This window comes from Thrips palmi, unplaced genomic scaffold, assembly GCF_012932325.1.
Source record: "Thrips palmi isolate BJ-2018 unplaced genomic scaffold, TpBJ-2018v1 HiC_scaffold_1, whole genome shotgun sequence".
Lineage (NCBI taxonomy): Eukaryota > Metazoa > Arthropoda > Insecta > Thysanoptera > Thripidae > Thrips > Thrips palmi.
The window spans coordinates 3807180-4016680 of record NW_023144620.1 but is presented as its reverse complement, the minus strand read 5'-3'; the positions used below and the strand labels follow the sequence as shown (position 1 = coordinate 4016680).

Here is a 209501-nt window from a genome sequence, read left to right as displayed (position 1 = left end):
CGCGCACGTCGCACGATGCTCGAGGACCTGAACTAAGCCGTTGTCCAGGAGGACGCACAGGTTAGGTTCGGAGCGGTGGCCTGCGAGGCCGTGAGCTAGGAGGGCGTGTTCGGCGGCCTGCAGCCGCCGCTCCAGGACCTGAACAAAGCCGTTGTCCAGGAGGGGCGTCGTCATAGCCCTCGCTACAAGGGGAGCCACGGCGTTGCTGCAGAGCGATGCACGGCGCTCTACGCGGCCGCGCTGAGCTCCCTAAGGTCCCCGAGTCGGCCAAGGACCGTGGTCCAGAGGCCACGGCGTCGTCGGCGTCGTGGCAGTGGCGTTCCGGCCGCCGTGGCCGCGGCCGCAGACAGGCGGTGGGTGGCCGTCGTGGATTCAGGGGGAAGTCCCTTGACCAACAGACGTGACACGCGCTCCGTGCCCATCATTCGCTAATGTAAAGCATGCAGTACGACGGTCTAGAATAGACTTCTTTTGGCGAGGCCACGGTCGACGTGCTGTGGCCCCGCTGCCCGAAGGCCCCTTCGCCTGCACGTTCAGGCCATGCTAGAGTAGACTCCTCTGTCGGTCGAGGTCACGGCCGGAGCCACCGACTGCTCGCGCGGGTTGCGGCGCGCCGACGTGGCCGTGCAGACCGCCCCAGAGGAGGGCAGACGATTGCGTGCTGTGCCACGCCCAATCCCCAGCACCAGGTGCCCTGCGCCGTGGTCACCCTGCCGACTCCGGTCGTACGATGGATCATGTCGGGCAAAGTGGATTCCTCTTCGGTGGGTCGAAGTGATGATACAAAAGATGTTTTGAATGCCCGATACGATAGACCGTATCAGGCAAAGGGAAAACTTGACCATATCGCCTTAGGAGCGATGTAAGAAACACAAGTCCCAGTTATGCTCCGCAGTGAAGGCGACGCCCCGCCGGACCCGTCCTGCGCTCCTTCAGACGGACCCCGCAAGGCCTTGTCGGGAGGCCTTGTCCAGAGGCCTGACTGCCCAGCACTCGTCATGCCAGTTCCATTGTACTTTGTAGACATCATCATGACATTCGTGTTCCACCTGGGCTAAAATTAACATTCTCGTCAGTATCATCTTCTTTCACGTTAGCGTTAGCGTTAACGTTTTTTCTTGCAGTGTGTGCAGGATGGGCTCCCTTCGGAGTTGTGGTTCGTCCGTATGGTCTCGTAATCGCGGCTGGGTACGGGTACGGGTACTCCTCTCCCCGCGCATCCGCGTTCAAGCCCCTGGGCTGCAAGACAGCCTTCTGATGCACCGGAGGGCTGCTTGTGCCTCGGGGGCTCGCGGTGCGTCACTGGGAGCTGGAGTGCAGGTGAGTTCCGCACTGGCAAAACGATTGTTTGAGTTCGCACGCATTCGACCCGCCCCTGCAGCCGCCAAGGTAAACCGCATCCGATGTGCCCACTATGCTTTTTGCGCTATGCACCTTCCGTGGTGCTGAACACAGGACGTTGAACCTTACGTCGGCTCTGCATGTGGCCTGCACCCTCAATGCACCGGGTGCATAGGGTGCACTTGCTGCTGCGGGCCCGAGAGGGAAGCCTGGGGATGGGGTACACCGCTACTCTCTAAGGACGGTCTCTGAGCCGCGGACTGTAGAATGAACATACTCTGCAGTCCGCGGCTCGAATCCCGTGCAATAAGAAATTGGCTTTATCACCCTGCCTGCCTGCCTGCAGCCTAGGCCGCATCAAATCGATTTTTTTTTTTTTGCAAATGGACCTTTTTTGAAAGATCGTGTTCAGAAACGACCCTCCAGCAAATTTGAGCGCGTTCCGACAACGGGAACGCGAGGCGCACAGTCGGCACAGGGCCTAAAGATTTGCGGTCCGCGGGTTGCCTACCTCTTGCTGCTTCTTCTCGGCGCCGCGGCTCTCTGCTGGTGCACTCAAGGAACGCAACACAGCGTTGGGGCTGTCCTTTGGGGTCAGTACTACACATTCAATACGTTTTGAGCACCGTCGAATGCGACTCCGCGAGTACACCGCGAAATCGGTTTTCTCTACTTTCTACGCATTTGAAGCGTTCGCGGCGGGCGAAATCGCTGGTGGAGCAGCACAACCATATCGGCCAAGGACACACAAAGTTTGAGCAGGATGCGCCACCTGCATCACCGTCAAAATGAGGGGATAAGTGTTGCGCTCGGTCTGGAGGTAGGCCACCCGCGGCACAATCATATTTTTGCCCAGTGGAACTCGTTTTCCTGTTATCGGAATGCGCTCAAATTCGGTGAAGCGTCGTTTCTAAGCATGGTCTTTTAGAAATAGGCGGTCAAAAGTCGATTTGCGAATATCGGTGACTTTTGTTACGGCTAACCAGTGGCCTAGCTTCCCGCGGTGGCAAGTCGGGTAAGACCCTTCAATTGAATATTTCTATTGAATATTTCTATTGAATATTTCTATTGAATATTTCTATTGAATATTTCTATTGAATATTTCTATTGAATATTTCTATTGAATATTTCTATTGAATATTTCTATTGAATATTTCTATTGAATATTTCTATTGAATATTTCTATTGAATATTTCTATTGAATATTTCTATTGAATATTTCTATTGAATATTTCTATTGAATATTTCTATTGAATATTTCTATTGAATATTTCTATTGGGTAGGTCAACTGAGAGGTAGGTCAACTGAAACGATTAAAAATAGGGTTTTCGAATATTTCTATAATACAGATTTATTCAATATTTCTATCAATATTTCTGGATTAGAAATATGGGTAGGTCAACTGAGAGGTAGGTCAACTGATATACACCCCCGGCAGCCAGCCCCTATTATATTGTTTAGGATAAGCGCTTCGTTTCTGGACTCGAGAGTAAAAGCACGCTGACACCTTCATGTGTATAGTAGTTTTAAGTATGTTTCAAGTGTGAAGGTATCATCTGCTAAAAAGCGGTCCGGATTTGGCGCGCTGCTGGCGCACATTTCGGTAAAAGGTTCGTCGTCCTCGCCGCCACAGCCACAGCGAGGGGCGGCGCGGGGCGCGCGTGGTGGTGGCCCCCTCTTTCTGGTGGTGTCCGGGGCCCGGCCGGGGCAGGGGTCGCAGCTCTGCAATGAGCTGGTGTGGGCTTTAGATCGCGGGCACACTGGTCGAGGGTTTCACCCGCCGGAAGCCGGGGTGGGGGCGGGGGGTGCGGGCGGGCTCGGACTTCCGGTCGGCGCTGCCGCCGCTGCCGCCGCCCCACCCCCTGCAGGCCGTGATGCTGGTGGTGCCGTGATGCCATGGAAATAAAAGTGCGCGCTGGGCACTTTATTATTCGGAACAGCCTCCGCCACGTATGACCGCGCGGGGGGGAGGGGGAGGGGGCTGCGATTCCTGCCGCGCGGCGAGGTGTGATGAAATCCCGCGCTCAACGTCATTTGCGCAACCCGCGCGCTCCAGCACAAGCACCACCACAAGCTCCAGCACAAGCTCCAGCTCAAGCTCCATCATAAGCTCCAGCACAAGCTCCAGCACAAGCTCCAGCACAAGCAACAGCACAAGCTTCAGCACAAGCTCCAGCAGCAGGTTTCTTGCAGTCAAGCTGGGGAACGGCCTTCATCCACGCCAGCAGTGCCAACTCGTCGCGGACTCGTCTTCCTCTTCTCCTTCTTCTCCCGCGTGTCGGGGCCAAACTGCACTTGGAGTAGTTGCCGAGTGAGTCGCGTGTCCAGGACAGACCTGGCGGCTGGAGGGCCGACCGGGGCTGGCTATGGCTGGCAGGGGAGGGAGCGTGGCGGCGGGGCCGTGGCGGGGCCGAGGCCATATGTCACGTGAGCTGCATTCCGGCTGTCCGAGGCCTGTCCGGATGGCCGGGCCATGGGGCCGGGCCGGATGCAGGCAGAGGCCGTGTGCGCAATCGGGAGGGAGGCCGCCGCGGCGCGCCGGGAAGGATACCATAGAGTGCACGCCGCCACTACGCCCGGCACCGCGCCCCGCGCGCCCTGCGCCACGTCTCCCCCAGCTGCAATGATTTGTTGTCCCGCTCCGATTTTTGTTGGCATTGCGTCGCCCCTGTGGGCCCTGTGGGGTGGCGGCGGTGCAGGGCTGCAGTGGGCGGAGCAGGCGGAGCAGGCGGAGCCGGAATACGGCCCGGCGATAAAATGCGTTCAAATAAAAGATTATCTGATCAAATGCGCGCCATTTCATCCGGCCAAACTTTTGCCCGGCGCATGTACAATTTATGAGGAGGATCCGCCCCGCGGCGCCAGCCAGCACGGCCAGCCAGCGCTGCAGTCCAAAGTGTTGAGAGTCAGGGGCATTAGAAAGATACGCGGTTATCTGGCTTCAGTTTTACGAGTGCCCGAACCGGGGTCCAGAAAACAGTGAGGTCCGACCCCCTCCCCTCCCCCTTCCTCGACCCTTTCTCCGGCACTGTGCCGCGGCACCCCGCCGTGCCTGTCGTGTGTCGGGGACATCGTCGGGGACATTGCAGGACCCGATCGTCCGACAGGGCCCAATTCCAGGAGCGAGTCCGCACCAAGGTCCGCACGCAGCCCCGGCAGTCCTCTCGCTTTCTCGCCAGCACGACAGTGGGCCCAGCCCCGGCCGGCCCCCTCGGGGTCCGGCAGTCCCTCTGTCCGAGGGGCCCGAGAGGGGCCCGCCCACCGCAACCAATTTTCCAGCACAATGTCGTTGTCCAGCGGTCCTGGGAGGCCTCCGCACGGCCTCGCCCGCCTCCCCCGGCCTTGGCGCCAGACGTGCGGCCACGCAAAGGCCTCGCCCCTCCACGCCCTCGGCCTCGATCGCCTCCTGAGGCGACTTGATTTGAATCCTCTGGAGGCACGCGCGCCCCCGCAGCCCCCGAGCCGTCCCCATTCTATTTCCCGCTGGGCGCGGGGCCCGGCGGGGAGGCCCCGCTGCCTCCGACTCACCGTGTTGAGGTCACAGCTGCGGTCCGGGTACAGCACAGGTGTGGGCGTGCCCGTGTAGCCCGCCAGCAGCCCGGAGAAGTACTGCTTGTAGGCCTTCTGCGGGTCGTACGTGTTGGGCGCTGCAAGAGCAGAAACCTTTCAACCACGGCTGTGTACCCACCGCCGCCATACGGTGGCTGCGCAAATTCAACGTGCGCGACACTTTTTACACTCTTTAGAGCGTCGCCCCTTTGCAACTCTGTAGTTTACGAGCGGCTCCATCGTATCAGTGCACCGTCGTGCTGCAAGATGGCCTCCTTCTCCACCCCGGCGAGAGAACCGCGCATCTGCTCCGTAAAACTCGCCCCGATAGCGCACTCTGTCGGCCGCCACTTGCTAATACGACGCTCTCGTCCGCCTAACGGCTCCGACGCACTGCTCGGCCTGCCCGGCCCGTTATGCGATAACTTTCCTCCTGTCCCTCCCATATTCCGAGTGGAATGGTCTAGTTATTGGCGAACATGTCTGTTTGGACGACGTCCAAAATTATGGCGCGGCCCTTAAAGCACCAAGTGAAAGCTGTTGGCTGCAACGCCCCCAGGCCCGGCGGGGCGCGGTGCAGTGCACTGCATGGCCGCTCTTGCAGGACGCCATGGAGCGGCGCGTGTGGTGGGCTCCTCGCCGGCCCACAGTGGGGCAGAAGGCCGGTGGAGGCGGCCAAAATGCTAGTCGCGTTTTCAGCCCCAGAGTCGCTAAACAGGACTCGAACCGAACGTGTGACCCCACCAATGGATTCCTCGTTCGGAGAGCAATCCATTGGTGGGGTCACACGTTCGGTTCGAGTCCTGTTTAGCGACTCTGGGGCTATAAACGCGTCTTGAGTTTTGGTCGCCTCCATCGGCCTTCTGCCCCACTGTGCGCGGTCATCAACGAGAATGGGACAGCCGTAACAATCGGTCTACAACACCCCGTCCACCGCCAATCAACGCGTTGCGGAGCGCGTCGCTCGCCGCTTCCAGTGGCGAGAACGATTGTTTCGGGGCGGACAAGGCCGTGCCGCCGTGCCGGACGCAAACGAATGACTTTACATCCGCGACTCAATTCGACGCCCACTCATCAAATCTAATGGCCGAACCGCCATAATCCCGAATATTGGGAGGCAAAAAAGGGCGGAGAGGGGGCGGTGTGACAGAGCGAAAGGGACGAAGGGAGGGGCTCCGCGGCGCAGCGAGCGAGCGAGCAGAAAAAGTGCATACATGATGCTGGCGGCGCGCCACGGGGCGTGTGAGCGGGGGGCGGGGCGTTGACGCCAGGGCGCGCAGGGCGGGCAGGGCGAAGCGCGAGGGCCCCACGTCGGCGCCGAGCCAGCGCCAGGCAGCTAGGGCGCCAGACCGCCGCGGCACCGCGAGCAGACGCTAGTCGCCGTGCCGGCAAGTGACAGCTCGTTAGGATTTTAAAAGTTGGCGCCGCCACTGTCGCTGGCAGTGGCGCGGACGGGGCGTCCGGGGCGCGGCGTTCGGCACGCCGAGGTGGCAGTGTAGCCGGTGGGGAAGTTCGCGGCGTGGCGGCCTCTGTCCGGCTCGCCGGTCAGCCGAACGGACGCCCTCACTGCGTAGGGCTACGCAGGGCTACGCAGGGCTGGGCCGCCCTTTCACCCTTAGCATGCCCATTGGCGCGGAGCCCAGCCCAGCCACGGGGACGCTGCCCGACCGCACACATGTTAGCGAAGAAGTCGCCAAACGGAGCGAGCCAAAGGACAAACGTCAAAAGAGAATTTTCATGAAATTTTTCGGGGTGCGTCTCGACGGCGGCGGCCCCGGGAACGGGTACCGTACGTACTGTACTGTACTGCACGGCGTGCCGCTGACGCCATTGTTGGCGGCATTGTTGTTGCAGCGACGGCGGCGGAAGCAGCGGGAAAAGTAGAAAAGGAATAAATGGGGAAATGTGTAAAGGAAACGCCGCTGGGGACGAGGGAGGCGCCGCCGTGCCCGCGGCCTGGCGGTGACACCGGGACGCGCGATGACGCGCTAAGAATGGGAGAAAGAGAGAGAGGTGGAAGAAGGGTTCCACAAAGAATCAACATTTACCCAGGGCCCACGCGGGCGGCGGTGGTCGCCAGCCCGATGAAAAACATGTCACGACGCGCGGCCCTCTGCAAACCATTAGCACACTATGGCTCTGGATCCAGGCCGCCTCGCCATGTCATTATCGGCGTGCATCGGAGCAGTGCGGTGGCAGTGTGGTGGCAGTGCGGTACTATGTGTGTCACCGCCTTTTTTTCCGACTGGCAAAAACAACCCCCCGTCCCCCCCAGGACGTTAAACACCTCTTTATGAAAATAATCTGCAAGGGCGGAAGGCTCGCAGCATTAATCTCGCGGCCAGCGGTCCAAAATATACAAATCCTGGCCTCTGCGGACGCGGTGGATGCGGCGCACTCTGGCGCCAAAATTCCGGCCAGCGGACCGCCTTCTCTCTCGCGCTCGCGGGCCGGCCCGTAGGGGCCCGTGGGGGTGCGAGAGAGAGCGCTGTGCCCGCCATCGACAAACCGGGAATTACTGCGAGCCAAACCCACGACAATTATAACCCCATGCTCATATTACAGCGTATTCGCGAAACGGCCGAAATATGCCTCGCATTACGCGGCGCTCCAATTTGGCGGTCCGCCCGAACGGAGAGGGGGGGGAGGGGGAGGGGCGGCATGTGTTCTCATTCGGCTTCCCGCGGTGCCAGGACGCTGTGTTTTTGGAGCGAGGAGCGCGTCTGTAAGTCATCCAGCCCGCAATGGACGTCTAGTGTATGTACAGGGCGGGGCGGGGCGGGGCGGGGCGGGGCGCCGCCGGGGACTGTATGGCTGCCGTTGCGGCGGCCCTGGAAATGACAATGCACGGCCAAGGGGTGGCGGGGCGCCAGGGGCGCGGGGGTAGAAAAAAGAAGGGACACTGCAACACGGCCAGCGACACGACACCGCGCCAACGCAGTGCTGGTCTGCCGGAGCACGACAAGACACTGACAGCAGCAGCGCGGCAGCGCCGCGGCCCCTAAATCTACCCGATCTGCGACGTAACGGTGACGGAGGTGATGCAGCCGCCAGCGAAAGGGCATCACGAAGAAGGAGGAACGATGGCAACAAAGTTAGCGGGGGCAGACCTTCGCGACCCGATACCGACCCACTGGCTCGGCTGGCTCGGCTGGCTGCGAGGCGGTTTACGAGGTTAGACCGGGGGAGGGGGAGGCCCCATTCTGCCTGGGTTGACGCGCAAGCTCTCCTTGCCATTTGACTTACAAATCCATTATCTCTCTCCTCCCCATCCACCCCGGCCGCCCCGGCCCCAGCCTGCCCTTGCACAACCATCCGCTGCATCCATCCCATCGCGGGGCACGCCGGGGCACGCCGGGGCACGCCAAGGCAGCCCAGCCACGCCACTGCCGTGCCGCCCTGACGAATGCGAGCCCCTCTCCGCCGTGCTTATTTCATTTTTCACCGAGTGCAAAATGTATAACGCCTTGTGGCCCCTAACCTCCGCCTGCTCCGCGTGGCCCGGCCTGGCCTCTCCAGCCATCCCGGAGCTGTCATCATTTTTATTCTTCTCGCGCGGCGGGAGTAGGCGGCAAAATTCAGACCGGGGGGGTCGTCGGAACAGGCCACCAACAGAAAAGTACCAAGAGCTTCCTGAGACAGGAAACGCGAGTCCAGCAGGAAAATTAAATATATAACTGAAGCTGAAGTGACAGGTATCACCTCTAAGATTGGATGCAGTGGCTGCCGACAGTCGTCCCAGATCTGGCATTTGGGACCGCGACGTCCCAGCAGCTCGCGATGTCCCACTAGACGGTTGCCGAGGACGCCGTCGACCGTCACGCGCCGCCGCCGCGCCTCCCCCTGGCCGTCGACGCCCCGCTTGCTGCTCTGCCATCCGTCCCGGCGAGGCGGCCCGCCGTCATTGCCGGCAGGCTATTGCGGTGTGGTGCGCTCGGCGGCACGGCGACGCAAGGCGACGCAAGGCGCGCGGCATTCCGGGCCTAACTCGTATTATCTGCATACTGTCGCGTCGTTTCATATCGCGGCGCCGCGAGTCCCGCAAACCGAAATTAAATCACCCCCTTTACCTACGGTGGGGCGAAAAAAAAAACGTGACGCCGGCTTATACACTGCGAAAAAAAATTATCAAGGGACACAACATCTGCGCCAGAAGTTGCTGCTGCTGCTGTTGTTGATGCCGGCGTCCTCGCCCGCATTTCAACACGGTGTCATGCATATGTTCACATATCAGCGCACACACCCTGCGCCCCGCTCGCGCGGATCGGAGTAGGGAAAAAAAGCAAACAAGAAGAGGGCGAAACAAAAAAGTGAGAGCTGAAAAACGAGTTGGCAAGTTGTCAACTACCCCTTGCCGTCCGCTTCTCCTCGGCCGTCCCCTCCCCCTCCCCCGCCATCCAGAGAGGCCCCACATTGCAGTCGGCCAGCCACCCCGCCAGCCCAGGCAGCCCCTCGCGCGTGCAGCCGGACCAGCACCACCCCAGTGTAAGTTTTCAGCAAAATTGGGGGCCGGGCGGCCGGGCCGGCGGCGCGCCGAGGCGACAAAAGGCTTTAAACGAATTTAAAAACTCGCGACTGGCGGCGCGGTCGCGAATTACACTGCGATTGTCGACGTTAGTCCCAGCGGGCTCAACTCGTTCCCATCGCATTCACGGCGGGGGAAAAAAAGTTTTCAAAAATCTGCGCAGGGGGTGAGTCGCATAGGCAGGAAAATACACACAAACTGGGAAACTTTTTTTCGGGGGTGGCGTTCTTGTAAAACGAACGCGAGTCACTATTACGGTCCATCGGGCTTGGCGACGGCCCCTGTTTGCCGAGTCCTCCGGCCGGGCTTGGGGTTAGGCTTGGGGCTGCGCCTGGGGCTGGGGCCCGGAGGCTGCATCCCCTACCCAGGCCGTATCATCCCTCACTTTCGGGGCGATTCGACAACGCAGCGGCGCGGCACTGCGCTTCCGAGGACTGCATCATTGCTCCCCGCAGACCGGCCGGCCGGCCGCTTGTTTTGATAGCATCGCCCCGACGAAGGCCAAGTCGCACGCCGTTTCGACAAATCACCCCGGGCCGCCACTGCATGCTGTACGCGCCACTCGGTTCAAAGACGAGCAAGGAGCCATTTTTCACAAATATAAAAAAAGACGACGGCAGGAGTCGACGTGGGAACAAGGACAACTTGCCAGCGCCACCAAAGCGAGCTCGCGGCGCAGTCACAGAGGCCGCAGCGACATATATCTTGTTTATCCGTATCGTGCCCGGTCGGTTTATGCCCCTAATTTTATTCGCATGCTTGCCTCTTCTTTTTGCCGTCTGTATTTCCCTGCGCTGCTGAATTAAGTAGGTGCAGCGGTCTCTCAGCCTCCATCCGGGCTGCCTCCAAGACCCCCACGACGGTTTGTCATCTTCGGAGGCAGCCGACGGGACCAAGTCTAGCCAAATCGCGTGTCACGGGAAGAAAAAAAGTCGGCGGGGGTGGGGGTCGAACCGCGGACCTTCGGGTTCACTGCTCGCCACGGAAGCCACTCGGCCACGCTGCACCGCCTTACCTGGCGCGCGGAAGGGCGGCCCCGGCGGGAAGCGCTCGGCGGACTGCAGGAAGGGCGCCACCTCGGGGGCGGCCAGGTGGAAGCTGCGGGCGTGGCGGGCCGCGTCGTGGGCGCGCGACACGCAGTAGAAGGGCGCGTCATCCTGCAACACACGGCCGAGGGTTCAACTCCACCCGCCGGCCGAAAAACGAAAACCTCTTGGAGAGCAATGTTCTTGGCTCGCTGGCGGCAGGGCGCTGAGCAGTCCTTGGTGCGTTTTGATGCCTCTCCAGCCGGGGGCCGGACTGAATGTGTGATTAGGAAGTGATTCATTACCCCATCCTCAGGCCGGCCTTTCATATGTTGATGGGGTGGACGGCCGTGCTGTCCTGCACTGCCCCGGGCGAGGCCGGCGAGGCCGCCGAGGCCCTGTGCCGCGTGGCCATCCGCAATTTGCCAACACCCCGCACGCCAAAATTATTTGGGACCGAAGCCAAGGGCGCTTGTCAGCGCGTCCGCCTCGTTGTTGTGCCCGAGGACGCCGAACACACGGAGGTCCAGCACGGCGCACAAAAGCTGTCGTGGCCTCCGTTTCAGTGTTGTCACTTGGTTTCGCTGTCGCGCATCACGACGTCCTAGTGCTCGTTCCAGATAGGCGTCCTGAAGGATTTCAATTTTCCCACCGCCCCCTTGAACCTTGCGTCGCCAGTGGGGCGGTTTCAACGCAGTGCCTGGCTTGGCTGTGCGGTCGGCCGGGCAGGCGGCAGGTGGGGTTATCCGCGATTGAGTGCGGGCAGGGCTTGCAGGGCGAGCAGAGCGTGCTCCAGACGTGAGCACACAGTTTGACGGGTGTGGCGGCGCGCGGCGTGATCGGGGTTGGCGGCACCGTGGCACGGCAACCCTTCCAGTGGAGGTGCGCCTCGACTTCGCCGAGGCACAAGACCGCGCCGTCAGTGCGATCGCCAAATTAAGTCTCTTAATCAGGCTGCACCGAGCACCGCCACGCCGCGCCACGCCGCGCCACGCGACACAGGCCGCGGATATTAAAGGCAGTTAGGCCCGTGCGGCCGCAGCCCCCACAGCGAGCGCAACGCGTGTAATCCCCGCTTAGCCGCGTCGCCGTAAGCTGCCCCGCTTCGCCCCGCGTCGCCCCGCTTGCCCCCGCTTATTAAGTGGCCCATCGCAGCCAAGCCTAGCCTGGCCCCAGGCCATAATTGAAACGTAGCGGCTGGCGGTCGGCGCGGCCGGCGCGGCCTGCGCACACAGCAATATGGGTCAACTGTCGGATCTCGGGTTCAAATACCACCACCGGCGTGTTTGGCCAGGGCAGCCCCGGCGGCCGGCCCGGGCGGGCGGCTACCTGGCCGCGTCTAATGGGCGCCGCGCCGTGTCACAACAAGACCCCCGCCAAGCTGAGCGAGCGGAGCCGGAGCGGAGGCTTCACCCTTCCGGGCCAATATCGCCAACCTCATGGCTTGGCATGGCATGGCCCGGCCGCTGCCGTGGTGGGACGCTTTCATTACGCGCCGGCTTTATAGGGTTGGCGGCCCTGCGAGCCGAGCCGCGCCGCGCCGCGCTGGCTGAATGGCAAATTAAACACGGCCCTCCGCGGCGCCGCGGCCTGGACCGGCCTGGACCAGCCAGCCGCGCGACGGCACCGCGAATTCCACTCGGACGATGATTCCACGGCCAACGAGTCCGCGGGCCGCGCCGGGGCCATTCGTGTGAGCACAGTAGTGCGGCCAAACCGAGCGGAGGGCCGCCATTTACAAAATTTCGATCCGTTGAGGGGGAAAGGTGGCGTTCTGGTGCCGAAGCTGCATGATCGCCCGCTGCGGCCCGGCGTGCGAGCGACAGACTCCCGGGGCTCGTACCCGCCGCAGTGGCCACGGCGTCGTGCACCTGGCCGTGACGTGCACGCGCCCCGACATGATCCCTCTCCCTCTCTCTCTCTCTCTCTCTCTCTCTCTCTCTCTCTCTCTCTCTCTCTCTCTCTCTCTCTGTTCCCACGCGGCGCGGCCCAGGGAGCGAGAGAGAGGGGGTGAGACAATGAGCGTCCTGCTGCGGGTCCGCCTTATCAATGCTGGTGTCAGGTACAAGCCCGTTATTATTTTTGTGTAAACACAATACAGTGGAGTGGGCGCACTGCTGCCTGCCCTGACCAGCGTGTCCGCGCCACGCCTGGGAAGGGGGAGGGGGAGGAGGGGGATGGGGCTTAGCAGGGACACGTTTTTTCAATTACGCATTCACTGACCGGGACGGGCCGTGCGGGCCGTGCGGGACGCTCGTGGCACTTTGTGTGTATTCGCAAACACCGCCTTCTCTTTATTTCCCGGTGGCTCACGTAACAGACGGCTGGGTGGGGGGGGGGGTGAAAGGAGGTGGGGAGACAGCCGATTCGGACACGACACGGAATCGCCGCCGGGGGGGGGGGCAGGTGGCGGTGGGGGAGCCCGCTCGGCCCGCTCTCTATCTGTTCCAGGACATCTCTCAAATTCTGAAAAGAATTCCGGCGCGCATTCAAGGCGTGCCGGCCGGCCGGGCCCCTGCCTACTACCCTGCAGCAAGCATGCTTTTCATTTGCGCCCCCTTTTAAGCCCCCGCCACTTTCCACCCTCAGTCAGTCCGACTCGCCCGCGCGCGTCCCTTAAATATTATTTTGCCGCCTTTTGATAGCGCGGCTGTTTATTATTTTATTTTTTTTAAATATCAGCGTCATTGCGCAAACGGGCAGCTCCATGCCGCGATGATGAACCGGATGAGAATCGCCTGCTGGCGTCTCGCTCTAGGACACTGGGATTCACCCATCATTTTAAGCGGTGAGAACAACAGGCTAATAAACTGTGGGATTTTTTTTCTTCGTATTTTGTTGCTGTTTTTCGGGACGTTTCGAGATGTTTCCGCGGCTACTCGATACGTTTGTCTGAGGAACAAGAGGAGAGGGCACTGGAAGGGGGCTGGCCTGGAGGTTCCCACTGGCCGGCTCGGCTCGGCGTGCCCAGCCGCGCAGGGCGGCGCAGGGCGCGCAGCCCTTAGCCTTATATATTGGCCGGGACGAGTAGCGCCGAGAAAGAAAGGCAAGGCGCACACATTCTTCTGTTGGCTGCCTCGCCCGCCCCGCCCGGCCCGCCTGGGGCCGATCAAAAAGATCGAGACGCGGACCAAGCGGCAGCAGACGCGGCGAAGCGGCTGCCGTGATGAAAGGGAAGGACTCCATGAAGGCGCGCAGGCTGGCAGGCAGCGCTCTAGAAATACAACTCGCAGCTGGAGCCTGTGGGCCGCTTTCGAACAGTTCTCTCTCTTTCTCGCCACTCGGGTGGTGGAGGGGCGCGAGAGGGACAGAGCGACGAGGCTGGAACGGGCCTACTGGAGCCGGGCACATTCTTCTGTCCTGGCCGCCCCCCTCCGAACATACCCTCCCCGGCATTAGCGACATGGTCTCCGCAAACTTCCCCTCCAGATCGTCAAACAGGAAAATAAATATAAACCGGCGCCGCGTCCCGCAGTCGCGTCTTCGGCTGCGCCATTTTATTGGAGTCGTCATGACAACGTCGCGGTGCCGCGGTCAGCACTTCGGCGGCGCCGTTAAAGCAGAGGACTTTCCCTCTCGACGATAAAATGGGAAACAAGTTTAAATGCCGCCGCTAGAGCGCCATCGTCTGCCCGCGGGTTCGATCCCCGCTACCCGCTCCTCCGAGTTTTGTTCAACCCCTTTTTTTGACAGTACAGGCGAGGCGATGCGCCCTCGGTGCACTCTGCCCCTCCACGCCTCCACCGCAAGGCCATCAATACCTCCCCCTCCCCTCCCACGGCGACCCCTCTCCCTTTATTTTTTGGGGAGTAGATTGGCGCACTTAATTTTTGCCGGTCGGCAGGAAAGTTGGTGCCGATTTGTCTGTCTGGCGCGTGGCAGCGCTGCCTCCGCCCGGCCGGCCCGGCCGCCCTTCTGGCTCGGCGCCTTGCCGTCGGACTCCGAGTGGAGTGGAAGGGGGGAGGGATTCGCAATTAATGGGCGCTATCAACACGGCTCGCTTGTGTTTCTGTGGTCGGAATATTGTCGCCCCCATTGGTGTGGCGGTGTCCGTCACCTCGAGTCGCGGTGCCGGCCAGCGAGCCACCGAAGGGGCCTCATGGGCGACGCGAAGTGAAGACGACCATTTCGGACAATCCACTTCCCGTGCAGTGCAGTACGTGCAGCCTAATTTCACCCCCACCTCCACGCCACTCCACTGCGATGCATTGGCCGAGCAATTTCCATTGCAACCGGAGGCGCCGGCGCCCGGCCTCGGCTCGGCGCCGCCCGCCACACCGCCCCGTTGGCCCGCTCGGCTCGCGCGCGGTGTGATTTGCGTCCGCGACGGAGGCGAGCTGACACGCAACACGGACGCTACACTACACTGCGGGCGGCGGCAATCTGTGCATGGCGGCCCGGCGGCATGGCGGCACGGCTAACGCGATTACCGCGCTGACTCGATTAGTCGATTTGCGTTGCCGCGTCGCCGCGTCGCCATAGCGTCGCCGGCCGTGATGAACACCGCCATTAAGTGATTGCGCGTGTGACTCACAGAGCCGGTGTTTTCGTTTTCTCGGAATGCTCTTCTCTTTCCGCTAATCGGCAGGGCCGGGGGCCGGTCTGCGCGCCACGCGATGTGCAGCGCCGCCAACTTTCAGCGCAGCCAGACGCGACGCAAAGCCAAGCGGGGGGCGCGCCTATTAGGCTTATTACTTTTCAGTTTCAGTTGCGGAAGGGGTGTGTGTGTGTGTGTATGTGTGTGTGTGTGTGTGTGTGTGTGTTTGTGTGTTTGTGTGTGTGCGTGTGTGTGTGTGTGTGTGTGTGTGTGTTTGTGTGTGTATGAGAGGGAGTGAGTGTGTGTGTAGGCGCGCGCGCTCGTGACAAAGTGACAGGGCGCGGGAGAGGCCAGACAAATTCAATTACCAACTACCCTGTAGTGTGTGAGAGAGAGAGAGAGAGAGAGAGAGAGAGAGAGAGAGAGAGAGAGAGAGAGAGAGAGAGAGAGAGAGAGCGCAAGAAAAGAAGAGAGAGAGTGCCGCATCAGACGCCATAGCGAACGCCGCGGCCCAATATTATTTTCCTTTCGGTCCTCCGCGTCACACGCACACACTCGCTCACACACACGCACGCACCGACACCGCGATGATAAATCACGCGGCCTCGCGTTCGTGCCGAAATTTTGGCGCGCGATTTAAAAGAGGCACGCTCGCGTTCCTCGGCATCAGGATGCCGAAGGGCCGAAATGGAGCAGGAAGAGGAAAACAAACGTGCTCTCCTTGGCGGCGGTGCGGCGCCGCAGCGTCGTCTCCCCTTGGTCTTCCCTTTTGGCCTTCCCTCGCGACGCCGCCGGAAACGTGACGGCACGCACGCGCGACGCACGCGGCCCCATTGGAAATCCAGGTCGTGCGAGAGAGACAGCAAGGCCCGGTCCGGTCGAGGCAGTGAGACGGAGGCAGTGAGACGGAGGCAGTAACGGTTCCGGTTCGGCCGCGCCTAGTTGAAGCGCGCGCAGGAGCCCCTGCGAACGGCGGGGTAGGCCGCACGTCGGACACCGGTGTCGCGCGGACGGCGGCGGCGTGGACTCGCCGGGGGCTTTCCACGCTTTCCGCGACTTGGCTTGGCTCGGTGGCGGCGAACTGGGGCACGGCGAGGCGAGGCGCGGCCTCGGTGACGAACACACAACACGCGAGCCAAGACGGATCGCGACGTCGCCGTGCCCGTCACCATGCCCGTCACCGCAGACGTCGCCGGGCCGGGCCGTCATCGTCGCACAGCCAGCGTCCACGTTAATGACTTCCTGGTCCTGCTCCATGATGTATCTCGGTCCCGGGGGACGCCAAGGCGGTCTTGATACGCCTTACGGCCTCAGCGAGACGTCTGAGGCATCCATTCATCTCCACTGTCACCAGCGCGACGCCACACCGCCTTGCCTTCCAGAAGCGATCCATCCATGTACGGATATTATATACAGCGCCGGAAAAACGCCGCCCGTCCAGAAACCACGTAACGCCGCGTCAGGCCGCGCCGGGCCGCGGCAGGTTGTCTCGTCGGCCGTGTCGGACGGAAGTACAAAAGCAGGTAGCGCGGCGCCGCACTCCTCGGAGTGCTGCGAGAGCATAAGTCGGGGGACTCGGGGGCGGCGGGACGCAGGGCGGGAAGCCGGGCCTTGTCGTGTCGTGCGGGCTGCGCCACGCTGCGCCACGCTGCGCCGGAGGTACGGAGTAGCCACTCGTCTGGGGCGGTGTGCCCGCCGTAATTACTTAGCACACAAAGAGTCGGCCACCGCTTTTCATCGCAGAGAGAGAGAGAGAGGCTGTGCACTCGGTGGGGCACATGGCTGGAGAAAGAGAGAGGGGGAGCAGGAGGCATAGCTTTTCATGATGTTTCTCGTCCAGCTGAGAAAGAACACTAAGAATAAAAGCAGCGGGAATGCTGCTCGCTCGGCGAGCCCCTATCTGCGAGAGCAAACCTGCCCCCTCCCCCTCCCCGCCGCGTGGCTGGAGGGGCTGGATTAGTCGTGCACGGTTGCGGACCGTAGGCCCTAGAGAAAGGGCGCAGCATGGCGGCAACGCCCGGAGCGCGGGGCCGAGGCGGCCGAGGCGGCCGAGGCGGCCCGGCCCGGAAGTCCGGAAGTGCCCGACGTGGAGGTGATGTAGTTGGCGCGAGTCCGGTGTGCTCGCTGTGGCGAGCGGCGGAACGGTGGGGTAGCCAGCCAGCCAGCCCGGAGGCAACCCCCGTCCTCCACCGAAGCCAACTTGGCCCGCTGGCTGCGCCGCGGCGCCGTCCCTCAGTGCAGATCACTGCCTCGCCTATCGTAGCCTATCATGGACTATCGGGGTCCCGGAGCCGCCCGTACGCACCGCCACACCACGCCGCAGTCCCCGACTAACTTGGCGACGCCCGGGCCAGATCTGGACTCTGGACCGGCCGAAGATGGCGGTAGATAGAAGCCAGTGTCCCACGCAGCGCCGCACCAACTTTGCCCCCCTCCGAAGTTGCCCCTGGATCCGCGCCTGGGCTGGCTGCCTGGCTGGCTGCCTGGCTGGCCTGGCGTCAGGCCAAAGTTTGACAATATTTCTAATGGACGTCCCTGCCGGTCCTGACGTGTTCAAACGGACGCGCTTAGGCCGACAGTTTGGGGCGACGAGCCCTTGTCAGTGTGCTACCGGCGAGGCTACCGGCCCACCCTCCGGGCTGGCCGGAAATAAAAGATCTGCAGCACTGTACCGATCCTACCGGCCGCGGGGCGCGGGGCGGGGGCGGGGCGCGGGGCGCGGGGCGCGGGGCGCGGGGCGCGGGGGGCGGGCGCGGGCGCGGGCGGGGCGCGGGGCGCGGGGCGCGGGGCGCGGGGCGCGGGGCGCGGGGCGCGGGGCGCGGGGCGCGGCGGGCGCGGGGCGCTCGCCAAGTGTCCGAAACTACTGTCAACAACATTTCACCAACTCGCCGACAGACAGCGGACAGCGGGACACGGGGTCCTCTTTTCGCGCAACCATCCGGCTTCATCAATTTTTCAGCCGCGCCTGATATAGTGATAAACCTTGTTTTGGCCCGACACAGGGGCGGGAGGGAGGGGCGTCCCTAGGCGAGACAGCGCGGCGCCAGCCCAGCGCCAGCCCATGACGGATGTCAGCGACGTCACCGAGTCCCCCGTCTCGCTGCAACGAACCTCTGTGAGGCTGTCTCGCTGACAGGCGGCATTGCGGCGTTGCGGCGTTGCGCGCCGCCTGGGCCCGCGGCCTGCACGTCTCCCCTTTGTGGTGGGAGGTAATGCTCCTCGCGGCCCCGATGGCCTCGCCTCAAGGTCCGCGGTCCGCCTCCACCGCCACCGCCGCCACCGCCGCCTTGTTCAATAGCTGCCTACACATCTAGAAGTTTGTGGCCGCGCCGCGGGTCCACGGCGGACATGGAGAGGTCGTCGACGGGGCCTCTGCGCCGCGCCTCGCGGCGTTAACTCAATCAGCTGTCCAATGGCCGCGCCCCGTCACCTCCAGGTCGCCGTCAGGTCACCGCCAGCAGCTCGGCCGGCCGGCCGGCGCCGCCAGACGGTCTGGACGCGGCCCCGCACGACGCCGCGGAGCACAGCGAGCACTCTATCGAGTTCCCTCCGCCGAAGACGACAGACGCCAAAGGCACGCCAAAGGAAAGCCAAAGGCCGGGAGCACCGCGTCGCCATAACGGTCCAGTAGACCACGCGGCTATTTTTTGCATCGTCAAACAGTCTCGGGGGCCGCCGCCGCCGCGCACACGCACACACACGCACACACTCACCTGCCGCCAAACGCGCGCGACAAGAGACTCCAAATTGCGCGACTCGGGTCGCCTCGCCGCGCCGTTCCGCCGTTCCGTTTCGCCGTTCCGGTTCGGGAAGCAAATCAAAGGCTGCGGGGCCATCACGCCGAGCACGGCGGCAAGGCGGCGCGGCAGCACGCGGAGCGCGGGGAGTCTTTCGCCGGCTTCCCGCGGCGGGATGGCAATGCCAGGCACGGCCAGGCATGGCGATGGCGGGGTCGTTCGGACCCACACATGGCAGGATTTCCATCCCATTCACCCGCCAGCCCTCCCAGTGCCTCGTGCCCAGCGCGCCGCGCACGTGTGGCTTGAGGGGCCCCGCCCCGCCCCGCGGCCAGGCCGTCATCACGATCTTTGGACGGCGAGGGGAGGCAGGGCGGAAAGGGTACGCAGCCCGTTAAGTCCCTTTCGGCCTTTCGGCCCCGAATCGGCCGAGTCCCGGGGACCGCCAGGGCGTCCATTCGGGGCCCTTGCCTGGCTTGGTCCTCGCTCATTGAATGTTTGTGCGCCTTTACGTTGTTAGCGGTCGGGGCGGGTCGGGGCGACGCACGCTCGGCACATGATGCCCGCCGTGGCCGTGGCCTGGCCGTGGCCCCAGAGGCCCCGGAGCAGGCCCTGGGGTCTATAATCACGCCGCCCTTGTTTACGTGGACGCCGAGGGGCCGATCCATCCGCCCCGCCAGCACCACCCCGCCGCCACCCCGCCGCGCGGCGCCACCTCATGACGCACTGGTTATAGGCGTCGCGACGTGACACTGACGGACCGACGACTTTCTAATCAGCGGCCCGGCCCGGCGGGCTCGACGACGAGGGTCTGGGCGGGGAGGCCCTACACTGCCAGCAACACGGCGCGCCGCGCCACGCCCGAGTCCTTTGGAGATGACGCCGGCCGCCCTCACAATGGTGGAGGTGCCGTAGGGATGGGGTGGCGCGGGGCGGGGCGGGGCGGGCCTCGCCAGAGACCAACTTTCGGGCAAAGTCCCGTCCCGTCCCGTCCCGTCCCTGCCTGTGATTTCACGACGGAGAGTCGAAACAAAGCCATTCCGTGTCTTTCTTCACTCCGCAGTGCTCCGCCGCTCCGCCAGCCCGCTGAGGCCGTGGGCACCCAGGAGGCGCCCAGAGGCACACCCCTCGTGCACAGCGCGGCCGGAAAGGATTCAAATAGTTTGCCGCGACGTCGACGACGGCCAAGTCAGGCATTGGTGCGTCCGCAACAAAGGCAACGGCGGTGGAGGCGGCGGTGCGGAGGCCGAGCGAGAGGCCGAGGCCCGGTGTGGCGGGGCGGGGGCGGCGGAGCAGACAGGCAGCTTGCATGCCCGCCTCGGCGGTGATACGTCCCCAATGAAGTTAGAATGAATCCGCTTGCGAGTTGTTCCTCTCCGCTAGTTGTTGTCTGCGGTGCGTTGCCTCGCCTCGGTGCCTCGAGGCAGGTGCGCGACGACGAGCTGGAGGCGGGGCGGGGCGGGGCGGGGCGGGGCGGGGCGGGGCGGGGCGGGGCGGGGCGGGGCGGGGCGGGGCGGGGCGGGGCGGGGCGCGACTTACCGGGGGGATCTCTTTCCTCCGCGGCGACTTGGCCCTCAGCGCCGCGTTGGCCGGGGTGGCCGCCTCGCCCAGCCGCTTCCGCTGTAGGAGCCAACGCGATGAGGCCTGGACTTCACCATCAACAGAAAACACCCGGCCGCCGCCCATAGTCGAACCCACGCACCTTGTCCAGCTCGACGTGGTAGTGGGCGGGGCCGGGGCGGCGCAGGGCGTCGCGTGGCAACGGACACGTCTCCTTGATGGTGCTGGACAAGAAGCCCCCCGAACGCATGCGGGGCATCCTGGACCGCCGCCCCACCAGCTCCGCCATGCCGACCTTGTTGAACTGAGCGGGGCCTGCGGACGGGTACGTGTCAAAGAACCCGTGGGCATCAAGCAACTCTCTCGCATCGCCGCGGCAAAAGTGCAAGATTTAACTCCACAGTTTCTTCGTCGTTTTTAAAATTCAACATTTTTTTTGACAAACATGTGCTGAAAACTTACTGACATTGTTCGATGCGGTCCTGGTGGGGAACCTCGGCGCCGTCTGCAGGAAGGCTGCCCGGCGACGGGAACCGGGCGCCCCCGCCAGCCGCCGCACGCACGGGCACGTCGCTGGAAACAAAAGGGGCCAGGTCTTGGGTTCAAACACTGGCGCGGCGCGCACTTTTGCCTTGCCCCTCTTTTCTCTTTTAATTTCGTTCTTCCGCGGAGCAATATCTGCTGGCGTGCGGGTAATGACACCCCGTCTGGCGCGACTCGGATTTCGGATTGTTCGGCGCCCCGCCCCGCCCCGCCCCGCTAGCCTCACACCGGGACAAAAGACGGGCGTATCACGCAGCGTGTGTGCGGCGTGCCTGGGCGTGCCTGGGCGCGCCTAACCGAGACTTAATCACGCCCGTGATTACGCCGGCTGACAACAAGAGGACGCGGGATTTCGAGTGACGCACGCGCTCCGCCGCGTCTTTTGTCTTTTGTCTCTTGTCCGCGAGTGGAGTGGGAGGAAATCCGCCATCACACACCTCGCCTCGCTCTGCCTCGCGCCTCGCACCTGCCACTTCCCTGGACCCTGGACCGGTAAACGCGGCATTCAGGCACGGCCAGCGGCGTGTCCACACTCACCACACCGTTTTGTATTCCTCCCTCTCTTTGTTTTATTTTTAACGCCGTCCCACCTGTCCGGCCATAGAGCCGCTCCAATCTGGCCGCGGGAATGGATCCGCCATTCGTCCGCCGTCGTCGTGGTGCCGGTGTGGGAGTGGCGGTGCACGCGGCCGAGATAGGCCGTTCAAAAACGCTGGCCGAGTAAAACGAACAAGAAAAAATTTAACTAATTTAAAGAGGCGGTTTGCGGACCGCGGCGGCCGTGTGATGAAAGTCAAACACGGTTTGTAATCTTGTCCTGGTTCAATTCCCCGCCCCGCCCCGCCCCGCCCCGCCCCGCCGCCACGTGCTCGCCGCCTTGCTGTGTGTGGGGCGCTGCGGCGCCGCGGTGCTGCACTGTGGTGCGAGGGCGGCGGGGGCGGCACTGTGGTGGTTTTGCTACTTATGTCCTGCTGCGAAACTTCGTCTGTCTGCGGCAGATTACTGCGTGGAGCAAGAACGGCACAACAACCCCATCCGCGTGCGTCCGCGTCCTCCCGGCCCTCCCCGCCACGCCCCGCCACCGCAAGGGGCAGCACGCGTCCACGCGTCCACCCTCGGCCAGTCCATTAATTTATCACTGTATTTGCCAAGATGTTTTTAGCAGATGATACCTTCACACTTGAAACATACTTAAAACTACTATACACATGAAGGTGTCAGCGTGCTTTTACTCTCGAGTCCAGAAACGAAGCGCGTGTCCTTAACAATATAATAGGGGCTGGCGGCCAGGGCGGGCTGGTGCGTGTGGCTGGCAATGAGGCGCAGCCTGCGCGGAATTCGACAATCACTCCCCGGTACAGCGCCAGCGGCACCGGGCGTAAACAATGGCACCCCCTCCTCGCGCGCGACGGCCTGCGCGCAACATTGACAATCCCTCCCCGCCTGCCAAGGCACGGAATATCGCGCAACAATGCCTCCCGATTCAGCCCGGTCCGGGGCACTCGGGCCAGCTTGGCGGGCGGTGCAGGCCACAGCTCGGCATGGCTAGTACCAACACCGGCCACCTCGCTCGGGTCTATATATTTTGTTTCATACACAATTTTAATTACTATCTTTGGAATGAGCCCGCATACTACTGCGTATAAGAAAACCAAACGAGTATTAACCAAGAAATTTGAAAGGGAAAAGAAAAAAATTTGAACTCTACACCCCCTCCCCAGTCTTAATGGGGAGGCCTCCTGCTTTACTTCGGTGTTCGGGATGGGAACCGGTGCTATCAGGTACCTGGGGTTAATCCCGTCAGCGACTCTAAGCGTTCGCCGGGGGACCCAGTAGGACCCCAAAGCTCAGGCAGCTGGGTGAGAGCACCCAGTACGAAGCTCTTTGAGGGGCGGGACGTAGAGTGAGACGACAGAGAGACAGAGAGAGACTCAGACAGAGAAGAGGTTTGGTGGGAGCTTCTTGTTTTCGTAGGGTTGGTTGTGTACCCCATGGTACCCCCACTGTCCGGCGCTCCCGTACCGAACATACAGCGTTTTAGGCCAGCTTCAAAGGACTTATCATCGCCTCCCCGACGAATCGAGGAGGCACCACCCGCAACCACACACCGGGTGGTCTGGATTGATGGATCAAATACGCCATCGCTCCAGTGCCGAGGCCAACCCGCCGAAGCGGATTGCTTTTTAGACACCCACAGCGGAGTGGCCAGGTGAATGTGACTCTGACCACTACGCTATCACGCTTGTACGTCTGGTGGCGTGTTGGACGACGGGTTTGAGTTGCAGTGGGAGGAAGGCAGTCGAAAAATGTAATGAAATGATGGGATTCGATCCCCGGAACCCCGCCATCGGGATCACACGACTTTACGCTCTCGGCCACCACGGCCTATGATGAGGGGATTGGCGTGAGGTGGGTTCTTGACGCAACAGGACTCGACCGACCCGGTCAAAATTTCGCAAGAAGTTGGGGGAGTCGAACCGCCGACCCTAGCACTGAGAACCGACGCCTCTACTCCCTGGACCACCACGTCCCATGCTTGAAGTGGACTCACGTTCACGGGTTTAACCGCACTGGGTGAGGCAATAAAATTAAATGGAAATATTTGTTAGGAGTCGAACCTCCGGCACGTGGGCCTGTTGCACACGGCTCGGCTCTGATGACCTCGAACCACCACCCTTAGAATAGCAAGTCGAAAAAACTTTTGTGACGCTGGTATTCGAACGCCGGTCTGCGGTAACTCGATCCCACGTCTCTAACCTCTCGGCTATCACAGCAGTTGAGAAACGCGACGGATCATCTGCTTTCATTAACGTTCGTTGAATGAGTTTTTTTCCTCTTTTTCGGAAATTAGAATAGGGGCCATGACAGCTTGTGGGTGGTATAAGGAAATTACAAAATCGTCTTAGCACTTTGTGTTGGTAAATGGTTTTCAGATAAATTTTGTTAGATTCTTAGAAATAATGACGAGCAAGACAACTTAGATTTTCTGGTTGGCCGCGTGCCAGTCTTGTCGGTGACGACGGCGGCATGCCACAAAACAGTGTACCGTCCCCATCAACAGCTTTGTCTGAGCAGACCTGCGACAAAGACGACTTAGGACAGACTCCGGGTGCTCCGGGCGCGGGGCCGGGCAGGCAGGCCGGGCCACTGTAAGTGTCGCACTTTGTGATGCAAATCCCGAAGAGGATCGTAGGGGCGCTCAAGAAGGGCCGATCGCGCGCAATCGTGGGCGTCGCCACACCTGTTTCGGCGACGAGCCGCGCCCCGCCGGGGTGCATTCTACAGTGTAGCCTGACAAACAACGACAAACAGCGCCGTGCCGAGGCGCTTTGTCGATCCACGACCATCCGCGACGTGGTCCGTTTCGAACCGCCATGCCCGCGAACCTCTGAACACGCGTCAGGTCGTCACCGCTGTGTTTCCCTGTCCTGTCCCCACTGTACCTGACGGGTTGACCGACTTGAGCATGGCGGCGGCCTTCTTGATCCCTCCACTTAAATCATCGCGCCGACTCGAGTTGCCCGAGGAGCACTTTGCATTGTCATGGCACCAGTAATAATGGCGGCGGCGCCCCGCCACGCTGGCGGTCGAAATTTCGAACGGGTGCGAACCGCGATGCTCGGACACCACAGCCAAACGAGAGGCAAATTCGACCGTGGCAGTGAAAAGCGAGTACTTGTCGAAGAGATTTCGCGAAGCCGGAGAACAACAGTGGCTAGGCCGCGAGCGCTCCTATTCTGCCGTCGTCGCGGACGTCGTGGCTCCCGGACGGCCCCCGCCTCGGCTCGGCCGGCTCGGCCCCGCCGTCCAGTCACGACGGCGTCACGGCGTGTCATTAGGCTTCGGGGACGCACCGACCGCTCCGCGCTCCGCGGCGTGGCCGTGCAGGCCGTGGCCGAGCCGCGCCGGGCGCCAGACCAATACAGTAATCAGGCGGACGCCCACTCGGCGGCGACGGGGACGCGCCTGGACGCGCACGCCGAGGAGCGGCCCAGGACCAGGCCTGGACCAGGCCGGCGGGGCCCCGCAGTGGCCGCCGCGACAGCGCGACACGCGTGATAACGGGCTTTGCGCGACGAGCACGCGCGGCACGCGGGCACGCAGGCACGCCGACGAGGGACTTGGAGGAGCCCGCCCGCTTTATCGCCCCATACGGAGTTTACTGCCGAATTCCCAAGTGTCGTGAGTGAGGCGGAATTTTAAATCAGCCGCCGCCGCCACCGCCCCGCCGACGCGAACCTCCCCCCGACTGCAGCGTCGCGACGCCCCGTGGATTGGCGGCCTCGTCAAGGAAGGCGGCGCGGCGGTAACGCGGCGCCAGGTGCACGGCGTTCCCACGAGGACAAAGGCTGCGGCCGTGTGTGTGTGTGTGTGTGTGTGTGTGTGTGTGTGTGTGTGTGTGTGTGTGTGTGTGTGTGTGTGTGTGTGTGTGTGTGTGTGTGTGTGTGTGTGTGTGTGTGTGTGCGCGTGCGTCCTCGCGGGGGCGTTGACGCCCAGCCCAGCGGCCAGCGTTGCCTGTTCCCTGGCGTGGTGGTGAACCTCCAGGCCGCGAGGACCACCCTCCCGGCACGGCGCCGCCACCACCGCCAAGACGGCCGAGACAGCCAAGATGACGACGCCTGCGAAGGTATTGGGAACGGCGCGGATGGCGAGCTCCATGCGCCATCTGCCTTCATTTGCAAGTTTACCGCCGCCTCCTTCTCTGTGCGAGTCGTCGCGGGGAGGTTTCTTGTTTCCATTTATTACGCTGGGGTTGCAAAAATCTTTGTTCTTTGTTAAAACCGGGTATTTTTCTCTGCCTCCCCCTCGGAAACGGCCCGTTTAAATCGTCGGGCCGCGTTGCCGCGTTCGCGCACTGAACGTGATGAAAGCCTCTTTGCTGCTCCCCTTCCCATAAGCGTCTTGAGATGCAGCGTCCGAATTCCTTTCCGTCAGGCGGCCCGCGCCGAGGCCGAGACGACCGAGACGAGGCCCGCGCCGAAGCCCGCTCGCTCAGCCCGCACGGCCTCGGCCACCGCCTTCCAGGCGGCAAGGCGGCAAGGCACACGCCAAATATTAAGAAATGCCTGGCCTCTGCCGCGGCAAGCCGAGCTGGCAGGCAAGGCGCGGTGCCGTGCCCCGCGAAGCGGCAGCTCGACAAGGCGTCTCCTCTCGTCTCGACACGATGAAAATGTGTTGCGTTCTCTGGTTATATCATCATTCCTCCTTCTTTCGCATCTCTGCCCGCCTTCCGCTAGGTCTGTATCAGCAGGGTACAATGACCTCTTCCGTGTATGAGGAAGCCGCTCTTATGTCCCTGGGCGTAGAGGCCTCTGACCCTAGCCCTGGGAATCGCTGTCATTTGTCGTGTCCGTGTGGGCTGGGCCGGAAGGAATGGTGGAATGACTGACAGACAACTCTCAGTTAGACTGATTGCTTTATTGGCAGTCAACGCTGCTTATATAGACTACAACAACAGGGGTACCAACTTATGTACACTACATCATTTGCAACATTTTATTCGCTTTTCAATTTATTTTTCTGTGGGTATTGAATAATTGCTCCACCCCTCCAGGGGCTCTGCTACGTCCTGGCGGCGGCCTTCTTCGTAACGGCGTGCAGGGCGAGCATCGGCACCGACGTCGCCGATGACGTCAGCAACCCCAAGAACCCGGAGCTGCGGTCCGTGTGCGTCGGGGACAAGGACATCCGGAACTCGGCCGCGAAGCTCAAGGTGATGCACGAGATGCATTCATTCGGAGGGACGGCGAGGCGGCGCCGACCCGAGCGGTTTTAACCGCCGCCATTCGCGCTGCTTCGCTGCTTCCAGGCGGAGCTCAAGGGCTGCGTCGTGGTGGAGGGCTTCCTGCGGGTCGTGCTCATCGAGAACGCCAAGCAGGAGGACTTCCAGCGCCTGTCCTTCCCGCAGCTGCGCGAGGTGACGGGCTACCTGCTGTTCTTCCGCGTCAACGGGCTGCTCTCACTGGGGCAGCTCTTCCCCAACCTCACGCTCATTCGCGGCAACGAGTTGTTCATCGACAAGTACGCCCTCGTCGTGTCCGAGCTGCCGCAGCTGTTGGAGGTACGCGACGCGTCAAAGTGTTTTCTACTGGTGTCGTCTCCGCCGAAGTGAGAGCTCGTTTTCTCCCTCTCTACCACAGCTGGGGCTGACGGCGCTGCAGCTCGTCATGCGTGGCTCCGTGAGGGTCCAAAGCAACCCCGAGCTCTGCCTGGCCGAGAGTGTGGACTGGTCCGTGCTGGCGCCGGCCAGCAGCGACAGCGACAACGTCTTCACCAAGAACAACGAGCACTGCCGGCCCTGCGACTGTCCGTCGGGGCTGTGCTGGGGCTACGGCCAGTGCCGCGTCCGCGCCGCCAAGAAGGCCCCCAGCGGCAGGGACTGCCACCCCAACTGCGCCGTGGGCTGCCACGGCACCACGGACAGGGACTGCACCGCGTGCCTGGGGCCCGAGCTCGCGGGCCGCTGCATCAGCCGGTGTCCCGGACAGACGTGAGTGACAGTATCCTGTCGGGCAAAGCCAACCCAAGCGGCCAGTATTCGAACCCGCGACCTGCCGCAGGGTGCTCTTTCGTGGCCGCCGCTGCGTGCACGCGGACTGGTGCGTGGAGGAGCACCCCAGCGCCGGCGGCCACAACTACGCGGGCGGCATCGTCATCAAGAGCAGCTCCACCATGGCCTCCAGGGTGTGCGTCAACGAGTGCCCCTCCGGCTACTTCGAGGTCGACGAGCTGGTCGCCGCCACGAAGCGCGTCCGGAGGAAGTGCGAGCCGTGCAAGTAAGTGCAAAGCAAGACCGGGCGGGTGAGGCGCCGGCGAGTTAGGCACCCCGCCGCGCGGCCGTGTGTCGAACTCGACGGGTTGCCTACCCGGCAGGCGATTTGCGATTGCGATTAATGCCTGGACCACAAATGATCGTCTGGCTTTCGGGCCCGCCCTGACACGCCCTTGAACTCGCCTTGCTTGCACTTCCAGAGGCCCCTGCAAGAAGGTGTGCGACCCGGCGTCGGTGCGCTCCATCTCCAACGCGCGGAACCTCAAGGGCTGCACCATCATCAACGGTTCGCTGGAGATCGAGATCCACTCGGGCCACACCGAGGAGGTGGAGAGGGAGTTGACGGTGGCGCTCGGGCAGGTCCAGGTCATCATGGGGTCGCTGGTGGTCAGCAGGTACGGTGTGCGGGGCCGCAAACGCGACGCGACACGGCGGTGATGGTGACTCGAATGGCCCTCGTTCGGCCCTCGTTGCAGGTCGCGGCCGCTGACGTCCCTGCACTTCTTCCGGTCGCTGCACCTCATCAACAACACGGACCCCGGCAGGAGCGTGGCCATCTTCGTCAACGACAACGCCAACCTGCAGTACCTGTTCGACTGGGGTGACAGCAGCAAGACCACCTCACTGGCCATCGGCCCGGGCACCAAGGAGGCCAGCTTCTTCTACAACCCGCGTCTCTGCCCCGAGGAGGTGAGTAGGTCCTGGTTCGGAAACCCCGACTCGCTGTGTTTGTTCCCGCACTCTCGGCCGCGACTAGTGTTGCCTTGACCTCGCCTCCCCTTTTGCCTCTGAGGACGGTCCAGATCGACAAGTTCGCCAAGGTGGTCGAGGTGGCCGACATGTTCAACTCGTACAACGGCTTCACCAACGCGTGCGGCAAGCGCCCCCACATGTCCTCCACCGTGTCCAGGCTGGAGACCGAGTCCGTCGTGCTGACGTGGCCGGCCTGGCAGCCCGCCAACGAGGTCATGGAGTACGCCATCTTCGTGGCGCGGGCCGCCGCCAGGAACGTGACGGAGTACAGCGGCACGGCCCAGTGCGACGAGGGCGACCCGGGCAACGTGGCGGGCGACGCCAGCCTGGACGGCTGGGCTGTGCACGACGTGCGCTTCGACAAAGGTTTGCTTCCGGGCCCTTCCGGTTGGTTACTGGTGGAACCCGAAAAAGCGCCGATGTTGTGACGTGTTTCTGTCCCAGGGAATAGCGAGGGCGAGGTGAGCCAGTTGGTGCCCAGGCTGCAGCCCGCCACGCTGTACGCGTTCTACATCAAGACCTACACGAAGGAGTCGAAGGTCAACTCCCCCATCAAGTACTTCCGTACGAGGCCCGACCGCCCCACGCCGCCCGCTGCAGCGCGGGCAGTGGCCGTCCGGCCCTCGTCCTCGTCGTCGTCCTCGACGGCGTCCTCGACGGCGTCCTCGACGGCTGCCCCCACGACGCCGGCCCACGGCACGGGGACGCTGCTCGTGGCGTGGGAGCCTCCGCCGAGAGCCAACGGCCGCCTCAGCCACTACATTGTGGTGGGTGAGCTGCGCGACGACGACGACCGACGACAGCTCGGTGACAAGGACTTCTGCGAGCTGCCCTCCGCCGCCGGGGGAGCCGTCCACGGTTAGTCGTGGGTTCATGAGGCGGGTGGATAAACCAGCACACTTTATTTCATTGTTTTATTGTTTTATAGAGTCACTGACGCCGGACGCGGCGTACCGCTGGCTGCAGGGTGACGCGACCGACGCGGACTCCTCGGAAGGGTGCTGCTGCCTGGGCTGCTGCCGCGTGCCGCTCGACGAGGACCAGTGCGAGCGCCTTCTGCGGGGCAGGGACGTGCAGGACGCGTGCGGCCGGCCCGTCGTCTCGCTGGACCGCTGCGCGCACGTGCTGTACTCCGTCATGGCCGACAACCTCCGGGTGGAGGACTCGGAGCAGAACGTAAGTGTAGGTGGTCTTGCGCCGCGACCCGGACAGCACCCTAACACAGCGGTTCTCAACCTTTCTCGGCTCGCGACCCCAAATTTAAAGCCAAAAATTTCCGCGACCCCCAGGAAAAATTTCGCGACCCCACGGGACCCCTCCTTTAACATGCCACGGCGTCTGATCCGAGGCGGGCATTTTGCTCCCTCAACGGGCAACTGGTCTTTGGACCTTCCTTTAGCATGCCTTTGTTACGGAGTGCAATTATCAGTCTTAGTTTGGGAGCAGTATTGTCTCAAAGTTGGCCAAAACGCTCAGAAATGTCTTTGAAAAATCGTGTTTTGGGCCGATTTTAAGCAGCCACTGCGTCTGATCCGAGGCGGGCATTTTGCTCCCTCAACGGGCAGTTGGTCTTTGGACCTTCCTTTAGCATGCCTTTGTTACGGAGTGCAATTATCAGTCTTAGTTTGAGAGCAGTATTGTCTCAAAGTTGGCCGAAACGCTCAGAAATGTCTATGAAAAATCGTGTTTTGGGCCGATTTTAAGCAGCCACTGCGTCTGATCCGAGGCGGGCATTTTGCTCCCTCAACGGGCAATTGGTCTTTGGACCTTCCTTTAGCATGCCTTTGTTACGGAGTGCGATTATCAGTCTTAGTTTGGGAGCAGTATTGTCTCAAAGTTGACCAAAATAGTCACAACGATTTTTCAAAGACACTTGCGACCGTTTTGATCGACTTTGAGACAATACTGCTCCCAAACTAAGACTGACAATCGCACTCCGTAACAAAGGCATGCTAAAGGAAGGTCCAAAGACCAATTGCCCGTTGAGGGAGCAAAATGCCCGCCTCGGATCAGACGCAGTGGCTGCTTAAAATCGGCCCAAAACACGATTTTTCATAGACATTTCTGAGCGTTTCGGCCAACTTTGAGACAATACTGCTCCCAAACTAAGACTGATAATTGCACTCCGTAACAAAGGCATGCTAAAGGAAGGTCCAAAGACCGATTGCCCGTTGAGGGAGCAAAATGCCCGCCTCGGATCAGACGCAGTGGCTGCTTAAAATCGGCCCAAAACACGATTTTTCAAAGACATTTCTGAGCGTTTTGGCCAACTTTGAGACAATACTGCTCCCAAACTAAGACTGATAATTGCACTCCGTAACAAAGGCATGCTAAAGGAAGGTCCAAAGACCAGTTGCCCGTTGAGGGAGCAAAATGCCCGCCTCGGATCAGACGCAGTGGCTGCTTAAAATCGGCCTAAAACACGACCCCAGCATCGCCGCGACCCCTTAAAAAATTTCGCGACCCCGCTTGGGGTCGCGACCCTAAGGTTGAGAACCACTGCCCTAACAGCCTTGCTGTGCTTGCTATGCGCAGTTCCCCAAGACGGCCAAGTCGCGGACCCCCGCCCTGGACCTGAGCGAGCAGTGGGACGTAGAGGGTGTGTCGAAGAGGCGCTTCGTGCGCATCGAGAGCGCCTCCGCGTCCAGCACCCTGGTGGAGTCGCTGGTGCCCTTCGGGCTGTACTCGGTGCGCGTCCACGCGTGCGGTCATGAGGTGGGCGCCGCCTTTCACTCTTCCAGACCAATCCCTCCAATCCCTCGCTGCAGACTCTAACGCGTCTGCATTCGGTCCGCTGCCGCAGGACTCCGACGACCCCGGTAACGGCGCCTCGCCGCTGGCCACGCTGTGTGGCGCCCCCGCCCTGGCCGCGGCGCGCACCCTGCCCGCGCCCGACGTGGACCTGGTGGTGGCGCCCAACGGCACCCTGGAGAGCACCCTGGAGGGCGACGTGCTGCACGTGTCCTGGGCCGAGCCGCCGCGCCCCAACGGCTTGGTGCTGGCGTACCACGTCCGCTACCGCGACAGGCACCGCTACGAGGCCGACGAGAAGGTGCAGTATTCATCTTTCTTCGTTTCGGAAGTTTGCCCATAAGTGTTTGCGTTCTTTTATGCGTCGCTCCTTCGCCAGTGCATCACCCGGCAAAGCTACCTGCAAAAGAAAGGCACCGTCCAGATCCTCCTCAAGTCCATGTTCCCCGACCACAGCGCGCACCGCAGCCCGCCGGGCCCGGACGCAGAGCGTTACGCGGTGCAGGTGCGCGCCGTCTCGCTGGCGGGGCTTGGGGGCTGGGTCGACGTCAAGGTGCGCACGGCCGCGGAGGGCGGCGGAAGTGCCGGCGAAAGCGCGACCGCGGCGCCAGCCGAGGACACCGTCAGTCCCAAGACCACGGCCGCCGTCGTGGTCGTAACGCTGCTGCTGGTGCTGCTGGCCGGCGCGCTCTTGCTGCGCCACCGCGCCGCGGGGGGCTCCCTCATGGCCCTCGTCGGCCTCTCCAGCCGCGCGGACTCGGGGCGGCAGCGGCTCGTCAACCCGGACCTCACGGACTGCTGGGACCTCCCGGACCTTCCCGACCTCCCCGACGCCGAGCCTGACCCTTGGCCTGACCGCCCCGCTGCGACGCGCGTTCGCTACCAGAGGGAGGCTGATGGCGCTGACGCGGACCGCGTCACCATCGCCTCCACCAGGACCGCCAGGGCGGCGGCGCGCGGCCGTGGGGGCGACGACAACGGGGACTGGCACTGGGTGACCTGGCCTAGCGACCCCGACGTGCACCACCCGTCGCTACCGCCGTCACCCCAGCGCAAGGACGTCGTGGACACGCGCCTGCCCTGTGCGGACTCGGCCGAGCCGGCGCGGTGGCACCAGGGCTGGCACCCGACCAACCCCTTCCACCCCAGCAACAGCTCCTGGGAGGACGACGGCACGCAGGGCGAACAGGGCGAACTGCACCCGTCTCCACTGGCTTCGAGGAACCCCTTCCTTCACAGCGATGCGCGAGGGAGCTTCGAGGACGAGGCGGTGCTGACGTTTGTAGGCGACTCCGTAGGCGAACTCTCCACACCCGAAAGAGGAAGACGAGGCGCCCCCACGCGCCAGCAAGAGGCCGGGCCCCAGCACGCCGATAACATGTTCGTGGAAACCGAGATTCCGGCCCAAGATGATCATCTTGATGATGAGGTGCGAGAAGGGTCAACAATCGAAGAAATGCACAAGTCATGTTCGACAGATTCCTTTATTTCAGTTAACTTAAATGGCTCTGACCAGGCTGCCAGCCAAAGTTTTCTGTTGAAAAGTTTTCATAATAAAGACCAACAATAACAACTTATTTATCAATTATATTAGAGTAGTTTGAAGACTTCCACATCACAGCAAGAACAACAAAAAAATGAGCCAAACTATTTAGATCACCCCGGCGCTTAGATAAAAATAGAGCAAAAATAAATAAAAATACAAACAAACTTGAACAGGTTGTAAGATAATTTACAAAAAATACAGTACATCACACCTGGTCTTAAATGTTGTTACAGTATCAATAAACTGTAAGTAAACAGGTATGTAGATATTAGTAAATACAAAAAAGGATTTATCTCAAAACTACATAGATTTTTTTAAAAATTACACATCAGACACGGAAATTCATTTTTGGAAGCTTCAGGAAATATGTTGCTTACTATCTTTTTAACACCAATTGCTCTTTATAACTTTTGAGATCGAACCACTCTTTGTCAATTACAAAGTGTTTCCAGAGGAAGCAGCTTCTTTTCATGCCTTTCGCAATAGTGCTTCCCAATCAGGAGTTAAAACCACACGTGCTCTAACTTGACCTAAATTAATCATCTTCCCACCCTTTTCTTGGTCATCCAACTTGACTGATATGAGGTCCTGAACATAAAAATAAAGTCAGGAATTAATACATGTCAATTTTTATGCGCAATACATGTGAGTTTAAAGAAAAGTAACGCACCTGTTTGAATCCAACTTGCGTGCCCATAGACAATGGCAGGGAGACTGAACCCAACTTCAAAAAAGCTCGTCCTGATCTCATGAGCTGAATTTTGCCAATAGAGCCCTCAGGTATTGAGGAGAGTGTACACTAAAACAGAAGGGATCACATGATTGGTTTACAAACTAAAATAAGAAATTAAGGGAAAGATGGTTTCAAGCACAATTTATCTACCTGTGGGTTTGGGCTGGTGTCTCCTTGCGCTCCAGATGGTGCTCCATTGATGTTCTTGCTTCCATCTGGTTCGACTGACGGTCTTAATCCAGGCAAACAGTCAGGTAGCTATAAGATTAAAATACAATCCTTAGCAATGAGTTCAAAGGTTCCAAAAGCAAAGGTGTGATAGTTTTTAACTGAAAATAGAGACTTTGACTTACCTGAACTAAAATATACTCTGACTCTCGGCTGTTTAATAACTCTCCAACACGACGCTCAAATACTATGTGACCTTCATCAGCAGACATTGGTTTAAAATCCTCTCCATCATCTTCACCAGGTTCCCTTTTGACTGTTACAAAGCAAAAAAGACAAAGTCAGCTCATTTCAAAACTTGTGAGGAGACAAATGAATTTGCTTCCTTCATTTCACAATAATACGACGGCAGTGATAAATGCATGCAACAAGCTTCAACATGCTTAGTCTAACTACTGTGCATGAGATGAAAAAAAATAAATTAAAAAGTGAGATTTGTTAAAGGGGGGCACAAAATGCCCTGCAATATTTAAAATAGTTGAGAAAAAGGTCTTACCCATCATTATTTAGTAACTGTGGGTCAGTTATAGTGTATGAGAGAGAGGGACAAAACCCAATTCTTCAGCACCACTTCTGACAACCATTTTACAAAATTAAAATACAATGAATCAATCATTGAGTAGTTAAACACATGAAATGAATTAAGAAAGAGGCCAAAATGCATGTAGCATGGTTCAGGTCATGCAAACTGTACCTCATTGAAAAATTATGAGTTATGCTTGTTAAAGGGAGGGACACTCACTCTTGACATCAGATGCATTATCTGGCAATGAAGTCCCTGGCAAATCTGGATCATTTTTCTCTTTTTTAATTGCTGGTACACCTGAAACTCATGCCTCTTTCAGCAACACTTGCTAAGAAAAAGATTTATCTGTAACTATGTACATGCTTTACAGGTTCTAGAGGAGAGATAATAAACTAGCAAGGCTTCCATGCGATTAAAGCTATTGCTTAAACCAAAGAAACTTGAAAGTGTGTTTGAAAGTAGGTGAGCTTGGCTAAAAGGCTGAGAAAAAGCAAACAAAATTTGTGAATGCTATAGAGGTTGCGGGAAGAAGAAAAAACAAAATACAATAAATAAGACAGTGGTGCAAGGCTTGAAATTCAGTTAAAATTAGCCAAGCATTAAAGTTTGACCACTAGAAGTTCACAACCAGCTTATAGAAAAATGTACCAGCTTACTATTTTTTAGTCCTCCTTTCTTTTTCATAGGAATCATGGGAAGTTGGAGAGGTTTCATTCCATCTCCCCCAGCATCTGGATCATCAACAAAATCATCCTGTAGAAGCTGCCTCAGACGTTCATTTTCTTCTTTATTATCAGTTGCATAGTTTTGCTGGAAAGAAAAAACATTTAGTATCTCACGCCATTTAATATAAGTAAATTATGGGACAGAATGGAAATAAAATAACCTTTAGATCTAATTTTGGTTTAGGAATATAACTAGAGCCCCCTTCATCTTGCTTGCTTCGTCCTCCAGGTCGTTGTTTAGAAGCAGCTATACCCTCTGAAAAGACTCCACTTGAAAGCTGAAACACAAATTATCATCAAGATAAAATTCCTCTCCAGTAGTTCTCACACTACTGGTTTCAAAGTAAAGCTAACCTGGATGACATTTGGGGCAGTTCTTCCCCGACCACGTTCACTTCTACCTCGCTCCCCTCTGCCCTTTCCACGTTCTTTTTGTTTTGGTACCTCTTCTTTGACATTAACTTCCCTGGAGAAAAAAAAATAACAATAGTAAATAACACTCAAACAAAGGAGAATTATCAGTCAGGCAAATTTGTAAGCAAGAATCCTTACTCCTTTACTTTTCGCTGCACATTAATATTGGGCGCATAGACTTTACGTGTTTTATTGGCACCAAGGCTGAAGGCCCCTCCTCTTGACACATTCCCAGAGCCAAGAGTTAAATCTCGAGGCTGGCGGAAAGAGGGCAATCTAACTAATGAGTTTGAAGATCTAGAAGAACTCTCAGCTTTTGAAGAGCCAGCTGTCGCCTTTGATGTCTTCTCATCTTTTTCGTTGGACATGTCGATCTGAAAAAATAAATTTAAATAATAATATAATTACTGTCATGTTATATATGGTAAATAGATAGATGCTAAAAAAGGTTAAGTGCAGCTTCAATAAGTATCAAAGAAATGTAATAGACAACTCTTCGAAAGAGAGGCATCCTTTCATAAACTATGGTCACTGATCCCACACTTCACCACTACACATAACCTTGAAACACCGTGGAGAAGAGAAGGAATGATGACAATCGTGAAACTTACATAAGATACCTTAATCGCGGGAAAGTTTCGTATTCTAAGGATTTCACGCTACTTACAAGTTTACTAGGAAACAGCTATCACCTAAGAAGATTTAAGGAGCAAGCAGTAAGGGAAAGTAAACATTCGGTGAGCGGCGTACAGCGACCCGAAAAGGAAAACATTGACACTTGAGGCAGATACACGATCCGGAAAAAGAAAGTTATCTCTGCGACACGTCTAAGCAACGGCACCGCGTCCAAGCCGCACCCCCGTCCACCCCGTCCCTGTCGCAAACAAATCTACTTACAGGATCCGAAACTTGGAATAAAACAGTTTCATGCAGCTTTCCTTCCGTTCTTCTTTGAATGAACCATTCAAGTTTCCTCGGGGCCCGCGCCTCGGTCGGCCGAATGGGCTGTTTCCGGTTAGCGTGCCCACTGTACAGCCAGGACACAAAAGATCTTAGCTGTATTTTTGGAAAGTGCCCAAATTAACAATGTCTGCTCTCATCCTAGTGTCTAGTGAATGAGTTGTGACCTAATATACGATTTTTGCCTTCAAGTGGGCTCCCGCTGTTAAGTGAAAGCCAGGGAACGTAAGTTATTTCACAATCTTTCAGCAGTCACTGTTAGAGAGTATCTGGCTCAACCTGTCTGTTTTGCGAACTAAGGGCACGTCCCTCTTAGCCTAGCCCCCACCGTACATGACAACATTTTAGTGTCATATTTGTTTTGGCAAACGAATTGTGCCTATTCCTGCACAATTGAACTCCTGACTACATCTATAATATACCTGCATATGACTTTCAGTTTGTGACGCTTAGTTTCCTGTCTGATTTGTGCTCTTACGTTCGGCAAAACAACTGGGATACACTCCTTCATCAATGTCAGATAAGGAGCATGATTAAGCAGTCTGGAGTTTGTTTCAGAGTTACCTAGAATCGAGAATGGTTGTTAAGAGTTTCAATTTTGATTTTTGACTTGTCATGCACACTATTGAGGTAATTGTCAGAGAAAAGCTTTGGTCATTCATTTTCTGTATAACCCTTGGGAACTTGACTTTCTGGTCATGGAAGTCTATTCCAAAAGTATTTCTTAGCATTAGTGCATTGCTCAGTTTTCATTTTATTACAGTTAGTTAACAAAAATTGCCGATTTTCTGACAGTTTTTTTTTACATTCTTTTGTCTGAACTCATTGTAGCTTGTTTCAAACTCAACCACGAACCATGAGCCTTAGGCAGCTTTCTTTGCCTGGAAAAACCAATGGGCTATAGTCAAAATTTTACTCTAGTCATTGTGGTTTTGTTCGTTTGGGATGCAGGAAAGTGTGTGAAATACAGACACTTATTCATTGGATTCAAACCAAGCTTCTTTTTTTCCTGAGGCCAAAGGTCACTTTTGCAAGACTTCTTTGGAGGACATGAATAATTCTCCTGATTTCCTTGAATTTGTTTAGGATTCCCACAGCAAAACCATATAAGTTCCTATTGTGCAATACATGGTCTAATTTTTAACTCTTCATTCATTATATATACCTTAGGGTAAAGACATGAATTCCTCCATTCAAGATTTCTTTGCTTTTCCCCACTCTTTTCCCTGTCAACTTACAAGTTTCACCAAAAAATTCCTTTGTATAAAATTAATACAATACATTTTTGTCATTTTATTTATGATTTTCAGGACATCCAGCTGCTATAGCAGCGGCTGCCTCAGCCATGGCTCTACGTGATTTAGTAGAAGCTGAGTGTGGGGGATCTAATTCGCTGGTTCGCTTAACATCACATTTCACAAGTGATCACGCCCTAAAAGATGAAGGACTTCGACACAGACCTTTTCCTCATCATGGAGAACCATTTGGTGACTCTGATCAAGTAAGGATTCTTTGCTTTATTTATTTGTTAACTTACTCAATGGCACCAAACTGTCTGTGTTAATTGATACCAATTCTTTTGGTTTTTAGCTTGTGCAGCAGTTTTTGGAAGAAACCCTGGGAGCATCTCCCCAGACATTTCGTATGGACTCACTGCTCCAAGAGATGCGAGAGATGGAACAAAGTGGCCTTGCACCTCGACCTTCACCTGGAGTAGCTCAACTTGCAGTGGATCCCAGCTGCAATCCTCATGAGTGGGCTCAGCAGTTCCTTGACGCTGGCAAACATTTTGAAGTATGATTCATTTATTTTATTTGTAGATTATAAATTTAAAAACTGTACAGTAGGTAATGAAATATTTATTTTTGCCTTAAGGATGCGCCAGGCAGCTCCGGAAATATTTGGTCTGTTGATGGAAGTAGCACCAGCAGTCTGCTCCCAATTGGCGCAGAACGTGATGGTGGCACTGGTGGATTATCTGAACTCGGCTTCGGCCCAAAGTGGGCTCAGGATTATCTCGAATCTAACGATTTGTAAGTGATGATATCTTCTGCAGCTGTATGTTTATTGTTAAATTACAATGGGGGCTATCATTAATCCTTTGCCACAATAACAGGAAAGAAGGTGCTACTGCAGAGGATCTATCTCTTGTGGATGCTGAAAAGTGGATTGCTGAGCTGACCCAGAAAAATGTTGGAACTGATGATGCTGAAGATGTAACTGCAAGGCAAAAGGCAACAGAGCTTGTAAATGCTGTTGACGATGCCAAGTTTGCTAACTCAAAAGTATGCTTTCCTATGCTGTACCCGATGTATTACACACATTGAATCTCTTCTCATAATATCTTTTACTTGTCTGAAAATAGTTCATGAAGTTCATGCGCCAAGTTGGCGATGGTGAAGCTACTCTCAGCTCTGGGAAAGAAGAAAATGCCTCTAGTGCACCAGGTGCTGGTGCTATAGCAGGGGCTTGGGCCCGCGAATTTGCTGATAACTGGGCTGGAGAAGATTTTGCATCTGGTTCTGGGAAGTCATCATCTTGGGAGGAAGAATTTGGCAAGAAATTTGGTGGTAAGCTTCTTGGACTTCTGTTTTGTACCTGTGCAGTATCTTGTGAAAGAAATATCATCTACCTTATCTTTTTAGCGGTCGGCCGGGAAAGTTCAGCTAAACTAGAAAGTGGCTCTGAAGGTGCAATGGATGATGTGACAAATCGATTTTGGGATAAACTTCAAGAACAGTGGAGTAAAATGGAACAAGACCATGACTGGCTAAGTGAATTTAGCGACTATTCGGATCCATTCAAGGTATGAAAACAGACAATTGTACTTAAATTAATGTTATAAAACCATGTAGGGCATCAATATTTCTGCTTTAAATTTCTCCCTTTCCTGTTCTTCAGTTAGTTCAGTAGTTCTTGCTATCTATGACTTACTACATCTCCCATAATGTTATTACATTATGTGTCAAAATTGCACTACTAACATTGCAATGGACAAAAAAAAAAGTTGTTGGTCCTTGCCTAAGTTTTAAAAGCAGAAATTCTCCTTCCAATTTTTGTTTAGGCTTGGAATAAAGTTTAATTGATCTGGACACAGTCTAACTAAAACTTTTGTCCCTCTTCCCTTGCATTACTTCCTTCGGCCTTTTATTTGTTATTATCTTTTAACATCCATTTGCTTCCTGTTCCTCTAATGGGTACATTAACACATTCCTTCTTAATCTGCTTCTCACATCTCAATATTAACCTTTATTTTTTGTTTTTGGCTATCTTCTTTTTGCTTTATGATTTACTTTTGACTCCCTTCCTAACCCTATTGCCTTGTGTCTTTGTGTTTGAATTTTGGTCTTGCATGGTCTTTTTTGTACTTCTGGATTGCCTTGTTTTGGTATTTATTGTCTTGGCCTCTATATACTGCCAGGCATACAACGCAAAGGTAAATGGTCCTAATGTACTGTTATGCTGTGACAGGACCTCTTTGAGAGGGTTGATGGTTGTAGTAGTGCAATTTTGCTCTCGCGTGAAAGTCTGAAACATCTAACATTTACAAGCTGGTCTTGCATTTTGATGAACTGTACTGATATGAATTTTGCCTGCATGTGTTTTTAATATTTTTTTTGTCCTGTGTTTCCTTTTTTTTTTCTCCCGTACGGGTTTTCATTTTTCTAATGTGTTGCAATTTTGTAGCCAAGGGCATATAGGGACTGTTTCATCACTTCGCACTAAGCTCATCTCTGTCATGTCCTATTTCCCTTCCTCCATTCCCCCAACCCCACTTTCTGTTTGGTTTATAGGAGTACAAGTTTGAAACTACAAACCCGATGCAAGATATTGAAGACCCATTTGAAGAAGGAAAGCGACGTCTAGAACAGGGCGATATTCCTTCTGCTGTGCTCTGTTTTGAATCAGCATGCCAGGCAACTCCAGAAAATTCTCTTGCTTGGCAATATTTAGGCACCTCTCAGGCTGAAAATGAGCAGGTAAAAGAATATATGGGTGCATCCCTCTTTCTAGTTGTTTGTTTCTATCTTGTTTTCAACTTGCTAACGATGATTGAACTCTGTACAGGATCCACTTGCAATAGCTGCATTAAGAAAATGTCTTGCTCTGGATCCCAAAAACATGACAGCACTTATGGGTCTTGCTGTTAGCTTCACAAACGAAAACTACCAAAACCAGGCTTGCCATGCACTCAAGGCAAGTTCATCTTTAATTGATGTTTTACAGATGTTTGTCATAGTTTTACCTCTAAATCGTTGTTGGTCTTACAGGAGTGGCTGAAAGTAAACCCAAAATATAGTGACTTAATAACTGACGATTCAAGTAATTTTTCCCGTACACTTGGAGCAATTTCTTCTTTGATGCCAGAGTAAGTTTTGCAACTTTCCAGACCATTACTTGAATGTTAATGTAAACTTTCAAAACTGTACTGTATGTCCTAATTCAATCATTTTGGTCATTTCCAGTGGCATTCACCAGAATGTTCGTGACTTGTACATCAAAGCAGCGAGAAGAAATCCATCTGGTACAATTGATCCAGATGTCCAGTGTGGGTTGGGTGTACTTTTCAACCTGTCCTCAGAATACAATAAAGCTGTTGACTGTTTCAAAGCTGCACTGGAAGTTCGCCAAGATGTAAGACATTTGTTTTGAGGATCTCATCTTTATTCATTTGTTGAATAACTTTGAAAGATACTCATTATTTCTTTTTCCCCTCTTTATTTTCAGGATTTTCGAATGTGGAACCGTCTTGGTGCTACATTAGCTAATGGTAATCGCTCAGAAGAAGCAGTGGATGCTTATCACAATGCACTGCATCTTTTCCCTGGGTTTATAAGAGCACGATACAACCTTGGCATCACTTGTGTCAACCTTGGAGCTCACAGGTATTGAAATAGGTTATTTTTTGTTAATTTCTTTTTATTTAAGCCATCACCTTATTTCTTTGTTTGCTTGTCTTTCAACCATAAAGGGAAGCTGCAGAGCACCTGCTCACAGCTCTTAACCAACAATCCGCTGGCCGAGATGCTAAGGGAGAGCGGGTTTCTCCCATGAATGCAGTCATGTCTGATTCAATTTGGTCAACTCTTCGTCTTGTTCTTGGTCTTCTCGATCGGCAAGACCTCTTCCCCATATTAGAAGCAAGGTTTGCTAACTCTCTCTGCTTAACTTTAGACCTCAATGTAACTGTATTGTAAAATTTAATTGACTTACCAAATTTATTTTTCAGGGATGTGAAAAGGTTAAATGAAGAATTTGACATGGATTGAAATTAATTTATTTTGATTCTGTGCCTTTAGACAAGAATTTGTATATAACTCTGACCACTTCACCATAGCAATACTCATGGGAATCGATTGAATTAATCACAACCAAGACTCGTTGTGTCTAATTTTTCTGACATGGTGAACAGTATTGGTATACAATTTGCATCACAGTCGGTTGTTGTGTAAACTTACAGTGTGCATATTTGACCCATTACTCTCAAAACTTGTCACCAAATATGAATGTTGTTGGTTTATTATCCTTGAATATGTTTTAAGCAGGGCATGAAGTTCAATGATGAACGAACATAAATACAAATCAGAGGGTGACTAACTAGTAGGCATACAACTCCTTATTTATTTTGCCTTATCATTGCATGCCTTCATATTGGTAACAGGGTTGTCTTTGTTTTTGTTTGGCCTTCCTTGACTACTGGGTGCTTCACTAATGGGTTCTAAAGAAACCAGAATTCAATTTAGCATTGCCCGTGTTTCTGGGATGGATATCATTTTAAAACTATGTTGCCACCCAGCAAACTGCCAATAGTGTCAATTGTTTTAATTTCATATTCGCTTCATTGTTTATATGTAGCTTCACATTTACAAAGAACATTGATGTGAATTTGACAGTCTGTACTTGGTCATCCTCTGTAAACTTGATCATATGGTGTAAGTGTTGTCCTTTTCCCCTTGTTTTGTATGGTACTTGTTACTCATATAGTTAAGTTTTCTATGAAGGATAAGTACCTTGAATCACTTTTCTGATGCTCTCAGCCAAGATGAATCTGAAGGCTGCATCAGTGTAGTGTGGCTCCATGATGTTCAATTGAATGGTGTGTTTTCCCCCCAACATTTATTTCTGAGAGTATTTGTTGCAACGTACCATTGTACGTAAACAAATGATTAAAATTTCAAGGTCATTGGTAACCATCCTGAATGGAATTTTTAAAACTCTGGTGAATTAGTTAAGCTATGGTTAGGGTTTCCCAAACTTGTTGGTCTTTCTTTGTGTATTCTGGCTGCATATTGGGCCTTTTCCTTACTTTAGCAATAGCTTTTTTAAAAATGAAATTGAAAATATTTTTGATACAATTTGTTAAATTTTGTGAATAAAAGTGCAAGAAAAGTGCCTGTACATATATGTATGTGTGTATATATACGTACGTTCATATATTAAGACTTCCCTTCTTTTCATAGGTAGGTAATTATCTTATTATCAACTACTTTTACAATAAGGCTGCTCTTATCACCTGAGTCAGAATTGTTCTGTTCTTCAAAATTGAAGTGGTATTGGCATTTTTGTTCTTTACAAGTGGCTGGTTACCATTGCTCTTTATGGTGATATCTTCTCTTCTATGTAGGTCAGCCTATACACTTTGTTTTACCTTGTCTTTCTTTACTTTGTCATAGCAATATTTGTAGTTTTTGGTAGATGTTTAAAGAAGCTGAGCCCTGAAAATATAACACGAATGCTTGTTCTTTAAGTTATGAAACAAATGTGTTTTACACTGTTCTTCTGGAACTCACCTAGGATGAGTTCTGTACAGCATGTGTATGTGGCAAATTTGTTTTTTTTTTTGTTGTTTTTTTTAAATACATAAACATACATATATATACATGTATATGTATTCATATATTTACTTTCGTATAGATGGATAGATAGTTATAGGTATATCTATGTTAGAATCTTGTAATGAGTTATTTTACATTAAAGCTATTCACCATTATTTTTACCAAAACGTGAATAGCAGGGAGAATTGGCACATCTTTTAGGGAGGTGTATGTATTTGCCAAATACAATTCAATTGAAGTTTATGAGGAAAAGAATTATTGATAATTTAATACATCTTTGCATTTTGCACAAGTGGTTTGAACTCCACGAACAAAACTTCACAATACCAAGACTTCTTATGAGAGTTATGCCTGGAGCTAACATCAACTTGTCATACCATGACTTTGCTCATTTAGTCATGTAAACTGGGAATGTTGGGTCTCATAAATGGTATTTTGGGTATTCAAATGAGAAGATGAATACTCATCTGCCTTACGTTACTTATGTAACCTCCCAATTGTTAATATTCTTTAATTTCATGGAGTTACTGTCATTGGAACTCACTATATATCAGGGTCAAGGTCCATTTTTTTTTCTTCTCAATGTATGATTTTTTATGTTTTCTTTTATACTTGTTTCTATATGTAATGAACATGGCATGCCTTTTCTCATGATCCAATTTGTTTTTTTGTATCGCAGTCTCATCAAACATATGCTCAGCAGTACCAATGAATAATTAAAAAAAGAAAAAAGCCTTTGTGCTTAAACATGTACCTAAATTTTTTTTGTGAAAGTATAAAATGTATTTAGATTGCAAGCACTTTGCATTTCAACAGACGGAATGAGGACTGTTTATGTCCTCTCTGTTATGTTGTCTTCAAATGAGGAGTATGGTTTTAAAAAAATATCCTGGATGTCAGTCAGTTTACAAAAACTGAAGTCCTACATTTGGTTTTGTTTTTCACATTGAAGTGTCGATGTGTCTTGAAATCCCGTTTTAAGTCTTTTGTATCTGTGGCTTTTTTTAACTGACATGTAATTTGGTAAAAGATTTCTCTCTATCTCGTTTTGAATGTTCTTCTTAGTTCTAAGGAGTGATGCTTAGTGAGATAGTATTTTCCAATAATTGACAGGTGTTTTAATTGGTCAGGTTTCAAACATGTGAACACTCTTGTAAATGATGAGGGGTATTTTCTGTAGCCTTGGTTGGTGGTGGTTGGCTATTTTCCATGGCTGCCTTACGTATTGGAGTTAGAGGTGTTGCCTTAATTCCATATTAATGTTTGTGAAAAAGGTGTCATGTACGCGTTTTTGCCAGTTCATACTTGTTTTATATTAATATTGTTACTGGTTTGACGATACTGGAATGTGAGTGGAGGTAAAGAGCAGATCTAATGATGAGTTTGAACACTGGGTTTCAAACCATTTCATCCAAAATGAATGAGATGACCTTAAAGTCTTGTGTTACCAACTTATGGAGATTTTCACCCGAGTTTTGTGGATCTTCTTGTGTTTGATGTAACTTTTTTAGATTAAATTTCATATTGATCAACAAAGAAAGTATTAGATCTGCACATTATCTGATTAAAAAACCTCAATTGTTTCATATTTGTCCCTATGATTCAATATTTTCTCCTTTTGTAAGTGTGCTACTTGCTTTAAAACCTGTCATAGGTGGATCACACATGTTCTTTTTTCCATTGTTTGTTTTTGTTTCTTTGTTGTTATTTCCATTATTTGGAGAACAAAATTTTGTTGTTCATTGAAATTTATGTGTAATGGTCCCTTAGCATATCTTTAGAGCTTTCAATTTTGTTTCAAGATACCACTGCAAGCTGACTAATCTATATTGTTGTAACAAGTAGCCATTGATCCACTATTAGATGCTTGTTATGAAGAATCTTATGAAACTAAATATTGTCCTCTTGTCTTCTAAGACCTTTTCTATGCCTTTGTTCTAGCAAACTTTTTTTCCTTTTTTTTTAAGTGAGCTAGGTACAGGGCAGAATTTGCATCGCTGTAAATTTAGAAGATGATAATTTTCTGGTACCTCTCTTGTGTTGGTTTGTGAATTAATCCAATTTATGAAGTCCTGCATCTTGGAAGTTATTAATGTAATGTATTGTATTGATAATTCAGGTGAAAATATTGAGATCAGACTATTTTGTCATTAGTAGATGTTTTTATGGTCTTTGATCCAAGCAGTGTCCACATTGGGAAAAGGGGTTTTCATTCAAAAGATGTGTCTTTCACTTAAGGCCATAAAATGCAATGAATGCTCTTTGGAGTCCTGATGTAAAAATTTATTATTTTGTTAATTCCTTTTAACTCCGTAAACCATTCAAAAATTTGTTTTTTCTGTGTACCTAAAAAAGTGGTAGAATGGTTTACTTAAGTTTCGGTCCTAAGAATCCTTTGTGTTAAGATGTACTTTTTGCATTCTTTCTTGTAAAAGCTGTTATCATTTTCTTTGCCATGAGTTAGTTCAACTCTGATGCTTCTTTGCTTTTTTTTAAGTTCATGTATATGTCTTTGTTTTCTCTACCTTGTAAAAGTAAATCAGTGTATACAGTTACTCAGATAAAGGAGGAAGAAATAAATAAAAACAAAACTGTTAAAAATGCTCTTCATTTAATTCATTGATTGATTACAATCTTACCTCACCCCTCTCTCTCACTGTGCACTTTCGAAAGTGATCATTAATATTGGAAGTGCGTGACTAAGGACACAAGCGAACTTGAATTAGTGTTCCAATCGAGGACACGTTCAGTTTCTACAGGCGAGGCTGTTTATGACTCTCCTGAGGCGAAGGCGAAGGCATTTGTAATTCTGGTTCATACCAGGATTCGAAACCTGCCCGCCATTTCCAGCCACCGCCTTGTAGCCAGGTGCGCCCTCAAAGGCACGCCACAACCGTGGCCGTATGACCTAGGGCTCCCATAGCCACCCGATCCTGAAGAACACCCCGATTGTTTCCGTTTGGAGCCGACTTCACCTTTGAGGCTCTTTCCGGTTAAAGTGTTTAGTCGCTAAAATGGTGAGTGGTCCCGTTCCTTGAGAATTTTATCTGTGGACATCTCCTTCAGTTCAAATCCCCCAGTAGTTGCCATTACGTTGTTCAAAAATGGTATGCTTTACGAAAATACTCGATACTTGAAATTCATGAGGCTTTCTCGTCTGTATTCATCTTGACGTGTCAGCTTCATACCGCCTCTCGTCGTGTTGTACTACGTTCTCAGTCCTTTAAGCTGAGGCCTTCGCTGTTATTCTTACCTAAATTTTTCTAAACTGTTAAAATTTTATATTTAGACACTTTTAAACTGACTTCATTTAAGTATCGGCTGGTTGAGTACTTTGCGCTGCTGCACTGTGTTGACTGAGGTTATGCCGCCTTTCACACATGGCCGGTACGTGCATTGAATATTTAGTATTGCGACGCGGCTGAATTTTCTTGACGATTATTCTGGCTCCTCCGTTTTCGGTTGTCTGATAGGTATCATGCACGGTGTCCTACTTGCCGTTTGTTTACGCTGCTCCTATTCCGATCGTTAGACCGATAGGTTATGTTTTGGTTCAGTGTGTACTGGTGCTTGGCCCTATTGGTGTGTCCTGGTCTTTGTCAGTGTGATCATTTCCTCACCTTTTCGATTGTTTGTACAGGCGCGGGGACCCAAGAAGCACTTGAAGCGCCTTCACGCGCCGAAGTCATGGATGTTAGACAAGCTTGGTGGTGTGTTTGCACCCCGACCAAGCACAGGTCCCCACAAGTTGAGGGAGTCTCTCCCCCTTGTCGTCTTCTTGAGGAACCGTCTCAAGTACGCCCTCACAGCTAATGATGTCAAGAAGATCGTCATGCAGCGTCTGATCAAGGTTGACAACAAAGTCAGGACCGACCCCAACTTCCCTTCTGGATTTATGGGTAAGTTGTCAAGTATGTAAAGTATTCTCATTCTGTTTTTGGTGCACTCCTCGAGCATTGAAATGAAATTATGTCATGCTTGGCAAACATCTGAAGGGGGTCTTGGGTTCTGTACTGCACTGCACGGCTGACGTGATTACTAAAATTCGCAGGCCGTTTAATATGGCTTTTGTTTCTTCTTCTGAGGATCCATCAAACTTATGTCATATGTCACATGTCATACTGTTCTTGGTTGGTTACAAGGGCTGTATCAAGCCAACTGTGATACAAACCATTTTATCTTTCAAAACCATTCCGCTTCATACCACTCACATTCTAATAGTGTGTACTAGTATGTAGTCAATCAAGTAAGGTGGAACTTGAGTGAAATTCATTAATATCAGAATTTGTCTAAAGTCCTATCTTGATACGAGTGTAGTTCCTCTTTTGTCTTGGGTCTTTCTAGTGCCTAAGTGATCTTAATATTATTGGCATCCTGTTTCAGATGTCATCACCATTGAGAAGACAAACGAGAACTTCCGGCTGATCTATGATGTGAAGGGCCGTTTCACCGTCCACCGCATTACAGCTGATGAGGCTAAGGTAATGATCTCAATATTAAGTTGGATTTAGTTGCATTGGCTCAATTTGATTGGCAATGTTTTCTAATTGTCCTTTTGTTTTCAGTACAAGCTTTGCAAAGTGAAGCGTGTCCAGGTTGGACCCCGTGGAATCCCCTTCCTTGTGACCCACGACGGCCGCACCATTAGGTACCCTGACCCTCTCATCAAGGTCAACGACACAATCCAGCTGGACATTGCCACTTGCAAGATCCAGGATATCATCAGCTTTGATTCTGGTGTGTATTTACCTGTAGCTAACTGTTCTTACTTTTAAAGTATGTCTTCCTGTGATGATTGAGTTAAGGCACATTTATTTGATAATTTATGAAAAAAACCTTACTCATCTGAGGAGATTGGTCATTTAAGCATTGTTGCTCATGTGCCTTTATTTTTCGTTACAGGTAACTTGTGCATGATCACTGGAGGCCGTAACTTGGGGCGTGTCGGCACTGTTGTCAACCGTGAGAGACATCCTGGTTCATTCGACATTGTTCACATCAAGGATACCCAGGGTCACGTTTTTGCCACACGGTAAGTTATTTCTTTGCCAACTAGCTTTCTTTGCAGCTTGACCTAAATCAAGTCACATCTATGATGAATTTAATTGAACCTAGTAGCTTTGCCTATGCTACTGTTGTGCTGTTCTACATCATCTACCCATCTGGGGTGTTTGTAGGGTTTGTCAATATTTGGTCAGTACTTTCCAGTTCTTTTACACGGCCCTTTTCATTAGTGGATGTGTGCTTATCACTCATTTGGATCTAAAGAGGCCCACACTACAACTCCTCTGACAGTCGCTTGGTGTATTTATGACATTTGAGCATTTCAAGGAAGAGAACAATGTCATTTGAGCATCCTAAGGAAGAGATCAATTATTACATCATGTTCTATATACCATAGCTTATGCCCAATGTTTTCACAAGAGGCCTTATCGAAGCCTGAATAAGCCCTTGTTGCTTATTTAGGTCAATACCTGGCCTAGAACATTTTTCTCCTTACGGTCGCTTGTTGAGCCAGAATTTTTGTGGACCTTGAGCATTACCCAAGGATGAATACAATATCAGTTTCATTTTCAACCACATTAGCATGTGTCTTCTCCAGACCATATTTTGCGATGGATGACTGCTTATCACATGTCAATGGTTGCCTATACCTCACCTCCTGACAGTCATTTATGACCTTTGAGCATTTCAAGGACAAGAGCAATTATCGCATGTTCTGTGTCTGCTTCCCAGTCTGTTTTCTATTGTAGGCCTTATCGAAGCCTGAACAAGCACTTGTTGCTTATTTGGGTCAATAAATGGCCGAGAATATTTTTCTCCTTACGGTCGCTTGTTGAGCCAATATTAAGTGGACCTTGAGCATTACCCAAGGATGAGAACACTCATTATCTGTCAAATAAGTTCATTGAAAGGGCTGCCTATTTTGAAGTTGACCGTTTGTAATGAGTGCTTCTTTCTTGTTGCAGTTTGAACAACGTTTTCATCATTGGTAAGGGCACCAAGACCTACGTATCCCTGCCCAAGGGTAAGGGAGTTAAGCTTACCATCTCCGAGGAGAGAGACAAGCGGCTGGCCACCAAGGCCTGAAGTTAATCTGCTTAATAAAAATTGGAAAACCATCTGTTGCCTTTCTCCATTTATCCTTTTCAATTGACACTTCGAGCTATTTTATTTTCATTATAAAACTGTACACAATTTACTTAGCCTATGGAGTTTCTACTCTCCTAGTGACGGTCAGTGAGCGACAGTTCGTGACGCCCACACACTGACTGGTCTGCAGGGCAAGAAAATGTCTAGAGACAGTCGATTCTTCACATGGCGGCCCGGCTCGGGGCCCGGACGTGGTTCTGCCTTGCAGGCCGGAGGCATGGGATGCGCTCAGCGCGGGCTCGTCCGTCCCATGGCTGGGTGCTTCACGGGGTACATGGAGAGCACGGCGTCAGCGTCGCTGGCGCTAGTAGGCGGGGTACGCTGCCTCGTAGTGCTGCAGGGGCAGCGGCACGGGGACGTGCAGGGCGGCGCCGTGCGCGGAGTGGGCGTGGACGGGGGGCGGGTGCACCGCCTTGCCCGACTTGGTGACCACGGCGTTGAAGCCGTTGTGGCCGTCGGCCGTGTAGGACACGGTGCGGATGCTGCCGTCGGGCTCCACCAGGGAGTACTCGCCCTTGACCACGTCGCCGTCGCGTTCCTCCCACTGGCTCTTGTGGTCGCCGGTGTGCGGGTCGTTGACGCCGTAGTTGAAGGCGTACTTGGGGTGCGCCTGGAGACAGAAAACGGGTTGAGGTGGGGAGGCGTGGGTCTGCCTTTCGGGGTTCAGTTGACAAATACTCACGTAGTAGTCCGGTCCGTGGTAGGCGGCCGGCCCCGCGGCGTAGACAGGGGCGGCGTGGTACGCGGAGCCGTGGTACGGCGCTGCGAGGGGCGACAGCGGGGCGGCTGCGTAGTTGAGGGCGGCGGGGCTGATACCACCGAAGCCGCCGTAGCCGCTGCTCAGGTAGCCTGCCCGCGCGACGCCCAGGGCCGCGGACACCGCCAGCAGCACCGCCTGGAGGACACGGGGATGCAGCGCGTCTCCGATGAGAGTCAGATTCGGCGCGCTGGCCGCGGTCAGCGCTGACGCGACGCGCCTCGCCAAGTGGCCGTGTAATCTTGGAATCGAGACGCGGCGCGGCACGCGGTCGAGAAAAAGCCCAAGGGACGGCCGACGGGGCGGGGTTGCAGCAACCAGAGCGTTGCCGCGTTGCCTCAGCAGTCCTGCGGCACGGCCTCCACGCCGCGGGCCGCGATCCTCAATGTCAACCTGGTTATCTGTGCGGCGCGGCACGGCGAGGACAGAGACAGAGGGCGGTGCGAAGAGGGCTCGCGTGGATGGCGTCATAAGAGAAAGCAGCAAGAAGACGAACGCGGCGGGGCGAACTCATTTGCACCGCGCTGCCACCGGGTTTGGCCAATGAGCAATGAACAGTGGCGTGGCGTCGACCGCACCGCACACCGCGACGGGACGGACGCAAGACGCCGTAAAGGCGCGCAGGGAAGGCCCAGGCCGGGCGGGGTGACTCTAGGTGCCCCGCGCCTCGCGGGCGGTGACCACAAGGCGCGTTGGCGCTCGGGTAGTTACGGCCGGTGCTCATCGCAGCCACAGCCATGCGGATGCCGAGGACTTCCCTGCCGCAGGACCGGGATGGCCACTGCTGGCGCAGCGTGGCGCCATCGATGATGCGAAACGCACCCACACTCTCGGGTGCATGGAACTAGTACACTCACTGACACTGTAAACGCACGGGGCGAGCAGGCTTCTCACAAGTTGGTCCTCGACGGCAAGGGTGCACGTAATCCACTGGCGGCCCTCGCGGCACACGACGACACTCGGAAGGACCTACCTGTCTGGAGCTGGACATGTTGGCTGGGGGTGGCGAATGGGGAACTAGATCACACACGTGCTCGCTCGCTGCTGGTTCAGAGTGGACTCAGCCACGCCGCGGCCGACCCTTGCCTTTTATAAGACGCGCCCTGCCCTGGACCTGGACGGGACGCCGCTGTGGACGCCGGGCTGGACGCGCCGCGACGCGGCGACGCACCGCGAGGAGGAGGAGGGATGGGGACGACGCGACGCCACACGGCCCGCGCGGAGGAGGGGGAGGGGGGCGTCGCGACGCCGCCGTCGGGATTGGCTGGGGTTGGCCGCTGGCCGGGCTATGGCGGAGAGCGTTGCCCCTCGCCACCGCGGGTCTTTGACAGTGGAGGAGGAACAAGACAAAACAATCTAGGGTTACCCACTGTATGCGTGGAGCCTGGTCATTAGTCGCCATGGATAACGTTAGGATTTCGTAAAAAAATGACAACTTGAAAAAAGTTCTCACTGCGGCCCGCAAATGCCCCTGCCGCGCCGCCTTACATTTTCTTCGAGGAACGACAACGACGCGGACTCCTTTCAATCTAATCAGGCGGGACGCATGTCCAAACGGAGCGCGGCCTTTCCCGGCTGGGGAGGGGGCAGGGGCAGTCCTTGCAGTAACGCAGCCACGTGTGGGCGTTGTGCATCGCTCGCGGGGAACACGGGGCGGGGAAGGCGCGAGCACGCCGCCACGCCGAGGCTTGCACGACGCGCGTGCCGCGTGTCAGCACGGCGGCCTCGCCCTGGTCCTATCCCCAAGTCATCGTCGTTGTGAAAATGGCGGCAGGACAGCCCGGCGGGGTGTCCTTAGCTTATCCTTAGCAAGCGCTGACCGAGCGACTGCAATTATTGCGAGCAGACGTGTGCACTAAGCCCATCTGGGCCGACCCCTGCCCGAGCAATCCGAGGGCGCGCGGGGCGGTGGGGGGAATGACTCAGAAACAACTGAAAGTCCAGGACGCACGCTCCGCTCGGCTCCGTGTGTTCTATCGCCGCGACGCAATAGCTGCGTATATTACCAAAGAATGCACTTGTGCGCGTCTTCCCACGCCCTGCCGCGGCCCGACCGGCCCAACCGGCGACCAGGGCCCCGGCCAGGGCCCCACCCCCACCTCGTCATTGTCGTCAAACAGCAGCCAGCACCGCCAGCACGGCTCGCCGCCGATCGCAGCGCGTAGCGGCGCAGCGGCCAGTGGCGCGCGGGGGGCTTCTTGGCGGCCGGGAGACGCGGCGCGACCGCGAGCTGAAGTAGCCTCTAAAGTAGCCGAGGTGGGTGCGGCCAGGGGGGCGTGGCGGGAAAAAACAAAACGCGGACGGCGCGGGGCGGGGCGCAGTGCAATCACATGCTCTATGTTCCGACTGCGCGGTGTAGTGGGTGTGCAGCGCCTTGGGCCCCGCCCCGCCCCGCGCTGTGCAGCCACACGGAAAAGGTTGAATCCTACGCATCACGCGGCGCCGTGTCGCAGTGGGCATTGGACAGGGCTGCCATGGACACGGGAAGCACGGCCCGGCCTAGCGGACGCCGACGACGCCCTGCGGACAGCGGACCCGCCTCGACCTAAAGACGCCAAAGACCCTGGCGGCGCTGGACCGCCGCGCCGCCTCGCGCCGCCCCCGCCGGCAAAAAGTAATGCGCGGCGCCGTCCGAAAAAATGACGGCGGCGTCCTTGGCTCGCCGCGCCGCTTACCGACGGCATTTCCGCGCCGCCGCGCCGTCCTGCAGTCCCTGCGGCGGGACAAAGGGCCTAAACGCAGCCTGATTGGCTGGCCGCGCGTGTGGACGATGACGGCTCGGCAGCTGGAGCGCAGCGCGCAGCCTCCAATAAAGACCCCCAACGACTCCCGCGGCGCACCGCGGCGCCGCTCCCCTACATTTTAATCGCACCGCCGTCGCCGTGCTCCACCGTGCACCGTGGGATTCCTGATGGTGGCGACCGACATGCCTGCCGTGCCCCGCGGCCACTCCCTCGTCGCGTACCCGCTTCGCCTCACCCCGCCCCGCCCCGCCCCGCCCCGCCCCGCCCCGCTCGGCCGTGCGATCCGCGCGAAATAAAAGCGGAGCAAGACGCCATCCCGACAATGCCACCATGATGCCGCGCTCCACAATGGAGGGCGCCTCCCTGCTGCAGGTGAGCCGCGGCGCCAACACCCATGCCAACACGGCCGACACCGCGCAGAACGCGGAGTGACTAATGCTGGTCGCGGTGCGTGGCGACAGCGACACGTGTGACGGCGCGTGACAAGCCGCCCGCCGCACGCGGGGGGAGGGCGTCACGCCGGGCCTCTTGGCACGTCCCCGTCGGCTACTGAATGCACGCAGATGACAGCATTTCGCGCAAGCTGCGCAAGGCGCCGTGCGGGCAGTGCGGTCGGTTGCCTACCCGCGCCTGCCCGTTCAAGGCCGGTCTGCCGCCACCGGCACGGCGGCCCCAAGGCCAAGGACACGCCGAGCCCTACATTGTCTAACGCGGCTGGCCATGCCGCCAGCTTGACGCCCTGCACGCCCTGCAGTGCGTAGCGATGTTGCGCCACGCAGAGGTCCAAGGTCCGCGCGTCCGCGCCGAGGCCTTCCCCGCCGCCATACGCCGGCCGCCCTCGCAGCTTATTTGCCGCGCGGCCCATAATGCGGCTTTTAATTCGTGAGTGGCCATTTAGGGCGCGCGGGCGCGGCGTGTGGCGGGCACAGTTTGGCGCCCGGCCGGGCAGGGCACACCGGGCACACATTGTCCGCTGCATCGAGCTCGTCGGCGCCGGCGCCACCCCGATTGACAGGAGTGAGTCGGACTGCACCGACCGACAGCCGTCAAGGATGCTGACGGCCACGCCGCGTGTCGCAACGTCGCAACGCAGCCGCCCCCTGAAAAGTGTCACTCATCTAAGACTGTCTTTTCTAGTTTCATTAATTTAATATCTGACTGGAGCATGGCCGCTATGGCGCCCCCTCCTGGCGCCACTCCGGAGCAGCCCATGAATCTTCTCGTGATGATCGCGGCGATATGGGCAAGGTTTGGCACCGTCGCCTCAAGGGCAGTCAGTCCGTTTTCAAGAAAAAAGGGTAGAATGAACGAAGTCGTGTGACAGGCCGTTGAAAGTGATGTAGCTCTTGGGCAGCTCCCGCGTGTAAGTCTCCATCCAAATTTGCCGTCCGAAGGTGAGAACAAGACATTCAGAAAGGGATCTGACGATACCCTCTAGGGTTCTGACAGATTATCTCTTTTTCTGACGGCCTCCGCCGCTTCTGACCGCGTGTCGTCAGGAACGGATCAGGGACAGATCTGGACTGCCCCGTCATGGAGACATGCAGAGGGGAGGCCTGACCTACGAGGAGCACTAGTCAATCGGACCAGGGACCAGGCCAGGCCGTCGGTCTGGCACGCTCCTCGCCCCGCTGTTTGTTTGTCTCCTCAGCAACTTTTCTAAAAGTGAAAATAACGGAGGGAAAGAAAGATAAATGAGCAAGTTCAAGATGTATTTTATTTACTGACTATCAATCATCAGTATTACAGTAAGAGTACAAGATTATCCTTAAAAGTTGATTACAAGCACAGGAATAAATGCAGAATACAAGCAAGGGTTGAATTGATTCTTTGACAGATAAGCAAAAGATTTTGCAACCTATAGGATACCAATTAATATATTTTCCCCATCAACAAGATTTTTTTCAGTTATCAGATTTTTTAGAAGAAGGGTTAAATTTTCGGTGATCAGTTGTCCATCCATATAAAAGAGGCGCAGGTCATTACAACTTGTATACCATGGCATCGTAAATATGTTACATTGCTCCCCAACCATTTTAGTCACTTGTTCCACTGCCCATTCCTTTGAAACGTAAATGGCTTTACGATCTAGACCTCGTGCATCATCAGATTTCCAATGCACAAGAAAATATGCACGATTTGACATAGGGATGTTTTGATGTCCTACAGCTTGTTGCTTCATCCTCATTAACTTCAGCTGGCTGGCAAGCGCCAGCTTAGGTCCAGGCCGAGTCAAGTGCTTCTCAATAGCAGCTTCAACCTGAAACAATAGTTCAGGGCATTAAAACACAATAGGAAGATTTAAAAATTAAAGTTGTCAAGGACAAGAAAAAACTGGGACAGAGAAAATAAACATACCACATTGTTGATCGATTCTTTAATGGCTTCATGATGACGCCTCAAAGTCTCACGCTGGGCACGCTTGGCCATCAATTCTTTTCTCAATGGGTCAAGGCAGCCATGACGATGATGACTTTGGCAGAAATGCTTTCCGCAGTTGCAACATTCTAGTTTCATTGGACCATATTCAGGACATCCTTCAGACGAGCATGCATATGACTGAATGTGCAGAAGGGCGGAATGCTCTATAGTTTGGCTCTGTAATAAATTAGTAGTTGACAAAATAAGCACAACAAATTAAATCAAATGAGTTGACTCAGAAGAATTGAATCTCACCTCAACAAGAAAGATGTGTGCACCAGAAGAGCAGTTATGACTGAAAGGTGGAAAATGTTGTCCACAGTACTGTTCCATACAGTACTGGCATACTGACCGATTTGAAAGAACTCTCTGATTACACAGTGGAACAAAGCACTTGACTGGAATCTCTTGGAAATCCATTCTGTAACAGAACAGTTGCTTAGGTAAAGACGCTAAACTTTACAAAAGAACAAATGCAAACTGTAAGCACCCTACAGTTTGAAAGAGCTTCTTGCTGATCGTTCAGTTTTCCCAGGGCAAGATCCTTCCACTTTTGATCTTGTTCTTTTAAGGTCAGGGTAGAGTCACCGTTGTCTGCCTCAGGGTCAGGCAACTCTGTCATTGGCACAGCAATGTCATCATCAGGCAGTTTGTCCTCTCGCCAAGACTTCTCGACAATGTCGAGCAGATGGCCCGCTGCTACTTGACTGTCAGAACCTCTCAGCACCAAGCCGTCCACGACAACTTGACTGTCCATAACCTACCAGATCGAAACAAAAAGCAGACATGACAAAAGTATTCAAAAACATCAATAAACTCTATAAAATTCGCAGGAAGCACAAGAGCGAAACAACACTGGCAACACAATCACAACAAAATAAAATACCAGTACGCCACATACAGACGAACAACTCAGGGTTTCAAATAAGAAATACCTCGGGGAATGCCTGTCATACAGACAAAACTGTGACAGGAAACTAAAATACTCCAAGCAACGGGAAATAACCGGCTGCAGTGTTCAAGATACACGACATCAACAACTCATGAAACTTTTCAACTAGAATATTCTCATGACTCCTTGAACTCAGAAAAGATCCTTCTTTAGCCATCCTGGTCCAACAAAAAACAAGACTTTCAAATGCTTTCATTCCTAAAACTGAACAGGTAGACACACCAAAAATTAAATTAAAAACAAAATATTTTTAAATAAAATGCATTAAGGTTCATACTGCCTGTAAGTAAACATTATCATTTCGAATTTTGTTTTTGTGAGTTGGCTATGTTTCCGAAGAGTCCATCTAGTTTGACCGGCCACCGTTGGATGGCGCTGTACCACGTTCTTTCGATTCGGTTCGGAGCCAAAAAGATATCTCCATATTGCTTTGGTGGTGTTTAGTGTTTATATTTCAAGAAAAAATGGTTTGCATTACTTGGACTTCATCGTAGCTAACACTTCAACATGTAAGACGAGGTGTGTGAAATTCTTCCATGCGAGAGGAACGCTATGGTGCTCTCACCTTTCAGTCAAAACGAAAAAAACACCACATCTTAGGCTATGGTGACGACTATTTGAAAGGTGTTAGTTGTGCTCTCAATTTACTTGCAAATAACACAATTTTTAAGTACCTACATGAATTCAGTGCTACTCTTCTCTCTTCACTGACGATGAAGTGTCAAACATAAGAGTACTCTGCCACTACGAGATTCAAATAATCATGTAGTATAACCTAACATTTTTTACTTGCTCTCAATTTGCGTTTTGAGTGTTTTTGACAAGAAAGACGCTTTCAATTGCGACGGTCGTACCAGAAAAATGAGTCCAGATGTTTTTTTTTCTTAATGAGTCCAGCCTTTGTGCTTCAGCTTGCGTGTGAAACAGTAAAGACCCTCACTGAATTCTTAAGTTAAGAAGCAGTATCTAGGTACACATAGTTGGGTATGGGACTTGTACTGTCTTAACTATGTCCGTCGTGCTAGAGGCAGATGTGATATAGTTTGTGACAGCATGTGCTTGATAGTGTACTTGTTTGGTAAATTGAAGATGCCTGCCTTTTCAGTATTGCATCAGGATTTTGTGGGAGGATGAGTTGACTCATTGTCAAGGTAAGGACTGCTTCACGGTGCTGGTGCACTGTATTATCTGTTTTATCAAAACAGACTACAAAACTTCTAGATTGTAATATCTATTGTTCAAATCTTCGATCTGTGTGAGCGATCTTTTAATTGGTACTTTTTGTCGCAGTTCCCCTGCAAGATGGCAAATAATTGGAACCAACAGTGGCTCTCAGGAGGAGGCACACAATCGTCGGGTCCTCTCAATCATGGTGCAGTGGGATCCTCCTCCAACACTGCAGATTATAACATGTATGCTGGCGCCAATGCTGCACCAGGGCCTGATGGTAGTCAGGTAAAGTCCTGTTCCGTCTCTCCCTCCTCTCCCCCTCCTCCCATTTTGTGTCCTGAGACCTCATGATGACGTCGACTGTTTACAGGAGAACTGGCAGCAGTGGCAACAATGGCAAACACAGTATGCTCAATGGCAGGCACAGTATGGAGAAAAGGTGAATTGATCTGAATGGCCTTTGTCTTGGGTAATGGCTGTTTGTGTTGTGTTAAACCTTTTATAAACATTGTGTATTTGGTCCTGTTTCAGTACCAGGCTGCTTTGGCTGCCGGGCTTGCTGTGCCTTCAGGTGGCTATCCGGCAGCAGCTCCATACGGGTCTGTGAATGCTAATGCTGCTGCAGCTGCTCAGCCGGTTGTACCACCCACACCTATGTTAGTTTCATTTCATTCATATCTTACTGTTGTATTATGCCTTTCATCAATGAAATTAACTCAGTCATTTTTGAATACTTTCTGATTGAGTCACACTTAACGCTAAGAAACTCATGTGGATGATAACTCTCATCTGGCCATCCACTTAAAGATAATTTTTCTATTCAGCCATCTAAAACTACAGTGTTTTCATTGCTTTATTCCCTCTTTTCTTATTGCCCAGGAATTCACAACAATACAATTCTGGTCAGATGCAAGGTCCATCTGGTAGCTCTCGCACTGAGGCAAGTTTCTGTCACACAAAGATGTATTAAAAACCACATTGTAATTTACTTATTATAATGTACTTCTTTGTTTTTTTTTTTTTTAGGAGTCCTTAGGGAAAAGAGCCCATTCATCTGACAGACAGTCTCAAGGTCCTGACTTTGCCAAGAAATCAAAAAATAATGCTGGCCAGGAGCAAATGAAGGGTCCAGATGTGAAAGAGGGCCTTTCAGAAAATGAAAAGACCTTTGATGAACAATTTAAGCGTTGGGAGGAGCAGTTCCAGGCTTGGAAAAAGCAAAACCAAAATCACCCCAACAAAGTAAGATTTGTCTGGATAGCTGCCAGTAAATTATAATGTCTCAAAAGTTTGAAGTATTAACTTGTCCGTATGATTTTAGGAACAGTACAAACAGTATGAACAAAAGTGGTTTACTTGGAGAGAACAACTTATTCAGCGTCGAGAAGTAATGAGAAAGAAACGTGAACGCCAGGGTTCACAGGTAGGGTTTGATTTAACACCTGCCAAGGTTTCTAAAATTGCTGTTATTTTTATTTTCTCTTTTTAAAAAAATATTTCTTGTGGTCTAGACTGGTGCTGATGGGCGGCCTGGCAGAAGTAAAAGCCCTGGAAAAACTCAAGGACAGTCAGCCAAGCCTCCCACCCAGCCACCTCCTCCATCACAACCACTGCCGCCACTACCTCAGGTACCATTAACATATACATGTCATAAATAAGAGGGGCAGTCTCTCAACTGGATTGTCATGGTTTTAATGTGCCTTTTCTTTTCTGTTTGTCAGGGTCCACCCCCACCCCCACCAGAAGCACCGCCTAAGGTGAGACCAGAATTCCATCCATTGTCTATCTGCCCATAAAGTACAGCCAATTTTTACTTTAAAAAATTTTCGTTTGCAGCTTCCTCCTGGCCCTCCGCCGCCGCCGCCAGAAGATCTCATGGACAAGCCCCTCCAGTTCAAGACGCCCGACACGGGGTATTTCCCACAGCAGGCCGCCAAGAAGCCTCAGGGCGCCGGCATTCCCGGACTGGACCTTGTGGGCAAGCAGGACGGAGGCAACGCGGCGCTGTTCGGCGCCGGGCCTCCCCTCCCCGTCAACGCGCCGCCCGGCTTCGCGTCGGCCGCGCCGTCCGCTGCGTCCGCCTACTCGCTGTTCAACTCGGCCGGCGTGGCGGGCGCTCTTCCAGGGTTCCCGTCGGCCTACCCCACGGACCCAGCCGCCGCGTGGAACCAAGGCTACGGCTACGGCGCGTACCCCGACTTGAACCAGATGCCTGCCACCGGCCAGCCTGCTGACCAGCACAACCTCAACCACGGCTTCAACCATGGCGGCTTCGACCACGCCCAGGGCGCCGACCCCTTCTCCCACGGCCACGGCGCCAACCACGGCGCCAACCACGGCGCCAACCACGGCCCATCCGCCGCTGCGGGCGGCCCGTCTTCTCAGCACGGCTTCGAGCCGCCGTTCGGAGGCCGCGACGCCGGCAGACACGGCGGCCCCGAACCCTGGAAGTTCGACGAGCCCAGAAACGACTCGAAATGGGGCCCGAAAGAGCCCAAGTGGGGCCCTCAGGACTCGCAACGAGGCCCTCAGGATTCCAGGTGGGGCGCGCCACAGGACTCCAAGTGGGGTCCGTCTCAGGACTCGAAGCGGGGCCCTCAGGACTCGAAGCGAGGCCCGCAGGACTCGAATGATGCTTACGACCCGCTCAAGTTGCTCGCCGAGGCCAAGCGGAGAATGTCAGCAGACCGCGGCGGTCCGGGTGGCGGCCCTGGTGGCGGTCCTGGTCGCGGTCCTGGTGGCGGTCCGGGCGACGGCCCACGAGGTGGGCCCGATTTTGGAAACGACTTCCGGGGACCCGGCGGCGACAGGGATGGACCAAGGAGAGGTCCTTTCGACAGGGATTCGAGTCCGGGTGGCCCTGGCATGCGCGGGCCGCGCGACGGGTTTGACAAGCCACCCCTTGGCCCTGGCCCTTCTGGACTTTCTGGCCCACCGGGTCCTCCTGGCCCTCCAGGCCCACCGGGCTTCCGAGGCGACGACAAGGGCCCGAGAGGACTCACCAAGAGGGACGACTCGCCGGGCTTCCGAGGAGGCTTTCCCGGCAACGACGACAAGAGAGGCCCCCTCGACGACATGCGCCTTGGGGACGGCCCGAGGAAGGGCCCGCCGCCACTCATGGGAGAAAACTTCAGGTTCAGAGAAGACTTCAGAGGACCGCTGGATGACCTCAGAGGATCGCCAAGTGACTTCAGAGGACCGCCGAATGACTTCAGAGGACCGTCAAACGACTTCAGGGGACCGCCAAACGACTTCAGGGGACCTTTCGACAAGGGACCGGGTCCTTTCGGTGGACGGCCTGATGACAGGGGTCCAGATGGGCCTTTCAGAGGTCGCCCTGGTGACAAGGGTCCAGAAGGTCCTTTCAGGAGCCGTTCTGGTGACAGGGGTCCAGATCCATTCCTAGGCCCAGAAGGTCCGTTCAAAGGCCCTCCTGTTGACAGGGGTCTTGACGGCCCATTCAGAGGCCGTTCTGGAGACAGGGGTCCAGAAGGCCCATTTAAAGGACTGCCTGGTGACAAGGGTCCAGATGGCCCATTCAGAGGCCGTTCTGGCGACAGGACTTCGGCTGACGCATTCAGAGGCCCAGGTGGCCCAGGTGATTCAAAAGTTCCCGATGGCCTGGGAGGCCCCTCAATGGATAAGTCGAAGAGACCCATGGATGACCTGCTGGCTGGTCCGAGCGGCTTCAAGGGTCCAGACGGAGCTAAAGGCGGGCCCGACAGATTTGGTGGACCTAAAGACTTGCTGCGAGGACCTCTTGATAACTTTGCTTCTCCCAGGAATTCTCCCGGACTGCGTGATCCGTTTGGCGGCCCGCCCAAGGACGGCAAAGACCCGACTCCTGGGCCCCTGAAAGGATTGAAGGACGAGTTGCAAGGACCACGCGACCCGTTCAGAAGTCCTCGCGATGAAATGAGCAGCCCTCGAGACGACATGCTGGGTCCAGGCGGCCCTGGTGGCCCTGGTGGCCCTGGCGGCCCTGGCGGTCCGGGGATGAGAGGACCGGGGCCCCGAGACAAGGACGGGCCCGGTCTCAGAACGCCAGACGATTTCCGCGGGCCTCCTGGCAGTTTCAGAGGTGATTTCCGAGGACCAGATGGTTTACGTGAACCCTTAGATGGCTTACGAGGCCCTCCAGATGACTTCCGCGGCCACCCTGATGACTTCCGGGGCCATCCAGACGACTTCCGGCGTCACCCAGATGACTTCCGTGGCCATCCAGGTGACTTCCGTGGCCATCCAGATGACTTCAGAGGCCACCCAGATGACTTCCGTGGCCATCCTGATGACTTCAGAGGCCACCCAGATGACTTCAGAGGCCCGCCCGATTTCGGTGGTCCTCCTCGGGACTTCCGAGGACCTCCGGATGACTTCAGAGGTCGACCACCTGGACTTCGCGATCATCCTGATGACCTTCGCGGTCTACCACCCAACTTCCGCGGCCGACCGGATGACTTCCGAGGACCATTAGATGACTTCCGCGGCCCGCTGGATGACTTCCCGGGCCCACCAGACGGCTTTAGAGGTCCTCGCGACAACTTCAGGGGGCCGCCCGACGACCTCATGGGGCCTCGCGATGGATTCCTTGGTCCCCGCAGGCCTCACGATGACTTCAGAGGCCCGCGTGATGGATTCCCCCCTGATGACTTCAGGGGTCACCCTGATGACTTCCTGGGTCCAGATATGAGAGGGCCACCTGGAATGAGAGGTCCTCCTGACAGGGACCGCAGAGGGCCCATCCCAGACCTCAGAGATATGATGGGACCGTTTGGCAAGCTTGAACCGTAAGTCTATTTTAAGTTCCAATGGTTCGAGATTTTTTTTAAAAAATTAGGAATATACGGAAAACTGCTTGTCTTAAACCTCATTATTTTTATGGCTTTTCTTTTTCATAACAATTTTTTTCTATAATTATTACGCTTTTATGCCAGTTAGGTATATTTCAAGCTTGTCCTAAAATAATATTTTCTTTCTGTTCCAGTGGACCACGTGATCTACGAGATATGAGAGGACCTCTGTTTGACGAACGTGATCCAGACTTTAGAGGCCCTCTGGGACGACCACCTGATTTCAGAGGACCTCGCCCCTTTGATGATTTTGAGCAAGAATTCAGAGGACCACCTGATGAATTTAGAGGTCCGCCAGATAAATTTAGAGGTCCTCCAGGTGAATTTAGACAAGATGACTTTAGAAGGCCACCTGGTGATTTTTTAGCCATACCACCCGAATCTTTAAGAGGTCCTCGAGATAGCTCGGGTGGTAAATCGGATGACTTTAGAGGACCTTTTGATAACTCAAGGAAACCACAGGGGAGCCTCATGGGTCCCAATGATGACATGAGGCCTGAAGACAACCGGGGACCTGGAGGTAGGTTCCGCCCTGATAATCGTAATATGGATTTTACTTCAGATGAATTTGATGCATCCGAAGATGTGTTTAAGCCTGGCGGCCCTAGAAAAGACTTTAATTTTGCTCCTAAAGACAACTTCAGAGGTTTTAAAGGTGGACCTGCAGATAAATTTAGGCCAGGTCCTCCCAATTTAACAGGGCGACCAGGAGATGACATAGGACCTCCAGAAAATTTCAGAGGAGGACCTCCAAAAAATTTTAGGTGTGGGCCCAGAGGTAACTTTAGAGGTGAGCCTCAAAACAATTTTAGAGATGGGCCCATGAATAATTTTAATAATGGACCCCAAGATAACTTTGAAGATGAATACCTAGATTATGAAGAAGATCCTCAAAATCAAGAAAATTATGGTGCGGAAGCTTGGGATGAACTGAGTGATGATCATCAGGATGAGTTTGAGGAGCCTGAACGTTTCCGCAATCAGGATGATGACTTTGAAACTGATAACCCTCCAATTGATTCTGAGGACTGTGAAGCACCTGACCAAAGTGGCGACACAGAGGAGAAAACTGCAATCATGAATACTCCACGTATCACTTTCCACAAGGGTGGTGTGGGCACCCAGCCAAAGAATGAGCCAAATTGCTCTCAAGAAAATGATGAATCAAAATCAGGCAGTGCACCAGACCGAGATAAGAAGGGTGAATCTTCAGAAATTACAAGCAAGGAAAACCCCAGTACTTCAACGGAATTGGACAAGTCTGCCGATAAATCTGAAGCTAAGAAGAGTGATCAAGATCCGAAGACATCCACTCAATCTGAACCTGTTAAAGAGGAGGCACAAGAAGGTAAGGAGAACTTCGCTTCGAATACAGAACTCAACAGCAATGATAACTCAGACAAATCACAAGACACTGGAAACAAAAGTGGTACAACTCCTACTCAATCTTCTGATGGTGCTGTAAAGCCAGAAGAAACAGACGATGTCTCACTCGATAGTTTCAAAGAACTTGATGAATCAAGTATCGTTAGCAACTCTTCCAAAGACACACCCAACAGCAATCCATCTGTCGAAAGTAGTCGCCCCAGTCTGCTTGGAGATGGCCCGCAAGCTACACACACAAACTCAAATGCTTCATCCCCTCTACACATTTCACAAGCATCTGAAAGCCCAAGTTTGTTGGGTCCTGGACCAAAACCATCTCCAAAATCTAGAGAAGGTTCGGTTGGTTTGCTGGGAGATTCTCCAAGAAAGGGCCAAAGTCTACTCGGATCTGGTCCAAGAGAAGGATCTAGTATACTTGGATCAGGTCCTAGAGATGTAGCCCATTTTGGGCCATCACCAAGTTCGAGAGAGAGACCTAATTTTGGACCTGGAAAAAATTCTAGGGATGCGTTTAAGTTTGGAACTGGATCAAATCCCAGAGATGGGCACAACTTTGGTGGATCAAAAGAGCCAAATAGTTTGCTGGGTGCTGGTCCAAGGGACAGCCCAAATTTTGCATGTAATCCACGAGAAGGAAATAGTTTGCTGGGGCTCAGTCCCCATGATGGATCCGGCATGTTGGCAGCTGGTTCAAGAGAGAACCAAGGTTTTCGAGGGAACAAACCTCCAGGTCTTCTTGGTTCGAAACCGATGTCTGGACCAAGAGATAGTGGAAGGTTACATGGTAATAGCCCCAGAGAGGGCTTGTTGGGGCATGAACCAAAAGAGAACCCAAGCTTATTGGGACAGGGTCCAATGGAAAGCCCAAGTCTCCTTGGTCGAGGCCCTAAAGAGAGCCCTAACTTCTTGGGACATAGACCTAAAAACAGTGCAACTCTCTTTGGAAAAGGGCCCCAAGAGAAAAGTTCCGGCCATTTTGGATCAGGTCCAAAAGAAGGCTCAAGCTTGCTTGGTGCTGGTCCTCGAGAAACTCCAAGCCTCCTTGGTGCAGGTCCAAGGGACAACCCCAACCTTTTGCGATCTGGTCCCAAAGACAGTCCCAGCTTGCTAGGTCCTGGTCCTAGAGATAATAGAGACAGCCCAAGCTTACTGGGTGCAGGTCCACGAGACACACCGAGTTTGCTGGGACATGGCCCTAGAGAGACACGACAAGGACCTCCACCCAGGGAAGCACTGCTGAAAACTCCATCTGGTGGGCCTGATACAAGAGGCGGTCAATCTAATATGAATGCAGCCAATGGCCCTATTCCTAATAAACGCCCTTCTCCAGGACGGGGCCCTTTCCCAGCTTCAAGAGACGAAGGTGGTGACAATCGATCTGGAGGTCCAATGAACCATAACAATAGAGGAAATCAACCGAGAGGTAAGAGTGGGACTGGTCAATTTAAGTCTAATCCAGTGTCTTTCTTTTAAGTTAAATAATGTTGTTTTATCTTTTGTCTTCTAGGTCAGTTTGGGCCAAACGCACCAAGAGAAAATTCAAGATTACCATTTGGCAAGGAGCCACCCCCAATGTCCCAAGATATAAACAATGAGAGAGATCCATCCAAGGACGAGCAAAAATCAAATACAGGCTTTTCAAAACCAGATGGTAAAAACGCTTTCCCTTCCTATTATTTCTGATAGCGAATTTTTGAAATCTATACGTGCTTTAAACTTTCCCTTTTCTTTTTTTCTTTCTAGGTCTCAAGGAAGAACCTATGGGTCTGTTGGGGTCAAAACCTGGTTGTTCAGGTGGCACTCTGGACGCTAACGTTCGGGGGCCAGCTGGGTGGCATGACCAACAGGATCCTGTGCCACAGCAAGGACTTCTCGGACAGGGAGATGGCAAAGGACCAGCGTTTGGCAATCGTGATGACAACAGAAGAGGCGATTTCCTCGGGCCAAGAGAATTAAGAGATGAAGGACGTGGACCACCCAACTTTAGGGGACCACCAGGTGAGCGGGACGGCGCGGGGGGGCCACCTGGTCCGAGGGATGACTTCCGGGGTCCGCCTGGTCAGAGAGATGACTTCCGTGGCCCGCCCGGTCCGAGGGATGACTTCCATGGCCCCCCTGGACAGAGAGATGACTTCCGTGGCCCGCCCGGTCCGAGGGATGACTTCCGAGGTCCACCTGGTCAGAGAGATGACTTCCGTGGTCCACCTGGTCCAAGAGATGATTTCCGGCCGCCCCTTGGTCAGAGAGATGACTTCCGAGGTCCGCCTGGTCCGAGGGATGACTTCCGTGGTCCACCTGGTCAGAGAGATGACTTCCGTGGCCCGCCTGGTCCGAGGGATGACTTCCGGGGTCCCCCTGGTCAGAGAGATGACTTCCGAGGTCCGCCTGGTCCGAAGGATGACTTCCGGGGCCCACCTGGTCAGAGAGAAGACTTCCGTGGCCCACCTGGTCAGAGAGAAGACTTCCGTGGTCCACCTGGCCAGAGAGATGACTTCCGTGGCCCGCCTGGTCAGAGAGATGACTTCCGGGGTCCGCCTGGTCAGAGAGATGACTTCCGGGGCCCACCTGGACCGAGAGATGACTTCCGGGGCCCACCTGGTCAGAGAGAAGACTTCCGAGGTCCACCTGGTTCGAGGGATAACTACCGGGGCCCGCCAGGTCCGAGAGATGATTTTAAAGGACCCCCTGGTCCGAGAGATGATTTTAAAGGACCTCCTGGTTCGAGAGATGATTTCAAAGGACCGCCCGATTCGAGAGACGATTTTAAAGGACCGCCTGGTTTGCGAGATGACCTCCGTGGCCCACCCGGTCCGAGAGATAACTCTAAAGGGCCGCCTGGTGCGAGAGATGAGTTCCGGGGCCCACCAGGTCCTAGAGATGACTTCCGGGGCCCACCGGGCTCAAAAGATGACTCCAAGGGTCCACCTGGTTCAAGTGAAGACAAGAAGGCCGCTCCTCCTCGAGAAGAACCTAAACCATACAAGGACCGCTTCGGCAGGGACATGCCTCGACCACCGCGACGGGAATCGCCACCGGTCGACAAGGAGAAGGCCAAGGTGGACGACAAGCCCTACAAGTCCGGCCCTGAAGACAGCCGCAACCCCCGGCCCTTCGCCCCCATCGAACGCGACTGGGGCCACCGAGGCTCTGACGGTGCACTGCCGGTGCGAAGCAGGCCCTGGGACGGCCCGGGTCTGGGTCGCCCCCTGGGCCCTCCCGATGAATTCATCATGCCGGCCACCGTCGTGGACTACGGCCACCGTCCTGCGGGGGGCTCCGTGGCGCCCAGCGCAGCAGCCACTGCTAGCATCGCTAGCATCAGCGCCCCTCCGATCGCCGCGCCGCCGCCACCGCCGTCCCTGGAGCCGTTCGCCACGTTCGACTACGGCCACGGCGGCCACGCCTCCACGTCGCGGCCCAGCCCGCCGAGGAGCCCCACCTGGAGGGACCGGGATCGCTGGGAGCGCGACCGTTTCCGGGAGCGCGACCGCAGCTGGGAGCGAGACCGGGAAGATCGCTTTTTCCGGGACCGCGGCGACCGGCGCCGCTTCGAAGATGACAGGTTTGGCGGCGACCGGTACGGTGACCGCTTCGGCGACCGGCCAAGGAATGGCGTTGGCCCCAGTGGAGGCCCTGGAGGCCCTGGGGGGTCTGCAGGCCCTAGCGGCCCCGGCGCGCCTCGCTGGAGGGACCGCGAGCGGGAGAGAGATCGCCGACGACAACCCTCGCCGTTGATGGAGGCACCGCCACCACCCTCGGTGCCGAGCAAGGAGAGTCCTGGGCCGACTGTGCCCCCGCCCGTGCTCATCGAGGACCTGCTGTGTCCGCCAGGACGCCTCAGCAGGCCCGCCAACCTGGTGGTGATCCTGCGCGGCCCGCCCGGCTCCGGCAAGTCGTACCTCGCCAAGCTCATCAAGGACAAGGAGGTGGAGCAGGGAGGCTCCACGCCCCGCATGCTCAGTCTGGACGACTACTTCGTGTCGGAGGTGGAGAAGGAGGAGCGTGACCCAGAGACGGGCAGGAAGGTCAAGAACAAGGTGAGTGCTGTGGCCAAATCGACAGTCACTGTTTATGGTTTTACATGTTTTTAATAAGAAAAATTTAAATGTCAATTTTAGGTGATGGAGTATGAATATGAAGCTGCCATGGAAAAGAGTTATCAAGACTCATTAGTAAAGGCTTTCAAGAAAACAGTAAATGATGGCTACTTTAGTTTCCTTATAGTCGATGCCATCAACAATAAATTGGCTCATTTTGAAGAAATGATAAACTTTGCTAAAGCCAAAAGCTTCCAGGTAAGAACATGTGTGCGTTCATGTTTATTTTATAAGTATTTATTTCTAAGTCGACTACACTAACAATTTTGTTTTTAAAATCAGGTTTATATTTGTGAATTGGATCGAGATCTCCAAGCATGTCTTAAACACAATATTCACAGCCGTAGTGAAAAAGATATTCAGGATATTATTGATAGCTGGGAAGAAACTCCTAGCCTTCTATTGCGTACAGACCCAACTTCCATGCTTCAGTCAGCTGCCATTGAAGATGTAGAAATGAAAGATGCGGATGATGAAGAAGAAGCCAAGGATGAAGACAAGGAAGAAGCTAATGAAGATGACACGGGAGAAGACAAAAAGGATGACGAAGATGAGGCTGAAGTAGAGGTATTTAAAAAAATTGTTGGTGCTATTATTTCCTTGTTCACTGAGCTCTATATACTTATTTAAAATAATTATTTCCAGAAAAATGTATTTATGAGCAAATGGGAGCAAATGGAGTCACAAGGAGAAACCATGGGTGAGTAAAGTTGAGGCGCCAGAGTCTGCTGCAACATTTCCATTGCGTTCTTAGAGCACCAGTTCTTTCCCAGACTTGTGTGTTATTACTGGTGAATCTGGGCGTTTCTTATTCAATGCTGAAGAATTGGTATAAGTTAATTCAATTGCGTCAAAGGAAAAATACACAAAACAAACTTTAAAAACGAACAAATGCGATACAAGCAGAAGCATCTGCACGCACATGTTTTATTTCAACATTTTCTTTTACAATTTTGACTCTTTAAAACACATGTTTTATTTCACACTTTACATCTTTCATTGATACAAAAAACAATTCCTGCAACTCCTGTACTCACTCAAGTCCTATCCTATACACTATTCTCATCCAGTCCCACCCGTTGTGGCATTACCACTTTTCAGACCGCCTGGATGGTTTGGCGAAACGTAGAAAGGATGGCACTCCTCAAACAATGGAAGATTGGCTGAACCTTCCAGATGACTACGGTGAAAGAGAGGCCACCCCAGGCAAAAAGCAGGTTAGTTAACCCTTATCAAAAGCATTTTATTTTATTGTTGATGGAAGTGACAAGATTAAAATTTCTCTTTGTTTCTTTTATTTCTAGCCTTTTTGTGTTAGGCTTTCTGGTGTTTTCCATGCACTCATGACAAATTTCTTGTGTGCAGGTACGCTGGGCAGATTTGGAGGAACGTCGGAAACAAGAAAAAATGAGAGCTATAGGTTTTGTAGTGGGGCAGACTGATTGGTCTCGCATGACAGATCCAACCTTTGGAGAAGGGGCACTGACCCACACAAAGTATATTTAATCAAGTGCTTGATCCTCTGGAGGCCGCAGTTGAGCTTTTTTTATGTTGTTTAGTTTTATCTTTTTGATTCCGCATTACATTCTTAAATTTAATTTAGACGAACTATTATGAGCTATTGTTCTCTTTGATCACATTGTTTTGTTTTTTTCTTTGTCTTGTTGGAAATAATAATTTTCAATCTGTATGCTGCAACATTTTGACTTTACACTGTCAGTTTGTTTTGCTCACTTTATCACTGTGAGAATGTTTGATCAAATTAAGTTGTTTTGCGACCTGCAGAGGGTCATTTGTGATTGCCAATTAATTTAAATAATTAAGTGTCTTTTGTGATGTAATTTTTGTTGTCTCTTTTACAATTTTTGCACATAATGTGATCTCCTTATAAGTGATGTGAGTGATGTTAGAATTCTTTCGTAATTTCTCTCTCTTTCTGGTGACCACGTTATGTGAGTAGCTCAAGCTCCAATGAAGCTTTAATTATGTGACAGTAATATTTCTACTGAGCTGCTGATCTTGTGGTATTTGTAAAACTTGTCAGTGTCATAAGTAACTTTTACAGTAATTTCACCTCAGCAGACGATAGTCATTTCTGTAAAATTGTGTGTTCTTATTTCATCTCACATGTTCTTCAGATTTGTTGTATCATTGGACCTTTGCATAGGAAATGTTTTTTAAGAAGTAATTTCTTTAAACTTTCATTAAGAATAAATGGATATTAAAACTGTGACATTATTGTTTTATTTTACTCTCATTCAGCTCTTGTCCATAAACAAAAGATCCTTGGGAATTCTAGGAGAAAAAAAAAAAACTCGCCATACAGGAATACTCCATAGCTATTCAGATTGTGTACAAACAGGTTTAATTCAAGCAGCAATTTTTTTAAAACAATTTTACCAGACACAGACAGCTGCGCTTCAAATAAAAAACAAACAGTGAAAACAATTTTAAAAAAGCCAAGGATGACAAAGTTTACTTTTTAAAAAGTATTTGCCATTTGTACAGTCTGAATGTCCACTAATGCGAAATTTCACAAACGTACTCTGCACTAACATCGTAACGTTCGGCAAAAATTGGGTGCGCGGTGGCATCGAACAAGGAACCAGAACAAGGCCCACGTCTGCAAGGCTCGGCGTGTGCTCCAGCTCCACGGCCCGGACTGCGTACTTCCCCACGGTCCAGGCAGCTCGACCCATCATTGTGTCCATACATTCGTATTTAAAAAAGTTGAAATAAATGATAAAAATTTTATGGTCTGTTCGTCCATTCTTCGAGTTTTACAGGTACATCGGTATCGGCCAGAGACAATGTGAGCGAGCAGCACCCCCCTCCCCCCCCCCTCTCTCTGACTTACCCCGCGGGGCGGGGAGATACCCTCTCCCTGGCCGGTCCAACCGTCGTGTTCTCGCCACTTTCCAATTCCCCCTCGTTTCCCCTTAATTCGTTTCATCGTCCATGCCTGCCCTTTGTGTGCCTTTGTAACCACCCCTTCCCCCTCCCCCTCCACCCTGGTGCCTCGCCCTCGCTGCCCTTGCGGCACTGTTCCTGCGGAGAAGGGAAGGGCCGTAGGGCCGAAGGGAAGGAAAAGGAGGATTGGGTAGGGAAAGGTCCTTCCATTCCGCCCCTCTCCTTTTCGTCGCCTTTCCGTGACTCATCCCCTTCGCCGAGTGTCCCTCCCTGTCTCGCACGCGGCGCAACGCGGCCCCGCCTCTCTCTCGCTCTCTCCCTCGGCTCGTTACACGGCGCTGGCTGCGCTAGCACTGCGCGGGCCGCGCGGTGCCTCGTCTCGTCCGGGAGCACAGCAGCACAGCCCGACGGCACCGACGGCACCGACGGCCAGGCGAGTAAGGTCCCGCCCGTTTCCACCCCCTGCCCTCGGCCCCGGCTACCCGGCCCACCCGGCCCCACCCACCGGGCCTCCGTGCCGCACCCACCCTCGCGCCGACCCCAACCCCGGCCACCCCGACCACCCCGGCCCCGGGGCCCTCTACCGCTAGGGCCCGCGTGCCCTCGCCCCCACCACGGGGGGGCCCAGGCAGCCCAGGCCGAAGGGGCCCCCTGGCCGGCTCGGATCGGCTCGACTCGGCTCGGCCCGGCTCGGTGCGGCGCGGCACAGCGGAGCAGACGTGCAGTCTAGTCTTCTCTCGCCTCGCCGTGGCCGTGGTTCGCCTCGCCTCCGCCACTCCGCAAGTTGACTCCGCGCTGCGTGCACTGCGTGTTGCCGCGGTGCTGCGGCCTGCCCTGGGCTGCCTTGGCCTGCCCGCGCTTAGGCCCAGCCGGCGACTCCACCGTGACGCGACGCGACGCGCGTGCCGCGTGCGTGCCGCGTGCGTGCCGTGCCATGGGCAGTGCGTGAGGCCGTACAGTGTCGTGCCGAGATTCGTCTCGCGGCCCAGCGCATCGGCCAGTGGTGCTTAACCCGACTTCATGATGGAATACCGTAGTCGCCACCGCCGTGCCGCCGTGCAGAGCTGAGCTGATGTGTGAGTCCCCCAACACCTCCGCGGGGCGGGGCGTGGTGGGGCGGGGCGGGGCTGCGAAGAGACAGTCTTCCGACGGCAACAAGTCCGCCAATGGGGCAGGGCGTGGCGGGCGTCGCGCGGCGTGGCCGGGGCCGGGGCCTGGGCCGGCACCACGACGACGGGGTGGTGGCGGGTGGTGGCTCCGAGAAGAGCTTCATGGCGGAGGCAATAATGCCTTCCGGGTGCGTCCGGGTAGGCATGGCGGCGAGGGTGGCTCGGACAGCAATGGGCTGCACTGCGTCACGGCGGTGGCAGTCAGCTGCCCCGAAGTCGCCTGCTCACTCGGCCTGCTGTGTCACCCCAGCCGCCGTGACCACCTGTGCAGTCGGCCCGCGCCGCCCCGTGCAGGCGCCGTCCCGGCCGTGCCGCTCAAAGAACAGGCCGGTCCTGCGTCTCGCCGCGCGGCCGCCTCCTCGCACAATTGGTGCCCAACTCGCCGGGTGGTCCACGGCCGCGTCCGAGGCCGACTGTTCGCGCGGGGAGTCGGGCACCCCCCGAACCGCGGACACGCCTGAGTCTCCACGCATCGCGCATTGCGGCGCATTGCGGCACATCGCATCCACAACCCCTTTCCCCGCAGACCTGCTACCGAGACTGAATTATGGCGAGAAGGCGTGGTGAATCATGACAAAACAGAACCCGCACGTAGACAGTCGCATTCTCACCTCACATAACAAGTGAACACAGCTTGGCTATCTTTTCCTCCCCCTTTCCCGATTCCCTGCCGCAGCTGGCGGCGGCGCAGGGCGCGGGCGGCAGGGGGGCCCTTGGGAGTGGCGCCCTCAGTGCCAGTGCCTCTATTTACCTCGCGCCCCCGCCGCGTGCCGCGTCTGCCTCGCCGCGGTGCTGCACTGTGCGTCGGCGGCCCTGGCGGCGCGCTGGGGCCCCGCTGGTCCCGGTCCCATTATTTCCATGTCGGCGAGGCACGGTGGGCGTCAGGGCGCCTGGGGAGGCTCTCTCGTGCTCTCTCTCTCTCTCTCTCTCTCTCTCTCTCTCTCTCTCTCTCTCTCTCTCTCTCCTCTCTCTCTCTCTCTCGCTCTCGCTCTCCTCCTCCTCTCCTCTTTTCCTTCTCCCTCTCTCTCTCTCTCTCTCTCTCTCTCTCTCTCTCCGCCTCTGCGAACACCTTTCCTAACGCGAAGGCCGCAACAGCGCGGCGCAGCAGGGCGGCCGTACTTCGCACACCGCCACCTCTTTTTCATGGACCCTGCGCCTCGTCGGCCACGTCGGCCACGTCGGGAACAATGGGGGCGACGCCCCCTTCTGCCGGCCAGCGAGCCGCCCCGGCCCCTTCGCCCTGGGCACCGCGCGCGCGCGCCGGCAGGGCTGGCGGCGCTGGCAGCCAGCGATCAGGGAATGATATAGCGTCAGGGTCCGGCGGCCCGGCCACGGATGCCCATCACGTTCCAAGTCAGGGTCGGGCCGCGCCAGGCCTGGCCGCCAACTTGCTAGACTCCACCACACCAGCGGCCTGGCCGGGCCCTCCAACGCCGGGGCCGGGGATTACCACCAGCCCCGCCCTCGCGCCCTCCTTGACCGGCCGGACAGCCCGGACTATCCCCCCGCAATCCCCGGGACGGGCCTGCCTCAGCCTTGGCCTCAGCGGCCTGGCGTGGCGGCCCCGGCGCAGCCCTCCACCACCCTTCACACCTCGTACCGCGTCCAGCAGCGTCACAGCCACTGAGGCGTCCCTGGGGCGTCCGGGGTGGGACGGCAGCAGCCCCTCGCCGTGCCCGCCTTGCCCTGCAGCCCAGCCAGAGCCCTATCTTAAGCGCGGGGCAAGTCTGGCTGTCGCCGGGGCCACGGCCGGCCGACCAAGTTTATCAGCAATCGAATGTCTCCACTCTGTGCGTGCTCAAAGCGGCGCCGGGCTCCGGGACCCCTCCCCCTCCCCGGACTCTCTCGTGTTTCCCCTTGAACACATGGCCCTTACACACCGAAATGCGGTGCGCAGCGGCGTAGCCGGCGGAGCCCTCTTTCCGCCCTCGTGTTTGTGGAAGGGAGGCGTTGTCAAAACACCCACCCGACCGTCCTTCTCTCTCTCGGCGCCACTGCCTGTCCGGCTTCAAAGTTTGTCATCCCCAGAGTAATGATTTCGTAACTAAGCGCACGTTTATTCGCCCGCAAATGTGTGTGCGCGTGCACGCGTGCGTACTAGAGAGAAACAGAAAGGGTGTGTGTGAGTAGGTTCGCCGCAGGGGACAGGCGCTACAGGCGCGCCGGACGGTGGCCGTTTGTAAACAGAGCAGCAAGCACCGGTGAGCCGCCGCTCTTGGCAAGTGCGTTGGTGCAGGTTGGCGCGCTGGGCTGGGCTGGGCTCGGCGAGGCACGGCCCGGGGCTCGGCCGGTGCGAATGCTGCTCCCAGTGCTGCCACCCGCCAGTCGAGACCCATCACGGACCCCAGCCTTCCCTCACCTCAGTGCTGCAGTATCATTCCCCACAGCCTCACGATCTATCTCTCTCTCTCTCTCTCTCTCTCTCTCTCTCTCGCGTAGCCCTACGCCACAGAGAGAGAAAGAGAGAGGGAGGGCGGCGAGCCACTGTTGGGAATGAGGCTGCTGCGCGCCGCGTGTTTGTTTGTGCGCGGGAGTGCGGGTTGATATTGGGTTGATATTCCGGCCACGACTGGTGGCGCAGTGCCGCAGTGCCGCGGGGGCCTGCTTGGCCGTGCCGGGGACGCCTACAGCCCGGCGGGTAGGCAGGCCCGCACCACACGGCGGCGCGCCGACTCGCCGGCTGCCTACCTGCAAGGCGCTCCGGGCGGGCCGCCAGTTACATCCGTCGCGCGATGGCTGTACCCCTAGGCACATTCATCGTGGGGTACATTCATCGCCACGTGCGCACCGTGTGGCTAGGTTCGGTTCGGTTCGCGCGCCGCGTCGCCTGGCCGCGTCGCCTGGCCGCTTCGCCTTGCTCACGCTCTCGGGGCCCTGTCCACGAAACACGTAACGCCGCCGGCCGCCGCTGCGGCAGCTTGCTGTGCCGGAACCCAAAGTTTGTGCCCGCTGTGCTCCTGAATCTGGCGACTCCCCCCCCCTCCCCCGCGGCCCCACGCCCCTCCGCGGGGCCATAAACCACAGTGGTGGGAATTCCGCGCAGCCCTGTGAAGTCGGCGCCGCCGCAGTGTTCCGCGCTTGCCGCGCCCGCCGCGCTCCGAATGTGAAGTACAGCCACACTGTAGGGCTGTAGCTGCTACAGCCGCAGCCCCGCAGCGGCGCCCTCTGTGCAGTGGCGCGCCGGCGCGTCGTTTGTCGGGACCATAAACCAAACGACTAGCCCACTTTGGCGCGTGGCGGCACGGCGGCATCAAGCCTACACGCCCCGCCGCCAAATTCCCCGCTGCTCGGCCATTTATTCGTTGTTGCACGGCGATGCACGTGGAGAGGAATCCGGTCTGGTTCGGCCTGTCATTGTCTATAACCAGTTGGCAGCCGCGGCGGACGGGCGGGACGGGCGTCGCGTCTGCCTGCTTCGCCTCGTCTGGCGCCGCGCTCCGAAGCGCTTCGCAGACGGCGTCGTGGCCCACGCGGCCCAAGACCCCAGGTCGCGGCTGGCCGCGGCGCTGTGCTAGGCACTGTATTTCTGTCGTGGCAGTGACCGTCGCCATCCTCCGCCCCCTCCGCCGCCGGCCGCGCTCGTCTGCGCCGACAAGAGTCGAACGCTGTGGCCGAACCGACTTCTCCCCCGGAACAAAATAACCCGACAAAAGCAAAAGCGCCTTTCGACGTTTCTTGCTCTGCGCCTTGACCCAGTTCGCGCAAACCACTGCAGAGCCCCTCGTCCACGCCCCCCTCCCCCTTTGTCGCACACACTCACACACCCACGCAGCACACTTTCTCTCTCTGTTCGCGGCCGCACAGATGCCGAGTGGTGGCCGTGTGTCTTCCCTTCCGTATCAGCAGACCGACTCCGAGAGTCGTTTTCGTCGCGCTGTCTCTCTCGCACCCACACGCCCGAGTGCGAGAGAGACGGAGCGACGAAATCGACGCTCGGAATCAGTGTGCAGTGGATCCGAGGGGGTATGCGCTCTCTGAACCTGTGTACCGACTATTACGCTATTACGCTCTATTACGCCACACATTAATCGGAATTTAGCTACGGCCTAAAACACACCAAAATTGATAAAATTTTGACATTTTCGGCTATTACGCGACTATTACGCGTATTATTACGCGTGCTATTACAGATAGAGTGAACCGACTATTACGCGAGTGCATACCCCCTCGAGTGGATCCTTTCCGCCCTCCAGCCAGAAGCATTCCGTGGACCAGGTGGCCCTTGCGTGGCCCGAAACTAGGAACCCTCGCCTGGCCTGGCCTCGGAAGTCTCGCAAGCCTTCAACCTGCCGGCTTCCGGCCAACTCCCAGCCTCTTGGCTGCCGGCTGCTGCTGGCCCGGCCTGGCTCGCTCGGGGGGTGGGAGGGGAGGGGCGGGGTGCGTCAACTCGTGAATACCCGATTATTTCCGACCGGAACAACGCCCTCTTTTCGCCTTTCTCTTCTTCTTGCCCTTCTCCTCCTCCTCATGGTGGTGGTGTACGAGTTCCATGCGATTCCGTATCGACCCGACAGTGGAGTGAGGACGGCACCCCGGCGGCCACTGCTTCTTATGCGCGACCCGCGAGAGCGAGGGCAGCGCGAGGGTCGCCGGGTCTGGCTGGCCTGGGCCTCGGCCGGGGCGATCGCATTGGTACTCTCATGGGTGCGGGGCCGGGGCCCTCCCTGCAAGGCCCTGCGGGCGGCAGGTCCGTTCGAGTCCGCCGCCCCGCAGGCCGCCCCGCAGGCCGCCCCGCAGGCCGCCCCGCAGGCCCCGCCGATGTGAAATCCGTTTACGGCCTTTCGGTCCCCCAGTGCTCCCAGTCCCCGGTGCGCACGGCGCTGCGGCTTTGCAAACCCACACCGCTGGCCGGCGGCCCGGCGGCCCGGCGGTCGTCCGAGCGGCGATGCCCCCTTTATGGGCGGGGCCGGATGGCCGAGAATGCTGACGGTGGCGGCGCAGCAGAGCAGCGGCGCAGGTGGCCGCGATACACCTGTTCCACGAGGGAGGGCTGGTCCCACCGTCCCACGCCGCTGGCGGGGCATTACGGGCATTGGGCGGGCATTTCGTTTTGCATCCGCATTGTAGCGAAACTCAATAAGCGGCAAGTTGGCGCTATCTCCCCGTCGGCCGCGACGCGTCGGTGAGGCGACGTCTGGCGACGCCCCCGTCGTGACCCAGCCCCCGCCGCCCCCGCCGCCCCCGCCGCCCCCGCCACCCCGCCCGCACCTGTCGCTAGGCCAGCCACGCCAGCCACGCCAGCCTCCAGGGCGCCGCCGCCACCCCCTACCCCGCCCCCCAGGCCCCCCAGGCCTCGCAGTGCAGGCTGTTATCACCCGGACGGCAGAACACGCCGTACTGGCGGCGCCGGCGGCGGAGAGCATGCAGTGGCGGTATACAACATCTCGTAAAGCCCACACGACTTTTCCCCTCCCCTCCCTCCCCGCGCACTCATCTACTACACATTGTCGAAAGCCGGCGAACGACGGTGGCGCCGCAGTCCGGCCATTTTGTGTAAACGGTGCCATTCGGAGTGCTTCCATGCCCCCCCCACCCCCCCGGGCCAGGCAGACAGGACGCACAGACGGGCGTGTGACCCCCTCTCCCGACTCAATTCTTTGCCTTGTTCCCCCTTTTCGCCACTCATTTTTCTTCTTATCCTTTACTCCATTTTCTTCGTGTTGTGTGTTTGGCGTATATCGAGAGGAGAAGAAGATGCACCACTGTAGGTGGCCGTGCTGCTCTCCGGGGAGCGGCAGAAGGACGTCCGGGAGGAGGGGTGGGGGTGGGGGCAGCCCCCAGAGCGGACGGGGTGCGAGAATGGAGCTCTGGAAAGTCTTCTCGGCTCCGCCACTGACGAACAAGGAGAAGAAGCACTCAGAAGAAGCCTTACTTCCGGCCAAGTGGAATAACGTTGACGTGCGGGCTGAGGGCCTTGCAGTGCAGGGCCTGGCAGGGCCCTAAAGCCCTGGCCCGCCTGGTGGCCTCGCCGTCGGCCTCGGACTTCGCAGCCATTCGCACTGAAAGGGGAAATATCCGACGAGCTGAAAAACGGAGACAAAGCACACTGCATGCATCGGGGACAAGGGCGGCGGGGCGCGTCCCTCTTTTTTTTATCAGAGTCGTCGGAGAGGCTGACGTTGTTACTCTTGTAAAGATAACACTTTTGAAGGCCGCCCCGCGCGCTTGTCGTTGTCCTGCATGCTTTCTCTCCCCTTTCTCTTGTTCACTGTCAGGACTGCCGGGGTGTGGGTGACCCTTTGCCCTGCGTACTCACCATTTTTTTTCTCCAGTTTTTTTTATGGCTGTTGTTGCTTCTTGCTCTCGTGTGCCTGTACAATGGTGCGGGTGGGGATCGAACCAGAGGCCTACGCAGCGCGTGTGTGCTGTGCATACTAGGGTGGCGGTGTCTGGCAAACCCTGCCCCGCCCCGACAGTGGCGTGCGCAGAAATTTAGAAAAGGGGGGGGGGTCAGGCCACGCTTTTTGCCTACTAACAGGGGGAAAGTGACGCAATTTGCCTACCTTCCAGGCGGCTGTCTTGACCCCCCTCCCCCTTTGCGCACGCCACTGCGCACCGCCCCGCGCTACGCACAGCAGCACCTCTCTGTTGTGAGGACGCGGTGGTGAGGTGGCGGTCGGACGAGAGGTGCAGCGGTCCTCGCGGCCCTAGCCGTCCTAGAGGTACACAAACAATGGCATTCCTCCCGGCTCCTCTCCTCCGCGTTCCGCGGCTCCACTCCGGCCGGCAGCAGCGCTCGGCGTGCCGGGGCGCCTCTCCGCCCGGCCAGAGAGTTACGAGGAATGGTTTATTTAACAGACGCGTTATTAGGGGCCGCCCTGAAATAGCTTTGGGCGACGAACTGTCCGCGACACGTTGTTTTCGCCGCGTCCTCTGTTCTAGCAGTGATGCGGCGGCATGGGCGGCCTGGGCGGCCTGGGCCTGCGGACCGGACCGATTCCGAGAGTCGCTTTCGCCGCCCCGTCTCGCTCGCCCTCGCGGCCCGTCCCGTACAGGTGCGAGAGAGGCAGAGCGAGACTCTCGGAATCGGTCTGCTGGGACCTGGGCCTGGGCTGGGCGTGGCGCGCTGCCAGCACGCTGCCGGGGCGGGCCGGCCGCCTCAGGGACGCCGCGACGCCGCGCCGCCACGCCGCGCCGCCACGCCGCGAGCCACCACCATATTTCGCACATCAGAAAAGAACGACCCGACCGACACTGCGCCCTTTGTTGTTGCTTTTTCGGTGGCCCTCTCTTTTCCTGCTCGACCCCGTTTCTTTCACGGCGATGATGAGGAATTGAGCGAGCCGGCCGTGTTCGCGTGGGGGAGAGAGAGAGAGAGAGAGAGAGAGAGAGAGAGAGAGAGAGAGAGAGAGAGAGAGAGAGAGAGAGAGAGAGAGAGAGAAAGAGAGAGAGAGAGAGAGAGAGAGAGAGAGAGGGGGGAGGGGCGACACGGGCACGACATTTCCACCGTTATGCCATTGAAAAGGAGTTAGGTTCGGCGTGCTCTCGTGCTTTAGACGCACGGCCGGCGGACAGGCGGACGAGGACGCACGAGCGGAGGGAGGACACGCCCTCCGTATTCATGGCTTGGTTGGGGGCGAGGGAGGCCGGCAAGGCCGTCGCCGCGCCTCCCTCCCGATAATCGGCAGCACCCCGCCGCTGCCTGCCTTGGCGCGGCGTGGCCTCCGCGGCCCTGGCCCTCAATGGGGTTGCTCTCTAGCCCCGCCACCCCGCCCACGCCCTGCTGCCCCGGGCGGCCCCTTTCGCAAGGGAAACATTGGTGCGGTGCCGCAGCCTGCCGCGGCCTGCCGCACACCGGGAAGAAGTGAAACATGAGGGAGGTGCCGGGCCGGGCCAAGCCGGGCCGCCAGCCGACGTGGCGGCCTGGCGGGAATCGAGTTCCAGCACGCTATGCACGCCGCGCCCAGCGCCCCATCCAGCGCGAGAAATGGATTACGGTGTAGGAGGCGGATCCAGGACGCCGACGCTGGCCTGGACGGGCCTGCACCTGCTGGAGCACGGGGTGTGCGGGCAGTTATTGCGTGGGAGAGACAGCGCCACTACACTGCTCTAGGGGTCGTTTAAGCCTCCATTCGGGGCTTACTTGGATCGGAATTGGACTCTTCCTCCTCCTCCTGGATGACAGCCCGGGAGACGACAACAATGTTTCCGCGGCGGTCGTCGGAATGACGTCACCGTGGCTCCGCGGCTCCCCGTTATGGCGCGTTCGTTACGTCGCTGTCTTTACTGCCTTCTCTTTACTGCGGGCCTTCCATCAAGTCGATAAAATCCCGTCAGGTGCGGCGTGGCTGGCGAGCGGCCTGCATCCCAGGGGCAGCGCGGCAGTGCAACGCGCAGCAACGCGCAGCAACGCGCAGCAACGCGCCACCGCGACGCCTTTCGACACTTCGCATTAATTTTAATGGTGCCTTGCCTTGTTGCCGCGGCGTGCGGCGCTGCCAACTCAGCGCGGCCAGGTTTCTCTTTCTGCGACGGGCGTTTGGCGAAATCTCGAGTTGGCAACACTGCTTGGCGACGCCGCGGCGCGCGATGCGGCGGGCGGGCCGTCGGCTCGGACCGGGCAAGCCGTCTCGACCGTCTCGCGCGCTAACGACAAGTCGATGAAGCTGAATCTGTCGAGGCAGCCACTAATTCTCAGCCCGGCTTTCGGCTCGTCCCTGGCACACACACACTCTCCTGTGTGTACACACACACACACGTGCACGCACGCACACTGCCGAGCGAGGACTGTCGATATTTCCCCGCTCTGGCTTCGGCCCAAGTGATCAATCAAGCACGCGTTTCGGCTTCGGTCCTTCGGCCGGCCGGAGTAATAAGGAGGGATCCCCGCGGCGACACGCCGGGAGGGAGGCCCACTCGTCATCTTTAGCAAAATGTTTTTGTCTTTGAATGGTTGTTTGTTTTTGCACTTTAACTCGCACTGGTTTATTTTCTCGGCAAACCCTCTCGGCCCTAGGCTCGCTCCTGATACATCGCCCCCCATACATCTTTGTTAGCTTGTTTATAACTTCTTCGGCAGCGGGATAAACCTGCCCGAGGCCCTGTAGGTCACCCTGCGTACGCAGGGGTAAATCCCGAGCTGACCCTCCCCGCGCCCACTCCCTGTAGCGGCCTACCCCCCCCCCCCCCCCCCGGGTTCCGGGGGACACCTTCAGCGCTCAATCTTCTTCCGGCGGCCACCTGGTTCCCCCTCTCCTCCTCCTCTCTCTCTCTCCACCCCCACCCCGGCCATTTCCCTCTCATTCCATGCCGAGGCGGGTAAGGGCGAGCGATTTTATCTTGGTAACCTTCGTATAAGTTGGTTGCGGCGCTGCAGGGCGCAGGGCTTGGCGCAGTGCTCTGCCACAGCCCTAGCCGAGCCGGGCCGCCTCGCGGGGCTGGAGGGGCTGGAGGGGCTGGAGGGGCTAGCTGGCTGGGGAGAGGAAAGTCTGGCTGGCACGCGGCCGGATAAGAGTCCGGGAACCGGCCGTCGTCGCCGTGAGGAGTTCGTCGAGCACGCCGAGCATGATTCGCGCCACCCCACTGCAGGCTGATCCCGAGCGGGGGGCCGGGGCACTCTCTCGCACTCACGGCGCGTCCCGTATAGGTGCGAGAGAGTCAGACTCACAGGGACTCAGCTTGTGCGCGGATGGGGTTCGTCCGCCACCCTGCGTGCAGCACCGTTCGATGCCACGACTCTGATTGCATCAAAGGACACTTCGACGGACAGCCTGGGCGTGGCGGCGCCTGTCCTGCCAGCCTCGGCGCCGACCTGGAGGCGCCGAGCAGCCGCCATGCCGCGGCCAAATGGCGGCAGTGGCTCACCCACCCCGGCGCGGCATCTGGCGAAATGTCACACTTCGTCATCTACATAATGATGGCCGCGCTGTCCTCGTCGCCGCCCCCCTCCCCCGATCGTGCACCGCCATGGCGCCACCAGGACGACGTGCTGCATGACGCGCTGCAGGCCGGCAAAGGGCCGCGGGGCCGTGCTTCGCCGTGCTTGTTGTGTCTGTAGGGCCCTCCGCGAGGCCCTCCGCGCCCCATTCTCTGCCCCACTATGCCCTTGCAGCCCTGGCGGCCCTGGCGGCCCCTCCCCCAGCCCCAGCCCGCCATACACGAGCACTCTCCAAGGGGGGCAGGGCTTGGCCCGGCAGGCCCGGCAGGCGCGATGCTCGCAGCCCTTTGGCGAGCCCCTCCTCCAGTCCGGGTTCGGCCCTTCGGGTCATCCCCCCTTCATTTTGACCGCCGCACACCGACCCCCCTCACAGGCTGCCGAGGCTGCCGGGGCACACACTACTAATTACCCTGCAGTCCGCCAGCCCCGCCGGCCCCGCCAGCCGGTCAACACTTGAATGGGGTTGCAGGCCTCTGGCGGCCTCTGGCCTCTGCTCTGGCCCGTGCTGCTCCGGACGGCCTGCCTCGGCCTGCCTTCCCGCCTGCAGGCTGAGCACTGCTCTCGTCGCTCTGTCTCTCTCGCACTCATGGGGCGTCCCGTAACGGTGCGAGAGAGACAGCCTGCTGGCCGTGCCTGTCCACGCCGGGGGTGGCCTCAAAGCACGCGTGTCACCAGCTGGCTGCTTCCGAACAGCGCCTTCCTCTCCGTCTCTCTCGCTCTCTGGGGCGTTCCGCAGCATTGCCAGAGAGAGAGAGACACTGAAATTCCAAACGCTATGAGTATTGCACGTGTGGTGCAATGCGTCGACATATCGCACCATACGTGCAATGCCTCAGCCATATTGCACCTTAAGTGCAATGCATCCCGAAAATGTCCTATGCTAATGCATGGGAAAAGGGAGGCATTGCACTTCATGTGCAATGCTTTTGCATCGCACCAATTGACGCTATACTCATAGCGTTTGGATTCTCAGTGGAGAGAGAGAGAGAGAGAGAGAGAGAGAGAGAGAGAGAGAGAGAGAGAGAGAGAGGACCGGCCCTTCTTTGTGTGGCAGGACGCACGCTGTGAAGGGCCTCTCCTCTCGCTTTGTCGTCCCAGAATGCATTACCTAAGTGGCGTATCTGATGATCAAAGGGCCTGAAAGGGCCTGAAAGGGGCCCCGAGGAGGAGCGGTGGCGCGTCGCGCGGGGAGGGCTCGCGACGCTACGCCACGCTACGCCACGCTGCGGCCACGCCAAGCTCGTGCCACACCAGGCAGGCGAGGTCAGGACGATCCGACACGCTCTCGACCCCCAGCCCACCTCACCCGCCCTGTCAACTTGCCGTCCAACTCCCCCCCCCCCTCTTCCCGCTTTCCCCGCTCCTCACTTCCGCGAGCCCCCCAGGAGCACGGAGAGCAATCTAATGGGTCATGTGAGGCGGCTCAGAATAATCTCGAGATTAACTGGGGATTAATAAGGCCGCTCGGAAGATTGTGGTTAGCGGCTGCAAGTGGCGTGGCGTGACTATCGTCGTGCATCGCCACGCCGCCGCCGCGCCCCGCCGCTTGCAGTGGTGTGCCGACGGCGGCCGACGGCCAGTGAGCGATTATCTCGATGAAGCGCGTGCTTTCGGTTTCGGCCCTGTCGAACGTGTCTTCATCCCGCGCCCCTCGCACTCCTGGGCGCCAGCCACACTCTCGCGTGCAAGTGCTCTGCCCCCCTCCCCCTCGCACTCGCCATTAGGCTCGGTATAAATCTGAAGCTAATTAATCATACGTGGCTTTGGGTTGTGGCTGGCCTGCGGGATGGCGCGGCGCGGCACGGAGTGAGTGTGAGCGCGCTGTGCACTCGACGACGAGTGGCCGCGCTGCGTCGGCCTGGTCAACGTTCCCACACACAATCACCGGGGGTTAGCTGGCGGGGGCCGCCGGGGTCTGGTCGTTGCGGAGAAGAGAGCCAGACAAACTGGACGCTGCTCCGCGCCGCACCGCGCACAGAGCAGTTATCTAAATCAAAATCTGCGGCGCCAACTGGGTCACACGCGCGCACGCACACTGTTTCGTTTCCTTCCAGTCCGCACTGGAGAGAAAGCGAAACACGAAGCTCGGGCGCTTCTGGCTGGAGTGTCGTCTGGTCTTGAGCCAAGGCGGCGGGGCGGCGGGGCCGCCCAGAAAGGGGACACGACGTTCTTCTCACACACAACGCGCTGCAGCTTCCCCCTCCCCTCCCCGTTCCACGCCATTCCTCTCAAGGACTTGGCAAGGGCCGGACGGGAACACAGCACATCCTGGTGTCGGGCATTGTGGCCGTGCCACGCCCTGCCGCGCCCTGCGCGACCTTGCGGGGCCTTGCGGCGTGACCTTGGCCGGCCTTGCAACGTTCGCTTGGATCTGGAAAGGGCTTTGGGCCTTGCAGTGCAGCGGCAACTCGCGTGACTCGTTTGGCGCCTCTCTGGGCTTGCAAGGTCTGGTGCACTCGCAACAGCGCGGAGCAGCAGACTGATTCCGAGAGTCGCGGGGACTTGCGGCAGGACGTCGTCGCCTCCTGGCCGCTTGGGCTGCTCGAGCGGATGGATGACACGTCGGGAAGCAGCTGTGCAGGTTGCGGGGCAGCACGGGCACCGCGGGGCTGCCGGACCGGCCGGGCCGGGCGGGGCGAGGCGACCGGGTATCGATTGCACTCGCACCAGCCTTGCCTTGCCGGGCTTGCCGGGCTTGCCTGGCTTTGCCGCTGGCGAGGCTCGTCGAGAATCCGCGTAGCCGGCGCGTTGATGTACCTGGGCACTGCGCGGACCGCGCACCGCCGCCCCGCCCCTGGGGACCTGACCTAATTGGTCAGCCGCAGCACAGCAAGTGAGCCCTCGACTCGCGGGGCACTCCGTGTGGGACCCACACTGTGGGTGTGCGAGAGAGACAGAGCGACCCAGCACTGAGCGTGGCATCGCCAGTGCTGCCGCTGCCCCTTGACCTCCACACTCCACGCCACGCCGCGCACCTAGGTGCCCCGGCCGTGGCCCCAGCGGTGCGGCCAGGCCGGCGTCGCCCGGCGTTCTAGGACTGTGCAGGGCAGTGCTCCGAGGCACGCACGTCGCCCTCAGCGTCGCCCTCAGCGTCGCCCCCTCAGCGACCGGCCGGCGTCAACATTTGGCAGGGTACTCGCCTAAGTGCGTGCGCACCTGGTGCTTGCCTCGCAGTCTTCCAGCCTTCCAGCGGCTTATGGGCGCCTTTTTTCCTTTTTAACTAGGGGTACGCGCCGTTTAGTCTGGGCGCGTAGTGTGGCTGAGCGATGCGAATTGACATGGTTTGTGCACTTTGGACTTTGCTTGAGAAGACGAAATGTGCATCTTAAGGACTCATATTGAGTGAACTTTAGACCAGGGGTACAAATGGAAGTGATTTTCGTTATCAGAACACCAAAAACTGCTGGGATCAATGCCAAACTCGATTTAAAAATTTTGGTCCAAAATTGGTTAAAATTCGTTAAATGTGAGTCTGGGAAAAGTTTGAAGGTCATTTTTGAGTTCAGCACACCAAAAACTGCAGGAAACAATATAAAACTCGACTTGAAAATTTTGGTCCAAAATGACCTAATTTGGGATGAAAATATAAATCTGGAGTCGAAATGAGAGTGATTTTCGTTATCAGCACACCAAAAACTGCTGGGATCAATGTCAAACTCGATTTAAAAAATTTTGGCCCAAAAATTTGGGTCAAAATTCGGGTAGTGTGAGTCTGGGAAAATTTTGGAAGTCATTTTTGAGTTCAGCACACCAAAACTGCAGGAAACAATAAAGACTCGACTTGAAAATTTTGGTCCAAAATGACCTCGTTTCGGATAAAAATATAAGTCTGATGTCAAAATGGAATGATTTTTGCTATCAGCACTAAAAAAACTGCAAGAATCATGTGCAATTCAATTTAAAAAATTTGCCCCAAAAATCGGTTAAATTTTGGGTCTGGGGACTATTTAGAAGTCAATATTGAAGTCAGCGCACTGAAAACTGCAGGGAAACGCATGACTCTAAAATTTAGAAAGTTTGCCCCAATTGCGTAGCTCTAGGTGAAAGTGTAGGTTTGGCATTGAAATAAATGTAGCTTTTGTGACTAGTACCTGAAATTACAAACAACATCTAGACTCAATTTCTGTACATTCCTACACTGTCTTCATGAAGCACCCCTGTCATCACCAATTCCCTGATGCCACACCAATGTGAACCCCCAGTCGAGTAACATTAAATTGCCAGCATTGAATCGCTTAATTGGTTACTCGTATGATTGGTCCTATTCGATATCTCTTTTTTTTTAACTAATGAATTCTCATTTTATCAGTAATATCTATGAAACATTTTGTCATTCTTTCATTGTGAACCAGTGAATAAAACAATATTGATTGGCATACGTTATCACAGTTAATATTAAGAGAGTCAGTTTGGGTAGGCTGATCTGAACCAGTTAACGGGGACCAATTATTGTCAAATCCAGTGATTCGTCATATAGAGTCCAATGCCAAGGCTACCCAGGCTTAATGAACCGACACAATTTATCTTACTCAGGTATGCAATACTGAGTAGTACCAGTTATATTAACTTCAGTGAAGTGAAAGGAATCGTCTCTTTAAAATCCATTCACTAATTCACTCACCGCTCAAACCTGAGTCGTCTCTTTAACCCAATATCAATTCAAACTCTATTGGGTTTAAATATACAAACCATACATTGATTCTATTAATAAACACATGTTAGTACTTTTGCACTCTTGTCAGCTTGCAGCATTGCAATAGAATGTTTTTCTCGAGTCCAAACTAAGTATGCCTGCTAATTTCAACACAAGTTATTTATGCATTTCCCTGATTTCCTCTACTATGAAAATTTAAAAAGAGGATGACATATAAAAAATGAAACAAGTAATGCCCACAATAAAAAAGGTCAAAATAAAAACATTTTTTTTACACTGCTCTGTCAAAGTGCACTGACCTGAAGAAGATTCCCCTCAAAAGGGGGGAGGGGGAGAGGGGAACAAAACACGTAAATCATTTTCACTGCCATTCTCCATATTTCGCTGTGTTGATACTCAAAAAGGGTTTTATCATTCTAGAATGTGGAAAAACTATGGCCGATCTCATTTCCAAACCCTTCTGCTCGTTATTTTGGTTTATTTGCTTATTTGCTTCTGTCCCGTTTTTGAGAGATTTGGGGCCGCGGCCGCATATGAAAATTCGTGAGTGCTGAGTGCTCCCAAACCTAACCATGCTAATAACCTGATTCAAAAGTATGTTTTGAATATTTCAAACGATACTAAACAACGATTTGAAACAAACTCGTGTTGGGGGGTACTAATGCGACGTTAAATACGAAATCTTGAAACTATAGCTACTGTAGTTGCTGAGAATCTTTGGTGAGTACAAAGTCACGACGACAGACAGACAGACGCACGACCAGTCACTTTTCAGCGCGCCCAAACACGGCAAGGGCTTCGCTATCGCTCAGCCAATAATTTATTTTCCCGCGCGGCCTGCCGCGGGCCTTGCCCCCCGGTGACACCGCGGCTCTCATTTTGATGTTTGAGATTTAGGGCGCAGAGCGTCTGCCGGCGTCTGCCTATGCCCGCGCTGGCGTTGTTGTTCCACGCCGCGACGAAGCAGGTCCCCGAGGAGAGCAAGCACCCCACCGCCTTGTTGTCCAAGGGAAAAGCGCGCGGTGCAGCGAGAGCAGGGGCAGGGCGGCCGCGCCACCCGCAGTGACGGCGAAGACACATGTCCCGCTTCGCAGCGCCGCCCGCCCCGGCCGGCCCCGGCCAACGCGGCGTTGGTGATGCAGTGCCTCATGAATGTGCATTGCGCCAGCATTGCGCCAGGGACGCCCAAGCAGCGCCCGGCAGCGCCCCGTCGACGTGAAGAATGGCCAGGGCGAGAAGGGGAAAGAAGGCGCCTTCCTCCTCGGAATCTCGCAATCCGTGTTCGATTGGTCGATTCCTCCGGCGAGTCGGCGCGGCGTGTGGCGCGGCCCGGCCGCCTAGCCTTGGCGCACGCTCCACGACTTTGCCTCGCTGGTTCCGTGCCGCCCTCCCGTCGATGGCGCCAAACTGCACCGAGTGCCTCTGCCGCGTCGAGTGCGTGGACAGGGCGAATATTGGGGTCGGAAAAACAAAACACCCGTCGCCCTTTCCGCCCTTCGCTCTTTGTCCTGTTGTTGTTGTTGAGCGGGATTGGCTGGTTTACATTTCCCGACTGCTCGGCGTGGCGGCGCGGCGGCCTCTCTCTTTCTGTAGTGGTATGAGTGAGGCCCGGAGAGGGATTTACGATTTACGAAACTGCCCGCCGTAAAGCTGTGGAGGACCCTTTTCGTCCGCCTTAAACGGGCCGGCTTCCCCAGGCTGCCAGGCCCCCAGCGCCCCCCGGCCGCCCGAACAGGAAAACAGACACGCACACAGACACGCACGCGACGCACGGCAGCCGCGAGCAAACACATGGCGCTCGTAAGCTAATCGGCGGCAGGCGCCTGCGGACGGGAGGGTAGGCAGGCCCGCCGAGCGGCGCCGCGGCGGCGTTGCCTATATAAGGCATGGCAGGCTGACGCGGTCTGACGCGGGCTGACGACTTGAAGCCCGGCCGTTTTCCCGCGTTTTATTTCTGTGCAGTGTGGTGGCGGTGCGGGCGGCCCGATTGGCCTCCATTTTGCGTCTGGTTGGACGCGATGTTCGGTGGGGCGGGGCCGAGGCGCGGTGGCTCCTTTCGCTAGCGGCTCGCGGCGTTCGCGCTTCGCGCCCCAACGACGCCGTCCTCGATCAGTTTGGCGCGTTCCGCTCCGCGTTCCGAGCCACTGCACCTCCCCCTGATGGATCCCCGGTCCGCTGATTGCTCCCCGAGCCGTCCACCGACTCGGTGACAGACCCCCTCGCCCCGCTCCAGGCCCCGCCAGGCCCCGCCAGGCGGAGCGGCAGTAAATGCCAACTTGGCGGGGGGGGGGGGGGGGGGGAAACCAACTCGAGGTGTTTGTATCACTGAAACTTGAAACGGCAGCACGCGGAAAAAAACCGCACAGGACAAACCAGTTTCTAAAGCCAATTGCCGAAGTTTGGCGTCCGCTGCATGATGCTCGTCACGCGCACCGTTCGCGAAATATGGACGCCCGAAACGGAATTGTTTCTTTTTTGCCGAGTCAGCACTCGCTGCTCCGGGTCGGCAGAAAGAAGCAGACAACTCGACAGTCTGCGCACTCCGCATTCAGCGGCGTCCCGCACCGCCCGCGGCAGCCAATAAATTGTCAAAGAGGAAAAAAAATGGACAAAAAGAACAATAAATTGTTGTTGAATACGGTATTTCGTCGCGTGTCGGGGCCGCCTCGCCGATAATCGAATAAAGATGTCCCCTTTTTCATCGCCGCCTCGCCCCGCGCCTCGGCCCAGCTGCGCCGCTGCGCCCCCCGACTCTCTGCTTGGCATAATTACTTGCCAAAAAAAAGCAGCAACGGCAGCAGTGCGGTGGATTGGATTGCCGGTGGCCTTCGTCAAAGTTTTTCTGCAACCGCGCACGCCCCTCTGGCAAAAGTGCCTGGCCGCCTGCCTGGCTGGCCGCCTGCCTGCCGGCTCTGTGTTTCCGCTTCCGTTCCTGCATCATTCTGTTGGCCGTTGGCACGACACCACCGCGTCCAACTTTTGCCCCGACTGTCGGTCTGGTCGCCCTTAACCTCGCCGGCCAGTCCGCGACTGTCGCACTGCGGCATGTCCGTCCAAGGACCAAGGACCGAGGATGCGGCTCGGCCACGCTAGAGGGGCCGAACGCGTTCGGGTCCAAGTGAAAAAACGATCCGAACTCACAGTGCGTTCCTTCGGGGACGAAGGTTAAGTGATCGACACCTGTACCTAGAAGGCAGGGCATAAGAGAGGAAGGTCTTCCCGGCTCCCACCTCTATCGCTGGATCACATCCCGCATCCCCCCCCCTCAAAAAAAGAAAGAAAACACAATTTCATGTGGAATGGAGTCACTCGAAGAAATTGGATTTTAACAATTTAAGAAAAGGTTACCTTCCCGCGCGTCCCTCACCCCGTTTCCGAGATGGCCGCGGCTCCACCTCCAGCTGCCTGGCCAGCTAGAAGGCGGACTTGTTCCAGCTAGGAGGCGGACTGGTTCCTTTAAGTTCCCCCACCCATCCCGGCTCCTGCAGGGCTTGGAGGCGGCGGTGCGCCAGGCAGAGCGGCATGGCGGGCGGGTGTTCCAGACCACACCAACTCGACGCGGAATTCAGCGCATTTTCTCCCTGTTTGCCGGAGTGCGGGAAAAATGCGCTTGCTTTGGAGACCTTCCCGCGGCGCCGCCAAAGTTGGGCTCAACTGGAATTGCTTGCCGAGTCGGCGTCCTTTTACCTGCGCCACGCACTTTCCTTCCCGCTTTGGAAAAACTTGTTGCCCCTCCGTGCGGCGCTGTGCGGCGCCGTGCGGTGTACGGCGATGTGTCCCTGTTGCACTGGCCGGGCCTGCGCCGAGCACGGCGCCCAGCCTGCGTCGCCCTCTGTTCGCGCGCCGCAACATGTCGGCCTGTCAGCTCGGCCTGTCAGCTCGGCCCGTCCCGTTGGCCGACACGCGCACTGCGCGCACCGCGGGCCGCGCAAAGACACGGCTCAGCCATATTCACTGGCGCGCGGACTGCACTGCAGCGAGGGGTGGGGGTGGCGCGGGGTGGCGCGGGGTGGCGCCTCCGGACAGCCCAGGTCAGCGCGTGACGGATGCCAGCCATGAATCATGCCCTTGGCCCTGGCGGCCCTGGCGTCGCCCTGGCGTGCCTCCCCCTCTCAGTGGGCCAGAAGACCGGCGGAGGCGGCCAAAACTCCAGACGCGTTTTGAGCTCTAGAGTCGCTCAACAGGACTCGAACCGAGCGTGTGACCCCACCAATGGATTCCTCGTTCGGAAGGCAATCTATTGGTGGGGTCGCACGCTGATCGGCAAATCGGCCGGCACTGTCCGCGTCGCGGCGAGGGCTGCGAGCCGCGCGGCGCCTCGTTAACAATGGATGACTTCTTCATGACGACCAACACTGAAGCCAACATTCGCCGACCCCATCGCCGAGATGGCCAAGATTGCTGTATAATTTATAGACGGGCCGGCATGCACGGCCAAATTTGGCGAATTTGGGCTGGGCGGCTGGCCCACGGTTGGATCGGGGGGTTTTGCCCGCACGGCAAACCCCTCCGGGAGGCACTCGCCCGGTCCGTGCCCGTAAATCGCAAGCTTTCCCCCCATCGGCTTGAGTGATTATTAAATAAAGAAATTTGGCGAAGTCTCCTGTTCCAAGTCAAGCACGAGTTGCAACCCTCCGCCCTTTGGGGGGGGGCGGGGCTCCCAAACCCCCCCCCCGTGGGGGCCCTTGGGGTCCCCAAAACATCCCCCCCAGGCCCTCGCCGTCGTGCCGGGGGCGAAGCTGCCCATCGGCCAGCGATTTCGGGCGAAGTTGGGGTCCCGTCGGGGGTTGGCCCCCTGGCGGCCCCCCCGGGGCCCTGGGGCCCTCGGGCCGCGCCGATACGCCGAAACCCAATCGAGACTTGCTGCGCTTTCGGGAAAGTTGTTCCCCGTTCGCGGTGCAGTGGCGGCAGTGGCGGGGCTCGGGCCGACGGCTCCAGCGGCTGGCTTGCTTTGCATGCGTTTGCTCGGGCAGCGGCATTTGCAAGTCGAGTGGAGGGGGAGGGACAGGCGGGGCCAGCCGCGCTAGCAGTGGATCAAATCGCGGAAGCCGCGACTTCGCCAGCAGCACCGCCACCGTCGCGGTGTCGATTGCCGACGGCGACCTCGGCATCGTCGGCGTCGTCCGGGGCACGAAGTTGATTGGAAAAGTTTGGTTGCCTTCTGGGCGGGTAGCGGGTATTCATCGCCTGCCCGCCGGCCCGGCCCTGCCGCTGTGGATAAGTACGGGGCTGTGTCTACACTGCCACCGCCGTGCGGGCGGAGCAGGCGGAGCTTCGAGGGACCGGGTGCAGTGCGTCATTCGGTTCGTGATCGCCTGCTAGAGACCCTGTGCGTACAGTGAAGGGCGCGCCATCCCGGCACGTAATAACCCGCAACACAACCCCCGATATGAACCCCGCGGGGCACACGGCCCGGTCTGTGCTCCCTGCTCTCCGTTCGATTGAGTGCCCCATGATGTATGGCCCGATGCATGTAAGCACTGCTCCCCTCCCGCGACCGAGGCGGGGCGGGGCGGGGCGGGGCGACGCCAAATCCATACGGCAGAGTCCCGCCATCGCGCCCGCTTTCCCTTTTATCCTGGGGGCTTTAAGGTTTTACAGGCCGGGAGGCAGCCGGGGGCTTACCGAACCGTAAGCCGGCCTCTGGAAGACCAAGACCGCCTGCAAGTCGACTGGCAGGCTGGTGCCGCCGGGCCGCCGCGCCGCCAGCACGGCGTGTGGCGACCGTCAGGCGCCGCGGCCTCCAGCACAGCCTCCAGCACAGCCTCCAGCACAGCCTGCAGGGCGTCGTGACCCCGGCTATAATGTTACGTGATTTGTGCCGAGGACGCTGGAGGCGCTGGAGGCTGCGAAGCACGCCGCCGTTCCAGTGGGGCTGCCATTAGCGTCCGGGCCGTGCAACCACTGGAATGGAGTCGTTGCGCCCCCGTCTGTCTGTCTGTCTGTCTGTCTGTCTGTCTGTCTGTCTGTCTTCTGAGTCGCAGGGCTCCAACACCCTTTACAACTGTTCTCGTGAACGGGGCGCTGTCTGAGGCGGGGGACCTGAGCCGCTCCAGGGGCTTCGACCTGCCCGTGCAAGGGGTGCAGTGGAAGGGCCGCCGGAGACGGAGGGACGGGTGTGTGACGCCCCAGCAGGCCTAGCGCCTTTTTAGCGTCGCGCCGAGCGTTCCAGTCCGATTTGTCCATGAATATCCTTGCTTCAAAGACGACAGTCAGCATTTCCGTGTTATTCTCCTCAAAGCGTTTGTGTCCTGCGCCTCTGTGCAGACACGCATCAACAGGGCATTGTTTTGGCGTCCAGCCCCACACCGCGTCCCCCACACCGAGGCCCTGGCCGGCCATGGCTGCTTGGGTTGACAGTGGGGGACGCACTTCCGTGGCAGCCGGCCGCGGGCTGACGGACTGACAGAGCTTGCCGTCGGCTTGGCGCCGGCTTGCCGTCCACCAAATCTAACAACAACGCTCTCTCTCTGTTGCAGGCGCGGGACGGGGCGCGGCGGGGCGGGGGCGGGCCGGGGGCGTTCGGGGCTGCTGAAGCTAAACCGGCAAGCTGGCGCACCAGTTCTGGTTCTCGTACGCCCCGCCAGGCGCTAGCGGCGGCCGCGCCCAGACTGAAGAGGAGAAGAAGGAGAAGAAGGCCGCGGCCGAGGAGGCGGCGCGCGCCGAGCTCCACCAGCAGCAGGCGCTGCAGGTGCGAGCCCTGCACCGCGCCGAGCGGGCCGCGGAGCGCGAGGCCCGGGAGGTGGAGCGGGAGGTGCTCATTCAGCAGCAGCAGCGGGAGCAGCGCGACCGGGAATGCCGCTCCAAGTCGCTGCAGTCCATGTGAGTACCAGTGGTACTACCACAAACCAGCTTCCGCAGTGGGCTAGAAGACCGCTGGAGGCGGACAAGACTCTTAGACGCGTTTTGAGCTCCAGACTCGCTAAATGGGACTCGAACCGAACGTGTGACCCCACCACCAATGGATTGCTCTCCGAACGAGGAATCCATTGGTGGGGTCACACGTTCGGTCCGAGGCCTGTTTAGCGACTCTGGAGCTCAAAACGCGTCTAGAGTTTTGTCCGCCCCCACCGGTCTTCTGGCCCACTTTGCCCCGGTCATAAGGCCACTGCTGCCTTTCTCTTTAATGTCACGGCCTTCCCTAACGACCCAGGCATCGCCCCTCGCCTCGCTGCAGTGGCCCATTCCGTATTCCGTTTTGAGATGCAGCAGGGGCCGATGACGGCGCGGTTCCGGCCGCAGGGCGCGGCCAGGGCACGGCACGCCAAGGGCTCGCCATGTAAAGTGGCTGGGTATTGCACGGCGTGACATCCCCTCTGAATAAACGCGGCGATGCTCCCGCCGTGGCGTGGCGTGCCTCGGCGTGGCGTGGCGTCCCGCCCCGCCCTCTATTGATCGCCGCGCCGGTGGCTTCATGAATTTAAAACGCGGCGCGGCACGGCGAGGCGTGGCGAGGATTCACGGCCTCGTGCCCTTTGCCGGCCAAGCTGCATCGCCTCTCTCTCTCTCTCTCTCTCTCTCTCTCTCTCTCTCTCTCTCTCTCTCTCTCTCTCTCTCTCTCTCTCCGCCTCATCCAGGCCGTGTCCGAGTCACGCGACGCGGCGCGGCTTCCGGCCGTCCGACGGCGCCGCCAGCGAGAACAAAACGAGTAGCTTGATTAGCTTGGGCGGGGCCTTCGCGGCCAAGGCGGGGAACAAGGAACGAGGAACTAGGGCCGCGAGGAGTAGCGCTATCGATTGTCGCGGCCGCGCGGTGCGGCGCGGGGCCGCGGACGCACCGATCAACGCCGCGGTGCGGTGCTCTGGAGGCTCTGGAGGCGGTCGGGTCGGGGAGATTGTTTATTGGTGCTCCCCCCTCCCCTCCGCCTCGCCGTCGTAAGTGTCTCAGCGAGTATTGCGTCCCCTCCGAGCCTCTCAGTGCCGCCAAATTGGCAACCAATTTCCCGCCCATCCCGGCGCCGTGAAAATAAAGAAGCATTTGTCGCCCTGTCGTCGTTTACGACAGTATTTTTTTTGTGGCTCGTTTGTGATGCGGGGCAAGATTGCTGAGCCGGATGGCATCGGCGAGGGAGAAGCCGCAGCAGGGATTTAGACAACACACACGCACACGCACACACACACAGACAGACACACAGACACACTCACACTGACACCCGCTCGGCACACAAAATCGAGCCACAGTAATACCGCCGCCGGGAAGTGAGTTTGAAACCCGAACCTTTCTCCGCTTGTGTTTACCCCCTCCCCCTCCGCCGGCCATGGCCCGGCCCAGCCGTCGGGGCATTGTGTTCGGGGCCAACTCCAACAGGCTTCTTTCTGACTTGAAAAGTACAAGTTTGGGGAAGCCCTGTTCAGCAGCCGGGCCGAGCCGGGCCGTCCGCGTTGGAGGCTGGAGGGCCGTCGCCACCCCCGCCTAGGCGGCTAGGCGGCTGCTGTGCTGTGCTGGTTGGCCCGCCGCGTTCCACCAGGCTCTCCTTTCTGACACAAAAACCGTGCGCGTTTGATTAAATTGTGCGTGCTGGCGCCGCGCGTAAGTGTCGTCGCCGCGGCCGCCAGTTGCGCCGCTCTTCCCCGGCCGCCCCCGTGGGGGTGGGGGTGGGGCGTTGAGGGTGAGCACGGCGGCGCCGCGCCCGCCACCCCGCGCGTCCCCGCCCCCGCCCGGCCTCGTGCAAATTTTATCCAGCCAGCCACGCCTGGAGTTAAGCACACACCGGCCTCTTCCTCATGTACGCACTGTCCGGGACGGGACGGGCCGGGACGGGGCAGCACACTTTCTTTGCCAGCAGCATTGGCTCCAGCCACCCCGCCCGCCCCGCCCCGCCCCGCCCCTCCCCGCGCCGCTTTTGTCTCGCTGAGCTAAGCTTTGCTCTGCTCCGCAGGGCGTGTCATCTCCCTCCACCCCGCCCTCGCCCTGCGGCTTACTCCTTTCTCACTCACACTCCGCCAAACTTGGCCGCCGGTTGCCTTGCGGTGTAGGGCCTGTAGGGCCTGCAGGGCCTGCAGCAGCAGGGGCGTCGACGCGTCCGAATTTCAGGGGGGGCAAGCGGCCCTTTGCCGTTCGGGTTGCCTACCTTCAGGCGCTTTTGTTATTCGCGTAAAACAAGGTATGTATGGGTAAAAGAACGAAAAAGGGATAAACAGGTGACTAAATATCTTGCATTTAATTTACAAGGTTTGCTTGGCTTGACTTCGTTCGTACCGTTGGAAACAAGTCTGTGCCTGCTGCTATGTACTCGGTGGGTGTCGCGGCCGCCGAGCGATTCGAAAAGGTTCAGCAAAGAGCGAAGTAAATACTTTTTGGCCCGAAATATTGCCTCCTTTGGCCCGAAATGTTGCCCCCCCCTGCCCCCCCCTGGACAAAACTTGGGGGGGGGCATTGCCCCGCTGCCCCCCCCGGTGTCGACGCCCCTGTGCAGCAGACGACGTTCACGTAGGCGCGCGACCGCCGCCGCGTGGCGGCCTGGTCGGCCTGGTTAGGCCCGGCCCTGGTGGTGCTGGTCCAGGGCGTGGCGGTTGGCGCGCTGCCCTTGGGGTCGGGTCGCCGACGCTCTGGGTCTCCCGGGGCCACCCACCGCCAACTTGTAGAAACTCCTCCCGCTCCCCGCACCTCTCCCCCGGCGGCCCTCCACTCGTCGCTCTGTCTGCGTCGCACTCACGGGGCGTCCCTGGCGGAGTGAGAGAGACCCAGCGGCGACAAACGACACTCCGGAATGGTTCAGTCGCGCGATGCGTGCGGCGCGGCGTGCGGTCCGGCCGCGTCCGTCGGCCAGCTGCAAGGCAGCGCTGCTCTGATTGGTCCGTGGTCGTCGCGGCCCGCCTCGCCTCTCCCTCCCACCGGCTTGGCCTCCCGTCCTTATCTCTCTCTCGGAGGCGTCCCCGGCGTGTCATCCGCCTGCATGATGAGGGGAGGTGTTGCTATGACGACCCGAACACAGTCCGCCCGGACCTACTACTTGTTGTTTGCCAAGTTCGCCAGTGTCCCCCCAGGGCCTCCGGGCTTGCATGGGGTTGCCGTGGTGGCGGTGGGGACCGCGGTGGGGACAGGGCGGGGGAGTGCTGCGCCGCGTTCCGCGAACTGCCGCTTATATGGACTCATCCGTCAGGCGGCAGCGCTCTCCCTCTTTCTCTCTCGCTCTCCATAGCCTGATGGATGGAATAACACACCCCGGCGCGCGCACTTACATACACACACACACACACACACACACACACACACACACAACCGCACGCACACACACACACACAAACGCACGCACACACGCGCACTAGCATTACACACTAACTTGAACTTACATCCCCAAACACCCCATGCCGTCACGCGCGCGCGCGCGCACACACACTCACACACACACACACACACACACACACTCCGGGCACCCCGTCCAGCCTGCTCCCCTTAATGGACGACCGATTTCCTTGCATTCCTTCTCCCCCCCCCCCCCTTTCCAGTGCCCCGCCACGCGCTTGTTCCTCGAGCTGGCGCCGACATGCCTCCCTCCACACCACTCTGTCATCCTCGAGGAAGTCGTCGCTTGGAGATTGCGTTTGGCGCGCTCGTCGCGCTGACACGATGATATGGTCGCGTCGCGTTGGAATTCGATAGTCCACCGCACCGCGGCACCGCACCGCGTCTCGCTCGCCGCGCGGAGCAACATTGCAGCGGCGGAGCGGCGGCAGTGTGCCGTAGTTGTTGGGTACGGGGATGAGTGGTCCGGGGCGGCCTAGGGCGGCCCAGGGCGGCCTCCACTCGCATCCCCGGCCAAGTGCTTCCTTCCTCCGCCTTCCTCCCCAATCGAAAATCTCTCCCGTTTGGCGTGCTGGTCGTGCTGCCGTCTGATTCCGAACACTGCTTCGTCACTCTGTCTCTCTCGCACCCCTACGGACCGCCCCATGAGTGCGAGAGAGACAGAGCCGGAATCAGACGGCTGGCGTGCCTGCCCACCGCGCCACTCCGCGCTGTCCTTTATTCGGGCGGTGCGGCCATCAGCGGTAATCTTTCCGGGCTGAATGGATCTCGGCCGCCACGCCGCGCCACTGCATTCAGGGCATTCAGGCCGCAGGCCGCGGCGTGCCGACGGCGTGCCGTCCTCGGCCCTCGGCGTGCTCGTTGCCGTGGCAGTGGCGTGGCAGTGGCGTGGCAGTGGCGTGGCAGGGGCGTGGCGGGGCTCCCTCACCCCCCTGGCGGCCTGGCGGTCTGGCCAGCCCTGCCGGCGGACGCAGCGCGTCGAGCTACTTAGGGCCTCTCGGCTGGGGGCTCTACGCCCCAGACGCTCAGCTTTCACGTCGCGTGATGAGCTGCCGGTTCACTCGGGCGGGGAATCGAGGGAAATGGATAGACTGCCTGGGCGGCCTGGGGCCTCGTGTCGAGGCTCCGTGATGCCTTTCGGACGGACTGTGACGCTTGTGAGGCTTAGGTTGGGTTGGGCGCGGGAAAACCGCCATCATTATCGGTGTCTTTAAAATGTCAGCCTCTCTGGCCACCCGACCTGCTTTATCGGAGTCTGGGCGCAGCACCGCGGGCTGTGTGCCGAGCGGGGCTGAGCGGGGGTGGCAGTGCCGTGGCACACACCGACGGGCAGACGGAGACAGACAGCGCCGCCGCGGCGCTCGCTCGCAAACAATATTTAGGATTCTGCGGGAGTTGATTTGGCGGCGCGGCGTTTCGGCGGGGCGCGAGTCGCATGGTGAGTCGCACGCCGAGGCGGAAAGGCCCCCCTTTTCCGCCACGCCCCCACCGCCCCCTTCCGCGGGACGCCGCTGTCACGCTCATCATGCGTGTGCGTCGGGGGCCGGGGGAAAGAAAAGCCGCCACCGCCGGGGAAAATTATATTTTAGCGCGACACGGTAATATTGTAAGTCGATTAATTTCCGGAGAGAAGGGGAGCACGCGGCGTTTGACGACGGCGCTGGCTTTGAACGCGGCCGGGGGGGGGGGGGGGGCACGGGGAAATGGCCGGGGGCTTTGGAGCAGCAGGTATAGAAAGCCGTCGTCGTGGTGGTCGTCGCGGCCGTCGCAGCCGTCGCTCCTCCAGCCGTCGGCATCGCCAGGGACGCTCGCTCATTAGAAACTACGACCAACGCGGAAACTTGCCCCCTGGTGCCGCGCCGCCCGGCTGGATAATTCCCCGGGCAGGATTAAAAATAATAAAAGAGGAAAACGAGGAGAAATAACGGCTTAAAAGAAAACGCGTGAAAAAAAAAGGAAAACGGGCGTGGAAAAGTTAGCACCCAGCGCCGCCATGCGCCGCCATGCGCCGCCGGGGTGCTTGCCGCCACTCCGCGGCGCAGTCATCCGGGACGTGCCCAAGGCCGTGCCCAAGGCCGAGACGAATCGCGGAGCTAAGCCGCCGGCCGTCTGCATGACAAGCGGCACGGCCAGCACGGCCAGCACGGGCGGGTAACGGGCGCGCGCCGGCCCGATTAATTACGACCAACTCGGCGGGACAAGGCGACGGCGACGGGAAATAATTATTTCTGCGCGTGGCCAAAAGTTTTTTGGACGCGGACCTCACCCTCCCTCCTCGTCCCCCGGCGAGATGCGTTCTGTTTCCGTTAACTCGCTGACGCCGCCGGTTTCTCGTCGCGGTCCTCGCAGTGGCGGTGCCCTACGGTGCCCGGGCCGAGGGCTCGCTCCTGGAGGCCCTTCGACTTTATCCCTTCGTCATAAAACCGGCTGCCGGAGCACAGCCATCGAACGCCCCGGCGGCCCCGGCCGCAACTCAACTTAATCCTCCGCCATTTTTCTTCACCTGCCGCGGCACTGTAGCGAGGCTGGGGTGGGCCTCCTCGCGGGGGCGGGCTCGGGGCTCCGTGTTTCTCGGGGCAGATGGTATGAATGAAAGTTTGATCCAGTTCCTGCACCACGACACGCGCTCTCCCTCCGACAAGGGAAGTCCAGAGCGGCGGGGAGGCCCAGCTGCAGCGTGAGGGCGTGGGCGACGAGCGCGAGCGCGCACCAGTCACCCCACGGCCGCCCACGAGTCCGGCAGCAGCTGCACCATGCCGGGCGATCACGTCGAGCCCCGCCCCGCCCCCTTGCTGCTGTGTCGGCCGACGCAGTGACGTGACTTCGGAGGCGTGCGCGGCACGGACACTGGACACGTGCAGGCCAGCCTTGGCTACATCCGCCGTGCCGCGCCGTACCGCGCCGTGCCGCGCCGTGCCACACATGTCGCCAACGGGGCGCGCCACGCGGCGTGTGGAAAGGCACAACTCCGGAGGCCCCCTTCCCTTCCCCGCCCACAGCGCTGCTCCCCCTCCCCTCCTCCTCTAGCGCCGCGTTTATGTTTCGAAACTGTCCGCCTCGAGCGCGTTCCCCGGCCCGCCGCGCCGCCGCGCCGCTGCCGGCAATACATCCGTGTCGTTGTTGTAAAGTTCGCATCGCGACCCCGCCTGCCGCGAGCCTCGTGTGCGCACGTGCAAGCGGAGGCAGCGCGGCGCCTGCAGGGGTCCGGCGACGTCCTGGGGGAAGAGGGAGGGGGGGGGCTTTCATCGCGCTTCACAGTGCTTCGCAGTGCTTCAGGGCGATGCGGGGGAAGGGTGGAGAGCGGGCGGCCGGCCTGGGGCTCTGCCCCGCCCCGCCCCGCCCCCCCGCCCCGCCCGCGGTGCCACGCCGGCTGCGGGTGGTAGGGGGTTGCGCAGCGGAGGACCGCAGGAGCAGATCGACCCGGCCGGACCGGCTGCGGAAAGCGTGTTGCAAGCGTGTTGCAAGCGAGATGCAAGCGAGATGCAAGCGTGTTGCAAGCGAGGGGTAACCAACTAGAGTCAATCAGGGTACGTCTAGTTGGTCATCAGTGCAATAATCAACATAATCCGACATGATCACAAAAGTACATTTGGAGATTCAAATACTTTTTGACCATTTTTGCGTGGTTACTGCTCCCAAACTAGCTGCGTCAAAGCCTTCCCGAGGCGGGCCATGCAAGAGTAAAGTCTTAAGAATACCAGGGCGTTGAGGGAGGTCTTTGACCGCAGCTAGATTGGATGGAGTGGCAGCCCAAAGTCACAAAAAACGGCTACTTTCGGAGATTCAATAACTTTTTGGTCATCTTTGCGTGGTTACTGCTCCCAAACTAGCTGCGGTCAAAGCCTTCCCGAGGCGGGCCATGCAAGAGTAAAGTCTTAAGAATACCAGGGCGTTGAGGGAGGTCTTTGACCGCAGCTAGATTGGATGCAGTGGCAGCCCAAAGTCACCAAAAACGGCTACTTTCGGAGATTCAATAACTTTTTGACCATCTTTGCGTGGTTACTGCTCCCAAACTAGCTGCGGTCAAAGCCTTCCCGAGGCGGGCCATGCAAGAGTAAAGTCTTAAGAATACCAGGGCGTTGAGGGAGGTCTTTGACCGCAGCTAGATTGGTCCCAGTGACCGCCCAAAGTCAGCAATATTTGATTTTCGACAATTTGACAGCTTTCCGAGGCCGGCCCTCAAATAATTCCAATCATTCCTAACAATTAACATAATCTCTTCGACTGTGCCTCGAGGCCTTGGCGCGCTTGGCGGCGTCCTCTCGTCCTGGCGGTCGAGTCTATCGTCGCGAACAGTGGCCTCGTCGTCGCGGCCCGGCCGTGGCTCATCCACGCCTCATCCACGCCGTCATCATCCTCCATTAATAACGCGCACCGCGTCACCAACAAGTCCCCCGCCGCGGTGGGGCGCCGGGCCGCCCGGCCGACGGACAGGCGGACAAGCAGACAGACACACAAAGGCAGAAAGGTAGTCAGACAGGCGTGCAACAGACGGACAAGACATGCGGTGTTGGCGTGAAGAAGCCGTCCGCTGCAGACTGATTCCGAGAGTCGTCTTCGTCGCTCTGTCTCTCTCGCGTTCGTGGGGCGTCCCGTAGGTGCGAGAGAGAAAGAGACAGAGCGACGAAGAGGACTCTCGGAGTGGCGGTACGACAAGCAGGACGACAGCCCAGCCGCGCGGGCCTCCTCGTAAGACAATAGAGCCGCCCTGCCGTCAGTGCCATCCCGGTGGGAAATTAACAAGACGGGAAATTAACAAGTGGGAAATTAAGAGGCAAAATCAAGACGGCCAAACCGAGAAGACGGGAGAGAAGTAAGAAATTTTGAGGAGACACGGGGGGAAATTAATGAAACTGGAGATTAAGAAGTGGGAAATTTTCCCCTCCAGTGACTCCTCTCCTCATAATTAACGAGGCGCATTGATTAAAAGCCCCGCTGCGCTGCGGTCGCTATCTCCCGGCCGCAGCAGCAGCGCCAGCGGCGCCGGCGGCGACACACCGCCAAAATAATGTATTGCGCTTCGAGCCGTTGCGCGGCCGGGGCATGGCCGGGCAGGCAGCGTGTCGCTGACGCTCTGCCGCGCGAAAACAAGGACGCTGTGTTTTTATGAATCAAAACGGCATTGGCGCCTTTGGCACGCTGGAGCCGATCGGAGAGCGCCTGCAGACTCCAGGGTAGGCCGACCCGCCGCGCACCGGCGTCGCCGCGCTGCCTAGGGCCGTCACGTCAGGCTGACAGGCTGACAGCGAGGAGGTTGTTGCATTCACTCAAAAGTACTCTGTGCACTTATTCGCATTCCTACGACGCACACGGCATTAACGGCATTGACAGGACATTTTTTGTACAGTGTGGTCCTGGCCAGCCCCGCCCGACGGCCCGACGGCGCAGTCCTGAAGGCCGAGAAGGGCGGCCTGCGAGGGACTGCGAGGGCCCACCCGAAGGCCCAAGCCCGAGGGGGGTTGGGGCGCAACAAGCATCCTGTGACTAGCATCCGGACTCGCAGTACCGAAGTCTGCCGGGGCGGGGAGAGGGGGGGGGCGTTCGCTGATGGAAGGAGGGCGGGACAGGCGAGGCAAGGCTCCCTCTCCGCGGGGGACCCAGCCACTCAACCTTCCCGCTCTTTTTGCCTGGCCGGGCGGGGCGTGGCGGGGCGGGGCGCGGCGCGGCGAGCGATGAGAGTGGTGGTGCAGTCTGGCCCCACCTCACCGTGTCACCTGTCCGGGTGATTGCAAGCCGAACTGGAGCGCACCTGTCGTACGGCCGCCATCAGGTGGCCGACAACGGTGCCGACCGCGTCGACCGCCGCACTTCTCATTTTGGGGTGGGGGAGCTTTCCTCCCTATTTTTTGGCACGCTCCCCCAGCTCGGGCTCGACTCTCAGCACCCTTCGATATTTCTTTGGCCATGGAAGGACGGGTTGCCACTCCCCTCTCAAGGCTTGTATTCCAGCGGCTAGCCAGTGGGAGGCCAAAGGTCGCATGGCAATATACTGCGGCCCTGGGCCGTGGCGGGGCGGCACTGCGACATCCCCAAAGAGCAACGCGCCGCCCTCCTCGGGCAGACTCGTCCAACTGCCCCGCCCCGCCCTGCCCCGCCCCGCCCTGCCCCGCCCCGCCTTGCCCCGCGTTCTATTGGATTGTTCCGAGTTCCGCCTCCATGAGGAAAAGACGGTTCCGGTGCCGAGAGGAGGCAGAGCCCCGCCAAGCCCCGCCAAGCCCTGCAGCAGCCCGCCCTTCGTCCTGCTCGATAAACTAGAGCGCGTGTTCGACGGCCGCGTCGCCGCGTCGCCGCGTCAGCGAGGCCCGCGTCGAAGCCGCGGCGTCATGTCATCCGCGGACGACCGGCAGCTGGGTTTCTGATGAGCGGCCGGCCGTTGCAGTGCCCTGGCAGTGCCCGTTCGCCACCGTCGTCGGACTCGCTCCTCGCATGGGGTTATTGTCGCTTGATCGCAGTTCGACACGCGACCGGGTCTTTCGTCGCTCGTTCTCATGTGTTTTATTTCTGTTGCAGGTAAGTGCCGCGCCGCGCCACGCCGCACGCCGGACTGCCATCTGGAGCCGCGGTGTCTGTGCGCGCCGCGCCGCGCCGCGTGGTTCGGCGCACGGCCGCTGTGGGCGAGGAGGCGCTGCCGACCGGGTTGCGGCCCCCGGCTGCCCCCGGCGCTGCGCGGGGTAGCGACGCTCCCCCGGCGGCGTATACACGCGGCGCTGCGCGTCGCTACCCCGCGCGCTGCGCTGTCCCTCGTCACCCCGTCAAACAAAATATTTAAATGCAAACTGCCATGTGGCCACACGGCGGGCGGCACCCCTAGCGGCACCCTTGCGTCGGCCGCTCAGTGGTTCGCGTTGCTGCATGCATGACCACATCACTCTCGCCGCCACCGTCGCCGGCATGGTGGCTCCCTCGACGACGGCCTGCTTGCCGCTCCGAGGCAGGAAGTGCAGAAACTCGGTAGTTTGGCGGACGGCTCGTCTTAACCTATCTTCTGCTCCTTTCGCTGGAGCTCGTTCTGCGGTCGGTGGACCCATTTTCGTCCCCGCAGTCGGGGCCGCGAGTCGGAAAACAGGGTAACAGTCCGCCTCGCCCTCGCCCCGGCCTTCGGGGACGCCCCGGGGGATGGAGGACGACGCCAGCCTGGAACTATTTTTCGCTCTTTTGCACAAGCGATTTTCAGCCGGGGGCCCCCAGCCCCAGCTCCCCGCATTGCCCGCAGGGGGTGCGCCGCGTGCCGCGTGCCCCGTGCCGCGCTGCGGGCCGAGCGGGACAGTTTAGATTTGGTGCTTGTTGGCCCTCCCCTCCCCCTCCCCCTCCCCCCGCGCCTCGCCGCCGTCCTCACGCTGCGGCGTTTGGCGGGGAGGCGGGGAGGGGCGGTCAAGGCCGTGACGCTCGCGAGCTATCAGCCGGTGGCCGCCGAGCTCAGATAGCCCCCTCCCCTCCCCTCGACCGCTAGCCCGCCTGATACCCCCATCACGCAGACCGCGTGGCTTGCCTGGCTTGCCCGGGCTCGCCCCTGCCGCAGTCACCCCTTCCACCCCCACGCCCCGGCAGAGGCAGCAAAGACACACCGCCACCCTTCTTCGGCGAGGGACATTCCCGCTCTGCTCTGTTCGAGGCGGTCCAAGCTGTTGTTGTTTTTGTTGCCGATGGAGTTGTTGTTGTTGATGTTGTTACTGTGTCGACGAGTTGGGAGTTGCTGCTTTCCGGATGCCCGTTGAGGCATTATTCTCTCCGCCTTGTGCATCTCGAGGCTATCTCTCTGACTCTCCCTCGCGAGGCATAAGTGGGGCCGCTGCGAGGCTGCTTTTGTTGGCGCGGCCGTGGCTTGCTGGTGGCCGAGAGAGAGAGAGAGAGAGAGAGAGAGAGAGAGAGAGAGAGAGAGAGAGAGAGAGAGAGAGAGAGAGAGAGTGAGGGGGGAGGGGTTCGGGGAGGCGAGGCGAGGGCCGCCCCGAGTGGCAGGCCCCACTCCGCCCCGTTTTGTTCCCGAGAGCGCTTAGCGCGGCACTGCTGCGGACCGAGGAATTTCATTCATTCATTCGCGAGAAACTTTCAAGCTGCAGCGACCGTGGCCAGCCGGAGAGCGGTGTGCATCTTTTGGCTCCCCGCGTCTCTGTGCGCCGCAACCTGCAGTCTCACTCACCGCAGCATGCAAGAAAGTTTCGTTTCCAACTTTGATGGCATCGCCACGACAGAGCGTCGGCCACATCGAACTCAACTCGCCCGCCGACTTTCGTCAAAGTTGCTCGTGGAAAAACGAAACACGAGACAGGTCGCCTTTTTCATTCTCTTGTCCCACCAGGGCTGCGTCTCGAGGGTCGCCAAGTCGGACGCGGCATCGCACCGTGCCACGTTACACTGCACAGTGGATTTGCCAGAAGACCGGTGGAAGCAGCCAAAATTCTAGACGCGTTTTGAGCTGCAGAGTCGCTGAACGGGGCTTGAACCGAACGTGTCACCCCACCAATGGATTGCTCTCCGAACGAGGAATCCGTTGGTCGGGTCACACGATAGGTTCCAGTCTTGTTTAGCGACTCTGGAGCTCAAAACGCGTCGAGAGTTTTGGTCGGCCGCGCCGGTTTTCTGGCCCACTGTGCGGTGCGCTTGCTGCGCGGCTCGCTGTGCATCTGGTGCAGTGTGGGCGGCAGACCTGCTAACTCGTGACGTGTGCCGACGTGGCTGGCGAGGCTGGCATTCGATCGGCCGAAGGACAGCCGCCGCAGAGCTCTCTCTCTCTGATACGCCCTGGCCAGGCTGCCGGGGCTGCCGGGGCTGCCGGGACGGGGTCAGGCAGCCTGACCTACAGCTCGAGGGTCTCGAGGGGCGCCAGGATGAAATTGCCGGTCGCTCGGCTGCCGCCCTGCCGGACGGTGCAAGGGCTGGCCGGGCTAGGCCCTTTGTCCACCTGCCCCGGGCCACTCCACTCCAAGGAAGGGCGGCGGGGCGGCGCGGTGTTGGCTGCTTCACTCGGGCAGCCCTTTGAGCTCCACCGGCCCGCAGTGTTTGCCCCACCGAAGAAGCCCTTTCATGTGACAACGACTTAACTACAGCCTCGGCGAGCGCCGGGGAGTCGTCCAAGTGTCGTGCCGGGCGAAGCTGCATGCGGCAGGCGTTCACTCCACGCACGACAACGCCGTGATATTCATATTAGTATTCTTGAGTATTGTGCAATATTCGATTCAATTATTCAAAAGAACCCACGCAGAGACCGCCAAAAGTCAGCCCAAACCCGATTTCTTTACATTTGTCACCGCTTTCAACAACTTTGCGGCACAACTGCCCCCAAACAAAGGCGGAAAATCGCACTCCGTAGCAAAGGCATGCTAAGGGAAGTCCAACGAATACTGCCCCGACGGGCCTCGAACGCTCTGGTCGCGTTGCCTCGCAGTGCCTCGCAGTGCCTCGCAGTGGCGTAGTGCGGCTCCCTGCCCAATTCGGCTCGGAGTGGCAGCCGGCCAGCCGACACTTCCGTACTTTGCGGGCGGGTGGGCCGCTCGGTGGGCCGGGCCAGAGCCCGAGGCCGGGTGGGCCGGGTGGGCCGGGTGGGCCCCTGGGAGTGGGGGGCGCGTAGGTGCAGTGGAGGGCGGCCCGGGCTGGTGCCCGGCCTGCCCGGTGGGGGGCGGGACGGGGCGGGACGGGGTGGGGCGGCCCGGGCCGGCGGGGTACGGCACGGCTCGCGGCTCGGCGGCGCGGCCCTAGACTGGGGGACTCAGTGGGAGTCGCGGCGTGGAGGGGCCCAGACGGCCCGGTACGGCACGGCCAAGCAGCCAAGCACCGAAGCACGGCGCACGGCCCAGCCGCACGGGACGCGCACGGAACGCCTCGCAGCGCGAACACCTGCCGCGTTAGTGCGTGTTTGTGCGAAACATACAGTGTGGTAGGCAGTGAGTAGGGCTGTGCTGTGTTACACTTCGTGCGCGCTCTCCGCCGTCCTCTTCCCCGCGTGCCCGACCAACACGCGCCAGGATCCTCCGCTGTCCTTGGCACGCGCGTGCTTTGGCGGCCTTCGCGGCCGTCAGAGCGGCGTCCCCGGACGCCCCCGGACGTGCCCGTCGGCCCACGCCATAGGACGTCGCCCTGCCGCTTGACAACGTGACAACGTCCATGTTTCTTTCAGTGCCCCTCCCGGCCCCTCCCCCTCCGCCAAGCGGATTTCCACCGCGCTCACAGCGGCGTGCTGTGACACTGTGACAGGCCTACGGCCCCGACGGCCACCCGCTCCGTGCATCCCGGCCTGCCCGGCCTGCCTGATGGGCCCCGCGTGGCGTGGCGTGCCAGATAGAGGGTTTGTTTGCCCCCCCCCTTCCTCCGCGCCAAATGAGGTTGATATAGCGCCGCATCCCGAAACGCGCGCCGAAACGGATCCACGGCCGCGTAGCCCCGTGCCCTCCGAGCGGCCGGAGCGCTGCAGAGGCTTTCAAATTATCGGCCCGGCGACGGCAGTGCGCGGCAGCCACGCCTGCATTAGCCATGCACCGGGAATCGATGGCGCCCCCGGAATAAATATCGCCGGAACATTGCTTCGACGCCGCGGGCGCAGCACAGTGGGCCTGAAGGCCGGTGGAGGCGGACAAAATTCTGGACGCGTTTTGAGCTCCAGAGTCGCCAAATGGGGCTCAAACTGAACGTGTGACCCCACCAATGGATTGCTCTCCGAACGAGGAATCCAATGGTGGGGTCACACGTCCTGTTTAGTGACTCTGGAGCTCAAAATGTGTCCAGAGTTTTGGCCGCCTCCAGCGGTCTTCTCGCCCACTGTGCGCAGGCAGGGCAGCCCGGCTGCGCGGCGGGCTGGCCCCCTTTTTGTTGCTTTTGCTCAGCGCGCACGCACCGCGCCGGAAAACGAGCTTCGTTTTTCCATCGGCGCGATGAGGGCTTCGTTTCGGCCTGTCACACGCAGGCAGGCCGGCCGTCGGTCCGGCCGAGCGGCAGTTACGAAATGCGGACGTCAGCCGATCGGACCAGACTTGCCACGAAAGTAGGCAAGACCGGAACGGTTGCCAACCTCAGCCTGCTCTAAAGGCAATAAACTCTATGCGACGTGGGTCCTTGGGCCCACACTGGTCCAGCCGGGCGTTGGCTCCGCCGCTCGCGGACCGTGGGACTGCCATCTCCGGCGTGGCAGCTGTCCTGCGCCGACAATGCCGGCAATGCGAGCGCAGAGTGACACACTGCGACAGCGCACCGATGCACGTGACGTGACGCTGACGCGTTCACCTCCAGCCGTCGCTCGCTTTCCGGCTACTCAATCACCGAGGCCAGAGGACACCCCTCCTCCCCCACTCACCGGCAGGCGGGGATTCTGCTGGAAACCTTTGTGTTCCATTTCTGGGAACGAATCAAAGGGATTGTTTTCGCCGCCGCGCCCACCCCACGCGCCGCACAATCCCAAGTCCCGAGGGCCGTTACTCCTGAAAAAGTAATGCGAACGGGACCTGCAGGGCTCGTGTGGGCAGCGCGGCCCGGCTTTGTAGCCCTTGGGCAGCGCGCGGTGATGCATGGGCCTGGCTTGCAGCCCTGGCCAGCCCTCGGAGCCCTTTGGCCATATTGTAACCGCCTCCCCCCCCCCTCGGCCCTTTAACGTGCGACCCTTCATGGCCGCGCACTGCACACACCCATCCACGCGGCGGCCCTTGTTAGGGCTCGCCTCTGCAGCCCTGCAGCCCCAGAACCCGGAGCCAACCCGGGCGGCCCTACCAACCGCGGTCCTGGCCGCCCTGTGTGCACAGCGCAGAGCGGCGCAGAGCGTGGAGCAGGTCGGGCCTTGCCTTGCGTCGGTCGCCGCGTCGCCGGGACGAACTGTGACGTTCCCTCACGAATTATGGATGGCGCCATTCCGGGCGGTATATTGCGACCCCCCCCCCTTTCCCCCCAATGTCCCTCCCCGCACGGCAAACCCCTGGGGCGGCCAAGCTTGCCGAGCTGCGGCGCGCACTGCTGCATCGCTTTGCATGTGGAGGATGAGGACCTGCTGCAGGGGGACACCGAACTGCCGCTGCAGTGCGAGAGAGACGGAAGCGCTTTTCGGAACGGGCCGCCGCTGCAGTCTGCAGTGCTGTGCCAGCTGAGGCCGCAAGAATGGGCCCTGCAGTGCTGGCGTGCACCTGCGCCGCTTGCGCCGGCCTGCGCCCTACCCGCCAGGCCCTGCTGCGACGCGCGAATAGCCGAGAGACTCACTTCCCGCTCTGCCTCCCTCGCTCTTGTGGAGTGTGCCGCAGTGCGCCGCCTCGGCCCGCGCCTCTGGAGCCCCTGCCAGGAGCCGGGCAGGCCGCTCGCCGCCCGCCTTGTGCGCCGGCACAGCCTACCTTCCAGGCGGCCGGCCACTGTTGGAGCCTCCATGTCCTCGAACAGGGCTCGGATCGAGCACACGGTGGTACCAATAGACTTCTCATTCGCCGATGGATTGCCCATCCATCGGTGCCCGCTTGTGTTCGTTCCGCCGCTGAAGACACGAGAGCCGCCTCCAGTGCGTCCACCTCGTCCAGGTGCACCAGCCCGCCCCGGCCCGCCACTCCCCGGCAATCACAGTCACGGTCGTCCTCGCCGGCCTGCCGTCGGCCTGCCGGCCTTGGCTGCTCTTTTCGATCAATAATGCGGATGGGGCACCACGCCGCGGTCGATGCCGTCCAGGCCGCGGCGGGCTGCGCGCGGACCAGGACGACGTCAGGACGACGTCGTCGCCGAGTCCCGGACACGGCCGGGGCGACGCCACTGCAAGTCCAGTCAGCCGACCGGCACGGCCGCCGTCGCCGTGGTGGTGGACACGGTGGACACGGTCACTATATCACGTCCAGGAGCCTTGAATTATTTCCAAGGCGCACTCGTAGTGGTGCTGGAGGAGGGGCGGTGGGATGGGCCGGCGTGTGATGTGACTGGCAAGGGGGCGCCCTGCCTGCACGGCCTGCACGGCCCTGCCGCGCCCCGGCGCGGCTGTGTCGGCCGCAGGCTTGCCGGGGGGGTTTCAATTTATTGATGTCCCGTGTTTTCGACTACCTGCTCGGCACGTGAGCCCGGCCTCTGCCACAGTTGTGTTCCTGGGGTCCCCGTTCCGTTCCGCCCCGCCCCGCGGCGCAGACGACGACCTAAGAATTACGTTAGTGAAGGCCAGCGCCGTGCCCCGCCCCACCCACCCCCCCCGCCCCCCGCCCCGCCCCGCCCCGCCCCGCCCCACCCCGCCCGCCCCGCCCACCCCCCGCCCCCCCCCCCGCCCCGCCCCGCCCGTCGCGGCCATGCGGCTTATCCGGGCCGCCGCGATAAATCAAGGTAGCTCCGCCGGGGAAGGGGATCGGGATTAATCGGCCCGAAAGCGAAAAACGGAATCGAAAAGGGCTTAATGACGCGCCGCCGTTGGCAGTGCAGTGCGTTCCACTCGTTCTGTGCTGCGCCAATTCCAATCATCGTGAAAAAGGAGGAAAAACACGAATCTGCGCCCGCGGTCGCCGCGCCACTGCTGTGATGGGCAGTCGGTGTTGTCGCGAGTCTGTTCTTTATTGGACCGCGGCGCTCCGCTCCACTCCAGCGAGTCGAGGCGAGAGCATTAATTCCCTTCTGATTGGCGGGGCAGACAGACTCGCCGGACTCGGCCCAGCTTCCTTCGCTGTTCGCGGTACTTAGAGAGTCGGTCCGACATCAATCATCGGCCAACAGGCCTGGCGGCCGAGCTGGCGGCTCCCCCTCCCCCTCCCCTCCTTGCGGCCCTTGCGGCCCTCTGCCCCGCGGCCGTGCCAGCGAATACCCTTCCGCGTTGTGCCGCGCACACTGGCGGACACCAGCCGGGCAGAAAAATAATGAGAATGGAGAAGGGAACGCACGAAAATAGGGGGAGCGCAGCGGCTCTGTCCGGAGCGCGGCGACGTTGAGAGTAAACTCCCTCGTCCTGCGGTCCTTCGCGGGCCGGGCCGGGCCGCGTCGTCGCGTCCACATGCCAGTGCCCGCTTCCTTCACTCGCCCTCCACCCTCCCGCGACCTCCATTTTCGTGTGTCCCGGAAATTGGTCGCAGTAAGCGTGTCGCGGGACGGCACGGCTGGCTGGCTGGCTGGCTGGCTGCATAGTCGAGTCGATGCTGATGTTTTGCCTGCCCCCACTCTTTGGCGCGCTACCTCGGAAGCGCCCTCCCCCCCTCACCGCTTCACCCCTTTTTTTTAGGGGAGAATAAGAAAAATAAAGGCAAAATGCCCGGCGGATGTTGTCGCGCTAAAGTTTCCGCGATACTGTCGAGGAACGCGCGACGAGGAGGGGGTGGCGTGACGGGACGGGAACGCCCCGCCCCGCCCCGCCCCGCCCCGCCCCGCCCGCTTTCCCCGGGGGCCCCGGCCCCGTCCCGCCCCGCCAAACCCCACCCGGTTTAACAAGTCCCCTCTTAGTTGTTAAGCAGAGCTCTTCCCCTTTTGACAGCTTGGGGGTCAGCGAGATGCCGCCAGTTAATTGTTCTCCGCTACCCGCAGTCTCCTCTTTACCTTCTCCCCCCCCCTCTTGCTGGTGGCCCACCAAATTTTAAATAGCTAAGGAGAGAAAAAGAGGGACGGTTTAGCTGGCAAAATCCATCATCCCTTTTCTCCGCACTCATAGTGTTTCCTAGCCACTCCCTCGTTTACTCGTCCCCTAGCTCTGGGCTTTCTTCTGACTACTCATCGGCTTAGCTGCCGCGCTCTATCTCATCCATTCAAATTTTTCAATATGCCCCCAACGTTGCAAATTTTTTTTACGGCTCACCACCCGGGCGACATTGGGGCAAGGGCCATCGCGGGCACACACATTGCTTCCGTGGCTCAGTGCCTCCGAGCACGGTTCTCAGCCAGTAGTCCCGGGTTCTATTCCCGTCTCAGTATTTTTCGGAGAGTAAAAAAATTATTAGCGTTTGTAACTGAGGGATTAGCTAGCACAACAAATGTGGTTGGCTGTCGCGACCAGGCATGATTGCTGATGCTGCTAGCAATATTTTTAGTTACCACGACTGCTGATTCTTGGCTGGCCCCATATCAGCCAGCATAGCTGTCACAACGGGTTTTCCGTGCGCCCCGCGCGAGGTGCTGTCTTATCATTTCTCGTTCTGAAGCGGCTCCGTGTTCACCCCGTTCCTTCGGCCTTCAGGTCGCCAAACTCGCATCGCGTTCCGTGTTCGTCTTTTCCCAAGTCGCCGCGCGTTTTTGTTGTTTTTAATCAGAGTCTCTGTCCGCTGTGCCGCGCCTTGCCCCGCCGTGCTGCATGGCGACGATGCCGCGGGTTATTGCGCTTCTCTCTCCGTCTCCCTGTGTCTCCCTCTTTCACCCTCTCCCTCTCCCCCCCCCTTTTGCGGTGGAAATGGCCTAGGTCGCGATTAAAGCGTGCGAGAATAAAGAAGAGAGGGATGAGAGAGAACAAGAGGGCCACGTCAGCGGGGCAAACGCATCCATCACCCTCCCTATCTCCCTCTCTCTCCCTCCCTCTCGTTCTCTCTCTCTCTCTCTCTCTCTCTCTCTCTCTCTCTCTCTCTCTCTCTCTCTCTCTCTCTCTCTCTCTCTCTCTCTCTCTCGCTCTCTCGCTCGGGCCGCGCTCTATCTCTATCCATTCATTTTTGCAATATCGCCCGGCCACGCGTCGTGTTCATTATTTTTACGGACAAATCACCACCGCAGTGGCGCCATTTCGATGTCCGCGGACGTCGAACTGCGTGTCCCCCCTCCCCCTCGCTGGACTGACATAAATTCGCCCTCGTCCGCCCGCCATGGCTGCAGCGCGCGGTGGAGAAGAGACGGAAAATGAAAGAATAAAAGCGCAGTCAGTCACGCGGCCGGCGTTTTGAGACGACGTGGCGGAACGGGCCGCCAGTGGAGGGAAGGAAAGCGAGTTGAAACGAGAAAGCAGAGAGAGAGAGAGAGAGAGAGAGAGAGAGAGAGAGAGAGAGAGAGAGAGAGAGAGAGAGAGAGAGAGAGAGAGAGGAGAGAGAGAGGCATGTGTCAGCGGCAGGGTCGGCGCCGCAACACACGCCGGGATGCCTACGGCCTACAGGCCTCGGCCTACGGGCCCTGGCCCTACGTAGGCTTCTCCAGCTTACGTCCCCGACCGTGCTGGCGATGGGATCGGGGTCGGCCCGGTTGCCGTGGTTCCCGCTGCCGGTCCACTGCCAGCCTGTCGCCGCCACGACAGTGCACGACAGCCATTCCGGGTGTGTTATGGAAGAGAGCGCCACACGGGCGCAGCGGCGCAGCACAGCTGGTGACGGCCGGGGAGGGTGAGGCGAGGGCTCTCGCGCTCCCCGCCGGCTGCCTGCCTGCCTGCCTGCCTGGGTTACGCTAGGCCGGTCGGGAAAGGGTATAAAGTGAGCAGCACGGGTGTTTGAACCCGGGGCGGCGAGGGAGGAGCTCGGTGAAGCGGCCTTTCTAGGGCACGCCCCGCCTCGCCCCGCCCCGAGCCTCGCCCTGCCCCGGACTCGGTCCGCGTTAGCGCTATCGCGGCAGCCGATGACCGAGAGTTACGGTGCTGTCGGCGGAGGCCGTGGTGGAGGCAGGGCGTGGCGGAGAGCTGCAGGCCGGCGCCAAGTTAGCGAGGCAGGCGAAGCAGGGCCCGATTCAGAACCCCGCTCCCATACGGCGCGGCCTGCGCGACGCAGCCGGGCGGAGAGCCGGAGCGCCTCGACTTGGCCAACTTATAAGGGGAGTTGGGGAGCATCATCTATTCGCAGATTAAACCAGCGGCCCGAGCAGCGGGAAGCGGGTGAGCGCCGCGTGACGCAGGGCGGGCACGACGGCAGTGGCGTGGAGGCGACGCCTCTGCACGCACACGCACACACACACACGTCGTCGGGCCGGGGAGCGCCGCGTCGAGCACCGCCACGAGCGACAGCCTGGAAATGGACTCGCCTGTTTCTGCGCCGCTTGTCACACCAGTGTTCCGGCGAACCCCTCCCCTCCCCTCCCCTCCCCCGCGATCGCCCCGTACCTCCCAGTGCGTGTCCCGGAAGTGTAACACAGCAAGCATTGGCAGCGCTTTGCCGCTTTGCCGCGCTGCCCCGCCAGGCCGCCACCTTTGCCCCATTTGAGCCCCATTCGGCGCCGTTCGGCCGCCGTTGGGGCCCCGAGGGGGCGGGGCGGCGGGCGGACTGCGTAATTTTGTCGCGAGCGGGCGCCTGACTTGTGCCGCTCCGAACACAGCACGACGCACGCCGCCCACCGATTGCAGAGCAGCGGAGCAGCGGAGCCCTCTGGGCGGGGCGGTGTTGCCGAGCGGGCCGAGCGGGCCGGAGCCATGGCGGCCGCGGGCCTGAAGGCGAGCCTCACGGCGCGCCGGGGCTGCGGCTTGTGATCCTCGGTGCATGCACCGCGGGCACCGCGACGAGGAGGGCGGCAGCGATGCGGCCCTGAGACGCGGCCAGGCCGAAGGCCAGGCCCCCGCGGCCCCTGCCCCCGCGGCCCCCGCGGCCCCCGCCCCCGCGGCCCCCGGACGACCCGCCGTCGCCGCCATGTCGCAAGTGGCCGCGCACTGCAACCACTTCAGCAACGACAACAACAACAACACCAACAGCCATGAGAGCGCCGAGGAGGCGGTGCTGGCCGCCGCCGCCACCATCTACCGGTAAGAGCAAGACTCGGAGCAAGATCGGGCGCTTTTGGAAGGGACTGTACACCGTGCGCCGCGTGGCGTGGCGCGTGGCGTGGGGCCCGGGGGGATTATTTCGCTGCGAGACCCACATCAGCGGGGACTACAGCGCTCCACGCGGGACGCGCGCGAGCCGCGCCGCTCCCGTGGGAAAGGGAAGGGGGAGTCAACGTCATTTCGCAGTGTGTGTGAGTGTGAGCCTGTGTGCGTGAGATAGAGCGCAGAAGGAGCTTCAGCGGGATTCACTACACAATAGCCTTCACAAGCAAAACACGCTCATTCCGCGTGATATCGTGCGCGCGCGTACGCCGCCACCTTTTGTAGTGTCGGCTCAGCAGGGCACGGCAGGGCACGGCGCGGCACTCTGGCATGTGGCATGCCGAGCGGCAGCGGTTTAATTCCGCGCGACGCCCCGCCCCGCCCCGCCCCGCCCCGCCCCGCCCCGCCCCGCCCCGCACGGCCTCGGGGGTGACGAGGGGCGGCAAGGCGAGGCAAGGAGGCGAGAAGCCCGCGGCGCGTAATTCAGGCGGGTCGGCGGGACGGCCTTAATGAAAGAACCTCGCGACGTGACGCCGTTTATCTCCTTTGCGCGCCTTTCCGTTTGCCCCTTTCGGCCCTTCCGGCCCCCGGCGCGCCTTCTCCCCTTGTTAGCGCAGCGAGGCATGCGTGTCGCACTATTCGCACTACTCGCAGCACCGCCGCTGCTTATTCGCAGGAAGTAGTTGGCTGCGGCGGGTGTTGCCGCGCTGAGACGTTGGTACAGCGCACCCGCCTTATCGCCCCCCCCCTTCCCCCTTCTTTGCTGAGCGCGCTGCTGGCCATGGGGTGCATGCCCCGAGTGTGTGGGGGTAGCGCGGCGGGAGGGCTGGGGAGGGGGCGGGGGTCACGGGGTCAGGGAGGCACCGTGCCAGGGACCTGCGGCCCAGCGGGGCGGCTAGGCGGGGGGGAGGGGGGCGGGGACAGGTGAGCGAGTGCCTTGGAAAGGCCGCTTGTTTGTGTAAGCTGCATGTCGCTGCGAGGTAAGGGTTCAATGTTGGGGTAAGTTAAAGTCGGCGGTGGGGGTGGGGGACAGGTACAGAGAGTTCCCCTTTGTTGCCAAACTTATTCATTCTTTCGCATTCTTCCCTCATTCAAAAACGGCACATTTTTATTTTTTCAGGTATACTAAGATTCAGGATGGAAGAAGCCGCGGCGTAGCGCGGTGGTAGGTGACGGCCGACTACCTGACTCCGGCCTGGTGTGGGGGTGGGTCCCGGAGGGGACCGACCGGCGAGTCCTTTTGTCTCCACGCATTTATAATGAGCGTTGTAAAATCTCTTGAAATTACTTCAAAATTCTAGAATTGCTATAAAGTCAATGCAGATTCGAAACCACAGGAAAAATCTGAGCAATTTAAAAAAAATAGGAGATTTGAGTCGTTATTACTTGCCAGTGTGATTAACAGGTTCAATAGGTAAAAATTGTCGTAGAAACACGCCGTTTTCACAAAAGTTCATAAAATTTTATGGTCATTTCTAAACATTCATTAATTACAGAAACAATTTGATATTTAAAGTTTCGACTTTTGCTGCATTTAAAAGCCCATTAAAATTCGACGGCCTCCTGTTCGGAATACGACGGTCGCTCTCCACCCGCACAATGGGGAGGGGTCCGGGGTCCGTGTCAATGGGGGCCCGGGCGGGCCAGGTCAGAAATGTTGTTGCGGTAGCGGAGGAAGCGTAGCCAGCAGAAAATTGGGCCCGCGGCTTCTTCCATCCTGAATCTTAGTATAGTATGTTTATCTATTCTTCTCAGAAAATATTTCGCTCAAATAAATACATGAATAAACGGAAGGCTTAATTTCCCATGAAAGCTCGTGCCATGAAGCAGAGCACAATGGTGGTGGCCTTCGCCATTGTCCGTGAGGGGGCTCAGCCTGCGGCCCCAGTGTGCCCCAGTGCACCTGGAACGCCGGGAACAAGGACCGCCGGACCGACTAACTGGATCTGCCTGATGCCTGATCGGTGAAGCCCCGCAGCCCGCACAGCTCCACCATGGCTCCACGTACCGCCCCGGGGTGCGGAACGGAGCGGTCGCAGCTGTGCCGGACACAGATGCTTGATGTGGCCCGCCCTGGCCGCCCCCTCCCCGAGGCCCCGGTCCTGCTCCTGACCTAATTGCCATTGTCGACGTTCTGGCCGCGCGGCACCGCGCAGCACTTCGCAGCACAGCGCAGCGCGGAGGGAGGGCCCGCCCCCGCCGCCCGCACCGCGCCACCGCGCCACCGCCACGCCGCAGCCCGCAGTGTAGCGGCCGGCCCGCCCGCTAAAAGGTGTCCCGAGCGATCACTTGGCGCCCTGAAGCCCGATAATTCCTCTGGCCGTGGGGCTGGCCCGGGGCTGGCCGCAAAGCCCGCAAAGCAACCTCCTGTTGCCCCCCTCCCACCCCCGGTCCCACGCACCCCACCCCCCTGGCCGCCCCTGGCCGCCCCTGGAGTGTGACGTCACGAGACTCCGCTGCGTCTGGAGCAACAAAATCGATGCCTTCACCCAGTTCGCCCCTACCGCCCGGACCCTGGCCCCTCCACCCCCAACCACTCTACCCTCGGCAACCCCCGCAGGCCGCACGCCACACACATATACATTCATCCATGCACACAAACACACTGTGGATGGTACGTTTTTGCTACTTACACTCACACACACACACTCGCACACACACTCGCGCGCACACGCCTCGGCTCCTCGGCTTCATCAATAACGCCACGAAACTGGCTAAGCAGTGCGGCCTAGTCCTAGAGATCAGCCTGCCAGCCCCACCAGGCCGCCCCGCCGCGACGGGCTTGGTGGCTGTCAGGTGGATCTAGATAAGAAGGGAGGCAGCGACGCTGCTTCCCCCAAACAAGAATATTTGGCGCGGCTGCCTTGGTTCGGTGCCATAAATCGGCCCCCGCCCGACCCGCATTATTTATCGTCCCGAATCCCAGTCGCCGCCGAGATGGCCCTGACCTACAAGCGGGCCGACGCGGGATGACGGACAGACGGGGGGTCGGAGGGCCGGAGGGTCGGGGGACGGATCCACCAAAGCCGAGTTGGACTCGCTGCAATAACAGTTTGATTGAGGCGGCGGCTGTGTACAGTGGTACAGTCGGGTACAGTAGTACAGTGTACACACGACGGCCGCCGCGGGCAACGCGCAACGCCCCAGGGCGGCGTGGTGAGCCAGGAGGCCTGCAAGCCTGGAAATGCCGGAGGGCTTCGGGAACACTGCCTCTAATCTGGGGGGACTGGAAGGGGTCTAGGGCCGTGTAAGTCCGCTGGATGGCCTACGCTGGAAAACCTCTGGAGCACCGCCGTCTCCGCTGGATCGGCCCCACCCCCATGGAAATGATTATAATTTTTTTTATATAATACATATAAACGTCGTATAACTTGCGTGTTTTTTACAGACTTTTTATAAAAGGTTTATTTGTTTTGTACAAAACCATTATAAATCTGCTTATATTTGGATATAAAATCTTCTTAAATGGGGGGAAAATATGAAGAACGTATATTGTGAGTTATATTTGAAGTATAAGATCAATTTTAAATGGGTTATAATTGAGTGTATAAAATATAAACGCAGTTATAAACGAGTAAGATTAGGTAATTATAACTTTGTTTTACAAACCTTTTGGTTCAAAGTATATAAACAAGTTATTTTTTAACTACATTTAAAATATCGTAGATTTATGTGACTGAAAACAATGTCACCATAAATAGTGGATTTATAACTGACGTTTTAACTGCGTATAAGGTGTGTTGTACTTTGGCGACACCTATACCTAATGTACCATACCATCCATGTATATGGAATATAATCGTTTTATAGGCACAAAGATAAACGAGATTATTACTCTTCCGTGTGTAAATTAAATGTAGAAAAGTGACACTTTATAATTTGTTTATAAAATTTATGAACAACGCCGACAGATGGCGTTAGTGTCGCTCCTCAGCTATTTTCTCCGAAATTTGGCCCTCCTTCCACTAGGAAGTGACTAGAATGTTCAAAATAGGTGTCATATTGAAGAACATGATGGGACTAATGTTTTAAGTGCAGCGCGGCATCAACAGGCCGATGCACACCTATGCTATTGAGCGTTGTCATTATTCTCTCGCATGTGGCTAGCAGTTGGAGTTTACTTAGGTATCGGGGACTCCACGACTAGAGTCTGGGGTCTCCCCTATGGGGAGTTGAGCGGGAGGAATTTTTGATACCCACTCCATGGTTGTGCTGAGGCATGGCCGGGAGAGAGGGTGAATGTAGGCCTTGAGAACATGGCCACTGCCTCCTAACATGAGCAAACTACTTACTGCCTTGGTAGAGAATTTAGTAATTATAAACCGAATATATTGCTTTTAACCCAACATTATAATGTGCCACTATATTTCTTTTATAAATGAAATATAATATTTGGCCAATTCTTTGTAAAAACTTTATATCTGAATTATATATTTTTATAAAATGTTTCTATGTCTTTGTTTCTGATATATAATATTGATATAATTAGATATATTGTTTTTATACGTGTCATGTATCAAACTTATAAATGCAGAATGTTTCACATTATAACAATTTTATATTGTTATTACATGACGTATATAAATCAAATTATAATTATTTCCATGGGGGCAAAGCTCGGCATGCGCAAGTTTGGCTCCAGTTTTGGCGGCATGGCTCTTGCCTGCTCTTGGCGCGCACGCCTGCAGCCTGCTGCCTGCGGCCCTGGCGCCCCGGCTCCCTTCAGGGCGTAGACCGCACCGTGGGGAGTAGGGTGGTGAGACCGGCAGGGATGCAACCCTGAAGGGCCCGGAAGGGTTCCCAGCAGGCCCGGCGGGGCAGAGCGAGCCGACAGCGTCGGCCGTTAACGCGCCGCGGTAACCACGTGGAGGCCGCCGCGCCGCGGGCGTTGCTCAGGGCCAGGCGGCCAGGCACCGGCCGGGCTGGTCACGTGGTCGAGGGGACACCGCGGGGGCACGGCGGGGGTGGGGGCGAGGACACCCCTGCGAGGTGCGCGTCAGCCCTGCGCAGAGCTGCACCCCCTCCCCGGGGCCGCTCCAGCCCTGCCGTTCCAGCTACCTAGCCCCGCCGCCCCCCGCGCCCCCCGCCCCCTCCTGGCTGGGCGGGCATCGCAGCCGCACTGCAGAGGCACCCCTCGCTGCGCTACGGTGCGCCACGCTGCGCCAGGCAAGGCAGGCTAGCCGGGCACGCCGGTGTACGCGGTGTGTACACCGCGCCGCGCCGCCGCAGCGTCCCCGCGGCCACCTAGACACACGTCGGGGCGCGGGGAGGCAGGGGGCGCCAGGTGTGGGCAGGGGACCGCCTGGGAAATCAAACGTCCATTTCTGTGGGGAATCCGTTTGGTTGGTGTGGAAGCCTGGCGGGGGTGGTGGGTGGGGCAGGCCGACGACGGCACTGTAAGGGCCAACTGCGCTGCTCTGCGCCGTGCGCGTCCAAGCGCGCAAGTCCGTCGAAATGAAAGTGCGAATGGCGACGCGTGTACCACTGATTCCGAACAGCCGTGTCCTCGCCCTGTCTGTCGACGCGTGCGGCGTTCCGTGGGAGTGCGAGAGAGACAGACCGCGGTTGGGCGGCGCGGCGAGAGGCGTCGCGGCGCGCGTCGGTTTCCGCCCGGATAAGTGGGTCCCTCGAGGTGTCCTTGACAGGGCAATGACTAGACTAGGTCGCGGCGAAGCGAAGCGAAGGGCCGCAAAAAGGAGCGACGCCATGGCGCTGTCCTGGGACAGCTGAGGACGAAGACGACGAAGGGCAGGAAGTGGAGAAAAAGGCTGATGAAGCTAGATTGTCACTCACCCGGGGCCTCCAGTGGCCCGGCCGGGGCACGGCACGGCACTCCAGCGCCTGGGGGCGAGTTGAGCATGACGGCGCCCCCCCCCCCAAAAGAGAAGGTTTTCAATTTTCTTGGAAAAAAAAGAATTTTTGCGCATGAGAAAAAGTTCGGGACAAAAACATGTTTTCTTTTCAAAATACTAAAAGTGAGTTTGTTTCATCCTGTTCTTGATCCAAGAAGTCATCCTTTTGGGTGCGGCGCGGCGCTGTCCTCTGCGAGGGGAGGGTGGCAGGGGGCGGCCGTCGGGGCCGCTACAAGCAGCACGCGCGTTTTGGAAGTTACGCGACTCCAGCTCTGTAAAGAGTCCCTCACGGTGGAAACTTGGGCGAAGCGAAACTTGTGTATTTTGCGCTGTTGCCCTCGTCCGCCGTCCCGGCCGCCTCGGTGCAGGCAGGGCCTGGCGGGGCCTGACAGTGTATCGTCGGGGTGTCCACACTCCAGTGGTTTTCTGCTTCGCCCTGGCCGGTGAAACGCCCTGCCGTGGGGCGAAGGCAGCTAAGGCAAGGCCGCCGGGCAATAAATCATTCATAATACGGCCGCCGTGGTACAGCCAGGACAAAAAATAAGAAAAAAAACCCTCTGAAGAAACGAGAATGTGTTTACGGAGGTTTTCAGCGGCGTGCGTCCTCGCCACTCTTCTGGCGTGTTTGTTGGCGCCGTCCTGGCCTTCTCCGATGGCCGGCCTAGCCGAGTGGCTCATGGCTACTCGGTGCGTGGTCGCGTGGTCGCGTGCGTGACGTCAGTGGCGGCTAATTTTAAGTCTCTCGGAGACGGCCGTGGCGCCGTGGCGGGCGGCCGGGCGGATGGCGAGGGCGGATGGGCCTGGGCCCCGCCAGCGCGCCAGCGACGTGGGTAGGGTCAGTGGCGCGGGGCCGTGTAAGCCGCCCAAGAAAACAACAACAAAAACAACGTCCTTGTTTATTTTCGACCGTCATTAATTCCGTAATTAAGACAAGCCTTTCATCGCGACCCTCGTCCAAAGTGAGTGTGTACAGCGCCACCGCGGGCACCGCGCGCCACCGTGGCCGCGCGGCGGCGGCTGTGCCTCCGGCTCCGGGCGCCGCGCCGCCGCCGCGCTCCCTGCTTACATATTCAGCGGCCAAAAAGACGGAAAGCTTTTATTATTTTCGGCCGTATTTTCATTTTGCCCCACTTTGCCGCGGCTTGGCTTCTTTGTGGCCGTGATGGCTTCATCGAGGGCTCTGAGTTCGCTCTAGCGCGGCGAGGGCCTCGGCGAGGGCTCCAAGGACCGGCCACTTCGGCGACATCGCGCTGCATCTGGCATCATGGCCATCTCTCGCCCTCTCTCTCTCTCCCTCTCCCCCCCCCCCTTCTCTCTCTCTCCCTCTGTCCCTTTCTTCCTCTGTCCCTCTGTCCCTCCCTCTCTCTGTCTCTGTCTCTCTCCCACTCAGCCAAAGGAAAGACTAATGAGTGCGAGAGAGACGGAGCGACGTCAGCGGTTTCGGAAACTCCTGCTGCTGCCGTGGCCGTGGCCCTCCCCTTGCGTCTGTTTGCTGCCATTCGAGGGCCAGGGCGGCCGGGGCACCGCGCTGCCTTCTAATCAAGGACCGACTTGGTGGCGGTGAGCGAGTCTCCGGCAACCGGACGCCGCCGTGCCGCCGTGCCGCCGGTCTGCGCGAACACGAGCACCTTGCCCGCGGCCCGGACGCACAGTGGGCCAGGAGACCGGCGAAGGCGGCCAAAACTCAAGACGCCTATTCCGGACTGTTTACGTCGGGCATGTTCTCATTTTAGTTTGCTGTGTGGAAAACGATACTGCCCTCTGCGTACACGTTGTGCGGACGATAGTTCTTGTCGGGATGGGCCAGCTAACTATCCCAGTGCTCGCAAAACTAATTGTCTCTCGGGGGCTTGTAGTGCACTCGTGCGTCTGCCTCGCCCCACCACGCCACCACGCCCTCGACCAAGGCCTCCCTCCACATGCGGCGTCCAACCTCTCTCGACACAAGCTGGCTAGCCGGCGACGAGCTCACCTCGCCCCGCCGCGCCGCGTCGGAAATACCCCACGCGCCCGAGAGACACTCACCGCAGAGATATCCCGCGGCGGGGCGTGGAGCGGGGGGTATCTGCGCTCGCGCCCCCTCCCCAGAGAGGAGGCTTATTTCATCAGGCACGCGCCACGCGCCGCGCGAGGGGCTCTGTGTGCTGTAGGGGGCTCCTCGCCAAGCACGCCCCGCCCGGCCCCGGCCGCCGAGCCACCTGGGACTGTGTTGTGCCGTGTTTACTCATTTCCACGGCCCCGAGCAAATAAGCACTGAAGGAACACGCACGAGAAGTAGTAAGAAGCTCTCTCTGTATCGACTGCCTCCACGGAGCCCCGCCTCGCTGTCCACGTCATGACCTCCTCCATGTCCTCGTGCACGACCTCGTGCAGGAATAGCCCCAGCGTCTCGCCGCGGCAGATTCAACGGGGCAAATTTATTGAAGGGCGCATGGCTTCGGCGTATGACGCCGTGCCTTCCGCCGTACCGTCAACGAGTTACGACCCCCCGCGGAGCGCGCCCCCCCCCCCTGCCGCTGCTCCCGGCGATTCCAGCAAGCGTAAAGCCGGGGGATGACCATTCCGCCGGCAATCAGGGCACTTGTGCGTCTCACCTGCCTGCGGTGCCGCGGTGCCGGGGTTTCATATCCCGGCGCCGCCACTCCGAGGAAACGTCGCTCTGCGGGGGGAGGGGGGGGGAGACGCCGTCGGCGCACCCCGCCAGAATCCTTTTCCTTCAAGTTCGACTTGCCGTGAGTCGTGAGTCATTGTCGCAGGGCGGGGCCGGGCGGCGCTCCACTTGGCTGGTGTCCCCGTCGCGTCGTCGGCGACCTGCCCCACCGTCGAGGCCAATTCCAAGTTCCGACTCAGCACTCCAGCAGTGCCGAGGCCGCCCTGCCGGCGTGGTGAACCAGTTCCCAAGTTGTTTTGCCGTCTCGCCGCCACGCGAGACTCCGCGGCGCCGCTCATGGTCGCCTCCAGGACGGCCGTCGCCTACCTCGCGGCGTCGCGGCGCCCTACCTGGGCGGGGTGCGCCCGGCGCGGCCCAACGGGGACGCACGCCGGCCCGGCGCCTCCTTGGATTGGCTGGCGGCAGGGGCGGGCCGGGCCGGGCGGGGACGGAAAGTTCCGGCGGCAAGGTCATCCCATTGGCGGTGGGGGACTGCGGGTCCTTCTGCGGGGTGTTGGTGTTGGCGGCACTGTTTAGCGCAGCGTGGCGCGGCGTGGCGCGGCGCCGCGGGCCGATGCGGCAGTGCAGCTCGCCGCCCTCGGCGCCCTCGGCCCGGCCGGCAGTCTTGTCAGCCCTTCCGCCGTGTCCACTTGGTCTCGACGACTCGACATGCCGTCCGCCGGGACTGGAGCTGGAACGGCCGAGCCCAGCGCCCCGTGGAGCCATCGCCGTGGTCGCGGCTTCGAATCCCCGTGCTGCCGAGGGTTCTGCTGAGACTTGCCGGCAGGCCGTCCTCGCGTTGACGTGGTGATGCCAGCGTCGCGCTGCTAGCTGGTGAGCACTGGAGCGGTGGCAATCATGGTTCCGTCGGTTCGCGGCGACAACGGCGTGCCAACAGTGTGGCGCGCGGTACACAGTGCAGGCACCGGCCGCGGTGGAAACTTTGGCTGTTACACTGAGTGCGGCGATTTGGCTACTCAACGTGGTGCTCCATCAGCCGCAGCCGCCGCACGCGTCGCAGCCGCATCGACTACACGGCTGCGTGGCGTAGCGTGGCGGTGCGGCACGCCACTCGGTGATCCACTCGGCGTGCTGCTGTTTCGATTAGTTTGCCGCCCCGTGGAAGAGCGCGTCTCGTCACGTCGCCGCCGTGACGGTTTAATATTCCTGCCGCACCCCGCGGCCGCGACGCGCGAGTATTAGAAGCTGAGGCCGCCAGATCGTTCCGATTCAAACTCGCGGAGGGAGAGGGAGAGAGCGCCAAGCCCGGCCAAGCCCGGCCAAGCCGCGCCACTCATATCGTTATTTCTCTCCCCTTTGTGTTTTATTTCGTTGGCGCCGACACTGCGCCACAGCGTGCCAAAAGGCCTGCTGCTGCTGCGGCAGTTGCGGCGCGCGCTTTTAATGCCGATTCTCTCTTTCTCTCTTTTGTGCATTTCTTTTTGACGACGGCGAGTACGCGCTTGTAAAATGCCCTCGAGCTGCTTCCCCACCGCCTCCCCGCTGCCCCTGCAGGACGTGGACAGTAACGAGTAGGCCTGCTGCTGGCCTGCCTTCCCCCCCTTATCCGCGGGCCTCCCTGCAATGCGGGCGCTCTGCCAAGGCGCGGGTACGGGGCTCGGTGCAGTGCTACAGATTGGGTAGGGGAGGGGGTACACTCTGCATCCCTGAAGTGGCAGCATTGTCTGCTCGACCCCCGCCCACCCCAGGCAGCGCAGGCTTTCGTGTAGACACCTTGCGCTCCGCCCCGCCGCCCCGCCGCCCCCGGCCGCCCCCGCCGCCCCCGCCGCCCCGGCGCCCCGGCGCCCGGCCGCCCCCGGGCCGCCCCCGCCGCCCCCCCGGCCGCCCCCCACCTCATCAGAAGACATTATCGTTGTGTCCTGAATACATTTTTCTGTAATCCTCCGACGACTCTGTCTTTCCGCTGCGGGAGGATTCTTTCGGCGCAAGTCTTCCTGGTCATTTTTTCTCGTCTTCCATATTCATGAGACGCGACCGTCTTCTACAGCACCTGGCGAACCGCGAGCCGCGCGACGACCGTCTAATTTGTGGGAAAAGGGTGTTTCCGTAGGAAGTACGTTGTTAACGACTCCCTTCGGAGGGGGCTCGCGGCGGAGGGGCACATAATGCAGAATATATTTACAGGCGCACCCAACAAAAAATAGCAAACAACAACACAATGGTGGGGGGGGGGGAATAAAAATAATTGGAAGATGGCGCAAGGGCGGCAGGGTACTGGGGGCCGAAGGGCTAAAGCGCCGCAAGGCAGAAACTGCCAGAAAGAGCAAAGGGCCGTCCGAGGGCGGAGGGGGCGTGGGGCGTGGGCGGGGGGCCAAGGCAGGCCAAGGGCTCGCCGACTGATGTTCGTGTTATTCCGCCGCGGGCCCTGTGGCGCTCGGCGCTCACTCGGCTCGGCTCGTCTCGACTCGGCTCGGCTCGGCGTGTCCGTTTGTTTGTGCTGGTTCCTTGTTGACTTTGGTCCGGCCGACGGGCCCAAGCCGCCAAGCCGCCCCGGCCTCTGGCCGCCCCTGGCCGCCGTGTGATACATGACGGCTTGATGCCGCGCCCGGCCCGGCCAGGTCGGCCCGAAGACGAACGGCCGCCAGGAGGTTCCGCGGAGCGAAGAAAAGTGCCGCCGGCACGCTCGGGAAGGTTTCTCTCTCCCTTTCTCCCTAAGGCCGCCTGTCCTCTTCTGTCGCGAGGTGGACGAATCTGACGCATTAGCCGGGGACGCATCGAAGCCAAGGGCTGATTAGACAAGTTGGCGCGGCCAGTCCGGTATTTCGTTTTGAAAAGTTTTCGAAATGTTCTCTGGAGCAAAGTTGGATGTCGACCCTCTTCTTCGGCGAGTCTGATGGAAGTGTTGTGTATGTCCACGCCCCGCCTCTCGCCGTCGCCACTCTGCTGGACCAATTCCACCTGCCGCAGTGAGAGTAGCCTTCCGATATCGGGACGGGGCGGGGCTGCGGGGCTGGGGCTGCCGGGATGGGGCCGGGGCTCTCAGCGTCCCTCGCAACCAATTACCAACCGATGTGTGATCTGCTGGTGGGAGGAGCCCCCTCGGCTCCACTCGGAGCGTTATCTCTCAGGCTTCGGAACCAATTATTCTTCTCCGCCTTCGCAGAAACTGCCCAAAAAGTTGCCGTAATGCGCACGGCTTTGGCCTGACGGCGCGTTCGACGGGGCGAGCACTTAGTCCTTGCGAAACCCGTGAAACCCTGGGCGCGCTGGCAGCTCTTTATCGCACAGCCAGATTGAATGGCAGGTGGGGCCCTTGCGCTGACAGACGACGCCGGCCTCGACGCCATCGCCGTCCAAAGGAGCTGTGTCCCAGGGGCGGTAGGGCAGCGCCAGCACGGCCATGCCTCCACAGAGACTCTCGCCTTGGCTCGCAGCCGTGCCTACGCCGTGCCTGCCCCGTGCCGCGGCGTCCGCGCGGGGGCTGTGGCTGTGCTGGTGCTGCCGCCACTGCCTCCGCTGCCGCCGGGGCGGGGCGTGCCTGTGGCCAGGCGGTGCCAGGCGGCCAGTCAGTCGGGCACCGCACCACGAGGCAGAGGCCGCGGCAGGCAGAGCCTCGGGCAGAGCGAGAGGCCAGGCCGCCAGGCCCTCGCAGGTGAGGCCCGCTGGCCCGCCCCGCGCTCGCCACCGGCCCTGCGCGTCGTGGTTGTCACCGAGCTTGACCATGGCGCGCGCGGCGCGTCCCCGCCGGGACATGGTCCAACTGGAGTCCCTGATCGGGGCCTCGCCGTCGTGCGGCAAGCGTCGCAACAGCGAGGGTCCCGGTGCGCGGACGCACAGCCTCCGGCGCAGCAGCAGCAGCAGTAGCACGGACGTCCGCGGCGCGTCGCGACGACACTCCTCCGCCGAGGACGCCACCGCCAAGGCCCTGCTCGCGCCGGCAGCCAAGCGCCGCGGGCTGTCCCTGTGCGTCCCGGGCGTCTCGCGGGCAGGCAGCGGGCACTTCGTCATCCACGAGCAGGCCGAGACGGACGGCGACGAGGTGGGCGATGGCGACCAGCCGCGCCGCCACTCCAGCGGCTGGGGCGACGTGCTCCGACCGCCAGAGCAGGACCTGCACCGCCGCCACAGCGAGGGCGAGCTGCTGCCCGCCAAGGACGCGCAGAGGTCCCCGCGCCCGGCCAGGAGGAGCAGCCGCCCGCGGCTCAGCCGCTCCAGCGACCTGGACCTCGACGACGAAGACCTGAGCGTGGCCACCGAGGGCACCAGCAGTGGCATCACGCCCAGCAGCCCCATTCGCATCACCATGTAAGCCAAGGCCTTGGCCGAGGCCACCGTCGTCGCCGTCCTGTCCCGGTGCACCGTATCGAGTAACCCGTGGGCCCGTGGGCGGCGGGGGGCTCGGCACGGCTCACGGCCCAGCCTTTGAGGAGCGGGATCGCCGGGGCGGCTGGAACGAAAGCCCTATTACGGGTGGACGATTATGGCATCGTCAAAGGGTTACGCTGTCATACTCGGCCTGTGGTCGCCTCTCGAAAATAGCCCCAGTCTTTGCACCCTCCCTCTCCTCCCTCTTGGCCGTGTTGTGGATGGCTGACCACGTGTGTGCCGCGGGGTGTCGCCTGGTGTCGCCCGACGGGCCGCCGCCACACCGCAAGCCGTTGTTGTTTTGTTTCGGTTGCCCCCTCATTTGTAGCGCCCGTTATTTTCGTTGGCGTTTGGCAGCCCGCGGCGGAGCAGGCTGGCCGGGCCGCGAAACCGCCTGGCAGGCCGTCAGGCAGGCCCTCAGGCAGGCCCGTCAGGCAGGCCCTCAGGCAGGCCCTCAGGCAGGCCGTCAGGCAGGCCCTCAGGCAGGCCGTCAGGCAGGCCCTCAGGCAGGCCGTCAGGCAGGCCCTCAGGCAGGCCGTCAGGCAGGCCGTCAGGCAGGCCGTCAGGCAGGCCGTCAGGCAGGCCGTCAGGCAGGCCTCAGGCAGGCCTCAGGGGCTCAGGCAGGCCCTCAGGCAGGCCCTCAGGCAGGCCCTCAGGCAGGCCCTCAGGCAGGCCCTCAGGCAGGCCCTCAGGCAGGCCCTCAGGCAGGCCCTCAGGCAGGCCCTCAGGCAGGCCCTCAGGCAGGCCCTCAGGCAGGCCCTCAGGCAGCTCAGGCAGGCCTCAGGCAGGCCTCAGCAGGCCCTCAGGCAGGCCTCAGAGCAGGCCCTCAGGCAGGCCCTCAGGCAGGCCGCTCAGGCAGGCCGACAGTGCAGGCCCTCAGGCAGGCCTCAGGCAGGCCCTCAGGCAGGCCCTCAGGCAGGCTCAGAGCTCGGCAGGCCCTGGCAGGCCTAGCAGCTCAGGCAGGCCCTCAGCGCAGCGCCCTCAGGCAGGCCCTCAGGCAGGCCTCAGGCAGGCCCAGGCAGGCCCTCAGGCAGGCCCTCGGAGCCTCAGGCAGCCCCAGGCAGGCGTCAGGCCGACGAGCCGACGGCGCCGCCACTAGGCGCCGTCGCGCCGATCGGCACAGTGCGCTCACAGCGCCCGTCGGCAGGCCGAAGAGCGTCTGCCTCGGCACGCCAGGACGTCCCCAGTGCGACAGTCAGGCGGCCTCAGTGCGCCGCCGCTGCGCGTCTCGGCCTCACACCTTGCGCGGCGAAGGCGGCGCCCCGGAGGCCAGAGGCCCCGAGATCCCGAGGCGAGTGGCTGCCATTCAAGGCCACGAGCACGCGCAGCAGGTTCTGCTTGGTTCAGCAGACAGCTGGCCCGCTAGCGCCGCGACTCCTTTCTTATGCAGTTGGCCGACGCGAGCGCTCGGAGCCGCCCTCCCCGTCGGTGGTCATTCGGCCAGGCGCCCAGGCGCCCGTTACATGGCATCAGCAGCCCGACCCTTATTACTCACAGACTCGTCGCACGATCGGACGGCTTCCGTTCAGCCTTTCCGGCCAGGCGGCCTCGCCCGTACAGGCCTTACTGCCCAGCTCGCAGGCAGGGCGGTCCGTTCGCGTTGGCGGCGTGGCAGGCCTACGCCCTCGGCCAGCGCCGCGTCCTCGTCATGGCGGCCCTGCGCCGCGCCCGTTATTGCATTTTTGTTCCCCGCCGCTGACGGCGCGCGGCCCGCAGCGCCACCGCCCCGCCCGCCCCGCCCCGCCCCGCCCCGCAGCCCCGCCCGCGCCCCGCCCACGCCCCGCCACGCCCCGGAACGACGGCCGTCGAAAGGATTTCCTCGTCGTTTCCTCTGGCGACGCGGCAGGCGGCAGCAAGGGCGGCAGCCGGCGGGAAGCACTTCCCTCCCCGAAGCGAGTTTGGCGCCGCGATCCGGACTTATTGGGCCGCCACTCGGTACCGCTCGCTGCAGGTATTAATCCTTTGGAGTTACCGCCCCGGAGTGCGAGAAGGCGAGGGGAGGGGGCTTGGCGCCCGGTCTTCCCGCCCGGGAGGCCCCGTCATCAGTGTGGGTTGGCCGCTGCAATCGGCCGGCCCGCTGGCTGCCGAATGGCCGCCGAAGGGTTGCCGAAGGGCCAGCCGACCAGAGCCAATAGCCATACGGTGCGCCGCATTGGAGGTACCTGTAGATTCCTAGTGCGTGGTACCCTCATGCGTTCCGTTTTATGTACAAAGCGTAGTGAGTCCAGTGCAAACCGTCCCCGCGGCACGCCGTGTGCTTGGCGGAGGCGAAGCACCGTCGGCCTACATGCGTACTCGGACCGGCTGGGCCGGGCTGGGCCGGGCTGAGCTGCGCTGGGCCTCCTAATGACGTGCTCACCCCGGTGGGGCTCTCCCGCTTGCTCCCGCTTGCTGCACACTCTCGCCCTGCTTGTTGGCGTGCTGATGGCAGCGTGAGGGCGCCCGAGTGCCTGGGTCAGTGCACAGTGGAGGGGTGGGAGCGCTGCGCTGGAGGGCGAGAGAGAGAAAGAGAGAAAGACAGTGAGAAGTGACGGCGTGGAGCGCGGCGTGGAGAGCGCCTGCGGGGTAGGCAACACTTGGACACGGGTGCGCGCGTCCCCGGATGTTGCCTACGCTGCAGGCGCTCGGCTCCGCCGCGCTCGCCGCCGCGCTGCCGTTCCACGTTGGCGTGGTTCAGCGGCGCGGTCGTTCCGGCGTTCTATTTTCGTTCCAGACCCTCCAGCCTCGCCCCCTGCTGCCGGCCTGCCGGCCTGCCGGGGCACGTGTCCACTTTCGCGCGACCGTGGCAGTATTTGAACCCCGGACGTTGCTATTTTAGACTAAAGCGCCCGTCCTTTCGGCCGGCAGTTTCGGCTAAAGTTAGCGTGGCTGGAACTTCCTTCCCAGGCGAGGGCGCCGAGGGCGGCAAGCACGTCCCGGCGCCTGCTTGCGGCCTGTTGGCTTGCAGGGCCGCTTGGCCGTAGTGATACAAACGAAGGGCGAGCGCCACATAAAGCAAGCAAACAGCACACCATGCGCGGGGCGGGGCGGCGCGGGGCGGCGCGCCCCAGACAGCATTATGTGTCGGTCAGGCGGGCTGGGAATTACACGCTGAAAGCGATCCGTAAGCGAACGCAAAGTGCTGCACAAACAGAAGCGGGGGGCGGCACGGCAGCGAGGGGCGGCCGGCGGAGCGTGGAGCGGCTACCCTTCTCGCCAGATACAATCTGCGGTGTTGTTGTGCGTGCGTCTGTGTGGGTGTGTTTGCGCGCCGTGTGCTCTGCTGTGTTTTGACTTCCTGCTGGCCGCACCTGCTTTGCAGTGCTTGGCAGTGCTTTGCAGCAGACGTATGTGGTTCGGTTCGTCCGGTCGATGGTGGCGGCGTGCGCGTGGCGCGCGCTCGGTCCGCCTCGCGTGACCGACGACCCGGGTGCGGGCGGGCAGGGCGGGCAGGGCGGGCACCGCCGTGTCGCGTTCGTTCCGCTGACGAGTCTGTTGTTGTTGCAGCTACCGGGCGCCCATTGCCAGCCTGGACTGCATGGAGGAGTTCGCCGGCACCAACGAGCACCTCACGGCCCTGGCTGGCGGCGGCCCGGGGGGAGGCGGCCTGGGTGGAGGCGGCGGGCTCAGCGGCGCGCTCGGCGGCGCGCTCGGCACCTCCACCAAGGAGCAGATGCTGCTGGCGCGCGAGCCGCTGCTGTCCGGCTCGGCCCTCGTCGCTAGGCAGACCAACGTCACGCCCGGCCTGCGCTACCGCAACCTGGGCAAGAGCGGCCTGCGCGTCTCCAACGTCGGGCTGGGTAAGGCAGCACGACTTTTCAAATTGCCGCCAAAGCGCGTCGACGACTACGAGCACCTCCCTTGCAGGCACGTGGGTGACGTTCGGGCCCGGGGTGACGGAGACCGAGGCCGAGAACGTGGTGGTGCTGGCCTACGAGTCCGGCGTCAACCTGTTCGACGTGAGCGAGGCGCACTGTGGGCCGCGCGCCGAGGTGGAGCTTGGCCGCATCCTGCAGCGTCGCCAGTGGAAGCGCTCGTCCTACGTCGTCTGCACCAAGATCTACTGGAACACCAAGTGAGTCCGTCGCACAGTGGGCCGGAAAACCCTCGGGAAGACCGGCGCAGGCGGCCAAAACTCTAGGACGTTTTGAGCTCCAGAGTCGCTAAAGAGGACTGGAAGCGAACGTGAGACCCCACCAATGGATTCCTCGTTCGGAGAGCAATCCAATGGTGGGGTCACACGTTCGGTTCGAGTCCCATTTCGTGAGTCTGGAGCTCGAAACGCGTCCGGATTTTTGACGGTGCTGGTGTGGGGGGAGTGCCGCGTGCCGTGCGGACTGACCGACTCACGTTGTCGCGCAGGTCCGACGAGCGGGGGCTGTCCCGGAAGCACATCATCGAGTCCGTGAAGGCGTCGCTCGCGCGGCTGCAGCTCGCCTACATCGACGTCGTCATCATCCACAAGGCCGACCCCATGTGCCCCATGGAGGGTAAGTCTGAGCGTGTCTCTCGCACCGGTAAGGAATTTCGAATCGCAGTAATTTTAATGACATTGTCGCTGTGGACAGAAATCGTGCGGGCCATGCACCACGTGGTGTGCCAGGGCTGGGCCATGTACTGGGGCACGGCGCGCTGGACGCCCGGCGAGGTCATGGAGGCCTACTCCAACTGCAGGCAGTTCAACTGCACCACCCCGGTGTGCGAGCAGGCCGAGTACCACCTGTTCTGCAGAGACAAGGCGGAGCTCTACATGCCGGAGCTGTACAATAAAATCGGTACGTATCGCCGCACGCTCCAGTCTGTTTCCTGCTTTTCGTCGTGGACCTCCCTAATTTATTTATTTTTGCAGGCGTTGGGCTGATGGCCTGGTCGCCGTTGACCATGGGACTCATTTCGGGTAAATTCGACGAAGCAGGGTTTCCTCTTATAAGTAGATCCTCTTTCAAGGTGAGTCTCAATCCCTTTCAAAATAATTAAGTTATAATAATTAAGTTTGGGAACGCCGTGGCCTTGAATTTAACTCCGTTTGTGTCTCTCCCCCAGAGTAAACGCTCATCCTACAGTTGGACTGAAGACGAAACAGGCGCTACAACTAAAGAAGTAAGTGCGCAGTCAAAGTAAAACAATGCCGGCGAAAAAAGAAATGGTTGCACTTTAGTGCGCTTTGAACCCGCGACCTTGCACTTTGCCCCGCAGACGTACACGTGGATCAAGGAGCGCCTGGAGCCGGAGGAGCTGCGGCGCCAGCAGGACCGGCAGCGCGAGATCTCGCTGGTGGCGGAGCGGCTGGGCTGCACCGTGCCGCAGCTCGCCGTGGCCTGGTGCCTCAAGAACGAGAGCGTGCAGTGCCTGCTGCTGGGGGCCACCTCGCCCGCGCAGCTCTACGAGAGCATCCAGAGCCTCCAGGTACGTTGGGCCGCGTTTCGCCGAGCCGGCCCTGTGGGCTTACAGTGCGTCGGCGACAAAGACTAACGTGTCGGCGCTGTGCAGCTGGTGCCCAAGCTCAACGCCACCACCATGACGGACCTGGAGCGCATCCTGGACAACAAGCCCACCAGGCCCCCCATCGTGTCCACCCTGGCGCTTAGATGACAAACAGTCTGCCCCCCCGGGGGCGTCGGCGGCGTCTCTGGGGGGGCCTCCCCCAAAGACGAGGACAGCCGCGCCCTCGCGGAGGAGCAGACTTCCCAAACGGCCTCGAAAGGAGAAAACAAGGTCAGTTGCTCTTCTTGTTTGTTTCTCTCTCTTTCTCTCTGTTTTTAAAACCCTTCACCGCGGAGCCGCGCCTTCCCCTTCATTAACTTTTTGAATCTCTCCTTTGAAATCGCTTCAATAATCGGAGCGGAACAAGTATATACCAGTGTGGCGGCGGCGGTTTTCCCGTTTCCAGATGGTCTTAGTTTTTGTTGTGTTGGTCGTCGCCAGTTTAGCCCTGCAGCTAGATCCACTTCAGATTAGACGCCCTGAGTGTCCGTCCGCGCGCCCCCGTGTCCGCGTGTCCACGCGCGCGACAGCGAGACAGTCTTTCGACCGCCGAGGCGCCGGCGACAGTCTCCCCATTCACTCATTCACTCTGGTCCGAAGCGGGCGGAGGCCGAAAGACCGAAAGACAAAGAGCCGAATAATTTTGGATTCCCTCCGCTAATTGCAGAGACCCGTCGTCCGTCTCTCTCTCTCTAGTCTCTGCCGCCGAGGCGCTAAGGCGTCCATAAATTAACGTGTCCTGCGCTATTTTAGTCCCTCGGAAACCCTTGCAGCCCCCCTCTCCCCGGTCGCAATCGGTGGCCTCGCCTCACCCCCCCCCCTCTTCCTCCCCTTTCGCGCCATTTCCGCCCCCCTCCCCCTCGGAGCCCTCCATTGTGAGACCCAGACCTTGCCTTTGCCGCCGTGTCGCGACCCCTCCGCCGCGCTGCGCCACTGCGGCGTTCTTACGGCAGGCATCGCGGCATCGCAAATCAATACCCACGCCGTCTGCGAAACATCGAACGAGTGCGGCGGAAGCCCCCCCCCCCCTTCCGGTTGCCTTGGCCACGTGTTCACCTCCGCATTCTGGACAGCGAGTTGAGCCTCTCTTGCACTTCCCCTGCCCGCAGTCCACCACGGACGAAAACGAAACGCGCTGTTTCCCGCTCCCGCAAAACGCAGGATGCACCAACCTGGGCGGAGTAAGTAGCAGCTCTCAGTCTGTGTGTGCACTGTGCGTGTGTATATGTGTGTCTATGTGTGGGTAGCCTCGCCAGTGTCTGGTCTAGCCTGTTTTTACTATCGTCTCTTTCTTTGGTTTAGGGGTAGTGTAAAATGAATGGATTTCTTTTTTGTGATGGTGTCGCTCTGTCTGCAACCCCAGCCTCCTTTATTCTCTATTCCTAATGTCTGAACCTCTTTCAAGGCTTTTAACACTCGTCGGAGTTTCTGGCGCCGTCCCGGTACACTCTCTGTGCTGAACAAGGATTGCCAGAAATCTCACTGACTCGTCTTCTCTCTGTCTTTCCTGTGCTTCCTGCTTCCGGTCATGAGAGACTCCGCTGCTTTTGCATTTGATGCTGTCTCTCTCTATCTCTCTTGCTCTTTTCTGGTATGAGCTACGTATTGCCCCGTGTATATTTCGGGTAGTTTCTTACTCAGTACTGCATCATGGATATAGAAACGTATAATGCCCATGCGACGTCTTGTGTCGTGTAAAATTCGTGTCGAGAGGTCAAGTCTGAAAAGAGAGTCAAGTTGCTCAAGTAAGACTCTCAAGCCTTTTGACCAGGCCGAGGCCCTCACAGGCTTTTACCCTAGATTGTTTTTGCACGTTCGAATGCTGCTAGGCCGCTTAGGTTGGGTTGCACCCGTCCACAAGGCGTGGATAGGCAACCCGAACCGATGTCGTTTGTGACTTGATGTTGTCTTCAGATGGTGTTTTTTAACCGATCATATTTCTTCTTCCTCTAGCTGTAGAATGGGCCCTCCTTACTTGGTCCATTCCTTAGATTTAGTTTGGTCATATTTCTGTTTATGGTACCGTGTCTTGCCTGTTTCACAGTCCGTCAGTAGACCGAGTCTTGGCATGGAAAGATGTCGGCGAGACTAATAGAAATGATATCGTCAGCATTTCTAGTTTCTTTTTGTTTTTGCTTTCATTGACGGTGATGAGCTAGGCACCCTAAAAACATGAGAAGGGGCGCATGGTTTGCTAAGTATCCCGACGTATATCAACGCGTCTATTTTACCCATCTCTTCTGATCATCTTCAAACATTCTTTAGTCTCCCTTTCTCTTCCTCCCACACATCTCAAGCCATTCTTATCCTGTTATCCTGCAGAACAAACTGGACCCTCCACTTTTTTTCTTTTGTTGTGTCATTTTCTCTTTGTCGTGCTTCGTTTTGCGCTCTTTTTTTTTCTTTTTGTTGTGGCTTTTGATGTTTTGGACTTCCCTCCTTGCCATCTGCCCCCTCTTCGTCGGCAGCCAGCCACCGCCTCCTCGAAGGGTGAACTAAAGGGTCGTTGCGCTTGCCATTGCAGGTGTCCTTCTGCACCATACAGTGACGGCTCCCGGCCCCCGGCTCGCCCACCCGGCAGGCCGCGGGGCCCGCCGCTGCCTCCTCAGCAGCTGCAACCGCCGCAACCGCCGCAACCGCCGCGACGAGTCCCAACGACGGCGCCATCCCGGGCACCGCCATCACGCCCATCACCGCCACCACGGCGCCCGCCAGCATCCTGGTGCGCAAGGGGTCGCGCGGCCGCCCCCCGTCACCCGTCCTCATTTAGGTAATTCTGAAGCCAATTTTTACCGTGTTTGAAAGAAAATGAAAACTGTTGCACGCCAACCTGCAGTATACGTATCTTTGATTACAGGATGTGTCAGCAATATCGTGAAGAATTTCCAGTTCATAGAGCGCAGTTTCAACTTCTCATCGTGGACAGTGATAAAAACAAGCTTTCTTCAAAGAAGTATTCACGACACAAAAAGTGGTGTGAACTTGCAGGCATCATTTGCCTTTTTGAAGGTGTGGTCCCTAACACAAACAGTTTTCCTTTTTTTTAAAGTGCGCAAGAAATCTTAGTGCCTTTATCATTGCCTCATTTTGGACAAGACCTCAAATGAAATAGGCAGTTTGAAGTGTATTTTTACCTCAAATGTGTGTCCATCCATGTGGCACGTCGACAATAGAACTTTGTCGGGTGCTCAAATTGATCTCTCACAAGATGTAGTATTTTGTAAGAGAAAAATTCTTTCATACAATGTTATTTAAATGTCATTGTTGTTGTATAGTTTTATTATAAGGCAGAGCAAGTTGTTGACAGTTCCTGTTTTCTTTATTATGGGTCAGAAATGACTGATTCATTGATTCATTTCCGAATCCTATTGTTTCAGTCTCAGTCATATCTTCCAGTCCTTTAATTTTGGAAATTGTTTGCTCCTCTACCAGTATTAATAAGAATGTTAAAATCATGCTGGAGAAATGATTCGCTCATCCAAATTTAGCGCTCATTCTGAATGAGATTTACAAATGTAGGATTCCTCTCGGTTTTACTCTAAAAGACAAAGGGAGTGAATAATGTATCGCCCTGTGGGCAGCTACAGCACAAAAAATTAAAAAGCTTTCTTTCACTCAGTAGGAAATGAAGCTATATTGGAAGAATTGCCGCCGTCCTTCTTCATTTGAAGATACTGCCAGAAAGGCAATAAAGGGTCATTCCATTCCAAATTAAATCAGAGATTTAAGAAATTTCGAATACACTATGTACTGTGATTTAGTAGTCTCCCTATATTGCCATTTTTTTCCTTTTGTCACTCCTTTTTCCTTGATAGCATTGCATAGCAATTAGTTTGGCAGAAGTTCTCTCCATGATTCTACCTTTATATTTTTTGTTTTGGAATTGGACGGTGCTATTAGAAGTTACCTCTGCATGGAATGACCCTTAAGAGTGTTCAACTCATCCATATCTCTTTATCACTGGTGGATATTGTGATAACCATTAATGAATTATATATTGTATATATAATGTGAGTGAAAGAATTTTTCTTTGTTCCTCTCTTGGCAAGAATGGAGATTTTATTATTAATAAGTGTACTGTTATTCAGATGCTGAACTCAAGCTGACTTGCCATTCAAGTAAAGATATTCTCAGTGACAGTTTGTTATTGAGAGAAGGGATAATGCTTTGGTTAATACTGGTGATTAATGTTCTGTAAAAATAGTACCACTGATCGGACATAACAGCAAACACAGCAGAATACGTAAAGTAAGGTCACTGTCTCTTCCAATTTCTTTCATTAAGGCTGTAAATTCTTTACACAGCAAAAAAAAGTGGGTACTCTTTATGGGCAATAGGAGATTCAAAAATGGGATCCAGAGTTGCCATATAAGCCACGTTGAGGCATGTGTCATTTCAGTTTGTACAGATTGTTTTTCACAATGGCTCAATGTAAATTAGAAATCATATGGAAGCATTCCCTGTTTAGATGTAACTTTATCAGACCAATTTCTTCAAATACACAAAGAAATTTAGAGATTCTATTGTCCACTAAGGAAACTGAGCTTGCTAATTTTTCCATGCATACTGGTGAAAGTGTATGGGTTTAACTCTCAAAAAGAAGGCTGGTAACTGGCATGTCTAATTCCAGAGCTCTCTAGCTTACTCCATGCTTATGTATGACTTTGTTTGTCTCTTTTCTAAATGAAATCAGTAGTGTATCACAATATTTACCGAGTCCATCATATGGAATATATGAAATAGAGAGAGCTTTGAGATAAACACATCTAACACAATAATTGCATTTTTGTAGATTATGTGCTCTTCTCATGTGTTTTGTGAATAGATCATGATGAATCACCTCATATAACTACATCTAAAATATTTTGTTTAGTCTGGTCATGTATTCATATGAATGGTTGCAGTTTAATCGATTATTTAAATAATGTTGTTTATATAACGTATATGAAACGTAAATAATTTTATTGAACTGTATTTGCTAAAAAAATAGTACAGCAAAAGTAAAAGTATCCAGTCTCTCCAATGGATCTTTTCATTATATACAGAGAGAGGCTCATATGAAAAGGATCTAGCCATGTCCTATCATCTTATTATTTTTTCCATATGAATTCTTCTGTTTGCTTTGTTCTTTTCTATTGCAAACAGAAGATGTAAAAGAGCATGCCCTCAGATTTTGGCCCTACAATCTGCAGTTTTCAATATATTATTGTGATATCTTATTCTGAGTTGCTTCACGACCAATCATTCCTACATAAATTGTTTTTAATAAAAGTCCTTTCCCAGCAAATTTGACTTGAAGAATTAAAAACGCCATGGCCATGATAAATGAAGGGTATTCGAAATGTAGTTTTCACAAACTAATGAAAATTTCCTATCCCTAAGCTATTGGTGCTCATTTTACCAACTTGGAAACGGCCTGTAATAAAATTTTGAAAAGTCACATAAGAGGTAAAGTGGTGCAGTTGTCGTATGGATTCAAATGTTTCAAGTATTATCCTATTGCATTTTTCTTATGTAACATTTTAGACATATAACATTTCTTTCTTAAACTAACAGCTAGGTAGAATTTTGGTGTTTCAGTTTCACCAGACAAGTTATCTTGAATTTCTGATTGTTTATCCTTTTTAAATTGACTTTTGTGTGTGTGTATGTGTGTTGTTTTCTATTGTCTTGCTGTTTTCTCAATGAGACTTCCGCCATTGCACACTGAGTGTCCAGAGTGAGTTTTCTGACATCACTTCGTTAGAGTTAAAACAACTCTCCAGGACAATGTTGGCTCTGCTGTGATTTCGGTACATTAGGTACTTAATGCTTACCTTATGAGCTATGTATCATAAGTAGTATTGTATAGAGTTTAATTTAAAAAGTGTGCTAAAGAATGACACAGGGCGAATTAAAATTTGTCTGCCTTGGTTTTAACTGTTCAAGATCATCAGATTTTATAAAAATAAACAGGCTACACTGACAAGGGCTGTGTCTCTAAGGGTGGACTTTAAGGTAATCCCGTTTTAGGGATTTAGGAGGAAAGCATGCACCTGTGTTTTATAAAAATGAGCCTTTAAGAAGTTCATACATTATGAACTCCCTGAAGAAAAGCCACCAACAACTACATGGCTAAAATCAAGCTATTTAATGCAGGAATGTGAAAGATCTGTATCTAGTCATAACCCTTGTCAAACAACGCGTCTCTAGGAAACATTTGAAATAAATATCCATTCTCTATAATTTTGTTGTCATTTTTCGCCTCACATGGATTTTGTGTTCAAGAATTGAAACACAGTCTCCTCACCCCTCCAGAACTCAACTAGTGCCACGGGCAGTGCCATTTTCACACCAAATAGAATTTGTCAATGAGTCAATGTTCTGAATCAAACAGCAGCCGATACAAGCAGGCCATTCGACCATTTGTGGTCGAAGCTAATTTCAAGTCAATGATCTGCTCTGATTCTGGTGGGCATCTAAAATGTGTACATCCAATGAAGGAGACCCTCCTTTTGGCAGAGAAACAGTAATGTCAAGAGGACAACTGTGTGGCTTGGTGTTTTAAGACTCAAATTCTTGGAGAATTAAGAAACTCAAAAATTATGCTTTATTTTATTTTGTAAATTTTGTCAGGCTCATGCATTGACAGATTGTACAGAAAAATACATGTGTGAATATAAATTGGTAGGGGTTAGATCAAAATACTGATTTCCACAAAGAAAAATTCTAATATTGAACATTTTTAATGATTTACCAAATCACTATGCGAGTTTACAGTTCAAGAACTATCCCATTCACATATTAAGAGTAAAGCACCATCTGTCATATTCACCTCAAAGAAAGGCTCTCCTGAGCCGGCCTGCGATTCATGGACTATAGATAAAAGTTTGCTGTCATATGGAACAGAAAGTCACTTTAGAATCAGCATTGCACTAGTTAGTGCAAGCACTTTGTATCACAGATATCGAGGACCGGCTCATTTTGTCTCCTCCAAATAAGTAAAACAAAACATTCCTATGCCCACAACAATGGCATGTGACTAGGATGCATTATGAAGCAATATACAAGTAACAAATAAAACTACACTCTCACTGAATCATGCATATTTCTTATTTTCTCACATCAGTTTGTTCATGTTATGTGCTTATGTGTTACGTTTAACAATGGACATGGACATATGAGAAGCATTTAAGCACAAGAGATGGAAATTAAGCAAGTATTAAATTCTTCCCATAGACCATATTAATGAGGAACCACAATTTAGACTGCAAATTTAGTCCCTTTCGGGAACAAACAACAATAATCTTTTTGTGAATGCTACGTTAGTTACTTACAGCAAAAATCAACCCAAAATACACAGAATAATATAACAAAGCACAATCACTCATTTAACAAATTTGAATGTACATTCACAGACTTGACTACATTCCTGATCTCCATGTGCTTAACCCACTTATGAAAAATGTATACCTTGCAACAACAGTAACTCAAATATGGGATAATTTGGAGACATATTTCATGCTCCTCATCTCCGGTAATTCAAAGGTTAGCAAAAAGTGGTTTCTCTCCTGGGTACTGAGGTGCAAGGGTTTTTTTCTAAAATGCAGCCAAGACATCAAAGAAGTAGATATCACACAAGAAGCCTATCAAATCACAAAAAAGTCAGGAAAGCATAGAATAAGAGGAAGCCTTCACTCATTCAGTAAGCATACTTTCTCATTTACTGCTTTTCCCCCCATTTTTTTTACAAAACCATGATACAAACCTTAACATTTTACGGCTAAGGTAGTGACATGATTGTGTTTTTCTGAAAGCAGTGCCTATCTTGAGCACCAAATTTATCAAACATACATGAACCCGTATGCATAATTTGCTTATAAACTGTCGGTCACATTCGGATTCATGTGAGCCCCACTCCTCTATTTACACACACAAAAAAAATAAATATTGAAACAATTAATAACAAGGCAATGACCTCTGGTGTATCGTCTATCTACACATATATGTATACACACATATATAATTATATATTTCTGGGAATATATAGTTATATACAGATTTGTTATTAATTTAATAAATAACTTTTAACAAGTCTATAACTATAAAATTTGATAAAATTAAAAAATAATTTTGCATGTTTAACAATGAAGACCAAATTAACAATGCTTTTGTCTAGTGTTAGATATTATTATTCCTTTGCAAATCAGTTTACAAGGTATTGTCAGAGTTCTTTTACCACTCATCTTGGTATGGTAAAGATGGTATTTTATTAAAACCCATATTAATTATTTAAATTGTTAGTAAATAGAAACAAACCTTATGAACAGAAATATTATTGGGTATAATAATGCATATGCAGTAAAAGAAAATGGCCTAGAGACAAATGAGTATGACGTAAAATGAAATGTCGACAAAGTTGACAGCAGCATCAACAGCAGTAAAATCCACAAAATAAAATTTGAACGTAGTCAGTAGGACGTTTTAAAAGGTGAAAATGAAGACTAAGAAAAGGTCAGCTCAGTTGGTTGAGCGACACTTCGGCATCAAGCTCAGCATGAACCTAATATGGTGTACAGCTTTCGGTTGGAAGTACGGTACAGTGCATGCGGTGGTGGGGTGCGGGGTACTTGGGGACAAAGCCCCTTCGAGGTAGAGCGTGCGTCCCCGTCGCGGTTCGCGGCCACGGTGGCCGGGCTGCTGCTACTGCAGGCCGTCCAGGCCGTCCTGGCCGTAGCGAGGACGGCGCGGCGAGGGTCGTTGGGTCGTTCACATGAGCTTCTGCTTGGCGCACTCGGGGCAGATGATGTCGTCGGCGTCGGTGATGAAGCCCCTGCCGACCAGGGACGTCTTGCAGGATGCGCAGATGAAGCAGTCGTTGTGCCAGTGGCGGTCCTCGAACGAGATGAAGCGCGTGCCGCCGATGCCTGCCGACAGAGAGCGCTCAGGTTAGGGACACGCGACGCACTGCCAAGGGAAACTCGGCTCGAAGCAAGGCTCACCGGTGATGGGCTTGACGCAGGCCGTGCAGCGCTTGGCGAACAGCTCGCCGAAGCAGTCAGCGCAGTACGGCTTCTCGTCGCGAGAGGTGAAGCGCTGGCCCGCCAGCGAGGTGTTGCAGTTGGTGCAGGTGAAGCACTCCCTGTGCCAGGGCTCGTTCTTGTAGGTCACACCGCCAGAGGTGATGATCTGGAACATAGTCGGTAGGGTTAGACTGGTCGGTCAGACGCGCAAACCGGGCCCGGCGAGCGCCTGCAGGCCGCAGGGTAGGCAGCCGCAACGCACGGCTGCGCGCAGTCGGGATGTTGCCTACCGCGCAGGCGCTCGTCGCCGCGTGCCGCGCGGCCAGCAGTCTGTGAGTCTGGCAGTGTGGTGGGCCGCTGCGCCACACTGCGCGTGGGCCAGGCGGGAAGGTCGCCGCGGCAAGACCGAGACCAGGACGTAGAGAACCACCGCGGTCCGACCGCCAAGGGTCAGCCCAGCGGGGAAACACCGGCAAGCAAAGACTGACATGCGGCCAGCTTGGCGACAAGGCGTCCCGTTTGCCGTCCACTGCAACTCCAGCCCCAGGGCCCCAGGGCACCGGTCTCTCTCGCACTCACAGCGCGTCCCGCAGTCCCGCAGGGCAGCGCGACGCCACGCTGTTCGAAATCAGCCTACTGGGTCGGGTTGGATTCCGCCGGCCGCTCCGGACGCGCCCCTCCCCTCCCCTCCCCTCTCGGCACGCCGGGCAGCCTAGGCGCGCTGGAGAAGGCGCTGGAGAGCGCCCCCGCACTCGCACCGCCCAGGCAGGCCGGGCGGGCCGGTGCGCCACGGAGCTATTCTCATTTTCCGCACCTGACGTGACGCAACGCCGTGCCTCACCTTGTTGCACTTGACGCAGCGAGTGGCGAACTTCTCCTCGTAGCAGGTGGCGCAGTAGATCTCCTGCTCGCGCGGGATGAAGCTCTTGGTGCCGATGGCCGTCTTGCAGACGACGCAGCAGAAGCACTTCTCGTGCCACTGCCTCGTCTTGTACTCCATCTTCTTGGTGCCTGCATCAGACAAGAGACAACTCGTTAGAAACACGTCGGGGTGCGATCCCTTTCGAGACACACGGTACGAGTGCAGCCAACAGGTGCGGCCGCTCGGGGAGAAAGACGGAGACAGGGGGAGGGGAGGGGGGAGGGGGGTCGCCGCGCAGATACATTGCCCCGCGCACGCTCATATAAGGCAGGTGGCGAAGGTAACAGGCGGCCACATTATTAGCCTACCAAGCGGCCAGGGGCCTCAAGAGTCGCTCCGTCTCTCTCTCTCACTCTTGTGGGGCGTCCCGCGGGGATGCGAGAGAGACAGAGCGACTCTTCGGCATCGCTCGGCTGCGCTTGCCCGTTTGCCCCCGGCCGCGCACAGCAACGCCGCAGCGCCCTGGAGCCGACCGCGCCGCTTTAACCGCACTGCAAACAACGCCAACAACGCCCGCAGTGGCCGGCAGGTTGGCGTCTTGGGCGGCATGCGGCATGCGTCACGCCGCTGGCTGACATCTACCGCCCACGCCGCCAACAGCCGCCGCGCCGCACAGACGTTCTGGCAGGAGTCGAACGAGAGGTGTCTCGGATTCCCGGATCGCGACGTCCGCATCGGCGCACGCGTGTAACACAGTGTAATGGGCGCTGAGTCACTCGTTCGACCCGACGCGCGTTTAAGTCACCGCAGACACACAAAAAGGGTGTTTTCTTTTGGTCGTTGGGGACACTGTGCGGTGGCGATCCGGTTCGGATCGGCCCGGCCCACGCGCCCTTCTTCCTCTGTCCGGCTCGGCTCGGCTCGCGGTGCGTGGGCGTGCCGAACCGGACCGGCTCGCACCGGAAGCATCACATCCATCTCGTCAACGCGTCTTCGAAGCGGAACAAAAAAAATTGTCAAATTTTCGCTGATGGCGATCTTGTCTTGTTTAACCGCGCCCCGCCGTGATCAGGCAGGACAGGAGTGGCAGGACGGGCGGGCAGGACACTAAACATGGAGTGGCGCTAGGCGCGGGGGGGGGGGGGGGGAATCCCTTCCATGTCCAAATGCGGAGGCTCTCCGCGGCGGCAGAGGGGCAGGGAAGGGGGACTTGGGTGCTCACGGAGCAGGTCAGTGAGCCACGCCGCCACGCCGCGCGCTCAATTTGAAGAGGAAGCAAAAAACCACGACGGCCCGACCGAGTACAGTCACAGTGTACGTTTCAAGTGGACGCCAACACACGGGTCGCGCTCTTCCCCCTTCAGCTTGTCTTTTTTGGGGTGTTTTTTTTTCATCGAGGCTTGCACGCGACCGCGCCGCCACGGCCTGCACCGCCTGCACGGCCTGCACGGCGGGGCGTGGTCGTGTCTGGCCGTGTAGGCGCGGTGCATCCAGACGGAGACGGCCAGGGGCAGGCAGGCGGGCCGGTGGAGGGGCGCGGCCGCGGCTTGCAAAGTGCACGAGGTGAAACGCGTTAAAATAAAAATCAAATTAGGAGAGGAAATTGAAAGTAAGTCCCGATGGCGGTGCTAGCCGACACTGGCTCGTTCGTGGTGGAGGCCTCGTGGGTGGGGCCGAGGACCCTGTCGCCTAGCGCCGCCTCGCAGTGACGTCATGCACCGAGGCCTTGGCGTCTTCATTTCGGCCGTCAGATCATCCCGCGCATAAGCCGGCCTCCCATTGGTTGGCGGCGCTGACGGGGATCATCCTCGCGCATAATGCAGCCCCCAGCAGCACGCGCAGGAAGATAAAAGCGCGGCCGCGTCCGGGACTCGAACCCGCGGCGAGGCCTTGCGGCGCCTTGCGGTGGCCACCCGTTTCGGAGAGCCGGATGCCGGATAGCCGGACGCCCTGGTCAAAGCCACCCGGAGATGCATTGCCGGGCACATGCCTGGCGAGCCGTTTTTGGACCCCGGCCAGCGCGTACTTCGCCTCCCAGTGCCCCGAGCTGCCAGGTGCTCCAGACGGCTCCAGACGACCATTAGAACGCCGTCTGGACTGCCACTCTGCCGCTCGGCGCGGCGGACTTCGACTTTAACGCTTCAGCGACCTCCTCCGCTCCTCTCCCAAATCTCGCTTCAGCGACTTCCGCTCCCCGCGGCACGCCCTCCACGCCCTGCATGACGCCACCAGGCAAGGGCGTCCGAGTCGCACTCTAGGGCGTCGCGCTCGGCGCCGAATCTCGGGCCCGGCTCCCATTCGGCGATTAATTTGGCGCGGTGACGTCACGGCCGGCCAATGGGAGCCAAGGTGACCGGGGCCACTGATAAGCGGCGGCCAATGGGAGTCGAGCAGGGCAGGCTGAGCTTTGCGCCTTGACTCGCCGTGGCGCATTAGCGACTCAGGTTTCAGCGTCCTGGTCCATTGGGCAGGCCAGGCCGCGCAGGCCCGATGCACCAGAAAGTACAGTCCAGCGAGCACCGCACCACCCGCCCACCGCCGGGTCCTTGCTTGCCGCCGTGCCGTGCCGCCAAGCAACTACAGCCGGCGGCCGGGCCGGGCCGGGCCGGCTGGGCGTTGAGTCGGTATGACAGCTTAGAGGCCCACCGCTAAAATTAGGCATCGCCTCACCAGGCCGGCGGCGATTACTCTACGGTGCCAGACCGGCCACCCGGCCCGACTCGCCGATGCAAACTCGCTGTTGGTATTCACGTGAGGGACCCTGGCCAACGAATAAGGCGGTGTCATCACCGAATCGGCCAGCTTGGCGACGCCCAGGGCCGCACGCGGCGCGCGGCACACCGTGTGCGTTCGATTGCATTTGCAGTGCACGCGCGCTGCCGCCCGGCGTTGCGTTTCAAGTTGCCGCCAGACTTTTTCGGCGGCCGGCCCGCCGAGCACGGCTATCGGCGGCATCGGGGCGCCGCACGTCCGCGGCCGCGGCCTCGGGCACGGCCTCGACGGCGACGTCGCGACGCCAAAGTGCGGCACGGCGATGAAAGCGCTGCTAGGACAGGAATGATGAGCCTGCAGCGGAAACCGATGGGCTTCGCGCTGTTTGATCGCGGGGTATCGACGGCGTCGTCGTGTACGACTACCGGCCATCATTCATTGTCCGCGGTTCGCCCACTGCCGGCCGCCGGCCGCGCGGTCGGAGGCGCAGCTCCACGACGACGGCCAGCACCGCGTGCGAACACACTCGCCACTCCCACCAAAAAGACAGGAAAAAGAAAAAAAAAGAAAATTGAAAAAAAAAAATAGGAGCAGCCGCGCGCGAATCTTGGCAAACGGCCGGACGCTTGTAGTGACGCCGCAGCTCATTGCTCATCGAGGCGCGAGAAGAAAAAATGCAGATAAGTCATCGTGATGGTGATCGCGTCGCGTGGCGGCAGATAATGGGGGGCGTGGCGACGCTAGGGGCCAGCACGGCCAGCACGGCCAGCTGGGGCGCGGCGCCGGCCTTCGAGCAGACGCAACGCATCTCTAGGCTGGCCAAGTCGGGCCTGGCCGGGCCGGGAGGGGCCGGGGTCAAGACGCTGTGGTGACACTCATTTAACGAAGTTGGGCGCTGCCGCGCCGCGGGCGGGAGAGAGAGAGAGGGCCTTCATTTCATATGCAAGTCAGGTTGGCGGATCAGATCCGGGATGGCGGCGGCGGCGGCGCGGAGCATCGACGCGGAGGTCCCCGACGGCCTGGTGCACGAGGCAAATCGCCCTTGTTTTTGGCAGTGTGGTGCTCCACTCCGCAGGACGCCTCGCCGCGCGAGCACGTCCAGCTGGGCCCTGCCGGTTGCTGCTGCCTGCTTGCTGCTGGCCGTGCTGCCCGTGGGCGTCGCGTTGGTCGCGTCACGCCGATCGGTTGGCTGGTGCCGCAGCGCCTCGCGCCGCCTCGCAGTGCCGTGCCGCCCGAGACGCTTCCAAATCCACCCAAGTCCGGCCGAAGCGGCCGCCACTTGGCCGCTTTTCGGCGCGCGGCTTGCCGCAGTACCGTAGTGAGTCAGTCACGGGGAGATGGCCGGCGACCGGGCCTCCACGTGCTCCACGCGAACACCACCCCGCCACCGTCAAGACGGCCATTAAGAAGGCCATCGGCAGGAACGCGAGGAGGTCCTGCATTAGCGGCCCGGATGCACGCGAGCAAGCGTGCCGCCCGCACGCGCGGCGCACGCGACACGGAGCACCCCGAGCACCCCGACATGCCGGTCCGGAGCGACGCGCCCGGCCATCAGTGCGGCCAGCGAAAAGTAATGACATTAGTCTGGCTACTGACTGCTTATGGGAGGGGAGGGGAGGGGGCGGCCCTGACCAAAATGGCTCGAAGTGTGCAGCGCGCCATGAGCGCCATAAGCGGTCCCAGCGCGGCGTGGCGCGGCGCGCGGCCCAGTGGGCCTGGCCTGCTCATGACAGTGCGGGGACGCGGACCTCTGCCCCGCCGCACGCCGCAGCGTTCTGGCCGCGACCAGCCGCGACGCGCAACGGGGGCACCGAGTCGATGACGGCGTGACGGCCTGGCGGGCCTGGCGGCCGTAAGCACGAGGAGCACTGAGAGCGTCCGTCCTGGCCGGCCAGGAACTAGACGGCCAGGGCGGCGGGCAGGCCCAGGCCGCTCGTGGGGACGCACTAATTGGGTGGGACATAACAGCTGGCGACGTCGCGACGTGGCGTCGACGGCCAGGTGCCGAGGCCACGAGGCGCCAGGCTGCGCCCGGCGGCGTCCCGGTCGTACCTGCCGGCGCCTTGCGGGAGTCGCCCAGCAGGCAGCGGTAGCCCAGCGCGCAGTCGAAGTTGCGCGTCGACTTGGCGTCGTCCAGGGCCTCGGGCAGGAACGTGGACAGCACGGCGATGTCCTCGTCGTTCTCCTTGGCGCGCCGGATGCGGTCGTCGCCCACCGTCTTGGTGGTGATGTGCATGGAGGACTCCATCTTGGAGGAGAGCAGGTCGGCCGCCATGGCGGGGCAGGGGGCTGGACGACGCGGCACTCGCGGACACACGCGCGGGGCTGTCGGACTCGGCGGCGCGGGGCGCGGGGCGCGGACTGGACGGGACGGCAACCGACCGCGGCGACAGTCCAGCGAGGAGTGTCGGCTTGAGGCGGCCCGGCCCGGCCCGGCCCGGCCCGCGCCTCCCGCGGAACGCCGCCGAGGGGGGGACGCGGAGCGAGGCGCTAGGCGCGGGATGGCTTGGGATGGGATGGGATCGAACCCGGGCGATAAAAACACCGACGCCGCCGCGGCGCGACCCGCTCAACAGCGCCGCCCTTGGCCGTGTGCGTGCGGGGCGACGCGCCGTGGGCAGCCCCGCAGGGCCTCGACCGCCTCGACCGGGCCCAGTAGGACTTCCGCGCCGAACGCGATCCCCGGCAAGACCCCAACAAGACCGCCGCGGGCTGCGGGCTGCGTGTCCGACGCGCGCCGCCAGTCAGCGGAACCGCCAGTCAATAGCAGAGGAGGACGACGACGACGGCAGCGGCCCGGTCGAGGCCCGGTCGAGGCCCGGTGCAACCAGAGCGAATCGCCCAATTGGGAGTCGCATCAGTCCGCCCAGCCTTTATCGAGCCAGGCAGGCAGCCAGGCGGGGCCTTCCGCGGAAAGCCTGAGACTCCTATTTGTCCCGCGAGGCCCCCCGCGGCGGCCCTGTGCCTGTGCCGTGCCGTTAGGAAGGGAGGCTAGGCTACCCGCATGAAAACAACTCGGCCGGCCGGTTGCACAACGCGCACGGCGCACTTCCTACTCCCGGGGACCGCGGGGGCCCGTTCCAAACGCACCATGTCGCCCCCCATTCAGCAGCGGCCGGCTCCTTTCAGCGCGCGCGCACACACACACACACACACACACACACGCCGCCGTGACCAACGCCACCCCGGCGACGCGATGCGGGCCGTCACCGCGCCCAAGGCCCCTCGGGGGGCGTCGTCGGCGCCAATGGGACGCCCTGCAGGCCTGCAGGAACCGGAACAGGGTCGGCGAAATTAAATTACTTGCGCGAAAAGGACGCCGCGGGCAAGGCGGGCCAGGCGGCCGTCGCGAGCCTTTGTGAGGGGCCTTTAACCCAACGAGGCCTGCGCCTCTAACCGATCGTTATTGGCAGTCACTCATTATTGGCACTTCCACTCACCGGGGCATTGCGTACTGCGTACACTGCCTTCCGCGACGAGGTCCCCGTGTTTGCACTTGGTTAACACGTGTCACGCGGCCAGAGCACACACGCCAGCGACGTTAGCGCGGCGCCTCTTTCTCAAAACAGCAGGAAGAGGGAGGAAAATGAAACTCCAAGTTCGCGCGGCCGCCTTCCGCCAGGGCGAGCGGCGTACACTGCACGACCTCGCGTACGCGTCCACCGAGGCCCTCCCCCCGCCCCGCCCCCGCGTCGCCCCGCGTGCCGCACATCGGGTTAGTGTGTCGTGTCCCACGGCGGACTCGTAAAACGGGCCGAACCCTGGAACCCCGACCCGCCACTATCAAGTGACGTCATCGCCGTGAGTGACGTCACGACAGTGGCAGTGTCCTTTGCGAAATACCACGAGGCGCGTTTACACCGCCAGCGCGTCACCGGAAGCATCCCTGCTGCCCGAGGCGCGGTCCAAGGCGGCCAACATCGCAAATGGAAATTTTAAAACTTGAAAAGCGCGTTCCAAATTTTTTGAAGTTGTTGTTGTTCTTCTTGCTTGCGTATCAAGTGCACGCTACTGAGCTAAGTCGGCCGCCAGCCCTGCCCTCTCGGAGTAAGCCTGCCCGCCGGAGTCCCAGGCCCTCGCCTCCTTTGCCTTGAACTTTTCGATAAGGACTTTACGATCGGCGCGTCCTTCGTCCTTCATCCCTCCAACCTTTCCCTCCCCGCCCCACGCCCTTAACGCGCTTGGCGCCGCTTGGCGCCGCTAGGCGCCGCGAGGACCGACCCGCACTGGAAGTGAGGAAGGCGAGGCGCGCTTTGGACCTTGGCGCCCCCTTGGCGCTTGGCGCCGCTTGGCGCCGCTAAGCGCCGCGAGGACCGACCCGCACTGGAAGTGAGAAGGCGAGGCGCGCTTGGACGTTGGCCCCCTGGCGCTTGGCGCTGTTCCGGGCCGTAACGCGGAGCCACGCAACGAGACAGTGCGAGACGCCGCGCTGCCGCCCGCTGGCGTTCGTCTCTCCCTAAGCACCCTCTCATCACTCGCGGTCTCAACATCCCGTCTCCCTCTCGCAAGCGCTTTCTCGCTCATCCGGGTCGTCACGTCACGAGACATTGAACTCCGCATGCCGCCGCTTAGTTCGTCATCCTCCCCAATACAATCATTCTTCTAAACTCTCTCTCTCTCTCTCTCTCTCTCTCTCTCTCTCTCTCTCTCTCTCTCACACCTCTGCGGCGCGGCGAGCGAGAAAGAGACAGAGCGGCGCGCTGTACAAGGCGCCGTGATGGGCAGCATGACGTCACGTCACGATGATGAATCGCACACGGGAGCCCCGCCCGACTCCCTTCCTGATTGAGCGCTCCGTGTTTGAATAGCGGCGCGGGACTGCGGAGCGTGGCGACACTGGGCGAAACGCGCGTCTTTGTTTTCGTTACGTTTACCAGATTGGCTGGGCAGGCCGAGCCTAGCCGGGCCGGGCGAATTCAAACACTGGCTGCCTGACTCACTTGGCAGGCACCTGTTTGCCGTGTCTAGGTGTCAAGCAAGGTCAAGCGTGTTTATCCTTTCCAATTTCTTTACTTCCTTTAGGATAGATCTTTTCTTTTTAAAAATAATTTTCGATTTTGTTTTCAAAGGTTGGTTGTAATTTTTTGACTTTTTCTTTTTTGCAAAGCCCACATGCCGGGTCGTTCGCTCCCGTTTATTTGGCAACACTGTTGCCGCGGTGCGCCTCGCCACAGCGTACAGCGTACCCCCCGGCAGGCAGGCATTCCCTGGCAATCGGCCGCGCGGCGACTCGCAATTCGCAATTGGCGATTCTCGGCGGAATAATATAATCAAATTGTCGGAATGCTCCGCCTTGCGCGCGCCGCGCCGCGCCCCCTAATGTCGCCGCCAGCCGCCGGGGCGAGTGGGCAGCGGACTGATTCCGAGAGTCGCGTCCATCGCTCCGTCTCTCTCGCACTCGTCGGGCGTCCCGCACGGGTGCGAGAGAGACAGAGCGATGAAAACGGCTCTCGGAAACAGTGAGCAGGCCGGCGGCACGCTGCGCACGCCGCGCGCCTCCACGCCCCCCAGGCCCCTACAGGCTGGGGCGCCCCGCCGCGGAGCCTGCGCATAAAAATGCCGGCGGCGCCTCGACTTGCTGGAGAAGGAAACGAAGAGCGCTCTTCTAGTGGACGCGCAGCACGCGGAGGACGGCGGCCTGAGTTCGCCTGCAGGTCCGCGGGGCCGGACTAGAGGCCGGACTGGCCCACTACACCGCGCGCCGTCGTAGGTGCTTTTTGTCCGAGTCGCGCTGAGTGGGCAGGCCATTGTATGGCCAGTGCCGCGACAGAGCTTAAGGCCCCGCGCACTCACACACACAGACACACTCACAAACACACACACAAACGCGCGGGCCCGTGACAAACAAGGTCATAAGTGCGCAGGTAGTGTGATGACGGACCAAGACGCTCACAGGATGCCTTCGGCTGCCGCCCGGAAGGACGCCGCCCCGCCCCGCCATGCCACGCCCACAGAGGGACACGCGTAGCTTGGGCGCCATGCCGTCCAGAACTAATCACAGCGAATCCCAATTTATGTCCCCTGGCCGATTGAGCGACTCCCACGTCCCGCCGGAAAACAGCCGCCGAACCAGAGCGGCGATTTGAGCGTGATCGCTGCGTCGGCACAAAATCGCTCGCACTAAATCCTCGGCATAAAACAAAAACAAAAAGCCAATCACGTGGATCCGTCTGAAAACACCACTTTTGTTTTCTATCGCCGGAAGGAATTTGGGAGACGCGGCTGCTGTGATCGTCGACGGCAAGCCACACATGACAGAGTCCACCGCCGCCGGCTGGAGTGGCCCTCAGGCGGTTTGCCCAAGGAGGCCGTCAGCCCGTCGCCTGGAGTCGAAGCGAGAAACGGCAGCGAGGCACGGTGCAGTGGGGCCCTAGGCAAAACCCAGCGACTTCCCTGCTGCCTGTGCCCCTTGCCCGCAAACGGCCTACCCCCATCGCCAGCGTGAGAGCGAGCGGGGCTCCGGGCAGTGATAACAGCAGACAAGGGGCGGAAGGACTCCATCAGAAAAACGACATGCCCGCTTCACGTTCGTTCACCTGAAGCTATTCCCATTGACCTTCGTCCACTTCGAGCTCAAACGAAGGTTACCCAAAAGAGCATTCAAAATTTCCATCCAGAATTTTTTTCAGGGACGCGGTCGGTGGCGACTAGCACCAAGTCGAAGGTCAGGGCTGCAGGAGCAAGGGTGCAGCGTGGAGGGTGGGGCGGGACCCGTCCGCGACACGAACCATCCCCGCCACCCCCTCCCCTTTCTCAAGTCTCCAGACAGGCCGCGTTGGGCTTTCGGGTTCGGGGCGCGCGGAAAATGAGACAACACAGCGGCCGTGTCGGGCAGTCATCCATAAGGTCGCCGCCGGGCACCCGTCGACGCGGCCGACACAATGCGCTACCCGGGCGCAACAGCCCCTACACCAGCAGCCCGTCGCTTCGTTGGCCCGCCTCTGTCGCACTCTCACCCGGGACGCCCCGTGAGTGCGAGAGAGAGCGACTCTTCGCAATCGGTGTGCCGGGCCCGCGGCCTAATGGCGCCGAGCCACGGCACCACTGGGGGAAACTTTGGGCCTGGAGGACTCGACAAGGTCCTCGCCGCGGGGCCCGGCCGGGACACACTACTCCGCGGAGGACGACCGGAGCGACAGGGAAATCGAATCCCCTCCCCTTCCCCCGCGGCACCGGATACGGGCAATAAATCCCGCAGAGACGGATACATTTCGGGTACACTAGTCCCGCCCGATAACAGTGCCGCGGCAAGATTTCCATTTGGATGGCAGAATCGGCCGTCGGCTCGGCACTCCGGCCGGCCAGCGTGGAGACGGGACACACCGCGTCGACAAACAGTCGTCCTTCCGCGTGGGCTGGCAGCACGCTGGCAGCATGCTGGCAGGCCGGGCCTGGCACTGTTTGGCACGGCGGCGTGGCGGCGAGGGGCGTGGGCGTGCGGCCGGGCCCAGCGCGGGGTATCTCCGCGGCGACAGGCCACTCGCGTGGGGTAGCGACGGCAGGCGGTACTCACCGGCACGGAAGATCTCGCCGCAGCCATCGCAGCGGGAGGCGAACTGGGCGTCGTAGCAGTTGCCGCAGTAGATGTGGTCCGCCTTGGAGCCGAACTGCTTGTCCACCAGGGACACGCGGCACTTGGAGCACAGGAAGCAGGCCTCGTGCCAGTGCTTGTCCTTGTACGACAGATCCTGGAAAGGAGAGGAAGAGTCAGTCGGAAACATCAAAAGCGCCGAGCAAACAACAAAAACGCCGGCTGGCGCCCCGCCAGGCGGCGGCAGACCCCTCGACGGCGGAGCCGTATGGGTTGCCTACGCCGCGGGCGCCACGCGCCGCAGAAGCCTCCGTCTCTCTCGCACTCATGGGGAGTCGCGTGTGGGTGCGAGAGAGACAGAGACACGCACCTTGGAGTCGATGCCGATGGTCTTGCTGCACTCCTCGCACGCGTTGGCGAACACGGACTCGTAGCACTTGATGCAGTAGGGGTGCTCGTCGCGCAGCACGTAGCGCTGCCCCGTCAGGGACTCGTCGCACTGCCAGCAGCAGAAGTGCCCCGCGTGCCAGTCCTTGGACATGGCCTTGGTGTACTCGCCACTGAAAATCAACTGCAACAAAACACAATGCGCCGCCGGGGCTTCAGTCTCGGGCCCCTCCCGCCCGGCCGGCCGGCAGGTACCTTCAAGTTGCACACGCACTCAAGGAAACGCACGTACGCATGCACACACACACACACACACACATACATACACAATCACCGAACCCAGGTTCTCTCCATGTAACACTTATGGACAAACCGCAGCACGCTCGTATTGACACGGAGGTCGTCTGCCCCCTCCCCCTCCCGCTTTGAGGTGGCTGCTGCGCTGTTTGTTGGGGCGCGGCGTCTATTTTTATTCGACTAACAGGGAATAGAAGCGGCGCGGGGCGGCGGCAGGCTGAGCGGCGCTCTCGTCGCTCTGTCTCTCTCGCACTCGGGGGACGTTCCGTCGGGGTGCGCGAGAGAGACAGAGCGACGGCCTGCAGTGGGCCTACCGCCGCGCCACTGCAAGTGGGTGCATTCCTCTCGGCTCGGCTGGGAGCGCGGCCCCGGCCGAGTGGTCCAAAGTAGAGGGCTTCTAGAGACCGCAAAAGCGGGGCCGGGGGCCGGGCCGCCGAAGAGGGCGCAGTCACAGCGTCGTGACCACGGTCGTGACAGCCACTGACATCATTTAGGCCAGGTTCCTTCGCTAAGCTTTTAGAGCGACTTAAAAAGTTTTAGAGTTCGAAATTCGGTTTCATTTTCCGAGAGTCCCAGACCGAAATTTAGAGCACAAAAGGAGCACGCGCACTGAAGAGTGGTGCGTCCTTAAAGTCGGGTTTGAAACTTGAAATCAACGCATTCTAGTGCTGCCAATGATACCTCCGAAAGCTACGCATTCTAGTGCTACCAATGATCCCTCCGAAACCAACGCATTCTAGTACGTCCAAGAATCCCTCGTCGCGCGTCTCGGCGCGCAAATTGACCCAAATACCACGCCGTGGCCCCCAGAGGGGCGGCAGCGGGCTAAAGCGAGCAGGACGAGACCGGGGGCATGTCATGTCACGCCGGTTACTCAAGCGCGGCGACAGAGCGCGCTGCGCGCTGCGCTTCACAGTACATCGGCATGCCGCCAACAAGCGCGGCGGACCGCGGGGCAGTGGGTCGCTCTGTCTCTCTCGCACTCACGGGTCCAGAGTAGTGAGAGCGAGAGAGACAGAGCGACCGCCCCAAATTGCACTCGGCCAAGTCTAAACGACGGCCACCGATTAGCGAGCGGACCGTTTTAAAGCGCGCGGCGGTGCGGCCCGAAAATACGAAAATACACCGCGACACCGCCGAGCAGGCGGCCACGCCCACGCCTCACAACGGACGGGGCACGCACGCGCGCGCGCGCACACACACACACACACACACACATGCTGGGACAGTGCAACACTTTTGATTTGCTCATCGTGACTCGAATGATGACATGTTGTGCTGCAAAATGTCTCTCGAAACACACGCGCACACACGCACACACACAAACACACACGTACATGTCACTCTGGTTCTGTGCACATTTATGCCTGCTTGTCGTGAGGTGCACCTGGGGCCAAATTACCTTGGGTTAGTCTAGGGGCATGTGCTGGACAACGTAGGTAACGAGGTAAATCGAACGAGTGTTTGTCCCAGGGCGGTGTCGGCCATGTCCCTATCTAGGTGGGTGGGTCTATCGGGGAAGGCACTCCACTGTATCGCGGGCGGACGCACAGTTCCGTTGTTGGTGGTATCAATAAGTTGACGCCCGTCTTTCCCCCTGAGCTTCTGTTCTGTTACGAACGCGGCAACGGCGCCGCTCTCCGTGCCAGTGCAATGAGACGTGCCATGTTAGTTCCATGAATGTGCGCTCGAGTTTAGTCTGAGAGTTGGCAGAGGCGTGAACAGTGCTGCATGAAAAGGACTGACCAACGAATTTAGAGTACGTAGTTTGAAAGCAATGATGAAGAAAGTGAGAGTGACATAGTGGCATGACTGCTCACTTGCAGCTTTTATCTTTCACAGGCAAATTTAGCAAATGCGTCTAGCGCGATGAAGCAGACTCTACTACTGCGCCGAGGCGCCATATCAGCGGCACAGGGTCGATGGTCGCTACTCCGCGCGCGAGAGGCTCTCCATGGCGCGCGGGGTATCGACGCGGTCATTCCCTCGGCCGCTGATAGCGCACGGCCGCCACAACACTTGGCTGACTGGCGGCACGGCGCGGTACTCAACGCCTCGCCAAGCGAAAGGGGCTGCACAGCCACGCTTCGTCGCTCTGTCTCTCTCGCACCCGCGCGGAACGGGAGCGAGAGACACAGACGGCCGACGCGCTGCCGGACAACGCGGCGGCACTTACAGTCCGGACCCAGCGCGGCGCGGCGCGGGCTGCAACGCGGGCTTGGGGACGGAGACGACGGGGACGTTCGCGACGTGGACGCGGTGACGCGGTTCGCGACCAGACTGCCGCGCCGGGCCGCGCCGGGCGTGTCGGCGGGCCGTTTGACAGCCCGGCTGCACGCGGCACGACGCGGCACTCAGGGCGACGACGGCCCTAGGGGCCCCTTCCCCGCCTTGATGAGCCTGGCCCTCGCCCTGGCCGGCCTGGGCCGCGGTTCGCGTCGCCCCTAATCCTCTGAGCCCGAGCTGTGGGCTGAGCGCCGAGGGGAGCCAAGCGTGGCCGCGGCCGGGCCAAGCGCCGCAAGACACGCGGCCGCCGGCCGGCGCGGCCCGCTGTCGAAAAAGCGCGAAGGCACGCCGTCGACGCGGCCGTTAGGGGGATGCTGGAAGTGGCCTTGCCCGCCCCGGGACGCAGCGCGATGCGACGCGACGCGGACGACGCGGGTGACGCGACCAGCACATACCCCTGGTCGTTGTAGTTGTTGCCCAGCTCGGAGATGGTCACTTCGCTCTCGACCTGGTTGCCATCGCTGCTCTCGCGACGCTTGCTGCTCGTCTTCTTGACGCGTCGCGTCTTTTTCTCCGTCGTCGTGTACTGCATCTGCACTTCCACGTCCGCCATGGCGATTCGGGCTGCTCGGGACTGGTCGCTACGACACGCACTTCACCACACGCGCGACTCGGCTCGGTTCGGACCACACACACCACTACGGGGGGCTTCGGAAAAACTGAGCGCCTAAAAGATTCTCCACCGACGCCCCGGCCGGCCCGGCAGGCCCGCGGGCCCGGCCACGCGCCCCCACGCCCCCACCCGGGGCGGCAGGGCGGTAGGGGGGCAACATCGTGTGCAACGGGCACGCCGAGCCACGCCGCGAGCCGCGCCGAGCCGCGCGGGGAGGAGGGAAAATCACTCATATTTGTTTCTCTCGATCCCCCTCGAGGGGCGCACCTTTCTCCCTCGCACCAGGGTGGAGGGGGCCGGCCGGGGCACTGCAGGGGGCCAGGGATGTTATAGCTCGTGGTGAGGTCATGGTAGCCACTCCCAGCCCCGGTAAGCCAGGCAAGCCCCGGGCCAAGGCTCCCGGGGGCTCAGCCCAAGGCTCAGCCGCCCAGCCGCCGTCGAGGAGGGATAAGGCACTATCGTGCCCCTGGGCAATGACCGCCAAGAGTGGCGCCACGCCACTGCGAGCAGGCACTCGTTGACGGCGCCGACGGACGCACTAATGAGCAGCCACCTCTTGACCTGCCGCGAACCAGGCGAAGCACGGCGCGGCACCAGCACCATCAATACCCATCCGCTCCAATCCAGCCAGCGTGGGCGAAAAATGTCGCCCTGGTGAATACAATGACTCCACTGCATGCAGATTAACAAAATTATTTTTTCAATTTTTCAAACCGACGCGTTTAACGTCCCGTAACGTTTACCGTTGCCACGAAACAATTAGGCGTTTGTTGATCTTTGCCAGGGGCCGTGCCGGCCGGGCCATGCCGGCCGGGCCATGCCAACACGCCGATGTCTAGAACAATGGCGCCGTTCCACAACGTGGCAGCCAGGGGGTCTGGGCCGTCTGGGCACTCTAGGCGCGCCGCCGGGTCGGGCTTCAAATCAACCACAATCGGCAGCAAACCTGGCGCCGAGGCACCCGACACAGTCGCGGTCAAAGTGTCCCACACGTGTCCGTCTAGGTGCTTCAGGTTGTAACTACAAACTCATGAGAAAAGCCTACAATTTTATGAATGTCTACAAAATAAACTGTGACATTGCGGGAAGAGCCCACGCGCTATTCGCGGTCTTTCAGATAAAATTAGCATAGCAGTGGAATTTGAGGGCGGATTGCGCGGGGGTGCCTACCTTACGAGCAGTGGGCGACTTATCCACACCACTGTAGGAGGTGTTGCGGCAATTTAGAGGCAATTTTATCGCAACAATTTGACTTAACAACAAGCTCTTGACACGCCAGTCGCAAAGATCTAAAAATAAACCAAAACATCGGCTTTGTTTACATTTGGCAATCCGCATTCAATTTGCGCGGGCGATGCACTTGGCCTCGTCTAGGAACGCTGAGCGTCTGCGACTTGGCAGCAGTAAGAATACAGTTCTGCAGGCGTTAAAAAGTAAAATTTAGCCCTCACACAGTGCCGAACCATTCATCAAAAGGGCTCTAACGCAATGACAAGGATTGTTCGGGTCATCGCGTATTTTGTCTAGGTTTATGATCCCCCCACCAATTGCTTGCACGTCCTTGCTTTCGCAGCCAACAGCCTGGCAACAGCAGCTTGTCCGAGGGGGTCTGTTGGCGGCCGTGACGTGTCGTCGATGTATGTTTATCAATGTTTTGCTTTCGCAAACGCTCAAAATAATGGCGCTTACGCAACTGACTGCTGACGGCTGCTATGAACACAAGTACTATAAATATTTCCTGAAGTGGATGCGTATTTTGGGTGATCCTTTTTTATCTAGAGTATCATTTTGAATGTGTGAGTGTGTGCGAGAGAGAGGTAAGTGTGGATAGTACAGGAGCACATTGTGGTTTGTCTTCTGTATACGGTTTATTTCGTAAAATTTGAAGATAGAAATAAATCAATTCAAAGCCTATTGAGATGCAAGAAAGAGCAAAAGCGAGAATGAACTACGTAACTTTTTAAGGCATGCAGATTCAAGAAATTGTAGAATGTAGCGCATGCAACGCAAAAGAAGAAGTCGCCAAGTCTTACATTGCACTATGAGAAGAACACTACGAAGTGGAATGTTTCCATGAGGCAGTCAGGATCATGCTGTCCATCGATGTCCGTGCTCGATATTCCATGCAGCAGCTCCCTCTTACCCAAAAGGCTTCTGGTTGCTGAGCGGGTTGCGACGGTTGTGATGGCCCCGCAGAACTCTCTTTCTGTTCCTGAACCGGGGCCGTCGTGCGCTGGGCGCCTGGCGACGAAACTTGCGCAGCAATAGGAGTGGCACTCCCTGACCTAGAAGGGTGGCCATTGGTCGGTGCAACATCGGTCGAAGATTCGTCTTTGCTCTGTCTTTGAGAAGCCTGGGCAGTGATGGCGGCCACCTCTGCGTCTTCTCCCTCTTCGCCTCGGCTTGCCGACGCCTCCAGGGCGGCTTTGATGGCCGATTCCGTCAGTTCAGGGGTGGCGGCCTCGAAGGACTGCGACCGTACTGGCATCTGGAGGCGCTGTGGTTCCGTGGACACAGTGACCAGCTCCGAGTGCGTGGGAGAACGCAGGGGCAGCTCTGAGCATACCGTGGTCTCGTCTTCTGCCTGGGAATCGGGTTTCGGGGACAATTTTGATCCTGATTTAGTTGCAGATGGAGAAGCATTGGAGGGTACATTAATTGTTTCTGTGCTCAGGCAAGTACGGTCGGGCGGCAGAGACTTGAGGAATTGCATTAATTGTTCATATTCTTTAAATTTATTGGCAGGCTGGTTATTGACATTATTGCTGGGGGCCGTAAGGAACTCTTCTTGTCTCTTCCTTTCAAAGTACTCTTGAAGTAAGGGCTCTTCTGGGGTCTCCTCTTGTGCTCTTAATAAAAATAAGAAGTTAAGAAGCTCCATGTAATCTCTTTTCGAATCGTTTGTGTCTGAACTGAGCGTAGGAGCAACAAGTTTCTGAATTTCAGCTGCAGAATCCATTGGAGCATCCTCAAGATCAACATACTGGACGTCATTGGAGGCTGGATACTCTGTCTCTGGCAATGAATTGAGATATTGCTGTAATAGTTCGTATTCTTTAAATTTATTGGAAGGCTGGCTGTTTAAATCGCACTTGGGAGATACAAGGAACTCTTCTTGTCTCTTCCTTTCAAAGTACTCTTGAAGTAAGGGCTCTTCTGGGGTCTCCTCTTGTGCTCTTAATAAAAACAAGAAGTTTAAAAGTTCCATATATTCTTTTTTCGAGTCATTTGAGTCTGCACTGAGCGTGGGAGCAACGAGTTTCTGAATTTCAGCTGCAGAGTCCACTGGCGAGTCTCTGCTCCGTGCAACATTCTCCAGTGCCTCAGAACTATTTTCTTCATCAACATATTGTCTTTTAAGGAAATCTTGCAGTTCTAGGTACTGTCTGGAAGGGTTTTCAACTGAATCGTTACATTTATCGGAACGCCGAGCTGCTAAAGGATCAGAACTTTGAACTGAATTCCAAAGATTCATACAGTCATCCTCGTGGATGTGCTCATCTAAGAATGAAAGAAAATCTGTCAGTTGCTTATACTCCAAATTTTGGAAGTTCCCATGCGTAACATCTGCAATGGACGTTGTTTCTTCTAGGCGAGGATGCTTTTCTTCGGTCAGGGGACTTTTGCTACTACTCCTTTTCGGAATGATTTTCTGTGGGGTCGGTAGGAACACATCATCTTCCACATCAACTGACATCACGTCTTCAAGCCTAAAAAGAGTCGACTTGTGAGCGGGATGCAATGGAGTGAACGTGGGCCACCTGATGTCGACTTTGGATGACTTCCTTGTAGGCGACGTGGGCTCTGATCCAGAGAAAGAAGATTCGGAAACACGACGTGGCATATCGTCCTCGGGATATTGTGGTGACAGGGTGTTCCTGCGACTATGCGACCGCTGAGGTTTCTCGTCAACAGCAGGAGGAGTAGCCCCAAACTGAGTTGGCTTCGTTGACGTTTTATTCGGGACAGCAAAGTCGGACAAACGGCGAGGTTTGTCCGGGTTCGAATCCGGCAACGGCGAGGGTACGTCCACGTCAATTTCAGAGATTCGGCGAGGCAGGTCGACGTCAACCCTGAGGGACTCCTTCGGAGCAGGCGGAAGGTCCTTGGCTTCTGGAAATGCTTCTGAGAGTCTGCGGGGAGCGTCCTCGGTTGCGTCAAGCAAACCAAGGGACTCCGCGCCAACAACTGGAATAGAGACAGGCCTGTCCGCGGAAGAGGACCGCCTGGACTCTCTGGGACGGTGTCCAGCTGCCCCATCTTGAGCAGGAGGTGAACCACTGTTGGAATCATATGAAGTTTTCAACTCAGCCAGCTCATTTCGTTCTGGCGAGGCTATATTTAGAGTCGCGGGCGATTCTTCAGAGCGGGGGATCTCACTCCCATTGCCAAGGGTATCTTCAAGAGGGCTGTTTAACCAGCGGGGTGGTGGTCTCGAACCATGCCCGTTGGGTTGGCAGTGAGAGCCAGGAGTGGGGAGGGTACACTCTTGGAGCGCGTTCTTGCCCAACGCGTCGTCGCCGGCGGAGGTGGCTGAGGAGGCCGAGGAGGAAGGGGTTGACTCTCCGCCGCCGCCACTGCCGCCGGCACTGCCGCCCCCGCCTCCCCAGGTCAAGGCGGCGCTCGGCTTTCTCCGCCAGCGCTCGTTCAAGTTCGTGAGGTGCGAGCGCCATCCAGAGGGAGCCGCGCCGGCCGCGCCGAGCGGAGCAGCGCGCGCAGGCGGGAGCAGCCCAGCACGAAAGTGGTAGTAACAGTCCAGCGCCTCGAAGACGCCCACGCAGACGACGAGCACAGACAGAAGGAGGCCCATGGCGAGACCGCGGCTTCCACACGGCACAGCGCGGCGCTCACTCGCGCGATATCGACCATCACACCGCGAACATGCCTCGCGGGAACAGAGCACCTTGGCAGAGCGCGCAGCGCGGGCAGCCCGACAACTGGCCGCGTCTTGACCGTCGTGGCCGTCATGGGACCAGGCGGCCCGCGGCTGGTCCAACCAAGCCCTGCTGCCTGCGGCTGCCTGCGGCTGCCTGGGGCCCGGCTCGGACTTGGCCGCAGCAGCAGCGCCCAGCTTCGTCTATAATTGTAATCAGGGTCTCACAGGGTCAACCGAACGTCATGTGGCCCAATGCGCAGCGCCCAGCCACAATGTCCATCTGCCGCAATGGCACCGTGGCCGGGCCGGCGGGGCTGGCGGGGCGCGGACAGCTCCTGACGGACGTGGCGCCTCCAAGCGCGCCCAAGCGCGGCCAAGCGCCACCGCTTTGGCAGCTGTTTGTTTACACGGCGCCAACAATAGCCGCAGTGCTGCGCGCGGCACCGCCAGAGCACCCTTCACGAAGTCGACGCGGAGCCTCCGCCCGGCCGCACGGGTCCAGCCAGTACCGCCTTGCGGCCCTGAGCCCTGCGTCCTTCCTCGCCACGGCCTTGTCCTCCGCGACGCCTAAGCCTCTGCAGATCAAACAGCGTCGCCGCGGGGCTCTAGGGCGGCGGCGGCGCGGTGGCGTCTCGGAGCGAGGTCGCCAAACGTGCGTAAACAGGGGCTTAAGGGCTCTCGATCTGGGGCGGCCTTGGCGCATCCATTCAGCCGGTTCAAAAAGCAGCACCCTGCGGCCGGGCCAGCCCTTTCCCTTCTGGCCCTGCGGTCAGCGCCGTCTGACTGTAGAGTACCCACCCGGCGGGCCGCGGGACGGGAGCCGAGTGTGAGGGTGCGGCACGGCGTGCGGCACGCCAAGCGCCGCGCCACCCTAAGCGCGCCCTGCTCCCCGCCCGGGTCTTCCCACAGACACTATGACGTCACCGCCGGCCCGGGCCATTTTTGGCCTGCGCGGGTGAGCCGGGCTGCCAGTACAGCGGATACCCTGGGGACTGCGTCGGGGCGTCGGGGCGGCGCTCTCGATGGCGGAGACTGGGAGGGGGCCGCCGCCCTGCCGCCGGGGACGGCGAGGGGACCTCGTTGGCACCGCGCCGCGCGCAGAGTGGGGCCGTGCCTGCGCGCCCGCCAGTGGCGCGGGCCGCGCGGTCGCCAAGGCGCAGGCGGCCGGTAATTTTCGCGCCACGCTCTTGTTTTTCTTGTTTGGGGATGCTTCTAATTGGGCCGCTTTTGAGGCCCGTCTTCGACGAGAAGTAACACTGTTTGGAGGTTCCCTGCAGCGTAGCGGCGTGCGAGTAGCGCCCGGCGCGGGCACCGTGCCACGCCAGACCGCGTCTGCAGCGGCCCGTCCAACGCGCTGTGCGAAACTGCAAACAGGGCCGCTTGTTTTGCGTTGCTTTACGCCCTCGCTCGGATAAGTCCCTCTCGAGGCAACCGGCCGCAGAAATAGACGGAAACTGGCCTCAGCGGCGCAGCCTCCCTCCAAGGCTTCCGCCTGTTTTCATAGCCCGGCACCGGACCGGCTCCGTCTGCCGCCAGTGTTGCCAGGCGCGTTTAAATAAGTCCAAATGCGTGCGACTCTATTCGCACGACGCGAAGTCGCCGTCGCGATGCAGCGAAACGTGCAGAAGGACCGGCGTCGCGACGCTGTTTTGAAAGGTTTACGGCAAAGCGACCCAGGGGCAAGGTTCCCCAAAAGAGTTGCGTAACATCCCGAACCCCTCGGTCCCCTCCCAATTTTTTTCCGCCGACACGTCACGGCAAAGAGGGACGGCAACAGGCGGCACCGCGGCACCGCGGCGTGGAAAGCGGCTTCCCTCCTCAAAGTGGCCGTTCAAAGGCGTCCCCGTCACCCCCAGGGCCTCGCCCAGGGCCTCGCCCAGGGCCCCGTGCGTGTTTGTCTGAAAACGCGCGCCCCAACCCAACCTACCGCACGGCGCCCGCCCCGCCCCGCCCCGCCCCGGACAGTGCCGTGTGCAGCGAGACTGGCCGTCGCCAACGAGAGGACAAGCCCCGGCCGGGCCGGCCGGGCCGTGTGGGAGGGGAGGGTGCTGAGCCGCGCAGCGCCAGTGGCGGCGGAACAAGCAACCAGAATTTTGCAGACGACCACTAACCGACTTCGCCGCGTGCCAAGAACCGGCCGACTATTGAACAATGTGGCAGTAAAGCATCAATCTCAGTACATAAACAACAATGGTTCGGGTTGAGATAGAAACTCTTCTTTAAGGCCGTACTGCACTTTAAGAACTCGGTCCGCCCCTTTGAGGACAGTCACTCACTCACCGCGCTGAGGCCGCGCTCACGTTAATCCAACCAGACAAAATTACGACAGGGATGAAGAAGAAGAAGTTAGGTGAAAGAACAGATGAAACTGAGCTCGATGAAACCAACCCCGATGAAAAATGGAACCCACGACCTAAAACAAAATTGCGATACACCGGCCGCAGAGACGCCGGGTTTATTTTATTTCCACACGAGCACTAGCACGAGCACAGCGCAGAGTGGAGGCTCCGCGACCGAAGCCTCCTCCTCGCCGGGCGTTGAAATCGCCGGCGGCGCGCCGTACCCGTGCAAGTGTCCGAGGGCTCGGACCGGGTCGCTGAGCCGGGCGGCCTGGGGCGCGGCAACGGCGGCAAGGGAATGCACACGACGAGCTAATGAAGTGCCTGGTGGCGACTGCGGTGCGACACACTGTAGTAGAAGTAGTGCGCCCTACGCGACCGCCATGCCCCGCGCGCCCCGCCACGCCCCGCCGCTTGGACGCAGGCCCACCGCACACAATGCACCGCCCCGCCACGGGGCCCTGCGCGCCCTGCGCCCTTAGGGTCAGCTTCATTCAGAGATAACAATCGTGTGTAAGTGTGTGTGAGGGCGCGTAGTAGTGGACGTGAATGACACAAGGGCCGCGAGGGGGCTGTGAATGAACTACCCCGGCCGCCGACCCCGCGGGGGGCACAGACAGACAGGATCATACGCGCGCGCGCCGAAAAACAAATAAATGCCGAAACTTCAAAGGACTCTCCGACACGGCCGGGGCCGGGGCGACGCGGGGCGACGTCAGTCAAACTTCTCGAAGCGACTCGGCCGATGGCGGGCCGTCGGGCGGCGCCACGCAACGCCCCTCTGGGGCCTCTGGGGCCTCTGGCACACAAATGCAGTCGCCCTCTATTTATAGGGGATTCGGGCGAAGTGTGTCGAGCCGAGGCGGGCGGCGCGTCCACGGCGCGGGGCGTCCTTCGCCACGAAGTGCCACGCAGGAATGCAGGCGCGAGGGACGACTCGGCGACCTGCATCGCACGGCCGCGTCAGGCCTCTCGCCCCTCTCCCTCGCACTCACGGGACGTCCCGCCTGGTACAGGCGCGAGAGAGACAGGCCGTCGGTCGCGAGCGCGGAATCCCTTTGGTGCTGCGCGGGGGACGCCAGGGGCGAGCAGGCCGTCCCGCCGAACACGTCGCTGTGCGGGCTTGCCTACCTGCAGCTCGTAAGGCGCTAGCAGTGGCAGCCGGGAGTGAGAGAGAGAGAAGGGGGAGAGCGTGCCAGCCTCGCACGGCGCTATCGGCTGGCTGCATCAGCGCGCCGCGTCGCCGGGTCCTTCATGAAGTGCCAGGAGCACCGCGTCGTCTAGCCGGGCGCCCACAAGTGGGCCACGATTTATTACCGGCCAGACGAACACCTCGCGGCCCCGGCCCGCCCCGATCGGGCGAAAGCGAAAAATTGGGGAGACGGGCGGGGTCGATCACACACTCGGCGGCCCTGCCAAGGAATTCGGACGGGGAGGATCGGGGATCGGGCCGACAGGTGTGTCGGCCGGCGCCCCCGGGTCACACCGACGCCGTCCCCGCCGTCCCACACCGGCTAGACGCCGTGCCGACAACCCCGCTCCAACGGGACCACCGGCCAACCCCCCGCCAAGAAACAAGATAAAAGTGTCGCTAGCACCTCCGACGGGCAAAGCCAGGACGTGCTGCAGGTGGAGAGGCCCACGTTCCCGAAGACAGCGCGGGCACCGCAACGCGATACGCGTCTTCATCGAGCATCGCGCCGTGCGAAAAGCGAGCGCGTTTTAGCGGAATCGAGTTTCGTGCGCGGAACGCGGCGTGAGACGGTTTGGGTCCGCGGGGCGTGGCGGGGCGTGCGCCAAACCGGCGGAAATAGCCTTTACGTAAGGCGGGGGCAGAGCGACTGCCCGCTACGCCGGCCGCCGCGGCAGCCTAACGCCCACCGGCCGCCGTTCAAGCATCGCGAAGCGGCGGCACTTGGTCGAGGTTCATCGCCCATGAACCCGCATATTCCGGCTCGATAACTTTCTGGCGACTTCCCTTGGCATCAGAAATAGCGCCGCACGGCGGCTGTCCAAAAAGCGCGTGCCACCGAGACAAGGGCTACGAGGGCCTCGGCGAGGGCCGTGGGCAGCGTGACAGAGAACACAGACCCCTGGCAGAGCAGACAGACCCCTGGTGGTTCACCATCGTCTAGATCTGCCGCGGTCTAGATGGATCTATCCATCCCTTTGCTGGCTCAGTAGCCGTCTTAATCTCGCTTTACTACCGCTTTGCACACGTGCAGAGGTGCAAGCTTCCGCAGTCTCGGCAGTCTGGCGGATGAATTACGCCGCCGGCAGCCCAGCCGCTGCACCCGCAGGCACTTGCACCACCGCGCAGTGGGCAAAACAGCGTTACATCACGGAATTTGGAGAGACACGGCCAGGGCCGGGCAGGGCGGTGTAAACCACAGCGCTTATCCGCGACTTTGGCAACCGGCAAAGCTGTTTGCGGGAAATGAGACGACTGGCGCCGTTGGGCGTGGTTCCCGCGAGTCGACACGGCACTACCCCGTGCGCTAGAGTGGACGCCGCGACGGCGTCTCGACGGCGGCGCTACCCCGTGTCCCCAGAACGTTCTGCCCCACGCATGACTATACCCCTTGACACAGAAATCCGCGCCAACGCACGCGCCCTTACGTTCATTCATTCATCCAATCGTCATTCAAAATCTCCCATTCGCTCCAGGGTTCAGGGTTCACTCACACCGTGCTAAAGGCTGTTCTCGCTTACCTCGTCGCAGGACGAACACCTGGGCTTGAGCTGCTCGGCGTAGTGCCTCTCGCAGAAGAGAGCGTCGTCGTGGACGCAGTAGGTGAGGTCGACGAGGAGCTCGTTGCACTGCGAGCAGGTGAAGCAGGCCGGGTGCCAGCGCAGGTTGGCGCCCAGCTTGGGCGCCACGACGGCCACCTCGTGGGCCGCCACCGTCTGCCCGCACTCGGGGCACTCCTGCGGAAAAACAAACCAGACCAGGGTCCCGGGTTCAAATACCGGCGGCGTGTAAACCGGCGGGCCAAAGACGCCATCGCCGCGCCGTTAACGCGCGACAAACGAGCGGCATGCTCCTGGTTCATGTGCGATTTAAGTGCTCGCAATACCCGCCCGCATCTGTTGCGAGCGCCTCTGCCGCCGGCCTGGGCGGCCCAGCTGCCCCGCCCACTAGTCCGCCAGCAGCAGCACTACCAGCACCAGCTGCAGTGGCGATAATGTCGCCTCGGGCCTGGGAACCACTGGGGAACCAGTGGCAGCCCGGCGCCAAACCCTTTTAGCGTCATCGCGTCTTCGCGTCACACAGTGGACCAGAATTCTAGACGCGTCTTCAGCTCCAAAGTCGCATCCGGGATTTTGACCGCCTCCACCGGTCTTCTGGCCCACTGTGCGTCGTCGGCGTGCTCCACTCACCAGGTCCTGGCTGGCGTGGTCCTGCACGTAGCCGATGTCGAGGGCGATCTCGTTGCGGGCGTGGATGAAGTCCTCGTACGAGGCCGTGTGCTGCTGCTCCACGTGCCGGCAGTAGGCCAGCGCCAGGTCCTGCTTGGGCAGCTGCAGCACGAGCTGCCGGTCGCGGTGCTTCTCGCCCGGGCTGCCCAGCAGCGGCCTCTTGGCCGCGGGCAGCGCGCTGAAGTACTCGGAGATCTGCAACGGGTTCACGAGGCATTCAATGCGGGATCACTTTCAACAGAGCTAAACTGAGGGGTAATGGAGTTGAAATAAAAACGCACCTTATGGCTAGGGAGGCCCGGCGGCACCCACGAGTACCCCTCGGCCTGCGACCGCTCCTTGGAGCCGCGGGTCGGCTTGTCGGGGTCCTGGTCCACGTCCAGGCGGAAGCCCAGCCGCTCTCGGACGTTGACCCACTCCTCGTGGTAGACATCGTGCTGCTCGCGCGGGCACTTGCAGCTGTGGCACGTCTTCCTGCAACAGCGCACCGGGCGGCGGGTTCAAAAACACGGCCTGCGTCACCAGCTAGGCGCACTCTAGTGCAGTCACTGCAGCGGGAAACGGTTAGCCGCTTGACGGTCAAACTGGCGAAAGCTGCTGGACGGGAAGGGGCTCCAAGAGGTGCGGTTAAGTGAGGCACTTTAGGAACGCGCCCCGCGCAGGAAGGCGTCGAGGGGGTACGGTTAAGTGGAGGCACTTTAAGGACGCGCCCTCCGCAGTGCGTCCTTGCCAGGCACACGCCGCACACCACGCCTACCTAATGATGAGCTCGTACAGCTCGATCTGGTTGAACACCTTGCAGTAGAGCTCCAGCACCCTGACGCAGGCGAAGCGCATGCCCGGCCAAGGGATGAGCGAGGTGTCGATGACGCCCGTCGACAGCGGGCACTGCGTCGACGGCGTCCTGGACCGGCCCGCCCCCCGGGGGTTCGGGGGCGGCAGAGCGGCCAGGGTGGCGCCGCCGTCCGCCGGGCCGGGGCTCTTCTTGGCGGCCGCGTTGCCGCCGGCCTCAGGCACCCGGCCCGCCATCTTGGGCGCGGGGGCGGGGCCGGGCCCGCGCGCGCACCGCACCGTCATGGCGTTACTCGGCGTCGTCTCTCTTCGTTACGAGGAGGTCACTTGGTGGCAGCAGCACGGTGTCATGTCCGGGCCGGGGCCGCCACACGCGCCGCGGCGTCGGCTGCAAGAGGACGGCGATGAAGCACGGCGATGTGGAGGTGGGTGTGCTGCGCCAGCCGCCGCCTGCTCCACACTGCTCGTCGTGACGTGTCTGTCGTGTCCTCCAGGGTGGCGCCCGCACCTGCCCGCCGCGCCACGCCCTGCCCTTATCGACGCAATATCGGTCGGCTGGACGGACGGCGATCAGCGGAGTGGACCAGATCCATCGGGCCCGCCGTGCCCCGCGGGGCGCGCCCACCTGCCCCGTTCCCGCCCTCCGTCCACACGGCCTTTATCATCCGGCCCCACCAGTGGGCCCCCCACCCCCGCGGGCACTCCACCCCGGAGTGTCGGCCGGCATGACAGTTGGCGTGGCGATTGGCGATGCTTCGTTTTACTGACGAGCCGTTTTCGACGAAGCCAGCAGCCATTGCGGCTAACTCCACTAACTCCGGCCTTCTGTCGGACGAAGTGCGAAGGCGCGAGGGCGATTCGGGCAACACCGCCAATGTGTGTGTGTGTGTGCGTGCGTGTGTTTGCTTTCATCGTGTGGTGTGGTGGTTGTCGAGCACTAGCGGTTCGCCGAAAGTTAATAATCTTATCTCCCGCCAGTCGGGACTCGGAGGGCCACACGCCACAAGCGGGGCCACCGTTCGGCGAACACCGAAATGCAACCCACCTGCTCGTAAAAATCGGCACGCGCATCGTGCGTCACGGAACCTGATCGGGAATAATTCATCGGCAAGGCTGACTCCGAGGGAGCGTCGATCCGTCTCTCTCGCACCTCTACGAGACGCCCCGCGAGTGCGAGAGAGACAGAGCGACCTCGCTGATGCACGCGGACGGGCGGCAAGAAGTCAACGAGGGCGAGCAAGGCGAGGATGATGGACGAGTGCGAAAAAAGGACGCGGCGTTAGTCAGCGACTTATGCGGGTCGCATGCACGCAGCGCCGCGTAACGCCATAGGGCCTTCGTCACTTCGGCACCAGGGCCGGCGCCGGGCAGCCCGAGGGGCAGCCTCGGCCTCGAGCCCGCACCGGAAAAAACGGCCGACGGCTCGTGGCGCGGCGCGGCGCCGACCGGCCCTATAGGCAGAGCAGAGGACAAACTTGCCGGTCAGTTTGCCCTGCGCAATCAAGTGTCCCTTTCCCTTCCCTTCCCCAAACAGGGTTAGAATCTCTGATCCAAGGCCCTTAGGCACGGCCCCCGTCCCCACCCTGACCTTCTCCCCCGGCTCGGCTTCTAAGAGAGTATACAATGCAGACTGGCGAAGCGCGAGGCGGGGCACAAAGCGCGCTGTATTCCGTGTAGCATCCCTCCTGGAAATGTCAGGATGGCGACCTGCAGCCCTGCAAGCATGTCGTCTTATCCACCAGGACATCCACGGCCTTTCCGCCATTTCCACCAATGAGCGCTCGCGCTGGCCGTGGGCACCGTAGGCCTTGCCCTTGCCGCGTCGAAAAGCTGCGGCAGCGCCAAAAAGGTCGAAAACTGCCGCGTCGGCAGCGGCGGCGTCGCCGCGACAACCGCCGACCAATCACGGCCCTCCGGACTTCCCTGTTGGCTGGCCCTTGCCTCGGTCCCCAACAATGCTTACTTCTGGCCCCGGTTGCCGTCCTGCCAGTCCTGCCTGTCCCGCCGCGCCGAGGCCAAGTCCAGGGCCTCCAGCTTGCGCAGCACCACGCCGACGGCGTCGACGGCGTCCTGGGGCTTCCCCGGCGACCGCGCCGGCGAGTCTGGCGGCGACTCGGGCAGCGTCTCCGGCAGCGACCGGTGCTGCTGCAGCAGCTGCAGCGGCCGCCCGGACCGGTTCTTGCGGCGCACCGCGTAGTGCCTCTCCCTGGACGGGAAGCTCGGCGTGCGGCGCGGCGCCTCCGCCGTCAGCCCGCGGTCGCGGCAGCACGAGCAGGGGCGGCCCTCCTCCGCGCCGAGGCCAAGGTGGCCCAGCCCCAGCTCCGGCCGCAGGACCGCCCCGGGCTCCGTGCCGACCCCCATCCAAGCCAAACTGACGCGACACTGATGACACTAGCGCGAAGCGACCAACAGCTCGCGGAGCCGCTGGAGTGGACTGCCTCTAATCCGCCGACCGACCGACTGACTGACTGATTCGCTCACAAAACACACCGCACGCCTCGCCGCGCCGGCTTGCCCAGCTACGCGCCGCCACGCCGTGGGGACAGCGTTGCCGCCGGGCCTGGCCGGGCCGGGCCTTGCCGCGCCGTCACGTCACAGCGACACGACGCGACCGGCCTTGTGGACAGTGCGCGCCGCGTAGCCGCACGCGCTGAGGACGCCGACGCCGGCCCCACGCGGCACCGCGCCGCCAACGGCAGTTGGCCCAGCTTGCGCAGGACGGACTGTGGTTGGGACTGTTATCGGGCTGGGGGCCCATCTGTCACGCTTAGCACCGTGTGGGACGCGCGTCGCGAGCGTCGCGAGCGGGCCGGGTCGCCTCAGTGCAACCTCGGCGGCAGCCAAGGCCTTCTCGCCAGTTCTCCGATGCAGAAGAGTATTTGCCTATCTAGACAACGTGACCACTATCTGCCAATAAAGTGGTCGTTTTCTGCCCGAGAGGCGCCAGTCATATTTTTTGTCAAAATAATCAGCTGTCCAGTTTTCCCGGAACATGATGAAGTACCTGTCCGGGTCTGAGAATTGACTGTCTCCTAGTACTGTACTTGCACCTCTCGCACTCTTCATGCCCACGGTAAAAAGCTTGTTGCATAAGGCATGCGAGCTCAAGGGCTCCAGTGCAGGTCTCCTCAAGTCTCGTCTGGCAGTCATTTCCGCTTGGGCCGTGCGACGCCGGCCGGGCGGATCTACAAAAAGACGGTGCGGTGGACAAGCTAAGCAGCAGTCTAGCCGCTCCCACGCGCCGAGACGAAGCTTCCTCCGACTGTCTGGACAGACGGGTGGTGGTGGCCTATTCACATTCACACGGCCCTCGATGGGCAGGATGGGCAGCAGTCTCTCTGTTGCACGCCCATGGCGCCCATGAGTGCGAAAGAGACAGAGATGCGACGAAAGTTTCGGAGTGAGCCGCCCCTGCATGGATGAGACGCCGCCGACAACACTGAAAACTGCCCGTGAATCGTTACCATGGCAACAACCCCTTCCCCTCTCCCCCTCCCCCCTCTCTCTCTCTGTGATGCGGCTCACGAACTGCCCTTGCCTCTTGACAGCGTACTGCGTGAAATGGCGTGGAAGGAAACGGCGGGGATAAACATGCAACAGCACGAGCCAGGCCGGTGGGCACTTTGGACCCGGACGCAGATCGAGAGCGTGTGCGCGCGAGTACACACCCACCCACCCACCCACCCCACACACACACACACGACGAACACCCGCACGCAGTCGAGCACGTCCACTTGCTGGCAACACGAGCAGCCAGAGCAACGAACGGACGACGGGCCGGGCCTAAAGCGAGGCCTCAACCGCACGCGTAAGTTCCGTTGCTGAGGTCGCGGGCAGTGTCACGGGTTCGAATCCCGGTCGCGGAACGTCGACGCGAGTATGAGCATGGAGGTGGGCGGGGGGAAGCGTCAGAGGTACACCACCACCAGCACGGCGACGGCGACGGGAAGAGAGAGATGGAGGGAGAGGGAGAGTGGGGGCAGTGTCGGTTTGGTTGCCGCGCGCTGCGAGCTGGGCGCGCTGGGCGGCAGTTGGGCTGCCTACCCACCAGGCGCAAGCCGTCCGACGAAAACGAGTCTCGGAATCGGTCTGCTGGCCCCGAGGGCAAGCCCGAGGGCCTGCGCGCGGGTTCGCCGCCCGAATTAACGCAGCAACGCGCCCCTTCTTTAAATACACGCGGCGCCGTGCCGCCCCGTTGTTGTCATCGCGGTATCATAGCCGCGCCGAGGCGCGACGGCGCGACCACACTAGGCGGCGCCTCCAGCGGACTCTACGGACAGAAGACCGGTGGGGGGCGAACAAAAGTCTAGACGCGTTTTGAGCTCCACAGTCGCTTAATAGGACTCGAACCGAACGTTTAACCCCACCAATGGATTGCTCTCCGAACGAGGAAAGCATTGGTGGGGGTCACGCGTTCAATTCGAGTCCTATTTAGCGAATCTGGAGCTTAAAACACGTCTAGAGTTTTGTCCGCCTCCACCGGCCTTCTGGCCCACTGTGCCCCGTCGCTGTCTCTGTCGCACTCGTGAGGCGTCCCGTAGGGGTGCGAGAGAGGCGGTTCGGAGAGGCCCGCACACTCACCCCGAGAGGCACAGGTGCAGCAGGCGGCGTGGCGCGTCCTCCGACGACGGCATGGCCTCGGACCCCTCGGGCTCGTGCTGCTCGTCCTCGCCGACGACGCGGCGGCGCGGGCGGTGTCGCAGGCGGCGCTCCAGGACTGAGGCGCTAGGCGCTGGGCCCTCGCAATGGGGGTGTGGCGCGACTGCGGCCAACGTGTGGAGGGATTGCAGAAGGGGAGGGGGAGGACGACCTCTGGGAAGGCCGCGGCGCCGCGGGGGATGGGGCGCGGAGAGGCGCGGAGGGGTGCCTCCAAAGGCCAAAGCCAGGGCATGCCAGGGCGCGTCACGACGGGGTCATGCAGGCGACGAACGACCAACGCAACAAGCGGCACCGCCGTCACGCCACTGCCACCACCCCGCGCACTCCGTGCTCCCCGTGCCACTGGCCGACGCGCCATCCGGCCAGCCGTCCAGAGCCTTGAAACAATACGCAGCACACAATCCGCGCGGACGCCGTGTGCATAGTGCGGGCTGTGGCAGTGCGGGGCGGAGGGAGGCAGAAATAGCGCCGTCGACTTTGAGTCGCGGCCCCCGCCCCGCCCTGCCGCCCCTCGCCGGCCGCAATCGAATGGAGCACAAACAGATTAGGCGTCCCTGCCGTGCTTATTAGACCCTGGGACAATGAGACGAGCGGCCAGGGCGGGCCAGGGGCGCCGCCTGCAACCAATTTGCCTACTCGTCACGCAAAAAAAGCACGGCAGCGGCCCAGAAAGACAGACTGGCGCGCATTTCTCAGTGCAGTGTCATCGCGCAGCTTCGCGCTTCGCGGTGCGCTTCGCGGTGCCAACCGTTGTGGGGCGGCGACGCCATTGGCACGGAAAGGACTGCCACACTCGCAAAAACGCGCTTATTTTCAGCTCCATTCTGGATGCACTCCGACGACGACGACGTCCTGCCCGAGGTTTATCCCACCGTAAAACTGCGCGCCCGTTGGTTCAAAGGGGGCGGGCGGGGCGGGCTCTCGACTTTCAGCTTTCATTACGTCTCTTTGGTGCGCCATTTTCGACTCCAGGGTCCCCCGGCCCGTCCCGGCCCACCACAAAACCGCGGGGCGGAGGCGGAGGCGGCAGAGGGAACTTGGTGGCATTATTCGCACCGCGGAGGCGGCAGGGCCGGGCATTTCAAAAATGTCAAGAAGCAAATAAACGCTCCGTTTCCGCTCAGCACAGCGCCCCGCGCGCCCCGCCCGCCCCGTCGCGGCCGCAAACACATCAGCGTCGAAATAATAAAAGAAATGGCAGGAATGAGCGGGCTGGCGGGCAGGCGGGGTGCCGTGGCCGCGGGTGCCGTGGGCGCGGGCCCGTGTCGGGCGGGCAGCCGGGCCGGCCAGCAGCTGCTAGTCGTCGCCCCGACCAACCCGCGCCCCGTCGCCAGGGCCGCCAGCGCCTCTCGTGGCGCGTGCTGGAAACACCCGCCGCCCACGCCAACGCGCCAACCCCAGACCGCCGCCGGGGAAAGCCAAAAGCCATGCCGCGACGCGCCCCCGCGTTCAGGTTTGCCGCCATCGTCGTTTCCTGGAAGGACGCCGTCGTGGCGTCGGTCGGTCCCCTGCGGTCCCCAGTCCCCGCTGCGGGGCCGGCCGGCCACCGCGTGACCTCGACCCATCCCATGAGTCCGGCGATAGTCTGCAGGGGGTCTGTCGCCGCGTCGCTGCCCCCCTGGGCCCTGGCCGCCCTGGCCGCCCTGGACACCGAGGGCGTGGTCGCGATGGGCTTCCCTCCCCCACCTGCCGTCCGTGCACACAGCAGCGCCCGCCACGCCCTGCCGGCGCAGCCCTGGCCCGGCCCGAGCACACACTCACTTAGCAGAGCAAGCTCGGCTGTTTTCCCTCCTGCCCTAAAGGGCCCTTGATGGCGGCGACGGCCCTTCACCCTTCGTGGCGCCAGCCCGCCAGCGCGCCGGCCACGGAATGGATTTCCGGCGTCCCTGAACGGACGAGGCGGCGAGGCGGCTTTCTTGCGAGTGGAGTGGAGACTCGGTGAAGACTCCGCGGGGGGTGAATTGGAGGCTCTGTCGGCCGCCACCCCTTCCACCCCAACTGCAAGGCTGCACCGCACCGCCCCAATCAGTCACGCCTCTGCCGCCCTCTAACCAGCCCGCCCCGCCCCGCCCTTCCAAACAGCGAGCATTGTTGTTCTAACGCCCCCGCCCGCACGTGTCGGCGTGTCGGTGCAAAGGCCAGGCGGTGGCATTTGCCAGCAGCACCACCAACCAGCCCTTCCTGGCCCTTCTTTCCTCGGCGGGGCACGGCACGGCACGGCACAGCACGGCCGTGGTGGGAGCCGCGAGCCCTTGGCTTGCCGGACCTTGGACTCGCTGGGCGCGCTGGGCGGGCAAGGCTGCCTTGGCCGTGAGACGACGCACTGCCGCACAATGAACCAGTTTCACTTTCAGCACCCGTCTGCATGCAACAGCCCGGCCGACAACGGCGCGGCAGCAGACAGCACAGCAACATTGCCGGCCTGGTCTACCTGCCTCAGGCTGCTGAAAAGTATAGGCATTCGATTGAGAAGCCCCTCGCCTTGTTTTGATTTTACTAAAAGTAGGAAAGGCCTGGGATCATTTCCCGGCCCGATGAGCAAGGTCGTCTTCCCGCGCGAGATACGTCGACGCTAAGTCCAAGGACGCCGTCGTGGCCGTGGCCGAGGACGTGGCCGAGGACGTCGCCGAGGACGTGGCCGAGGACGTCGCCGAGGACGTGGCCGAGGACGTGGCCGAGGACGTGGCCGAGGACGTGGCCGAGGACGTGGCCGAGGACGTGGCCGAGGACGTGGCCGAGGACGTGGCCGAGGACGTGGCCGAGGACGTGGCCGAGGACGTGGCCGAGGACGTCGCCGAGGACGGCGCCGCGGGGCAGCGCAACGCACCCCACACTCGGCACAGCCCTGGCGCGTCGCCGTCGCCGGTCGCCACACATTTGTGTCGAGTTTACGACGCCCACGGCCTGCAGGCCGGTTCCGAACGGTGCATTCGCGGCGCTGTCTCTCTCGCACTCGTGGAGCGCGCCGTGGGGGCGCGAGAGAGACAGAGCGACCAAAGGCATCGCCGCCTGTTCGATTCCACGGCCGTTGGGCAAGGCGGCAAGGCTCGGAGCTTGGCTCGATGCGATGGCCGGCCCGCGCCGCCCCGCGAGGCGAGCGATCTGCTGCTGCCCTCGGCGAGAAATAAACAAACGCGCACGCACACAAGGACACCTGCAGTGCGCAGCGGCGGCGGGGTGTGCTGTCAGTGCCGGTCAGGACAGCCACACTGCAAGCCTCGACGTCCCCGCCGTCCCCGACCTGCCGCACCGCCGTAAAACCCAGGGGCGGGCCGGCGGGGCCAGCAGGACCGCGGGGTGGACTTGACTTGACACAGCGGTGGGCGGACGGGCACGGACAAACAGGGATGAAAACCGGGCCGTGGCGGGCCGGGCCGCAAGGGCGTTGGGCCCAGCCCGCCCAGCCCAACGCAAAGTGGTGTGATTTAGGGCCGTTGCCGACTCGGTTTGATTCCCCGATTCCCCGCGCCGCGCCGGGAATGTAAACACGCCGCGGGCCTGATGTGAGGATCGCCGCCGCGAGGAGTAATCGTCCACCGCGAAAAGAGAGAGGGGAGGGGAGGGGAGGGGAGGGGGGGAGGGGGGAGGGGAGGGGCCGGCCGGCCGGCCAGGCCACTCCAAAGGCAATGAGTGGAACCTCTGCTGCGGGCCGCGCGGCATGCCGGCACGCCAGCAATGCGGCTAGAGAGGAATCACTCGCTATTTGTACGTACAGAGGATATCCAGGTTTTGACGGCCACCGCGTCCATCCATTCAAGCCCGTCAACAAAGCCGAGTCGCTCCCTCCGCGTCGCTCTCGAGGGCCTTCCCTCCGTCCAGCCAGACAGGTGTGCGTCGGGCCGTCGGCGTGACGTCACAGGGCTCTGATAGTGACGCCGGCAGAGGCGGAGGCTGGGCGTGCTGAGTCACGGGGCTGCATGCCGCGGGCTGCCGGGGGGCGTCGCGAATTCCACGCCAGGGCCAGCGGTCTGCTGCACGCACAGGCACACACACGCACACACACACGCACGCACGCACACACACGCAGGGCAGGGCGTTCAAGGCGAGGCCTCAAGTGGCGTCGACAGGGCGGCTGCATCTGGCGACGCGGCACCGGCCAGACCACTGGTCCGAGGCCCGCAGTTTGATTCCGAACCGAGCTCTCTGTCTCTCTCATCAGAGAGCCGGCCCGTGGCGCCCGTGGCAGTGCGAGAGAGACAGAGCGGCGGGGCTGGGCAGGGCCAGGACGAGGGCGGCCCGGCCCGGGGACGTCCAGCCAGACTTCTCGCCGATAAGGCGACCAAAGTGGCCCTCCTCTCCTCTCCTCTGCGCGTCCCGACTCGAGAGGCGGCCTGCCCTGCCTGCTGGTCGGCCTGCCAGGCCTTTGCCTGCCACAACACGCTGCAGAGTGCAGCCGCGCAGTCCCGGACCGAAAAAGATAGTCAATAAAAGTGCCCCGAAGGACCAAGGACCGCCAGAGCGCGGCCAGTGCCAGGGGCTGCCAGGGGCGGCCAGGGTCGCGGGACACAAAATAGCCCCCAGGAGGTGACGCCGGCATGGAGTGCGTCGTAGGCGCAGCAGCGCGCCAACGGCAGCGATCCTGCCAACTTCCAAACGCGTGTTTGGCGGTGCCTGAGGAGTCCGCCGCCCTTGCTGGGCCTCCGACGACGCGACGGGGGCGACGGGGGCCTCGGCCACCTCACTGCACCGGCAGCCCAGCCAGCCCCCGCTCAGTGACTCAGCGTGCACACATTGTCCGCGCGGTCATCGCGAAAGGTGCGAAAAGACGCGCCCCAGAGCGACTGCTCGGAAAAGGAAAGCAAATTAAACGTAACGGCGCAGGGCGAGGGGGTATGCACTCGCGTAATAGTCGGTTCACTCTATCTGTAATAGCACGCGTAATAGTACGCGTAATAGTCGCGTAATAGCCGAAATTCTCAAATTTTTGCCAATTTTGGGGTGTTTTGGGGCCGTTTTTAGCTAAATTCTGATTATTTTGAAGCGTAATAGAGCGTAATAGCGTAATAGTCGGTCCACAGGTTTTGAGAGTGCATACCCCCTCGGCGCAGGGCGCGCAGGGCGCGCGGCTTGAGGCATTGCGACGCGACATGTCACTCTAGACGAACACAGGCCGGGCGCGCAGCGCGGCGCAGCGCAGCACTACCGTCTCGGTTTAGGGTTCAGGCTTAACGGCCTTGGCTCGGGCTGCTGCGACGCCTCTCAAATTGCAGGAAGACGCCCCGGGCTGTGTGGGTGTGGTGCAGGGCCGGGCAGAGCGGCACTGCACTGCGACATCACGAGGCGCGTGTCACCAGCGGCAATGCAGCGAGGGGGGGGGAGAGCTTATTATCCCAATGCCGTCCTTTCTGGCATGCCGCTCGACAAAACGACCGCAACTTGGCTCCATTTCCTCCCCCTCAAGTCTCCAAGATTTACAACTACACCGTGGCGAACCACACGTTCGTTTGAGTGCGAGGCCGCCCGGCGAGCAGGCAGCCCGCGTGCTTCTGTGCGCGACGGGACTGCCTACCCGGACAGGCGCTAGGCCGCCTGGTGAGCAGGCAGCCCGCGTGCTTCTGTGCGCGACGGGACTGCATACCCACACGGCGCCCTCACGCCACCACCCCTCTCGCGTCATCGGAAGCCTGCACACCCCCACAAATTAAATTTAGGCAGGCTCGGTTTGCTTTGATTGGGCCGGGCCGGGCCCCTCGGGGGGGCATCCCGAGGGCCCCAAACTGGGGCGGCCCGAAGGCCCGAAGGCCCCAGCGCGGATGAGGCGTAGATGAGGCGGACAGCGGAGCGGTGCGCGGTGGCCAATTCAGGCCGGCGGTGGGGGCAGGTCCATTCATAAGGCTCCCATGGCCCATGGCGGACTCGGCCCGGCCCGGCAGCCTGGCACAGCCGTGACAGAGCTATGCGAGGGCGTCGCCGTGGCGTGGCGGCGTGGCGGCTTGGGCTGAGGCTTGGGCCCCGCTAGGCCCGGCCGGCCGGCGCCACAGATTCGAGATCCCCCGATGCACGGCGCCGCGGTGGACGCTGCCAACTCGCTGATGGAAGTCCCCCTTCCTTCTCTCCCCGGGGAGGCGACGATTGTCTGGCGAAACAGCTGGCGGCGCCATTACGCGTCTGATTTGGCGGGAAATGATCCTCGCGGTCCGCGTCGCCGCGTCGCCAGGACGACACGCCGAGAACGACGCCAAGGGCCGCTATCCGCACCACGGCCGCGACCGACCGGGACAATTATGCGCAGTCGGCGCGTCGCCCTGAAAACACCGAAAACTACGCCGCCAAGCACCTTGCCGATCAGGCGAACCACGACGAAACCGCAAAGTGTGTGCGTGTGTGAGCGTGCGTATGTGTGTGTGTAAGAGTGTGTGTGTAAGTGTGTGCGTGTCTCTCGGCGAGTGCAGTGCTGGTCGTTGGCCGAGACAGTTGCGGAGCAGAGCGGAGGCAGTGCGCAGGGCGGTCCGGCCGGCACGGAGGCGAGGCGAAGCGAGGCGATGAGTCTTGGCAGGGGGTCCTAACGCCGTCCACGCCTCGAGCGTGTTTACAAACAGAGGCGGCGGGACAGGGGCGGCCGTCAAGTCAAAGGGACTCGCGGGGGCGCGCCCTGGCCGGCCCTGCCCTGGCCGCAGGTACCTTCGTACGTTCAAACGGCTTGTCATACTGTACCAGACTGTACCAGACGAGTCAGACAGGGATGTGTTGAGAAGTTCAATCTCGAAACAGGACTCGAATCAAACACGATGTTGCCGATAGACTCCGCGATCAAAGCCTTTGGGCAGACCGTAGACACTACATGTGTTGGACTGGCGTCCTATTTGGGGACAGCCTCCGCGGGCAGGGCGGCGCAGGGCGGTGACCACCCCTTTGACCGGGGCGCGCATGTCGGCGCCCGAATTCGCGATAAAAAATAATACCAACACGGTCCGCGTGTTAATCCTGGTATTTACTTTTGCCGCCGCCCCGACGTGCAGACCACTGCCAAGAGTCATTCTTCACCTCCCCTGAGAAGTGACGCGGGCCTCCGTGCCGGGCCAGCCCTCGGGCCAGCCAGCCATCCGTGACGCAAGGGCCGGGCCTCTGCCGTCGTGGACCCTACCTGGACTGCCGCCTAGCTCGGCCTAGCTCGGCCTGCCTAGCTACACCACAACCACATCCTCGTGCAGGTGGTGGCGGTGCTGACACCGACGTCGCCGTCGCGTGTCAGCTGTCAGTGTGTCAGCTGTCAGCGTGTCGGCGTCGTCTTGACGTCACCGCCGGCGACAACGCCCACCCACAACAGTCCGCCCGAGAAGATGCTGGACGACGACGACGACGGAACGTGTTCACTATCGCACTTCAGCACCAGGAATGGTAGTCCTCGACTCTCTCTCACACACACACACGGACGCGCGCGCGTGTCACACGTTCGCGCACGTGCCGTCCACGTGACGAGGGCGTCTCGGATGCAGGCCGGCGTGATCGTCGTCGCGACGCTGGCAGTCCGGCGTACCGGCGTCGTGGGGGGAGACTGGCCGACTAGCCTGGCCCGGCCCCTGCGCCGCCATGGCCGCCCCTCCCACCCCCTCCCCCTGCCGCTCTTCGCCCCGCCGCGCCAGCGCGCCGCCAAGAGGCTGCGCCGGCCGCGCGCTACCGATAGATCCTGTTATCACGGGCGCGTCGCCGTCGCAGCACGCGTGCGGTGCACTGGTGGATTTAGCGGCCAGGGTGACGTCGTGCACTTGGAGTGAATCAGTCCGCCCGAAATAGCGGACGTGGTATCAGAGAGATAAGTCACCCGGCCTGGGCGGCCTGGGGGCCACGTTAAGGTGCGGCCAGGTACGCGACCCTGGTCCTGGTGAACCTGGTGGTCTTGGTGAACCTAGTGGTCCTGGTGAACCTGGTGGTCCTGGTGAACCTGGTGGTCCCACGGGACGACCCACGAGTGCGAGCGAGACAGAGCGACGCAAGCAGAGTTCGGGATCGGACTACGCCCCGCACGTCAGCGGCTCGTCCGACGAGCGCCAAAACACCGTCTTCATAACGCCGACCATAATGTCACGACTCGACACGATTTCGAGATTTGTTATCCCTCTGTGAGAGAGTGTGAGTGTGTGTGTGTGCGGGGCCCACACTGACGTGCTCCTCAGGAACCATTGCCAAGGCGGTGGAAGGGACGCGCATTGCACCTACGTCAGAGGGCCTTCCTGCCGACTGATTCCGCACGCCGCCGACGTCGCTCTGTCTCTCTCGCACAAATGGAGCTTCCCGCGAAGGTGCGACAGAGACAGAGCGACGAAACGCTGTGAAGAATCAACTCTCGAGCTCTCTGGTGGAAGACAAGCACTGCGAGCCGCCGAGTAAGGCAGCATGCGAAAAACACGATGGTCTTCGTTCTCAAAGTCATTCTTCTTCTTCCCTCCTTCTGATGCTGCTGCTGTGGTTCGGTCCGGTTCTGCCCCGCAGGGACTGCCACGAATTAGCGCTGGCCCGCTGAGAGGCGCGTGCCGCCGGTGCCTGAGCCAAGGGTCCACCCTCGCCGCCCCTCGCCCCCTCCTGCTGTCTCTCTCACTGCCGAATAAACGCTCTCCGCGGTATGGCGTGGGCGGGGCGCGGGGGGGGGGGGGGGGGGAGGCAACGTGGGGCCGTCCTCTCTACTCTCTGGGCGCCCCGCTCCGCACTGCTCCGCACCGCACCGGATGCTGGACCACGCAGGCGACCGCAATGTCGCACCGCCAAAAAAGAACAACAAAACAAAGCGGCAACGACAACGCCGTGTCGGCCGCCAGGTCCGCCAGGCACGTGGAGTGCACCACAGGCCGCAGACCTGTTTGTTCTGGTGGTGGCGGTCCCCCGCCCACCCCGCCCCGCCCGGGGCACGCGGGGCCTGGCCGGCCGGCGTGGCGCTTGCCGCCCGGGGCCGTGGGACGGGACGTGGGACGCCCCGCATCAACGATGGTGACACTGATTGGCTGCGCGCTGCCCGCCCCTTTCCCACCCTGCGAGGCCCAGCTTCGTCGCTCTCTCGCACTCGTGGGGCGCCCCAGGGTGCGAGAGAGACAGCGACGTAAAAGCCCTGTTCGGCATCAGCCTGCTGCGGGGACTACGACCCCTAGTTCCCTCATTGGGGCCAATTACCGCTGTTTTCCTCCGCCCCGCCGACGCCGCGCCGCCGCCCCGCTGCCCCAGTCCCGGCAAGGAGCTGGGCTCGGAGCAAGGAGGCGCCGAGAGGTCGACTCGTCAAAAACTCGTCCCCCGGCTCGCGCGGCCACCTGCGCGTCGCTTTGGATTTCGACGAGGACGACGAGCACGTCGACGGGGCGGAACGACGCCGTGCCGCGAGAACAACAAGGGCTGGGCGTCTGGCCTGGCGGGGTTGCTTCGCTGCTTCTCATTCAAAGTTTCCACGCCATGAAACCCGAGCAGCGCGTCCCTGTTCGTGGCCGCGCACATTAAGACCCTGACCCGGCTCGCCGCCGCGCCGCCGCGCCGCGTGGTACGCACAGCGGGACCGCACAGAGCGCGCCGATCAAACGACTCTCCTTTTCGAGGTATCCAGTTTCAACACTTTCCGATGCCGGTCGAGGACGCGGCGGCCGACGCGCCGCGCTGACCGGCGCGGCCATGCGGAGCCAAGCCAAGCGGCTTTCGGCTTTTCGAGTCCGCCGTCACAGTTTTGATAAAGCCCAACGGAATGGGGTCGCTGGCGTCGTCATCGCTGCGGTGCTCGGCACGCCCCTCTACCGATCACCGCGCTGGGCTCGGCGACGACCGTCGTCGCCCTGTCTCTCTCGCTCTCACGGGCGTCCAGTAGGGGTGCGAGAGAGACAGAGCGACGAGACCCTGTGCAGGTCGGCAGACCGGCAACAATGGCGGCCGCGCTGCTTGGTGACCGGTTTCCCCGTAGTTCATGGAGCCTGACGTCCCCGACGGTGGACGTGGACACGACGGGCACCACGACGAAGGGCGGCGCGATGCGGCCGGGGCGGCGCCGCACCTCCACGACGGGCAGCAGCCAGGGCCCAGCGGACTGCACCTGCGACGCGCCGGCGCCTTCAGGACGCTCAGCCCAGGTTCGGCCCCGTCCGTAAAGCACCAACGCACAGGACGTCGTTGGAGGTATTTCGCCCCAAGCAACGCTTCGCCCCTCGTCCACCAGATGGCAGCACGAGTAGTAGCAGCGAGCGCAGCGAAGAGGCCGCCGCCAGCAGCAGCAGCAGCGTCGACGATGTCGAGGAGGATGATATCGGCGAGGACGATGTCGGGGAGGATGACATCGGCGAGGACGATGTCGGGGAGGATGACATCGGCGAGGACGATGTCGGGGAGGATGACATCGGCGATGACGATGTCGGGGAAGATGACATCGGCGAGGACGATGTCGCGGAGGACGACGTTGGCGGGGACGAGGTGGGCGACCACGACGCCACGAGCAGTAGGAGCGGCAGCAGCAGGAGCGCCAGCCCCGAGCCCGTGCCGCCGATGTCGTCGGGTTCCAGCCCGGACAGCGACCTGGACGCCGAGGTACGTCGCGCGTCGCTCTTCGCTCCTCCGCCAGCCTCATTAGCAGCGTGTCACTGACGTCGGCCCGCGCGGACCGCACTGGCCGTGTTGGTGACACGGAGGACACTCATAAACCGTATTTCGGTGGCTTTACGAGTGTCCGCCGCATAGCTGGGGCTGGGCCGCTGGGCCCATCACCCCGAGCAGGCCGAGCAGGCCGAGGACCTCGCCACGCCGCGGGCCGCAACGCCGCAGCCGCGGGGCGTTTGTTTAGGCTGGCAAGGCTCCACCAAAACTAATCCCCATCGCGCGGCACCGCGCTGCGGCTGGCTGGGCTGGCTGGGCTGGCTGCCTCACTGCGAGCCGCCAAGGCGGAGGCAGGCGGAGGGCGGAGGTCGCGTGGCGGCGCCCATCTGCTTCTGCTTCCGTGCCGCCGTGCCCAGCACCGTGTCCCTGCCGCCCAGGTGGTGCACAAGGCGGTGGCCCGGCTGCGGCGCCGCGTGCTGCGCTCGCCGCCGCGCCCCGTCCGCGACATGCAGGCCCTGCTCGACGAGCCCCGCGCCACGCGCGCGCGCCTGCAGCGCCTGAGGCCGCGGACGGACGTCGACTGCAGCAGCGCGCTCGCGGCGAGCCGATCCAGATCGAGATCAAGATCAAGATCCCAGTCACGGGGCTCGCGCAGGGGGCGGCGGCCCCAGTCCCGGCCCCGCGGCCCCCGCGGCCCCCGCGGCCCCGGCGACGCGCGCGCCCGCGGCCCGCTGAATAAAGGCATCCCTCCCTTCCGGACGTTGGAGCAACTGCAGCGAGGCGGACGGAAGTTGGCGGTGCGCGGTACCCAGGGCGCCTTGCCTTCCTCGCTGGCAGAGTACCCGCCGCCGCTTACGCAGCAGCGCAGCAGTTCCGAGGCGTTAAACGACCACCAGGATCTCACTCACTCACCTCCACGGGTGCTGCTTGTAGCCGGTCGGGCAGCCGTCCTGGCAGGACAGGCAGGGCCGGGCGTCGTCCACCTCCCGGACCAGGATACCCTGCAAGCAGACAACACACCGTAAAACAGACGCAGCGTTATTTCACAATCAGTGCAGCAGTGCGCTACAAAACACGTCACTTCCCAGGGACCGTTTTAATGGAGCTTGTGCATGCACGCGAAGAGGTCAGCCAGGACACGTGTTATTGCTTCACTCAGATGTATTTGCCAGAAATTTTTTGTCTGCTTTTTTAACACCTTTCCCACCGTCAGCGTGACTTTCCGCACCAGCAACCCCGCCCCCTCTCGCTGTGCCTGCAGCGCCGCCAAGACGCTTCGTGGCGCCACCTCTCGGCCGCCGCGACGCCGCGACGCCGCGTCGGGCCTGGTCGGGCGATACCCCGCGCGTCTGCCGCGGCCCTACTGCCAGTGGGCCGCCGCCGAGGAGGATTCACTCACATTGCGATCGCCGCCGCGCGAACCGCAATGTGGCGCTGCAGTGCTGCACCCGGCTTCCCGGCGGCGTGGGCGCGCCCTGCCACTAATGCGCAGAAAGACCACCGCCGACCACCGCACCCGCCGGGATTCGAACCCATAGATCAGGCAGGTCGTTGCCACGCGGCCGTATCTCCGGCTCGACGCCCACCTACCTCCGCGGGGGCCTGCTTCGCGTCGTGGAGCGAGGCCGCGCCGCCAAGCCGCCGCCGAGTCGGGCCAAACCACACAAACGCGCGCCAGAGCCCCGCAGCCGCGCCGCGGTCGGCGGTGGACGCAATGTAGATCGAGGCAACGGAGTGATTCCGAACGCGTCGCTCTGTCTCGCTCGCACCTCCACGGGGCGCCTCGCGAGTGCGACAGGGACAGAGCGACGCGAACGGTGTTCGGAATCGCTCCGGCGGCGCCACGCTTGACCTGCGTATCGTTGCGCCAACCGCATGCATTAGGCGAGGAATTAGAAGGAAAGCGGGAACACAGGGAAGGACTTGACGGCCGCCCCACTGGAAACGCGGAGCCCGAGTGCGTGCTGGTCTCAGACGTCCCGGGCAGTCGCTCTCTCCCTCCCACACACACCCCTTGTGTGCGAGTGAGAGAGAGAGAGACGAAGCGACGAAGGCCGCTTCGAGATCAGCCGGCCGGCCGCCGGACTGGATGAAGTGATTTCGATAGGAACCCTGGCGGTGGGGCGGTGGCGGGGACGCCAAGGAATGCCGCGAACAGATTGCGGCCGGCCAATCGGGCAATCCGACCTGGCAGCGCCGGGCAGGCGGCGGGCTCAGTCCGCGTCGCTCTGTCTCCCTCGCACCCCGCGAGACACAGCGACGAGCGACGCACAGTGGGCCAGAAGACCGGTGGAGGTGGACAAGACTCCAGACGCGTTTTGAGCTCCTGAGCCACCAAATGGGACTCAAACAAAACGTGTGATCCCACCAATGGATTGCTCTCCAAACGAGGAATCCATTGGTGGGGTCACACGCTCAGTTCGACTCCTGTTCAGCAACTCTGGAGCTCAAAACGCGTCTAGAGTTTCGGCCGCCGGCATGATGCCTGACCCTCCGTGCGACGGCATCCTCGGGGCGGCCGTGACGAACTGCTCGTCCGCGCTGCCACACCGTGCGCGCACGCAATGACACACAAAAACGGAAGGAATACGATTAACGGGCGAATGCAAACAGCAGCCTCTTCGTCACGGCCGCGCGCACGCCATGGACGGCATGGCGCACGCCTCGGCAGGCACGCGCGTGACGCAAGGCAAGGCCTGGCGGGGCTGGCGGGGCCGAGCACGGCGAGCACGGCCAAGCGGGGCAGCGGCCGGAAGGGGCGGCCCGGCGTGGCGGCGACGGGCGTTCGACTTCCGATGACTTGGAGGCAAGCCCGCCAAGTAGGCGGGTAGGAAGCGACAGTAAGGAAAGCGAGAGGCAAGCGGCAGGCCGTGGTGCACCGCGGTGCAGTGTGTCTTATCGGGCCGGGTTGCGCAAGGCGGGGCGGCCGACGCGGCCGACGCGGGCGGGGCCCATTTTCGAGCCCCCTCTAGCGTGACACGCCGCCGAGACAACCCCGAGCCGAGTGGAATCTGTTGTCGCGGCGTGTAACTGGTGGTGCTGCCCGGCGAGCGGGACACGGCCTATCCTATCGACTTCGCGAACACGCGGCGCCCCCTCGGCGGCCCTCGGCGGCGTGGTCAACACTTTCTAGCCGGCGCGGCCAAGGCGCTGTTTCTGTTTATGGCCAGCGAATTATTTGGCGACCGTTGCATTAATGCGGCATCAAATTACCCCAGACTGGCCGCGCGCATTGCCGCAGCGCCGCAGGCCGTCTCTCTCGCACTCGCGGGCGCCGCGCTGGCCGCGCAGGGCCGCGAGAGAGACGGGGCGACAGCGACGCCGCCGAGGTGAGCCTGTCCGAGCTATTAGCCGGCCGGACTGCATGTTCTTGCACCGCGGGAATAATTGTCCACGACCGCCGCAGCTCACTGCAGTCCGCAATGAACGCCTCTCTGTTGTCGTTGTCTCTCGCTCGCACTCACTCAGTGTTCCGTAAGTGCGCGAGAGACGGCGACACGTCGCGGTCGAAACATTGGCCACAGAACGTGAAGCCATCGCCTTGGGCTGCAAAGAGATGGACGATTCAAATAATTGAATGACTCCGAATTAATCAGATCGACACAAGATGGTATTCGAGGAGTCCGTCCTGTGTTGCACTCGAGCCACATTTGACGAACTGCCGAGCTTGCAAGTCTTAACGGGCCTTGCGGCTCGGTGGGGCTTGGTGGGGCCGGGGTGGGGCCGGGGCCGCACCGCCCGCACGCAGGGTGACCTCCACGGCGGATAAAAGACGCAACCTGGAATGCAACGGACCGTGCAATTCACAGTATCGCCCGCCCCGGTCGGGTGCCCCGGCCGTGCTCATCCGAGCCTCCTCCACTCCAGGAGCCTTCCAGGAGCCATCCAGGAGCCTTCCAGGAGCCATCCAGGCCCCCGCCTCCAGCCTCCAGACGAGGGTCGCGCCGCGACACAGCCACGCGGTACCGCGGCACCACGGAACGAAAGCAAGCCATTACACGATTTCTCTTTTTCGGCCAAACTTAATTTCGAGGCGGTAATTAAATTTGACAATAGCAATCGCCGGGACGCGCCGCGGCGACGGCTGCAGATGGATCGGAGGAAAGGCACAGCGCGGCGCAGCGCGGGACGGGACGGTCCTCTGCAATTTGCGAGGAAAGTATACCGCGCCGGGGAGGCAAGCCGAGGCAAGCCCAAGCCAGTAGTGGCAGCCCGGCAGCCAGAGCCAGGCAGCCAGGCAGCCAGGCAGGCGCAACCAGCCCACAAACTGAGCATTCGCCTTCGTTAAAAAAGGAGGAAAAAGAAACGGCGGCCACGTTTTCCTTTTACTTCCTTTTCGCTTCATTCGCCTTGATAGCGGCTACACGTCACACACGCCGCACACACCGCGGTCCCCGACGGCAGCGGCAGCACACCGATTCCGCACAGGTCTATCTCTGGTCTATCTCTCTCGAGCCGGTGTGGAGCGCCCCGCGAGTGCGAGAGAGAGAGAGACCGCGTTCGGAATCAGTCTACTACAGCCCCAGCTGAGCCCGGCCGGGCCGCCGTGCACTGCCCCCACGCGTTCCAGCAACGAGCCGCGGCGTTCATAAACAGTGTCACACTCACACACACACACTCGCACAGAAAGAGAGAGAGAGAGAGGAGACGGGACCGGGACCGTCTGGAGTGCGACAGAGACACGGCGGCGCCTAATCGGGCGCGTATCCCGAACACAGCCTTCCTGGCATCGGTAAGCGAGGCGAGGCGCGTCACGCCACACCGGCCGGCCCGGCCGCGGCCGTCGCGTTACGGAAACCGCGACGCACGCCAAAAGCACGCGGGGCGCAGGGAGGCGCGGCGGGCGAGGCGGGCGATGTCGCGGTGCGGCGCGAGATCCGCCATCCGCCCCGCAGGTTGTTATGCACCTCGCGTCAGATCCGACGGCGATATCTCGAATCTCGACGCCGAGGGCCGAGGCGAGGCGAGGCGCCGCGTCGTCGGCGAGGTGCTCGGTGCGCGGTGCCGCGCGCTGAAGCCACGAAACCTGCAACGCAAAACGCGACGCGACGCGACGCTCACCTCGGCGCGCTGCTTCCACACGGTCCTGGCCGGGGGCGGCGTTCTGCTGCCGTTCTTGAGCTGCTGCTGCTGCCGCCGCTCGTCCGCCACGGCCATCGCCTCCCGGAACAGCCGCTCCACCGCCTGGATCTCGTCCGCCGCCTCGTGCGTCGGCGCTGGCGGCGGTGGCGGCAGCGGCAGGTCGTCGCCGTCGTCGTCCGGGCTGGCGGCCTCCTTGACGGGGACCTGCTTCCTGGCGGGCTGCAGGCTGCCGGCGATGAGGCCCGCACCGCTGCCGCCGTCGGGCCGCCGGCTCAGCTCCACCACGCCGTTGTAGAAGGCGCCGTTGCTGATGAAGCCGCTGCCCACTTTGCTCGGCGTCGTCGGCGTCGTCGGCGGCGGCGCACCGAAGTAGTACTGCTGCTGCTTGTCCGGCTGCTGGCGGTCGCGCGTGGCCCGCGTCATCCCGCTCACGAAGTTCCGCATGTCCTCCTGCGTCCGCGCCCGGCGCTCGCTCGTCGCCGGCGCCACCGTCATGGTGGTCACGTCGCCCACGTCAGCGTGAAGGGGTCGCCGATGTCGCCCGGTGGAGTTGCTGATCGGCGACACGTACGGCCGGCGCGGTGGCGAGGCGGCGGACGGCGTCGACGCGTACCGCCGGATGGCGCCGCCGTTGGCACCGAGGTCGGCGATGACGCCCCCCTTGGCCTGGAGGAAATCCATGGCTGTGGCACGCACCGCTGTCAGTGTGCACGTCCGGCGAGCGGTCCGCGAGGCACACTGCCACCGCCGCGGCCCGTGTTAGCGACTCGCGTTATCACCGAACGCTTAATGCCACTCATCCGGCCGGCGCGTGTACCGCCGCGGGCCCCGCCCGGGGCCTTGCTGCCGTGCCCTTGGGTCCTCCGCGCTGGCCTCGTCGGCCTTGAGTGGGTGCTGCGGGGCGCTGCGGGCGGGGTCGTCGCGCCCCTTCGCGTCAACACACCCTGCCGCCGGCGGACCGTCGGCTGGCCCGCGGCCTTGGGCCTCTGCGTCTCCCCTGCCTCCGCGCAAGGCCCCCGAGGCGTGCAGCAGCGCGCACAAACAAGGCAAGGCGCGAGGTGGGGCACGCAGGCTGGCCTGATAGGATCCTCGCTTGCGACACGCCGCCCAGGACCAGGCCGCCCGGCCCACGCTTTGTTTTGTTTTTGTTTTTTCGTTTCGGAGATGAGGTCCGCGAGTCCCTCCGGGCCGCGCCGCCGCGCCAGTGCCGACACCGTTTCCTCCCGGCGGGCAGGCCGGTGCGCTGGGAGGCAGGCTGTCCGCGGGCTGTCCGCGGGCTGGCTGTAGAGTGCAGGCTTCCAGCCGCTTCCAGCCTTCAAGCCTTCCAGGCACGATGCTTGATGATGATTGTTTGCGCGCCGCGCGCCTCGTTCCGTTTCTATCGACGGGGGCGTAGCGGCGTAGCGGCTCTCTTCTTGCTGGGCTGGCCGGTCGCCTCGCGCCAATCTCGCTCCAGTCCCGGATGGCACGGCGAGGGCCTCGGCGAGGGCCTAGCGGCCTAGCCTCGACGCAGGACGCGCGCTGCATGCGCTGCACGCCGTGCCGCGCGTCCCACAGGCCAGGTGCTGCGGGCGAAAGTCCGTGGGAGGGAGCATGGCCGAGCACGGCATGGCAATTAAGGGCAGCGGAGCCACACTTCACCAGGCCACCGTCCCCTCGCGGACAACGGCACTCGCGGACACACGCACTCACTCACACACACAGTTCGGTCGCGGTTAAAAGCCGGGCCTGTCCATCAGCTGTCCTCCAGTACGGTGCCGGTCTGCACCACCCAGCCGGCCGTTGCTCCCGCACTGCTGTGCGAGATCCGTCCATGAACGCAAGGATGCACCGCCGCGCCGAGACGCACGGAAGACAGGCGGACTGGATCAAGACACACAGCTCGAACAGGCGCTGGAGAACCCTACGGGAGGCGCCGGCGCCACGGAGTCGGTCCAGTCATCCGACGCGCGCCGTCGCGCGAGTTCAATGCGGTTCGGGGAGCGACCTGCGCGAACCGCGGGCGCGCTGCAGACGGTCGACGGCCAGGTGAGCGACTGGCCGTGCCGCCGTGCCGCCGTGCCGGGGCTGGGGGCCGGACCAGCCGCCACGATGTGCTGGCGGGCCCGGCGGGGCGCGGCGGGGCGCGGCGGGGCGCGGCGGCCTGGCCAGCTCCCTCCACTCCACCAGACACCTCTCCGCCGCCGCCGTGCCCCGCCGCAGCGCCATGGAGCCGCACCGAGCGCCGCCAGCCGGGCCGCCCCGCCGCGTGCACCGGCTTCACCTGCCGCTGCATCCGCCGTCGGCCGCCGTCAGCCACTCCACGCACGCGACCCCGTCAAAGCGCGGCATGCACCGCGACGACGCGGAACCGCAGCATAGACGCGGCAGCGACATTGCCCGCTGGAACCATCTTTTATCGCACCGCCAAAATAAAACTAAAACACTAAAAATAAAATTAAGAAGCTGCAGATTCCAGCGTGACACGCGGCCCCCCGGACCGGCCGGACACAAGGCCACATCCCGGAAAGCGCAGGCCCCCACCCCGCCTGCTTCCGACTGAGCTTGACGGCGGCGGGGCGGGGCGGGGCGGGGCGGGGCGACGGCACGACAAACGCGCAGCCCTTCAACAACGCCGAGCCTCGTTTGCCGATGCAGTAGTTGCAGTAGTCGCCAAGCAAGAAGCCCCGCGCTAACAGCCCCGCCGCACGCCACCACCAAATTACACCGGAAATGCACATAACGCCGCGGCAGCAGTGCCGCAGCCATGGCGCCGCGGAAGTGACAATTCCTGCCCCCCCCCTCCCCTTTCACTTTCCCGAGTGATGACAGAGCGATACGATCTCCTGGCAGCGCGCCGCCCGGGGCGTAGGCAACGTGGCGAAGTGCGAAGTGCACCAGGGGGCAGCCCAAGATCAGTTGTGGTTTAGCCTTTCAAGTCAAGTCTGCGGAGCCCAGGGTAGGCAACCCGATTTCGCTCCACACAGCGGTGCGAGGCGGGCAGCATACCCTTCAGGTGGCAAGACGGACCCCTGCGGAGCCCAGGGTAGGCAACCCGATTTCGCTCCACACAGCGCCGCGAGGCGGGGCAGCATACCCTGCAGGCGCTCGCCGCACTGGGCTTGCCCGTGGAAGTAGTGAGGTTTCCTTTCCCTGTTCGCCCCCGCACGTGGCACACTGTCCCCTCCCCTCCCCCTGGCCGCCCCTGGCCCTACACCGCCATGCCATTCGATGCGGCTGGTTGCGGCGGGGCTCGGGTTACCGAATTCGCGGTGTCCTCGGCCCTGGCACTGGGCTTGGCCCGGCCAGGCCGCACCGCCGCACCGCCGCCCTCGAGCGTATCAGCGAGAGTGGAGCCAATGGATTGTTTGCGCGGCCGAGTCGTTGGGGCGCAAAGCGCACACACCCATCGGGCCCATCGGCCACAACGGCCACGCCTGTTGCGTGAGCCTGCGTGAGCCACGCCCCGTCCCGCGCGCTCAAAAGAAAATTCAAGACTCCGCCGCGTTGCGCTCAATCTTTCCACTCGGGGCGGACGGTCCCGATTCGCAGTGCACTGCGCTGCAGCACCGCGCCGCGGGTGTCGCCCCGCCCCGCCCCGCCCCGCCCCACCGCCGCTAAGGTACCCGTCGGCAAAGAGTACCGCCGTGCACTGCTTTGCGCACTTCGCCGGCCGGCCGCCAGAGAGCAGCACGCGCCGGGCGCGCCGCCAGGCAGCCGCCAGGCCGGCACAGCTGACTACAGCTGACTCACGGCGGGGCCCGGCGCCGTGCTGCTGCCCAGCGCGCGCCGGCCGGCCGGCTCCACGGGCTCTAGAGCCCCAAGGGGGGCCGCGGCGGCGAGGCGACGCGAGGCGAGGCGTGGGCAGCCAAGGTGTGAGCAAGACCCCACGCACTGGGTCGGGCCGTCGGGTCACCGACAGTCCATTGCCAAGTCGGCACCACCCTAAGTCACGCCGGGCTGCCCGGCCGCCAGCCTCCAGTGAGTCAACGAGTCAACAAGCCCGGCCCGCGTCCGCGGCATGGTCCGCGGCCCACCCAGCGCCAGCGCAGCCAGCGCCCGCTCCCCGTCACAACCAGGCAGCACGTCGCTCCGGCGCCAAACAGTTTTCATCTGGAATTCAATTTCCAACTGTCGGCGTCCAAACTAAAGCACTTGGCGCCCGAGAAGTTGGCCCCTCGGGCCGTTTTCGAGGAAACGCCGCCATGTGGCTGGTCGAGGGCCCGCGGGGCTCCGGGCGCGGCGCGCGGGGAGGGGGTAGCATCGGTACTGTACATCAGTCAACTGTCGGGTGCACGGTCGACCGGCCACACCGCGGCGTCGCGGGGCGGGGCGCGGAGGGGCGCGGAGGGGCGTCGGGGTTCCGCGTGTTCCACATCGCCTTCTTTGGAAGAACGGCCAGAGAGGGCCGCCGTGGCGTGCCTGGCCGTGCCGTGCAGACCGGTCACCAGCAGCAGGGCCAAAGGCAGCCAAAGGCGGGGGGAGCGGCGCGGCAGCAATGCAGCGTTCGAATCGGAAACCTTTTCGCCTTTCAGGATGGCGCGGCGCGCGGTGTCGGCGGGCCGCGTCAGCCAGACGGACTGCTTCTGCTGCTTCATGACGACTTCCGCGGCCTGCTGCGTGCGCGCACGGCGGCGCACGGCGCCCAAGGCGGCGGGGAAGGGAGGTTTCTGCTAGGCCCGGCCGACGCCGACTCCCGGCCCACAGTCAGTCGCTACCTGAATACTCATCCTCGCTAATGGCCGGCAGGCCGGCAGGGCAGCCGACGTGGGCGTCGCTGCTTCCTTTGGGGCCGTTGGGGCCCCCACCCCTCCAGTCCTTAATACCTCTACTCCTCCGGTCCGGAGGCAGAGGCACAACTGGAGGAGCTCCGAGTGGGCGTGCGAGTGCGAGGGCCCCGCAGGGTTCGGCGGTCGCAAGTCAATGGACTCCATTCAAACGATACGCGGCTTTTGAGCGTCCAGCGCGCGAGACGGCAAACGCATCATCATCTGGTCAACGTTCCGAATGACGGGCCGACAGACAGACAGACAGACAGACAGACAGACAGACAGACAGACAGACAGACAGACAGACAGGCAGACAGACAGACGGCGAAGAGGTCAGCGGTTTCTGGTCTCGGGCTTACGGAGCTGGGATTTAAAACACGCCGAAAAAAACGACAAACGAAATAAAAAGGGCTCGCGGCCACGGCCCGTGTCGTGTCGAACCTCTTCCCCGGCGTTCTCCAGCAAAAACTGGCAGCCGCCGTCCGTGGTGACCCGCGACGACCGCGGCGACCGCTACTCGGCGACGACGGCCACCTCGCCGCCCATTCCATCTCGCGCTGGAAAAGGGGGTGGGGGGGAGCGACTCGTCGAGGGCGTCGTCAGGTCCGCGCCAAACACATAATCACCGAATTTCGCTGCCAGTGTAGGGCGAACAGGCGGGCGTCCCAGTGGCAGTGAGAGGGACGGTGAATGCCAGTAAGGCCCATTGAGCGAGAGAGAGAGAGGAAGAGAGAGAGCCATGGAACAATGACTAATTTCCACTTCCTTCCCAAGAGCGGCGCGCGGCCCGCTTCACTTGACGTGCTCGCTGGTGCCCGCTGGCTTGACGGTGATGCTCGCCTCCATGGAACACGCGACGCGGCCGAGCGGACGGACTTGGCCGCGCAGGTACCAAAATCTACGCCAGATTCTTGTTCTCTCGGCAGTAATTTCCATCCTCCGAGCCCTGGTTCGAATACCGCCGGATGCTGTAAGGGATAAGGGGGTGCCGACGCGGCCGCGCCAGGCAGGCCAGGCGCACCTGCAGGCCGGCAAACGCGGCACCTGGCTCTGTTTGTAAACAAAGCTGCGGATTCGATCTTCGATCCCTCGGCGGAAACGGCGCGGCATGGCAGCTAGGCCACGGCTAGCGCGGACAGGCCGGCCGCCAGAGCACATGCGCCCCCCTCGCGGCGCGCCGCACGGCGCCGCACGCCCTTGGCTGCCCCGCCAACACCCTCTCCGTTTCCACCGTCGGCCGTTTTCGTTATCTCTATCGGCCACGGCCGCGCCACACTTTCGGCCCGATAGCTGATCGGCTGGCCTGCCGGCCTGCCGGCCTGGCGGGGCCCTCCCTCCAGCAGCCCGTCGCAACGAGAGAACCAGCACACTCACTCCGAACAGTCCGTTTCGTTTCGACGCTCTGTCTCTGTCGCACTAGTGGGGCGTCGCGTAGGGAGTGCGAGAGAGACAGAGCGACGAAGCGATTTGTCGGAACCGCTCGGCAGTAAAGCCGTTGGCCCGTGGCGCGCCGGGCCGGCCCTGATTCGGACACGGCGGGCGGGGCGGGGCGGGGCGGGGGCGGCCGGTGACGCTATGACCGAGTTGCGGGCCGAGCTGGCGATGCACATTCTTAGCGGCGACAACACACACGCGACACCTCGCCGCGGTGGAGACAGCCCAGTCCAGCCCAGCCCAGTCCCGGACCACACAGCCAGACACAACACTCTGTTCTCCGCGACGCCGTCTGCAGACACGCCGACACGCCACCGCCGCGGAAGGCGGCGCGGCCGAGGGCGGGGCCCCGCGGAAGGCGGCGGGGTGAAGGGGCAAATCGGGGGTGGAATTGGAGCGGAAGGCGCGAATATATCTCGCAGTGATTGCGCTGCATCCGCCGGCTGCCTTGCAATTTCCCCTCCCCTTCCCCCTTCCGCCATGCGCGGCTGCACTGTCAAAAAACGGAAAGCGCTGGCCGCAAAGCGCTTCCGCGACGTCGACAACGTCGGGGCGAGGCGACCCTTGACCGCGCCGACCGAGACGCCGACCGCGCATAGCAGCGCGTTCCCGTCACCCGGTGCGGCGGCAGCCAGCGGCACGGCACAGGTGGTGACGTCACCAAGGATGGTGGGTGACGTCATCGGTCAAGGTCATCATCAACCGATGGGTAGATAGGTAGATGGAAAGATAGCCCGCCCCTCGAGGCGTCGTGCGTGGGTGTCTCCGCTCCGCTTGCTGCGCTTGGGGCAGGTCGCCCGCGAGGTCGCCCTGCGACGCTCCGTCTCTCTCGCGCCAACACGAGACGTCCGACGAGAGCGAGGGAGACGGAGTGCGGCACCCCGCCGCTGTCATGGAGGCCCCCGGTGTGTCCGACGTCGTGTCCGCGCAATGCCCGAACACGGCGCGCGCTTTGGGAAACGTGCCAATTCTCACCTGTGTCGGGACTGTGTCGAGCTGAGCTTGGAGGCGGCGCGGAGCGGCGCGGCGCGCTAAACGCCAGGTAAACGGGCGGCCCGTCACGCGCCGGCCGCCGCCACGCCACACGCCACGCCGCCGCGGCGGAGGGAAGCCCTTGAGAGGGAAAGCGACTCGGGGGACTTGGCCTGCAGCAGCGCTGCTCTCAGTGCAGTGCACTTCGGCGATGCACTGTTTTTGACAGTGGCGTCTATTCGAAAACATGAGCCTTGCCTATCAAGGATTCTAATTACGCAGGACGCGCGGCGCGGCCAAGATAGCCGCGCAGGAAGCTCGCCGCCACACTGCAGGAGCGAGTGCGTACCCTCGCAAACAGCAACGACGCCAAAATAAAAGCACAAAGTACGCGCCGCAGGAGCGCGGCAGCGCGGCCCAATCCAAGGCCCTCTCCTTGCACTTTGAGGATAATGGGCATTCAAGGAAAACCAGTCCGGTGCGCGGCTGCAGCTGCATGCGCGCGACCACGGTGCGAACGCGGCGCACCGATGCAACCGGGTAGCAGGGCGAAGACCACGACGTCGTTGTCGTGGCCCCGGCCGTCGTCGTCCTGGTACGGCGCGCGCTTCCCCGCGACCTCGCGGCACTTTCCTTGGCACAAATTGGTGGAATGAGACGGGGCGCGCCCCGCCGAATGCAGGCTGCAGGCCGAGCTGCAGGCCCTGAAGACATTACGGCGTGGCGGGGGCACGGCACGGCACGGCACGGCACGCCGCAGCAGCGATACACGACAACGGGGTCAGCCCGCCAGCCAGCCTTTCTCCTGGGTGAGAATCATGTCCACCAAGAGTGACAGCGACCCGGTGATGAATTGAGAAAAGCGAAGCGCCGCGTCGCGGAGCGATCAGCGCGCCGCCCTGATGGCCCTGCCGAGGACGAGGGCCGCCATGGCCGCCCATGACGAGCGCGGGGGCGGGCCGGGCGGGCCGCGGCGCCGCGCATAGTAACGACGCCGGCATGGCCGGGCATGGCGAACACGCGGCGCCCCGGACGACCGGCCGGTCCTTCGGTCCTTCCGACGGGCGTCAAACGCGTAACGCCACGCGGCCAGTGGCCGCCCACCCGCCGCGGGGGACGAGCACGAGTACGATCACGTGCAGGGACAGCAAACATCCCGCGCGCCGGTCCGCACCTGCCCAGCGCGCCTGCACCCGCCTGCACCTGCCCTTGCAGGCCCTCCCCCCCCTCCCCGCGTGCCCGCCCCGACCCTTCGACCTGCCAGCCCTTTATCACCCTGCGATACTACTGCGGCCAGCAACAGCCAGCCCTCGGCGAGGCCCTCGGCCACCCTCGGCTCGGAACACAGTTCACCAGGCCAAATCACAGGCGTTCCTGAAAAAGTTTTCACCCCCGTCACAAAACGAAGGCCCTTTGGTTCCAGCGACGGCACGGGGAGGGAGAGGGGCGGGACGGACACTTTCAGTTTCGCTTCGCGCTTCGCAGTCCGGCCGCGGGAAATTTCATGTCGGGACAAACGGCCGAACCTGGGAACTAATCAGACAATGGCCTCGCGCGAGTTGGGTTGCCGCGGGTAACGCGAGCACGAGGAAACCACAGGAAACGGGCATGGAAGGCTGTAAAAAGCAAAAAGTCGACGAGACACTGCTGTCAAGACCGCCTTAAGAATTTTCGGAAAACAGCACCGTGCGCCATCAGCTTAGAGAGGCGTTAGAGGCGACTTTCCGAGAACCACGTGACCACGTGCCACTGCACTGACAGGCGCAGCCCCGCAGCGTGACAGGGAAAGCCTTCGGCCGCTGGACATGCCCGGAACTTGACAACTGGAGTGACTCCGGCCGAGTCCGGAGCAGACGACGCTCCGCTCCGAGAAGGCGGAACGGAACGGATGCCGACGAGACGAACTGCCCGTACCCGAGAACCAGAGGCGACCACCACCGCGCCGGCGCCGGCTCAGCGGTACGCCGGCCAGCGTTCGGTTCGGTTCTTGTTGCCTTCTTCGGTCTTCGGCCCGGCAACAGCGCAGGGGCGCAGGGCCGCGCACGGTTAGGTGGCTTAGCCGAGTCGCCTTAACCCGAAACTCTTTCATTCAACCGCGCTCACCGTGTCGATGAAGTTCTGGTGTGGCGTCCTGTGCACCCCGTTCATGGTGACGGCCTCGGCCCTCGGGCTGTGTCGCTGCCTGTCACTGACGCGCTGAACGCGCTCGTTCTTTCGCTCGCGGTGCGCGCTGCGCTGCTCGCCGGACGGCGCGGGCCTAGCGAGAGACGCCGGTACTCGTACCCACCGCCATCACGGCACGGCCATGGCCATACTGCCCGGCCGGCCCGGCCCCGGCCGCCGGGCCACGGCGCGGCGCTTCGCGCAGCAGCTCCAGGCTGTCTCGGCTCGGCTCGGCACCGGTACGCCCAGCCCGGCTGCGCAGGCCGCGCCCGGCCTCGGCTCGGCCCTAGAGGCCTTAATACTTCGTCGGAGAGCGGCAAGTGAAGGAACGCGCTCTGGTTGGCTATCCCAGTCACGTGGGTACTAGGCGCCGCCATTTTGGAGTGCAGCCATTGCCAACGTCGGAAAAGCTTTCAATGCTTAAAAGTTAAAATTAAATTGTAAAGAGACTGTGATGATTTAGGTGTTTCATTAAAATTCATCAAAAATGTCGAAAACACTCAGAATTTAAACGTCTGCTGTGGCTCTGTTCGTTCCGTCGTTGTTGTGAAGGGACTGTTGGCACCCCTGGGAACGGAAGAGAATAACAAGCAACGCGCCAAGCACAAAAGCCCACTGTACTTGTCAAATTCGTTTCACTATTCTTACTGATCTCCATGGTTCGATTATCTGGAAAGAGGGATTCGCGTAAGGATGTTTCAGCTGCACAAAATAATAAAAGGCCTATTTTGCCTACGTTTTGATTTTATTAAAACATTAACATCCAAGTTCATGCAATCATGTATTCCATAATTCAAATAAGTTCATATAAAATTGGTGATACCAGTCTTCCCCGGTCATTGCATTCCCATACCCACTCAGGAGTCACACAGACCGATCTTGAACCCTATCCAAACAAAATCAATCATTAACAAGGACTCTTTGCATTTTAGAGAGGTGAGTACTGAATACTGCACAGGCCAGACTCACAGGCAGTTTTAACTTCTTACTGGAAATGATAAAGTGGGCTGGTTTATCTTCAGATTCTAACAGGTCGCTAAATAGAAAATATAAAGAATTAGACTAAAAGTTAATATGTGTTGATAATCATAAAATTCATTCATTCATTTGTTTCAATTGACTTACCCTCCAAATGCCACTATGTACCTACAAAGAGACTGTCTTTCTTTCTCTGGTAATTCTGTTGACAAGAAGAATGTCTTGTCCTTAAAAAAGTCTGCCAAAGGAGGCAAGTCATCTAAAGGACTTTTATTCATCTGTGCCTTAGACCATTCGGCCAATCGGATCTTAGCTTCTTCCTCACTATCCGCATCTGTACTGCAGTTGTATGCATCATCACTGGTTTTTCCTTTGAGGTCTTTTGTTTTTTTAGACTCATCATCAAGTTGCTTCTTTTTGAGATCCTGTTTTGCTTTCACTCTGAAATTCAAGTTCAAGAAACAATGAATTTTTTGGATTTTAGGTATTAACTTGAACCAATTTTTTGAGTGAATCCAAAATTACCTTTTAATTTCATCCTCTGAATCTGAAGAATCAGATCCAATGCTTCTTTTATTGTTCTTGGAGATGCTTCCATTCAAATCTTTATTCTTTCTTTCTTCAACTTTTTTCTTTTGCATGTTCTGCTTTGCTTTTATTCTGAAGAACATAAATGAAATTTTCTAACTAGTGTATTATGATTTAGCTGGCTATCTTGAGAAAATAAGGAGCGATACCCAAGGCATTACCTTTGAATTTCATCTTCAGAATCTTCTGAGTCTGATTTGAGTCTGGTGTCTTGAGTCGCAATATTGTTGCGTCTGCTTACAGGCGGCAAAGGAGAATCATGATTAATGTCCATGCCAGGTATTAACTCCCACACCTCAGGCTCTGGAGTACCACCTGAATTTCTTTTGTCTTTGTCCAAGAGAGCATAGCTGAAATAAAACAGCAGGAAAGTGTTACGGAAAATTCAAATTATTGTCTGGCATAAGATGCAGCTGCAAAAAATAAACCAACCTTCTCCATGGTAATTTTTTCCGTTCACTGTAACAATCATCAACCCAGTCACGACTGACAACAATTGCATTCACTCCTTGTGATTGTAACTGTTGCAATTTTGGAGTATTGGTAAATGCACAGCTGTAAGGTAAGAACAGTGATGAGATTTTACATCATTATTTTAAGAACGATAAAATAAAATGCTCTGCACATACATGAGATGAGTGCTAGACGAACGCCAATCTCCACAGTATTTAGAACCCATCGCAAGGGCTTTGTCCCTAATATGGGCTCTCCCCGGGTTCTGATAGCCACTAATGACAATTTCCACATCTTCAAGGAGTTTTGCAAATGGCTTGTATGTAATGTGGCTCCTTTTTTCATTAGATGCCTTTTGACTATTTTGCGAAGCTTTGGAAGTACTAGCAATATCAGTTGCAGCTCTATGTTTAGGTTGATCAGTGCTAACAGGTTTCTTTTTAACAATGTTTAACTTGGGACTATTTTCATTGGAGTCATCTAGGTCCTTTTTAGGTTTTTCTTTGGAAGGACTTTTATTTTTTCCTGGCTTAGCCTCTGTGTCTTCATCTTTTTTCGGCTTGTCTTTCTTTTTCTCTGAAATACGATAAGAATTAGATATGATTTGTATCCTCTCATTTAAAGGAAAATCTTAAGGCAAATGTTCCTTGCTATCTTACTCTGAGAATCAGTTACATCATCGTTTGTGTCTTTGTAAGTCGAAGTGTCAGGATCATCTTTCTTGGGTCTTCCTTTCTTTTTCTCTGCAATAAGTTAAGAGTTTGAAATGATTGGTATCCTCCCATTAATTAAGAGCAAAATGTTTAACCCTTGGTTTAACTAGAGTTCCTTGCTTGCTTACTCTGAGAATCAGTCAAATCGTCGCTCCCTTTGCGTTTTAATGGAGGCTTCTGCTGAGCCAAGTTGGCAGGGGAAGATGCATCTCGCACGGCCGCAGCACCTTGGTTATGGGAAATGGTCACTTCAGACATCATACTCTTTGGGAACACTCTATGCAAGCTTTACAATACGGAATATCTCAAATACCTGTCAAAGGAGCAGGAGCTGGTGAGGGTGAGGCCTGCAAATCTTTCCTTCTGGAAAAGAAGCTTCCTAAACTAAAGTCAGACTCTTCTTCATCTTTCAGGGTAAACCGCCCTAAAGCCTTGACAGGTGTATTAGGATTTCTAGTTGGCTCCTCTTTAGAGTCACTGGTGTGCAGTTTTATAAAGGAAAGACCATACTGCATGTGTTTATTGAAAGGCTGAGTGCAAACTACTTTAATGCGGTCCCACTTCTCTTTCCTCTCAGGATCTGATAAGCTGTCCCGAGCAAACATGCGCACACGATTTTTATTAGCCTCAGCACGAGCATCCATTGGAGTCATGAATGACGACATAACTAGTAGCACCTGAAGGATGAAGGATTTTGGAATGAATACGAAAAATACTAAAGAAACATTTCAATTTATATACATAAACAAACTACAATGTATAAATTTACCTTGAAATCATCCGGACTGCTTGTTCGGCTCACCAAAACCTCCACAAAAGCAGAGCTTTCATTTCCAATGTCAATACCCGTAATGTTGTAAGGTTCACTTAATTGAATTATTACTGTTTCTTTTTCTTCGCCAGCCTCTTTGCTTCTCCATTTTCGGCCTAATAACAAATTTTTTGATGGATAAGCCTGTGAACAGTAGGTTAGAAACATGTTGTATCTTTTAAAAACCCCTTATTTGGAAAGATTTTAGTGACAGTGGTCAAGACCTAAGAAAATACAACTTACGGGGTCTTCACTGCTACAACTGACAATTCTATCAAACTTTGCTTGCGGCATTATTGTTCTTCGGACTTTAATGTGTATCAACTCAACAGAGACAATGTAAACATCAGAAGCGCTTTATGTCCCGCCCTTGAGCCCAGTGCTGCGAAACTGGCGGGTTAAAAAAAGTAAAAATCATGAAAATGAACGTTCTTAAATTTTTTGAATGACGAGTTTAAAAATATTTACGATGCACGCCATTAAAGTAAAATATTAAAACAGCGTTTAAAATGGCTTGTTTCAGAGTCTTTCCTGGACTGTCTTAGTTTTTAAGGTTGGTCAAAATCAGCAGTGTCGCCTGGTTTCCGTTACCTGCAAATAACGCTCGTGGACCCCGCACCCGCCCGGTATGTAGGCAACCCATCCGGCAGGCGCCAGAGCTCTTGCCCACGCCCCGAGACGAGAGGATCTCCCCTCCTCATCGAGGGGGTAAACACTTCAAGAAATCGTGTACAGACTACTCGGTATTACGCTGTATTACGGGTGTATTACACGTGTATTACGGCCCTAAAATGCCCAAATTTGCCACGTTTGACCCAAAAATGGTATTACGATCACGTGTATTACGCGTAATACACGGTTTTTGTGTACAGGGTATTACGCGAGTGGTTACCCCCTCGCTCCTCATCTTGAATTGGGGAAAACAATCTGGCGTTGCTAAATCGCAACGCAGCAACGACATTTTAACCGTCAACAATGTTCCAATTCGAAAAGTCCGACTGGGTAGAGTCCTGACTACGACTGGGGGACAGGGCAGGGTCGACATGAGCCCCGTCCCGATTGAGCCCCGATGACCTGAGCCCCGGCAGAGCCCCGGCCGAGCCCGACTCGAGCCCCGACTTGAGCCCCGACTGAGCCCCGATGGCCAGAGCCCCGACCTGAGCCCGTTTTGAGCCCCGACCTGAGCCCCGTTTGAGCCCCATTTGAGCCCCGCGCCAAAAAGTTGCAATATCTTCACTAAAAAAGTTCAAAAATGGAAGTTTTTTGGCGTGGGCTCAAGCGGCTCAAACGGGCTCAGGTCGGGGCTCGACCGGGCTCAGGTCGGGTTCGGACCATCGGGGCTCAGTCGGGCTCGAGTCGGGGCTCAAGTCGGGCTCAAACGGGGCTCTGGCCGGGGCTCAGGTCATCCGGGCTCAATCGGGATGGGGCTCATGTCGACCCTGCCGGGGACAGTGCTGTCCAGCCGGGCAGGCTAGGCAACCCAACTAACGCTCTTCTTTGGCCCTGCGGCGGTCACTGTTTCTCGCGGACAGTCAGGGGACTGGACGGGACTGGCTGGCTCGCCAAATTTGAGAACTTTTGGTGCAGTTCGTTTGCCCGGAAAGGTGGGGACTCATTGCCGAGGCGACGATTTCGTCTACTGCTGGTATGACTGACCACGATTTACCATTTATGCTGAGCTGACGATTCGGGAGTGAGTAATTGTCCACCCTTGTCCACCCTTGTTGACAGACGGTGAGGAGAAGTTAGTGTCATCTTTGCTGGTGGATCGGCGTTGGTTGGCGTCCTTCGGCGAGGCTAATGCGGACGTAGGCGGCGCTCCCTATCCTTGTCGGTCCTTGTCTTCGTCTTTCGCGCCGAGCAGCGCGCTGCCCGGTGAAAAACTTTGAATTAGTGCAGGAAAAGTGCATCGGGATTGTTTTTAGAGCCGCCCGGCCGCTCACCACCTCGCCGCCGGTGGCTCGTGTTGTTGTTGTTGTGGCCAATGAAGCGTACATGCCAGTGGAAAGTGAAGGTCCATTGTAGCAGAGCAGTCGAAGGCGGGGCGGGGCGGGGCGGGGCGGCCAGGCACGAGCACCTCGCGGGTACCGGCGGGTACCTTTTGCGGCTCGCTGTGGGTGACCGAGGCGCCCAGCAGACTGATTCCGAGAGTCGATTATCGCTCTGTCTCTCTCGCACCTATACGGAACGCCCCGTGAGTGCGAGAGGGACAAAAAACGGCCGCAGTAAAGCGTCTGCCCACAGGGCGGGGGCCGCCGGGCCGCCTAGCCGGCCGGGCGAGAGTGCGGTTTGGTCGCCAAGACGCACAAAATTGCTTCTTCCGGTGGGCAGGGCGCAGGGCGTGACCCGTCTGCGGAATCACTTCCCGCAGAACTCGGTCACTGCCAAATAAAGAGTTCGACGCGGCCTTCGTGGGTTGTGGTGACTGCGGGTAGGGAAGGTGCGTCAAAACGTTTGTTGGCGACACTGTGCGCTTTCTCGTTGGTAGGATGGTAGGCTTGGTTTGGAGCGTGTGGATGCGGTGCAGGCGCAGGCTGCAGTGCACTGCCCCTACATGCACCTCCTTAAACCGCGCCTGGTCGTCGCTCTGTCTCTCTCACACTCATGGGGCGTCCCGTAGGGGTGCGAGAGAGACAGAGCGCCGAATCAGGAGGCAGGTCTCTTTGTTGACGGCGTCGTTGTAGTGTCGGACGGTGGCCCAGCACGCCGCGTGCCGTGTCGGTGTAGTCACTGCAGTCCGTTTGGCCGGATGGGCAATCCGTCGAGGCAGGCGAGGGCCGCGACGGCGAGGAGGCGCCAGAGGCCCTGGCCGTGGCGCCGCGGCGCTGTCGCCCGCAACTATGGCCAATCAGGCACAGAGAAGAAAGTCGAAATCCGAGCGGCAAGCGACGCCCCAAGCGCGGACGGCGTTCGGCCCGCCCGGCACACTGATTCCGGGAGTCGTCCTCGTCGCTCCGTCTCTCTCGCACTCACTCATGGTGCGTGCCCTGCGGTGCGAGAGAGACAGAGCGACGAAAACGGACTCTCGGAATGAGTCTGCCGGCCCTGCAGGCCACGCCAACGCCACGGCGGGCTGGCTCGTCCACTTGGCGAATTTGTCGCACGGGGCGAGTTGACTCGCTAATGCGCGAGAAAGCTGCGCGTCGGCGAGTCGGCACGCGCCGCCGCCGCGGCGTTTAACGCGTTCACCGCCCGGTTCACCGCCCGGTTCACTGCCACCGAAGGCCGCCGTCGAAACGTCACGTGACGTCACGGCGACCTGGCAGACGGACAGACGGACGCATCAGCGCCGGCGTAGAGACGTAAGGCTGCACAGCAAGGCACTGCGCAGCGTGAGGTCGGGATGGCGAGAGATAAGCGCTGGAGAGAAACACATAATACGCCGCTGGAGCGCCTCGTGTGTGTGATGTGTGCGGACGAGGGAGGGGGGGGGGGCGTCGCGCATCGGGAGAAAGTGTTGTCAATGCCAGGCGGGTCGTTAGCCTAAGCCTTCGCCAAACGTTAGTCCAAGCGTTAAGTTAGTCAGTCAGTTAGCTCAGACAAGACAATAGTAACGAACTTTAATGACAAAGAACGCACATTTTTCGGTGTGGTTCGCCCTAGCCCATTGCTACGCTGATTAGCATCAAAACGAATGTGACACTGTGCTCGAAGGGACGTGACATTTCGTCCGATTCGTTTCCTGGGCTCCCTGGGACACTGGGCGTAGAGCGTTCGGTTCGAATCGAAAGCCCCTCGGCCACTCGGCCGGGGGAAGTCCTCGCAGTGGCCTGGCAGAAATAAAAGGGCCCGGACTCGTCGCTGTTGCGTCGCTAGTCGTTAGTCACACCACTCGATACTCGAACAGCCTTTTCGCCGGTCGCCGTCAATGCCATCAATTACGTCCTGGTGTCCGCCATGTCTCTGCGCCCGGCGCCACCGGCACGGCGCGGCACGGCGCGGCACGGCCCGGCTCGCCGATCTGCCGGGCTTTCTCCTCCTATCTGTGGGGCAGGGCACGGCACGGCACGGCACGCGGCCCCACAGCAGGGCAGTCCTCGTGCAGTTCATGACCCCTCGAGGCGCGCGCACACGAGTGCGAGCGTGTCTGCTGCGTGTGTGTGGCGCGAGCGCCCGCCCGCCCTGTGAGCCTGTGTTATGCGTGTGTGTCTGTCTGTAAGTCTGTGTGTGTGGAGATCGGCCCCATGCTGAGCGCCGAAACCATACTCGGGTCGGGCTGGCCGCGTTTTTCACACGGAGAAACGTACTCGAACGTAGGACATCAGCCTGTTATGTCACGCAAAGTGGATTCAGCTGGCAGTTCACGAAACACTTCTCTGTACTATTCAAAGGAATGGTCACTATAAAACAAACATTCAGTACACTCTTAAGTTTTCGGTGTGTACTGTCTGTACTGAGTACACTTTAGTGTGTTAACTAATTTTTAGCCGGTGAGCATGTTCAGTTCAAACCGAAGTGCACCGGCAGGAAGTTGCCCGGGCGTACAGCCGCTCGCGGCGACGGCCGGTGGCACCAAGGGCGACACACCGTGGGGCCATGGGGTCCAGTTATGCCCGCCAAGTGCCGTGAGGAACAGCTGAGGAGCAGCGGGGCGCCGGGCAGACTGATTCCGTGCACTGCTTTCGTCACTCTGTCTCTCTCGCATCCTCACGCGACGGCCCACCAGTGCGAGAGAGACAGAGTGACGAACTGCCTGCAGGGCACCGGTCGGGCCCCGCGGGGAGAGCTTTTGCATAACTTGAGGAATGCTTTTGTGAAGTGCGGCCCCGGCCGGCCCCTTGCGGGTCCCCGCTGACCGAAGACTGTCTGGCGATGACAGCAGCTGCTCTCTCCGGAAGAAATGCACGACGGGCCGCGACAGGCAATGACATTGGCGCCTCAGTCTCGTGACAGGGATGAACAGCAGACTGATTCCGAGAGTCGTTTTCGTCGCTCTGTCTCTCTCACACTCATGGGCGCCCCGCACAGGTGCGAGAGAGACAGAGCGACGAGAACGACACGACAGTCGAAACAAGGACCGCCCAAAAGTGCGAACCGTTCCGCAGCTCGTCGGGGGCAATGCAATCCAATTGGCAATGTATGCACTATCGGCGTGCCAGTGTGCCAGTCTCGGCCCGATGAGTGCACCGGCTTGGCTAGCTTCGGCCACGTTGAATTAATCTCGGGGCGCAAACGGCGTGACAACACCACGCCCCGTCGCGGTGTCTCGCTCTGTCTCTCTCGCGCGCACGGCGTGCACGGCGTGTGCCATGGGCGGCCATGGGGGTGCGAGAGAGACAGAGTGCGGGCGGCGGAACCGCTCCACTGGGGCGGCGCTACTCGCTACTTCGGCCCTTCGCTTCCGCGCCTCAGTAAGCCCGCCCATCGCCGCGCTGTCTCTCTCGCACTCCGACGGCACGCCCCCCGAGTGCGAGGGAGACGGAGCGACAAGACATGCAAATCGTAACGGACGGCGAATTCAATTACGGCGATTGCTGCTGTTCCGAATCTGAATCACCGAGTCTGGCCCAAGCCTTGTGGTCGTTATGGTCCAAGGCATGCCGCCGTACGGCACCGTAGGGCCGCGGCACCCCGATGACGAGCACTTGTCTCTCTCGCACTCATGGGCCGCTCCCGATAGATGCGAAAGAGACAGCGACGAAAACGACTCTGGGAATCAGTCTGCGAGTTGGTGGCCTTCCCTGTGGAGGTGGACATTTATTGTCTTGTGGGCAATTGAACGGAGGTCTTTTTGGTCAATCGGGGCTGCTCTCGGAGGCACTCGACGATGGAGGGGAAGAGCGCGTTCTTTCCCAGACGCCCCGTTGGCCCCTTGGCGCGGTGGGCCGTTTCGGGTGTGACCTTTGCCCCGCCGGCCGCCCCGCCGCGACACACCGTGAATGAAGCGCCGCCCCCACCAGGCGCTCCAGTCTGTCTCTCTCGCACCCAAGCCCGACGCCCCGTGAGTGCGAGAGAGACAGAGAGAGGGCGAGGCTCCAGGCGTGGCGGCGGTGCTTTGCGTTTCCCCGCGCGGTGGCGGCTGGCTGGCGGCCGGGGGCCTCCAGGCCGGGCCCCCAGGCCGGCGGCGGGGACTGCTCCGCACTGCTCCAGCTCCAAGGCGAGGGCCCTGGTTGCTCCAGTCCTCCAGTCGCCTCGAGTCGGGCGGCAGAGTCTGATCGCGGAGCAGCCGGTCCCAGCGCAGCCCAGCGCAGCGCCGCGAAGCCCTCCGTCCAGCACCACGCCGCCAGCACCACGCCGCCAGCACTGACCAGCCCCACGCGCAGCCACGCCCGCCAACGCCCGCCCGCGCACCTGCAGGTGAGAACGCCACCATGCCGACTGATTCTGCGTGGCCTGTCGTCGCTCTGTCTCTCTCGCACTCGTGGGGCGTGCCGTAAAGGTGCGAGAGAGACAGGGAATCCGCCTGCCACCACTCGGCGCACCTGGAAGACGAGTCGGGGCGAGTCGGGCGAGCCGTAGTAACATCGTGGACGCCAAAGTCTGTCGCCGCAGCCACACTGCCGACCATGTCCTCGGGGGCGGGTTGAGCGCGCTTCGGCAAATGACCTGCTATTTATTGAGAGTAACGACGCCAGATCGCAGTAAGGTCGATAAGTGCAAGTCGCGGAGTGACGTTGGTAGCCGCGCAAGCTACGTCCAACCAAAGAACAAGGACTCTTGAACGAGAGGAAGTGAGGACGCGCGCGCTGTGTGGGCGTTTCTGACTTCCGACTGACCCCGAGAGTCTTGTTCGTCACTCTGTCTCTCTCGCACTCATGGCGCGTGTCGTTCGCGCTTCGCGTCTCGCGTTCACACTCTGGCTGCCCCATCTGCTTTCTGGAGCGGGCCCGGCCGTCGCCGCGTCGCCGTGTCAGCCATGTCACACACCGCGATTAGGGCCAGGCCAGGCCGTAGCGCCGCAGCGTTACCGGCAGTCTCACTCCGAAAGTCGTTTCCGTCGCTCTGTCTCACTCGCACTCCTGGGGCGTTCCGTACAGGTGCAGGAGCGACGAAAACGACTTTCGGCTCAACGTGGCCGACGCGGCACGGCGTTTGTAACAAAGGGCAGGCCTGCTAAATGGCGCGCCTTCTCACTTTTTACGACAACACAGTCTCCGTAGGGGTGCGAGAGAGACAGAGTGACGAAGCAGTGTTCGGAATCAGACGGCTGGAGCTCAAAACGCGTCCGGGATTTTATCCGCCTCCACCGGTCTTCTGGACCCGTAGCCGCGTCGCCCCAAGCAGGCTAAGCAGACCCTTAGCCGAGCCAGCAGGTTTATGAGTGTAGCGTCGCACGCGACCCCGTGCTGCGTGGCGCTGCGTGGTGCTGCGACACGACACGCCGCCCCTGCGCGTCCTCCCCGACACTGCGACACGCGCGTGACGAGCTGCTTTCACTGCAAGTCGGCTCCAGGCCCGTGACAGGGCCCGACAGGGCACAGCCCGGGCACAGCACGCCCCTCGGCCAACAACAACCCACTCGCGACTGCAGGTGCTTTTTCTGTATCCTCAAAATATTTGAATAATGCGCTGTACGATAAAAAAATGGGTACTATCAAATGTGTTGTTGTTGTCGTCGTCGTTGTCGTGGTCGTCGTCGTCGTCGTTGTTGTTGTTGTTAAGGTTAGGTTAGGTTGGACGTGGCAGTGCGGGGCAAAGGGCGTCTGGCACGTGTGCGAATAATCGAGACACTTTTCCACGTCTATCTACCCATCTAGCTGCTTGTCTGCTCTCCCTGGTTGAGGGGAAGGGGGAAAAGGGGGGGGGGGGTCGCCGAGGAGTTGCCGCGCTCTCTGCACCTTCTAATTACCGATGTCGGCTGGAAGTTGGTCACCGAGACCAGACCGCATCGCGCCTGCCAAAATTTTGGTTGCAAAGTAATTTTTTCTTAAAATGAATTCGTATGGTGCAAGTATGTTCTCTTGGGTCAAGAAACGACTTTTTCGGGCATTGAGTGATGACAGCAGGTGCACAGTGGGCCAAAGGACCGGCGCCAGCGGCCAAAACTCTAGACGCGGTTTGAGCTCCAGAGTCGCTAAATAGGACTCGAACCAAGCGTGTGACCCCACCTATAGATTCCTCATTCGGAGAGCAATCCATTGATGGGGTCGGGGGGTCGGTTCGAGTGACAAACGAGCTCAAAACGCGCCCGGTACTTTGACCGCCACCACGGTCCTCTGGCCCACTGTGAGGCGGAGGGATGGGTCCTCGGCAAACTGCACTGATGCCATCTCCGGGGCGTTCGCTCGCGATCTGCGCGCCCAGCCCCGGGTCGACCCTGGATGCCAATCTCAATGCTCTTTTTCTCTCTCTCTCGTTGAACGCCACAATAGCGATGTTCGTCCCTTCCTGCTTTGACGGAAACTGAGCCAGGAGGGCAGTGGGAAGGAGGCCTGCTATGCAACCGGCATTCCCTTTCCGTCCAACACTAAACGAGGACATCCTATTTTGAGGGGCTGATCCACATTTCGGTCGAGTTGACGAGTACTTTCTTAATCTGCCTTTTTTTATGAAATTGACGCCAGTCGAAGGGATAACCGTCAACAACATATATTTAATGGATGAGAGGATATGGTCGTGACTTGGATTCAAATCATCACGGACCGTTCCCTAACGTTCTCCGAGGAGGAATGGAGATGTGACACTGCGGTGCCGGCACGGCACGGCGCCCCAGGGCCCCGCAGGGGAGCGTCTCGCACCAGTGCCCCGTGCTCCAAGTGCCCCCCCCCCCCCCCGCCCCCTCCGGGTCAACGCGGCGTGCAATGCCGAGCAGTGCACTGGGGCGGACTAGGGCGGACGGCTGAGATGAAAGTGATGACTTCGTGAGAACCCAGTGCCAAGGGCCAAGGGGCCACCGCAAGCGCTCCGGGTTCGGTCCTAACCCGCGGTTTGTCGCAGGGTTTAGGGTTCGACGCCTTGTCAACAGCGAGTGTTTCGGTTTCGGGACGGAACACTCTGAAAGTC

General features: G+C 59.2%; 10 protein-coding genes and 1 long non-coding RNA gene across 28 annotated transcripts; 6 read left to right on the top strand and 5 right to left on the bottom strand.

Moving 5' to 3' along the window:
- The first annotated feature begins 25291 nt into the window (after window positions 1-25291).
- On the top strand, window positions 25292-32672 carry LOC117651912 (insulin-like growth factor 1 receptor). Its single transcript, XM_034396524.1, has 13 exons — window positions 25292-25445; window positions 26373-26531; window positions 26628-26879; window positions 26959-27308; window positions 27379-27594; window positions 27791-27985; window positions 28067-28280; window positions 28394-28709; window positions 28788-29201; window positions 29272-29519; window positions 30879-31058; window positions 31147-31395; window positions 31474-32672. Exons 1-13 carry the CDS (start codon window positions 25428-25430, stop codon window positions 32662-32664), a joined length of 4002 nt encoding a protein of 1333 aa, XP_034252415.1. The 5' UTR covers window positions 25292-25427; the 3' UTR covers window positions 32665-32672.
- On the bottom strand, window positions 32565-36752 carry LOC117652164 (DNA-directed RNA polymerase III subunit RPC4). Of its 4 annotated transcripts, XM_034396916.1 has the most exons (11): window positions 36649-36752; window positions 36164-36293; window positions 35405-35640; window positions 35207-35318; window positions 35014-35130; window positions 34784-34937; window positions 34344-34424; window positions 33727-33857; window positions 33524-33631; window positions 33311-33439; window positions 32565-33228 (listed from the first exon to the last, which is right to left on the bottom strand). In XM_034396916.1, the coding sequence occupies exons 1-11, from the start codon at window positions 36735-36737 to the stop codon at window positions 33109-33111; spliced, it is 1407 nt and encodes a 468-aa protein (XP_034252807.1). In that variant the 5' UTR covers window positions 36738-36752; the 3' UTR covers window positions 32565-33108. The 4 variants fall into 4 exon arrangements, with proteins under 4 accessions (XP_034252807.1, XP_034252885.1, XP_034253055.1 ...); XM_034396994.1 differs by lacking the exon at window positions 34344-34424; XM_034397164.1 differs by lacking the exons at window positions 36164-36293; window positions 36649-36752 and adding an exon at window positions 35959-36145 and having other exon boundaries at window positions 32662-33228.
- On the top strand, window positions 36270-45665 carry LOC117651979 (peroxisomal targeting signal 1 receptor). 3 transcript variants are annotated; one of them, XM_034396637.1, is made up of 15 exons: window positions 36270-36451; window positions 37537-37727; window positions 37817-38020; window positions 38102-38259; window positions 38343-38511; window positions 38592-38796; window positions 38872-39032; window positions 39648-39662; window positions 40021-40206; window positions 40295-40423; window positions 40498-40595; window positions 40693-40861; window positions 40955-41112; window positions 41199-41372; window positions 41457-45663. In XM_034396637.1, exons 2-15 carry the CDS (start codon window positions 37572-37574, stop codon window positions 41494-41496), a joined length of 2022 nt encoding a protein of 673 aa, XP_034252528.1. In that variant the 5' UTR covers window positions 36270-36451; window positions 37537-37571; the 3' UTR covers window positions 41497-45663. The 3 variants fall into 3 exon arrangements, with proteins under 3 accessions (XP_034252528.1, XP_034252676.1, XP_034252604.1); XM_034396713.1 differs by lacking the exon at window positions 36270-36451 and adding an exon at window positions 36525-36856 and having other exon boundaries at window positions 41457-45665; XM_034396785.1 differs by lacking the exon at window positions 39648-39662 and having other exon boundaries at window positions 36271-36451.
- Window positions 45666-45931: 266 nt separating this feature from the next.
- LOC117641329 (40S ribosomal protein S4) lies at window positions 45932-49184 on the top strand. 2 transcript variants are annotated; one of them, XM_034378557.1, is made up of 6 exons: window positions 45932-46079; window positions 46703-46961; window positions 47446-47543; window positions 47628-47799; window positions 47965-48094; window positions 49032-49184. In XM_034378557.1, the coding sequence occupies exons 1-6, from the start codon at window positions 46077-46079 to the stop codon at window positions 49150-49152; spliced, it is 783 nt and encodes a 260-aa protein (XP_034234448.1). In that variant the 5' UTR covers window positions 45932-46076; the 3' UTR covers window positions 49153-49184. The 2 variants fall into 2 exon arrangements, with proteins under 2 accessions (XP_034234448.1, XP_034234456.1); XM_034378565.1 differs by having other exon boundaries at window positions 46031-46169.
- A 37-nt stretch (window positions 49185-49221) lies between these two features.
- LOC117641340 (cuticle protein 19-like) lies at window positions 49222-51014 on the bottom strand. The gene is made up of 3 exons (XM_034378579.1): window positions 50946-51014; window positions 49898-50110; window positions 49222-49825 (listed from the first exon to the last, which is right to left on the bottom strand). Exons 1-3 carry the CDS (start codon window positions 50961-50963, stop codon window positions 49520-49522), a joined length of 537 nt encoding a protein of 178 aa, XP_034234470.1. The 5' UTR covers window positions 50964-51014; the 3' UTR covers window positions 49222-49519.
- A 3401-nt stretch (window positions 51015-54415) lies between these two features.
- On the bottom strand, window positions 54416-55775 carry LOC117648758 (AN1-type zinc finger protein 1-like). Its single transcript, XM_034391597.1, has 4 exons — window positions 55633-55775; window positions 55393-55558; window positions 55075-55314; window positions 54416-54976 (listed from the first exon to the last, which is right to left on the bottom strand). Exons 2-4 carry the CDS (start codon window positions 55555-55557, stop codon window positions 54575-54577), a joined length of 807 nt encoding a protein of 268 aa, XP_034247488.1. The 5' UTR covers window position 55558; window positions 55633-55775; the 3' UTR covers window positions 54416-54574.
- A 675-nt stretch (window positions 55776-56450) lies between these two features.
- LOC117647076 (protein PRRC2A-like) lies at window positions 56451-69825 on the top strand. 3 transcript variants are annotated; one of them, XM_034390629.1, is made up of 20 exons: window positions 56451-56608; window positions 57195-57240; window positions 57380-57544; window positions 57630-57698; window positions 57791-57915; window positions 58139-58199; window positions 58286-58501; window positions 58581-58682; window positions 58771-58887; window positions 58981-59016; window positions 59096-62046; window positions 62244-63457; window positions 64826-64918; window positions 65003-65146; window positions 65239-67532; window positions 67614-67790; window positions 67875-68159; window positions 68238-68292; window positions 68694-68809; window positions 68958-69098. In XM_034390629.1, the coding sequence occupies exons 3-20, from the start codon at window positions 57392-57394 to the stop codon at window positions 69096-69098; spliced, it is 8349 nt and encodes a 2782-aa protein (XP_034246520.1). In that variant the 5' UTR covers window positions 56451-56608; window positions 57195-57240; window positions 57380-57391. The 3 variants fall into 3 exon arrangements, with proteins under 3 accessions (XP_034246520.1, XP_034244894.1, XP_034245686.1); XM_034389003.1 differs by having other exon boundaries at window positions 62244-64918; window positions 68958-69825; XM_034389795.1 differs by lacking the exon at window positions 57195-57240 and having other exon boundaries at window positions 62244-64918.
- A 23104-nt stretch (window positions 69826-92929) lies between these two features.
- On the top strand, window positions 92930-134978 carry LOC117642644 (voltage-gated potassium channel subunit beta-2). 4 transcript variants are annotated; one of them, XM_034381065.1, is made up of 11 exons: window positions 92930-93024; window positions 130370-130662; window positions 130730-130937; window positions 131225-131352; window positions 131431-131637; window positions 131712-131809; window positions 131906-131962; window positions 132059-132268; window positions 132353-132577; window positions 133456-133527; window positions 134871-134978. In XM_034381065.1, exons 2-9 carry the CDS (start codon window positions 130401-130403, stop codon window positions 132452-132454), a joined length of 1272 nt encoding a protein of 423 aa, XP_034236956.1. In that variant the 5' UTR covers window positions 92930-93024; window positions 130370-130400; the 3' UTR covers window positions 132455-132577; window positions 133456-133527; window positions 134871-134978. The 4 variants fall into 4 exon arrangements, with proteins under 4 accessions (XP_034236956.1, XP_034236940.1, XP_034236950.1 ...); XM_034381049.1 differs by lacking the exon at window positions 92930-93024 and adding an exon at window positions 113863-113992; XM_034381072.1 differs by lacking the exon at window positions 92930-93024 and adding an exon at window positions 126722-126823.
- LOC117642666 lies at window positions 134976-138571 on the top strand. Its single transcript, XR_004587586.1, has 2 exons — window positions 134976-135116; window positions 135204-138571. It is a non-coding gene; the product is annotated as an uncharacterized LOC117642666 (long non-coding RNA).
- Window positions 138572-138912: 341 nt separating this feature from the next.
- Window positions 138913-197154, bottom strand: LOC117642627 (four and a half LIM domains protein 2). 6 transcript variants are annotated; one of them, XM_034381008.1, is made up of 10 exons: window positions 196956-197154; window positions 183529-183617; window positions 166953-167145; window positions 166633-166866; window positions 165964-166179; window positions 152824-153024; window positions 152436-152610; window positions 142190-142359; window positions 141328-141514; window positions 138913-141252 (listed from the first exon to the last, which is right to left on the bottom strand). In XM_034381008.1, the coding sequence occupies exons 1-10, from the start codon at window positions 196998-197000 to the stop codon at window positions 141095-141097; spliced, it is 1668 nt and encodes a 555-aa protein (XP_034236899.1). In that variant the 5' UTR covers window positions 197001-197154; the 3' UTR covers window positions 138913-141094. The 6 variants fall into 6 exon arrangements, with proteins under 6 accessions (XP_034236899.1, XP_034236888.1, XP_034236877.1 ...); XM_034380997.1 differs by lacking the exon at window positions 196956-197154 and adding an exon at window positions 187678-188208; XM_034380986.1 differs by lacking the exons at window positions 165964-166179; window positions 166633-166866; window positions 166953-167145; window positions 183529-183617; window positions 196956-197154 and adding an exon at window positions 158180-160513.
- A 576-nt stretch (window positions 197155-197730) lies between these two features.
- On the bottom strand, window positions 197731-200962 carry LOC117641908 (DNA repair protein XRCC1-like). 2 transcript variants are annotated; one of them, XM_034379664.1, is made up of 12 exons: window positions 200802-200962; window positions 200517-200702; window positions 200061-200424; window positions 199876-199974; window positions 199694-199777; window positions 199211-199610; window positions 199014-199136; window positions 198743-198931; window positions 198519-198653; window positions 198141-198434; window positions 197985-198051; window positions 197731-197901 (listed from the first exon to the last, which is right to left on the bottom strand). In XM_034379664.1, exons 1-12 carry the CDS (start codon window positions 200850-200852, stop codon window positions 197809-197811), a joined length of 2085 nt encoding a protein of 694 aa, XP_034235555.1. In that variant the 5' UTR covers window positions 200853-200962; the 3' UTR covers window positions 197731-197808. The 2 variants fall into 2 exon arrangements, with proteins under 2 accessions (XP_034235555.1, XP_034235557.1); XM_034379666.1 differs by having other exon boundaries at window positions 197748-197901; window positions 198005-198051.
- Window positions 200963-209501: the final 8539 nt, after the last annotated feature.

Coding starts and splice junctions, on each gene's coding strand:
- LOC117651912 (XM_034396524.1), top strand. Junction 27,986..28,066: donor GGGTCGCTGGTGGTCAGCAG/GTACGGTGTGCG, acceptor CCCTCGTTGCAG/GTCGCGGCCGCTGACGTCCC. Junction 29,520..30,878: donor TGGAGGACTCGGAGCAGAAC/GTAAGTGTAGGT, acceptor TGCTATGCGCAG/TTCCCCAAGACGGCCAAGTC.
- LOC117652164 (XM_034396916.1), bottom strand. CDS start 36,737: ATGAAGGAGTGTATCCCAGTTGTTTTGCCGAACGTAAGAGCACAAATC. Junction 36,294..36,648: donor AAACTGAAAGTCATATGCAG/GTATATTATAGA, acceptor CTGGCTGTACAG/TGGGCACGCTAACCGGAAAC. Junction 35,131..35,206: donor CTGCCCCAAATGTCATCCAG/GTTAGCTTTACT, acceptor TTTGTGTTTCAG/CTTTCAAGTGGAGTCTTTTC.
- LOC117651979 (XM_034396713.1), top strand. CDS start 37,572: ATGGCTCTACGTGATTTAGTAGAAGCTGAGTGTGGGGGATCTAATTCG. Junction 38,797..38,871: donor ATTTGGCAAGAAATTTGGTG/GTAAGCTTCTTG, acceptor TTATCTTTTTAG/CGGTCGGCCGGGAAAGTTCA. Junction 40,596..40,692: donor ATTTCTTCTTTGATGCCAGA/GTAAGTTTTGCA, acceptor GGTCATTTCCAG/TGGCATTCACCAGAATGTTC.
- LOC117641329 (XM_034378557.1), top strand. Junction 47,544..47,627: donor TTACAGCTGATGAGGCTAAG/GTAATGATCTCA, acceptor TTTTGTTTTCAG/TACAAGCTTTGCAAAGTGAA. Junction 47,800..47,964: donor TATCATCAGCTTTGATTCTG/GTGTGTATTTAC, acceptor TTTTCGTTACAG/GTAACTTGTGCATGATCACT.
- LOC117641340 (XM_034378579.1), bottom strand. Junction 49,826..49,897: donor ACCACGGACCGGACTACTAC/GTGAGTATTTGT, acceptor TTCTGTCTCCAG/GCGCACCCCAAGTACGCCTT.
- LOC117648758 (XM_034391597.1), bottom strand. CDS start 55,557: ATGGATTTCCAAGAGATTCCAGTCAAGTGCTTTGTTCCACTGTGTAAT. Junction 55,315..55,392: donor CACACATCTTTCTTGTTGAG/GTGAGATTCAAT, acceptor AATTTATTACAG/AGCCAAACTATAGAGCATTC. Junction 54,977..55,074: donor AAGAATCGATCAACAATGTG/GTATGTTTATTT, acceptor CTATTGTTTCAG/GTTGAAGCTGCTATTGAGAA.
- LOC117647076 (XM_034389003.1), top strand. CDS start 57,392: ATGGCAAATAATTGGAACCAACAGTGGCTCTCAGGAGGAGGCACACAA. Junction 57,699..57,790: donor AGGCACAGTATGGAGAAAAG/GTGAATTGATCT, acceptor GTCCTGTTTCAG/TACCAGGCTGCTTTGGCTGC. Junction 68,293..68,693: donor GTCACAAGGAGAAACCATGG/GTGAGTAAAGTT, acceptor ACCACTTTTCAG/ACCGCCTGGATGGTTTGGCG.
- LOC117642644 (XM_034381059.1), top strand. CDS start 113,880: ATGTCGCAAGTGGCCGCGCACTGCAACCACTTCAGCAACGACAACAAC. Junction 130,663..130,729: donor CGTCTCCAACGTCGGGCTGG/GTAAGGCAGCAC, acceptor CCTCCCTTGCAG/GCACGTGGGTGACGTTCGGG. Junction 131,810..131,905: donor TAAGTAGATCCTCTTTCAAG/GTGAGTCTCAAT, acceptor TCTCTCCCCCAG/AGTAAACGCTCATCCTACAG.
- LOC117642627 (XM_034380986.1), bottom strand. CDS start 159,880: ATGCCACGTCGTGTTTCCGAATCTTCTTTCTCTGGATCAGAGCCCACG. Junction 152,611..152,823: donor CCATCGGCATCGACTCCAAG/GTGCGTGTCTCT, acceptor TCTCCTTTCCAG/GATCTGTCGTACAAGGACAA. Junction 142,360..152,435: donor CGGCGAGATCTTCCGTGCCG/GTGAGTACCGCC, acceptor TGTCTGATGCAG/GCACCAAGAAGATGGAGTAC.
- LOC117641908 (XM_034379664.1), bottom strand. CDS start 200,852: ATGCCGCAAGCAAAGTTTGATAGAATTGTCAGTTGTAGCAGTGAAGAC. Junction 199,137..199,210: donor TCGTCTAGCACTCATCTCAT/GTATGTGCAGAG, acceptor CTTACCTTACAG/CTGTGCATTTACCAATACTC. Junction 198,052..198,140: donor TACATAGTGGCATTTGGAGG/GTAAGTCAATTG, acceptor TTTTCTATTTAG/CGACCTGTTAGAATCTGAAG.